Source organism: Ptiloglossa arizonensis, chromosome 7 (assembly GCF_051014685.1).
Source record: "Ptiloglossa arizonensis isolate GNS036 chromosome 7, iyPtiAriz1_principal, whole genome shotgun sequence".
In the NCBI taxonomy this organism is placed as follows: domain Eukaryota; kingdom Metazoa; phylum Arthropoda; class Insecta; order Hymenoptera; family Colletidae; genus Ptiloglossa; species Ptiloglossa arizonensis.
Window position 1 is genome coordinate 21,453,607 of NC_135054.1, and position 240,016 is coordinate 21,693,622.

The 240,016-nt window shown below is 38.6% G+C and overlaps 25 protein-coding genes and 1 long non-coding RNA gene across 60 annotated transcripts; 12 read left to right on the forward strand and 14 right to left on the reverse strand.

The window, feature by feature from the left end:
• Positions 1-232: 232 nt before the first annotated feature.
• LOC143149329 (uncharacterized) lies at positions 233-26,833 on the reverse strand. 4 transcript variants are annotated; one of them, XM_076316593.1, is made up of 5 exons: positions 26,741-26,833; positions 26,364-26,655; positions 9,967-11,055; positions 2,772-3,470; positions 233-2,094 (listed from the first exon to the last, which is right to left on the reverse strand). In XM_076316593.1, the coding sequence occupies exons 2-5, from the start codon at positions 26,484-26,486 to the stop codon at positions 1,291-1,293; spliced, it is 2,715 nt and encodes a 904-aa protein (XP_076172708.1). In that variant the 5' UTR covers positions 26,487-26,655; positions 26,741-26,833; the 3' UTR covers positions 233-1,290. The 4 variants fall into 4 exon arrangements, with proteins under 4 accessions (XP_076172708.1, XP_076172707.1, XP_076172706.1 ...); XM_076316592.1 differs by lacking the exon at positions 26,741-26,833 and adding an exon at positions 21,747-22,222 and having other exon boundaries at positions 26,201-26,473; XM_076316591.1 differs by lacking the exon at positions 26,741-26,833 and adding an exon at positions 21,747-23,762 and having other exon boundaries at positions 23,954-26,473.
• A 1,350-nt stretch (positions 26,834-28,183) lies between these two features.
• On the forward strand, positions 28,184-29,291 carry LOC143149330 (uncharacterized). The gene is made up of 3 exons (XM_076316594.1): positions 28,184-28,298; positions 28,394-28,520; positions 29,002-29,291. Exons 1-3 carry the CDS (start codon positions 28,186-28,188, stop codon positions 29,215-29,217), a joined length of 456 nt encoding a protein of 151 aa, XP_076172709.1. The 5' UTR covers positions 28,184-28,185; the 3' UTR covers positions 29,218-29,291.
• Positions 29,292-30,091: 800 nt separating this feature from the next.
• On the reverse strand, positions 30,092-31,794 carry LOC143149317 (uncharacterized). The gene is made up of 3 exons (XR_012992752.1): positions 31,626-31,794; positions 31,209-31,332; positions 30,092-30,659 (listed from the first exon to the last, which is right to left on the reverse strand). It is a non-coding gene; the product is annotated as an uncharacterized LOC143149317 (long non-coding RNA).
• Positions 31,795-32,127: 333 nt separating this feature from the next.
• On the forward strand, positions 32,128-37,617 carry LOC143149124 (leukocyte receptor cluster member 8). Of its 6 annotated transcripts, none has more exons than XM_076316217.1 (6): positions 32,128-32,267; positions 32,350-32,488; positions 32,960-33,387; positions 33,478-34,625; positions 34,715-35,048; positions 35,138-35,681. In XM_076316217.1, exons 2-6 carry the CDS (start codon positions 32,421-32,423, stop codon positions 35,521-35,523), a joined length of 2,364 nt encoding a protein of 787 aa, XP_076172332.1. In that variant the 5' UTR covers positions 32,128-32,267; positions 32,350-32,420; the 3' UTR covers positions 35,524-35,681. The 6 variants fall into 6 exon arrangements, with proteins under 6 accessions (XP_076172332.1, XP_076172335.1, XP_076172333.1 ...); XM_076316220.1 differs by having other exon boundaries at positions 32,143-32,264; positions 32,353-32,488; XM_076316218.1 differs by having other exon boundaries at positions 32,153-32,267; positions 32,353-32,488.
• A 545-nt stretch (positions 37,618-38,162) lies between these two features.
• Positions 38,163-46,044, reverse strand: Pka-r1 (protein kinase, cAMP-dependent, regulatory subunit type 1). Of its 6 annotated transcripts, XM_076315827.1 has the most exons (7): positions 43,157-43,673; positions 41,666-41,701; positions 41,148-41,207; positions 40,588-40,897; positions 39,933-40,199; positions 39,606-39,809; positions 38,163-39,492 (listed from the first exon to the last, which is right to left on the reverse strand). In XM_076315827.1, exons 3-7 carry the CDS (start codon positions 41,157-41,159, stop codon positions 39,320-39,322), a joined length of 966 nt encoding a protein of 321 aa, XP_076171942.1. In that variant the 5' UTR covers positions 41,160-41,207; positions 41,666-41,701; positions 43,157-43,673; the 3' UTR covers positions 38,163-39,319. The 6 variants fall into 6 exon arrangements, with proteins under 6 accessions (XP_076171942.1, XP_076171943.1, XP_076171941.1 ...); XM_076315828.1 differs by lacking the exons at positions 41,666-41,701; positions 43,157-43,673 and adding an exon at positions 45,511-45,556; XM_076315826.1 differs by lacking the exon at positions 41,666-41,701.
• Syn2 (Syntrophin-like 2) lies at positions 45,619-53,244 on the reverse strand. 4 transcript variants are annotated; one of them, XM_076315822.1, is made up of 11 exons: positions 52,776-53,244; positions 51,968-52,072; positions 51,593-51,791; positions 51,087-51,212; positions 50,851-51,012; positions 50,584-50,768; positions 50,311-50,469; positions 49,970-50,194; positions 49,680-49,883; positions 49,484-49,598; positions 45,619-45,756 (listed from the first exon to the last, which is right to left on the reverse strand). In XM_076315822.1, the coding sequence occupies exons 1-10, from the start codon at positions 52,836-52,838 to the stop codon at positions 49,491-49,493; spliced, it is 1,536 nt and encodes a 511-aa protein (XP_076171937.1). In that variant the 5' UTR covers positions 52,839-53,244; the 3' UTR covers positions 45,619-45,756; positions 49,484-49,490. The 4 variants fall into 4 exon arrangements, with proteins under 4 accessions (XP_076171937.1, XP_076171935.1, XP_076171938.1 ...); XM_076315821.1 differs by lacking the exon at positions 45,619-45,756 and adding an exon at positions 46,945-47,520; XM_076315820.1 differs by lacking the exon at positions 45,619-45,756 and having other exon boundaries at positions 46,843-49,598.
• Positions 53,245-54,441: 1,197 nt separating this feature from the next.
• Positions 54,442-56,715, reverse strand: LOC143149016 (mitochondrial nicotinamide adenine dinucleotide transporter SLC25A51). 3 transcript variants are annotated; one of them, XM_076315977.1, is made up of 4 exons: positions 56,576-56,680; positions 56,158-56,488; positions 55,502-55,771; positions 54,446-55,412 (listed from the first exon to the last, which is right to left on the reverse strand). In XM_076315977.1, the coding sequence occupies exons 3-4, from the start codon at positions 55,646-55,648 to the stop codon at positions 54,702-54,704; spliced, it is 858 nt and encodes a 285-aa protein (XP_076172092.1). In that variant the 5' UTR covers positions 55,649-55,771; positions 56,158-56,488; positions 56,576-56,680; the 3' UTR covers positions 54,446-54,701. The 3 variants fall into 3 exon arrangements, with proteins under 3 accessions (XP_076172093.1, XP_076172092.1, XP_076172091.1); XM_076315976.1 differs by having other exon boundaries at positions 56,158-56,499; positions 56,576-56,651; XM_076315978.1 differs by lacking the exon at positions 55,502-55,771 and having other exon boundaries at positions 54,442-55,412; positions 56,158-56,715.
• A 128-nt stretch (positions 56,716-56,843) lies between these two features.
• Positions 56,844-60,424, forward strand: Acadvl (Acyl-CoA dehydrogenase very long chain). Its single transcript, XM_076315973.1, has 8 exons — positions 56,844-57,118; positions 57,758-57,965; positions 58,104-58,322; positions 58,433-58,861; positions 58,966-59,229; positions 59,305-59,661; positions 59,738-59,950; positions 60,039-60,424. Exons 1-8 carry the CDS (start codon positions 57,048-57,050, stop codon positions 60,174-60,176), a joined length of 1,899 nt encoding a protein of 632 aa, XP_076172088.1. The 5' UTR covers positions 56,844-57,047; the 3' UTR covers positions 60,177-60,424.
• Positions 60,425-62,626: 2,202 nt separating this feature from the next.
• On the reverse strand, positions 62,627-64,935 carry LOC143149015 (leucine carboxyl methyltransferase 1). 2 transcript variants are annotated; one of them, XR_012992663.1, is made up of 5 exons: positions 64,543-64,935; positions 63,797-63,980; positions 63,366-63,717; positions 63,003-63,269; positions 62,627-62,918 (listed from the first exon to the last, which is right to left on the reverse strand). XR_012992663.1 is itself a non-coding variant. In XM_076315974.1 (4 exons), exons 1-4 carry the CDS (start codon positions 64,750-64,752, stop codon positions 63,065-63,067), a joined length of 951 nt encoding a protein of 316 aa, XP_076172089.1. In that variant the 5' UTR covers positions 64,753-64,935; the 3' UTR covers positions 62,627-63,064. The 2 variants fall into 2 exon arrangements, 1 of the variants encoding a protein (XP_076172089.1); XM_076315974.1 differs by having other exon boundaries at positions 62,627-63,269.
• An 880-nt stretch (positions 64,936-65,815) lies between these two features.
• On the reverse strand, positions 65,816-82,290 carry Gyg (glycogenin 1). 5 transcript variants are annotated; one of them, XM_076317156.1, is made up of 11 exons: positions 82,136-82,290; positions 81,404-81,631; positions 75,008-75,143; positions 74,749-74,923; positions 74,348-74,637; positions 74,041-74,221; positions 71,923-72,647; positions 71,268-71,700; positions 69,974-70,177; positions 69,785-69,902; positions 65,816-67,967 (listed from the first exon to the last, which is right to left on the reverse strand). In XM_076317156.1, the coding sequence occupies exons 2-11, from the start codon at positions 81,408-81,410 to the stop codon at positions 66,289-66,291; spliced, it is 3,948 nt and encodes a 1,315-aa protein (XP_076173271.1). In that variant the 5' UTR covers positions 81,411-81,631; positions 82,136-82,290; the 3' UTR covers positions 65,816-66,288. The 5 variants fall into 5 exon arrangements, 3 of the variants coding, with proteins under 3 accessions (XP_076173271.1, XP_076173269.1, XP_076173270.1); XR_012992833.1 differs by lacking the exons at positions 71,268-71,700; positions 71,923-72,647 and adding an exon at positions 69,068-69,143 and having other exon boundaries at positions 67,828-67,967; positions 82,136-82,284; XR_012992834.1 differs by lacking the exons at positions 71,268-71,700; positions 71,923-72,647 and adding an exon at positions 69,068-69,170 and having other exon boundaries at positions 67,952-67,967; positions 82,136-82,284.
• On the forward strand, positions 82,288-99,691 carry LOC143149596 (guanine nucleotide exchange factor DBS). 11 transcript variants are annotated; one of them, XM_076317147.1, is made up of 18 exons: positions 82,288-82,711; positions 89,038-89,133; positions 89,228-89,342; positions 89,416-89,506; positions 89,601-89,831; positions 89,915-90,174; positions 90,251-90,485; positions 91,611-91,805; positions 91,894-92,070; positions 92,151-92,336; positions 92,426-92,761; positions 92,833-93,150; positions 93,244-93,441; positions 93,519-93,727; positions 93,800-93,998; positions 94,076-94,165; positions 94,884-95,024; positions 97,429-97,568. In XM_076317147.1, exons 1-17 carry the CDS (start codon positions 82,540-82,542, stop codon positions 94,983-94,985), a joined length of 3,210 nt encoding a protein of 1,069 aa, XP_076173262.1. In that variant the 5' UTR covers positions 82,288-82,539; the 3' UTR covers positions 94,986-95,024; positions 97,429-97,568. The 11 variants fall into 11 exon arrangements, 8 of the variants coding, with proteins under 8 accessions (XP_076173262.1, XP_076173261.1, XP_076173260.1 ...); XR_012992831.1 differs by lacking the exon at positions 94,884-95,024 and adding an exon at positions 98,558-99,691 and having other exon boundaries at positions 82,289-82,711; positions 97,429-97,767; XR_012992830.1 differs by lacking the exon at positions 94,884-95,024 and adding an exon at positions 97,912-99,688 and having other exon boundaries at positions 82,289-82,711; positions 97,429-97,767.
• LOC143149598 (uncharacterized) lies at positions 84,704-87,353 on the forward strand. Its single transcript, XM_076317157.1, has 3 exons — positions 84,704-85,378; positions 85,825-86,022; positions 86,123-87,353. Exons 1-3 carry the CDS (start codon positions 85,310-85,312, stop codon positions 87,155-87,157), a joined length of 1,302 nt encoding a protein of 433 aa, XP_076173272.1. The 5' UTR covers positions 84,704-85,309; the 3' UTR covers positions 87,158-87,353.
• A 1,781-nt stretch (positions 99,692-101,472) lies between the features above and the next one.
• Ak2 (Adenylate kinase 2) lies at positions 101,473-103,965 on the forward strand. Its single transcript, XM_076315897.1, has 4 exons — positions 101,473-101,752; positions 101,888-102,124; positions 102,400-102,567; positions 102,661-103,965. Exons 1-4 carry the CDS (start codon positions 101,636-101,638, stop codon positions 102,895-102,897), a joined length of 759 nt encoding a protein of 252 aa, XP_076172012.1. The 5' UTR covers positions 101,473-101,635; the 3' UTR covers positions 102,898-103,965.
• A 655-nt stretch (positions 103,966-104,620) lies between these two features.
• On the forward strand, positions 104,621-109,240 carry Cul4 (cullin 4). The gene is made up of 11 exons (XM_076316474.1): positions 104,621-105,081; positions 105,877-106,240; positions 106,316-106,504; positions 106,593-106,739; positions 106,817-107,003; positions 107,090-107,282; positions 107,368-107,669; positions 107,773-108,003; positions 108,098-108,376; positions 108,458-108,610; positions 108,694-109,240. Exons 1-11 carry the CDS (start codon positions 104,772-104,774, stop codon positions 108,787-108,789), a joined length of 2,451 nt encoding a protein of 816 aa, XP_076172589.1. The 5' UTR covers positions 104,621-104,771; the 3' UTR covers positions 108,790-109,240.
• A 2,066-nt stretch (positions 109,241-111,306) lies between these two features.
• Positions 111,307-115,437, reverse strand: LOC143148837 (mitochondrial intermediate peptidase). Its single transcript, XM_076315574.1, has 11 exons — positions 115,015-115,437; positions 114,453-114,648; positions 114,124-114,386; positions 113,850-114,036; positions 113,696-113,775; positions 113,377-113,565; positions 113,149-113,290; positions 112,735-113,073; positions 112,442-112,663; positions 112,130-112,360; positions 111,307-111,829 (listed from the first exon to the last, which is right to left on the reverse strand). Exons 2-11 carry the CDS (start codon positions 114,588-114,590, stop codon positions 111,536-111,538), a joined length of 2,085 nt encoding a protein of 694 aa, XP_076171689.1. The 5' UTR covers positions 114,591-114,648; positions 115,015-115,437; the 3' UTR covers positions 111,307-111,535.
• On the forward strand, positions 115,130-122,444 carry Hdac6 (histone deacetylase 6). The gene is made up of 19 exons (XM_076315573.1): positions 115,130-115,433; positions 115,826-115,999; positions 116,085-116,507; positions 116,593-116,690; positions 116,792-116,965; positions 117,064-117,256; positions 117,359-117,418; positions 117,660-117,749; positions 117,825-117,931; positions 118,009-118,152; positions 118,231-118,337; positions 118,396-118,565; positions 118,641-118,981; positions 119,057-119,252; positions 119,340-119,469; positions 119,539-120,132; positions 120,209-120,375; positions 120,486-120,773; positions 120,904-122,444. The coding sequence occupies exons 1-19, from the start codon at positions 115,431-115,433 to the stop codon at positions 120,994-120,996; spliced, it is 3,552 nt and encodes a 1,183-aa protein (XP_076171688.1). The 5' UTR covers positions 115,130-115,430; the 3' UTR covers positions 120,997-122,444.
• Positions 121,762-124,782, reverse strand: Pig-z (phosphatidylinositol glycan anchor biosynthesis class Z). The gene is made up of 4 exons (XM_076315575.1): positions 123,977-124,782; positions 123,513-123,913; positions 122,901-123,439; positions 121,762-122,820 (listed from the first exon to the last, which is right to left on the reverse strand). The coding sequence occupies exons 1-4, from the start codon at positions 124,152-124,154 to the stop codon at positions 121,914-121,916; spliced, it is 2,025 nt and encodes a 674-aa protein (XP_076171690.1). The 5' UTR covers positions 124,155-124,782; the 3' UTR covers positions 121,762-121,913.
• On the forward strand, positions 124,714-126,893 carry LOC143148840 (NPC intracellular cholesterol transporter 2 homolog a). The gene is made up of 4 exons (XM_076315578.1): positions 124,714-125,056; positions 126,262-126,375; positions 126,447-126,628; positions 126,710-126,893. The coding sequence occupies exons 1-4, from the start codon at positions 124,966-124,968 to the stop codon at positions 126,791-126,793; spliced, it is 471 nt and encodes a 156-aa protein (XP_076171693.1). The 5' UTR covers positions 124,714-124,965; the 3' UTR covers positions 126,794-126,893.
• A 219-nt stretch (positions 126,894-127,112) lies between these two features.
• Positions 127,113-128,912, reverse strand: LOC143148839 (serine/threonine/tyrosine-interacting protein). The gene is made up of 5 exons (XM_076315577.1): positions 128,756-128,912; positions 128,256-128,354; positions 128,016-128,167; positions 127,692-127,880; positions 127,113-127,614 (listed from the first exon to the last, which is right to left on the reverse strand). The coding sequence occupies exons 1-5, from the start codon at positions 128,792-128,794 to the stop codon at positions 127,404-127,406; spliced, it is 690 nt and encodes a 229-aa protein (XP_076171692.1). The 5' UTR covers positions 128,795-128,912; the 3' UTR covers positions 127,113-127,403.
• A 19,119-nt stretch (positions 128,913-148,031) lies between these two features.
• On the forward strand, positions 148,032-153,561 carry LOC143149212 (uncharacterized). Of its 2 annotated transcripts, XM_076316394.1 has the most exons (4): positions 148,154-150,248; positions 150,993-151,055; positions 151,927-152,076; positions 153,334-153,561. In XM_076316394.1, the coding sequence occupies exons 1-4, from the start codon at positions 150,237-150,239 to the stop codon at positions 153,559-153,561; spliced, it is 453 nt and encodes a 150-aa protein (XP_076172509.1). In that variant the 5' UTR covers positions 148,154-150,236. The 2 variants fall into 2 exon arrangements, with proteins under 2 accessions (XP_076172510.1, XP_076172509.1); XM_076316395.1 differs by lacking the exon at positions 151,927-152,076 and having other exon boundaries at positions 148,032-150,248.
• Positions 153,562-159,071: 5,510 nt separating this feature from the next.
• On the forward strand, positions 159,072-166,996 carry Nep5 (M13 family metallopeptidase neprilysin 5). Its single transcript, XM_076316396.1, has 19 exons — positions 159,072-159,151; positions 159,259-159,517; positions 160,277-160,349; positions 160,412-160,509; positions 161,064-161,117; positions 161,188-161,245; positions 161,387-161,577; positions 161,859-162,096; positions 162,636-162,888; positions 163,383-163,659; positions 163,737-163,892; positions 163,967-164,202; positions 164,378-164,487; positions 164,566-164,624; positions 164,715-164,763; positions 164,833-165,023; positions 165,374-165,546; positions 166,150-166,356; positions 166,440-166,996. Exons 1-18 carry the CDS (start codon positions 159,119-159,121, stop codon positions 166,321-166,323), a joined length of 2,682 nt encoding a protein of 893 aa, XP_076172511.1. The 5' UTR covers positions 159,072-159,118; the 3' UTR covers positions 166,324-166,356; positions 166,440-166,996.
• An 11,152-nt stretch (positions 166,997-178,148) lies between these two features.
• Positions 178,149-181,354, forward strand: LOC143149235 (uncharacterized). The gene is made up of 3 exons (XM_076316428.1): positions 178,149-178,288; positions 179,065-179,244; positions 180,508-181,354. Exons 1-3 carry the CDS (start codon positions 178,277-178,279, stop codon positions 180,937-180,939), a joined length of 624 nt encoding a protein of 207 aa, XP_076172543.1. The 5' UTR covers positions 178,149-178,276; the 3' UTR covers positions 180,940-181,354.
• A 2,458-nt stretch (positions 181,355-183,812) lies between these two features.
• On the reverse strand, positions 183,813-185,960 carry LOC143149189 (uncharacterized). Its single transcript, XM_076316351.1, has 3 exons — positions 185,949-185,960; positions 185,024-185,281; positions 183,813-184,088 (listed from the first exon to the last, which is right to left on the reverse strand). The coding sequence occupies exons 1-3, from the start codon at positions 185,958-185,960 to the stop codon at positions 183,813-183,815; spliced, it is 546 nt and encodes a 181-aa protein (XP_076172466.1).
• Positions 185,961-195,194: 9,234 nt separating this feature from the next.
• Positions 195,195-197,118, reverse strand: LOC143149188 (uncharacterized). Its single transcript, XM_076316350.1, has 4 exons — positions 197,073-197,118; positions 196,407-196,652; positions 195,874-196,035; positions 195,195-195,523 (listed from the first exon to the last, which is right to left on the reverse strand). Exons 1-4 carry the CDS (start codon positions 197,082-197,084, stop codon positions 195,356-195,358), a joined length of 588 nt encoding a protein of 195 aa, XP_076172465.1. The 5' UTR covers positions 197,085-197,118; the 3' UTR covers positions 195,195-195,355.
• A 23,387-nt stretch (positions 197,119-220,505) lies between these two features.
• LOC143149252 (uncharacterized) lies at positions 220,506-225,307 on the reverse strand. The gene is made up of 7 exons (XM_076316454.1): positions 225,171-225,307; positions 224,376-224,479; positions 224,028-224,184; positions 222,931-223,053; positions 222,070-222,200; positions 221,164-221,440; positions 220,506-221,072 (listed from the first exon to the last, which is right to left on the reverse strand). Exons 1-7 carry the CDS (start codon positions 225,305-225,307, stop codon positions 220,736-220,738), a joined length of 1,266 nt encoding a protein of 421 aa, XP_076172569.1. The 3' UTR covers positions 220,506-220,735.
• A 1,331-nt stretch (positions 225,308-226,638) lies between these two features.
• LOC143149253 (uncharacterized) lies at positions 226,639-233,720 on the reverse strand. Its single transcript, XM_076316455.1, has 3 exons — positions 233,550-233,720; positions 229,767-229,844; positions 226,639-228,254 (listed from the first exon to the last, which is right to left on the reverse strand). Exons 1-3 carry the CDS (start codon positions 233,718-233,720, stop codon positions 227,343-227,345), a joined length of 1,161 nt encoding a protein of 386 aa, XP_076172570.1. The 3' UTR covers positions 226,639-227,342.
• Positions 233,721-240,016: the final 6,296 nt, after the last annotated feature.

Sequence of the window (240,016 nt, forward strand, 5' to 3'; positions counted from 1 at the left end):
TTAGAAGGATTGATGAACGCTTCATGAAATTAGGGACAAGACTAATTCTAGGTTGAGATGGGCAAGATGATGGATGAATATAGAATGTTCATGAGTAGATCCAGGGAGACGGTGGTGTTGGCGTAATTACTTAGAGTATACCATAAAAAGCCTACGTGATGTTTCTTACGTCGAAATTAATGGCGAACTATCGGTTTCGGAGTCGAAACATACCGTGATAAAATCATTTGATGCGTTCCGTTTTATTGCGTTACAAGTTCTTTTACATAAATAATACACGTTTCCACGTACGTGGAGTTTATCGTAATAAAAATGCGACTAAAATGTATCGAACAAGATATGTTACAAATAGAAAATGTCGTTTCAACGAAGATGTCTTTTATTACAGGTAAAAATACAAAATCGAGGCTTACGCGTTCTTATTATTAAACTGTCCCCTTAGAAAAAAAACTAAACTAAATTACGAGCTACATCCAAGTACGTATGTACATTGTATACGTCGCGAATCGTCGAAAAGAAGAATAAAAAAAAAAACACAAACAAAAAAAATAAAAAAAAAAATACAAACTCACCATTCGTGCTGACAATGTTCCTTTCATTCCTATGTATAAATATACGACGGCAAAACTCACAGCGACGGTTAAAGGGTAAAAGTCCGCGTTTTCCGTACGAACGGTTAGGCTCGTACGGAATTAAAACTAATGCCATGGACGATCAATTCTAAAGGAAAGGTCTGCGCCCGGGGAAGAACGAAAAAAATCAGGCCTGACGTAACAATTTGCGGACTGAATCGATACGTATTACCGTAAAACAACAATTTCCAGGAAAAGGCAACCATTCGTGCTGTTATGGTAGCTCAGATTACCAACCGACAGAGCCGCTTTCAAACGAATCTAATACTTTCTACCGTCTGATTACATTTGCAGAGACAGTGTTGTATCGACTCGCGCGGCGCTCTTTCCACGCATTATCATCGGAACCTACCTATTTTGGTACCCGGGTACGTATACGTTTAATCCTTGCGCGAATGGAACGATCTCGTTGACGCGGAAAATCGCGCGCGAAACAACTGATTCTCGATCGCGCGAAACGATCTTACGCATTACCCTGACCAACGGCCGTTACAAAACACGTTACATCACGTCACGTCAGGTACCCGATTCGTCGCGACGATTCTCGACTTCCTCGTGCGGAGAAGAGTATTATCGTACCTATCTGCCCAGCAGAGCTAATCCCGTAATCTCAATAATAGGAATACGTACTTGAAAATACGCGGTCTCGTCCGCGTTACTACGTCCCGTTTCCCTCGAGCCCGGTGCTTTTCGAAATCGGCGTTAAGATACTCAACTCTTGATCCGAATTCGGTGGCGTGAGAGCGTCCGTTGGTGTCCTCGAGATCATCCTCGTTTGAACGGTTCTGGACGACTCTATCGCGGTGCTCTCTATCTGGGGGCCGTTCACCTCGCTCGGATTGTTGACGGTGCACTTTTTGAAGTGTGTCCTCATGTTGCTGCTCTGCGAGAATCTTAACCCACAATTCGGACAGGAGTAGGGTTTCGTGCCCGTGTGATAGTTCAGATGCGTCTTCAGATGATGTTTCTTGGTGAACGCTTTCGAGCAGAGTGTGCACTGGTACGGCTTCAATCCAGAATGGAGTCTGGTGTGTAACGTCATGTTGGACCTGTCGGCGAAAGCCTTCTGACAGACCTGACATTGGTACGGTCGTTCGCCCGAATGTGTCCTCAAGTGTTGCTTCAGCAACATTTTTCTCGAGAAAGCTTTACCGCACTGTTCACATTGGTGGGGCTTGACACCGGTGTGTATTCTAACGTGCATGTTGTACGCGACCCGCTGGTTGAAGCTTTTCCCGCATTCCGCGCAACCGTACTCCTTCCGGTTACGATGGATCTTCATGTGAGAGCTAAGATAGCCACGATCGTTGAAGTACTTGCCGCATTCCGGACAGGTGGCCGCGAACTCTCTGGTTCCCTCGTGGACGCTCCGGTGGTACTTGTAATTACGCAACTGGGAGAACTGCTTGCCGCAATCGGCACACCGAAACGGCTTCTCCCCCGAGTGGGTTCTGATGTGTACCTGAAGCAGATATCGGAGGATGAGAGGGCGGGCCCGATCGAACCATTACAACCGACCGATACGCAACTTTCTTACGATTAGTTTCGTACGTGGACGATAGACAAACTTACACGATCCGTCATGAACGATTCTCGAACAAACGTATACAAATCTTCGAACTCTCCTCACACTCTCTACCGAAATGCAACTGTAGCTAACATTCGCGCAAAGTTTCCTCTACCAACCGCTCTACGATCTTCCGTGATTCGCTTTACAATTACGAAATAAATCGAATCGATCCGTTTTGAATAATTGCCAAACAAACGAATACAAGACTCAACAAACGAAATGCAACCCTCTATTCGCTCGTAACGCAAAATTTCCTCTGCAAACCACTGTACAATCTTCGATCATCTCAACGATCTCGAATTCTCCTTGCATTTCGAATCGAAATGTGCGCACCATTGTACAATCTTCCGTAATTCGCTTCACAATTACGAAATAAATCGAATCACGATCCATTTTGAATAATTCCCAAACAAACGAGTACAAGACTCAACGATCTCGAACTCTCCTCGCATTCCGAATCGAAATCCAACCCTCTACTCGCTCGTAACGCGAAATTTCCTCCGCGAACCACTGTACAATCTTCCGTAACTGGTTCCACGATTACGAAACTTTTTGTTAGTAATCTATACCTTCAGGGAGGCCCTGGTGACGAAAGTCTTCCCGCATTGATCGCACCTATGATTCTCCTGTGCCCCGGCCGGCCTCCCACGTTGAGGAACATCGTTCCCGACGATCGCGTCGTTATTATTGTTATCGCTGTTTATAATGACCCTCTCGGCGTGCTTATCGTCGTTCTGTTGCTCTTGTTCCACCCTCTCGACTTCGAGACCGGCGAAACGATCGCTTTTAACATCGGGCTCGATCGTATCGCACAGTCTGCTAACCGGATGGGAGATTTCCGGCTTCTGGGCAGGATGAGGATTAACTTGACCGAAATAGCTACCGGTTGGTCTGTTTACGTTCAATTGTACGTTCTCGTTGTTGGTGACCACCAACGGTCTGGACGTGGTGGACACAGCGTTGCTCTGCGGCTGCAGTAGCGCGGTCTCGTTGCTCGCGACGACTTCGTTGCTCATCGTTGGCATAGGTTGCGTGGTCGTGGTGAACGGTATCTGGGCCGGATAGTACTCCTGGTGTCGCGTTCCTGGAACACCGCTCGACTCCAGCAACCTGGGACCGTTGTTGTACGTCATCTCGCGACCGGTAGGAACTTCGACACCGTAATAATGATCGCTGGACACCGTGTTTTTGGAGAACTGCCGATTAGGGCTGCCGCAGGTCGCAACGGGTCGCGTTGCTTCCGGTGGACGCAGACTCTCCCCGATCTCCTGCAACAGTGCAATCAAAAGTTCTAGTCCGTTCTCCTTCATTTTCCGCTGATCACTATTATTTCACGCCACGGGACTACGAAGCGTTCGTTCCCGCTTTAATTGCGTATATGTATATACAGCACCGCGCAAAAGTCGCGGATCCTCGAACGACGAACCTTTTTAAACTCGACGACGCTGTATTCGAATTAACGACGGATTGAACATACACGCGTAACAATAAGTGTACCGATCTATTGTACTATCTTAGTCTCTTGTGTATTATGTCAGTCTCCTTGAGTTACAAAAGAAGAACTGTCGACACTAGGATGTGTTTTAAGTTATAAAGGATGGATCGTAAGCAACGTTCAGCGTCTTCGAATCTTTTCACGACGTAACGATGAATTGTTTTTCAACGGTGCAAGACTTTTGCACAGCCCTGTATGCATCGTGTAACGACACAACGAAGTATATAATCTGTCTTTCGAAGGTTTACTCGACCGTAAAATTCCTTGTTCGATTGTCTTCTCCCCTCCGTGAACCTCAATTATTGGTAGAAAAGATCGCAGGAGAATGGTGTAATTAAATCATACGTTCTCATCTAGTTCGAGGATGAACGATTGCACTCTAACGTTAATTACCGTCTCGCAATTTTCTACCGTTCCAAATTACGGTGTAAAATTATAGAGACAGTACCATGGATTGTCGGGGGAACGACAATATAATCGGTGATCGTCGATCACCGTTACACTTGCCTTTAACGATAATTTACCATTAACGTATGCGTTTTGTGCACGATTTGCAAGTGTATCCTCGTTGCTAATATTTCCACGATTATAATGTTACGAGAAGCGCGATAAACGAAGCTCTGTGTTGCAAAGGAGGATGGATACAGTGGTCGATAACCCACGACTAAACCGGTAATATTTGCAACCGCGTATAAAGTGGGTGATTGCTGGCGTTTGCAACGTTCCAAAGGATCACGTATATGGTTATCTGCGATATAAATGTTAACAATTTCTATGATTATTAGATTGTAACGTATAAAATATTCGTCTGCGGATGTTTCCCGGGACGATTCCCCGTGTGTATTCATTGGCGAGTATTACTGCTTACATTAAATTAAAGATCAACTTCTACCCTACTAATGACGTTGAAGCAACCGGTATCTTTCGACGAAAAAATTTCTATCATCGTTTACATACGAAAATGACTGGTAAAACATTTCAGGTTTTATGTAAGGTAAAACATTCAGCGGTAGCTAAATGCTTCCAGAATCGAGACTTCCACGACGCTATAAATTAGTAATCACCGTGGTTAATTCGCAAGAGGTAGGCAAAGTATCGGGAGAGTTTTTCTCGAGATGAATTAACAGCTGTATATTTAAAAACGTTAATTAGTTCGTGTTTATAAAACGTCGATAAATCGTCAAATCTTAAAGTGGACCCCATTTATTAAGCCATATCCAGTATACGGAGCTAAGGAATATATTTTACAGCAGAGTAGTCTTTCGAAAAAATTGCCGAGGCCTCGGACAGAGGAATAGTAATTAAATAAACATCGTTCGAATTAAGAAACGACCTCCAAGAAACGATACGAGTTCGTTCGAACGTCCGACGAACCGAACTTGCAATATTTTCAAAGCGACACTTTCGTATCGCGCGGAACAGGTGTGCCCTCCGTCGAGGTAATAATCGGTGATATCGTAAAAAAAAAGGGGGTTGCCCCCCTCTCACCACCACCGTCCCACCCCGCACGAAAACACACGCGGGCCACGTTGCGCAAGGTCGTAAAGCAATCTGAAAAAATCTGGAGCATATCAGTACACGTGTCGAAAGAGAAAACGCTCCTCCTTTCCAGATTGCGTGTAATCGCATGTAAAACCGAGATTCGCAGCTGGCATGCGCCAGCTGGTAGCACCTCGTCTCTCGTTGAAAGACGAGGTAAACGAAGGTAAAAACGAAGGAAGGGAACGCGAGTCGGTGAAACAGAGAGAGGGGAAATGAAGAAGAAAAAGGAAAAAGAAGAAAAAAAAAGAAAAAAGTAGGGAACGGAAAGACGAGACGACCGCCATGTAACTGATAGTTTCATTAATCAGAATGACATTGGCCAACCGAAAGACCAGGCAGCTGGTCGTGGACGTCTTATCACCTGGCACCATCGAATTACGGCAGCCTGCTAAATGAGCTTGCAAAAGTGCACACCGGGACCAGCACTGATTCTCCTTGCATATTTTACGGAAGAAAGCAAAATGAATGCCTGCCGTGTCGGACGCGGTCGGTTCACCATCGGCGTGCTTTCATTTGTGGTGAAAGGTCGATGAAGAATAAGTGGGCCCTGGTTCTCCCGGTTCTCCCGATGTTCTTGTTATCCGTAAGAATACAACAAGAGATCGCCTATATTTTATAGATAAGTGGCGTGCGCTGTTCGTTCCCTCCTATCGATGGTACCGGTGATAGCAGTTCGTCCGTTTGGAAACATAAACGAAGAATCTAACGTTAATCAGGATTTGTACGCATCGAGATCAAGCCGCGAAATCTCTCCGAATAGATTCGAGGCAGATTGGAAACTTTTTCGTCGTTCGAACGATCCACAATGATCAATCGAACGGGTAACAACGATGATATGATTGTTCGCCGATCGGATATCGGATAATATTGTTCGACGGGGATTTAATTATGTTTTTTTACTTAATCGAGAGCTCGGTTCGTTTAGGTTCCTCGGGATCGTTAACAGCGTCCGTGTCAGCGGGGAGCAGTTTCTGCTCTATTTGTATCCGCAGAAATGCAGTTCCAGACGCACCGAATCGTTCGGATAACTGTAATTCTATTTTGAGTTCGATACAGATACGATCGAGGCACTTTTTCCGATTTTTCCCGATAAACTTCGCGTCCCGAAAGATTTTTCTAACGCAATTCGAGTTGTAATTAACACCGATCGCAATATCTCTGGATACTCGAGGTATCCAGCTAATTAAGTGCCAGCCAGATAATACAGAAATTCCAGATAATGTATGTACCCACATTTAATGGTACTAATAATTTGAAATGATATTGGATTCGTTGCGATTTCAGGTCCGGTCGATTCGATACATTAAGGGTATCCCGGGTTTAATGCCTACAAAGAAACAAACGAGTGAAAATATTTACACCACCGAAGACACATAAATTCTCTCCGTAAATACTTTATACGTGAAACGAGGACGATCTCGAATGCTAGGAGACGGGTAAGCGTTACGCAATGACCCGAGCTTGTTCGAGAGATCATCAAACGTGAGCAGAGAGAGGGAGAGAGAGAAAGAGAGAGAAAGAGAGAGAGAAGAGAGAGATGAGAGTACAGAGAGTGGCACGTTGGTTGTCTCCTCTCAGTGTAAAACGGAATTTAAGAAAATAGACTACATGGTTTATTGGCTTTTCACCAATGACCAAAGTCACGGATATGGGAAATTTCATGGCTTTCTGATAAAAAAAATTTTATACGCCTCGAAACGGGTGTACCTACCGGTAGTGAGTTAAATCTTGTTTCGCAGAAATTATGGGAAATGGAAAAAGCAGCTAGACGAGTTTCACATTCTGAGCATCCACACGATTTTCGTTTAATTAGCCGTAAAGCGGCTCATCCCGCGAGTGACACGCGGTCTTTAGCGGCGGAAACATAATGCAAATATTCTCTCTCGTTAATCTCTCGCCGCGCAGGCATCGCGTCCAAGCGTCTGACATTTCCAAGCTCGTAAATGAAGAATCCTGCACCGCGAATCGTTAAGATTATAGCTCTACCCAATTATTGGGGTCGAATTGTTTCCATTCTCCGTATGCTGGAACTAACTTGGCTGCATAATATTGAATAGATGTTGCCAATTAACGCACGAACGACGCGGTATCGATCAATAAGAAAAATTCATCGAAGAGGAGAAGAAAATACCACGGTGGGACACAGTTCGGCGGTGGTTATCCGTGGAATGATTGCGATCCTTTCTACTGGAACGCTATATTTAGAATTTATATACGGATTGAAGCTATTACGACAATTACGCTTACTGCGAGCGTATTACACAAAGACATTTAGAGTTTATGCGGTGTCTGGATCGGTACCGATCTTTTTCTTACCAATTGAAAAGTAGACGCATACCGAGAAACAGACCGAGTTACGATTCGATGTGCAACATCGAACAAACGAATGTACATATACTTAAAAGTAATACCCGTGACGATGATATATTCGCCGGACGTTTAATTTACGTAACGCTCGGAACTTTCCAATTACCGATTATATTATCGAACGATAAAGTAATTCAACGGCCAGTTTTTTCGATTATTAACGACACGAATCGTCGAAAGAGGAAACGTTGTCGTTTCTAAATACGTGTAACGACCTTTGCCCCGATCTTGTTCTCCCGAGCACCGTCTCCGATATGCCTTCCATATGGTAAAGAGACTCAAAGGATGAGTATGCAGTCTCCCCTCTGCGCGATCAACAGCCACAGCAAACAAGTCACTTTCTGTATGAAAGGATACCGTTTGCTACTAGTAGGATTAGTAACCCGATCCGACGAGATCCATGTATGCGACGTGACGTAACAATACGAAGCCATGGAACAGGAATCGGTAATTGTATCCAGCTGATTATCGACCGAACGAATACATCGTGCATTGTGCAACGAAAAAAAGAAAAAGAAAAAAACGAAAAAAAAAGAAACTCGCGAGATTATAAGTTCTTTATCGCGCGAATTACGCGTTTGTCGATCGTACCTTTCGAAGATGCGAAACGGAAAAAAAAAAAAGAAAAGTATTCGACAACGCCACGTTCCGTCTTCTGTCTCGTAAAAATCGTCGCTCTAATTTTTATGAAAGCGGTGAAAGGAAATGCCTCGGTAAATACGCCTACGATCTTCTTTCCATCGCGGGGGAAAATAACAAGCAAAATTCTAATCTGGTTTCGCGTAGATCGCAATTTGCAACATAAAGAGTCACGTTGCGTTTTTATTAATCCGAGAAGCGTCGAAAAAGAAGCCGTGGGCAATTATCCGGATTCCCGAGGCGTTCGTTCACGATTTCGCGTCGAAGAGACGCCGATTTTTCGAATTCCCCGCACGCGATCACCGCGAGCGTTTTCAATTTTAATCGTGTGAAAAGTTTGAACGCTAACGATTGCGGAAGACCCGCAGCGAGATACATTGTGCCGGCGCGCGTGACTCCGTAACGATTGAAAATCCGCGCCACGGCGTAACTTATTAAACACGTTTAATCGTCTTCCCCTTTCATCCTGTCAAACTTGAACACGAATCGAGCGACGTTTCGATCGACAATCCCGCGGCCTAGATTTATTCCACAGATATGCAAATGCGTGCGCCCGTTGCAACGCGGTATTATGACTTATTTTTTACTGGATGCGTCCGGATCGTGCAATCGGATATCGAGGAGCGACCAGTTTACACGATAAATAATATATACCGAATCGAAGAGGATCGGAGAAGTATAATAAACGCCTTGAAATAGATATCCGGCTACGCGACTCGCTTAGAGCTGCACGCGATATTTCGAGAATACTTGTCGAATTTACGCGGACCGATCAATCTCCTCGACTCTTTCGAGTACAGTGAGTCGAAGGATACACCAGCTTTTCAAACCGTCGATAATGCACGGTAGATTGTTTGCCAACGCGACGGTTAACGGTCCCACCGTGTAACGACTCGATTAATTTTTCTTAATTTCGATCATTTTCTATCATTTTGCGTCATTTTGTGTCATTTCGTATCATTTTGTATCATTTTGTATCATTTTGTATCGTTTGACGCGTTTAACGACCGTGTCTCGAAGAGTTGGTTACACTATGGACAAAACTGACAAAAAATTTGATCGTACCTTGCGGCATCTACGGTATTTTAGAATTGAACATCAACGACGAACGAACACGGTAGAGATTCCCGGGCAATCCTCGTTAGATCGGAAAGTATCATCGACGTGCTCGCGTAAGCACGGTTACCTTGCAATTAAATTTTTGTGCTCGAAGGGTTCCCGGTGGGATCTTGTCCGAGTGGTTACACGCATCGATGAATAGATAAACTGACAATGTACGTACATACGCGAATCGTAAATGTTCGACATAGCTGGCACGTTGTTGGCGCGTTTTTCAGAAACGATTAGGGAATCGAGCCTTCCAACGGATCTAGATACCGAGTATCCACTACGGTGATTACAGTAACATTTTTTGCCACACTTCTACTTTACGCGAAGCTCGTGTATTGAATACATTATTCAACAGTGGCTGGTCACGTGCCGTATATAGCACGTAACACATTTTATTCGTACGATAATTCATCAAAGATAATTTAACATTTGATATGTACGACGCGATAGAAAAGACGGACTTTCGCGAGCGTTGTTCCTCAATGTTATTCCATAACGTGTACGGTACACGTCGCGTTGTGTATCTCGTTCGTGAAATGAACATTCGTTAAATGTTCGTCGTTCGAGAACGATTGAAACATTTCGGGCAAACATTACGAGAAGGCACTTACTTCGTCCACATGTGGCTGAAGGACGATCGGTTGCAGCTTGGGCAAATGATAAGGCCTGGCTGTCTGTCTCCACGGCGAGGCTATCACGCGATTGGCCACGTGCCTCTTCGGTGTTTTCCAGCCGTAGCAACTTTCCCCGCAAGTTAAATCCTCGCCGTAATCTGATTTCTCGAACGACCTCGTCCGACCCGAGGACTGCAAGGATGCCGTTCCGCTCTGTCGGGAGCCGATCCGCGTACGGATCACGGTGAACCGATCCTCCGTAGCTCGGCACTCCGGGAAAGGATTCTCCCGTGTGGTTAGATCCCGGCCGGTACTCTCGTCTTCGTTGGTCCGCGCACGACTCTGATCGGTCCTCATTCGCAACTCGAGTGGATCCAACTGTCTGTGAACGTCGTACGGGCACCTCGTGAAACAGTATTCCTGGCGCGCCTTGACCGACGATTCGCAGCCAACGTTCTCGGTGTTGCTGCCACTCGGGTCGCTAATCCTATCGATCCTCGGCACCATAGAGACGGCACGGTACCTCCTTACGTCCGTTTGATTCGTCTGGTCCTTATCCAACCGATCGACGATCCCCGGTACATTTTTTTCCTGGCTGGCATTTACGAAAGCGGGAACGGGCCAGGTTGTAGAGCAATATCTACCCGGGCCGTATCTCGGCCCGGCAAAGTTCATCGATTCAGGAAGCGGTCCGATTTCTCTCGCGGTTTCCAAGGACTCGATCGCCGGATAGGGCTCCTCCTTGCTCGCGGAATCTCCATCTTGATTTACCACCGGTCTGTACCAACCGTCGCAGCACGGATACTGGTCGCACCGTAGATACTTCGGGTTGATCTTCACGTCCTTGATGTCCTCGTGTTTGCAATCACCCTGCGCGCAGGTCATCACGACCGGTACCGGTGGTAACCTGATGTGCAGCGCCTCCGCCGCGTGGAGAAACGCGTTCAATCGGGGACGGGGGACCGTCGCGGTACCCGTGTACACGAAACCGAGAATAGCAGCAAGTTCCGGCGCCTCCACCTCCGCGAGGATCACTGTGATCGGTTCGCAATGGGCCGACGTTTTGCTGTGCGCCAGCAACACTTCCTGAAAGCAGAAAGCCGAGGAGTCGGGATTATTCGATGGTGTACGCTACGGGTAATATTTATGGCGGACGCGAATACGCGAATGCACGATTCCCCGTGGCCGACTTTTTAAGGTCGACGCCGCGAAACGGAGACTACGACGATGACGAAGACGACGCGCACGCGTCCTCGTCGCGATTTCCGGGGACGATTTAAATTCCGTGCGTACGGCCAGGATTTTTCGTTCGCAAAGGTCGGAGTACTGCTCGATGCCGGTGAGAACGCCAACGGGACGAGTGCAACAGGAATCCCCCCCTTCGATTGTTCCGCCTACTTAATCGTGACGCAACCGAATATTGGGTTGTTCGGAAAAATGTCGTTTCGTTTCCAAAATGGAGAATATATAATTTAATCAAGTGTTTGTACGGTTTACAGAAATCGTGTTTCGTTTTCACCAAAAAAAAAGAAGTAAATGACTTTCCGAACAACCCGATAGCTAGATAGAAGACAGTGGAGATTTGATACGTGGGTTTTGTAGCGTTTCGGACGAGAGACATCACCCTTCGAAATGCGGTAGAGTTCGGTCGCTACCGCGCATTGAAATCACCGATGCTGCGTTCACCTTAATAGTAATTGTAACAGCCACACTGTGTGGTGTATCATTAAGGAAAACTATGTATTATTAATTTGTATAGTGGATGTAAATACGAGTAAAACAAATACGAAGATTACAATACATTCGTCGAGTGATTATCCCGATGGGAAAAATATTAAGGGAAGTCTCGCGAGGAGGACAAACGATTATCGAAGTAATTATTGTTGATTCGTTCGTCGTTCGAGTCGGGATTTCAGAGATTTACGAGGAACATAGGGAAATGGAGCCACTTTGTAACGCTGACGTTGATTCGAACGATATGTTTTCCCTTATCGCGATAGTTACCCGATCGAAAACAGCTCACCACGGGACCGTGCACTTAAGTTATCCTTATAATCGATTTCCATTAAAGTTCCATTGGTTCTTTTCGCGAGCGTACGATTTGCAAGGTTCGTTCTTTAACGGTTCCGTCCACGCGACTAATTGTGTCTCTATACATCACGTGACCATTGGCGGGTAACTTCAGGTTTACGACTTCATCGCACGAAAACTGGCCGCGTTATCGACCCGAACTCCTCCCGTCGCACGATTCACGGAAATCGCTACGAGTTTGGAAATGGTTCACCAGGATCGCAGCCGACATCTGCATGCAACGCGAAACACGCAGCGACGTGGACATTATCTACGGTCATAAATCTTCGGGATAGAGGAACGCCGAGCACTCGTGCATTTCAAATTGACAGAGGAGAGAAACGTTCGCGACGACACGTACAAGGATACGCGCGTACTCGCGCCCCGCGAGGCTCGCGCTCGCGCGCGCGTAAATTAATTTAGGAACGGAAACCGATGAATGTCGGAGACTTGTTAATAACTCGCGGCTTCGTCGATGAACGAACGATCGAGGAAACCGTTCAAGGTGGTCAAGACTAACGGTTCACCTTCCGTAACAACGTTGGCTACGAATTAGAGATAGGTTCGAACGACGCGAATTGAACGCAATTTGTATTGTTATTCCGTCCGGAGCGACGAAAGGTCGATAGGAACTTTTCCGTAGGAACGAACAGAGGAATAACCTTTACCGTTGGTATTCCAATATAGTATTACTTTTCGCAAGTGTACCAAGATGTTGGCCGTTACTCCTTTGAACGTTCGAAAAGAATTCCATTCGATAAAAATCGCAAAGATCTCGCTGAGAGATTGGATAATTAACATTATTAAACACTCGAGAGCAAACGACTGAGAAAATCTGAATGTTTCCAGATGTTTAGCGCTTATTCTCCCTGTCAATATACGTCCAGAAGGCAAATTACTACGTATCAACGGTTCGCTTTACACGTGCCAGCAGGAAGCACGTAATTATTGTACTAATTTTCCGTCAAGGTACAACTCCACACGGGCGTACGAGATAAATAATGACGCTCATTACGGATCCCTGAGGATCTTTTTTCCGCTATTATTCACCAGCGTGCACCGACATGCGAACGCGGGCGATTAAGAGACAAGTATTACGTCGGGTCAATAGTTATTAGTTTTCTTTTATTCGTTGATTAATAACTACTTTGTAAAAATTCTGATTCCTCCGTTCCAAGTAACGGGGTTAAATAATCAAAGAAGTCGTGATCGGTCAAATAGCGAGTAAAATGTCTAATTATTCGTATTTCCCGATTGAATAATATTCGCGGCTTCTGGAAATATAAGTGTGTCGAAAGCTTTCCAATTGTAATTGAACTCGCGGTGAATTCGATCGAAGGGAATGATGGCTATAGTTTTATTAGAATTACTTCGATTTCGTTGAATCGAAGGGCTCGAAGGATTAAGCGGTACCTATATGGAGATTAATAACGGATATTTCGACTATGGCGTCGTAAGCTGGTTCCCTGATGATACCACAGAATTTACGGGTCGAATGGTACGTATTAGAGATGGAAATTAAGCCGTTCAAAGAGGCAGTAAGTAACGTTTTCTACAATTAACAGGGACCGTATAATACTTTTTATACGTTCTGTACGTAACGGTATAAATTGTAAAATGCGCCGTGAATTCATTACGGAAGTTCCATTAGAAAAGAACGTATATATTCTATTTTATGGTAATTGCAGGTTCACCATTCGGTAAAAGGGACGTTCAAGGTATTCATAAACATACGTATAAACGTCGATGTCGTACATTAACTCGACTCGTACGGCGAGTTTCTGAATTATCATCACCGTGGCTACGAGATAACGTATGAATCGACATTACCAGATTCCTCTTATACCTTTGGAAAGCGTCTGTCTCGTTTGTAGGGCCGTAATCGTGGCTCAATGTTATCTCGTATAAATTTCCTGAAAACTTTGAACCGACTTTCTATATACAGAGAAGCACCTTGCGCTTTATCTTATCTCGCCGGGAAATATTAACTTCGTACAATGCTGTCAAACGGAAAAGAAAAAGGAAACCGAACGTTCGTCGATGCAATATTTACATGTTGCGTACAGATGGTGATTCTTTCCGAAGAAAGTCGTTCCGCAGAATCGTGCCTCGAAATACAAATGGTTCCGAGATCAGAGGCCACGCGAACAAACCATATGTTCGAACAATGTTCGCCATCGAAGGAAAGATCTTTTCAAATGAAGACGTTAACGGTCCGATGGTTAATTTAATTTCCTCAAATAGGAGCGTTAAGAGCGTTTCGTTTCTTTTTTTTTTTTACTTCCTTCCTCCCAACTTTTTTTTTCTCCACTCCGTAGACCGACAGCTTCTTTCTCGGCATCGAGTACCCGTCGATTTATCACGCGGAATTAATCCTCTTCGCGGACACGTAACGGAATAATCTAGAAAGTATAACTAGGGACCATCGATGTTCACCACGGATGCTCGAACTTTCGACTGTCAAGTCGATGACGGGACGAGTCGTTAAACTCGTCTCTGCAAGGAGCTGAGTCATCGTCCAAAGGTCACCGAGATGACCTTGCGTTGCCATTAACACCTCCACCTGTAGATTATTGTTTGAAAAAACTCCGCGGGACTCCGAGGAAAGGATCGAAACGATGTTCGTTATCTGATTAGATCGTACCAGACGTGTGCCTCGGGTAAACAAACAGTACCGGGAACGCGAACAATAGCAAACACCGTGCCACGTGTACGTTTACCGTCCCGGTGCTGACATTTACCTTGAAACGGGTGGCAATCTCGTACGCCGGATCGGTTTTGAAAATCGCTACGAGAAGGAGGTACACGCGCGTACGTAAACTCGAGTCCGCGTTAACCACGATCTCGACGATCGTCCTCTCTGAAGCGTAACGTAAACTCCAACGATCCGTTCTACTCGAACCGAGCTACCTGTTTACACACTGTACGGCACGATGAAACGTCGATGATGCGTTCCTACGGACGAATATCGAAGAAACGAAACCGACCGGTGGTCGCCGACGGTGTGAATCCCTCCGTGTAAAACTCATTAGCCGAATCTCTCGGTAGATCGTGACTGAAACATTGTCGCTATTTAGATAACCCGGCGATAACATTTACGGCTCAAGATGTATCTGTATCTAATTAAACTACATATCCAACCGTGTCGCGCGTGGTCACGCGCAAAGAAAGTAATTTAACGCGTAATGAGAAACGAAACGGGTTTGCAACATTCTATCTTCGCCGTAACCGGGCGACGAATCCGGTGAGGCCGGGAACGGTAATCTAAGTGGAGCAGTGTCACGCGTAAAATCTACGGCTGCCCGGAGTCGATCGGGTTTTCTGATTAATTGCCGTATCCGATGGTGGAAGCCGGTGCCCCGAGTGTAAATCAGCGACCAGGGAACAGTGAACGCGAAAAGAGAAACAGAAAAAGAAACGAGGCTGCCCGCGATAAGTTTCGCTCCGCGGGATAAAATAAATCCTCGGTACCCGCGTTACATTAATAATAAACCGGGATAAAATCTGTTCCGTGTAAGGTCGCGGCCGTTGCTTTCGTGCCAGACGTCCTATCGATCGATGGAGACTTTCATCGATCGTGTGTGTATATATATATACATATACACAGTGTGTCTCGCGAACTCTGTCCACTCGGATATATTCGTTGCCTTACACGATGCGCGAAAATGTTTGCGAACGAAAATTGTGTTGTTCGATGAAACACGTAATACGGGAACAATGTTTCTTTTAAGGGTGGAGGGGTAGAGGAGATCCAAAGGTCGAGTTTCTTTAACGATCAATTTTTTATCCTCGATTTTTATCAAATAGTGAATTACGAGTAGAAAAGTACCAAGGTTGTCTTAAGATTGATCGTTTTTACGATATTTAGTAATTTTGCTTAAAGTAACGAACGCGATACGATTATCGTATCGTGATTGTATCGTGTATTTCTTTAAATCTTGAGACTTTCGTGAGTAACGTTTCACGACACACTGTACGTATCCGTCGACGTCAAAAAAAAAAAAACGTTAACGTTAATGCAAACGTGGCTACATTCTCCGCGACTCGAAATGGACAGTCGACGAAAGGATTAACGAAGAGGCATTTCGTAGGACTGCTACTGTGCACCGGGAAATTGGAGAAAGGGGAACGTGAGGATGATGGAGTGTTTTACAGCACACTCGATAATAACGGACACGGGATACCTCGAGAAGAAATTTCAATATTTCGAGTTCAAAGGCGTAGAAAAAGTCGAATAACGCGCGCAAAACGAACCGGTATACTTTTTCGAAAGCTCCTTTTTCACGCTTCGGCATTCACCGAACCGCTTCGGTGTTCGAACCGATCCAGAAATACTAACGCGATTACATGCACCGGAATTCGACCTCGTAACGCCTCGTCTTTTTTATAGCGCGAAAAAGCAGAAATCGATTTGAATCCGTAAGAACGATTTTCACAATTTTCATCGCTGCCGAGGGAAAAAATATCGGTGGACAAAAAAATTCCCCGCCGTCGAATCGGTCACGTCTGTGTCGGTGAATCGGCAGTGTTCCCCGTAAAAAAAAGGTAGCAGAGATACCGCGAATGATAAATATTTATCGAAGAAAAGTGAATGGCGCGGAAGACCCAAAACACGAAAGAATTAACATAACGTAATAAAAGTCGATATCGATTCGGTATTATAAACAGTCGGGACGTTTAATGCGTGTAGAGGAGACGATTAGCGAGGTATAAATTCTAAAATAATAACGACACCGTAAATTTCCAATGTTTCTCTTACGTATTTGGTATTCGGTACGAAAAATATCAACGATCGTATCGACACCGATGAATAACAATCGCCGATCGAAGGGGGAGACTGACGTCAATTTGGAAGTTAAACGGTGATTTGAACGCGCGCGTAAGAAACGATTATCCGCGCGACGAAGTATAATCGCGGTTGATTGCGCGCAACTCGGACAACTTACAAACTCGTTGAGCGTTCTCCCGTAGAGGGAAAAAGGAAGAGTGCCGCCGTACAACAAAGATTATTTCCCAAGCGAAAACCCGCGCGTCTCTACATACGTGGAAGTTTATGACAATGCGCACGAAGAACCTTACCGAGAGGCGACAGTGTGCACTATCTTGGGAATATAGTGAATCAACTGCCATAAAATAGCTGCGTGCAAGAATTTTAATGGTCCGCGAGCTGCTATCTCCGGAGATCAAACGCGGCGTTTAGCATGCATCAACTCGTATATCGCATATAGCGCGTCCTACGTGCTAGAAGCTCTTACTTTTTACGAGAGAGAGACCGAAACGGTAAATGAAATCATTAGGGTGCGCTGACCTGCGTATCGAAGCGTATTATCAAACGGATGCATACACGTCCCATGATCATTGACGTACCCGAAGCGATCAAACTTCTTCTACGCATTGTGCCTTGACGATATAATCTTTGAAGTGACCCGATCGGTCGTTCAAAGGGACTCCACCGTGACACGTGTCCACGTACGAATTGTGGGAAACTTGGAACACTTCGCAAGTGAACGCGTACCCCCTAAATTCCAAAGCTTAACTCGCGACGACGCTAATTCTCGGATTGTCAAGCGACTAATCAACATAGCAACGTGCACCGCGGATACCTCTCGCATACCGAGCCACGGGGTTCTCCCCTATTATTTATTATGAAACGCTTTCTTGTGCTGCGCAGGTGCATTGGCTTCGATCTGTTCATCGAGTCTTTCGAATTTGTAATACGTCGCTCTTTGGATAGAACGAGGGGTGAAGTAGAGAATGAAGGTAACTCGAAAAATGCAACGAGAAACGTTCCAGACGAACGTACAAAACGGAAAGTATCCAAAGAGAACGAGTAAAAAAAATTGAAGATATAATTTCAGATTAAAATTTTAGTTATGAATTATCAAGTGCTGTTCAACGTACCACTCGAGAAATATGGTGTCCTGAGAGTGGAAGCGTACACGGTAGAACACTTGGTCTCGCCCACAGGAAAAAGAAACAGGATGTTTGATCGGTGGTCGGCAAATATTTCGATCAAGAAGACATAAATTTGTTGGAGGAGTCGTCGAGTTCGCGCGGCCTTGACCGACTAATTATCAACACTCGACGACTCTCACTGTGGACTACCACCACACCGGCATCTTTTTTTGCGTTTGCCATCGACAGTGTCGTGCTTCCACCGTTCTTGTTGTTCCGTTTGCTTCGTGCCATCGGTAGCAAGGAAACCATTGCAATCGCGCGACAACGAAGCTGGCCGACCAGACGTATTTGCAATTACAATTTTCTCGAGGAAACCAGAACCAGATCGTATACAAAGTGTTCACAATTTCGATTTCAAAAAAAAAAAAAAATCGTTCACCGCTCATCTATTAATTTTACCACCTGGTTCCATCCGACGTGTAATCACCGTCTCCGTTGAGATTAGATCGGGAAACGTGACATTGAAAAACATACGCGGAGACACACGGTAGAGCCTGGACCGTGTAAATCGAAGTGTTCAATTATCTAAGGATTGTCGACGACGTAACGGTGAGCGTAACAGGGCATGCAATATGGCAATCGGGCTCGACGACAAAGATGGTAAGGGGGAAAACAAGCCGTAAATAGTACTCATTATCGACTGGTTAAACGTGAATTCCGAATTCAGGATCCCGGCAGCGACATTTGTTTCGGAATGCTCGTATCCGTGACAAGAGGAGGGGGAGGGGGGAGGGAAGGGAAAAAAAGTGGTGCGTGCGCGCGGAAACCTTTCGCAGAGAGATTTGCACGGTGTAATTTTTACGCGACGTTCGACGGCCATCGGGAACGATCAAATTGAAAACGATCGTCGGGAAATTGCACCCGTCGAGTGACCACGGACAGAGTAGAAGGGGAGGTGAAATAGTCACGATGATGTGGATTCGAGGACTTATGCAACGAGCATTAGATAGATTAGAGTGTAGGTACTAATTCGATGGAATCCGAACGGAATAGTAGAAACATCCTCGAGGCTCGCGAGTAAACGACTCGTAAACTCGCGAGGCTGATAATTCAACGATTCGGAAATATTTATCGGCTCTGGACGCTACGCTATCCTATATTTCCACGATCGTTTGTTCTCTTTTTCATCGGTGAACCGGCGTCGGTTCGCGTATAAATAAATACTTCCCTCGGTAAATGGAATTACGAATGTATCGCGGCAATTATCGACGCTAACAATCGTGTAAAAAAATTTATGATTTACTCGCGCCGTTTCTAAATAGCAACGAGTGGCTCGGATCTTCCAGTGGCCGGTACGATTGTTCGAAATGGTCTTTTAGCGACTTTCTAACGAACGTTGAAACGTGCTTAATATCGTGATCGATGAGCGAAACGGATTCACCGGTATTCGTAATTGTCGGTAATAACGTACAGGGAGGTCGGTTTATTAATTACTTTTCGCTGGTAGGCACGGGAGCGCGTCGCGTTCCGTACGAGCCGCGGCACGCAAAGCATTCCGTGCGCGATGATACGCTCGCGATGTCGTTCCTGATGCTCCGTCCTGGATGGACCATCGCGAGTGACTGTTATCTCACGTTCGACGATACGCGCGTTATTAAATGCCCCGTGTTTTCATCGTCCCCGAACGATCGAACGCGACACGAAACGAAACTTTGTCTCGTACGACCCATGCCTCGAATTCGTCTCGAAGCGCGTTTCTCGTTTAGCCGGTCGAAACGTTTACGGGCGGATACAGTCGTCACGCGCATGTGCACCACACCGGATGTTTATAACGGATATATCCGCGTCACGTAATTTAACCAGGTGATTTACCTACGTTACGAGACGCTGATGGCCGATGGCAGGTGTAAACTATCTACCAGGTAGATATTATCGTTCTAATTATCATACGTAAAGATAGCCGACAGTACAAAATACAGTGCTCGAGAAGATAAATGGGATCAAGGTTTGAAAATACGAAAACAAATCGCGGGAAGCTCTACTTATGAAGATCGCGAGAGAGACGTTTCACTGTATGGAAGCACGCCTGGCCAAAACTGGTGGCCCGACTTCACCGAACAAGGGAACGCTTCTAAAAACAACTCGATCGAATTCACTTTCGATATTTACATCCACTTACAGCGTTGCTTATTGCTATTGGATCAATAAACTCGGTGATTAATGACTGACACAACCCCGTTGGCTATCTTTGTACAGAAGTTTGCTCACTTTATGGTCGGCTTGCTCCATTAAGTACATTGTAAATACTTGTGCAAGCTGACGAGCATACGTATTTGGAGTTTAACTTTTTGCTACTTTTACGCACAGACAACCGGAAGTTACGTTTTCTCAGGTCGTATCAACGTTGATATTATGTACGCGACTTTTTTTTTTCTTCGTCCCTCTCTCTCTCTCCTCTTTTCTCTCTTTCTCTTTTTCTCTGTTTCCCGACCGAGATGAGTTAAATTCATACACGCGCGTATATGGTTAATGATCCCTGTTACGAGTTGAACATTCGTTTCCTGATTTCTGACTCACGTGACTCGGTAGTATGTACAAGATTACGCGTTATTTAAAAGACCAAACAATCACGTTTCGACCGTGCAACGGTTAGTTACCGCGATATCCCATCTCGACGCAAGGAGCGATTTAATTAAAACTTTTCGAAGATCCACGTTGATTTCGACTTCCTTCTCGGGGTAATGAAGCAATTACAGCGAATCAGATTATTTTTCAACGACCACGCCATTATTCCCTGAGCTGACATTTACGGGTGCTTAGCTCTCTATGGTCATCGTTTCATTAAGTTTATACACCGCTCATAACAAATATGTGGTTAATGGATTCATCCACTCGTATAAGGAAACTAATGCTCGTACCGTACAAATTGGGCAATCGGTAAAAATTCTACAGCACTTTCATTCCTGATAATCGATTCGTTCCGTTGATACGAGATCGATGTTTGTGCAAGATCTTGGAGACTTTTAAAACCTAGCTTCTTACACTTGGTAATTCGGTAAGAGTGAGTGGAAACGTATGGTAACCACTTAAAAACGCAACCTTTCGCCGGACTTTGTAATAAAGTAAATTAAAATCTTTCTTCTGGTACTTAATACGCCACGCTTCCAGGTATAAAGTCTTTCCATTTGGAAGAGAGCTCGAACGTTTCACCAACACCGCGAGTAATTTTGCAACAGGTATCTGGATTGAACTCGACAGGGGTCGAAGAACCCATTGATAACAAAGTAGTTCGAATATCGTCTACATAGATCGTTCGTTCTTCGTGTTTCGCATTGGCCAACCAATTCGATATCAGTCTTCATTTTTCACTTCTGACAAAGCCAAACTAGTCAATAGAGTACCGATGCGTCCTTAAACTACTATTCAGAGCTGGAAAGAAAACGAATCGATCGCAGTGGCTTAATTTCACCTCTACCGATACACAACTTTAACTGTTGCGTACTATACATCGATCGAAGCGTGCACATTTATCGGTACAGTACTTCTTGCCCCTGTACCGTCTCGTTAATCTTCTTTTCAGCTCTGAATAGTAGACGACGCTATCCACGTTAATGGTGAAACGAAGGCTCTTCCGATAGGATACATTCTACACCTGAAAATTTCCCAAAAGTGTTATCTGTTACCAAAATTCAATCGACTATTCCCAATATCCTTCGTTCTCAATATCCTGCTATTATTGGGACACGTTCTACGTGTATTTAAATATGAAGAGTCGACCGTAGACGACTCAAACGTAATAGTGTACCGACCTGGAGATAAGGACTGGCGGCTGATAGGACCAAACGATGCGCCAGGAATTTCTGACCGCCGGGACAGCAGAGTGCAACGTCGGCGAATCTTTGGGACAGCATTGCCTCCTTCAGGAACTCACCAACGTCCGGTGCCCTCCCAGAAACCCGTATCACTTCTCCCATCATGCTCCAACTTGGATACGATAACGCACTATTCACGATCGTCCGCGGTCATCAAGGAATCGTACCGCGGATTCCAACTTCTCCGCATGATACTCAGTTACCAGAACGAGGGTACGCTTCGTTCAAACTGGTCCCACGACCGAGACTCGGTTACTCTTTCGATCACGTTGCACTTATGCACACCGATTTCCATTACGCGTTCACGCGGCGAAACGATCCGTGTCAGTCTATCAAAGTCTCTCCGTGCGTTGTTATAAATAGAAGTTAATTATCCGAGAAACAATTCCAACATCGTTTACCCGGCATAGCCTCTACCACAGGTAAAGAAACAGATAAGAATTATCGCGGCGATTCGAAAATTTCCAAACAAATGTAACCTCGATATCCAGCAGCTTTCGAGAGGACAACTGCACGGTGGTTCAACCACCTTGCGAACTTCCCTTTCATTCTACACATTCTACACAAGAAGAACATTTTTTGCGCAAACGAGACTTTCTAGACGGCTAACAGTTTCACCCTTTTTTTCTTCAACCTGCATTTTCAGCTTGGAATCGAAACATGCCGGTCAAAAGTTTCGTTTTGCAGTACCTCGTTCATGGTCCATACACCTAACGCTCTAATCGTTTGCAAAACATCCACCACTCTCCATTTCTAAAGACGTTATAGGATTATCTTCCGCAGTACGTGACTTTTGTACAGCTTGTTAGAAGTATCACTTCTCCGTGTCGTTTATTAATTTTGTATTTCTCCAACCAGTACAAGCGAACTCTGGTAAAGTCCGTATGACAGATATGGTCTCATTTATCATTTTCTTATGGGCCATCATTAAGTAATAGTGAAACAAATTGTCCACTTGATTCCTGAATGTTAGATACAACGATGATCAATATTAATAACACCAGAAACTGACCGAGCGCTTTTATTACGGTTTACTGGGCCAGCGGTTTTGCTCGAAACGAGCGCGGTCCGCGGCTGATGCCATTGTACTGTGAAATTGTTTTGTGGCCAAGTAATTGATACTCCATAACAGCGGTTCTCAATCTTTTATGATCCCTGGAGTCTCACCTATCCCTACAAATTTACGCGGTGCCCAAAAGAAGCTTTTGTATCAGAATTTAAAATCCGAAGAAACATTGTAAACGTACATTTATGAATTCGTTCAACTTCGTTTATAGGAAACTTGATAAACGACAAACCCATCGCGTGTTAAGTGTACAATTTTTTAAACCAACGATACTATTTTATATCTCTACAAACGACAAGACGAATTCTCGCGTCTACTTCTACGTTCAATCCGTTGCAATATTTTGTTCAATGTATCCGTTATTTAAACGTGTTCGAAGACAAAGGACCATCTGGAAAAAGTTACTTTAATTTCGAACAAAATTTCCTTAAGAATTGTTTCGAAAAATCGATACTTTTTAACAGCTGGAAAAAAGTAAAAAAAAACCCGAGGAACATTGAGAATATCTGTCCTCTTTCCTGAACCGATCTTCGAACAATTACCTAACCCAACTCCGGGGTACCGTGAAGCGCACTTTGAGAAACGCTGCTCTATAACACCCCAACCGAAACAAGCAGCACGTAGAACGTTCTGTCATACGCGTGATTGAACAAAGTTATTCCAGTCGCGATTCTAATAGCCTCCAAACCACCGCCTGGTGTACTTTTCAATTACAAACGGGCAGATTATAATCGTACGGCATGTGACATTGAAGTTGAACGATCCACGAAACTCCTTGGATCTTTCGCGCCAATTTCAACAGCTGCGCTTGATCGACTTTAACATCTCAGCGATATTTGCGTAAGTTCTACGTTTCAGCACGGTGGACTCGTTAATCTTTCGTGTCTCTGAAAAAGCGATTTGTTAATTTTACCAGTGTCTCCTCCATCGATTCTTTCATAATATTTAATATTCATACGGAATCGTAGCGCAAGAAAGATTCATTGTTCGCGAAACGTGTCGTTATTCATACGGTCGTTCGCAGCTCGCGAGTAATTGCTTGGAAATCGAGATCGAAATGGTTTTCGTCGAGATTTACCAACGATTCGAGGTCCCTACATTTGTCTGCTTGTCGTTCCTGAGTGATTTAGACGAATGCTCCGGTAGCCTTGATGTTCCGTTTAATTATTATCACGATAACAGCGTTGGCCTCCATCGGTACCTTTGGAAAGCGGAACTAATGCATTTATGTTTGTATAATCGTTGGAATTGAAACAATGTTGCAATACGTACGTTAAAGAGTGGAAAACAACTTCCTCGCGTATACGTACGATTTTATACTATTATTTTGCGATGCTATTATTGATTGAAAGAATCCCGTTCAATCGTATGCAAATATGCTACAAAAACAACACGAGCATAATTCGAAAGACACCGATGTCATCGATTAAGAGAATCCTTTCTAAGTAATGGGTATAAGTAATCGTCTCTAACTGTTATTTAATTCTATTAGTTGGATTCTTCTCCGGGCAGTGGTGAACCACGCTACAACGTCTACTTAAAAATCGAAGATACTGATAACCAATGAGCCATAGTGATGTTAATCGTCTTCGGTAATATTATTCGGCAATTTGAAAAAATTATTGGTTGGTAGCTCTTCCACCAGAATAACGGATCGTGTTTCATCCGTTAGACACGGCAGAATGCTTTTCTGAGTCACGATTTTCAATAAATGCGGCAGTAATCGTTTAAATTTTTTCCGATACCCAGATAACATAGGGTGAATGTTCAGCTCTCCGTGCTAGCTCTCCGTAAACGTAATCCGATTCGATAAAACGCGAATCCGTTCTATCGCGACACGTGTAGACTTGTTCCGTGATAAATAGTGTATTCTTCTCGATTCTCGCGATAGAATCTTAATTATTACTAATTCGTTTGCAACAGCGACAGCGGTGCTACGTGTTTCGACTGGTTTAGACACGTTTGAAGCTTTTCCTTAGCGTACCACCTTTCAGTTACTGAAGAAGAATTGACAAAATTAGCTACGATTGTTTTAACCAATAATTTTTACACAGGCACCGTCGTAGGAATGCCAAACATACGTGCACGTAACGTGACTGTAACAAATAACGAATAAAAAATGAAAGAAATATAAATCTAATTTAGAACGCGTAACTATCGAAGTGATAAAAACTACATACTAGTGAAATGCACTTCATCGATTCACATGGCGCAATATAGATTTATAAAAATTACCGATTAAAACTCCGTTGCAAAATTGTTCTCGTATTCCAGCACGATTTCCACATCCATCCAAACTTTTCGTAGTCTTCCCGTAACTGATCGCGAGTCAACGCACGTGTTTTATTGCTACAATTAACCATCTCGATTATCTCGATAGCCTGTTTAATTTAATATCAGTTATGTTGAAACTATGTAGTACGATTATTAATAAAAAGTCTCGAATTATCAGTTGATACCTCGACGTCCTTCAATGTACATTCGCGATACGCGTGTTTATTAAGAAACTTCATTAAACTTGTAAATTTCTTGGAGTTTTTTCTCGAAGCTATTTCTTGCACTGCTTTTCCCATATTCTCACAGAAATGATTATTCATCGTTGTTCAAATTTTGCTGACATTGCATAAATTTCGGAAAATTGTGCAACATTTCGTTGCACATTGCAGCTAATCATCGATGTTTTCCAGTTTACCGTTGTACACACTTCACCGTGTTTGTACGAGGAGACACTTTATGTTGTATTTTATAGGATATTTTACGAGCCACTTTGCTAAACAGTTTAATAGTTTTACACTAACGATAGAATTTGACGGAAATTTCCTATCACTTTCGACATTCACAGATACCTTCTTCGTAAACTTAATGTGCATATCTGCGAGGTGAACGAATCACATATTACGTATCGACAGGTTCACGATTATCGAATATTTATCGCGATTCTCGATCGCACGATGCATCACTTTTCCTCATAACGTTCACTTTCTAACCTCTGAATGAGAACGTCATATTTATGGCTCGTATAACCTCTTTTTGTTAATCGCGACTCGAATGTCAATCAAATCGCAATGCGTTTGTCATTGCGCTTTCTATCATTCTCAATATCTCTTTACGATTCTTGTATAAAAACTAATGCGATTTAACTATTTAGAATTTCGATAAAATATTTAACGATGTCCGTTGGTAATTTTGCTGCTGGATAAAGGGTTTACTTCGGAAACTTTAAAAGAAATAATGTAAACAGTGCTCGCAAGAGGGAAACTACATCGAAAGAGAAAAAGAGAGAGAAAGAGAGAGAGAGCAATCCATCGATAACGGGTGAACTAACCGTGAAAACGCGTGTACTTCGGCCGTTTGAATACTGTCCGTGTTAGAACAAAAATCCGGCATTGTAAGCTACGTGTGTTGTGTATATGTAGATGTATGTACGCAGTAGAACGAGAACTCAACTGAGAACTCGCGGGATTCTGTGAATTACACCGTGTGCTTACGAGATACCCGACGCTGAACAACTCAGCAGGGCGACTGCCACCTGAAATCGTCAGGTGAGCAGAGACCACCTCTGCTCCTTGCAGTCTCTCAACGGAGAGAGAACTCGAAGGAACTCCTCCCATATCGGTGCTCTACTCCCTCCTCGAAGTTACGTTTCCCATCGTGGCACACGATTCACCGGTCACCACGCGGACACTTCAAACCGATGATTAGAAGAAATGGCGCTGCTATTATTATTCAAACGCTTTCATCATTCTACCCTGTGAACGCTATACATTTCTTGTACCCGCACTGAAAATCGAATAACACGAGGTATTTTTGATAATCAATGTTAAAAACATTTTATACTAATTTTCAAATATTAAAGTTTACAAACCTGACGCTTGTTTGTGCACAGTTTAACGAAATTTAATCAGCATAACGGGTACAGATGTCGCTATTTCCTACCATTGGTAACGATGTTTGGGGTAGAAAAGTTGCGCTATAAATTTTACGACGTTAACCTCACCTTCAAGCGCCAGTGAATGTAATCTCTTGCTGCGAAAAAGAAAATGCAAATCCATTCATTGAAATTCTATATCATATATCATTGCATCGTGTGTTCAAAAGAAATGAATAATCGTTAAACACTCGATGATAAAGTTAACGGGCCAATTACTATTTACGTGATTCTCACCTCGAAACGAGAAATGATCTAGAGTGAAAGCGATAGCGGTGTACTTCGTTGCACGTATTTGCTCAGTAAATACCTTATCAGGGTCGTGATAATTACACAAATAGGAAAGTAAACTGCTTCCGTTTATACCCCACATCGAAAAAAAAGTATTCGACAAAGTTTACAGCAATCTTATCGAATGTAAGAATTCTAATTCCGAGGATTCTGTTTATGTATTAATGATTAGCAGCATGTGATTCCCTCCAAAGAAACATCTGTTTTTACGTTACAGATAAAACGAGAAAAATATCCGTAAGGGAAAAATAAATTAACATTTAATTAACAAGATATCCCAGATTTAAAATGTAGTTTATCGTGAAAAAACAAAACAGAAAATTAAACTTGTGACATTCGAAATAAATAACGCTCTACTTTGTAAAAGTCGTTAATTTTGATGTAAACGGTGTAGAAGGTTTGTGGGCCACATTTGCTTCATCCGGGGCACGTGGTCAGTGCTAAATCCATTAACACGATGTGAGAACGTTTTCCAGGTTGATTATCGGGTAAATATTACTTTGTGTCGGTTCCTGTTCTAACTACATATCACCCCTTCACGTTAATGTTCATGTCAAATTATCGGTATTCCCAGTTATCGACATTTCTTTATTCTAATCGAAGTCTGCAACTTTCTAATTACAGAGTCGCGCGACATAAGATGCAATATCTCGCGATGTAATTTACCGATTACATATCCTTTATGTTCATACATTTTTTAACGATTTCCACCGTAATTTACTTTCTGTTAAATCTTTTAATTTCATAGATAAAAACTACGATTTGTGAAAGATTATTGTAAATGTATATATATATATATAGATATCCGTATCTATATTAAATGGGTACACTCCTTTCGATATACTTTTTGCATCGACCGCATATTGATCTACTACTATAAATTCAATGAATAGAACTGTTTCGCTATATTATTTGTCTCGCTAAAATTTTAATTTCGATTTAAAATTTTTACCCTCCTCTCACGTTCATTTGTCTGGTTCAATTTTTGTCAACGATTTGTCGTTTCAATACGTCGCGTTTATAGAAGTTTAACGAAAGAAAGTTTGGAAAGTTTGAACCTAAAAATTAACAAAATTATTTAATCTCGAAATATGACTGGATGCGATGTAAAAACGTGGACACCCGCGCTTTCTTGTAAAGTTCCAGACCACATCATTTCTTCGCAGTTCGCTTCAAAAAAGGTTTTCGTGCCATCTTACGAAAAGTATGTTATTTTTTATTTCGAATTAGATTTTTAGTCGATTCGATACGGGTAATATCGTACCATTCTTTTGAATATGTAATAAAAATTGTTCGTAGAGAGAGACGCCCTTGCATAGAACAATTACTAACGAACGAATATCAACGCATATGGTGGCAGGAAAAGGAACTATGGGACAAAAGATACAGTAGAAAGATATGTACCAAAAAGTTATTACAACGCACGGTAAGATAGTCTCTTAAGGATAATAAACTTTCATATCGTAATGATCATAAGGAATTCTGCTTTTTTTCATTTACCTTTCTCTAGTATTAACCGACTTTATCGTTTGCGGAAACTTATGTATAAATGAAATCAAATGCTACTATTAAATATTGGTTTAACCTATAAATGATAAACAGTGCGCATCGTGAACATCAAGCAAATACATTATTACAAGGTTTTCCAACGAAAGTGACCATAATTTTCTTAAATACCGGGAATACAAAAACGGAAGACCGTTTCAACAATTTCACGGCGTATCATTCCGTATTTGCTACGCATTCGTTCTCCTTTCATCACTTCCGTGAAGCGTAATTTTCAATCATCCAACTTATTAATTAATCGGAGATTATTTCTTTATAAATAATAGATAAAGTAATGATTTTCCCTAAAATATGTCAATTTTTAGGGATTTTATTATATACGGAATTCGTATTTATTAAAGGTAATTAAAAGAAAACCACCACTGCAGACGGCACTCGCTGATGTTAAGCCAACAAAAAATAGAAAACCAAAGAAAAAAATTGAACCAAAGACCGAAGAAGTGATCGAAAAGCTGAAAGAAGACAAAGATGTGAAAGTAACAGCCGAGCAAGAAACGACGGAAGAAGAGCCGGATAATAAATGTGATAATATTCCTGACAAACCTTCGGTACAATAGATCATACTTGAATTCAAAAAAATTTCAAATTTTCCAAAATTATAGAACATTGAAAATCGTGATTCAAGATGAATGTTTACGTACTTGATAACCTTCGTGGAACTTGAAGGTTACAACGTCTAATGAGATGCATAGTTAACTAAATATTGAACTTTTCTCTTTCCTTTCCAACTCTTGCCCAAATCTATAAATTTCTCGGTAGGAAAACAATTTTCCATTTTTTGTACGCACATTTATATTTCACATAACTTTGAAAGGAAAAATAAAAAGCTATTGCTAACCTCTTTCAATTACACTGCAAAGAATTGTGCAAGTCGAAAATTCAGTTACTTACAATTAGTAATAGATTTCAAGCAAAAAGTAGATTGCGTTTTTTTCAGCGGAAGTATTTGCAATAATCGTTGCCCATATGGAAGAATAAGTTCGCCTTTCTACCTCTGTACAATCATTACGGAAATTAATGCACTTGAATGTATTTAATCGCGATATTTTATCAAATAATTGACGCTTCGAAATCATTTATACACGCAAGTATGATCTTAAAGTATAACTGCGGTAAAAGTGAACATTAGAAATAATGCTTGTCTTTGCAGCGGTAATATATAACGTCTATGTGCTATTGGATACTCTATCAAATGTTTATGTAATTTTGAGGATATTTTTTTGTCAATTATGCAGACTTTCTAATGCTATTACTTACCAGTTTGTTATACTATGATAAGATTACGTGAAGTGGACACTACACACGATTGCACTTTGTCGAAAGACGAAAGTGGAAAATGCTGATGCAACGTGCAACGATAGTTGAGTTTGATTTCCAGCGTGTGGAATGAATTTTTCAATCGGGGGTAAAGAATGTTACCACGTGTTTTGCTCTATGATTTATTTTCGTAACAATTATTAATTTGTTAACGGTACTTTTATAATTTGACAATCCGATAGATTCTACCAAGTTCAATAACTTTCTTAATCGATGCATTTTAAATCAAACCAAATTTCTGTAAAACTTTCAAATGCAGTCAATCATTTTGATCACATTGCAAGATACTTTACGACTACGGTAGTCAGTTTTACGTCTTTGTTTATCCAAAGACTACCTGAAAATGTCTATTTTAATAGTTTCCTAAGCAGGATACTAAAATTCCAGTTTTATTGACTTTTTTAAAATCAAAATGTGTTGTAGAGTTTTTGAAAACAATTAATAATGATCTTTATTTTTAGGTTTAAATTTTCTTGTCCAATATTTTGAGGTATAAATACTTTAATTAAACCACTTTCAGGCAGAAATCCCTTCCTCTCGTAAAAGACTATTTCAGTGTTTTATACATTGTCACTTTTTATTTTACTTTTTTTCCGACAATATTTTTGAAGGGAAGGTCCAGAACTCGTTCAAGGCGAACTACTAGCCTCTATATCTGCCAATTAACTATCCGATATTTTATCTATAAAACAAGATGAAAGAATCAACATTATTGCATCATAATCGATTCACTTTGTAAGATATTTTTGATCTTGAGAAATAGTGCAAAAAAATCAGTTAATAATGGCATTAAAAAATATCAACAAATGTACCGCGTAAAAAAAAAATACATCATCGAATCTCAATGACAAAGGTATGTGTGGAAATGTTCCTAAAAAAGTAATAATTTTTTTTATTAAAGCACTTTCAGTATTTATTTTATATCGTTATTAAATAAAAAAATTCTAGTAACGGAAAGGAATTAAAAGTTTTACGATTTTCTTAATATACAAAATCAATTAGTGCTTCGAGAGAAAAATTTTGCACGTTAATAAACAGTTTAGAGCAAAATGTTTTTCACAATAATTTTATTCTTACAAATAATGTACATAACGCGATGCAATGAAATTCAATCGTGGAGCCCATTAATCGTGGATTAAGAGATAACAGATTGCAATTTACAACTCTGCTTAAATGTTACGAATCTATCTTTAGCCGAGTTCCGGTATGAAAAAACAGTAGAACTACGTACAACTTCATTCGATATCCTTCGGATATAGTGTTACACTCGTGCTAGGCCATATTCCGTTTCTACCATTTCGTTGCAAAACTACCTGGGTGTTTCATTACGTTACTCCGCCAGCGTTAAATAACACCTATCGACAATTGTTTCCTATAAATTCTTCATGACGGTGAATGAAAGAAAAACCGATGTAAATAATCGTCTAATGTGCCTACTTTTCATGTCATACAAATTTTCGCTTATTTTATTATAAACAAAATTAATTTATATTATAAATAATAATAGAAAAATTTAAGAATCTAGTAAAACAAAAATACTCTACGTTAGGAATGTGTCATGTTGAAATATACTGCTTCTAAAAATATTGCAACCGAAACGTCGGTAATATTGTATTCGTGAGACGTTTAAAAATCCGAATGTATTTACCTACACATGTAAGTATATCACTAATAACACAATTGTGAATGTTGATATTATAAAAAAGTAAACGATTTAATGTAAATTCACTTTCAAACAAGGTATAAATTAACTTCTAATAAAATCTACACACTATTGCTTACACTGTATTTACTGCACAACAAACGGTACATGACAAAACTTGAGCACGGTACAGAACCTTGTGTTGATAATAGTGATGCCTCCTTAATTCACTACTAGGAGGCTACGAGTAACAACTGATTCTCACAAGTTCTCCAATAATGCAAATTCAAATAGCGAAATCTTCTGTATTATATATCTAGGCAAATTTCATGTGAAATTAAAATAACAAATAGCATTTACATACAATAATATCGTCCTGAATGAAATAAAATATTCATTTATTCGAAATAATAGTAAAAATATTTGAAATGACGTTACTTTTAAGATTTTTAACCAATCATTATTTTCAGTTACCTTAATTTACACAACAGTGCTGCCGCCTATCAACGAAGAGTCGCATGACGCATCAACTCCATTTTAACTTGTCGAAACTGTTCAGTCGTTACGTCTAACGTGTTACGGTTTGATAAAGTGCGATTTTATTTGTGAAATGTTTTAATAAAAGCCTTCTGCTTGGACTAAACCGTGGTAATGCAAAAAGCGTTTACGGCGGTGAAACGTAAAGTGTAAAATAGTTTAAGCAATTCTGATTTTTTCCTCGGTATGTCAGAAGGCGAGGCAACAGCGTCACAGAAGAAACAGCAGCCATTTCAGCAACAGCCACAACTTGGAGTAGGCTCAATGGCGAACATGGCATGGCAATATCCTTCGCCAAACAGTATTCACAACATGTTTCCACCATATTCAGGGTAATTTTCTTTTTTAAATATTTATTTAAGCATTGATATGTTGCATAACGGATGTAATGAGTCACACAATGTTCCGATTATAAAAATTATGTAGGCGTATCAGAAACGTCGCAAATAGGCGCTGTGTGATTTTATTCAAGTATCTTTTCGTTGTCATTTGATTTAAATATTTTGTTAGAATTTGAGTTAACGGGATTATTTTTCTAACGTAAATTATTCAAACTTGTAACAATATAAGAAGTAAAGTGTACACTATAGTCGTTATAATGAAATATATCGATGCGCTCAAAAAAAATTCTGACGTTGACCTAATTTTAGAGAAATGTTATATATATATATATGTATATAAGTATATTTGTATATTTATAGACATGCGTTTTTAATGAATGAAATATTTAAAATCTCAGTACACAAAATTAATGTCACATCTTTCAGCTGTTTATATTATAATTGTTTGTATAATTTTTGCAGACAGTTGTATGGACCTGGGTATCAAGGTGTACCTCATCAAGGGCAAATATTTAATTACTATCATGCAATGATGCCAGGGTATGGACAACCTTTTACTCCACAGCAGATACTACAGCAGCAGCAACAGCAACAGCAGCAGCAGCAGCAACAGCAGCAACAACAACAGCAGCAACAGCAGCAGCAGCAGCAGCAGCAGCAGGGTAACAATCAAGGGAAACAACTTCATCAACAACCACCTGTACCTGGAACACCAATGTCCTTGGATGATGAATCAGATCTTCCTCCTTTGCCACCTGGACCACCACCATCTGTACAGATATTACAACAGCACAACAATCAAGTACAACCATTGATGCAGCCTCATCCAGGATATGTATACAACTCATTTCCATATGGTAACTGGAATGGAATGCACAGTGATATGTCACGTGAGTTTTGTTTTTACAAAATTTATCCAGTCTTTAAATATAAAAAAGGTCTTCTAACATATACGCGATAATATGCATTTTTGTTTTCAGAATACAATAATCAAATTCGTTTTAATGTACAAAACAAGAAAAATGGTTTGGCGTTTACTCCATCTGGCAATAGTGGAGCTGCAAAGAAAAAACGTAAGCGGAACAAAAACTTAGCTGCTCAATTCAACAATAGCTTTCAGGCGAACAGTCCAACGACGAATTTCGTGCCGGGTCCCAATTTGAAGACTGAACTACCACCCTTACCCCCTGCGCAGCGTGAAGTAGCAGCTCCCCCTCCACCGACTGAAGAATCTCCCACTCCTACTACACCTGTCACTTCGACCGTTAACACAACTCCTAGTGCTGGTAGTCCAGCGGTAGGTACTCCCTCTGTCATGACAACTGCCAGTCCAGTCGGAGATTGGCCTGACAGCTTGAAGAACTATGTAAACAGATGTTATGAAAAGTGCAAAACAGCGGTTGACAAGGATCAAGTTGAAATTATATTAAAGGGAAAAATTACACGCGCTGCGAATGATGGCTCGCTTTGGGTGAAAGACTGGGACCAAGAACCTTTGCCTAGTATTCACAGTGAACGTATGACCATGACGATAAAGCCTCAAAAACCAGCATTAAAATTGAATAATTTGGCGAATCCGCTAATGAATACACAGGGAGGCTTGCGCAAGCCAGGTCTCTCTACTTCTCTCGGGGCTCGGCTTGGCGCGCGTCTCTCTGTGAATCACAAACGGTCACGGTCAAGGTCGAGAACGAGATCAAGATCAAGATCGAAATCGAGATCGAGATCGAAGTCGAGGTCGCGTTCGAATACACGTAGCCCACCGTCTCGAAAGTACAGGCGTAGTACGTCGTCTTCGTCCAACGTTAGCGATCGGGAACATGATTATAAGTCGTTAAAAACGAAAAAATCTACTAAAAACAAACAAAATCACAGCGGCAAGAAAGCAAAGAAAACTAAACAGATGAAATCACATTTCTATTCAGAGTTTGGTTTAGCTACAGGCAACACTGAGGAACTAGGGTCCAAGGAGAAATTGCAGCAACGCGCTGCAAGATTTAACGACAGTATTTCTAGGACGGTCAGCAACGGTGTTAAAGATGATTCTTCTGCAGACTTTGATTTTACTGGACTTCACATTGTTGGGATATGCAAGGACATAGAGAAACCGTATTTGCGTCTAACATCTGTAAGACTTGATGGAATTGTTTACTATAAATTATTAAAATGAATAATCAAATTTAGTTGCACAAAATATTTATAATTTGTATGTTACAGGCTCCAGCTCCCTCCGCTGTACGACCGGTAAGTGTACTACAAAATTCTTTGGCACATGTCAAGAAACGCTGGGTGGCTGACCAAGACTATAGATATGCTTGTGATCAACTTAAATCTATTCGTCAAGACCTTACCGTCCAAGGTATAAGAGATGCATTTACAGTCCACGTGTATGAAACACATGCCCGCGTAGCTCTAGAAAAAGGCGATCATGAAGAGTTCAATCAGTGTCAGACACAGTTGAGGATGCTGTATCAAGATGTTGGTGGAGAAAATCGATGTGAATTTATCGCATACCGGATATTATATTATATTTTCACAAAAAATACTCAAGGTAATGAATCTACGAAAATATGGAATATTACTTCGAAAACACACACAACTCAACATAAGAAAGCAAAGGAATTAATATTTTTGTTACAGATTTAACAACTATTTTAGCGGCTTTGTCAAAGGAGGATAAGAACGATGAATGCATAAAGCATGCGTTGAAAGTGCGCTCGGCGTGGTGGCTGGGTAATTTCCATGCCTTTTTCAAATTGTACACTTCTGCTCCAAGAATGGCGGCGTTCCTGATGGATTGGTTTGCTGCAAGAGAGCGCAAGAATGCATTGAAGTGCATGATAAAGTCGTATGTACTAGATCCTTTGCTACTCGCCATTTACTTATACATATTCGAATGTTTCCAAACTATATTTAACGCCATTTTACAAACATTAATAACATTAATACAAAAAAAAAAATATCTTTTTCACAGATCATATTTCATAAATTTCAAATTCAACAATTTTATTAATCTATTATTATGAAGTCATTAGTATCATAAACATTTATTTAAATATTTTACATGTTTCTTCAAGCATAATACCCTTTAGAAGCAGAAAGATTAAAAAGTGCTTAGTTAAATAACGACTGATGCATTTATTTCAAAATATTTTATCATCAAAGGAAGAGGATAGTTACTATTTAATAATTATTATTTTATTTTGTATGCATTTTTTATTGTAGATAGTATAAGATTGCTGAACACATTCAATTTTATTCAAGTATATAAATATATTGCTTTTTATAGGTGTTACATACAAGAATAAGTTAAGAATATTTAGCATTAGTTAATATATCAATATTATTAGTTTTATTGAATTTTCTAGTATATTTTCATACACAAATTGAAAATATATTTGAAACTACCGTTGTTACATCTTTTCATTGTTGGAAATTTGTCAAATTTCCTAAAATGTTATTACATAGGTTTACATCGTTATGCTGTGAAAGTGGAAGATTGTAAACAATTTTTTTTAACAATTATAATCATACATAGATTTCTGTTACAGGATATCGTAGCTGAAAATGACTAGTTTATAGTTAATTATTGTTTATCTATGTTACAATTACTTTTGTTCTTATGTACATGCATTTAACGCACAATTGTCTAATGATACATTTCTTCTGCTGTTTAGCTACCGGCAAAATTTGGCGGTTGATTTCGTCGTAGCAGAATTGGCCTTTGAATCTTTGGACAAGTTTTATGAATTTGTCAATGAATTCGGATTGGTTTATGCTGATCCCGAACAACATCTAATCGACTGCAAGACAAGCAGTGGTTCTCTAGGTGCTTGGTAAAGCAACGTGACACTCTCTTTTTCGCGGAAAATACATAACAAATCATTGTCATGCACACTTTAGGCACAAGCCTTCTACGTGTGTGTATATGCATATGTTTCCCAGTATATGCGTATGTGACTATATATACATATGCATATGCATGTGCATATATCATGATACACGTTGCCCTGTTACGATGATTCTTCTTACTATTCTCTTGCAATCGTTGTTCTTTGTTGATCGATGTGAACGAATCGAGTAACAATTTGTAAATGAAAATTCTTTCTACGTTTATTTGTACATACGTCTCAATCTCAGCCCACTATTTATACATAACCGCAAGCGGAGAATTTTTCGTGGGCTAAAAAATTTGTACAAAGAATAGGGTGATTGTTCCGGTCATCCGCAACTACCTCAATAAAGCTCGGTATGAAACCGAGGCTCGTAGTGAATCGAAAAGAAATTTAAGAAAGGAAGCGATAAATCATCTTCAGAAAATTCTCGTTTGGTCGAACTTCGAATTCTTCAATAACAGCCAGTCCCTCTCTTCGTTAATATATTATTACGTGTTTTTATTGCCGTGTCTGGTAATTGTAATCGTCTTTTTAAACACTGTTTGCAACACGGAACCGGAATCCTTTAATCAATTGCCGATTTTTTCATCCGATAAGAATACTTTATCGCTACTTCAGAGGAGGACTCCAAATTCCTAGCCATGGATTTATTACGTAATCATGCATTGAAGGAAATGCAATGGTTATCTCTCGTTTAAACGCGAAGGCTATTTGGAATCGGTTGAGCAGGCACGTATAGAAGAACATCATCGCACTAGACATGAACTGATATTCAAGGGCTTCTCGGTACAACAATGCGGTTTTGAAAGGAAATTTGGCACACTCATTGCCGCGTCGATAGAGAAGAAAATGAAGAAGTCCAAGGTGGAGACCAGCGAGTTTGTGCCTTTATTGTAAAAACGATACAAGGCATCAACTCCGAGGAAGTTTCAACGTTACACGTGTTCAAAGATCGACAGTTTGGAACTTTTAACAGGACAGATTTATTGGTACCAAATGCCATTCGCGTGTGATGAGTGATTTATTTTTATCTTTTTAAGTGTTTACCGCAGGACAATGTTTTTTTCCTTGATAGTATGTTATCAATTCTCGATTATTGAGAATTTCATCTCTATGCACAAAGCACAGGGATACAAGGTCATAACTGAGAGAAGAAAAGACATTTCATTGTACGATCGTATTCGAACATGGGTGTTGTGCATAATAAATTATTTAATTTTCGGATGTTATATTATTTTTAACGCGTTATACTGGAAACTAACGAATTTACAGGAAATCTCTATTATAAAATAAAATAAAATAAAATAAAATAAAATAAAAACTTCGTATTATCTGTTATGTTGTAATTAAACATCATGACTTTGATATTTTGGTCAAACAATATCCAAATTACTCCTATATTTGATAGAAACGATTATTTACTTAATTCAATAATTTATTGATCATATGCATAATCGTATTATTGTTTTTTTTTTCTCGAAATGTTATGTCAAAAGTAATGCTGCAAAAAATTATTAATTATGAAATTATTAACGTGGCAGTCAATACAAAAAAAAGCAAAATCTTTAGTTTAACTCTCTCCTGCACAATTAAATTTAAAAGAGAAAATTGTATTGGTGTAACGTATTGTTCTAATGCACATAAAATCATGAGAAAAATATTGAATATAAACGTATTTTCATTATGCAATAAAGGATTAAAAAATACATCCATTCAAAAAAAAATTATATAAATGTAGAAATAATCAGTAACATTCGTTTCCACCTTAAATTTTTATATAAAAAGATCTCCAACCATGTTAAAAAGAAATACACAAAGAATATACTGATGATATACATACACCATTTTCTCTGGAACGCGGTATGATTAACAATACATGTATGTTCTAATTAAACATTGCAAGTACAAAGATGACAAAATTGTATCAAGCAACAATGCTATTTTTATTAATATAATCATGTTTAATACTGCTTGATACAAGCTTTAAAAAGGGCTTTTTTTTATTTATTTGATTCATTCATTGTGCACAGATTTCCGATAAAATTGTGCGGCGTTACATTAGAGTATCTACTACTTAAATTCAATGTTATACAAATATTCAGGTTTAATATACTTTTTCTTTTATATTTTTTTCCTAAACCATACACGTATATGTATATAAATTAATCACTACATCATGAAATGCACATGACCGTACTTATTTCGAACATTCTTACAGAACGATTAAATTCGCATTAATAAAATTTAATACAATAAATAACAAAAACGAAATACTGTCATAACAAATATGGTGATTCAGAATTCTGAATTTCGAGTATTTGATAACACAATCAAATTTTGTATTTTATCTTCTCGAATATTAAAAGTTACGAGGTAAACATACATTTACCTAATATTTTGACTTCTCGAAAATTTATTAGTACTCTCATGAAACGTTTGTGTAAAAGAGATTAAAAGATGGAGTCATATAGCGTCGTGTTATGAGTTACAAAGTGCGTAATAAAGTTCTGTATCGCGGCGTTTCTAGTTATTCAATGTGTATAACCAGAATTATATATGCCATCAACATCTTTTAAAAACACTTCGAATTTTAGTCAAATAATCTGAGAAAAATTGATCGAAGCGTTACTTTAACTTCTGGAGAAATTTATTATAAATTTTCGATGCATTATTTCGTAATTGATCAGAAAGACTAGAAATTTAAACTAAAGGCATTTCGATTAGAAATAAATGTCAAATGCTACAAACGTGACAAGTCCGTAATTAAAAGACAGTCGTCATATATAATTCTCAGCGGAATATTTCTGGCTGACGTAATACAGTTATTACTTACATATTACTCAAATAAAAAATGTTAACAGTATAGTGAAACGCAGTTTCATAAAATGAAATCGTAGTGACTGATAACGATTGTTCGAACAACAATTTATACGGAAAGGGACACGAAACTGTTATATTGAGTGATGTTGCGTTTCAGGATATCCGCGCAGGGGCCCAAAACTCGCTCAAACCTTGCTCTATCGAGCTTTACACATTTCAAGGGACCCCGTGCTACGACAGTCGCAGCCCTTGGCCTGTCTAAAAGCAATGCAATTTCACCTGCAATCAAGTAACATTATATCGTCAAAATTGTCACATTGATCGGGATTGTTTAACTATCTTGTAACAGAAAGAAAGTACGAGAACGTTTGCAGACTGTAAGAAAAATTTACCAAAATAATCGGATGGTCCTAAACGACCAACTTCGGCCGGTTCCTCGTTCTCTGAACGCTGTTGGAGAACCACAGCAGTGCCCTCGACAATTATATAAAAGTCTTCGCCAGGTTCACCCTGCCGGACTATTGTTTCACCATCGTCAAATGCTACCGGTTCCAAAGCATCTGCTACCGTGAGCCGTTCCCATTTATCCAAAGATTCTAAAAATAAAACAAATATTATACAAACATATTAGTTATAAACTCGCCACAATGTGTTTGCAAGAAAGATTTACAACAGTTCAGTTTTGGCGAGTGTTCAACGTAACACGCTCTCACGCTCACCTAGAATTGAAACTCTGGAGAGGAATTCTTCGTACATTTTTCGTTTCCTTATGGTGGAGCCCATGAGAATTCTACGATAAGAGTCTCTGTCGATACCCCATAATTTTACGTCGGTTTTTGCTCGTACAGTCGCCGCACGTGGAGTTCCATAGATCAACGCCAGCTCACCGAAACTTCCACCCTCTCCGATCGTTGTAGCCAATTCACCATTCACGAATATTTCGACCTCTCCTTGATCGATTACATAGAAATTGTCACCCTCGTCACCTTTCGAAACATAACGGAATATCGAATTAAATTGAATTTTGTCGAACAAACTCTATTATAACAGAATGGTGCATCGGAAACAAGACACTTAAGTAACCCCTTTGATATCACCAACCATGAAATTATTTAACCTTTATATTGAACAATAAAGTAATTAAGTATCCTGCTTACATGGCGCGCACGCGTGTATGTAGTGTAATCTGTGTCCATAAAGCAAAGTTTGCGTATCAATCTATGTATGTATGTATGTATGTGTTCTACTCGAGGTGTGAGTGTAATAAAATCTCTCTCTCTCTCTCTCTCTCTCTCTCTCTCTCTCTCTCTCTCTCTCTCTCTCTCTCTCTCTGGGAAGAGGGACTGCGCGTGTGTGAAGCTTTAAAATAAACACCTTGACGAATGATTGCTTCTCCAGGTAGAAACGTGACCGGGAACATAGCATCGAATATATCGGATCGTTCGTTCTCGTCCAGATGAGCGAAAAGAACATTCTTAGCAATGGCCTTGCTTAGGGCAGCCATCGTCTTATAGTCCTTAGGCACGACTTTTTTAACGTAACTGGTCGCATCCTCCTCGGAGACCGGCTCCGCGGAGATGCCACCTCTGCGCCTTGGTACTTGAGGACCTTGTTGACCCGCCGGTATGTCCTCGGTGTCCTCTGGACTGGTTGCGATTTGCTGCTTGGCATCGTGAGCCTGCTCCTGAAATTATGAAAAGACCAAATTAAATTTATCAAGGTGAACAATTTCATTGCATTCGATATCATGGTTTAAACGACGGTTCTTCTCATAGAACACACTTTGCTATTCCATTTACGTTGTGTTCTCGAGAGTGAAAAAAAAACAGAACAGATATAAATCGAAACGCTTGTCAATTTTGCGTATTATTCATTTTTACGCGCAAATAATGATTATAGAATTTAACGCCATCCACGTAATTTGCTTTACTTGCCTGTTGCACCATGTTGGACGCTGGTGTCCTCCTAGTTGTTTTGTAATACTAACTCCGATCCTACAGGTAAGATCGATACTGTTTTTAGAGCGCGAGATCGATTTTTTTTTTCTTTTCTTTTCTTTTTTGTTTTATACGTTTTAGATAAAAACGAACGCGACAGCTTCAAGAGACGCGTGAGAATGGCAAGGCGCTTTTATAAGTCAATTTTGTGTGGACATGCGCAGGACTATCTATGCCCTTCCTTTAATAAAATCATATGCCCTTCTAAATTTTCTAAATATAACGAAAATACCGTGTGTCACGATATATCGTTTGAAATAACGTCTAAACTACTGATTATTGAAAGATTTCACGGTCGACTTATTACTTTCAAACGAGTACATCATTTTTATTCTGTTTAATATGAAGCGAATAAAGATACTATAAAAAAAAAAGTCAATACTGTATCGGTGATTTTAGCGTGTACTTTTTGCGAGGTAACAATTTCTGCGATTAAAAACAATGTGTAAGCATACCTTACTGTCTTACTGTGTCCTTCGAATGGTTGCTTACTGTAAAATTATATAAGCTTTAAAATATTACATGGCTTATAAACGATGAGCATGGATGTAGAAGGTAAGCAAATAATGCCATAGGTCACTTGGCGTTTTCACGGATGAGTGCTACCTCGTGAATTTGTAGCATATTTTATAAAAACATCGAACTAATCACTCATGTGAATCACTGTTCCAGAACTAATATTATTGTAAATAATTTTCGGAATTATAATTACTATGAACTACGACAAAATTTAATAAAAATTCTACGATACTTTTTAATGTTGCAGCTACATGCAAACACAGCAATGGAGTTAACGTTAAATATAGTATTCGCATAAGAGTATCCACTTAAAGGCTAGAAGCATTTTCGTAAAGAAAAATTTCATGCTTGCGTTTATTCATAATATCGACCTATTCAAATTATTTGGTTTTATTTTGCAAATACATTGTAAAAAATCAATATTGTTTAAGACATGATCGTTTCGATTAGTTGCGCATCACTGATCATAGAGACATGTCGCGAAATTTGATGAAAAACAACACGATCAGAAGATAAGCCATGTCTAACTACTTTGGATCCGTTTTTGTATCGATCACTGTTATTATATAGTAAAGTATCCAAGGAACCAATAGTTTAAGATAATGGTTCTTCTATAAACTCATCGATACGTCTTTGCGTTCATTAATGTAATTATTTATATTAATAAAGTTAACGATTAAAATCGAAGAATACTTAATTAAAAGAGACTCCTTTTTTTTTACACATTATTACACTACTTCGTTACAAATGCTAGAAGATACTACACATATAATATATATATAAGCATATAGAAATAAAATTAAAATAATATTACATCGTAACATGTCCGAACTACGTTAACAATTACATCGAATTAAAAGAAGAGGAGAACAATGTCAAGATTAGTCGGTCAATGGTCTTAGCACGTGGTAAAGCAGTATTATTTCATTCAGGGTCCAGAAAGATATATCTTTAATCGATACTTTTTCAAAACTGCGTCAAATTTCTGTTGCGTAACTATGCTACTTATTATTAATTATACGACTTATTTCATTGCGGTAACTATATAAAAGCAGCGACTAGAATATTAGTTGTTTTTTTCATGCACAGTGGTGTCTTTCAACGATAACTGAACAAAAATAATTCATTTACAGCAATTAATAAAGCGTGAATCTTGAGTCCTTTCTGTTCAAGATGTCATTTTCAAAGCCAACAAACTATGAAAATATACAGGGTGTCTCAAAATGTAGAGTACCATCCAAAAGGAACTCATTTTTCTTAAAACTGATTTTTTAAAAAAGAAAAAAAAAAATTTTTTTTTATTGAAAATCCGTAACACAAGTTTTCTGTAAAACTGTCCATTTTTGGACACCCTGCTGAAACGCGCGGAACGCATGTTTAAAAATGTACGCGTGAGCTTCGAATAAGATCCGAATTCACGATCGTACCTCGCTCATTATTTGTCGAGATAGTACTCGATATTCGGCACCGGAACCACGATTTTACGCGGGTGAATATATTCCTTCGTTGACACTTGCCGCACGCACACACAAATTGGAAATCACCGAAAATATCTCTTTCAGGATCAACACACGATGAGCGAAAGTAACCGCACGAGACGCGGGTGACGATCGTTCCTGATCACGACGTTCAGCCGCGGCGCTTCGGAATTTTCTAAGGCCTCGCCAAATTCGATTAATGCGACAACGATCTTTTGTGGCGCGCGCGGTTGTCGCGAGGTCGACACTGTGCGGTGCCAGACAGTAAATACACGCATGAACGCACCGCAAAATTTTTCGTCAATGCTACTGGATCAATGGGTAACAGATTGGCAGAAAACAAACGGAACAGGACAACACAACGTACTTCCGGCGTTATCCGTTTAAAATGTTCTGTCGCAGCGCCCTTTGCACATTTTTCGAGGACAACGCGGCGAACGCGTTATACACATGACTTTCGTGGCTGTTGGCTAAGGTTGCGCGCCTCGTTATATTTCGAGCATATTCTATATTTAGAGCTGTTCCTATATACCGCATACCGACTAACTCCCTTTCTATATGTCGTGCGTAGAGCGATGGGACTTTCTGATACCGTGGTGCCCCTGACATCGCGAGATTTAACGTTTCTGTGTGTTGCCGTTCATACAATTCGCAAAGAAATGGCAAACGATATCGATCATTTGCACTGTATAGATGGTAAGAAAAGAGAAGACAACGAAACGCTTTTCTGTTGTTTTCGAAGATACGAAAGCCTTGTCAAGAACACTGCTGTATAGATTGAAGGAAAAATAAATTACTTGATACTTTCGTATTAAAGATACAGTCAATATATAAAAGTCTTTCTTCAGTTATGATGACATAACACGTTTATACTATATATAGATTGTCTTGAATAAAACATATACTTTTCTAATAGCTCTTAAAATACGAAAAAAAAAATCGCTTTATATATTAATTTCTATGCAAAAATATTGTAATTTTTCATATAAAACACTTTGTGCATTAAACAGTTAAAAAATTTGTAGAAATGGTAAAATTCAAATTTCATTACAATCGGTAACGTTGAATGCCAACTCCCCACACTATGAACTTCCATCCCACCTAAATGCTTCCGGAACGAATTTGTTCAAGTAAACGTACTTCGCGCGAAATATTTAGATAATAAACGGTAAATATTTAAATACGCTTGAATGTAATATACAGATTTCAATAAATTGACGGATGTATGTCTAAAAAATAATTAATGAATTATTCTGGATTAATCAAGACGACATATTTATTTCATACTTAACTTCATTTTAGACTGAACACGACGCAAATCTCTCGAAAAATTGCTTTTCGCTTTAAAAATACACCGCAGTGTCGAATATTTGTTACAATGTTAAAAATCGCGCGCGCATTCAACGTGAAATATTTTTCCCGAATTAACTTCGACCGTGGTTTAAGAAAAACAGATCGACCTCCGAAGGATAAAAATACAAAGTGTTCCTGTTAAAGCATCGAATATCCTTTGCTAGAAAAACACGCAAATTAAAAAACATGAAAAATAACATGTAACTTAAAATCTATTTTATTAAATGCTTAAAGTGGTGTATAGAAAATTGTGACCATCTGTTAATTTTTATATTTTTGTTTCCATCATCAAATAACATGAAAAACTAAACTATTAAGACAATCTATAAGTAAGGTGATAACTTTTTTCCATTAATGACAAAACAAGTGTACAATTTCTTTTATTTCTTACAATTGTCCTATCGTTCCATCAATACTTCTATCTCCCCCTTAGATAGTAAAGTTCTTCTCAATTTATCTTAAAAAACTCCTCTATTATATTTTGAGATTATGTATTGTATTCTTTTATTTATCCAATGACACATGGAACATCTGTGAAACTGAAATTCTCTGATCAAAATTCATTAAATTATCTTTGCTACAACGTTCCCTCTATACCTGACATTTTAACTGCTAAAAGTGCATTACTTCCTCTTCTGAATTGTTTTAACATAACATGTTAAATACATATGTTTTTTAGTTTCTTCTACTTTTTAAAGCAAGCAAACTATTCTGCATGTATATACTTTTCAAACTGTGGTATATTAAATAGAAATTCTTATGTGTGCTAGTATTTATACCAAATAGTTAGATATACATCACGTTCATTTTTATTGCTTTATTACATGGTTCTTATAAAATAGCACTATTTATGAAATGACCCAAGAATTTTGTCATTTATAACCAGAGATCAAATGAGCAGAGAAAAGTAAATCTAAGGTTATTTACACGAGATGCAATTCGATACGTACCCGTTCCAGTTTCTGAAAGTATTCCCTCAAAAAAGATATAGGATTTTCAGGACGCCCTACGCACAGTTGCACTATACAGTCTTTCAAAACTTGTTGAATATTGTGTCTCTGCACGTATTCCTCGCACTCTCTTAAACTTTGCTCTTCCTCAAGATTCGCCGCCATATTGATACACAAGTTGTCACTTTATAGCAAATACTTTCTCAACGATTACGTTCTCGGCTCAAACATCGAAAATACGTTTTTCTGTTGATAATTCGATTTTTTAACGTAAACAATATCGACATACCTCATTCGACACTTATTGTTCATTGTTAGATGCTATGAAACCAAAGATTATTCTATTCGGAACTATAATTCAATAAAATATAACACTACCGACATTCACGCATGTATGTGAAATTAAGAAGGAAATCCTTTCTTATTTTAATGTTTCACAATTTTGATTGATAAATTAGAAAGAGAAAAATATCAGCAAATATAACTATTATCATTACTTCACTTGAGTATGAAATTATTGAACGAAACGAACTTTTAGAGACTATGGATTACTACTATGTATATGGGCAGTTATGAGAAATGATATGAAAATCTCGCGGAGACCAATAAACATTAATGCTTGCTATTCACGTAAAATTTCTATTACAAAAAGAACAATATTTGAATTTTAAATTTGCCGAGAAAATGGAAGACATGAATAATTTTTAAGATACTAAAACATAACCTTGAAATCAATATTTTTTAATTTACAATTCATAAAGTAACTAGATGTAATTTAATTTCGCTAGTTTCATCTCGTAAAACATATAACTAAATTTTGTAATTGTTTTTTGCATCGTAAAAATATGAAAAAATAAATATCATACGTTTCCTGTTTTAAAATAAAAATCAGTATTATTTAATTATTGCAAAATCCATAGAAAGAACGTAAATATAATGTCTAAGTATAGTTGATATGCATATACTATCATTATATGGGGGAATAGGAATTTTAAAAATATTGTAAATTCGTTGTTTTAACTTCTAACAATAATATATTTTAAAACATATTGTCAATGGGAGGATAGACATTATAACACATAAACTATATTTTAAAATATAAGATAAGAATGTTTTGTGATTTTTGTTTACTTTTAGCAGTCAGTAATTCTTTAATCCCATATCAATCTAATACCATTATGAAACAAATTTTCTCTGGCATTAAGAATTAGGTAGAAATGGGATTTTAGAATAACAGTTGTTTCAAACTTAAAGCTTAATATTTAGAAAATGTATGGCCATGTTTTCTTATGTACATTGATACTGTTGTACAACACAGAATAAATTCAAATATCTATGTAAATATCAAGACACTGAAGAATCCATTAAAGTGTTATAATGTTAAAGAGTATTATTGAAGTATACAAAAAATTCTTTGTGATAGTAATTGATACACAAAGTTGTGACAATATCAATCTTGTCTGCAATCTCACTTCAATAGATTACATACATTTAATTCATTATATGTATCTGTATTAAAGTATATCTCTTAACACATTTTAAACTCTTAAATGGATTTTTCAATGATTGTATTTTACAAATAAGTCTTAAAAGAAATTGTTAATGTCAAATAAATATTTATGCATAGCGTTATATTGAACTTTTGCAGATCAGTTTCACGTTCTCTTGCTTATTTTACCTATACAATATAATTGTGCAGTTCTTTATAATAATCTAAATTTAACTATAGAATGCATGCGATGTACGTATATAATAGAAAACAGCAATGTTATTATTGAATATTGTAACACATCTTGCACTTAATAAATATAGCACACAATTACAATTGCTTTTGGATGCATTAGCTTGGGTTGGAATTACTTATATGTTCTCAAATATTACTCTTTTATTCATTGCAAATCTAACAAGTGGATATGTCTACAAACAGTATTTTCTCTCTGTATTTGCATTCTGAACTATTTTGGCTCTTGCTAACAGCATTAAACTTTGTAAAAACTCACCGCAATGCATCTGTAATTAAATTCAGTAATGAATGAGTTTCGCTTAACTTCTAACTGCATTATCATTCAATGTTACTATATGTGTGTGGTAATGTTCTAAACAAAGAACATAATAAAACACATTTTATATAGAATGCTATAAAATAGTGTAATATAAAAAAGCGATGTTTGTTTCCTAGAGTGCCTTTTGATGATAATTAAATTACGATAGTATTCAAAATCTGACCATGGTAACACTCTTATAGTTTAGACTAAGAGAATAAAACAGTTGAAATTAATTATATTATACATGAAAACAAATTTGTTTTCATAATTCCTATTGTATTATATATATTTGTATAGGCACTTTCTACGAGTAACTGGAGACCCTTAAAATGTGCAATGAAAATTAAGCTTCTGACAATCTCCTTATTATTAGAAACTATTTTTACATAATTCATAAAAATAATACATTATTTCACAATAATTCATCAACCAACAACATTAAATGACTGATCAATGAATAAAATGTATTGACGTATGCAACTGTAAACATGTACAGTTTTATTACTTTCTGAGATGGTTATGATAAAATTCTTACAATATCCTAACAATAGAAATTGTGTATTGTGATTAATACAAAGTGCAGTTTGTGTACTAAATGGCATTTGTTTTGTTTCTTCATTCAATGTACATTTATTGCTCTAAATAGAATTATAAATTGATAGATTAATTGCACAGAGTGTGATATTTGTTCTAAAAGTTACTTTGTGTAATTAGTAACATTAGAACTGTTAAAGATGATAGAGACATAGAGAAGAATAAATTTCCATAACACAATAAAACAGACGTTTATACAGTAAAATCTTCTGTACTGAAAAATGATTAAAAAATGTAAGTAAATCGTACAATTTATAATTTAAAATCTGTTTCTAACTTAATCTTACAAATATAAATAGGAATTTCTTTAAAATGCACTGCTGAATTCCATTAGAAAGATTGACAATTCAATTATTTATAAAGCTTGTCTAATAACAAGCTTTGATGATTCATATGTTTGCTCCCTGTGATCTATCCTCATTATTTATACATTAATAAATAAATTTTTTCATAGATGGCCACCATGGTCTAATGTTACTACTTATTGCTATTAGGTTGTTACACCACGATTTTGTTTCATTGAATTAATACTGATTTAAAATTAATATTAGACTAATATAATCTCATATTTCTGTATTTAACACAAGATAAAATTTTCTCGTAAAATGTATATTTGTTGGCATTAGATGCATAAAACTTGCTGTTCTAAAGAACTATACAACTTCGATGCTCTTTTTAACTTATTATTAATTACATCTTGTTCATGGTTTTTAAGGCACCACATATACATGAAAGGTAACTCAACACATGAATGTGTGAACCATTGCTTAAAGAAGATTGCCTTATTGTTGGAACTTAAAAATCATGAACGAGCGCATTGAGAATTTTTAATTTTTTACTTAACGTTTCTTTCTTTTTTTTTTATATATAATAAATGCAAGTACGTTTTTCATATAAAAAGAAATGTTATATAAAACAATATGCTTTTAAAATTAAAGCAGTTGCAGTTATCTTTTACAGTCAGCTTGAAATCTCACATTGAAATATAAATTTTCTAAAAATGTCTAATTTGTTCAGTGTAAAAAAATAAATAGCAGTGCTTAATCAATAGCAAGGTACATAACAGTATATATAAATAAAATAATTTCTAGCAATTAGTATTATCAGCTACATAATAATCCATCAATATTTTTCGGAAATAAAATTGGAAGCATTAAAGTAAAAAATTTTTATAATTTCTGAAAACTCATAAAGATATTCCTTCTTAGAAATTGACTAGTATTTGACATGAACCTCGTTCTAATTCATTAACCATAAGTATTTCTGTACGTCTATGTAAATATATGAATGTTGAACAGTGATTCATTTTCTGATTTATTGGCAATAATACTTACTTTAATTTTATGGAGTTGTCGATTTTAAAAAGGTAGGGTCAACTGCAGCTACTTTTGCAGTTAAAAATGCATGCATACAGAACAATAGATTCTGTAGTTGAGAACATTCCAATTCCTACAAATATAAAAAGAAGAGAATATTAAATACAATTAGTATAGTCTATTTATTTTGGTTTCCTTTATCATTTACAGATACCTTTGTCTCAATAGCAATGCTATCAGGTTCTTGAAAGTGTAATTTCAGCCTACTCTTTCCATCATCACTGGATCCTCTTAATTGCGAAAATTTATAACGCCATATAGTCTCTCCAATGTCCTCATAAGAAAGCGTGAATCCTTGAGTCCATTCTAATGTTAATCCAGCACTTTTTCCATTAAAAGTGACAGGAAATGTTTTACTCTGTAGTAAAAGTGTATATAATAATATGTTACAAACATTTTGAAAGTAACGTTTAATAAATAAAATAAAAAAAGCATAGTACTAACTTTTAAATGTGTAACAGCTGAACAAACCGCAGTGTGCCATGCTGCTTCAACTCTTAAGAGTTCTTGTCTTGTTTCAACACTAAGATATCGCGGGGGTTTACCCGGACTTTGTGCTAGGAAACAATGTTGTCTTTCGTCCACATTTTCGGATTCCCGCATTACACGAAACATAGTTTGATATACTTTAAAAGTCAATGCACATCGCGACCAATCTCCTATGTTGCACTATAAAGTAAACATTCATAATATTTTAAATATCTTAATTATATAATATAATGTACAATTAACACTTATACTAATTAACACTTAACTAAATAACGTTTGTACTAATTAACACTTACGGGAGGTGTTTCAAATAGTAATAAATCAGGTCCTTTTAAAGCTAAAAATCTCGGCCTGTAACTTTGCCATGGCTGATTACTATTGCTTACTGCTTCATTTACCCATCCCATGTACTCGATACGTTCACCTACTCCAAAATTGCGGTTATACAATTTCATCTGAAAATGAGTATCGCCAAATCTTTTTATTTACTAAATGATAAAAATGTATTGGACATATCTAATCTTCTACTTCTGTAATTAATAGCCTAACAAACATAAAATTTTCCTCACTTGCAAATGTGTTAAGCCTGTGATATTATCAGTAATATACTTTAACCATTGACTCAGAATGGCACTGTCATCACAATGTATTACACCAGTGCGTGCACCATTTAATCCTCTTACTTCAAACGCATTTCTTCTTAATTTATCTGTTCCAAAGATGTATCTTGTTACATATGCCATCATTAATGGAACTGTAAACGTGCAATTTTGCTTTATTATGATTGTTTTCTTGAGACAAATAGATAAAAGTGAAACATTAAAAATGATTGTAACCTGTTATAACATCCACCCATTTTTTACATTGTATCGAAGCAACAGATGCATTTGAGCTTTGTCGACTGTGACCACATCTTGGGCTGCCACCCTGTCTATTAGATGACAGCCATTCATCTTCAGAGCCACCATTTGCAACATTGTCTAATTTCTCTTCTTTTTCTAAAAGTAATATTAAATAAGTATTATAAAGAATTACAATATATATTTGTATATGTACATAAAGTCGTGTTTACCACTTTTTTGTAGAAATGGTTTAGCTGCTCGATAGTGTTTAACTGTTAAAACAACTATGTCACCAGCATTCCTTAAGATGTTTACAGCATCATCATGGTTGCATGCAGTTATATATTCCCCATTTACTATAAAAACATTGCATATATTAAACAAAAGGAAAACAATGCACCTAAAAAACTATAAATGTAACTAATTGTTTTATAAAAATACACTTATTCCTGTGTGCAAAACATAGTTTAACATATTTTCCTTTATAGCTTTGATGCAGGATTTAGTTTGCAATACAGATGAACAGATAACATAGAAACTTTGTTTCAAAAGAAGAAACCAATATTGACAGGTTTGACACAATTAGAATAAGCATTCATCATAGAAAGCATGAGAAGTTCAATTATTACAAAATTGTGCATAAAGTATTAACAGAAGATTATAGTAAATGATTATACTTTGGATCATAGTAAAATTAATAATTTCAAACAATTTATTTTATAAGCAGTACATTTACCTTTAATAATTGCATCTCCTACAAACAATTGACCACATTGATCGGCAGCTTGACCTTTATAAATTCTAGATATAAGTACCGGAAGCTTATGTTCTGCTCCTCCTTTTATACTTAATCCTAATCCTCCAACCTTTTGTCTAGTGATTTGAACCATTCGCTCCTTAGCATCCAATGGTGGCTTATTGTGATTCGCTGCCTGCTGAAAGTCAGTGTTATTTTGTTTACTAACAATATAATGCTTGTGGGCAATGTAATAAGAAAAGATATCTTTATCATTATACAATAATGTAGAATATATGGGAATTATAATGTAGATTACATAATCAATAGAATGTCATAAATTAGAACAAAAATGGTGGTTACAGTAAACTTTACCTCTAAGTCTTCTCTTTGAAGTTTCAAAACTTCCATAGACAAATGTAAACGCATTGGTATAGGTTTACTTTTCCCATCACTAACACTCACCATACCAGACCTCACCTTTTTAAAAATAATAAAAATTAAAATATTTATTATTTTAATTAAGTATTAATTCTGTTTCTATCTACAGAATTATTAAACTAAAAATTAAAAACTGTAAACAAACACTTCATAAAAGTGATCAAACATTTTATAAACATAACTGAAATGATAATTGAGAAACAGTAATTTATCAAATCCATTAATATCAAAAAAATCTCTGTATATTGATTAATTAACTGCATTGCTTCAATGTCTACACATATGTACAAGAATTACAAAGATTCACTTTTAGTATTCAATCAGCATTGAAACAGATTTTATTCTATTGTTAATCGAATAAAATAAATTTTGCAATGTATTCTGACGCTTAAACAGCCGCATAGTTAAATTAAAACACATCTCCAAAATAATATAAAAAGATTTAATAATACGAGACTTCTATTATTCTCCACGAATTTTTATACAAATTATAATTTTGTATAAAAAGTATAATATTCTGTGACATAACTTCTTTATATTTGTTTCATTACTTTGACATAGAATCTTTCGAAATGTTAAACGTGTGATTGTCGAAATACGTAAAATATTGAAAGTGTATGTATAATTGTGCGGTAAAACTCATCGCGGTGTTTGCTCTTCTGTTCAAAATATTCGAATTCCCAAGTGTTATCAACGAATGTCAAGAAAATGACGAGAGAAACAAAGCGTATTAAGTTCTCACCTTCAACTTCTGATCAATCTTCTCCTCGATCGGAGTGCTCATTTTCGTTGCGTTGATTCTCATTATTTAACGTGATTACACAGCCCGCACGAGTAGCTCCTCGTACTGCCGAACGTAAATCTCCGGATTTGACAAAATTTCGGGAATTGTTAATATCGCGAGTCGCATGTTAATTTCTTACAGATCGTCCGACTCGACTGCGGCTAGTGCTCGAGCGACGAGAGTGCAAGATCATATCCACGGTCTTTTTGAAACGGAAAAGAAAAAAAGAACGCACCGACTCACACCGAATATAAGTGGCGACACGCGATATTTCACGACGAAGCACGCTCATCCGAAATTGCGGTTCGTGAGACCGTGCATCGTGACGTTTGTAGACGTTCCGACGAGGCGAAAAGCCCGTAAACCGGGACGCAGAAAAATTGGAGTGGGCTAAAAGTAGCTAAAAGCCCGCGGCCGAGGCGCATCGATTTACACGATACGGCGCGCATCGATGGCACTGTTTCTTTCGAATCATGGATCGCGGGAAACACGAAGATTAAGAAGTTTATCCCCTAAGACACGAATTATTTTTTTCTCTGTAGTTTCATGTTATGTCATTCCTTATTCTATTATCGATAAGTCTAATGCAGAGGTCTCAGAAGTTTTCGAAAGATTGTACTTGAAATTCTTGTTTTGAAAAAGGCATTACAAACTAAGATAAGTTACAACAGTAATAACAACATAACAAGTCCTCGGATCAATTAACCTGTTAATAAAATCAGTTGCAATTTTTATTAAAACAAAATTGTTGAATTTTGTATTCAGTATTAAATACCGTTACTGTAAATTTATTTTATATGCGTACACAAAAGGTCAACCCTTCATGGGCCCATATATAAAATGTAATAACCTCTTCACGTTGTTTTCTAGTAATTTTTTGTTATGTTTATATAAGGTAACATTATTTGTATACTTAAGTAATATACCATACGAGCATGCGCCTTAGAAATCGTTAACGACATGATTCCTGATACCTATTTTTATGTAATAAACATACTTGACCTCGATGCATTTTTTACATATTAAGTATTTTAATATGTATAGTATAAAAAATATTATAGGCAAATTTGCATACACTTCTACTTACCAAAAATTACGATATACAATAATAAAATTGTAAAATATAAGCTAAGAACTTTTTAAAAAATTAATGATAATCAATATTTATGCAAAACTAGATTATGGTTTGATTTTTCTATTATACACTTAGTTATTTATACTATTTAAATCATTACAATATTTCATTCTTTATTAATGGTATAATTTTTGTACAATAAAATATTACATTTATTTTATAAACTCTAAATTATACATTACATACATTCATTGTAGTGAGTAAAACAATTTTTCATTTAAAACATTTTTTCTTTGCTAATTCTGAAATGAAACATTGAACTTTGATTATTATTTAATTGATTCATCTTCTAAATGCAATTTATAAATGTATAATAAAAAAAAGCTATTTTATTCGTTTACTGAATAAATAAAATAAAATTTATATAATTTTCTTTACAGTTCAAAATATTATGATTACAAATTTTATTTATCATAATTTATATTTATTTATATATATTAAGAAAGTAATACTTTCTAATACTTTTTCAATGACTGGAAGAATGAGTCACATATTTTATTTTTTTATATTGTGAGATTATTCAGTTACAAAAATGAGCTATGAAACTAATATTTTTCTATTATCCTAAAAGTTGTATAGATCTACAAGAATTTGTTTTATTTGTGTGCAATCCTGATAATTTATTGCAGGAAAAATGTGCGATTAATAGCTCCAACTGAAAAATATAATTTGTTAAATTATACATAACAGAGTGAACTGTTTTTTTTTTAAATACAAATATAAATATACATTTCTAATCTTAATTATTATTAGAACATGATTCCTTTCAAGAAATCATAAGATGCATTTATCACTCCCCAACTAATAAATGATCTTATACAATTCAAATGTACACCTTTATAAAATGACATTATACTTCTATTTCTTGCAATATATACTTCATTAGTGACAGTCATAAACTTTTCAAAATTACCACCTACTTTTGACTGCATATGTATCTTTATTACATTTATTGGATAAAATACAGTACTTGTAAAACCACCTATTAAAGCACCGTTAACAAAGCTCGTTAATAAGGAATCATGCTCACCCATTAATGGTTTTGACTGTTCTCTTAAAACAAAGAACATGAGATTAGAACAACTATTTCTGTATATAATTGGAACTAAACCACGATAACATTCTAGTATACCATAATTTTTTAATAAATATTTAAATGCATGAGAAGTATTTTTAAATTTATCATGATAGCGCCAATCTTGTAATAATGTTTGTACTCTTTCAAGTGGCACAAGTATAGCCTCAGCAGTGCCAGCAAAGTGGGCTGCTAAAATTCTAACTAATATATCATTGTTTGTCAACATATACAAACGTTCTTTACATCCTTCATACATACTAAACATTATACTAAGTGAAAACGTTTTTTGGCAAAGGGGGGGTAAAATTCCACGATATAACAATCGTACACCTTCTTTGGATATTTGTTGTAATGCAGTATTGGCTGGCATCCCTTCCAAAATCTATGTATAAATAACAGAAAATTAATTATTTCAATACATATATATATATATAAATATATCAGAGTATTAATCATATTTTTTCTACATACCTGTCTAAATATAATTTTATTAATAGGAAAGGTAATAGAGACATTAATGACAGCAGCCCCCCAACCACAAACAAATTCTTTAAAATCATTATTCTTAAATGCTAACAATGATCCGAATGAAACGTTTTGCGAAGTAACGTTACTCATATTAATATTTTATGGAATAATTTATTCATAGAATACTAAAATTTAGAATAACCAATCATATATATTTATATCTTCTTTATTTATCATGCTTTTCAAATTGTTTGGATTGAATAAATCATGTACCTATAAATAATTAAAGTAACAAAATGAGTATATTTTGCATAAATTACACAGAAATTACATCTACAGCAAGTGATAGCTGCTTACAAACGAAAATTATAACAATATTAAACAATTATTCAGATAAAACTTAAGTTTTAGAAAAACAAAAAAATTAATTGCACTTAGTATAATAATAATAGAATATATTTATTGATATACATTAAACAAAACAATATTTATCTGTTAGTTTTTCAAGTAACTACATATTATTGTAAATGCTTAATAATTCAGGAATAAATAAAGCTCAATATGTAAAACATATTATTATCTGTTGCATTATGTAAATGTTATACAGCGAATTCATTATACGCATAAATATAATACAATTTTACAAGTCTTTAACTCACATCTTGTGCGATTTACGATTCAACCCATATTCTCCGTTTACATGTATCACAAATTTAATATCGTCGTATCCTTTGATTCATTGACCTGTACATTTCTCTGCCGAATACCACAAGCACTTCCAGTTATTCATATTGCGCTTACCGTTAAAATTTCGAAGTATTTTTTACAAGGCCAAATAATGAGTTATTCAATTAGAAATATGTAAATCAGTCCAAATTTTTCGCATCTTGCAAAAAGAACATATTTATAGAAAGATGGACCTCGTTATACAGATTCTTCTCGATCAAGTTTCTGTATCTTACAATTAGAATAACTTGACTCGGTTGGTTTCTAGAATCACTCTACATATATATATACCTACTTCCATTGCGAATGTGTATTTACGATATAGATGATATTTTTGATTATCATATTTACCTATGACAACGTAGTCCATGCTAAAATAATACGAATGAATTTGTTTATTCTTTTCAGTATAACATAAAAATATATTTTTTCTAAGGGACTCTCAGTAATGAGTATTTGTAACAATTAATGCATGTAACTCATAGCTAGTCTATAGGTCATTTGGATCCATATATATATATATATATATGAAATGTGTTTGTATATGATACGTATCTTACTAAACATATATATAATTATATAAAAGACGTACTTCCTACCACCATTTATAAATTAGTTTAATTTTTCGTAACGATAGTATTGTATATATATAGGTACAAACAACCAAGTGGAGTTTAAACCTTGTTCTACTTTTACAAGTTCGCTGAATAGGTCACTGCATATACACATTACGTTCAAGTTTTAAGCTTTAAACCGTGGAAACAAATTTTTCGAATCGTTCGTTCTTTTATAAGTATATACAGAGGTTAACATCGACGTAAAAATGTTGCGAATCACATATTTCGTTATTCAGAGACCACGAAATTTCATAAAAATGATTGACTCAAATATTAGGTGAGTTACTTTCTTTTAACTATGCATTTTAAGTAACATTAATGTACAACCTGTTGCAGTGTGTAATTGATACTGTCAAAGAATAAAAAAAGATGTGCATACACTTTACATATGAATAAATATTTAAACTTTCCTTGATAACAAAGTAATTGTCAGATTTGTTAAGTAAATTATTACACGCAATATTTGTTAATCCATATGTCAAATATTTGTATCAGTACGAAATTTATCAGTCCAGTGCACTTTGAACAGATAATGTACATAAATAAATGAAATTGTACATTTTAATTTTATATAAATTATGTGGTTAAAAAAACTTTTTAATAGCATAATTTAAGATTTAAACCATTAAGAAAGAAGAGAATATCTGATTTCATTTGGATCAAAGAAGTTTTTGTATGTGTAAATAGAAATTAAAGTATGTTAACTATTGACCTTTACTCTTTAATGAATTTTTTATTCAAATGGAATACTTTTCTATATTTTAATGATTTCCTTCATTCAATTGAGTATATGATTGAGTAGTAACAATAAATAGATGCATAAATTATAATATTGTAGCATAAGATTATCTACAAATGTATAGATATTCAATAAATAATTTATTTCTAAAACTATCTGTGATATTATATGTTTCAGATGCTTGACAGCGCAAGCAGCTGTAAAAAAAACTCAAGAAGAAAATGTAGAAAAAAAAAATGCCCGAAAGGAGACTCAATCCTTTACTATGAATACTTTCCGTGGTCATATACAAACTAGCCAAGTATTTCCTTTTCCAGGACATTTAAATGAAGAGCAAACTGATACATTAAAAGTCTTAATTGATCCTATGGAAAAGTTCTTCGAGGTATTCAAATTATGAAAAAAGGAATTAGGAAGTCCTCCTATTTTTGTGATATGAGAAGTCCCCATCTCTTTATAATATGAAGAGTTTGTTCTATTTACTTCTGTGTAAAGTTACATTTATTTCAATTTTTGTTTGAAGGAAATAAACGATCCACAGAAAAATGATGACAATGCAGCCATAGATGAAAAAACTATGACTGCAATGTGGGAACTTGGAGTATTTGGTCTTCAAGTTCCACAAAAATATGGAGGAGTAGGATTGTCTAATACTCAGTATAGTAGATGTGTTGAAATCTGTGGATATCATGATTTAGGTATCGGTATTACTTTGGGTGCGCATCAAAGTATAGGATTTAAGGTAGATTTTTTATCAAAAGTGATATTTTAATATTTAAGGATATTTACTAAAGTATAAATTTAAGAAGTATTTGTTAAAATATTTTTATTGTTAAACTTTAACTTATATAGGGTATACTTTTATTTGGTACACCAGAACAAAAAGAGAAATATCTGCCAAGAGTGTGTAATGGAGATTTTGCAGCATTTTGTCTCACAGAACCAAGTTGTGGTTCAGATGCAGGTTCAGTTCGTTCTCGTGCAGTTAAGTCAGCAGATGGATCGCATTATATTTTGAATGGTAGCAAAATCTGGATATCAAATGGTGGTTTAGCAGAAATAATGACTGTTTTTGCACAAGTTCCTACAAAAGATCCAGCAACAGGTGAAACAAAGGATAAAGTTACTGCATTTATTGTTGAAAGGTCATTTGGTGGTGTAACAAATGGACCACCAGAAAAGAAAATGGGAATTAAGTGTAGTAATACAACAGAATTATATTTTGAAGATGTTAAAATACCAGTAGAAAATATTTTGAGCGAAGAAGGACAAGGTTTTAAGGTATTACTTGTTTCACATTACTTGTACCAAATATTTAAATTTATCTAATACTTCACATGATTGATGTTAAAAAGGAAATGGTTATATACTTTATGCTGTTTCAGGTTGCAATGAGTATTTTAAATAATGGTCGATTTGGCATGGCAGCTGCTCTTTCTGGTACTATGCGTTATTGTATTAAAAAAGCAGTTGATCATGCAACGCAACGTGTACAGTTCGGACGTACAATAGATAATTATGGAAGTATCCAAGAAAAATTGGGTCGTATGGCAATATTACAATATGTAACTGAATCACTTGCGTATACAATTTCTGGTAATATGGATAGTGGAAGTCAAGATTATCATTTAGAAGCTGCAATTTCTAAAGTACAATTCATTTAACAAAGCAAAAGTTAATACTATGTTTGTCAGATCACATATGGTGTATCACTTTTTTTATAGTGTTTTGCATCAGAATCTGCATGGTCGGTTTGTGACGAAGCTATCCAAATATTGGGTGGAATGGGATACATGAAAGATACTGGTCTTGAACGTGTTATGCGAGACTTACGTATTTTTAGAATATTTGAGGGAACTAATGATATACTTCGTCTTTTTGTTGCACTTACTGGGATCCAGTATGCAGGAAGTCATTTGAAAGAATTACAAAAAGCATTTAAAAATCCTACAGCTAATTTAGGATTGATTTTTGAAGAAGCAACAAAAAGAGCGACGCGAGTAATTGGGTTGGGATCAGCATCTACTTTCACGCATTTAGTTCATCCAAATTTGCAAGAAGGTGCTGCAGTATGTGCTAAGGTTTATATCATTTTGCAATATTAATGTTGATATTTTAATGATCGATTATTAGTAACAGTTAATTAATCATTTCTAGAATGTAGAAGCTTTTGGTCAAAGTATAGAATCTATTCTCATCAAATATGGACAAGGAATTGTAGATGAGCAATTTGTTCTTAACAGAATAGCGCAAGTAGCATTTGACATATATACTATGGCTGTTGTATTAAGTAGAGCAACTATATCTGCAAATAAAAATCTTCCAACTGCAGAACATGAGATTCTCATGGCTCAAACTTGGTGTGCTGAAGTAAGAATATGTTTTTATTAATTTCTCATTTTATCATCGTTTAAATTATATTGTCGTTAAATGTAATGTGTTGTTAACTGTATTACAGGCATCGCACCGTGTGAATTTGAACTTAAGTACAATTTCTTCTGGTAAACAATTAGATATATTTAACAAATTGAGCAAAATTTCGAAGAATACGTGTGACGCTGGTGGATGTGTTCAAGTAAATCCACTGGGTTTTTAACGATGTGTAGAATTATTCATTACAAGATATGAAGCAATTCCTTTTTAAATAATTAATTTAAATCAAGTGAAAAATCGAACAACCGGAAATTTCGAAATCGAAAATAAATCGGTAATTTTTTTAGAATATTCTAATAAACAATGAGCAATGCAATTCGTAATTTATAATTGTATTAAATATTTTTCGTATTTTTACACATAAGATATTGTAAGTAAATCGTTATAAATAATATTATACATATAAGTGTAGATGCTGTTTATTTTTATTAATCCTCACAAAATAGTAAAATAAGTATTTAGTAAATAGAGTAATATACATGGTATTCATGTAATATTCATATAATAAATTAAATTAAATCTAAGTAGATGAACCATATTTACTTATACTGTTTTTATCACACAGTTAAAAATGTTTGATAATATTACCACTTTTCTTTTTCCACTTAAGATTTTGGTATGAAATATAAGAAAACAAATATCATAAATATTGTAAGTTATAATTAATATTAACTCTGGATTATTTTCTTCTAATTGCAATATATAAATGCACAAGTTAACAGTATCACAATGTTACGCAAAATAAGGATATAGTTTCTGATCAGTTTACATCTGTCTATAACACGGAAGCACACAGAATATTTGTATAGCCATTGTATGATTTAACTTTTACAGCATCCATATAAGACAGTAATAACATTAAGCGTAGAATAAAATACATGCAGAAACATAGAATTATGTAATTTATTACTATGATAGGTATCACTTAAGTTTGAGCTTCAAAGTATTATTTTTTTCTTTTTAGTTTATAAAAAGAATATATCATTAATTACATTCAATATATTTGATTATATAAAACTTAGCAAAAAAATAGTATTTAATGCCTGTTTTTTAATTTGAAAGCTTAAATTTTGTGAAAGCAACTATTATTTAACAATATGTTACATTTAATGATTTTTGAATCATATATTGGCAGTGTTTTTTTCCAATTTGCAATAATTAATGACAAGAACAATTTGATTCTCAAACTTCAAGCGGTTTAAAACATTTAACATGTATAATAGATATTATTTTAAGTAAATAAGGTAAGGTTTGTATGAGATTATTGTGATGAGGTACGATTTTATTACTGAATGTTTAAAACACGAAATTGGAAAGAATCTACTGTTGCTGATAGATATAACCGTGATCTATAACTTTCCAGAAAAATAGATTATTAGATTATTTCTTTTAGCGCTTGTTACTCCAGGTATGCAATCCTATTTTCGAAAACATACGAATTCACAATTTTTTAACATATTTATATGTTTTTTCTATATAATATTACATCTTATGACCTAATAAGCTTTTGTAAAAATATTGGTGAATATATTATCAAAAATAATCAGGAAAATATAATTAAAGTCAATTGACAATTAACATATTGAATGATGTAAAAATGGAAGTGACAAATAGATGTATTATTATTTTAACATAAAGATTCTATTTCCATAGTGTTCTTATTTTGCATATATCATAACCCTGATATTCCTTTATAAAAAAATAAATTTTTATTAATTTAGCAATCAAGCTGTTGGCAATTTAATGAGTTAGTTGAAATTTCATTAAAATGGAACTGGTCTAGATATTGGTATCTTGTTAACATGCCGACAATGTATTTCCTGAGAATTTTTTACTACCACTTTATGATCTACCTATGCATAATGTAATTATTTATGATGAGAATGGTGAAAGTACAATTTCCTGTATATACATTTCTTTTTTTAATATACAGAAATAATTGTATGTTACATCCTAACAGTAGCATAAGTTACAATGTTTTGCAAGTGTGAATATTGGTTGTATTTTAATTATCCCTTTCTGTATACATAATTAATTAAAATGAAACTATCTAGAATGTTCATAAATGATACACTCAAATATTGACTTCCACAATGTATACTGTCTTCTATTTTTCATATTTAAGTAAAATCTTATTTTCGTTGCACATTATTATTTTACATAATCACGCTTATAGAAAACTGCAAATGTAGTAGATTAATTAATGGATTATAGTACTAATTTGATCTATAACGACTTAGTAAAAATGTAATTCTATATAGTCACTATAATGATAAATGTTTTCAAGTACAAAATAGTAAGTAGTGTAAGAAAATAATAAGTATACAGAGGCTTAAAATTAAAACCTCAAAAATTTGTTTATATCAGACTCATGACTACTATAGGATGTTTTGATTTATGTTATTGGAAGTAAATGAACTTCATAAGCATCGAATAAATGTTATACGAGTCAAAAATATTTAAAATACATATTTCAATAAATTAGCACTATTTTTCTGAATCTTATTTTATATTTAGCAGTTCACAAGACAGGAAAGAACTTTTTAACTTTCTTCAATATTATTTTTACATTACAGACATTATAACATTTATAGCATACAAATACAACAAGAATGGAAACAGAATGTGGCTTTTAAATTAGTGTAATGAAATTGAATATTTTTATACCAAATTATCTTTTTTATACAATTTTACTTACAATTTGTTTTTCATGACACTTCAAAAATGTAGTATGCATAGATATACAAAGTATATATTCATTCCATAATGAAAAGTGCATATAAAGTTATTATAATTTTGTAATTACACAACTTTTGCAGATATTTAAAGCTGGTTAAAATTTTACATCTCCAAAGAAAAAGTTAACATTACCAAATGTAAAAAGAAACAGGTTTATCAGCTCAGCCTATATTAGAATTTAAATTTTGAACTTATTAATTCCATTAGTAAACAATGATTTTGCATCTTTAGTTACCACATGTGTACTTACAAGTTTATACTTTTTAACAATACAGTATTACTACCTGGAGTAACTTATAAGAGTTAGGAAAGCTAACCCTGTGCTATAGACAGATTTTTAAATGTTTGCCCATTCCAAGCAACTGAGATACAATAATGTTGCAATAACTGTGTCAAAAGCTCTCGTTCATCCAACATTTCTATATACTCAATTCGACTACGATCAGTTTGAGGCAGTGAATCATAAACCTCTACCATTGTCCATGCATTGGAACCTTCCCAATTGTTTATTGTAAAACTGAAATAGACAATTTTTAATTATTCTATTGACAATGTCCATTAAGTCTGAGACACTATATATGGCAAATATGAAAAAAGTATATATAGTATATACCGTCTTTGTTGAGTTTCCAAAGATTCACAGTCTTCCACACCTGCCAACAAACACCCACGACTACGTAAATTAGACAACATAACTTGTCCAAATTTATCTTTCATATTCACTTGCTCATAATTAACAAAAATACTATTTGGAAATTTTCCAGCAAGCCATTTCAACAATGCAGAAGCTGCGCTAGTGTCTACATATACTAAGACACACTCTGCAAGGAACATAGTTGGCAGATTAAAATTAACTTCTGCTTGTGTTAATTTGTTAGTAAGATCGGATATGTGCCGCAGATCAATTCCCACCACATGATAATTGGCACCATGTAGATCTGTTGTTGAAAACCTAATTTCTCCATCTATAATAAAATAGGTGATAAATAACAAAATTCATCTTTAAAGAAAACAATGTTAACATTGATAAAAATCTAATGTTACCTTCTGTATTCATCATATCTATCAATTGTTTGTGCTTTTTGATATGATAGCATTTTCTAGCAGTGACACTAGGAAAATCGAGTTCTATAAAATTTATTAAACTCTTTCCTGCATCTTTGAGTCTCCAATAAAGTGTATCAAATCCAGCACCCAAATTTATAATTTGGCCTTTCTCACCAGATAACTGTATTAATATCATAAATGAATATTTTCTATGTACAGTATATGAACAAACTTATTTAACTATATACTTATAATACATAATTAAGATAAAGAAGTTTCATTAAGTTTTATCCTATTTTTATTTATTTAAATTTTATATTAAACACATTATTCATTAAAAAAATATATAAACGCATTACATCTTCAACTTAATAATTAATTTCTAGTACATTTTTTAAAGTATCATTGTTAAAAAATAAAAGCAAAAAATTCTTAATTTTTATTTTGAATCGGAGCTTAATAAAAATTGTATAACGATTAATAGTGCATCCGTAATTACTTATTATTAATATGTGAAAACAGTGTGTTAGTGGTATATAAAATGAACTATCGCTGTTTCGTGATAAAAGGAGGACCGCGAAAATTAGGACAGGGCCTTGGTCAGGTCAAGGTTTCCGGCACTGCACACGTCCTTTGCTAGTCAAATCAGCTGTATCCCGAATTGTTTCTATCATGTTTCTAGGTTATGCCAATTTCGAAGACAAAATTACGAAATCTGCGACAATTAACTGAGAGACACGTACCTTAAGAAACTTGTCAACGAATATCTCGATGCCTTTTACTCTAGCGTAATAACCGCGATTGATTTCGGGTGCTTTTCGTCCAGTTTGTTTCACGAAAAAGTTAATAAATGGATCGGACCAGTAACCAAGTTGCACCGCGTATCTTTTACATTCACTCGCGTCATCGTTAGTGGCCTGTATGGCCTCATCATCAGCCATATCTTTGATCATCACTCCAATTTTAGTTCACTTCAGTTACAACTAATCATTATTTCGTATGTATCCTTTAGTCAAGAACCGTGGTACTTGTCACTCACAGAGAAAAACCTCCACAAGCGACCATACTGCTAGTGAGACTGCTGTATGTAGATTCGCATCTGCTGACTGCTTGCGGCGCAAGTCTTGCGTCTGATGTTCGGGTTATCTGGCAGTAGGGGTATCCCCTAACCACCAGACTTGACCGATATAGAAATAACGTTATATAAAATATGATAATAACATTATTACAAATAAAATATTGTAACGTTATTTCAAATCATTATTTTTTATTTTAATTTCAAATAAATTTGTTCAGCTCTACTCCGAACTATTGACTTATATTTTACATTAATACATATGGAATACTAATGCGCCAAATTGCAATTTGGTAATAATACCAATTTAGTTTGCACATAATTTTTATAAATATTAATAAGTATGCATCAATTAAATTAATTGATAAAGTATTCATGGAAAATACTGAATTTAAATGAATCTTTTTGAAACGAATTTCACGCGAAATTTAAATAATTAATATCTATAATTGATATTAAATAAAATTAATGAAATACGAAAGAAACTCTTAATTTTTCAATGTTTTATTTATTTGTGAATATAAGTTTTTAATAAATACAGTAAAAAAAAAAGGATAATTTAATTGATACAATGTAAGAAGATATATATAGATAAATTTTACTATTGAATTATTTAAATTTTTCTCTTCAAAGATTGTAATGGATTAGTTTCAAATGGGTAATAAATAAAATAGTGTATATTTTAATCTTAGCGAGTGTATTTGAATAAATTTAACACCCGTGGTATCTTTTAAACAAAAAACTCATGTGATGGTACGATTGTATATTGTATATATATGTATAAATATATAAAGGTACAAATTGATACATATAAAATTTATAACCTTTATGAAGAATTAACACGACATAATTTTTATATTTCTTTAAGCATATTTCTATAAATTGTAACAGATATTATTTCATGTTTTTGTCAAAATGGTGTATAGTATAAAGATGATCAATCACAGCTACTTGCATATATATTTTTAAATAAGTTGAAGCTAACAAATGAGTAAAAAATTAGTCAGGACACATTAAAATAATATATTGATACAGTAGTATTAATAGTAATTACAGAGCACTATACCTAAATGATATTAGTTTTACTCCAAAGATATATGTAAATAGGTAAGTATGGATAAAATATAAAAGCTTTATTTAGAATTGACACTTAATTAAAAAAGACACATAGTAAAATATGTATAAATTACGAAGCAAAATGTAACATTGGAATATAATGCAGCTTGATAGATTCCAAAGCATTCAAACATCAAAACTATGGGTGATACGGTTTGAGGCATATTAAAAGTATAAAAAATTAGGAGAGACTAGCAAGTATCACCTTTTATTACTTCATTGTTTTTATGGCTCCTAATTTTGAAACATTTTCTTAGAGTATTTTGATCATTATTGTCAGTTCCTGTTATGGTAATTACTATTCTACATCTGACTTTTTAACAACTGGTTTTGTGACTGTAGGTTTTGTTTTTCTCTTAGGCGGAACTGGAGTATCAGAAGTACTAGATGATGGTAATTCAGAAGTAGTTGTATCAGTATCAGGAGTTTGTGAAGACTTTATACCTTTTTTAACAACTTTTACAGTCTTTTTTTGTTTACTAAGAGAACTACTATCTTCAATACCATCATCCAATCCTTCTTCTGGTTTTGATTTTGACTTTTTTGCAACTTTTTTCACTACCTTCTTTACACCTTTTTTCCCTGTACTATCACCCTCAGTTGTTTCTATAGGATCTGTTTCTAATACCAATTTTTCTGACGACTTCTTTACAGTCTTCTTTGTTACTTTCTCTTGTCCTTTTAAGTCCTGTGGAGTTTCTGGTACACTTTTGGAAGATACATTCAATTCTTTTGCTCTTGAGGGCCTAACTGGACTTTCCCTTGATGCTGATGTCTTAGCTACTTCACATTCTACAGAAGATTTAGACGATTCTGTTGTTTCCTTTGTGCAACTTTCAATTTCTTTAATCTGTTGTACTACTTCTGTTGTTTCTTTTGTGCAACCTCCAGTTTCTTTGGTCTGTTGTACTGGTTCTGTTGTTTGTTTTGTGCAACTTTCAATTTCTTTGATCTCTTGCACTGGTTCTATTGATTCTTTTATGCCACTTTCAGTTTTATCGATCTGTTGTATTGATTTTGCTACTTGTACATCTTTATTAGCACATGTTTCTGTGCTTTCTGTCATACTTAAAGATAATGTAGGTGTTTCTGTAAGTTGAGGTTGTTCTACAGGAGATAAAATTTGTGAAGTTTCTACTTTTGTAGGTGATTCAATTGATTTTTCAACAGTATCAATAATATCAGAATCCAATTTTTCTTTATTCTGTATAGAATCAATTGCAGATGTTGAACCATTTACTTGTACTTTATTTTCTTCATCTGTTTCAAAGCAGGGTACATTAGATTCATGAACAGGTGTTATTGTAGAGGAAAGAACTTCTTCAGTCATTATTTGAGAATCTGACAGAGATTCTTTAGGTTCCACTTGAAGAACAGATTCTGCAACTTGTATTGGTACAGGACTGACTGTAAGAATTTCAGAAGCAGTTGACAATTCATTTGCATGTTTTTCATCTTGAATATTTGGCTGTTTTATTTGTTGTGTATCTATAGCAATTTCAAGATTTGTTAGATTTGTTATATTACTTGTAAGTTCTTCTGTTGCTGTAACAAAACAGACATTATCTTTGTTACATAATAATTCAACTTTTTGTTCTTCAATTGAACAAGAATGAACTAAATCACATGGTACTAGAGGTATAGTTATTTCTTGTGGGGCTCCTCTAAATAATAAACTTCTACAAGCTTCTTCTGCAACTTTTTCAAGAGATTTCTGTGTTGTAGGTTGTGTAGAAGAAGAGTCTGTAATTGTATCATGAGGTTCACATTCCAATCTTGTTGGAGATTTTACAGAAACATTTTTTGTTGTTTCTTCCGATACTGTGTGTTCTTTTTTATTTTTTTCGACAGAAGATGATGTAGTACCAATAACTTGTTCACATTTCTCTGATAATTTAGATACTATGTTATCATTGTCTGTTATAGGAACATTGTTAACTAGAGATTGTTCTTCAGTATGACTGGTTGTTGCTTGAGCTAAATAAGAAAAAATAATCACATTGTATGTATATGGATATAATAATTTACACAAGTACAAGTTGATACGTTCCTTGCTATACAAATTCAACATCTAAATTTTAATATAATTATCAATGGAAATGCTTTATCTCATCAAGTCAATTATTATTAGTTTTTATGGCAGAGAACGTATAAATAATTATGTATAATTATGTATGAATTATGTATTAAAATTATGTACAAATTTAAAAATATACATATAAGTAATATACTAATTCCTTAATATTATTATCTACCACATACATATACTTGAAGAGATTTTCTACTTCTAATGTGAAGAACATTGCAATTGAAATTATTACTGAAAAAGTGCTCTTATTAAATGCTATTTGATAACACTAAATGCTAATAAGAATGTACCATAAACATTTCTTGTTAATTTGAAGCACATTAAACATAAACTCAGAATATTTTTAGCATATATAGGCATTAGAAATGTTGTGTTAAAAAATGATATGAACGTCATGCATGATGATTGCCAACATGTTTAACTTTTTGCAGCATAATTTTTATACCAAGCACACAGCATATAGTGTAGTTTTGTTTTGAAACAGATATAAGCAAGCTATATAAATATATTTATTTAGTAGTTTTAAAGTTAGCTATATTCGATAAATTATTTAATGAAGCATTATTATTTTTACACAGATTATTTTAGAGAATTTACAAAAATTAATATTGAACGATTTCAAAACAAAATTAAAATTAACAATATTTTCACCAAAAAAATAACAATCACTATGTACTTGCATCAGCATTGATTAAAATTAAATAATTACATAGTTAATGTATTTTATCTTTAAAATTTAGCTTTAGAATAAATTGAATAATAATCAAATGTCTAAAAGTTTCTAAATTGTATATGTGGAAGTATAATCTTAATATAGAATGAATAAAGGCAGAATGGTATGATTTATTATAAAATGATGTCTGATGCTGTGAAAGTTCAACATATACTGTTTATTAGTTTAGTTACGTTTAACAAACTTTTTTAAATTATTTAAAAATATGATTATAAAAATCGCGGTTGTGATGATGTGAGTTCTCAAAATATTTACCCCATTAAAGCAAAACGACAATACAAGACGTAGCAATGCTATGGCGCCAGGATCTGTTAGTTGCTGTCCTCCGTTCCTGTTTCAAACACTTAAACTTCATAAACTGTATAAAAAAGATATATTTTTTACTTTTTAAAATTATATTAAAATTTTCCAGTGTAGTATTAAATACTGTTTGCGTTCGTTTTAAATCAAGTTTCTATAATAAAAATTTTACCATAAAAATCAGTTTGAATACCACATGCTGTATTAAAAAAAAGGGGAAAATAAAATCGCAAAGCGCGTCCAAGAAAACAGTTAATGGCTTTGCACTATGAGCACTTTAATTTCTAATTTCTTACATTTTTATTGTTGCTCAAAAGTTTCATTGAATGGAATTAATTTTTTGCCTTCTTACTTTGATATGCAGTCTGCATATTTAAAACGCATATTTAATAATTGATATGCATATTTAAAAAAAAGTGTAGAAAGTAATTATATATGATTTATAATATAAAAGTATTCTGAGCCAAAAAATAAAATGATTTTACATTAATTCTTAAAATTGATTACATACAACTTTTACTACAAATTAAGCAATTGTAAGTTTCGTATACTTCCAGCTCAGAAATCTCTTACTTCCCAGTTATATAGTATTTTATAAAATAGCCTATATAATCACAAAATATTTGTGATTTGTAATTTTATGCAAATGCTATATATAAGAATAACACATACCAGTTCCTTTATCCACCTCATCTGTAGATTCAGCAGGTTGAATGGATTCAACGGATTCAGTAGACTCAACAGATTCAACAGTCTTATCAGTTGTAGTTTTCTCAGACTTTTGTGTCTCCTGTAAATTGTGTTATGATTGTATTATAATTCTATTTCTATCAATTTATTACAGATTAATAAGTTAATTACCTTAGGAGGAGACGGTAATCGCGGTGGTGCAAGAGAGAGTGTTTGGCAGATTTTCTTCCAAATATTGTCAAAGCTATCACGGCCCATATAATCAATTTGTCCCTGCTCCCAACTTTGCTTTCGCATATGTTCTTCTAATGCAATTTGTTCAGCGCTTCTGGGTTCACCCAATGTTATTTGAGCCAAGGCACCAGCAAGACCAGCCTATAAAATCAAAGAAATACACTTTCTTTTTTAATGTATTTGTAATATAATAAACTTAAGAGATAAAACAATAAGATTAAAGTACAGTACATATTTCTAGAGATTATTTCAACAAGTTACCTCATGTAATTGTTATAATATACATAGAAATGTATATACTACAAACATATAGAAAAGTAACACACAAATGTACAAATTAGTAAAATAATAATAATAATAATAATAATAATAATAACAATAATAATGATGATGATGATGACAATAATAATGATGATGATGATGGTGGTGGTGGTGATGATGATGATGATGATGATGAAGGTGATGATGATGATAGTAATAAAGAAATAATAATAATAATAACAATAGTAATAATAGCAATAATAGTAATGATAATAATAATAATAATAAGAAGAAGAAGAAGAAGAAGAGCAACAACAACAACAACAACAACAACAACAACAACAACAATGACGACGACGACGACGACGACGATGATAATGATAATAATGGTAATAATAATAATGATAATGATATTAATGGTAATAATAATAATGATAATGATAATAATAATAATGATAATAATGGTAATAATAATAATGATAATAATAATAATAATGATGATGATGATAATAATAATAATAATAATAGTAGTGATAATAATAATAATAATAATAATAATATAATAATAATAATAGATCGTGTTAAAAATTCTAGGGAATTATAAACTTCCTTTCTACAAGTATTAAAGCAAATATTGTTACTCAGTTTATTGGTATAACTATAGGATAATGCTGAGGGAACTAAACAAATGTAGTGAGTAGATAAATTTTGTCAGGATTGTTAGAGACATTATGTAAAAAAATTTGTATCCAATAATTACATTAAAACTGCAAGTAATGTCCCAAAAACTACTAAATGTACAAAGAGTAAGTTTAATATGTATCTTGTGTAAGTATCTATGATTAATTGTAACTTAATAAATATGAATAGGCTATATAATATCTACTATAAAAAATGACAAGACGAATATATAAAGTAATTGTTTTAATTTTAATGCAATCTAAAGAAGTATATGGGAACAATTACTTACATTTGAACTGTCTTCCGTTACGTGTAGGTCAGATTGCGATGCTACATTGTGGATATCTGTACAAGGTTTGGAAACAGGATGAGGGCTAGTAGATATCAGTGTATTAGTTCGTTCGTCTGTAATGTTTATATTTTCATTTTGTTCAGAATTTTGTTTAATAGAAAAATTATTTTGATGAATTATATTAGTTTCTATAACTTGTTCATGATCAATTTTGATATTAAAGGGTTCTTGGTTTTTACATTCAAAATCAGTACATTCATTAGAATTAAGAATTTGGCTGTTTTGTTCATAGTGTTGAGTGGCTTGATGATAATTTGCATTATCACACATTTGATGTTGACTATGTTGATGATTAACGCAAGGTTCATGGTGTTGATGTTGTTTTGTTTCTTCTGAGAATGATTTATTACTGTTGTTTGAAGAATGCTGACAAGAATGTTGATAATCAATATGTTGATGTTTCGTTTCATCTGGAAATAATTTGTGATTATCATTGCAAGGTTGTTGATAAATATGATACTGTTTTGCCTTTTCTGACAATAACTTGTGGCTATCATTGCAAAGTTGCTGGTAAGTATGTTGATAATTAGCAGGTTGATATTGTTTTGTTTCTTCTGATAATGCTGTATGATTATCACTCCAAGAATGTTGATAGTTAACATGTTGATGTTGTTTTATTTCGTTCGGCAATAGTTTATGACTATCATTGCAGGGATGTTGATAAGTATGTTGATATTGTTTTGTTTCTTCTGATAATAATTTATTATTATTATTGCAAGAATGTTGATAATCAACATGATATTGTTGATGTTTATCAGAATGATGATTTTGTATACTATGTACTGGTACATAATTTTCAATACTTTGTTGATTTTGCCAGTAATCAGACTGAACTTTTGTAATGGAAGTATTTTCAGAATGGAAAAACATATGTTTTTGTTTACTTTCACCAATAAACTGATTAGATTGTTCTTGTTTATGATGAGGTTGAATATGCAAAGGAGAAGAATTATATTCATTATATTGTTGCCCATGAAACACTTCCCTATTATGTTCTGGTGGTGATTCATATTGAGTCTGATGAACAGACTTAACAGAATTAAATGTATCGCTTAACATATTTATAGGTGAAGATCTGTCAGTTGTGGAATAATACTGTTCAGTTTCATTATTGTCATCTTTTCTATGAAAAATTGGATCATTTTGCACACAATAATTTTCCCATGGGTCTTTAAATTCTGAGAAGTCTGGTGTTTCTACATAAATATCACTCTGTAGCTTGTCTTGTATGTCTGTGCAAGTAGGACTGTTTGGAATAGGGGTGCGAAAAGGCATAGGAGAAAATTCGTGCCAAATTGGTGCCAATGTGCTGGTGGCCTATGCAAGCATCATGCCAAAACAGAAAAATGCACATTCAGTTGGTTAGTAGAAAACTAATATAACAGTGTCCATTTTTCTTATACCAGAATTGCTATTTGGAAAATGTGTAATATTATTATTGTAGGAAACGCTATTATAAACTAATTGACCATTTAGAATGGCATTTCTTAACTGTAAATGTTTGAGTTTTCTTACTTTGGTATTTTAGTTACATTTATAAATTGTTAATAGAAAATGAAGTATAATCTATTGTGAATGATAAAGTTTTTTTATCATAATAATAATAATACTCATAATTTGATAGGAAATCAAATACCAAACTAAAGAGGCAACATTCATCTTTACTAACTCATTTACTTATATGTGGAACTAAATTATCTATTCAAATTTACACAATTGTAAATTACAAATGTAGATATTATAAATGTAATAATGTAAAAGTAAAAAATGGACACTGATCTACATAAAAAAAAATATAACAAAAAGGTCAAAGAAGTTCAAATAATACTACTGGCTATGCTACTTTGAAAATTCCTTGAAAGTTTGTAATATGATTTTAATATATCCTTTGTGTCATTTCAGTTATTAGTACTAATATTGAAGATCATATTACAATAGAAGAATGAAATATATACTTTGAATGTTACAAAAAAACAAATCATGTCAGAAAATGCCACTCATAATGAATAATAGTAAGCAATACATATATTGTAATCAAATATAAAATACTTTGAACATAATCAATTACTAAATTACTTAAAATGTCTTATAAGATCTGCAAAGTAAAGTCTGCAAAGATTTGTAATTGTGTAATTTTTAAGTAAAAAATGGGATAATGTTTGCTTTTAATATTATTAACTAGAATTTCTACATGCACATTCAATTTTGTAAAAGAAAACAAATACTTTTGACAGAAGAATTACTTAATACTAGGTATAGATCATTTGAGATAGTTTAGTTGTAATATGATAATTTTTATACATATTTTGTAAAATAATAGTTTTGAATATATGCAATATATACAGACTTAACTACTTCATTGAGCATGTTCATACGTAATAGTGGGTGACTGTGCTTGTGATATGTTATCTATACTAGTTCTAAAAATGTTTAAAAAAATTTCACAATGTGAATGGCACACTAACAAGAGCGATGGAAGCACGCTACCTTACCTTTTTTCCTAATTATGTTTGAATTCAATAGCTTATTGCTTTGCTTATTACTTGGGATTTAAAATCTTACAATCTAGTATAATGTACAATAAATAACAAAAAATGTACAAGTTATTTAAAAAATATTATATTTACAGTGTTCTGCTTTATATTCATAATTAGTTAAACACTGAACTCGTTATTACACATTTACATTGAAGTGATTTTGTTAAACTTACCATAACAGGTGATAAGTGAGGATGCACTTTTTCACAAAATATGTTCCACCATAATTGTAAAAGTGGTTGCAAATGTGCAGACTCCATTGATGGTTGAACAATACCAGTTAAAGTATCAAAATACTGTAACCATGGTTTTGTAATGCCAATAAAATGTATTATCCTAACATCATCTCCAAACCTGAGAATTAAAAGTATTTGTAATTACTTTATTTCTTGTTTACATGCTGTTAATGTTAAGCTGCAATATATTTGTATATGTATTAGAAACATATTATTTTATAATATCAAGAAATTAAGATCTTACTGTTTGAATGCAGGGAGATAGGAATATGCGGCCGTGGAACACATATTATAGATAAACGGTAGATGTTTGGAAATGTCTTTGTGAGCCCAGTCACTAAAGTACATATTCAATAAACCTTGATCTCCACCATCAAACGAGCCTTTGGCAGCAGCAAATGCAGTGATAGAAGCAAAAGTTTGTTGAGATGGTTTGTACACAAATACACCGGAATTAAAACAGTCAGGCCAGCCGACATCAGGAGCAGCAGACAGTTCTTCTCGTTCAAATAACTCATCACAATTTCTGATAACCTAATATATATGTATTAACAATTAGAAATAAGACATTTTTCCAATGTAACGCAGAATTCATAATTCCAAATCGAGTAGAATATTATGGTCAAAACTGCTTTAAACACTTACCAGTGTATCTGCATCAAGAAAGACACATTTAACATATTGTGTTAGTCTCCAACAATGCAATTTTGTAAATGTAATACCCAATTCTGGTCTAGCTAAAAGTGCCAAATTAGCTTCATCTTTCGAATCAAGTACATTTACTTCCATTACTACAGAAAAGACTGCTGCCAATTTCTCCCTAAACGGATGAAAGGAAAAGTTTAATTATTCATACAAGCATCTGATTACTCCAAAAGAAACTATTAATAAGTTGTGGATCCACCTCATTGTTTCTGTTACTCCAGGAGTAACCAAGACAGCCAATTCATATTTGGTACCAACTCGACGTAGAGAATGTGCCAAAACTAAAGCGCCCAAAGAGTAGGCATCGTTGGTAGCCAGTGTAACCCAGGCATATCCTGCAATTTACATAACATTATATATAGTAAAGATTTTGAATTTTCCTATAATAATAACATATATAAATATGTAACATACAAAATCTATAAGAAATATTAATAATGGTGAAAAATAAATTTCTTAATAAATTAACAATACTTCTATATTATAGACTCATTTTCTGCTAATGGTATTCCAGCCAATGTTTAAAAAAAAGGCAGATTGAAAAACAACATAATTGACCGATATTCTCTCACGCATATGTTTATAAATTGTAGAGCATGTATGTATATAAATTCTTCACTACTTGATAACATTGGTATTCATCGTATCGTTGTGCATATAAATTGATAAGCCGTGTCTCGCGAATGAAATTAACTTCGCAGACGTTGAAACATTGACTCTTGTATTGTCTTTGATGTTACATCATTAATACGACTCTAATTGGAATGCATTTTTTGTTTGGCATAAGCAGCTCAGAAAAGATAACATTCTGCACTCTGCTGGTGCCATTGACTTTGCTTCGCCGCTTATCTATCTAATGATTATGTAAAATCAAAGACGATTCTAACAATTATCTAATAGTGAAAACATTGCTCAGTTAATAATAGCAATCTGAATATCAGAAATGTGTCACGAATGGAAACATAAGAGTTGGGTTTTAGTTCGAAGCAATAATATAACTTTTCAAATACACGGATTATAAAAAAATGCACCATTTTATAATAACCGTATCGAAAATTCAGTAAATGCGCCTTAAATACGCGATTAACATTTTTAAAACGAAAAATGATAGAGATAGAAATTAGATTCAAGCACGCGATCCAAAATGCGTCGTTTTTCACAAGTGAAGAAATTCAACGCGTTTTATTTATAACGCTTTCTATTTCTAATTCGTGAATGTCATCGCGGCAGCTTGCTCGCCAACCGAGGCCAGATCACGAGAAATTTGGCTCTAGTCTTCCTGGATAAAACTCTATTTTTAGTTATTATCTGAACTTGTTACGTTCTATCCGTCAGATAGGATATAATCAGAAGTTGAAAAAAAAAACCTTTAAGTAGCAAAATAAAATGATTTACTATACTTTTTACGATAATTAATTATCAGCTTTTTAAGAGTATAGTCACTGGTTCAAGTTGTGCATATAACGCAACTTCAATGTATTCTTAACTTGTAAGTACATTTACTTCAGGAACTTGAGATAAAGTAAGTTACTTAAGATTTAACCGTGTAACGCATAGGAATTGGTTAAAATTGTATGGATTCGCCATTTAATTTATTAATTCGTTACTTTCTACATTTCAGTTTGGGTGTACGAAAATACTGAGCATTCATGACCTAGTTTTTTCTTAACACATCTATATTACGTATAATATAGATAATAATGACAGTAGAAGATAACATGTTATCCGAGATAAAGACGATCAATCCATTGTTTGCTGCTCTCTTAGATTAAAATTAAAAGAATCAGTGGACACTCCTGGCTTCAACCATTATTAGAGTGTTACACTCTCTTTCATAAATAAGACCAGGAAAATTAAGTACAAACTTGAACGAGTATAGTTATGGAATTATATAAAATTAAATACCCGTTATTAAAGTCACGAAATTATATTTATGACTGTTATTTATGTACATTATAGTATCCATCGTCAAACGATATTTATTGAATCATTACAATAGAGAAGCGAAAGATCCCAAAATGATTTTATCAATTTTTATTTTGAACATTTACGTGCAATTAGGTCACGTATGTAATAATTCTAGAATTATCCCATGTAGGTATGCTCAAGCCTTGAAAATGTACTGTTCATGTTTCTGGAATGGTTGCGTTGTACGTATCGACATTGAATGAGATATTAGGTTTCCCGCATTAGGTACAACCATTTTACGAGGTTGATCGTCATAATCACAGAAATGGTATCTTCGCGGAATACGAAAGAAATGTTCCACGATAAAAGGTTCTTTCTGATGATCCGAGTTCGATCTCCAACGAACGAATATCACGTTTTAATTATCCAATGATCGACTTTTTGAAATACTGTTCAACTGCTTCATTTTCATTTCGATTTTGGAATCGTACAGAAACAGACACAAGAGAGCAATCTTCGTTTCGCTATCAGCGGACGAGTTTATCAATTCGTTCAATGCCTGACGAAATTTTCGGTTTCCGGTAGAAGTTCAAAAATTAATTCCAAAATTTTCACCACATATACTCGAGCCGTCGATCTTAATGAGTTCTTTAAATTTGCGATTTTATCTTCACATCAACATTTGATGAAAAAAGATTAAAAATAGAAGTCGTGTCGTTTCTATAAAAGCAGCTGTTTCTGTTAAATTGGTCCGTTTATAATAAATAGATTCAAGGCCTGATCTGTCGGAAGGAGTGAATAGTATTTCAAGCATGCCTATCTTAATAACGTTCGTCTAGCTGTTTCTAAGCGACCAATTAGTGCTTCTCCAGTGCGCACTATAAAATCTAAGACACGTAATTTGTGTGTAGTTAGCATTGGTTTACATACGATATTTATCGGATTGTTATGTCCGATATGGTTTCCTTCCGTATCAATTTTCTAAAGTGCTCGATTATTATTATAACGAGACATTGTGTAACTGTGCGAACAATTGCGTTATCGTTTCGTAATCCGAAACAAGTGGCTCCTGAAGTACCTCAACAGTGTAGAACATTGTTATTAAATGATTACTTCATCTGTTAAGGAGTTTGTGAAGATTTCACGAGAAGACGAACGCGTCAAAAGCGGTGATAAAATTAAATGCAATGAATGCAAAGGAACAGCGGTGAGTCACGGATGTAGAACGAGGGGAGAGAAGAGCTCAGGAAGAGAATAGATGCGGGAGGAAAGCTCGGATTTCTGCTACCGGTGTTCACCGAAACAAAACTCGTTGAGTCATGTCGAATCTTGGCAAATTAACTTTGGTTTATTTACACTCATCTCGCGTGGTAAACATATTTTTTCGTGCCGGTAGGACCGTTCCAAGTTTTCTCTATTCGGAAATTCAAATTTCATTTGTTCGATTACATTTATCCGCAAACGTTGAAAATAAAAGGTTCGTTATACGGTATGCGAGAATTTTGATAATATTACAAGTATCGTTGATTAAAATCACAAATACCTCGAAAACCCATTGATAAATGTAAATTGCAATGGCGCGAAGATACAATATACGTACAAGTATCGCAAGTGTATTAAAGTTTACAAAAATTGTTCCTATTGTCGTATTAATACTTTGTTTGTCTTCGAAACAATATAGATTCTTGGTTTACGTTGATTTTATCAAATTGAACGTCGAATTTGATCAACTATCGATGATGTACATTGAAAGGGTACGATCGACGATCTGTAAAAGAATTTTCAAATACACGTGCTCCGAAAGACAAATAAATTCGAGGACTTTATGCAATTTTATAGCATATTCTTTTGGAACGCACCGTAAAAATTGCATAAGATCGCAATGCTTGTTTCAAAATTTTACCACAAGGATTGCCAATTTTGCAACCAGGAAATATTTCCTTCAAGATGATCTCGATTTTGGCAGAGGAACCACGTTGGTACCGCGTAGTCGTGTCTGGTATTTTCACGATGTGTAAAAAAAAAAAAAAATAATAAAACATTTATCTTGGCTATGAGAAACGCCGGTGCTCGGCTTCTCGTATATTGTAACATGCAGACGAAACCCGAGAGGCAGAGTGCCGGGTCGTCGTTGTGCCACACAGGTTTATATTTATACAAGCCGACCAGCTTATAATAGCAACCGAGCCTCGCGTTTGTACAAAATGCATTCATATACTCTTGCCTTAGGTCAAGCACTTGTCGCCCAAGTCTAGCCAGATTTCCTTATACGATCCTATACACACGCATCGTCTATGAATCGACACTTTCTCCCCATAGTAGCGACATGAAATAACCATTGTTGTTACTCTTATCGCTAACGGAATGACGATAAATAATCGATTACGCGAACTTGTAATTTGAAACTAGAATTTCTTACTATGATCACGTTTTCCATCGAATGAGAAGCTCTTTTCTTCACAGTGCATTATTTGGAATAGGCATTTAAATTATTGTATTACGTTTATCTTTCTATAAGAAATACACTACCGAAAATTTAATTTATAAATGATACTCCAAGCAATTTTATCGTTTCTTTAAAAGAAAATCCTCTAATTAGTTTAAACAGTGTACAATCACGAGATAAGTATTCGAGTACTTCAAATTCCAGCCGAGTGAAACTCGTTCAAATTTAATTGTTCGATTAATCGAAGGATGTTTGCTATAGCTCGAAGGAACTCGCATAATCGATCCGTTCGCATAATCGAAATAGCTTCGTTATTCCGTTTGAATAATTCCAACAGCTTTCAATAATTCGGTAGTATATGATATACCGATACATTCTCGAATTTTGTCCAGAAATTTATCCCCCTCCTTTGTTTGAAGCAAAAAATGAAAATCGATTCGCTGCAGAGCGAATCACATCTCGCACCTATTCCAAGCGCACTGCGTGTGGAATGAAGGTAACGAAAATAAAAAGAACAGCTGCGTTCTCGTGTTTAATTAGGAATCAGTGTTCTATAAGAAGGACACAAGTGTGTTCGTCGCGCGTCTAGACCGAACATTGCAAACTAGAATTCCCGAGCCCAACCCAGACGAAGGTCAAGACTAAACTTATATAAAAATAGTACTCGACTAGTCCGCGTCAATCGAGGTACAATGAACTGAACGATGCGAACTTCCGTTCAGTGTGACATTAAACTCCGCTCTCTTTATCGACACGCTTTTTATTCGGAGAACTTGATTCTCCAAATATAAACGCGTGTTATATATCGTGTCTCTGCTCTGGAAATTAACGACATCTCGTCTCGTTACTATCATCTCCCGCGTGCAAAACGATTAAAACGCGAAAAAGAGTAATAAGCAATATTATTGCGTCGATATTAAATTTTTCATTTTTTTAAATGGAGATTCTCACGGGCATATCGCTCTCGTTACATCATCGTTCCGCAGCGATCAATAAGCATAAATTAATATTGTCGAAATTAAGTTAAGTAATATCCGATTACGGAAATCTAACAGTTTAGTAATATGTACCGCCTGAGAGTAATTAATCAAAATTGAGGATAAATATTTACAATAAAATGAAGGTAATTAACATGCGAAACATTTTGTTTTCTTTTTTCTTTTTTATTTGTATACTTTGTTCCTGCGAGTGTATGCAGGAAATTTTTGTCAAACACGAGGCAATTTTACCGCACGTGCAAAATAAATATAGATAGGTGGATGGGGTTTGGCAAAGAGCCGCAATTTCTCCGCCAGACGGCTAAGAATAAACGGTAGGAATACTGCCGACAGTTAACTTATTTTATGCAGAAGGAATCTCGCGTCTAACAAAAAAAAAAAAAAAAACGAAACACGAAATACCTTCTTACACATAAGCCAATGTTCCAAGTACTTGATTAATTAAATCCTCAACGCATACAATAAAATATGCGGGAAATTAATTTCATCTCTCAAAGTGCGATATTTCTTTTTTGCAAACAATTAACTATTTCGATTTATTCAAATTTTAAATATAAACGATATGAGAATACTGTTATAATAAATACAGTGTTCGCGTGTTCGTTACTTTACCCAGTGTACCATATTAGAACTTTAAATATGGCTACTCAGTTTCGCTCACGAAAATAGAGTTGTACGTTTGTAGTTGAAGTAAAATGGAAGTCTTTTATAATTGAAGTTGAAGTTGAAGTAAAAAAGGTCTTTTATAATTTGGTCAACTGCTTTACGTAGCCAAGTGTATGTTTACTGCACCCGTATGTAATACTCGAAGTGCACAATATTAAACTGGCGCCAAGTATCTTCGAAAAGAACAAAAAAGGGTTGGCGCATGCGTTCGATTAAAACAGCACAAAACCGAGCGCGAATCCGGCCGATCTTTGCAAAATAAATTAAAATAGGACGCACACGTTCAAAAGTAAATGAAAAAGAAAAAGTTACAACGAAAATAGATTTTTTTCGTACGTGAAAGCAAATATAATATGAATACGATAGAATAAAACTTTACGCGTTTTCACGCGTTAAAAGGTTATTGCTCGTTGTCTATAGGAGATATAAATCGTATGAAGGTCATTGGGTCAAGACCGGTTACCGGCGACGTTATCACACACCCCAAATGAACTCTCAATGAACGTAACCTACAAGCTGAGACGCGTTACGTAGAAAGAAATAAAAATGAGTATCATGTAGAACTCATAGTACTCACCACCCATGGTTGGAAAGAAACTCTGTGTTTCTTTTTCGACGGACTGACTCTACAACACACTCAACACTTGCCAATGCCCGCACAACTGACAAAAATTCGTACGCACTTCATCAGCGCTACAACACGAGTGACGATTCGAGGCTCTCCTTCCATGCCGGGGCGCTATCCCCACCTTCGATTCCATGCGTACCAACCGCTCTGCATTATCGACAGAAGATCCTGCAGGCACTGCCACAAACAAGATATATAATAGATTTCATGTATTAAACTTTTTATGCTTCAACTTCTCTAAATATTCTTATAAATTACGCAGCACGTCTAGAATTAACGGTATTAATATCCGATATTTTGTAATAATACAATTTTCTGAACACAGCTTTTCTTAAAGCTCAATTCCTAGAAATTATAGATGCAATTTATTCAAATACAAAAATAGTGTATTCGAATAAATGCATACACGCGTAAAAATATGTATACGTAATAGAATATGAATATTATACGTATGTATAACATTATGCAATCATATGTAATACCTAAATTTATTTTTTTTCTTTTCTTTCTATGTAATCTTCAAATAAAAGACAACAATCTTTCGGTGCATGAATGCATTCCTCGGTAACCAATCAATACTTGGATGTATTTAACAAAGTGTTTAAAACAACTACAAACATTTTTCTTAAATGGGTTAAATAAAATACATTACATACAAAAAATATACAGTCGATCACTTACCGTAGCACATGAATCGAATGCAAACTTGAAGTCATAACGAACAGGCGCAGTACAATGGCAGCTAAATAATCCATGCGCGCGAATTTTACAACCCTTCGCGACACCTGCCGCGAAAACACTGCGGTAAACGATGCGTCGTTTCAGTTCCGGGCGTTCCTCGACGACAAACAAACATGCATCGTGTAGCGGGAGAAGGTATGACAGCGGTCGAAATTACAGCGATACATTCGCTTGTGCACTATAACTCTTCCGATTTTGGAGTAGTATGTTCGACGCCATAAAATGTAGCCAGTCCTTTGGCCAAAGTTAGTGCAGCGACGGTCGTAAAAATTCGTACCTATGAGATCAGCTCTTGTCTCCATCTCCAGCACGTTGACGTTCACCGAGGAGTGGCGCGCAAAAAGATGGCCAGCTCACCGACTAGCATCGAAAATCAAATAGACAGTTTTCTGGAACAGTTCAAACGCAGTGCCTCCCGTGCGATGGAAGAATCTCATAGATCTAGCTACCATGCTTGCAGCAGTAGTATCAGTCACAGTCGGAGTGGGAATCTGGATCTCGAAATCTTGGAGGCTGGTGAGTTTCCGCTGTAACTTTGACACAGTGTATTGTCCCATCGCGTTTGAATTTTGGCCGCCTTCTACTGTTCCTTCTGTCCCTTCCTTTTTCGTGCGGAAGTTCAACTGTTTTTCCCAATAGTGTCGATTGATTTTTCGGGCGTTTCTCACAATTTTCCATCTGCTCATTTTCTAACAAATTGGTGGTCCAAGTACATGCATATCAAGTTTTACACTTATTCTTTTTATACCCTTGATCCGTTAACAATGTTCATCAAATTATACGGGTTAGAATTTCTTTTAATTTATGTGGTTTTAAATTTGACATGTTGTTACATTTTTAAATTTTAATAACACACGTGTCCTGTTTATCATAATTGTATGAAAACATATTTGCAATGATGTATCACTAATATTCACTATAAAATAGAAAGAGAATTCGTATACATCTGTATGCGTTTCAATATATTACATTTAAACAATGAACATTTTCGTGCGTTAAAATTTTTATTTTTACGAAATTAGTTTTAAAAATATTGATATTACTTATTTTCCATTGCATCAATACATTTAATAAAATATAATTTTGATAAAGCAATAGGAGTATGTTTGGTGATTAGGTATGTTTTTATGTTAACGACGAAATAATCATTAAGTAAAATTAAATTCGCTTCAATCATACAGTTTGACAGTGACACGCTGGAAAACACGTGCAGTTACCCCTCTTTAGAAATTGAGCTTCTGTGATTGGTTGTTTCGTCTAGTCTTTACCTCCACCGTAGAGTGGCATTATGGCGTGTCGTATCTCGGTTAGGTTACGCTAGAGGTCGTCGTCCGGTGTCGTAGCTGCTTATATCGAAGAGTCGTAACGCTGCAGTGATATAAATGCATTTAGTAGCTTCGTGAGAGGATACCGACTTGTATTGTCGTTTATTATATTTTCACGGATCGCGTGACCAATGCGTAGCCATAATCTAATTCTTAATTTACTGTTCTTTATCGTTGTGCGGAGTGATAAGCAACGCATAGTTCTCTTGAGATATTGAGGTGCATAGGGATTAATTGGAAATACCGGTAACAATGTTCAAACAAAAAAGGCACCGGCATCACCATTAGATTCCATTAAATCGACATACGCGACAAATTAACCTGACTCGTTGCGTCAGTAATGGAATAGTCTTGTAAAAACCGATAAACCAAATTGCTATACGTCAACTTTACTGATAATACCACGTGACGTTTTTAAACGCATAGGAATTGACTGTGAGATAAAGAACGATATGATTCTTCGACGAAAGTCCGTGCACAGCTGCAATTGTCCTTGTCATCAGCACTGCTCTACAAAATGTGCAGGTACGCGTTTTTTTAGTACATACCTTCTAAATTAATCTGACGCGAATAGATGTTAACAGCGCTGTAATTAGAAACGCGGACGATGCAAGAGATCATTGCAGTTTCCTTTTTGTGACTTTGCTGTAACTATAAACAGATTATTGATTTACGGAAATATCTTATTTATTTACATGTTAGTTATTAAAGTATGCGCGTTACAGATAATCGATAATATAAAAAATTGTTAACTTTTTATATAAATATTTTATAGTAAATCAGTTTATTATGAACGTTCATTAATTTCATATCATGCATATTTGATCCATACAGTCTATGTACATATATGTATGAATCTATACATAACATTCGAATCTAGGCTTTAAATCCTTTTTTGTATTAATTACATTATTCGCATCCACATCAAAATGTTTTTACAATCTATTAATCAATAATTCGACATGCCTAAATTAGTGTTAAATAATGAAGTGGGTTACTTTTTAAATATTTGATTGCATTTATCTATGTCGTAATATATTTGTTCTGCATGTATCTTTGTATGCTCAGTTTTGTCAACATTGGCTGATTAAAAATTGACGCAATCCATACTTAACAATAATGGTTAAGATTTATTATTGTGAAGTTAGACAGTGATGAATTATATTTTTAAATATAGAGTGTTCCTAAAATGCTTGATTAAACTTTAATAGTGTATGATGTTAATTGTTGATAAAAGACATAAATCCACGACTGTTTGTTTCAAGTTATAACCTTTTAAGAGTTTAAGAAATAAGCATCTTAACGTTTCTTTGTGGATTTATGAACAAATTGTCTCCCGTATTCGAACACAAAGCGTGAATTACTATTATCATTCTTATCGGTGTTTATATACGTTTATTTACATTTTGCTATCGTTTTCGAGCAATGTCAAATAACGTTTATACATGGTTGGCAATTCAATTAAACGTTCGAATTATTTCATGGGTGTATAACATTCAGTGTCTATGATTCGAAAATAATGCATTCACAGACTTCTGATCGTGTCATACTTTTTTTTGACACAATTAATACAATATATCAGTAAAATTTGATCGAATGTTTTAAGAACACCCTATATTCACAAGAGTAAACGTAGAGATTGTCCTGTATGTACGGGACTGGACTTGTTATCCCCTCCATGCGATATTACGAACTACGATCGCCATATCATTGAGCGTGGTGCTTCATAATATCAACCGGTATATCGAGAATCACGAGCAATCTGTATCGCGAAAATACACAATTGCAAATGTGGTATCTTTTGAAACATACTGTAATTTATTTTGCGAAGATAATCATAAAGTTAAGCCGAGAAAAGGTAAGTAAACTTTGACTTGCCACGTACCATAAAGATCAAAGTTGGAAAGCCGTCGTCATAGATAGCGATTCTCAACCTTGTGGTGTAGAATGAATATTTTTTCTTTGCTTTTTGTTTTTGTATGAAAAGTTGTAGAAATAAATACACATTTGTTTTCCATTTACATAATATCCGTTAAAATAATTTCGATTATTGTTGTACTTTACTGATCTTAATAGAGTTTTAATTTCACAATAAAATTTCACAATTGGCATGAATATATATGCGAGACTGTAATCAGCTGATCATTTGTTTAGAATGTTTCCGTTTGAAATTTTTGTCATATGGTATTTCATTAATATGTAATTCTTTATTTTTAACTTTTTTTAACTTCAATTTCACTTAAGTTACTTTTAAATGTTTTTGTTAGTATCTCCTTTCATTATTGAAATATTGATGTTTACCAGAAAGTGTTAAAAGGCACATCATTGTATAAAATTTGGTGGAATATGGATACTAATTTGTGTGAAAAAAATGAGATGCAAATGCAAGCAGGTGTTGTTACATCCCAAAACATTTTATGTGACAAAAATCAGAAATCACAGGTATCTAATTGTCAATGTATAGTCAATAATGAGTTGACATATACACAAACAAAAGAAAAGGTAAGTGAACATTTATCTCAAGTCTTATAAATAAAAATATCTTAAAACAATTTAAATTTAATATTAAATTTTACATAATATATATAAGTTACTATTGCAGGTAGCGCATACAGATGCATCAAATATTTTTTTCAAGCCAAAGAAAAGTTTGACAAAAGTTAAGGTGAAGAAACCTAAACTTGAAGGGGAATCAAGTTATGATTCCACAAAGTTAGAGGATAGCCCAGGGCAAGTATTAGAACGGTTTAAGCGAGGATGTGAATGTCAAGATGATCAGTGCTTTAAAGGATTAAATCCTGAAACAGTATATCGGCATAGATTGAACATTGCAGAATTGACAAAGGCTGAACATGATATGTATTTAATGGGTGTTACTATGGCGTGTTTGACAAATCCATACGAAACAGCCAGACATACAGAACGGCGTAGATTACGTGCACAGTATGTGTATCAAGGTCGAAGAGTTTGCTTAGATGCTTTTTTATATTTGGAAAATTGTACACATTACCAAATAAAGAGAATTAGGAAACATTTAATGACTCATGGTGTCACACCACGAGTTCATGGCAATCATGGAAAGATACCACACAACACATTTTCCTTAGATATTTATAAAATTGCTACAGAATTTTTAAAACATTTTATTGAACTGCAAGAAACAAAACAAAAGACTAAAGTTGCTAAAAATGCACAGTTACATCTTCCATCAGATATTACGCGTAAAGTAGTGTATGATTCGTACATACAGTATTGTAGAAAAGTATCACCTAATATTAAAATAATGGGATATTCAACATTTAGAAGATTTATGAAAGTTCAATTTCCACAAGTCAAGTTTGCAAAATTAGAATTTATAGTTAGAAATCAAAGTGTACAAAATCAAGGATGTAGTAAAACAGACTTGGAAAAGAAAGATTTGACTGATGAAAAATCACCTGAATCAGCAGACTTAATAACAGAGGATGGTGCCTTACTACCTTTATTAATTGCTAGTGAAACAGGACAAAGCGATACTTATTTTTTAACACCTGTCAGCAAATTACAGGATGGTATGAGTTATCAGATAACTACGAGTGGGCTTCTAGTCAATAAACCAACAATGCCTATCACTTTAACTAAAGTAAATGCTATTTAAAAACAAAAATCTTTATATTTAATATTTAACTACAATTAAGAAAATAATATATGTAATAATATATTTATATATATATACACAAAATATTTAAGTGGTATTTTAAACATCACACTTTATATTGAAAAAATAATTTATAGTTTATATAATAAAATTCATGGGTTTTGTCTAATATAAATTTATATATTTTATAATACTTCTTAATTGTTTTTGTAAAATGTCACCACATTTTCAGTGAACTGTGTTACTTTAAAAAATCTCATGTTTTATAGAACAACAATTTATGTAGATTATGCGTACAAAAAAAAGACTAAATTTATAATTTTGTATTATTCCGTTTTATTATATATTGACTTATAAATAATTGGTAATTGTTTAATAAGTATTGTATAAAGTTACTAGTATTATCGCTTAATATTAAAAAAAGAAAAAACAGTATTAACTATGGAAAAGAAGAAAACCAGTTAAAAATAGAAAAATATTTGTTTAAAAGGCAAATAGTTGAATCTTATAATTATTTAATGATTTAATAGTATCATTATTTAATATAGTTGGAGTAAATTATACAAACTGTTGTACATGTTCTAGAATTATGTTCAAATTTATGCCCTATATTTTAATAGAAAAAATATTGATAAAAATGAAAATATGTATTCAAATATAAGACACATTATAGCTGATTTGTAGTACTCTCTTATAAAATATCTTAGTCTAACACTTGAAGTCACACATATAAAATAAGTCTTTACAGAAGTTAAGAATTTTTATGTATAATTGTGTTATGTTCATGTTTGCATTTTATACGACACAGATCTGTAATAAATAATATGAGCAATAAATAATTTGTATTTTTACAATTCATGAATTTGTTATTATTATTATTATACTAAGTAAATAATGGTCATTTGCATTAACTGCTATTTGAATCAAAAATTTAAGAAAATAATTAAATATAGATAAAATAATAAATAATTAAAATAATTAAATATATTCTGATTATTTTTTATATAGTCAAATTTCGAATATGTAAATTGAGGAACTAAAGAACCTTTAATACAGTGTTTCTCAAATCATTTATAAAATGAATTAACAGATTAAAGATTAAACTGCTATTATTAGTTTAAATTAGACTACAATTTAATTGATTTATCAACAATTAGTAGAAGTCAAATAGTTTAAGAAGTAAATGAAATATATGAACTGTAAACAAAATTTTAATTTTTTCTTAACAAGATAAAATTTGAATTAATACTTTGTACCTAAAAATCTATTTTTCCATCATTTTATGATACATTAATTACAAGTACTGAAATTTGTATCTGGTATTTACAATATACTTTGATTTTGTTTTTTATTTTTTAGAAATTAAATCTCATTGCTCATGTAGCATTGAGTTCAAGTTTGAGAGCCTCTTGTTTTACAGTTACAGTAGAAATATTGTAGGTACAGTAGGGAACTGTTTCAGTTGGAGTCAGCAAGGTCATATAAGTGCACTGTGAGGTCTCACAGTTATATACAGCAAATATTGCATAAGTGATCATCAATACAAATAGTAATAACACAAAACCATATCCTAGTTAAAATAGTCTCTTAAAACAGTTACTTATAAAAATGATGTAGTATAAGAGTTACTTACGTTAGAAGAAATTTATAAAGAGTATACATTAATGTACTGTATAAATTTTACAATATCAAAGATCAATTAAATGTAAAATGGCAATAACATAATTTATTATGCAAATAATATAAGCATAAAAATATTATAAACTATGATATTTCAATTATTTAGTGTCATATACACTGTATTATACACATTTATATTTTTAATTTTGTAATTTTCTGAAATTTATTCAATGTAATTTAATTAGACTTATGTTTTACAGAAGATGTAGAGAGTATGACTGGTGAGATTGAAAATGGAGATTTGGCAATCCGAGATGTTGCAGACCTTCTCCAGTCACAGTATGCTATTACAGCAGGTAAATAATGTCCACTTTAACCAGTGTTATTGAAAAATATTTGGTAACCATTAGTTTTTGATTTCCATTGTATATTTTTCATGTATATCTATAGGAGGAAAAACTCGAGAGGGTTGTCCAATAATTACATTTCCTGATAATGGTAATTTTCACAATTTATCTGACTTGGATTATCAACGTCTCATGCTGTATCTTACTTCTGTGCCAACGTAAGATTTTAATTCTGATATTATTGCTGTCTATAAACTTTAGCTATTTAAAAGTATTATTGATGATTTTTAGTTTACAAGAAGCTGATCTTGGCTTCCATTTAATAATTGATAGACGGAACGATAAGTGGAATTCTGTGAAAACTGTCTTATTAAAAATCTCTGTGAGTATATATACATATGAAATATATAATTATAGTTCAACAAGAGGTATAATATTAAAACTGGAAGTTATAATGTAATTATTTTATACTTTAGGGTTTCTTTCCTGGTCTAGTACATGTAGCATATGTTTTACGTCCAGCTGGATTTTTACAGAAAGCTATTTCTGAAGTGTCAAATAAATTATTTCGAGAAGATTTTAAATTCAGGGTTATATTTTTAGCAAACATTGTTGAACTTCATGAGTTCATAGATAAAGATCAACTAACTGAGCAACTTGGCGGTAGTTTACCATACTGCCATCATACTTGGATACAAAACAGAATTGTAAGATTCTTATCTATAAAATAGAAAAAAGTAATTTGTAAATATCTGTTGTGTAATGTTAATTTTATTTGTATTCCCTTTAGAGTTTAGAAAAATTTTCATCAATGACACAAGACGTATCTTTCGCATTGGATTCTTTTACACGGCGCTTAGCCGAGATTGAATTTCCCAACAATACTGTTGCAACTACATCTTTACTATCCCAACAACAAGTTGAATACAATGAATTAAAAGAAGAAATTCTTAGTGCTGCACGACATGGTGAAGCACTCTTAGATAGTGTACGGCAAGTAACTGGCAAAGGAACAGCTGATAGATTAGGAAATGTTGCAGCAGTAGAAAGGTGCAAGATAATTTCATTTAAGAATGCGTTATAATGTTTATAATTAAGATAAAAGACATATTGTTATTGTTTCCAGATTACTTGTTCAGTTAGAAGAAACAGAACGTACTTTTGACTTGTTTTGGTCACATCATAGTTCTCGTTTGAGGCATTGTCTAGCTTTGAGACAATTTGAAGCTGATTTTAGAGAATTACAGACAACATTGGACCAACATTTAAAAACTATAGAAGATATGACAGAAGTAGGAGAAACTCAAACAAGAGTTGAACAGTTGCTTTGTGATACATCAGCGTTTCAACGAATATGTAGAGTATGTACCTGTTTTATATACATCTGCGTAATTTTATATTGTTAAATAAACACATTTGTTCAAAATTACAATGCAAAGCAACAAAAGTATATGAAACTAATAAAAGTTCCAGTTTAAATGAATATTTTTATAAATATAAGAGGGTAACATTTATATGCAATACATTTAGTATTTGTTGAAAAATGACCACATATAACTATAACATATATCACTTTCAATTATATACAGTTAACGGAATTACATAATTAAAAAAATATCAATGATAGAATATTAATGGCTTTAAGTTTGAGAATGTTTACAATGCACTTAAAGCAACAAGGTGTATTATTCAAACCAGTATAATATCATATCATTTGATTCAGTATCATATTAAATAACATTTTTTTTTTTAACTGTAATATTTGCGTATGGTTTATTTTAAGGAGGTCCAAACTTTATCAATGAATAAAATTATTTTTATAAATTTTTTATTAAATAAAGCTAGTAAACGATTCCATGTACAATATAAATTCTGGTTTGGATATATTTGTAAGCAGTTACACATACATATAATGCACATCATGCACAAATGTTACTTTGCACCGCTTTCCTCATTTTGTCGATAGTCCTATTTGTTGCATACCATGTGGATTTGGGTCTTGGTAAGCAATCCACTCAACAAAATACATATATTTTGTAATAGATTTACATTTTTTAACACAGTGATAATACTTTAGTAATTCAACTATTAAATTCTCTGTTTACTATATCTTAAAATAAAATAAGAAACATATTACTTTTAACAGTTTCTGTATGGGTTTGTGAATTAAATCTCTATCAAAGGTGTTCTCCCAGTAGATGCATATACATACTTATGTATACTATAAGTTCAAAAACTGTTCATTCAGAAATAAAAGAAATGGGGATTTAATTCATGTCTTGTACTGGCATGATGGGTCTTTGAGAATGAATATCATTGTTATTTCTCACTTTGCACTGCACGTAAGATAGTATCTTTTTTTTAGAATACTTTTTTAGACAAATAATGAACATTTGATGAAAAAAAGTTCAATGACTGTTTGTAGTTTTCTTGTTAATGTGAGTTCAGCATCTGCTAAACATGAATAAAATTACATAAATTTATAGGGAGATATAGAGCGAGCAGAGGAAGTGATATCAGCTGGTCAGCAACTATTGTCTGGAAGGCACCAATGCCCTACAGACGTTGTGGAACCTAAATGCGTGGAATTACAAAGGATTTGTACAATTTTAAGTCAAAGACTAGAAAGGCGATTACACATGTTAACTAAATGCAGAGAACTTATGGAACGAATAGATAAGGTAACTACTTACAAGTGAACAAAACATTTGGAAAGATTAGTTAATTAATTGTTATGCATAAATTCATTTTTGCCTGTATGCATAACAGGCAAATACATGGTGCACGCGTGGAATAGATTTACTTGCATCGCAAAATAATATAACACCACCTGATCAAGCACTTCAAGAATTACAAGAGTTAATAGAAGCTGCAGAAGAATTTCATCATCCTAGATGCATTTTTCAAGACTCTGTAATGCCTGAAACTAAAGCTCTTATTACTCAAGTACGTGCATCTTGATGATTTGATGACAGCATAAAGTAAATATAAAATATTTTCCTTATTTTATGAAATGAATGCATTAGGTTTTGCAAAGAATAGAAGATGTGTCTTTGATGTGCGATAAAAGAATAATGACACTAAAACAGCAATTGATTAAACCAGCAAGACCAGTTCAAACTGTAACACCTGAACCAATTAAGCCACTGCAATCACTGCCTCAAACTGTGAAACCTGGAAGAATTCTTAAAAAAGCTAACACTATGCCAAAGGTTAATTGCTATTTTATTTGATTCAATATATATTGTATTATAAATTACATTATATATGTATTATAATATATATTGTTACATTCTTGTAGATGGAGATGAGTCCTATAGAAGGAGAATCTTCATCGCCAGAAAGTGAATCTAAGGATGTAGAAGCTTTACGCTTAAAACGTGGACACGTTTTAGCGGAACTTGTTGAAACTGAACGAATATACGTTGCCGAGTTAGGTTCTATAATTAAAGGATACAAAATGGAATTAACAAACGAGGCAATGACTCATTTAATTCCGGCGGCATTAGTAGGCAAAGGGGATATTTTATTTGGTAACTTAGAAGATATTTACAGTTTTCATGGAGAAACATTTTTAAGGGATTTGGAAAATTGTATATCAAATACCGAACTTGTTGCATTATGTTTTGTACAAAGAGTAAGTATTGTCTATGTACGTCTTTAATAAATCATATGTAGCATTCTCACGTAAAATATTTTCACTTTTAGCGTGAAGTATTCTTCAGATTATATAGTTATTACTGTCAAAATATTCAAAGATCAGAAAGATTACGAGAACAGATACAAAATGAACCACAATTTCTTGCAACTTGTCAACAAAGACTTGGTCATAAATTACCTCTTGCTGCATACCTTCTTAAACCTGTACAACGTATAACAAAATACCAATTGTTATTAAAGGATCTTTTAAAATACAGCGATGAACCATCATGTTGCACCGAATTACAAGAAGCCTTGGACTGTATGCTTGTGGTATTAAAGTGCGTCAATGATAGCATGCATCAGACAGCAATTACTGGATTTGGTGTAAGTGCAATATTATTTTGTACTTGTGTAAGTTTTATTTTTTTTCAGAATATTACTTAATCGTTTTCAATGATGTTATATTCTTATTTATAGGGAGATTTAAACGCACAAGGTGAACTATTATTACAAGGCTCTTTTAGTGTATGGAGTAGCAGTAAACGAGAACGACTCCTCAGGTTAAAGCCATCTCAGCGCCATATTTTCTTGTATGAGAAGGCTCTTATATTTTGTAAACATAGCAAACCTCAAGCTCATAATAAAGCTACATACCACTTTAAAAGATATTTGAAGGTGACATTTTATATTCTTCATATTTTTACTACATTTTGTTCCTACCAAATGTAATTATATAATTATATTTTTACTAGATGTCACAAATTGGACTAACAGAATCGGTTAAAGGCGATGCTAGGCGTTTTGAAATTTGGCTTCAAGGTCGGGCTGAAGTACATACAATACAGGCATCTACTGTTGACGTTAAACAGTCTTGGGTACGTCAAATTAAAGGTGTTCTAATGTCTCAATTAGCTGAACTTAAGGGAAAACAAAACTCTGCTCTTGGAAAAACCAACCACAAGTATGTTGTACTCGTAATTTTTAAAAATTAGACGATAACAATAGAATTTATTTTTTACAAAAATTTTTGTAGACCTTTGCGGCAAACGATTTCGTGGGAAGTTCAAGGCAGTGTTTCTGGATCATTGCGCACTCTTTCAGTTGATGGTAGCAGTGTTATATCGCACATTACAGATGTCTCACAATCAACGGAAGATGATGTCGCTTGGAGTTCAGAAAACAGTAACACTGATGACGAAGACGCTTTTGGTGAAAATCCCGGTCCAGCTCCTGTAAGTTTTTTTCGTTTTGAATGCTTAACCATTAGTTAGACAAAGTTAACACCGTGCCCGAAATTGTATCCAATTAGGGTGGAAGATACGTAGCATTAGCTGATTATTGTGCAGTTGGACAGTCAGAAGTTACTATGCGTGAAGGAGACAATCTAGAACTTCTTAAGGTTGGTTGTGCTGGTTGGTGGTTTGTAAAATTAATAGGTACTGGAATAGAAGGATGGGCACCTGCAGCTTACTTGGAACCAATTAATCGAAAAACATCGCGCAGCTCTCAGTCGGTCAACAGTCAAGAAACTATATGAAACAGGCGTCTAACACACTAAGTTTTCTTAGTGTGTTAGGTTTATACCATTTCGTTAATGAGTATCGGTTGTTAAAGAGTAGTATTAAAAATCGCATATGGAGGCTTTTGCAATATAAAGGTATGGACAAGACTTTGAAAATTTTGTATAAAATTTAACACGTAATATATATACACCAGATTAATATAATTAATCAGTGAGTAGTTATAATTACACATTTTTAAGATTGAGATCGGATGAAAATGAATTTAAAAAAATAATCTGATTATATAATCTTTTATGAAAAAGTCAGGGAATAGAAAATTGCATGAATTTTTGATTACATAAAGTGTACTCCAAAAAGTTTGTTGGTGAAAGTACTTTATGTAAGAGAATAGAATTTGCATTTATTAAATAAATATACTATTAATTACATTTATTCTTACAGACAGAATAACATTTATAGAATTGTACAAAACATGTTTCAATAGCAAATTAAAATCATGTGCAAGCATATATGCATATTTACATTTACATGATTTAAAATTGCTACAAATAATACAGATTTGTATTTACTGTTGTATGTTGCGGCACGCAAAAGTCTGCGCGGTCCGTACACGCCCTACCGTTTATGACTGGATTAGCGTGGGTACCGAGCACGTGCTCGACATGCGTGCAATTCACCTCAAGCCAACAACCATAACCTGGGTTCCTGGAGGTCTACTAAACATCTGCCAGGCCAGTAAGGCGACTTTCCCAACTTTACTATTTTTAATAATTTTGACTTCCACGAACCCCCGGTTCCTAACTAACATACCCACTCCACGTTACCCTTTCCTCCAACACGACTGTCCACCTTCCAGATTCCAATCAACCAGTAAGATGTCGAACCGAACATATAAAACAGAAAGTTGACACGCGGAGCGGAGTTCGGTGGCCAGTCTTCGAAAAACAGTCAAATTGCCAACTTTCGCCAACACTACACGATAAATACGTCATTGTAAACAGCAATCGACAAGACTCTGTCTTTTAATTCCAACGATCTCGATACCCGTAAAAAGTTGTCGAGAAGCGCGGACGACGAGACGCTCCAAATCAACACTTCCCGTCGCCCAACGCGCAACATTTTTTGGTCCTTCGAGCCGGATTTCAATTTGTTCATTCCAGTTACCGGAATTTGCGTTTCGTACAGTGGCAAATTTAACACTTTGGCGAACCGACGGGTCAAGAAACGCGATTGAGCGCAGGAGTCTAATAATATTCGACACGGTCACCATTCCCCATTATTGTTAATGACACCAACGATAGCAGTAGATAGTATGACGTGGTTGTCTGTGTTGTTGTTTAAGCAAGTAACGTTTACGCGACTAGTTGAGGGGTGTGAATCGGCGGGCGCGTCAGTATGCAATAGCGTGTGATGTTTTTTGTTGCACACCCGGCAATTGCACATACTGCACGCAGTTACGATATGTCCTCTCTGTGAACAATTGCGCGTTGAGCTACGTTGAACTTCGCGCGTTGAGCTACGGTGGCCCCCTTGAATTTGTCGCAAGCGTGAATCGAATGGGGGATCTTGCACACGGGGCAGGAGATTTGTATTGTCGTATGGACTCGTTGCGTTCTGAGAACCCTGAGTTGCGTGGGTCGCGACGCGGTATGACCTGGTAAAATGTAGCTGTGAACATACGCGCGGCGCGTGGCGATTGCGGTACCAGACAATTCTAAGTCGTGACAACGATCTCGCAGGAATTTACACAATTCGTCAAGATTTGGGAAGGTATTTTCGCGAGTGTGCTCCCTCCATTTTAAATTTGTCTCTCGATCGAGTCGCGAAAAGCAAAGATATATTAGGAGCGTGTCAGCTGACGGCTGTTGCAAGGCTTTTAGGGTGCGATTCTAAAGTCGTCAGGAAAGGTCGTAGATTGCTGTGCGTCACTTTGATCATGTTTGGCAAATCAAATAGAGCACGTATGTGGTTGTTAACGATTACCGCCGGCCTGTTATATTGTTCTTCGAGCAGGTTCCAAGCCGGTTGGTAGTTCATCGCCGAGATCTTTAAAGACTCTATCAGACTCGACGCTTCACCGCGCAAACGGGATCGTAAATAGATTAATTTGCAACAATCGTTTAAGCGAACGCTATCGTGCACCGCGGATTTGAATCGGTCGGCGAAATCTGGCCATTCTTCGTAGCATCCATTAAAATGCGGCAGGTTTAATTTCGAGAGGTTTGTGTCACTTTCGAGTACTTCGGAACCGATGGCTGTAGTATTTGTGACGCAATCACGATGTGGCTGCTGCGCGGTAACAACTTGTACGGTTTTTATTAGCCTTTGTGCTTAGGCGAGGCAAGTGAAGTAGGAATTTTTGATCGCGATACGCTCTCTACTTAAATCTCCCGTATCGTCTGGTTAAAGGTCGTTACCTCCAATTTAAAGGCAGCGCGCTGCGAGCTTAAGACGCGAATACGCGATTCCGCGGACGGAGCCATGATACCGTACTGTATTATGAGGAGGAAACGGAGGAGGATGGAATTGAACTTGATCAAAGTATCGTCAGAGTGTACGTTACCGTTTCGCCGTCTTCGAGAATGATTTCTGCTTTTCTGCAATTCCGGGGCTCTGCTTCTCCAGTGAGCTACTCGGTTACCACTGTTCGGCGACTGTTGCGTCCGTTCGGCTGCTTCTGGTACCTTGTTGTTGCTACTCAGCTCGTTCGTTCTGACGGTTACTGGATCCGTTCGGTGGTTCTTTGTTTGACGACGTCGAGTAGCAGGAGGGCGATTCTCGAACGTTGATTCCGTGGAGTGTTTGGATACAGGATGGAATGTTGTTTCCAAAGCTGCTGTATCCGGCTCGAAGGACTAAAAAATGTTGCGCGTTGGGCGACGGGAAGTGTTGATTTGGAACGTCTCGTCGTCCGCGTTTCTCGACAACATTTTATGGGTATCGAAATCGTTGGAATTAAAAGATGAGTCTTGTCGATTGCTGCTCACAATGGTGTATTTATCGTGTAGTGTTAGCGAAAGTCGGCAAATCGACTGTTTTTTGAAGACTGGCCATCGAACTCGTCATTTGTAATACCGGCGTCTTCGATATAAACGCGTTGGTCCGTGGATAAATGTGTCGCTCTATTCCATCCCAGTAGATTAGCAGTGGAGAGACCTGGTCTAATCAGCATCTCAGGTTGTTGACAATCTGGGGCGAATGCATCGGGTCGGAGATCTGCTGGAAGGTCCCAATCTCTGCTGTGATCAGCGCCTGTTGTATAGCGGAGATGAGCTACTACAGCGTGTGCTAAAACACGAGATGATGGGAGTGCCATGTATTGTCAATGAGTGTTGTGAACAATTTTTCCAAAGTCACCTGTCTGGTTAGGCCATACAGGTATCTCAAGACGGTGGTATTTCGAGTCAAGTTGGAAATCTCCGATGCATCTAAGATAGGAGTCAATGGCTGACGCAGTTGGATAATTTTTATTCTTCAAGTACGTGAACAGAGCATGGTCTTCGTGATCTGACTCACCCCTGTGGTGTTTAATCTGCGCATACCTAGCGTATAGGTGCATACACATAACATAATCGATAACATGATCGAGAGACTACTGTTGCAAATCTTTTGTCTGTTGCAGCTCTCAAATCATACTCCTTATCCACAAGAGTGATGAAGGACTCATTAGTTATGGTAAAGTTGCGACGTGCACGTAACTCACTATAACCTGCGAAATCGCAGTCAAATTCGATGTTCATCGGGTCATTGGATAGTGGTGTTGGAACGGTGTAAAGTCTGATGTTATCAGCGGCTCGCCTACCCGATTCTGGCCTAGGCAGAGGCGAAGCAACAGCGGCTTTCAAGCCTGTCTGCTTAGTCTTTTTTGGAAAAGGTTTTCGCGGTTTAGGTTGTTGTTCAACCGGTGTATCTATCGCTTCAGTCTCCTTCAGAGCTACTTTTGCTGACTTCATCTTCGTTGTGTACTACACGTAATTCACCAGAATACATATATTTCTATATATAATTTACCAAGTCTGACATTATTAGCGGCTTGCCTAGCCAGTTCTGGCCTAGGCAGAGGCGAAGCAACAGCAGCTTTCAAGCCCGTCTGTTTAGTCTTTTTTGGAAAAGGTTTTCACGGTTTAGGTTATTGTTCAACTGGTGTATCTATCGCTTCATTCTCCTTCAGAGCTACTTTTGCTGACTTCATCTTTGTTGTATACTACACGCAATTCATCAGCATACATATATTTCTATATATAATTTACCAAGTCTGACGTTATCAGCGGCTCGCCTACCCGGTTCTGGCCTGGATGGAATAGAGCGACACATTTATCCATGGACCAATGCGTCTATATCGAAGACGCGGGCATTACAAATGACGAGTTCGGTGGCCAGTCTTCAAAAAACAGTCAACCTGCCAACTAATCAGTAAAAAGTTGTCGAGAAGCGCGGACGACGAAACGCTCCAAATCAACACTTCCCGTCGCCCAACGCGCAACATTGTATATTGCCATACCATTAAGAAAATTACTACAATGAAATGCAATCATTCAGTTGCTAAAACTACAAAAATTTCTATAAGTATATAATCAATCAAAGTTATCTGTATTCATGAGCTGCATAACATTCGCCCGTATGCAAATATTCAAAATTTCATTCAATATAAGATTTAGGATAATTTGTTCGATCTAATCTCTTAGCAATGCTTGTGATACGTTTTGTATAATAAAAATATGGATTTAGTTATAGAAAGAAATCAAATGCATCTGAGTTATATTTGTGAACTATTTTCTAGTAAAAATGGGTTAATACATTATATGTGAACATGCATTTATTTATTTTTGTAAGTAATATACTGTAACGTAACGTAGAAATTTCACAATATCTTAAAATGAATTTAGAATATTTGCAAACTATCGGAAATTGGTTAATGAGTCCTTGAAATTAAAACAGATGATCAAATGTTTATTTGATATTTCTGTAAATGCAATATAAAAAGTAGAATTACTTCGTTCGCACACTAGTGTAGCTAGGATAGAAAATATATTATTGATAAACCTTTGTGACCAAACAGCTTGATATTAATACTATTTTAGTAAATAATAAATAATTTATTTAAAATATTTAAATAAAATGCAAACAAACGATTACAAAGAGTAAAGTAACATATACACAAGTATTTTAGAGGGTAAAGAATTAACACCAAGCATTGTGCAATATTTAACACTGATTGTAATAAACTTTAGCATATAACAATTTAGTAAAAAATGTAATTTCGATTTTAGCAGAGTTAATGAATTACCAATTTCTTAAGTATTGAATAATAATGAAACATGTATAATAATGTAATTTGTACTAAAAGTTTATATGAATACAGAAAAACTAAGAAATTGTTAAAAATTAACATTTTTTTATAGATATAGAGTGCAATAATTGTGTTTATTTTATAATCGAAAATGATAAATATTTCATCGCATAATTTATATTACTTGTACAAGTGTTATTTATGTGTAATTTATATATTATTTATACATAGCAAAATTCTATTGTGATTATGAGATATATTGAGTACAAATAATTTATTTTAATACTGTGAATATTAAAATAAATTCATGTTATAATTATTAAACTTGAATGCCGTAATAAATGCGTATGTATAATTTAAATACATTATTTTTAGTTCTGTTGTTAATGTTTGATTAAAGGAATTTTTGACCAAAGAAAATTGTATACTTTTCTTTGGTAAGATAAAGCTAGAGAAACTATTAATTTATAATTATGAATATTTGTAACTAACGTGATTATTTTTATTTTTTAATTAATTAAAATTTATCATTTTTATCCAGTTTCACGCCGTCCTGATACTGATTAGTTATAGGATTTAATCAGACAAACAGCATTACTTTATGTTTATCGTTTAATTTATACATTTGTCAATTTATTTAAAAAATATAAGAGTTTATGTGTATTCAAATACAGCAATATTGAGTGATAATAAAAATCGAATATTGTTACATATTTGCAAAAGCGATTTTAAACTATACTTGATTAATCATCCTTTTCATACAAGAGAAAATTATAAAGTACTTTATAGTGTATGATATAGCATGCAATTATACAAACATTTAACTTATTATGAAATATACATATTACAATGATGTACACAAATGTGAAAGAAACATTATAATTTTTAAATTTACTTTAAAATTTGGATCATTCTTTTTTATTATATTTTTTCTTTTTATTTGGTACACATATTCTAGTATAAGCAAGTAAAAAAGTATTCAGACATTTAGAATCTTATGTAGACAACATTAAATTAACATATAGACAATAAATATATGCCCATTATGAAATAGTTCCATTTCAAAATATTATGAATCTACTATTTGAAACAAATAAAACAATGTTAACATACTTCCTTTTAGAAATTTAATAAGTAACAAACTTTAACAGAGAAAAAATGTTTATTCTGTACAATATTCATAGAGTTATTATATAAGATTATTCAAAATGTTAGCTTTGTTTAAAGCAATAAACTATATATTAATTTAAAAAGTCAATTGTAGTTAAATCATTGACTACAAGTTTTTAATAAAGGGTTCCTTTTATTGTTCCTTTAAAGTAAATTCAATAAAATTTATTTTTACATATAAAAATAACAGGGACACTAAAATCTCTTCTATTTATAATAAAAATAAATTGTGAAAGACAAATTTTTAAGACTTTTTGACGAAGAAGAAATGCAACTAGCAGACTCTTATTCATTTTAAATATAAGATTTTCTTTTGATTCTAATTATGTTAAAAGTATTAGTAAAAGTATGATAATAAAATTGTGAATAATGTTACAATAATTGCGCTTAAGTTAATGATAATATAAGTCATTAGTATTTAATGATAATTTAAAATCCAGAAATATGTTAAAAGTTTCGTACAGAATATAATTTTGTTTAATATAAAAGAATGTAATAAGATAAAAATACATGAATTGCAGAAAAAATATTTTATTTACGTATCCTTTCTTATTTCAATTTTTATCATCGTATAAATTTATGAATATCTTTTCTACTATTATTAAATAATAATTAATAAATCATTTTACCGTATTTGAAATTTAAATTTTGGAACATGATCGATTCGATATTAATTTAAAAAAGAAACGCTAGATGAGGCAAGTGTTGCGCATACACCAAATTATTTCATTGCGTGTTCGATGAAGACGGTAGAAATTAATGCTGCTTGATAATTACACTGTTCGTAACAGTGATATGTACTCTTGATAGTGAACTTTGATACAAGCGTTTTTCGGATAGGTCATTTTCTTTAGTTTCTATAAAAAAAAAGTATTGATAAATAAAAATGGCTCCGCAAACAGAAGCAGTACCGAAGGAACTTTCAGAACTACCAAAAGAGAAACCAAGTAGAGGTGTTAATGCTGTTTTATTGGGGCCACCAGGTAGTGGTAAGGGTACACAGGTAAAGTGCTTGTATTCTAAACAAATCTAAAAACATACTTTTTCAGTCATTAAAATTATGCTAAAAGTTGTACAATATTTTTCAACTTTTTTGCAATTATTTTATAAATTTTTTAAACATTTATGTATATTTTAGGCTCCACTATTCAAGCAACGATATTGTGTGTGTCATCTTTCTACAGGTGATATGCTCAGAGCAGAAATTAACTCTGGATCTGCTATTGGAACAGAAATTAAAAAAGTAATGGATGAAGGTAAATTGGTCAGTGATGATCTTGTTGTTAGCATGATTGATCATAATTTGGACAAGCCTGAATGTAAACGGGGTTTCTTATTGGATGGTTTTCCAAGAAGTGTCCCTCAAGCTGAAAAAGTAAGTTAATAATCAAACTTCATTATTCAAGTATCAGTTGGTTTCTTTTATCTAATAATCTTCTAAATGTGATTCTTGGTAATATTTAAATGATCCTATATTATTATTATTAATAATTATTATAACATTTTTGTTTTATTTGTGACAACTACTTGACCTTGAAATGACATTGAGTAAAAAAAAATGGAACAACCTTAAAAACATTGTACTTGAATTAGTTAAGTCAATATAAGAAAATAGTATAAAGTATGTTTTTAATGGTCTTTGTTTTCTAGCTTGATGACATGCTAAAGAAAAGAAAAACTAAATTGGATGCTGTAATAGAATTTGGAATTGATGATAATTTGCTGATAAAGAGAATCACAGGACGTCTAATACATCCTGCAAGTGGTAGATCATACCATGAAGAATTTGCTCCACCTAAGGTTCCTATGACAGATGATGTAAGTAATAAGAAATATAACTTCTAAAATATTATTGTTAAATAGAATGTATTAGAAGAGTATATTGATAAATCTATCATTTTCTGTCAATAGGTTACTGGAGAACCATTGATCAAAAGATCGGATGACAATGCAGAAGCATTGAAAAAACGTTTAACAACATATCATACACAAACTCAACCATTAGTTGATTATTATGCTTTACAAGGAATTCATTACTATGTAAATGCAGCTCAATCAAGTAAAAACGTCTTTAAAGACATTGATCGTATTTTTCTAAGAACGACTAAGTCAGATGAAAAGAAAAGTTTCTTTAGTCGGTTCTTTTAAAATATCAGATGAAAATATTCCAGATCATTCTTCTCTTGTAAGTGAAAGGGTAACCTGTAGTTAATGGGAAATGTTATACCTTAGTATTATGGTACTTTTTAGAAAGATATAGTATTGAAAGTATACAACTTTCAATTTAAAAGCAATTTACGTTTAGGAACACATAGTTGATACAGTATGTATTTTTTTGATCGAGTAATGTACAAAACATTTAACAAAGAATGTAAAAACAAGAAGATAATGCAAATATTATTGCATTAATTTAGTTGCAATGTACACTCCAAGTTCATAAAGAAAAGTATTATAAGTTAGTAAGACAAATGCACAGATTTTATTATTAGATTGAGGTGACATAAATTAGTCACTTAATTACGTGAGAGGAGCAATGTATTTGTATATAATGCACATCAGAGAACATTTGTTTGTTTGATTACTATTATAACAAATATTTTTTACAGATTTCTACTTTGTTTATTTTTGACACGTATATTTCTGAAGATTTATGTAACATTCTTTGCACGTTTTATTAAGGATTATAACTAGCAACTTTTAATAACAGAAAAATGTTTTCAGACATTGTTACTAAAACTGAAGTATTTATGAACAAAGAATTATAAACGTAAATAACTACATTTAAAAGCAAATTCATTTTAGCATTGTTTTTTATGTAAAATTTTGATAGAAGTATAAAATTTGTTTACTAAATCCAAATGATTTAACATAATGAATTGTGGATTTAAACATAATAAAATGACATTTTTAAATACAAAATTAAAATGAGACAATTATAGTAGAATGTCTCATTTATACGTTTTACGCGCACATATTTTAACTTTAACATTCTTTAATTCAATGAATTTTATTTTTATAGAAAAGTGTGAATATAAACTAATAAATATTTTAAGGTATTGTACTATTAATGTACCGAATATATTACTATGGACTCTCAAAACAAGAACTTTTACAAATGGCTATAAAAGAAACACAATGTAGATTAAAATCTATTTTCCATAAATCAAATTAACTTAAATATATTCTGGTACAGTATTTCTGCCCATACATCTTGTATCACTATCTGATTGTAAATATTTTACAAAGAGAAATGAATGTACATCTGGATAAAATAAAATTTCTAATTATACTATAACAAATGTTGTCTTTTCTTAATTCTGTCTTTTTGTTTCTATTACCTTTTCAATTCAACTTTACATCGCAAAGCAGTGTAATCTTAAACTATAAAATATACTAATAACTAATTCCTGTATAGTGTATCTTTTGTCTAGACTAAATTCTATATAGAATAATGCATATTCTGTGTAAACTAATATATATATAAATATATTATATATACATACGATATGTACTAATAATTTAAAATATAAGGAAATACATTTTCTTGCTAATTCTAATAGATTTCGAGAATAGGATCTGTAATATTTTGTACGAGACACCCTGTATATATGTACACCTATATTCATTATTTGCAAAACTGCATAAATATTTCAATTTACGAAAATACTAGACGATGCATAGCATAAGAATGGGCCATAGTTTAGTTTAAAGTACACATTATTGGCCGCCTTTAATTAATGAACATTCGATACAAATTTAAATGTTAAACACGAAGAAATGTTAAGAAGAAAATAACGGTTAAAGATGCGCGGTAAGCACGCGGAGCGCACCGGGTAAATGTATCGCGCATGTGCGGAGATTGCCAATTGTTCGCGAGTCTCGTCACAAGCAGGGTCCGAAGATAAATAACTTTTTTCCGCTTGTCGAGCACGCAGGGACAAAAGTAGAACGGGAGAGGGAGAATTCATTGGATTTCTCGGCGGAAAACTGTTTTCCGTGTGCTGAGGGCCGGTGGCCAAGTGATGCATATGTCTAGGGTCGGAGGAACTCAGGTTCTGGCCACAGCACAGGTGAAGAGGACGGCCGCTGATCACGGAGCGGTGGTAAACTTCGGTGCTGCAAAGCGCAGCAAGCTGTCCGCCGTTGCGGTCACGGAGATCAACGAGATCGAAAACATGACGGATACGGCCGCGGCCACGACCGATACCCAGAAGAGGGCCAATTTCTCGGCGTTGACCGTCGGGAATCCGAACGGCGTCAATAAGATTTCACCGAGTCTGGCGAGTGCGAAGCCAGGCACAGCTAGAAAGCTCGTCATCAAAAACTTTAAAAGTAAGCAAGATCTTAGGACTACCTAACCTCAAAGTCAGCTGGTACTGATTTGCAAAGATTCGCGGTGTATGTAATTTATGGCTGGCAATGTGCCTTCAAGGATTGCGACATTCCTATCAAAATACGACTTTACAAGTTTTGTGACACTCTTATTCCGTGTTACCGATCCAAGGACAAATTGGTTCTTATTGCGATTAATAATACGAAACTGACATAACCTAACCTGATGCCTAAAGAAAACTGAAAACGTATCAACGTCTTTAAGACGTATTATTTATCTTTTTATACGGTTTCCAGAAGTTTCATATCTACATCGATTGTGCAATTAATTAAAAATATTAGCTTATATAACCATATTTTTAATTCTTCCAAATGACTAATCCAAAATAAATATGAATGAACTATTTTTGTAATTATTGAATGGAAATCTTTAAATAGATGCATAATCTCAAGTTTTATTTTCAATTTAAAGTATACACAATAAGGGTTGCAATAATTAAATTTCTTATTGTATAATAATTATGACACCCAAAATTACACAAATTCATGTATATTTTTAATACTTGGTTTCATAAAGGATTCAACTGTACCAACAATTTTGTTAACTAATTATCAAATCATTTTGTATATTTTTTTTACATTGTTGTAATTATTGTAAATTTATTATACAAAATTATATCAAATTTAATTACAGTATTTGTTTGTTATTTTAATACTTAAACACAAGAAGAGGGTTTTAAGAATTCATGAAAAAAATAATGATACATGAATATTAATGTCATGAATTTTATATAGACAAACCAAAATTGCCAGAAAATTATCAAGAGCAAACATGGGAAAAATTGCAAGAGGCTGTAATTGCAATACAAACTAGCAAGAGTATTCGTTATTCATTGGAAGAACTTTATCAAGCAGTTGAAAATATGTGTAATCATAAAATGGCATCTACATTATACACAAAACTTACAAGGTTAACGGAAGCCCATGTTCAAGCTAATATAGAACAGTTCTTGGCAGAATCCATGGACAGGCATATATTCTTGAAAAAAATGAATGAATGCTGGCAGTCACATTGTAGACAAATGATTATGATTAGGAGTATTTTTCTATATCTGGATAGAACATATGTATTACAAAATCCAAGTATTTTGTCCATATGGTAAGTAGTGCTTCATTCCTATTTGTAAATTTTATATTTATTATTATTCCATTCTTATTATTTATATAATTGTAGGGATATGGGACTACATTTGTTTGGAGTATATATTGTTCTAAACAATTTAGTTCAAACACGTACAGTAGAAGGACTACTTATGCTCATAGAAAAAGAGCGACAGGGTGACACGGTAGACAGAACACTTCTTAAATCATTATTACGGATGTTATCAGATTTACAAATTTACCAAGATGCCTTTGAAACTAAGTATGAATTTATTACAACATTTTTTACATCTACATATCTTGAAACAATTCATTATTGTGCTTTTATCACTGAATTCCTATTTCTATAGATTTCTGGTAGCTACAGAAAGATTGTATGCAGCAGAGGGTCAACGATTGATGAACGAACACGATGTTCCTGAGTACTTAGCACATGTGGACAAACGACTGCAGGAAGAGAATGAACGTTTGTTACATTACCTTGATGCATCTACAAAGTAAATAATGTATTAATAATTTCTACATAGTTTCTTAAAATGTGCTTCTTCCTTATAATGGTAATTTAATTTTATAGGTGGTCATTAATACACACAGTGGAAAAACAATTGTTATCTGAACATATTACCAGCATTTTACAAAAAGGATTAAGTGGTTTGTTGGACGAAAATAGAATTAGTGATTTATCTTTACTTTATAATTTATATAGTCGAGTGAAAAATGGCCTTGTAGAACTTTGTTTGAATTTCAATTCTTATATAAAGGTATGATTTTTATGTATACTTAATAAATTCAATGGTGAATATTATATCATTCAAATTACAGTTACATTTGTCCATTGTTTCTATAGAAAAAAGGTAAAACTATAGTCATAGATCCAGAGAAAGATAAGACTATGGTTCAAGAGCTTTTAGACTTCAAAGATAAAATGGACAATATAGTTAATACATGTTTTCATAAAAACGAGAAGTTTGCAAATAGTTTAAAAGAAGCTTTTGAAGCTTTTATCAATCAACGAGCAAATAAACCGGCTGAATTAATAGGTAACATTAATGTCTTTATATTAGTATAACAGTATATTTATTATTTTTAATAATAGGAAATTAATATGTATTATTGTGATTGTAGCAAAATTTGTTGATTGCAAGTTGCGAGCAGGTAACAAAGAAGCAACGGAAGAAGAATTAGAAAGATTATTAGATAAAATTATGGTACTGTTTAGATTTATACATGGAAAAGATGTATTTGAAGCATTTTATAAAAAAGATTTGGCCAAACGTTTATTAGTAGGTAAATCGGCTTCTGTAGATTCTGAAAAGTCCATGTTATCAAAATTAAAACAAGAATGTGGAGGTGGTTTTACCAGTAAATTAGAAGGGATGTTCAAAGATATGGAACTCAGTAAAGATATTAATATTGCTTTTAAACAAGTAAGTATAAATATCGCGTTCAGCTTCTAATATGAACAAAACTATAATTTAAATGTCTATTTTCTTTATTTTTTCAACTGTGAAATCTTTCTTCATGAATTAGTACGCAGGAAATCTGCAAAATGAATTGTCTGCTAGTAATTTGGATTTAACTGTTTCTATACTTACAATGGGTTATTGGCCAACATATCCTGTAATGGAAGTAACATTAACACCAGAAATGGTTCAGTACCAAGATGTATTTAACAAATTTTATTTGGGAAAACATAGTGGTAGGAAATTGCAGTGGCAACCTACCCTGGGGCATTGTGTGCTCAAAGCTTGGTTTAATCAGGTATTCTTAATGTTTAATAATAAATTAATTCTTAAACTGCTTCAATATGTGTTTATAAAAAATAAAATCTATTTTTATGTCAATTTGAAAATAGGGTAACAAAGAGCTTCAAGTATCACTGTTTCAAGCATTGGTATTAATTATGTTTAACGATTCTGACAATTTGTCTCTGGAAGATATAAAGGCAGCAACAAATATAGAAGATGGTGAACTTAGAAGAACTTTACAATCTTTAGCTTGTGGAAAAGCTAGAGTGTTGCAAAAAAATCCTCGGGGAAGGGATGTTGCAGACAATGATAGATTTGTGTTTAATGCAGATTTTACAAACAAATTGTTCAGAATTAAGATAAACCAAATTCAAATGAAAGAAACGGTAAAAAAGATTTCTTTAAACCTTTTAAATTCTATATTATGAAGAATTGTTGTATGATGTATAATTTGTTTCCTTTTTTAGAATGAAGAACAAAAAGCTACAGAAGAAAGAGTCTATCAAGATAGGCAGTATCAAATAGATGCAGCTATTGTCAGAATTATGAAAATGAGGAAAACACTTACGCACAATTTATTGATTAGTGAACTGTACAATCAATTAAAGTTCCCTGTAAAGGTGTGTTATTCATTTAAAGCACGTTATGTTTTAAATATGTTAAATCGAATAAGTATAATTATGTAAACAAAATCCTTTTTCAGCCTGCTGATTTAAAAAAGCGAATTGAATCTCTTATAGATAGGGATTACATGGAACGGGATAAAGATAATGCAAACGAGTACAACTATGTTGCGTAACCTGAATCAAACGCCAAAGTCATTTCAGACTGGGTTGATGCTATATTTTGTAGCAAAAGAAACCAATTCATTTTGGTGTTTGCCTACTGTGAATGTGACATATTGAAGAGGAGGAACAAGAAACTTTTAACTGATTGACTGTCAGCATAATGTTGCAGCATGTGATCGGTTGATAAAAACAAAAATTAGAGTGGACCTCGTTGTTTTGGTTTTTGTAGTGCGTAATGGACACTGGACAATTAAGATCCTTTTTAAACAGTGCTTTACTGTTGTTATTCTTGTGTTGTTTCTGGATTTCGCTAAAATGGACCACGTGCAAAATGTTTTTAACGGTACAGCATTTAAAATATATCAACTACGTTTTATGCAGAACAATTTTTCACAGCATATTAAAGATTTAAGAAGATAATGTAGTAAGGATATTCTAAGAATAAAAATACAATGTATCATTTGACTGAAAGTGAACAAGAATGCATTATTTATGGCAAATATAAGATAGTGTATTGTGGACATAGAATCAAGTGGTTACTGAAATCATTTTGAACAAGCGGAAAATACATTACAAAATAAAGGTTTGTGTATTTAACTAACTTTCTGATAAACGGAAAATACTTAATTCGTTACAGAATTTAAAAAATGTTACTGGAAAGTAATATACAACATAACAATATGTGCATTCTGAAAAGTTGAAAGCCACAAAGTTTAAAGAAATCTTATTGGAGACACAATATTATGTATTTCTGTAATAAATTTTTGTACATTACCTTATAATACAGAGTTTATAAATAAGAAAAGAAATATTGTACAAATGAGATCCATTTTTGTCAAAACAATAGTAAAGCAATACATGTAAGTTTATGATGATTTTAAAAATAATATGAAGCACTTTTTAAATATTCTGTGCTTAGTTTGTAAACTATCTATACTGAAAGTGATATTGTCAGATGAAGTTTTATGTACAAATAGATAATTCTTACACTTTTTTTTAAATTACACGTCATTAGTTTATACAAAACTTTAAGAAAAGTGTATCAATCTTTTTTCGATATTATGTAATAAAATTATACATTGCAAAATATAGTAGAAGTGTTTCATATTATTATATGATGAAAATACTCTCCCATTAGCTTTACGATTTCCACTACAAAATTATGATATTAAGATTAAACACGAATATAAATAGTATCTTACTTATTTAATTAGTTTTTGTATATCGTTTGAATAAATTGTAGCTTGTCAAGAGTACAAGTTTATAAAAATGTATGTATCTTATATGTCATTATATACAAATTAAAAAGTATGTGATATAAACTGATTTTGGCTACTTGTCATTTTGCTTTATATGTATTATAAAATATTGAAAAATTAATTACAACTATACTGCTTTCAAAAATCCTATTTAAAATTATAATATAAATCTTTTAAATTTATATACTAATCTTGCAACAGCTTTATGCGCACATATTGTAAATACAATTCAAATTTATAAACATTTTATGTGAACATAATATTTATCTTGAATGACATATGTAATGGAATTATATTCTATGAATATTTCAAAATGCATAACAAATATTCACATTATGTTTGCAACTTCCTTTATGTTTTACCATTATAAAAATTAATTGTAACTTCTTTTTAGTAACTCTGTATTACAAGGTTATTTTACAAATGGTTATTAAAGAAACTATTTATAGCTCGTGTAAATGCTGTGCAAAATTCTAGGAACATAATAAAGTACTGGAACAAAAATAAATAAACCTTAAATCGCTGTAATTGTATATTAAATGAAATATACAATTTCTTACAATCTCTTTTAGTGTAATCTAAAAACAAAGACAAGATTATTGTAAAAAATGTCCAGTGCTTTTTTTGTGAATACAAACATCTAATTCTATGCCATGAAATATGTAAGGACAACAAAAACTTTCAGAAAAAAATAAGCAGAGATTCACATAATGTAGGAACCGATTGTTATTAAAAAAAATATGTATGTATTATTAATGCTATTGATAAGATTTGGAAATGGATCATCCAGTGGCTTGTTCAGTCGTTTTATGTCAGTGTAATTATTAACTAGCTTATTAATGGAATTTTGTATAAACGCAAGGAAAAATGTTGATGAATCATTAGCCAATTTTAATGGAAGCCCTAACGGAGAGTTTTAACACAAATTAAAACAATCCCAAACGCAGTACATGGTAAATTCATGCTAGAAGTAATTTCAAAGTAAATATAGAATAAGTGAAAATAGTAATACAGCCACGTTATAGTTTTGGTACTATATTTCATTTTTGTAAAAATAAAATAATAGGCTTATTTCGCCATTTAGACTAGAGTAACAAGACACTTCAAGAAATGAAACTAGATTATAGAGATTAGCCTTCTCATAAATTACCTTATACTGCGTTTTGTCTGTATTACACTGAAAAACTTATTTTTGTGTAATCATGCATAGATTTATCAGGATTGTAAATAGGGTAAGGTTTCCGTACTTGTAATAAAATAAAATAAAAAACTCAAATTATCTTTTGTTCATGATACATTAATTACAATTATTTACATTCTATTTACAAAGTATATATTTCATTATAAAATTATTAAAGATATGAAAAATATACAGAGTATATTCACTTATGTAAAATGAGATATGCCACTTTTGGCATATGTTATCTATATTAATTCACACGATGAATGTGTAAAATCGGCTGTTATTATTTTAAATAATGCTTTTGCATTGTTTATCTTATCTTTTTACTTTTTGCACCTGATCAGTTTTTATATCGATTTCATTAAGCAAAGATTTTGCAAAATTGTTAGCACTGGCTTCTTGATCTAAAAAATCAGACACTAATTTAGAAGGTGGTTTGCCACCTCCATGTGCTAAACATTCTTTTCGATATCGATCGCCGGCTGTTCGATTAAAAGGGTTTGTTTGGAAATAAGTTTGCCATATCCAAGAAGCAATTGCTCGAGAAATTAGGTAAGAGTAATATTTCGCACCATATCCAACTAAGTGAGAAAATCTTAAATGCCATGCCTATAAACAACATTTGTAGAAGATTTATAATAATTTGCTATTACACACTTCTTACTAAAAGTTCAATTTTAATATTTCTGTATAATAGTTTACTAATATTTAAATTATTAATCAGCAAAGTTGAAAGCCTATGTAATAAGTGTTCCTAGTATATACAAATGTATCAATGTAAATAATTAACACTATCAGTTCAGAAATATAATTTTAACTTTCATTCACTTTGTTAATTTAGAAATATTGTATATGTATAATATATGTGATATAAGTTTTTTTATTATTAAAACTAAAAAGAATACATACTGTATTTTCAACATAAGGGAGTCCATAGTATTTTTCTTGTATTTCTCTCAAAATGTCAGTTGATGATTTCTTTAACTTTCCACTGTGATAAACTTGGTCTAATACACTATAGCACACTTGATTTTGTAATTGAGAAGCACAGAATATATTTTTGGAATCATGTAATTTCTCTAATAAAACTATTGGTATTTTTTCCATAGTTTGAAAATGTTTTGCAAATGTAGACAAAACCTGACAGTACAAATTAAATTATTAAAAAATTGTAAAATCTGTAATTTAACTAGTAATGTCACAATTATTATCACAACTCACCCTTGGATCACTTGCAAAATATTCCATTAATATACTTGGCACCTCTGCAAAATCTGTACTACATCTAGTACCAGTTACATGTTGATACTTTGTTCTACCTAACATAGAGTGTAATGCATGGCCCATTTCATGGAATAAGTTCTCTACGGAAGCAGGGCTCAACAAGCATGGGTTGGACCACTTTGGTGGTGGTAACGATAGCATTAATACTGCTATTGGATTCTGTAAAAAAATATTTATAGAAAAATCAAATTTCCGTTAAATTAATGTTGTACATTAAAAGTATTTCGTACTTGATAAGATCCATCAGACAATTGCCTTCCACCCTTAATAGTAAAATGACAATCTTGATTAGGTTTCCCTTCTCTTTCAAAGAAATCACAATATATATATCCCAAAACTGTTTCATTTTCTTCTATAACAGCAATTTTAAGTATATTATTTGCCCAAACTTCGCCGGATAAAATTGGCATAGACTCCAGACGGATGCCATATAATGCTTGTGTTAAAATGTTTATTCCATCCATACAGGCACCAAGTGAAAAATATGGAGTAAATTCGGTAATAGACATATTCAACCAAGTTCTTTTTGCTTTTCCTATAAAATATGCAGTATCCCATGGCATTAAGTTCTAAGTGAAAAAAAAGAAAATTCATAAAAAATACTTTACAAATTTCACAAGTGTAAATCAATGAGTTTAATAAACCTGTTTTGTATCTGACTCTGCATCTTTCATCTTCTGCATTTGTTCAAAGTCCTGTGCTGCTTTGAATTTTAAGTTATTATTTAAAGTATTAAGAAATTCATATATTACTTCTGGCGTTTCTACTGTACTTCCCTTTACAGCTCTAAAAATTGTTTATTTTTTATACATAAGAATACAGACAATATGTATTCTTAGTTTATAATTTGTTAATTAATACAGCAAATTTACCGATGGGCATATGATGGAAATCCACATAATTTGGCCAAGTCATGTCTGGAGTTTAAAAGTTCACACAAAAGATATTCTTGTTCATTGTCTGGATATAAAAAGACACGATATGCTGCTTCTCGGACCAAATTATTAGAAGAATCTACATAAAGTCCTTGCACTATTATTTTATTATCCTTGATTGTGAAACTGTGAAATATATTTAACAAATTTCAATAAATTATTTTTCAAATCTTATACATTACAAAATTTCTTAATGGAGAGTGTAAACTCCTTAAAGAGGGTGCCATTATAAAACTTGTACAATTATAATTCTTACTGTTCCCTTAGACCTGGTGGAAGAATGCTAGCATCTACTGTTCGTGCATTACCTGCACCTGCCATAAATTTTTGACCTATCTATATTATGAAGATGTTATATATTTAAATATAATTATACTTATTATGTATGTATGTAAAAATAAACTGCATACTTGTAATATATAATCATTCAATTGTACAACATTCTTTCTTTTGGATTCTGACAAATGTATACCACATTGTTCAAAATCAAACAAAAACAATTTTGCAACATGATCATCTACAGTAGATGTTTTTTGAGTGTCGCCATTATTTACAACAAACCGTAATGCATTATACAGTTCGCGGTGAGTATTTAACCTGCAGAGATTTACAAATAATCTTTTCTATTTCCAAATCAATATAAAAAGAAAAAGAGTTTTTAACATTATAAGAAAAAATATTTACTTTTCTACTATACCACTGATAAATATACAAGCATTTTCTGCAACTTCAACAAACTCTTTCTTTGGATGAGCAATTCTAATAAATTCTGCTAAATCTGCAACTTTGCATAGTTCATTAGACATATCATCAAAAATTTCTACCATCTTGCGTTTCCTGTCCTGACTGGTAGCTTCTATTATGAGTGCATCTATTTGGGTCATTGCTTGATCCTTTAAAATGCTAAATCCTGTTGGAGTTTTTAATTCAGGTATACCAAATAATCCCTGCAAGATTTTAAAAAATTTTAGAATGTGAACCATTGAAGAAGAGAAATAACTAAAATAACTTACAGTATCCACTTTTGATAAGTTAAAATTATACTTTTCTTTGGTAATGGAATTGAACGCTATTGCAAGAGGTGACCATGTATTAACACTCCTATGATTTTTAAAATGCCTAAACATTTGTTTCTTTAGTATGTGCATCATTTTCCATGAAATATTAAACAGAACTTTTTAATAAAAACAGTACCATTCATTCAGATGTCTGAAAAAATTGAGACTCAATTTGAAGAACCTTTACATAGCCTGTATTTTCATGTTGTAATAACAAACCATATATTATAAAATATTTTTAGACAGAGAATGTAACTTATTCTTAATATACAATATTTGTATTAATTATTCAAATAAGATAATTTTATTTTCATTCTCTCGACGGAAACTGATAAAAATAATATTTCAAATATTTCTATTTTAAGTAGTGTCGAATGTATTTTAAACATATTTTAAACAAAATCATATTTTTATTTTCACGATAATATAAATTAAATAATATTTCAGAAATTTGACATAAACAATATTTTGTTTCAATTACAATGGATTAGATTTAGAAATAAAATAAACTATTTACTATTTAAATGGTATATTATGTGCAGTTCTGTATATACAAAAGGTTACATAGCCACATAGGGATTCATTCTCTCAGTGTATATATACAATCGTTTTGTTCAGCACATACTGACGGTCTTGAGAATCGTGATTCTATTTTCGACTGAGCGATGGCATCACTGTGATTTTCACCGCAGTCTACAGTTACAAATACTGTCAGTCCTCCGTTCAAATGGAGTAAGAACAAAATTGGAAGTGCAAAATGAACAAGACTGCTACCATGGCTGCGTTTCTGTAGCGAAAGGGTTTCAATGTACAAGTATTCTCTATTCGGCTGACAAAGTTCAAAGTTTCTCAAGGAGCATGATTTGTTTGTGAAAATCATTTATCGTGAGGTTCGGCGGAATCGCAAATTTCGAGGTTATTAGTTAAACGCAAATGGTAAGAATGAAATTTATCAATCATTTGTGTTCATACCATTTCTTGGTGTTTAAATATGATGATTCTTATTTTTGTGAGTCCTATATATGACAATGCATCTCAAAGTGGAAGGGGTACTGATATCTTTTCAAGGATATATTTTGTCTCCTATTAAACATTTCATTTTTGCGCGATAAACTTCGCAGTTTAACTGAAAAGTAGGAAATGTTCTCAAATTATATTAAAGATAAATTTGAAGTAACATTTTAGTTTTTTTTTTGTAATAACGTAACTTGGAATTCACTAGAATACTGAAGAATATTTGAAGAAAGTAATTTCAAATAAATCGATTTTCACGATAGAAGATCAATTTTCCTATGTGCAAAACAAATTTTGTCTTATTTGTCTTGCAGTCTGACTCTGTGATAAGTGGAAATTTATTCGCTGCTGCTAAACAATTAGCAGATAGTGAAATACAGCTCATAAAGGTGATAGAAAACTCGAAGGAGAAAAATAATAAAAGTATTACCAGTAATATGGCTATGTCAGCCAAAAAAGGTGCCAAAAAGTCTGCAAAAGCTTCCAATGTAGGTATACATTTTAAAGAGAATTAAAAATAAAAAATAATTGCAGTTGTAATGTTAAAAATTTGTTTTTTATTCTTTTAATCAGGTTCGGCCATCTGCTGCTTTAATAGCTGCTAAGCGTGAAGCAACGCAACAACATGTATTACAAAGAAAGAAATGTAATACTATCTTTGTACATGATATATATCAAAAAGCCATAGATGCCTATAATATGAAGAGGAAGGAAACTGGTCTTGTATTTGATCGGTCTATGACTGAACATAAATGTCTTTGGGATCCAAATTATCCAGAATGTCCAGCTAGATTGACAAGAATTTTGCAGAGATGCGAAGAATTAGATTTAATAAGTAGGTGCAAATTTATTGCGCCGAGAGAAGCAACTGAAAATGAAATACTCATGAAGCACAGCCAACAACAAATTGATATTTTAAAGGCCACTGATGGATCTACAGATATAGATAATTTAGAATTACTTTCATCCAAATATGATGCAATTTATATACATCCTGTATGTAAATATTTATAGAATATAAAATAAATTATAAGGTAACAATATTTTACTTTTAATACTAAATTATTTAAACTTATTCTAGTCTACCTACAAATTGTCCCTATTAGCTGTGGGTTCAACAATAAATTTAATTAAAAGTATTTGTAAAGGGGAGATACAAAATGGAATGGCTATTATAAGGTAACATAATTTTATAATTCATATAAATATATGTATCAAAAATAAAATCAGATTGTAAATATTAAGTAATAATATATTTTATTCTTCATATTCTATTTCAGACCTCCTGGACATCATGCAATGAAATCAGAATATTGTGGATATTGTTTTTTTAATAATGTTGCAATAGCTGCTGAAAAAGTTTTGAGCAATAATTTGGCTAATAAGATTTTGATTGTTGATTGGGATGTACATCATGGACAATCAACTCAACAATTGTTTTATAATGATCCACGGTACATGATTGTTTTCATAATTTGCTAATATGAAATTAATAAGCTAATAAGAATATTTTTTATAATATGTGTTCCTTTTGTATACAAATTTTTTATAGGGTAATTTATTTTTCCATTCATCGTTATGAGAACGGTGAATTTTGGCCAAATCTTAGAGAGTCTAATTTTCATTTTGTTGGAGATGGTTTAGGACAAGGATATAATTTTAATGTACCACTTAATAAAACTGGTATGACAAATGCCGATTATTTAGCCATATTTCAGCAAGTTTTATTACCAATGGCATATGAGGTAAATAATGTGTTGTAATAATATAACTTATTAAATTAGTATTAGATTTGTTCTAGTGATTTAAAAATCTAATGTAAAATGAATAAATCATATTTATTGTAGTTTCAACCAGATCTTGTAATAGTGTCAGCTGGTTATGATGCAGCTTTGGGCTGCCCAGAGGTAAAATAATAAATATTATTTATTAATATTTTTTTTATTCTAGTTTAATCTAGATTTTGTCATTGTTTTGCCTAAATTAAATTCCAGAATTGGAGATAAAAAATCAATTGTATTTTTTTATATGTATATGTATTCTTTAGTGCTAAAATTTTCACTAAATTCGTTAACATCCTATATTTGCATGTGAATTTTAGACTATGTACATTTGAATTTTAATCGTTTTATTTTTCAAAATACTAAGGGTGAGATGTTGGTGACCCCCGCATGTTATGCTCATTTACTATCATCCCTACTGAGCCTGGCATCTGGAAAAGTTGCTGTTGTGTTAGAGGTGTGAAAAGTTTCTTGAACATGATGAATTTATAATTCTTTAAATATATCATTTTCAATATATCTTTCCTTATAGGGTGGTTATTGTCTAAAATCATTAGCTGAAAGTGCAGCATTGACGCTACGTACTTTATTGGGTGACCCATGTCCTGTATTACAAAGTCTTGAATTACCTTCATTAAGGTAAGGTTAAGAATTCAATATGAAATTAATATAAGGGTTTTAAAAAATTAATTCATGTATATTTATTACTATTTCAGTATACGCGACTCAATTCTAAATACGATTTATGCTCATAAACTATATTGGAAATGTTATCAGTATCAAGATACATACAGTATTAATATTACAACACATAATAAAGAACAAAGTATTAATCAACATTTACCTATAATTACGTTCAAGTAAGGGATTAAAATGATTCTTAGTGACAATTTGATTATCAATTTTAATTTCATAAACATATATCATTTTTATTTCAGAGGCAGTGAGATTAAGCCAGAAGTATATGAAACTCGTAATTGTTATCCAGTTCAAAGTAAAGAAACTATTGAGCTGATAGAAAAGCAGTTGAATGCGATAATCCAATGTAAGTTTTTATTTCAATATTGTTTAACAGCTACACAGAAGTAATTATTATGTTTTAGTTACTAGTTTGTCTAAGGCACCGAACAAGTTGTGTGTTGTTTACGACGATCGAATGCTAAAGCATTGTGATTTAGCTGATGATAGTCATCCAGAAAAACCAAATCGTATTAGTAGTATTTACAAAAAGTACGAAGAATATAACTTACTTGATCGATGCTATGTGCAACAGGTATGTGTTATAAAAAATATAAACTTGTATACGTTTGTCTGAAATATAATGTTGTACTTATTGGTTTTTATAAAGGGACGAAGTGCAACAATGGAAGAATTGTTATTGGTTCATTCAAAAGATTATATAGATGGTATAAAGGACACAGAGAATTTAAAATCCAAAGAATTGCAGAAACTTGCAACGACTCTTAACTCGGTTTATTTACATCCTGAAACTTGGACAAGTGCCTGTGTATCTACCGGATCGTTATTACAAGTAGTTGATAGTGTGTTAAATGGGGAAAGTCAATCTGGTATTGGTATTGTAAGACCTCCAGGTCATCATGCAGAAGAGGACACACCATGTGGTTTTTGCATTTTTAATAATATTGCTGTGGCAGCTAGATATGCCACAGAATTTCATCATTTGAAAAAGTAATTATGATTTATTTCATCTATTCTTAGTTTCACATATTTGCAATAAAGATAATATTATGTTGTGACTTTTAGGGTATTAATAGTGGACTGGGATGTTCATCACGGCAATGGAACTCAATCTATCTTTGAAGAAGATCCAAAAATTCTCTATGTATCTGTTCATCGTTACGACAATGGCAGTTTCTTCCCAAATTCTAAACGTGCTAATTATACTTCTGTTGGTTCTGGTCTTGGAGAAGGTTTTAATGTTAATATACCGTGGAATAAAGTCAGTTTTTGTAAATATAATATACAAAAAACTAATACAAACAATATGGCATTATTAATGTATTTTATTTTTATCTGCGACATATAGAAAGGAATGGGTGACGCGGAGTACATAGCAGCATTTCAACAAATAATAATGCCAATTGCATATCAATTTAACCCAGAATTGATTTTAGTCTCTGCAGGTTTTGATGCATGCATTGGTGATCCTCTTGGAGGTATGTGAATTGATTTTACAAATATTCTTTATAAAAGATTTATTTAAATATTTTGTTTTCATTTTTCAGGTTGTCTTGTAACGCCAGAGATGTATGGTCATTTAACACACTGGTTATCTTCTTTGGCTAATGGTCGTATCGTCCTAAGCCTTGAAGGAGGCTACAATATTAACTCAATTTCACATGCAATGGCTATTTGCGCAAAAACGTTGCTTGGTGATCCTTTGCCAATGTTGGAAAGCGGTCAGATTCCATGTCCAAGCGCTATTAACACTATAAACAACGTTCTAAAAACGCAAAAGCAGTATTGGCCAAATTTAATATTTAACGTTGCTTTACCGAAAGAAAACGTACTTCCTAAGGCTAAAGTATTGCATATAAAAACAAATGAACAAATGAAAAATATCGAAAAACTTTCCAAGCAGTCTGAATCTAAGATAGCATTGGAAGAAATTGAGAGTGAGAAGTTAGAGTTGAAACTTTCAATTAATAAAATCTGTTTAAATTCCGTGACAGATGAAGAAATTTTAAAGTTACAAAACGAGGTGGAGAATATAAAAATAAAGAACTCGTTGTATGACGATAATTCAAAAGCAATTGAAGAAGCTCACAATAAATTATTGAACATGCAAGATACTAATAATGTTGTTTATAATGATAAAGGTATAGTATCTAAGAAACGCATACGCATGTAGGCGTATATATGCATACAAAGGGTTATTTTGATCCGTTTTTTCAGTTTTTGAATGTACAAAGAAATGTGTAAATCAACCTGGAAAAGAGGCATTTTCTGGAAAAAATTTCAGCAACTCTTATCCTGGTAGCAGTAGTGAACAGAATGAAGGAGTAACTGGTCAAGAAAGTGCTGCTACAAATTTATATGATTATATTTCTCAAAATTTACAGGTATTCGATTTTAGAATTCTATTTATCATACTTACATATTATACAATAACTTACTAATTAGATAATTGAATTGCTATTAAACTGGAAATCCCTATTTGTTATTTTCATAGGCGTTGGTAGCTGGAGAAATGTTTGCAGTGGTACCTTTACGAGAATGTCCACACTTGGACAGTGTTAATGATGTGCCTGCTTCGGGAATTGATGTGCATTTACCATGCCTGGAATGCAACAATAACGTGGAAAATTGGATCTGCCTACAATGTTATACTGTACATTGTGCGCGCAATATTAATCAACATGGTATATTACATGCAGAAGAAATGGAACACCCTTTGGCTCTAAGTTTTAGTGATTTATCGGTTTGGTGCTATAGGTGTGAGGCTTACATAGATAATCCGGTGAGTTATAATGTATGAGTAATTATCAAGTTAAAAAGTTCAGTAATACTCTCATAAAGATATCCATTTTGTCATGAGTCTTACATAAATTATTCTTAAAATACTGAATCAGAATTTGATAATATTTTAGCGATTATTTGCTGCACGTAATGCTGCACATCAGAGTAAATTTAACGAAGAATTACCATGGACGTACAACGAGAATCAAAGTGCAAATATGTAATAATAAATTTGTCAGTAATACCATATGTATTTTCTAATATTTGTAAATAATTTATAAAATGGAAATATTATTTTTTCAATATTTGTTATTTACTTACATTACAGTTAAAGAAATTGCAGGTTTATTGATTTCAAAATTTTATGTAATTACCACGTATAATTTGTGGAATGCACAATGTATTAACTGATATGTTTGTATAAAAGATTTACTTATTAGTACAAGATTAATTTATATGAAAATCTGTTATTTCCACAAGTAAATAACAAATAGTAAGGGTACAGATCTTTACTTTTCAGATAATCAAACTACTTGTAAATTAATTTTAAGTGTATACAATATTTTTGTTCATTAACAGTGTATTTTGCTAAATTGAAGATAGTGACTCTGAATCTATCTAGACTTTATATTCTATTTTTCTATGTAGGATAATGATTATTAGACCATTGATAAGTTAAAGATAGAACAACTAAACAAATTACGTTAGAAATTAAAGTCACGATTAAAATACAGTGCCCATAAAAGAATTTAGTTACGAAAAATTACTTATATTGCAGTCATTAATAATTTTAAACAATTTTTGTATATAGAGTAGCTTTTTATTAAGAAAAAATTTCCTTTTAAAATTGCGTATAATAAACATACTGTGCTTGTATGTATAACATAAGCATATACGTATTTATGAACTTTAATTTGATCTCAAATTTCTTATTTTTTAAGGATAATATTGTTTCATTATTAAGAATGACAAATATTAATGCATTTTATTTAAGATGATCTTTTATTTTATTCAATAATAAATGTAATGTTACGTAGACGCTTTTGGCAGTAACAATTATTGCGATGAATTAATAATAAATACATATAACTTAAATTTATTCTGTACAAATAAATAATGAAATTAACAATTTGTATTTCGTTCACAATGTATACATACTTTGCCACTTATTATGTATTAAATATTCTATGCGTACTAATAACAATTCAAATTGCTGGAAAGCATCAAATACATTGTCTATAACTCCTATAAATGTTTGCACTGACAAACTGTTCATGTTTGTTAGATGCAGGATGTTAGTAATTTTTGAAAATGGCAATTTCTCAACTGTAACATGCGGATAAAATCTATTTACAGTATGATAATTAAATAAATTTGTATTATTTTGAATGGATATAAACTCTTCCATGTCTGTAGCAGGAAAAGCATAATACAATCTGTACGGTACTCTTTTGGTAACATATTTATGTTCACATTCCCGAAGTTTTAAAGCAATGATGTTACACACATCTTTCATAGATTTTGAACCTTGTTCATAAAGATGAAAATCTTTAACTAATTTATACTTGTGATTTCCGCTACTTATATATGTTCTTTTAGTGTTTCTTAAATGTAAAAGCGCTGTTGGTACAGAATAAGTATGCGATGTAAATAAATGTATATGTGTAAGGTCTGGTTTTGCTTTTAATTCAGTTGCTACATGAGATGTCAAAGATAGAATTCCACCTTGATGAGCAAACCCATAGAAAAATGCTAATGCAGCATTACATAAGAACCAAAAAATCTGCAGTTTACTGAATTTGTTCTTTGTTGTAAAAGTTTTAGGGTAAACGTTATTTTCGGCAATACGTGAAACAGTATCAACTCCCGATATTTGATTCATATTTGGTGCATACAAGAAAACTAAAGGTAATAAAGTTGGAATTATAAATCGAGGTTCTTGATGAGGAAAAATTGATAGCAGTGCAATAGGTATGATAAAAGATGTTGTCATTAGACCGACAACGCTTTGTATACGCGGTAAATCCAACCATCGAGCTTTCAAACCACTGCAAATAATTACCATTTGTTAACAATTTTATATTCTAGCTTCTTAAAATAGTATAAATAATATTAATAAATTAATCACCTATGTAACATTTTTCCAAATGTCAAGAGGCCAATAACTCCGAGAACATTGTATAAAAGAGGTACATTTACTATAAAATGTACATAATGAGGATGCAAGCCATGATTCTGTAGATTTTTAGTGTTCGTATTGTATTTGAAAAAATTAAGTGGTGTTACTACAAAGTTGTTAATATTAACGTCAAGATTGCCTATTTCTGCCATTGTCAAATAACCAAAATAAAAACTGTCGACTAGAATAAAAATGATGGCTGTAGGTATTCCACATGCGATAAAAGTGACTATTCGAATGTGAAAATCACTGAAACCTACACTTTTTGAACCTAAGCCTCGTTGCAACCAAAAAAAGATTGGAGAAAAGGCAAATGCAATGAATGTTGGCCTGTTAAATATACCAATCACAGTAATTGTTGCAATTTTAAAACAATGATTTAAAGAATGTGGGGGCAATGAAGCTTTAAGCTTGTAATATTTGACTCTCTCCACTCCACTTTTTGCTTTCCTATATTTATCTGATAAATAGTCACTTTGGACAATTACCTGAAACCATAAATATGTTTGATACTATCTGTTTTTTGTAATTTGATACATCATTACAACAGAATATTTATACCTTTTCTGAATATGCCATACAATGCGATGCATAGTATAATAGCAGAGCCATTAATATTAACTCAATAGCATTTGATAATGTACGAGTTGCATAAATAAGCATAACATAGGAACTGGCATAAGAAATCAGTCTTATTTTATAATTTTGGCCATACATGTAACATATTCTGTATAGGCAGTAATCCGATATGAAAGATAAGCCACATACTAATAAACGTGGAAACAACACAAGGAAGTATGGAGATTTTAAAGATATACCAAAGTAAAAACGTGTGTATTGTGAAAGTCTTGTTAAAACTGAATATGGTAAACCAACAATAATCTGTGGTATTAAAACAGTTCTTACGGGAAATGTAGAATTGAATTCCCATGGTTTATTAATATCAATATCAAAATAATCCCCTGTAAGATTAAAAATTTGTATCACATATAATTTCTTTTGTATGATAATAAGTTTTAACTCACCGGATATAACTTCAATTGATTGAAAATATTCATCAGGATGAATGTATCCTGTTTGTGGAATTAATGTTAAAATAATTCTCAAAGCGGCCAGAAACCAATAGAGGCCAATTTTTCTTCTTATTGGTATAGCAGGTTTGTATTCATCAATTGATCTCCGATATTCATTTTTGGAATGCATTTTTGCGTGCGAGTCAAGCGGCAAAATAAGGCCGCTTTCACGTATCAAATCAATTTAATAAGGTTAGAACAGACAGAAGTGTTTTTGTCTATTGAATAGATCATTTCTTTGGATTCTTGTAAAATAATGCAACATCAATTTCAACCATACAATATAATTCACCATATTCTAGCTACCTAATCATAATATTCAATTCGAGGCGGTATATAATGCAGATTAAAATATTGGGCGCGATGTTCGTGTTGCCAGTTGTCCGACGACAAATAGTGAAAACAGGGCCGTACATAACCAATGTTATGGACGTCAAAGTGCACGTAAATGAAATTACATGACTTTAATTACACTCTTAATCTGTTTGTTTTATTTATGCCATCTTTATTTTGAATCGACGATGATATTTCGTTATTTTCATTCGTGTTTTCCATTGGTATTGCATTTGAGTTCTCTTTTGTTTTTACTTTTTATGTACTGTATATCTATTCAGAACACAGCACCCTGTTGTTTCGATCCTGCCACAAGTCACGTGGTTTTAATACCAGAGCTTTGTCTAGCTAAATAAAGTATATTTTTCGTTGATGCTTCAGTATAAATTTTACACAAGTACATAGTGTAAACATCGATCCATAAATTATGCCGTACTTGGCATGTGAAATAGATACCTGTTACAGAAACCTGTCATACTTGAAGTTAATAGTGGTTTAATTTGTTATGCCTTAGCTAGTATCTAAACCTGTTTCCCCCCTCAATGTGTATTTCTTCAGTACAAGGTATCGTCAAACTTTAATAGCTGCGTGGATGCCGATCGAGCAACATGCGTCGAACAATCGCTGCGATTCTTTTGTTATGTTTCCTGAGCTTGTGTTTATCGTCGATATGCCGAGCCTTCGAAATAATAGATTGCGGTAAGTTTGAATTTTGCCATATACAAAAAGGCTTTAATATAAGAAAAAAAAAAATATAAATATATTTAACCAAATGTTTAAATAATAATTTTTTGGAAAATGAAATTAATAGTGCTGTGAAAATTTTAATGAATAAAATTTGTGCGTTTTCTTTGTTGGTATATTAATGCTGTTGCACATAAACACAATGAAAATTTTGAAGATGTAAATTTTTTTTGTTAGGGATATGTTTTAAGTAATATATGTGAATGAATCACATCATTTGAACAATGAACCACTGATAAATGGATGTATACATATCGCATAATCCCAATTGATGATTAAAAATCGAATTTTACTGTATGTTATATTCTGCGACGTTCTAAACAATTCAGAATTTATATGTGTAGGTAAAAAATTATTATGTATAAATTTCCAATTATTAATTTGTTATTGTTCTTATAAAACTAATCAATTTCTCATGTTTGCACTTTTATATTTTTAAAAAATGGAAAGTTACTCATAATTTAGGGAAGTATAATAAATAATACGTTTTTTATTATTAAAATTCATTTTGTAGTTCAAACGTCGTCTATGGAAAAATCAGAAATTTCAGTATCGCTTACAACAGTTTATATTTTAATTAAAAAATACATTCAAATTTTTGTATTTTTCGATCATTTTTTCATTATTCATTATTCGGTAAATTTGTTTTCATTATTCACTACGTTGCGATTAATTTTTCGAGTATAAGTATATGTACTTAAAATCAATTGTCTTTTAATTCCCGCGGTAAGTATCTTATCTAATAAAATGATGCTTAATTAACTGAATAGTATGCAATTGGTGGAATGGTATGTGGTTGTAATGATAATAAAATCGCCGGAGATATGACATTTGTTACTGGTTTGTTTTTATGGCAATGTGAAAATTTGTTTACGTAAGGGACAAAAATGAGAATTGCTTACTAATGGTTTGTTTGCTTGGCGTTTCGAGTAATTGCGACTCGGTCGTAATGTAATAATTAATGAAATAAATATTATGTTAACATTTTTGTTTTTCAAAATTTGATCGTGGTATTTTGAAAGAAAATAATTTTTTAAATTTTCGGTGATAAAATATTGAGTAAGTAGTATTTATTTGACTGTTTATAAATATCTAGTTAAGACAATGATTCAACCTGTTACTATTAACAGAATTCACAAGTTTAATTCCTTTCTACATAGGTTCTAAGGTTGGGAAGTTTACATCTGTAAATTTGACAGGCTGTGATATGAGCAAATCTTCATGTGTTTTGGTACGGGGATCAAATGCAACAATTAGCATAGATTTTACACCTGGTTAGTATCTTCTATTAAATATTTTTTTAAAACATGTATAGTGCAACTATAACATAATGATATTTTTACAGATACAGATATATTAAAAGTTTATGCACGTGTACATGGTATTATAATGGATATTCCTGTACCATTCCCATTGCCAAATGCAAATGCTTGTGAACATGTAGACTCAGGAATCATGTGTCCTCTAACGAAAAACAAAGCATATAAGTATAAAAACACATTACAGATCCTAGAATCTTATCCCAAGGTATTTTAAATTATATTTTGTGTTGTATTTATTATAGGACTTTAAAGAATACATGTATAATTTTTGATTATTAAATTGTAGTTGGGTGTTCAGGTAAAATGGGAACTCATAAATGAAAACAACCAAGACATAGTTTGTCTGATGATTCCAGCTCAAATTAAATAGAATGAACAATTAATTCAATTTATTATAATGTAATTTCTAGAGAATTGTGTACTTTATAAAAATGATATGAAACAAATATAAAACATTTACAATTACAAAACTTTGTTTATGTTTTTTGAATTGAATTATGTTAATAATTTTTTATAAGTTTTAATGAATATTATATTGGCAAACATAAATACAGGACATTTTGCTGTGGCAATAAATAATGAAGAGCTTAAAAATATTATCTATATTTCTTTAGCAAGTGTGTAACAAGTTATAAACAACTTAAATGCTGAATAAATAAAAATAGAATTATTATTTGTAGTCGCGTACGTTCAAAAATGTTTTTACAGTTTATTGATTTTTATAAGTGTATATATTAGTCTAAAATTTAGATAGAACTTCCAAAGCTATAATATCTTGTTTATCTAATACATATACGACCATATTGCAATAAATTTTTAACTCTTATATATCATATTAGCAATTAAATTTGATTTTACAATATACCTTTGCTTAGGTATCTTTCAGAACATGACGTATAGTGTGCTATTTTTCGTCAGGTTTCTTTTTTATTTAGTCTAGAATAAGTCTTTTGGTACTTTTAACATTTTCACAATTAACATCAACTGTCCATTTCGTCACATCTATCTTCTACTCGTTCTGTATCCATTTGATGAATTGTTCTTTTGGTTCGTTGTCTCACTGAACTTTGTTGTCCATTTTTTAATGTTTTTTGTGCTTGGTATATAGGTTCATATTCTTTTAATTGTGCCATAAAGCCTTCGTTAGGATTGATACAAAACCTTCTTTGTTGTATCATTGCATATGCACGTCTGAAAAGTATATCATATTCTGGTATATTTTTATATAGAAAATATAATGTACAGCTTTTTATAAAACAGAAATTTACGTTTGCGAGAGACCATATGTTTCCATAACATATGCTAAAACTAACGCCGCGGATCTTGATATACCGGCATTACCATGTACTAAGACTTGACCACCAGAATTTAAACCATCGTCGATAAATCCTTTAACTTTTTGAAAATGTTGAATAATGTTCTCTGTTGCTGTGTCAGCAATATTTAGAACAAGATACCTATAACACAGCTTGTTAATATAGATTACACAGAAGGAACATAATTTGACCTAGGCAAAACGATCACTGTAGAACACTTAGTACATATAATTATCGTTTTATCCAGGTTCAATTAATAACTTGTATATTTTATACTTGAATTTCTCAGGAAAGTTGGGTTTTATAAAATTTGCTTCTATATCCTGTCTAACACACACTATATGAGTTATGCCATGTTCCAATAAAGATTGTAGTTTCGACCGACTAGCTGCACTGTATGGACCAAGGTATAATCCAGGTACCACCTCCTAATATAAGGTAATTATTGTAATAGATATAATCAATAGGAGGTTAATTTACAAGTTTAATATTTTAACAAATGTACATTCAACATACCTGCATGTGTCTTCTCATTGTGTAAGTCCATTCTTTCGGCTCTTCCATGATGATTGGTATTCTTGGATAATCATCAGATCCATTTTCACTAGTGGTTTCCTAAAAAATTGTATTTTTATGTTAGCTCCTTGAATTTGATTACATCAAAGTGATAAGCATACACGTTGAAACATTATAGATTAAGAACAAAAGAATTTTACGAGTACATACAAAGGAAGTAAATTACTGTAACCCATATTTTTTCTCGATGCAACAACAATGTTAGTATATTTTACTGTAAATAATTTTAAAAAAGTGTAAAAAAATATATAACATATAATAATGTTTGATTTGAATATTCTTAAGTGTATTTATAAAAACTGAGAATACAAATGTTAAAATGGTCAAATGAGACCTTACAAATATAAAAAATATATAACACAAAGCAAACACAATATAACCTAATAATTTGAAGTATATACTGTTTACGATTTTTTAAGAAAAGTATTGCGATGGTATACCTCATCCTGGTGAGTTTCATTACTGTCTCCAGACAGCATACCACTAATTTTTCACACTTAAACGTGCAAAATTGTCGAATTTACACGATAAAATAAGAAACACGATATTCTTCTTTACTGTGATTAGGATATTGTTTTTTAATGAATCGGCCATTTACGATATACCAAGCTATCATAGCGCTCTCTGTTGTACGAAATGTGGCGACATCTTCAACGAACTACGAATAACATTACTGGATTACAAATTGAGATTGGCGTGTTTGGCATTGTGTCCTTCAAAATATCGATTACTGATCCACTGTTATAAACAGGAGAAGCTTGATCTTAACCAGACTGTGAGATATATCATCATATGGGAGTTAATGTCACAAACAAGGTATAAAATAGACGTAAGAAATGTTTATTTATGTTCTATTAATCCGGAACTTGCGAGCTCCTTAATCGTTTGATTGGCAAAATTCATTCTGATGGATTTATTGAAATGCATCAGGGTTACATTCATATTTTTGCAGTTCTTCATTACGAAAGTTGTTTATGTTATAATATTAAATTTACATATTTATAGTACGAAACTGACAATTTTTATTCCGAAACTCGATTGTTATTAATATTTATACATGTTCCGAATATTAATATTACAATATGGACTTATTTATGCATTACAAATGATTAATTTGCCTACAGAAATTAATTTTGAACGAAATTTGAAATAAAATATGGTTACTGATGTATTTTTTAAGTAAGAAAAGTTTTAAGACATCAAAAGTAACAATTGTTTATTAAGTACATTGATTTAACGTTTATTTAATTTTTATGATTTATATTATACAAGTAGAAGTTACATTTTTTATATAAAAGAGCAAGAATTTAATTAATCTTTTTCTAGACAAAAAAATTAGATGATGTATACAGATTCAGACAAGGTACAAAATAAATGGTTTATTTTATAGGAGTTGGTATCACTCGATCTGAAATATCGATTTCATAAAATATCAGTGGTTTTGGAGCGAGTCCTTCAGTAAAAAATAGCGATTCTGGGAGTAATATGCAATTAAATCACCGATGTCAGAAAATGGAGCAAATGTAGAAAATTCGTCTCTGTATAATATTTGTAGTTTTATCAAACATATAGATCTCGGAAAATATTATAGCAATACGGACTATTTCAGTTTCACAAATGAAATTTGAAATACATGTTTGGAAAAACGAAAGCATATCATATACTGTGAAATTAAACGTTGTTTTAATATCTTTGTATTTTATTTTACAAATTCTTTACCTAAATGACTCTTAAAGATTGAGTGTGTTTAAATGTTGTTCGAAATATGATTTGAATAACGCTTATTTTCTTTAGAAATACAAACTTCGACGGTTGGTATGATCCTCCCCCACTCCTACCTAATTGGCTACGTGACGCCGCGCGACACGAGGGGTCGTCCATTTGCCCCGGGGAAGTCAAAAGGATAGCACCTATCGAAACATTCGAGCGACTCGAGAAATTTGCGAACATCGAGGTGTGTGTCCTTTATGCATTAATATTTATTAGTTTCTTATCGGTATTACTATTCTCGTTGGCTTTCTATTCGCGCATTATCCAATATTAAGATACTTTTGATCATAAATTCAATCGGTATCGCGAACGAAATTCACAGCTTCGCGCTTTTTTTATCAAGGCGATATTTTATCAACTATTAATTGTTATGTAGGGATCTGTATCCCCGGGTTATTTTACAATTTTGCGCAAGATGCTTGGAGTTCGTATGCCGTTTAATTATAATACAGTCCTATTTACTTCAATAGACATGTTTAAAATTTATTGCTTCCGTTAGAGATTTGCGATTATAAATTCAATTGGCGTCGCGAACAAAATTCGCGGCTTGGCGCGAATTTTAAACTCTTTATCTAGTATTAATCGATATGTATCGATCTATATTTTTGGACTGTATTACAATTTTGCGCAAAATTCTTCGAGTTCGTATATTGCTTAATTATAATACGGCCTAATTTACTTCAATAAACATATTTAAAATTTATTGCTTCGGTTAGCGGTTTATGATTGAAACTGTGGCGCTAGTGTCGCGTCGCTCGTGTTGTGACGTCACGTGGCGCGAGAAGTCGTCCATTTGCCCCGGGGAAGTCAAAAGGATAACACCTATCGAAAGATTCGAGCGACTCGCGAAATCTGCGATCATCGAGGTGCGTGTTCTTTACGTATTTATATTTAATAGCTTCTTATCGGTATTACAATTCTCTTTGGCTTTCTATTCACGCATTATATAATATTAAGATAATTTTGATCATAAATTCAATCGGTATCGCGCACAAAATTCACGGCTTGGTCCTCCTTTTACGTATTTTATCTAGTATTAATCGATACGTATCGATCTGTATTTTCGAATTAAATTACAGTTTTGCGCAAGATACTTCGAGTTCATATATTGTTTAATTATAAGACTGCTTCATTTATTTCAATAAATGTGTTTTAAATTTATTGCTTCCGTTAGAGATTCCAGTTTCAAATTGGTGGCGCTAGCGTTGTGTCACCGACGCCATGACGCTTCAAGATCAGTTCAAATTGAATTCGCGGACTTCTGGAACAATCTTCGAAGTAGTAAGATCAACAGGTAACACGTATGTGACTATTCTATTCTTATTATCTCTTATTCAATTGTTGTTTGCTGTATATATCCGTGATTTAATTATCGTCCAGTGCGAAGAGCAAGTAAGGAATGATTAATTTAAATTGTTTTGACGTTGATATATATATATAATAATTTAAATTTAAATTTTAACCTCTTGGCCGTATTGTAAAATGTGAATGAAATATTGGAATGACTCATGTATTACTGCATTTCGGTCGCGGTTTAGTATGTTTTAGTATCGTTTGTGCGCGATACAAACGATTGTTCGTAAATTTATCTTTACGAAGTCATTGCAATTGCGTTTGCATACGAGTTCTAGATGCGAGTTTGACTACACACGCAACTGCGCGGTCGTATATTAACGTGTTATTTAAACTCAAGTAACTAAAGAACTTTGAATTTTGCAACGAGTTTCTAAATATTTATAAAAATCGCGATATACTCACGATTCGTCAAATACGAAAACGTTTACAACTGTAACAATGGAAGTGCATTTGTAATAACGTTTTTTAATTGAACAATTACTCGATATTGGTATCTCTAATGACAAGATTATAATTTTAAGGAAGAGCAGTATTTCCTTCACAAATACTCGATTTAAGAGTTCCCCATCCATCTTATTAACCACCCTTTCTTTCAGAAATTTTGATGGCCGCGCGCAATGCGGTCGGTAGAGTCAAATTTTGTTGCGTAGAAAGTCGTTATTGTTTTTCGGAGCACAATGGCTCCGAGTAGAGTTTCGTTGAAATTTTAGGTATACGCGATATAAATTCAGTGTTTCTCGCGTATTGTAAATTCTTTCTAGAGCATCGTGGCTCTCTTTTCTTTTGCAATCGCGAGAATAGAATCAGTGTTGTTCGTCGACTACGATCCTCGGTCGCGTTGGTAACTTATTTTCATTAATTTTTCTAATTTTTTTTTATAATCTTCAAAATTAAATTCGTCATCGGTATTAGAGTCAGTTCATCACCGAAGAGGAGTATTGGGCGATGCTTCACGAGCGAATAATGTAAGTATATATTTTCGTTAGATTCAAGAATCCAATACTTCTCTATTAGAATTGAAAATATTTTGTAACTTTAAAAACAGATTGTCATGTTTCGTGATAGTTTTTTCAGATTTTCCACATTCTGGGATCGCGACCATGGCTCCGACAACTTCCCCGATGACATTTGGCTGGGAAATCAACGATGACTTGGTACATCAGCATCATCGGAGTTCATCGCTAGGGTATTGGCTCGGTGGTGTTCTACGGTCGGTGAGTCGCATGCTATGTTTTCCTCCGGTCCCCAAACATGTCGTAGGACGAAAGGTCCGAATCGACACGGGTGACCGGTTGTATAGTATTTATATTTGTATCATTGGCAAGTACAGTGACCGCGGGTATATTTACAATATACCCGTGAGCAGCAACATTTCACGGTATATTTCTTAGTTCAGGTTAGGGGTCTTCTTGTACACCGCGTTTTTCATACAATATTTATGATTGAAAATATATTATATTCAATATTTATTAAACAAATATGTTTACGAGCATATTTGGAGTATATGTTTGAGATAGTTTGTCTTTACTGGATAAGAAATACGACGTCGAATTTTATGTACAAGAAGACATTTCGCGACGAGTAGATTTCTGAATCAAAGTTACACGTTTTACACACTATTTACATCTATTGAAAAATTTTCTTTGACGACGAAATCGCTCGAGGGAAATTCAGTATTTTAATTAACAATATAATCACTTTAATTCAATGATTTATCATAAATTTTCAAACTACATTATTTGCAAAATAATTATTACTAATTAATTAATTTTTTCCTCTAAATAACGTAATTTTCATTATAGTAATTTTCTTTCTGAATACAATTTTTCAATTTTCTCTTAATTTTTTACGAATAAGAGGTCGAGTCGTTTTAATGGAGAATGAAATGCGAAAGAACGAAAGAGTACTATCTCGTTATAAGCTACATCTATTAACCACAATTTTTAGTTCAGGATTTTCAGGATAATTTTTCCGTGTCCATTGCTTGAACTCGTTCAAGTGCCCAGGAGTTACTCGACCGAGCGAAAGCAATGGTCACGATGACTTAGTTTGTAAGATTTATAATAATAATCTGTGTCAGCGGTTGACACTGCGCTAGCGTATCGTGCACGACGTAACTTTCCACATATGTGTGTGTGGTTAGGCTGTGGAATTGCGTCGGTTTTAAAATATATCAAATGTCCATTTGCTATTGTATTTATATTACAATCGTTTACATTCTTACCTAAATATATATTTTTTTCCATATATAACGACAATGCCATCAATTTTATGAAATGAATGCTAGTAGCTTCTCGAATGAACGTATACGCGATACATTTTATCAATTATATTATAATTCACTAAAATGCTACATTTTTGTACACGATACATATACGCAATGATCGCTAGCCTTTGTCAACCGATTTCAGGAAATTGGTACGTACCTTAGAGTGTGCATGTTGTGATAAGCTCGGGTGTCGGAGGTGTCCCGGGGACGCCTCCCTAGGTTAGGCTCATTGCACCCGGGCGTTATGTATGAGAACCGTGGAGCGATTGTGTTTGAGAGAATGTCTTTTGCCATTTTTTAAATACAGGGCCAGGTAGGTCAGGTAACTTACTTCTGGTGTGTGTGCTAAGAACGGGTAGGTAGAGCCAGGGCAGGTCGTCGCATTCTCAATTCGGGTAGGCGCGTTTTCGCGTGACGTACCTGCACCTGTAGGACAATCCGAAGAATCGATGGCGAAGCTGGTGCAAACGAAGAATGTCGTTTGCATCCGGCATTGCTTTCTGTTCTTCGGATTTCTCTGCTTTAATTGTTCGCGGACGCGGTCGCGTCGAATTAGGGCCTCGAAACGAACGAACGCTCGAAATTCCATTTGTTCACGCGTGCATTGCACGACCAACGATTTCTGAATCGTTTGCACGGTCGCACGCGTTTTGTACGCAGTTTTCGCGAAACGTAGGGTTTCAGATCGGGCAATGCCGCCCGAAGAAAGAAGAGGCTGGTAAGCCGAAGAGGCTACAAGCCGAAGAGGCCTCGACAAACTGTCTCAAGAGAGGGCCGCAACAAATGGCACTCCATCTTCGAATGTTCGTTCGAAGATGGATAGTCATTCCTGTTACTTCTTTGTCACTGTACTTGCACGTAGTTATGTAGTAGTTAGTGTGTTTTTCAGCCGGCGTATGTACACAATGGCGTATTGTACGTGTACGTACATATATGCTGGCCATTTGAGCCAGTAACCTGGTGACGCATCGCGATTTGCAGTAGCGTTGCGAACAAGTATTAATCGCAGTTGACATTGATCCTGCGAACGAGTACAGATTACGGTTTGAATTAGTGTTGCGAACGAGAACTGATCGCGGTTTGAATTAGTGTCGCGTATGAGAACCGATCGCGGTTGAAATTAGCGTTGCGAACAAGTACCGATCGCAGTTGAGATTGATCCTGCGAATGAGTACTGATCGCGGTAGAAATTAGTGTCGCGAATGAGAATCGATCACGGTTTGAATTAGTGTCGCGAATGAGAACCGATCGCGGTTGAAATTAGCGTTGCGAACAAGTACCGATCGCAGTTGAGATTGATCCTGCGAATGAGTACTGATCGCGGTTGAAATTAGTGTCGCGAATGAGAATCGATCACGGTTTGAATTAGTGTTGCGAATGAGTACCGATCGCGGTTGAAATTAGCGTTGCGAATGAGAATTGATCGCGGTTGAAATTAGTGTCGCGAATGAGTATTGATCGCGGTTGAAATTAGTGTCGCGAATGAGAACTAATCGCGTTTGAAATTAACGTTGCGAATTATGAATTGCGTCCGAATAATGAAGCATCCTACGTGCTTCCTCTTGGGAAATTTTGCATTTAATCTCTATAAATTAGTGTTGCGAATAATAAAGCACCATCCGCGATTTTTATTGAGAATTTTTTCATTTCATATTTAATAAATTAACTTTCCGAATATGAAAGCAGTCTGTGCGACTGTTCTCGGGAGTAGTTTTTCATTTTCTATTTAATAAATTAGTGTTGCGGATAAGGAAGCAGATTGCGTGGCTGCTCTCGGGAGTATTTTTTCATTTCCTATTTAATGAATAATTAGTGTTGCGAATAAGGAAGCAGTCTGCGTGGCTGCTCTCGTGAGTATTTTTTTATTTTCTATTTAATAAATTAGTGTTGCGACAGAATGATCCGATCACGGTTTTGTTTACATTTCTGTGGAATTATGATGATTTTTATGGATGATGACTCACAGATGTGATTTTTGTTTCAGGTCCTTCGGAGATGCCTCGGAGCTCATGTTAGTGTCAATTGATTAATAATTTTGTTGTAATTGTTGTATTGCAAATCGAGTATTTGTTACTGGAAATACAGCTAAGAAGTTAATGGTGGTTTATATAATTTTTTGAATCATATGTATGTATCTTTGTAACATTCTTGACGTATTTAAAGAATACTATTTTATCGGTGAAATGATTGTAGCGATAAATTCAGCCATTTATTGTAACTTTTATAGTAGGGGCTTTTCATTATTATAGTTATTACGGGATATAGTACTTTTTTTAACCGCAATTGACTTGTAAGAAATTTAGCGTAATAAAGTAGTGTATATTCTTATGAATATTTGAAAGTTTTTGCATCGATCAAAGTTTATTCCCGGTTGTCGTATAATGTAATGAAAAATAAGAAACTTGCATTGAAAAAGTATGCTAACTGCAATTCGATACTTTATATTGGTAGTAAATTTTCAAGTAGAATCGATATTACCGTATACTCATTCTTATTTCTTTTTGAATGAAAATAATGTAGATTTCAATGCAGTAAAATATGATTACTCTAATGTCAATGACTTTAAGAATCTTTTCGTGTGACGCTCGTATGTCAAATTTGTGTTTGTATGTTTACTAATCCATTAAACAAGTTTTTGTTACAGATGATATACTCATACGAAATATGAAAAGTTAAGAAATGTACTTACTATAGATCTGGGGTAAAAGTGTCTACTAATGGAACTCGCATTTCATCATTCTTGGAAAGTCATATTTTGTAATATTGTTTTTAATACTTTTTAATTTATGTTTCAGGAAAATCTTTGTGACAACAAAGTGGGATCAATACAACATACAAACTTGTATAATATTTCTCTGTAGTTTTGTAGATATGCGTACAGATAGGATGCAAATGAGATAATTTAAAAGTTAGATAGATTTTTATATAGTGGCCACATAGGTAGGTAACTTTATTTATAAGAGAAAAGAAGAACACTGCAGTGTTTAATTAAATACATTAGACTTTACATAGGTTAGCTATTACTATTAAGTATGAGCGCTCATTTAGGTAGAAATAATTAATATTAATTTTGAAGCAAGTACGTTTCATTTGTGCAATTACACATTTCTCTTTAATTCTTGTAAAGCATGGTGTTACATTTTAAATAGACTTGTGTTATGGTCATCCATTATCAGGTAGATTCTTCTAAAAATTTCCTTCTTTGTTGGTTTTTTGAAAAGCGATCCAATCACGGTCGTTTTTCATTTGCATGGTAGGAAAGTATAGATAAATAAGAATTCTGTATAAAAGGAGGTTTGGCTAGGTAGGGCGGGTTTCCATATGCAGCAACCTCCAAGAGGTGAAACCTGGGCAATCGATATTATTTAGTGTATAATTAACAATCGTATCATGAGTAGCATCATAATTCAATTGTCAATTACATAACAAATAATATGAGCGAATGGCTGCGTTTTTCCGTATATAAGTTCTTCGTAAAATCTGATATGTATTTTTAGAATTCCCGCTAAATACAAATCAATTCCAATTTCAACCATATTTGGATAAGTTGTTACCGTTGTCGATATACGTAGTTTTGATTCTTACCGCTCCTAGCGCTCAAATCTTATGCCTTTCTGGATCGATAAAACTGGATGTGACGTCCAACTTCGTGAAGCGAAAAGCATTACCTGCAATATCTAATCCATATCTAGTACACATCTGTGAACATAGAGTGCGCCACGAACCACTGATATCGTTCGAGATCGGTATATCAGATTGTGCGATTCGAAACAAAAATACCGACCTGTTCGTTCACGCACGATAATTCTAGGAACTACATTCCACTGTACCATCAGAGTCGGTAAAGATAGTGAACGTAAAAAATTTGTGGTTTCGTTTGACAAAGGTATCAAACGTAGAAAACTTGTTCTTGAGTAATAGTACATCGCGATTCTATGAAATTTATTAAAGTTATTCTAATAGCTTAAAAAAATATTTCAAGTCGTATCTATTATCAGATACCGTTCTCTGGTATCTTGTATTCCAAGAGACGAATATTCGAACAAAACTTGAAACTTCCCTTTCTTTGTTTTTCGATACGCGTATTTAACCTGCCATAGAAAAAACACAATTTTTTCACCGAGTATTTAGCATGCACGGACTCTGCATTGTTGATACACGAATTACACGATCGTAATTCTAATCAATTAAGTAGCAACGAACGTAATTCACTGGAATAAATTACCAACGCTACGGTTGTTCGACACGCACACACGCTATTAAGACCGTGTTTCTAAACAAATGACGTGTAAACGTTTTGTTCGACTTTCCAGCAATTATTTCCGAGATAATAGTCCTTTCCCCGTATTGCCATTTTAATTGCGATTTTATACGTGTCAAATAAATTGCCCGCGCAATCTAATCTTGGGCTAATGGACGGGTAAATTCAATTTCGAGCATGCCGAGTGATAAACGATTCAATCGACTGTGTAAATTCCCTCAGTCTTTCGTTCAAAAGGAAGAAAATTCTTTCAAAACGTGCCAATATAATGTAAACGTCTCGCGTTTGCGTTTCATTTTTGCAATATACGTTGATTTTCACTTTTCATTTTAATTTTATCATCGTTATCGATCGTTAGTTTCCAACGAAACGTTTCGCTTAGGAAAGATACCATTGTTATCGAAGGATTATCATTGTTACAGTCTTCAACTTCTTCTTCCAGAGAAGACTGATTCGTCTCAATTACGTAAAAGTTTTTCCAGTAGGAAAAGCATCGAATGAAAATTCCTTGGCGTCGTTCGGTGATATTTCTTCGCGAAGATCGATAGAGATCTACGCGAACGACGATAAATCATGCGCAAGAGCAACGTTTGGTTTTCTCAGAGTCACGTGAGCGCCGTTGTAAAACTTTTCAACGAGATATTATTGAGGCTGCTGTGGCCCCTTTCTAAAAATAATCAGCGTTGTGGAAAATGCTTTGTCGTACAGACCTCGATGTCACGATTCGCGGTTACACTCCGTATTGCGTCATTTCCACCGTACAGAAATTCGAATCGAATCGATCATCGCGAATACCTTTCCTCGTTCCATGATTCGATCAAAAATTCGACGTTCGTCGAAAACAAGAACAAGGAACGCGCAAAGAACGAAGAAATATACGAGGTTCTTGTATCGAGCGATTCGGCCCGGTGAAGGGACACGACGTGCAAGTATTTTTGACAGGAAGAATTCGTACAAAAACTTGCAACACGGTAACGCTCGTTACCGCAGAAAATTAATTCGAATACATCGTAACTGCACAAGTATAACATACTTATCGAACGTTTCAACCGGTTATACTTTGCTCCTCTTCGTTCGACTATACGATTGTTTTCACAGACGACTATTCGACTAATCAACGACGTTATTCGATCATTATTTCAATGTTTTATCGGAAACACTTATCCAATTGTTTTTTTTTTCGTAAACAGAAGCAGTGATCGTAACGAATAAAACGAAGAGTCGTTGGAAATGAACTACGATGAAATTTCTTCGATAATAGGAGAAACAAGATTGATATCTATTCTGTCGATTTCGAAGATGTGTTTTATTTCGGATGGATACGTTCGGATAAGAAGAGTGTCGTGCTTCGAACGGAAATTTTGCGATACAACGAGGAGAGTAACGGCGAATTTCAAAGGGGGATCGAAATCGAGATCGAAATCAAGATCGAAATCGAAATCGAAACGCGTTCGTATAACTCTGCGTTGCGTAGCGGAGAGATCTCTGGTCTCGCGTGGAGGAAAAAGGAGCGTACGCTTTCGGGCATTGAGCGCGATTCGAGCGATGCAATTTAGTTACGAACTGTTTAATACAAGATTTTACGAGGCACCGATTCCTCGGGTTGCGGTAACCGCCGGCGCGTATTTTCTTCCGGGATGTAATACACTTTTCTATATACCTATCGCCACGCTTTCGCGATGAAAGTCGGTGCACGCGCGCCGCGCATCGGCCCGTAATGCAACGCGCGGAACGCTCGACAGATTTCGTGGCCGTGCAGCAACGGACGCGCGCGCTTCCGTAGAAAATGAGGATTTTTTACGCGAACGATTATGTTAATCTTGATCGAAATCGCGTGCAGATCTTCACCTTTCCCGGCCCGTGACTTATCGTTATTTCGTAATGCGAGATTAACGATATCTCGTGCGTCGCGTTTCGATTTTACGCGAGTCTCTGTATCGATAACACCAACAAATTCCACGGTAGGGTGACCGCTGTCTCGAACTTGTAAATTTTTTAACAACGTTACTCTCGTTAACAACGAGAAACAAAATAATAGGTACAATCGATACACTAGGTTCCGTACAACGGAGTGCCTCGTCGTTTCTCGTAATAAGATAATCCAATGTTACGATACGCGTGCAGAGTGGAAAGATAATCGATCGATACCGTACAGCGCGGTAGTTCTCGAAATCGAAATGAAAAATAGTTTACATCTTCGTAGATATCAGTTTATTAAGACTTTCCTGCTTCTTTTCACAACGCTTCGTTTCGAACACAAACTCTTTTTTCTTTCCATCCTATGTAAATAAAAAATACGATCGTGTCCACGTTGAAGTTGAACCGTGTTCCGCGCGACAGTTCGATAACGCGTTAAAAACGGTCAGGATGGAACGCGTCGCGATCAGCTACTTCGTCATCCGTTGAATCGTCGATTCCCAAGTTTGTCGTTCTCAAAGTCATTGCTCGGGGCTCTGGTACAACGAGATGAAATAATGCTGCGCCAGTTCCTTCGGTGAGCGTCCCTCCATGTTCAAATCGGCCTTTGGTTAATAACCAGCCGCGGGGATGAGTTTGGATTCGCGCGATCAACTTGACCTCGGTCTTCTTACGAGTGTAGTCCCATTCTGCGGATGCTGGTCGTTCCTCGTCGTTGTACGTTGAGAAACCGAGTCGTGGAACGTTCCTCTTACGTTCGGTCGGTAACCCTCCCTCTTCCATCGTTCTGTAACAGAACGTGCTCCCGTTTGTACGCGTTTCTCGTTACGAGTCCCTTACAATTTCATTTGCGGAGCGCGCGCGCGCGGGCCATACTCGGCCATTGAATTTCTCACGCGTTGGAACAAACGTACGAGATCCGTCTTTGTCGAACCGTCGGCGAACCCATGGAAAAAAGTGGTATTAACCAACGATCCAGATTCTAATTACGGTAATTAGTTTTACTTCACGGTTGCTCGGCTGCTACGGGTCGTTGTAAACCAAGCGAAATCGTGTTCGAATAAAAGTAACGTGCAACGCGTGTTCGTTCGGGACCGGGTAATTTTTATTCGTTTTAATCGTGTATTTAATTTCTTTTTAATCGTGTATTTGATTTTCAAACGAAAGTTTCCTCTCCGGTGAGGAGCGTTTACCATCGAATCACTTTTTCTAAATATTTGCATTGGACGATGTAACGGGTTACGATTTCTTTTCCACGAGTCCAGGGTAAGAAAGTAATTGAACGTCTTCGCCGATAATGAAACCGTTGGGTTCGACATCGTGTTACAGCGAACAACAAGGGGCTGGGTCCAATGCTCTGCTTTCTTCCGCGAAGCTGGCTCCCGCCGCCGCGGGATTCGTATAATTAAATAATTAAGCAGCGAGCCAGCCGAAGGCGTAGCCCCGCCGCATGGAAGTTTTACTTTCTAAGCTCGTTGCCGTTGCACCGTGCTCGCAGATATGGGAATCCGTGTTGGCCCCGGGGGCATCGGCACCCGAGATTGTTGCAATCGCCATCCTTGGGACACGAATCTGGAGCAGTTGGCTCCGCCGGTGGACACAGAGAACGCGACCGATCGATCGCCAACCGGCTCGAACCGTGGCACGTTCCTCGGGTCATTTTAGACCCGGACCGTCCTCGCCTCCCATTATCCATCTTTGATCGTATCCGCGACACTACACGCCAACGGATGCTCGGTTCTCCCCTTCTCATCGTCTCGTCCTCTCGCGAACTCTTATAGCTGCGCAAATTCGAAATTTTTTTATCCATAGAGACTTTTCGTAGTCAATCGAAAGAACTCGCGAAGGTTAATTTCGCGACGACGAGATGCCGCCTGTGTTCCGTTCGTTCGATGCTTTTTTTTATCTTTTCTTTCGTTCGATTCAACCTTTGTTCTTCTTTCTTCGCGAGCTACGTAATAGACGGATGAAAGAGCATCGACGTTTTTACGTTTCTCGTATAATTCTTCGGATTTGTTTCATTAAAATGGCTCGTATAATTTTTTACGAATCGAATATCGTAAACACGCGTACCAAGGGTTTATACAGCAAAAGGTTTGACAGAGATCAGTTTGGACAACGATCACATTGGCAAGTATTTTCGCGACTGGATCTTCCCGCGGGTATTATACGGCATTTTTGAGAGTTGTGCGGAATTATCGGTCCACCCGGTACGTGGTCCCCCAGGCACCGTACGGTGCCAGCGGTCAGGAATGCAGAGGAGTTAGGAATCGTATTTTGCTATTCCTCGAATTGCGTTCTGTTGCAAGTCGCTCGTGCAACGATGCTATTTTTTTTATGTCCCCCCCTGCAAGTCGGTTTCGTAAATTTCCCTCCGTTGCATCGATTCTGTTCGTTCACGGACGAGTAACGTTCTCGTAAAAATTCGGGCTCGGAATTCGTGCAATCGACAACGTTATTAAAGTCATAAATTTTATCGACATGACGGGCAACAGGAGGTGAGCCGCAACGCCTGTTTCCATTATTGTCCGGTTCGGAGTTAGAATTCTGCTTCGAGCTCTTTTCCCTTTCATTTTTCTTTTTTAATTCGAAACCACCGCGAAGGAGAAATTAAACAGCTCGCGGAAAAACGAAGGAAGGTTGCGGGTAATGTTAATGTACGTTACCCTTCACTTTTCAAGTCCACATTTTCAAAACTCGATCCGAAGTTGTCTCGTTGATTTTCTGGATCTCGAATCTGTAACGTCGTCGAGTTTCGTCGATTCGTTTTAATCGTAAGGCGCGATATTAGCGTTCACGTGCGGTAAATATCTTTCGTGCAATTTTTACGAAGTTCGACGAAGCTCGGATAAATACCGCTATTAATTTCGATCCGATCACCATCGTTATTTATTATCGAACGTCCTCGTTACGTAAGCGTGTAAGTTAGATGGATGGATGTAAAAAATAATAGAGACAAAGTGCACCTAAAATGCTCCTGTTAAAAATTAACTTTTTACGGGATCGCGAACCAAAGCTCGATCCGTCTTAATCATCCCGTCTTTACTATCTACCAGGCTGCCCAGGGACCCACGATGAACAACCGATGGATAGTTGTCGCATAGAAAAAGTTAAGTCCGCGCAAGTAGCTTTGATTGCCATGTCACCCGGTACGTTACCCCCTCGGCAATGTCCAGTTTGCGAACGTCGAGAAACGCGATCACCGAGGGTACAAGAAATCACATTCTGCCATTCGTCGCGATCGGGCACCGATCGAGGTTCGCGAGGACAAATTCAGCGATACAACGATGCTAGAAAACTCCACGGGGAATGTATTGGAAACGGTCGCTTTAACTTTTAGTTTTACGATCGCTTCGAGCGCGTCTAATGCCACGTGTGCCGCTCCACGACGATTTATGGTATAATGATCCTCCCGTGAAACAAATTGACAGCGCGGAGAGCCATTATCGTGACCAAAATAGATCGAAAATGTTAACAAAGTTCGCACTTTGGGCGAACTTGTCTCGTCTCTCTCGTTACCTTCGAAAAAGTTGTACGATTCGTATTTACCGCGCGAAGAAACCGAGAGAACGATATCGAAAACGTTCTCGTATTAACGTTAATTGAATTTCATTTACCCGCGAGAATTAAATGCCTCGTTACACAAGTTTCCCCGTTTCGATCGATTTATGTACGAGACTCGCGATTATAGGCGATCCGGGTTGCGCCTTTAACGAAACGAATCGGTTCGAATTTCGGGCTACCGTTTCGTCGATGGTTTTCGTGCGATTTCTTCACGGTTCTCCAATTATCGCGGTGATCTCAGGGAGTCATTCGCTTCGGTAAACAGTTTCGAACAACTTGATACACAACCGTTGCGCGCTGCGATCGATGATTCATGTATCCTGGTTGTAAGAACCAATAAAAAGAATCCATTGTCACGCTCCGAGCGATTGTATTATTCATGGAAGAGTTGAAGCGTGTTGCGAATGTTTCGAAATTTATCGTAAAAAAAATGATTCCCTGTTCCGCAAATCGTGGATACATTCGAACGGTATACTTTGTTCTGTATCGCTCTCCGTATCGCAAGGATTTATGATTAATTTCGTCGGTACACCGCGTAGGAGATTTTTTCAAATATTTCCCGTTGAACCGCGCAGGAAATTTCCCATGCAAAGGTGTTAACGACTTTAATTCGTTTCGCTTCAGGGAAATTTAATTACAATTTTTGTGCTGTGACCGGTTCTGCGTCGGCGCATTAGAGTCCCCGGTCGCTCGCAGCGTTTCTATAATAATATTCCAATACTAGAAAAACATCTAGTTGCATTAAACGATCGTGCGCTATTAAATATATAGCTACCGAGTTGGTTCATTATTAATCTGTACTGCACGCGATGGAAATGAAAAGAGAAATTTGCCGGTGGATACGCGTAATGACACTTGTTACAATGTTTTCGTATTTAAGTGTATTTATTCAAGAACGGTTAAACGTTCAACCGTTTCGTACTTCTTTCGTCGTCGTTCGAGATCGCGCGAGGACTTGCGAAACGAAATCGTTTTATGCAAAAGTTCCCCATTCGTTGGTATTGTGCATTTTGCACCGCGTGGTAACGGAAATTGCTCGTTTCTGCATCGATAATAAATGTATTTTCATGTATCACCGTCACCCGCTCGTTTCTATATTTATTTTCAAGGAGGCTTGGCTTCGCCGTTACTTCAAAGAAGTTGTATCGTAAACGTTCCAACAGAAGTCATCGATGCGCGGTTCAGGCAACTGGCGAATTCCACGATCGGCGGGAATAATTAGGGCGAAACGACGGTGGGTGCTTATCCGTTTCAGAAATCGTGGTGTTAAGAGAGGAAGATTGATACCCGCGCGACGTGTAACAATTTCCTTGATGCGAATCTGATCCGGAGAACCGTGATCCAGACTTTTGATTACCCTCTTTAACCTCCCGGTCCCTTCCCCCGTTTCGTAGAATCTAAAACCCCCCCGCGAGCCGTGCGATTTTATCCGAACGAACCGATTGCCCAATTCGTTGTACGCGGAGCTTCCTCGACGGCTCGGTTTCCTCGTGCACCGTTGGTCACGACACGCGGGGATTGTTTTTCGCCAACTGCACCGCTTCGCCATGGGAAACTCGCGGCGCGTTTCGAACTGGCCGCTCGCTCGACAAACCGTGAATCGAAATCGTACGCGCGAGTTCCTTTTTCGCGGGCTTTTTGCCGCGACTGCAACGTTCGATCGCGATCGATCACACTCGATGGCTATCTATAAATCTTTGCGCACCCTCTCGCCGTGCTATCAAATTTCAAACTTTTTCCACGAAGAGGAAATCGATACGGGATAGAACACGTTTTCCATAAGGAGTTACACTTCTTTTAAACATTCGGCCCGTTGCTTTATTTTCTTTTCTTAATTTTCATTCGAATCTCGTTTTAGACCGTTCGTTTTATTTTTAAGTAGAAAGTCGCAAAGTTTGAGATTAATTTGAGTCGAGTTATGGTCTTTTACTCGATACATGTATTTCGTAACATTCGCCTCCTTGCTTTATTTTTTCTTGTTTTCTATAGTATTGCGTTCTAATGTTCTTCTCGTTGCTATATCGTCCAATCTTTGAGTAGATTACAAGTTTAGGATTAATTTAGATTCTAGAGCAACCATGTTCGTCGAATCACACCCTTTCACCTTGTTTCTACGTAGCGCAATGTTCCAGTATTTTCTGCAACTTTTCTCGTTTCTCTCCCATACAGTGACTCGAATCGTTGAACGAATCTAAAACAAAGAATAGAAGATAAAATATCGTTTGAACTCGAGATTTACTCGGTGCTTCTTCGTCACGACGGTGGATGTCTCCCGGCGACGATTGATCCTTACCTCTTTCACGATGTTTCTTCGTTGCTTAATTTTACAGTATCGAAACGGTCGGCACGATCGTTGAGATTTCTCGACGAAAAGAATTCTGGAAAACCTGAATAAGGAGAGTCTCTAACGAAACTTAGCCGCACGGGCGATCGCGTTGCTCCAGCTAATTAACAAGCGATTGAACTCGATTCAAATCGAATCGCATCGGTCGGTGAATTCATTTTCCGTGCCGCTTTGTTCGCGCTGTACCCGGTTCGCGAACGATACAATAATTTCTCTGTAACCGTAATTATATCCAGAGTTTACAACGCGCTCGAAAAGCATAGTTTCGAATAAATACCGCGCGAGTGGTTCATAGAATCGAAACACGGAGAAGAGGTGTCGATAGGCCGGCCGTGGTTTGCGAAATGATCACCGTTGTTGCGAATTTTTCGTGCATCGCACGCCCACGGAACCGTAAACTGGTGGCCGAATATTTCATTTTTAATCCACGGTGAACCGAATCGTTATACTTTCCAGGTTTTGCAAGCGCTCCCCCGAGCGCGTTGCAGATCCGCGCGGGGTTGACTTCCCGTTTCTACGCGCCCACAAACAACGAGCGCGAGCAGTTGCGTAAAAGTAAGACTCGACTGTATGAATAACCGTTCGGTTGAAAAAAATCTGCTTCCAGCGAGCGTCGATGGAGAATATTCAGTCGGATTTCTTTTCGTTAATGGGGAACGGTGTACTGGGCACGTGAAGTACGATTTGGAGGCAAAAAACGCGAATCTAGTAACGAACTTGATAAATTATGCGCTCGTTGTTCGATTCAAACGTTTCGTTACAGTTTCCGCTTTGTTCACGCCGTCGAGTCAAAGAGTCGGTGGAAGAAACAAACTGTTTCGATATCTAATTTTTACTGTATTATATTTACTCAATTTTTCCAAGTATTGTGCAATGTTTCATTGGTAGGGATTACCAAAGATTGACGTTGAATTCGTAGCTAATTTAAATATAACACTGGTCGAATTTACAACAGTTTCACTTTTCGTCTGTTTGAAAATTTCACGCTTCGAAATTTCTGTCCGTCGTCGATTGACAGGACTCTCTGAACAAACGATCGAACGTTATTATCACCTTACAGGAAACGCCGATAATCGCTGTTTAGAACCGCAACAGCGTTCCAGCATCGTGTTCAAAAAAGTTTCCTCTTTCAGCGAACCGAGTGCCGTTCACTTGGACTCGCAATTAATCGGATAATTCCCTTTTAATATAATCGGGGCCACGGTATTTTGTTTGAACTCTTCGGGGACCGACGGGTCAAAGCGTTTCTCGCTCGCGTCGTCGAAGATTGGCCAACTGGTTGGCACAACTCCCATGTAAAGGGCGGCCAGTTTTCTCGAAAAGGAGATCGCGCAGGCCAAAGGTAGCGAGAAATGTCGCTTTCGAGAATCCGTGCCAAGGTGGAAACTTTGCGAATCGTTGCAACCTTCGTGTTCGGAGCTGAAGATCACGTAGACGAACGATCTGCTCGTACCTCGAGGGAGATACTTCATCGATAAAAAGTTTGCTCGCAAATTGACACCGTTGGCGATTTACTCGTCGCGGAGGGCACGTTTCGATGACGTTGTCGAGATCGCGAAGCATCGACAAAAATCGATTATGTCAGAAGTGGCGCGAATCGGTCGTTGCTGTTACGCCACTTGTGTCTTTCTTTAACACCTTTTTGCGCAGCTGAAGTTTCAAGAAACACGATCGTTATAGAACCATCAAATTTTACGCCGATTTTCTTTCAACGTATCGATTAATGAAATTTCGTTACAGATATCGTTAAATAAAATAGAATCGAAAGTATCCTCGTGTAGAGCAGGAACATCTTGAGGTCGAAACTTTCGATCGAAATTTGAACACATTTGTTATGCTTCGCTCGGTGCATTGAGCGTGGTCTTTGAACAGCGAAATTTTTCTACGGGTAACGCGTAACTCGAATACAATGTAAACGCAACGATCGTGCACTGGATGCATTTACGACTCGGCTTGCACCGTGTCGGCTCGTTAGGTTACAGCGTTCTAGCGTTTACAGCGCTTACGAAATTGGCGAGTCGTAAAAGCCAGCCTATTAGCGACGCGAGGGATAATTGGGCTAAATAGGGTGGGAGAAACGAAAATTGATACTGAATTTTACCCGTGTCGTTCGGTCCCACGGAAACGCACCTTTTTTCCCTCGCGATTACGTAATGTTCCTTAAATAAAAATCCAGTACAAAGAATTTTGCCGAGCAACGAGAACGCTTACTTTCTTCCATCGGCCGTCATTAACCCCTTCGTTCCCACTGCTGTCGTACGACCACGCGTTTAAAATTATAAAATAAATTATTACCGGAAATTATACTTTCATATTTGCGAACAGTATCATTGTTTTCCTACAAGTAAATGTCGGAGCGTGTAAAAAAGTATGTCGAAAAAATTCTCGATGAAATGGAGCGTGTGCGTTATCATCGGTCATTTGAATGCCAGCAGTTCGGCGATGAGAGTGATCGAAGTAAAAGTTTGCAGTAGTGTGTACGCAGCACGAGGGAAGGAGAAGATTTTTCTTAGAATTCTGGAAAGTTTCCAAAGTGTCGAGATGTTTTTATCGATCCAATTTTATCATCGTACCAATAAGATTATTATTCTCCTCGACTATTTTTTTAAGAACACTTTTTGGTACCAACGATTGCTCGTGAGATGTTCCACCGTGTCGAAATAAAGCAGACACCGTGTATACGTGTTCAAGCGATTTCAAAGCAAGGTGAAAAGTTATCGCGCGAAGCCCTTTAATACGCTCTCGTCGATGAAATTATACACGAAAGACTAATTTTCCACCTACGATCGACGCGGAACGATACGATTCTCTTTTTCGCGTTCGAATTAAATTCAGCGTGCCGCCCGCGTCTAGAAAAACGTGGCATGTTCTAATTTCACGTCGGTACAATTCCCGCCGTAAATGGGAAACAATAAAACGGTGGAATGCCTTGTCGTTTTTTTGCCATCCGTAGCGATATACGTTGTTTTGGTCGTTTGGCGCGCGAGTAACGATTTCTTACCCCGACGAACAATTGGTTTTAGTCAAAATTTCGCAATCGTACACCAGTGAAACTGTCCTACGCAAAATCCGAGTACGAACGGAAGCGTCAGGTTCGTTCACTGTTAATAAATTGGTATTGTCGGTAGGTAACGGTGTACGTCGTCACGAGGAGAATGGGAAAATTAATATACGGCGAAAAAGGCAAAATTTCAGCGGGAAATTTCACAAAATGCTCGACGAAAGATGGTTGCGATTTCGCGGTTACGTCAATACAGCCGGAAGTCGCGCTTTATTTTCCGTTGTGCAATTCTCTCTATTGCCATCCTAGCTGTTTCGAGATGATCGACGGTGTGATTGCAGTTCTATGGACAACGAAACAGCTCGGTGTGTCTAATACAATGGTAGCGAATCAAGGAAACTTTCTATAAAACTTTTTCGAAAAAAATATATCGGCACTGACCTTCGCTGGAAGTTTACCGCTAGAACATTCCACGGAGAATCGTTTAAATATATTTTCGCATAATATAGGAAAAGATGGAATAACTTTCGTTAATATCCTGCAACAACGCGAACAGCGACACCGGTCTAAATTTTGCGAACTGTTGAAAAGTTCGTCGAACAAAAACGCGTGGAGTTTGATGGAAACGTAAAATATTCACGCACCTTTCCATTTGTTTAGGTTGCAAATAATTCATGTTTTCGTTATTAATTCAATTATATATCGTTACATAAATGTATACATTAAAGAGGAATGATTGTTAGTTGCCACGGGCGTTACACACTTTTGTACGTGCTCTTGATCGTTAACTTATCCTTCCCGAGGTATTTGCAAAAATTTACTGTACACAAATATTTCTTTTTTCATGAATATCCCCTTCACCGTGGTATGTACAGAAACTACGCAGGAAGACCGATCAATTTTTTTCCCACAACTTACGCAACTGTTTCTTTTTCGATTGAAATGTATATAGTAATGATATTCTCCAATTAACCAATAGGGGAACGAAAAAAACCCGGAGATTATATGACTAATTATTTAAGCGAAAGGTATGCACGGGATCCTTGATGAATTTTTCACGTGTTCCAAGCTCTCGGTTTTTTCTCGATCGGCAAACGCGACCGCAATGTAGTTGCAACGGTGAACCAGGTCAATGGTCGACGATTTAGCTTTTTCATGGAAGCTTTTACGTGGTCCTGGGTCACGATTTTTCGGATTCACGAGGGTGTCCTCGCGGTGAACCGGAAGTGGAACGATTCCGCGGTCAACGGAGCACCGAATAAGGGGTCCGAAAGGGTCGATCGCTATTGGTGAAAGGGGTCCGTATGCAATGCAATCGTTGTACCCCCGCCTCATCTTGGCTCCCTGGGCTTGGGCAGGGCACCGCTATAAAAGCATACTGCGTCGCCCCTTAGATACGTAGTGTTTTCCAGTGTACCGCACAAGAAAAATCGCCCACAATGAAGTTCGTCGTAAGTTGCAACCTGCTACCAGCGAGTTTCTCGTTGTCCGCCATTACTCGGTCCCTGGACTTAATCTTAGTCTTTGGTTTACCTTTTGTCCCGATCTCTGACGGGAAATCTAGGGAATAATTTTCAATCGTAACGTAGAAATCTACTTACAGTTTCGAATAATTTTCTCAGTTTCAATTTGTAGCGATCGAGTCGTTCGTTGTCCGCTATTTTTTGATTCTTGCATTCAATTTCGGTCTTCGATGTCCTTTGATCGCGATATCTGACGGAAAATCTTGAGAATAATGTTGAGACGTAACGTAGAAAAATTATTGTCTTTCTAAATGATTTTCTAAGTTTCAATTTGTTTTAATTTGTCCACCGTTTTGGGATTCTCCTTGCGTGCAAGGCTTTCGACTTAATCTTGGCATTTGTTATCGCCGCGCTGTCCGATTAAAAATCTTGAGAATAATTTGTAATCGTAACGTAGACGCATCGTTACCTTTTTGAATAATTTTATTGGTCCCGTTTGAACTTGTTAAAGAAACCTTGGTATACTTTACAAGACTGATCGATTATTCGGAGATACGGTGAAAAGTATACCGAAGAGCTGGAGAGAATGCCTCTGGATGGAATTCAGACTTAGCGTTTAGAATTTTTGAAAAAGTAGAACGTTGATTAACGACCGATAGCATTCGACTCGGAGGCATTTTGTACAGCTCCTTGCAGTGGCTAGCTATTATTCTCTTTTTTTTACAATTCCAGATTGTTTTGTTCGCCGTCATGGCCGTCGCCAGTGCCTTCCCCGGAATTCCATGGGCCGCACCGGTAAGCGAAAACTACGATTTTCACGAAATTCTAGCCTCCATGACGATTTTCAGTAAATTAAATCTCGTGCAGTAGTTTCATGCTATAACTTTTAGAAATTACTCTTGCATGTTAACCAATAATCTTCCAATAATTTCCTACATTTAGTGGAACGTAAGCCTGCGTACTGTCGTCTTCGAACATTAAAAACGTAACACGACTCTCCCGCGTCTCGTGGAATGATTGTCTTGAAAGGTACAATAGTTTAATCTTCTCTTGTAACATCTTTTGGGGTAAAGTAACAAGAGTAACTCCTCTCAGCGCTGTAGTTGAAAGTTTATCATCGCAGAAACGTTGTCAAAACAGTTAGCGATAATAATATTCATCGAAAATCCGCGACATCGATGATCTCGTTTCGAAAGAAAAATTAATAACCGTGAGCAAAATTTTCAACTTTGTCACGTACCGTTCTGACAACGTTCCGCGCAATCTTAGATCAATCGCTCATTAATTTAGCCATCGTATAACTCCTTCCGATCGCCCAAGTCTCTTTCGACAAAGCTTGGGCTGCAAAGGATTCGACGAGGAAGGGAGATCCTTCTTCTCTCCATAATTCGTCTAACGTCATCTCTTCGAGCATCCAATCTCGCGTCTCTCCATCTTCTCGTTCATCGTTTAATCCTTTGGACGTCTTTGTCCATCACTGTCTTCGCTCGATGCGATTACGGACATCGTTCTTCTGCAACCGAGTAATTGGACGCACTCGGTGGGAAAAGTAACTAAAAAAAAACAAAACAAAACAACCGTAACCAAAAAACAAAATGTTCCTACGCTCTGACGTTTCGAGGGAACAGTTGTATTGAAACGTACTCGTGATTTTGAAACACCCTAGGTTGCGCAACCGTGGCCAGCACCCGAGCCTTGGGCAGCACCTGCACCCTGGGCAGTAGCACCGGCGCCTACGTACGTCAAGGTCGCTCCAGCACCTTCGTTGGTGAAGGTCGCTCCAGCGCCTTCGTACGTGAAGGTCGCGGTGCCACAGGTAAACGACAAAGACGATTTGCGATACCGCTCCATCAGGTAACAGAAGCGACGAAAAGAACGGTCGACTTTTCTTAATCCTCCTTGGTTACACTGTTCACAGAACCTCTTAACATCGTACTCGTAGACAAACGTTTTAGCTGATAAAAAAAGAAATGGAATAGTCATAACCCCTATGGAAATCGTTGCGTAGAGTTTGAAACGTTCTCGTACAAGCCAGACGATTTCGCAACATCGTTAATGGAGATTTTCGGAATTTCTGACCAGCTTCACCGGTAACGCGCTGTTCCGTGTTCCTTTAACACGGCTGTCCAGACCGCTTCCTCTTCCATCACCGTAATTTCACAGCCTACCGGTGATTCGCTCGTAACGACTACCGTATCATCGATAACTTCTCATTTTCCATGATTAACGGTTCGTCTAATGGCCAGCCTACGAGTCACGTAACGTGACTTTCCAGCCGACTGGCAGACGGAATCGAAATGCTCGATCGTTGTCTAATTGAATTTCTCGCTTAGCCAGGTTATACCTGCGAACCTTCTGACGAAACCGCGGTCGAATCGCCTCCAGGCTAAGCCCTTGTGCAACTACGCTTCGCAACGGGTCGCCCCGATTCTCCGATCGTTGCCCCGATCGCTCCAATTCCTGCCACCTTTGCGACCACGAGTCTCCACGATTTTTCACGTATTTTTAAAATCGTTTTGCCCTTACATTCGGAACTGGTTATTCGTTCATTTATTTACTCGTAGCCAGCTCGCACCCTTTACTACGCAAGATTTATTACAGAAATTACGCGCGGTGGATAAAATCGTGACTGGAACGAAGCGATAGATTCATCGATTAAATTTCAATTATCGCCAGGAGTCACCGACGAACTGCACGTTACGCAATCTCTCGATAAACAGTTCTTACCGAACACCGGGTTGTACCTTCTCGAAGATCGTGTTAACGGTATTTCGAACGAGGTTTAGAGACACATCGCAAGGCGATATCAACCTACGTGTTTCTTTATCCATTTGCCTGTTATATAGACGGTGGAACAGCTCTTTGAAACATTAACCACCATTTGGGCAATCTAAAGAAAATTTCGAACTCTCGACTCGTACGGAAATGGTTAGAGCAGTTGAATTAGATTCGTCATGAAACATTCCACCCGAGATCATCGAAATATCGTCCACGAGGGAGTAGAATCGAGTCAACCTCCCCAGCGTTCAGTGTCCACGCGATCGATTAATTCTGTAAAACTATTCCCTATCAGGTACATGCTCCGCAAGTGGTGCACGCGCTCCAGATTCCCCAACAACCGGCAATCCCGCCGGTACACCCCCAGCCGTTGAACATCAAGGTGCACGCCGTCTCCTCCAGAATACCGTATCACTCGGGTGGCTACGTGAAACCTCATCTGATCGGAGTTGAGCAGTACGTGGAGCCCGTGAAGGTCATCAAGGCTGCCGTCCACGCTCCCGTCCATCAGCCCTGGGATTAAGGTTCCGTACGGCACCAACTGAACTCGCTGGTTCAGGGTGATCCATCCTGGACGAGCCACGTCCTGAGGTGCTTGACGTAGCGACGCCTTCCGATGTACAACGATAACCACGGCCAATCATCGAAATTCTCTCGGCGGGAAAGAGACCCGAGACGATATACACTCGAAGCATCCGCGTCGACGAGGAGTCGGGGCAAACAATGGGGCTCGAGTCCTTCGTCATCGACGAGGAAACGAAGTGTTCACCACGATCGAGCATACGCGTCCGCGCGTGTACCGAGACGGTGGGACCTCGTGTGTCCAACAGATCAGTATTATCCAGCCGAAAATCAAGAACCGCGTCGGACGAAGGGCCCGAATGTAACCGCGGAGTCGCGTGGTGAACGCGGATGTCGCGAAAATCGGCGCCTTCAGGATCGGCGAGCGCTTTTGGACCACCCTCAAACCCTCAGACCAGGCAGCCAATCTTAAGAAAGAAAAAAAAAAAACCACACACATACACGTCAGTCTTACGTATCTCTTTCTCTCTTTTTCTCTTTCTCTCTTTCTCTCTTTCCCCGTATTTTCGTAGAGCAGTGAACACTCACGACACGCACACACACACGATACACGCGAGCGCAACGACTTCTATTTTTTTTGCAGTCTCAACCCCCCTTTTGCCTCTGTCTCCCCCCGGTAGACCCACCATTTGTACCCCGGATTTATTTCGCGTCGAAATTCTCGTGCGGCATGTGATATTGAAGAAGACATCACGATATCGGAGCCTTCGTTGTATATTCTCTTCCACTTCTTTCCGCCTACCACCCACCCCGATCCCCGATCATACTTCTGCAACAACACTTTTATTTATTTTCTAATAAAAGTTAATTTTTATGTCTTGTGATAAAAAAAAAAACACACACCGACCGGTTATTTCGTTATCCTCGACTCCCCTGTTCGATCGTTTTCGAACGATTTACGAGAGTTCGTGAGCCGCGATGCGTGCGGTGACTCGTGCTTGGCAAACGCGGTTACGCGATTACGCACAGCGCGTGCGGTGCCTTCGAATCTCGTTATTACGATGCGTTCTTTATCGTCGGGACGAACGAGTTCGGTGCAAAACGGTAGCGACACGTCCAAACGTATTCCAAGTTTCAAAATTGATTTTCCCGGTTACTCGTGGAACCGTTGCGAAACGATATCGAAACCAAGAGCATTTAATTTACGGTGAAACGATTCAGGCGTACCTAACGAAGTTTAGTTCCTTCGTTGGTGTTTAATTTGACTAATTGGCGGTCGAGTCGTAGCTGCGCCGTTCGATCGTGTAATCGTCGAGGAACATTTTCGATTTCTTTAACGATCGCGAACGTTCTCGGTGGTTTTCCTTTTATTTAGAATTTATTTACCTTTCATCTCTGGGAGTTGTCGCACGTTCGTAGACCCCCCGGGAACGACACCCACCTTCGCATGCAGTTCCATGATAGAAATCAATCCCATGTCGTCAGGGTAACCGATCGTGCAAACAGAAACGTTCAACCCGGCGCGATTGTTCTCGCAGTGCAACGCGCTGGGAGAAAAAAACCACGCGTTCGTATCGTTTCGTCTGCGACGGAAGCTTCGCATTGAATTTCGAAACGTCAGGCTACGGAGTTCTAGCATGCAACCACCGTCAAAGTGTCGCAATGTTTTTCAATCAGTCGTGAAAAACGAGACTCTCGAGACGACGGTGACCGGTTACTTTTCAGCCTCTACGAGAAGCCTCGAATAATGGTTAGAGACTACTCAAACGTTCACGATTGTCGAAATCTACTTGAACCGAGTGAAAGAGCGCTGTGTATGTACCGAGTATTCTATAAAGTGATTCAAAAATTTCAAACAAATCGAAACCCGTACACTCGAGTTTTTCTCAAAGTCTCCTTCGTCGAAAATACGAAGGAACTCGCGATTATGGCATCGATCATCCGAACTCGGTAACGCTTTCGCTTTACAATCCGCTGTTACGGTTGCAGTTGATTCGAAAATGGAAAAAAAAAGAAAGAAAAAAAAAACGAAAGAACGCACACCCGAGAACTACTGCTAACGTTGTAAGAGTTGCGCAACGAGAAAGCGCTGTGAATCGTAAATCGGTCCGACGCGGAGTACGACGAGGAAAGTAAAAAGAAAAAGGAGGAGGAAAACGATCGTAGAAACGCGAAATGAGTCATTCCTCGAGTCAATGAAATTCATCATCGCGGCGGGTTCTGCATCGCGGGACTTCCCTTTCGTCGTATTGTTTCTGGATCGATTCGCGTCGGTCGTTCGATCGCTGGCTGAAAAAGTGTATCGAGATCGCGTGCATCGCGTATCAAAAATTCTTGCAATTATCGCCGGGCGGCGTGTTTCCGTTACAAACGAACCGGAAAATGGACAAATCGCGTGGCGATCACCGCGATACGAGCGTTCTTACCGTGCGCATACGTCGATTAGAACCGTTTCATCGATCGTCGCTTCGTTCCTGCATTTTTAACCGTGTTGCATAATCGATCTGACACTCGCAACCTCGCGTAATAAATTATGTCCGAAGTTTTTTTGTGGGCCATTCTTCACGCCAGAGAGAGCGCGGCACGGAAACGTCTCGTACGATCGCGGAAGGGTCCCTCGCGCATCTAATTACGGCTATTGCGCGCGAATTTCAACGAGTCTTGCACACCTTTACGTAATAATCGCACACGCAGAAACAATTAACGCGAGCAACGCGCCGGGGAGCGCGATTTTTCTTTTCCACGATGCCCGCTAAGATACTTGTTACACTCAGCAAACAATGCGAAACAATACGGAACAGCATCGAGTAGAGTAATAGCGTTCTTGCGTATGAAATATCGGGTAGATGTAAAAGATTAAATGTAACACGTACGATTCGTTGCAGCATTTATAAATAAATATCTGATTTGAAACCTGACGCTTTTGTGAGTTATCATCGACGACGATCGTCAACGCGGTGATTCAATTTTAACGCGGGTGTATCGCGCTCAATTATCGCGTTTTACACGATAAACGATAACGAAGAAACATCCGCGATGGTGTTATGCAAATTTTAGTTGTTGCTCGGCGCGAACAATTATTGAACGATTGTATTTCGTTTCGTAACGATTCAACCGTTTTATTTCTGTGCGTGGAACGAGATTATTGCGCGATACGTGTGACAGGAAGTTTCAAAATGAAATTCACAACGAAGAACAATTTTTTTTTTCGATAATTATTAAAATATATTCGCGCTCTCGGACGGTGCGCCCGTGTTGAAATTAATTAACATTATTACTATTTATGATATTCGCGCGGAATATGAAAACGGCCTTCGATTTTCGAATTTCCAATTTTCTGTCGTAGATTTAAAAAATCGCTGGTCGATGCTCAATGAGAACGATAATGCAATTCATAAGAGCCAGATCTCCTCGACCCGCATTCGAAAAGTTGTAGTCTCCGGACGCAACGCCTTCGCTCCCTTGAAATATGTAATTATAATTAACGGGTGTGTCGGGTGCCGTTCAAAACCGACGTATGAAATCGAGAAGGGAACACGTCGCGGAGAATTCCAGTTCTCCGCGAACGATCGCCTCCGGCGATTCCCTCCGGCTGTGTTCTTGCGAATCGGTGCAAATTTTTTTCCCCCTCGGTGCGTGTACCACTGACTCCTTTGGCAGCGAGCTGTCGCCCGTTTTAGAATTTCAAACGAAACGGATCGAAGGAGAACTTGTTAATTCGCGCGGATAAAATGCAGCGATTACAAACGTTATCGCGCGTTAACGGTATCGAAAACGTCGATCACCGATCAATATCCACGATCGTCAACGACGAAATTAACTCGCGACGAATGGTTCGTTAGTCATCGCGTAACATCCGCTCGAGTCTCTTTCGTGGAAGCTGCAAAGGATTCGACGAGGAAGGGAGATCTTCTCTCCGTTGTAACGTCGTCTCTTCAGCGTCCACTCTCGCGTCTTTTTATCATCTTGGTCGTCGTTTGATTCTTCCGATTACCACTCTTGACGATTACGATCCGTGACCATCATCGATGGAAGTAAGCCGCGACGAAACGGTCAATTTCTCCGCAGAGATATATCTTGTCGCGTATTGGAAGAGTTCAACGGCATCGTAACGATGTTCTCGATTCTAACATGCAACGGCACAATGTCACCCATTTCCGCACGAGACATCGATTATGTTATTTCCACGTCCGGCTAGCCATCGCGGATAACAATATCGATCGTCGAGATATCGTATTACTTATTTTTATTGTTCAACGACAACCTGGTACGTTTTCAGCATGGAAATAGAATTCTCGTTTGCTTAACGAAATAGTATCGATAATCGATTCCACGTCTGGCAACGCGAATAATCATTTTGTCGAGTAACTAACGCGTTACATTGACGATTACGCGAACTAACGACGTCACGCGTGTCTGTACTTTCTCCGAACGATACAGTATCTACAAAAAGAGATTGTTACATTATCAATTTGTGCAAACTTAAACAAGAAAAGGATAGGTTCGTACGGTTACGTAAATTTCTTTTTCATTGCCTTTGAACGTACCTACGATTCCTGAAGTGGATCTCAAAAATCACGAAACACCCTGTACAGTAGAATTGCATCCAAGATATTCAAACTGCATTCCGTTGTTTTCGTTAAAGAAGAAACTGCAACCACGGTAGCGCGGGGCTTATTCATGCAAATTTTACCGGAGCGAAACTTTATTTACGTAAATGCGATTTCCTAATGGCTGCCGCTCCGGTCGAACATTTATAATTCAATTTCGCATAGCACCGTTGAATACGTTATTAGGCACGATTCGGGCGCCAGGTTTCGGACGAGTGGTTGCTTCGTTACGCTGGATTTCCTTTCGTAACGAGGAAACGTGTCTGAAAGTTCGTTGAAGTTTTTCAACAACGAGTATCGATCACACCTTCCAAGGAAATAGACATTTTAACGATAAATTCTGCATACGCCAATTACGACGAAGGTCGAGTCGCTGGACTGTCTTAACTAGAGTCTTCATGGTCGTTCTTAACTCCCCGATACGGAAGTTTATATCTATTTCACGATGTGTATAACCACCGTCGCTGTTGCTCGAGTGCAATTACCGTGCAGTAAGACGTACAAATGGTAGATTAATTGTTCGGTGTTCATTCGGAACTTTTTCACCTCGTTGAAAGTTCTACTCTTTTAACCTTAGTGCGTTCCTCGAGTCTTTTTCGACCCACCGCGATCTCGTAATACATTGTTTCCTCGTATTTAAAGTTATTAATAATACATGCGATGCTCCTGTACTTCCTTAGTTCGTGTTGCATAATTTTGTTCCTACAATTAAAACTATTAGGTTCTTCGGAAAGTCATTTCGTTTTTTTGGTAAAAATGAAACACGATATTTTTAGAGTGTATAAACATTTGATTAAATGATATATTCTCCATTTTGGAAAACAAAATGACTTTCCAAACAACCCAATATAGTAATATACACGCCCAGAGGCCTCTGTGTTTTCTCGATCCTCTCGTTGTATTCTAAAATTACAAATACAAGTTTCCTGCATTTTTGATCCAAAGAGTATGGTAGATAGTCGAGTGGAAGAACGCTTTCAGGTCAAATCTCTAGAGAACGCTCTAGCACTTTTGGTCCAGGTTCTGCACCAAATCTCGCCACAATAGTTGTCCGTGAAATTGCGAATTATGGGCGAAATTTGCGACAGGTTCGTGGCGAGACTCTGTTAAAACTTCACGGTGGTGTAGTCGACGAAAAAGTGGCTCGCTGTTCGAACAGGGCGAGGCACGTGGTTGGGGTGAACGTAACCACGGCACAGGTGAAAATTGACGAGTTGCACGATGTCGTGACGAGAACCACTGGTAGACCAGGAAAATGTGAACGCATGGATAGCCCGTTGTCCCTCGAGGTTGTTCAGTGTCGTCAGTTCGATCCGGTCAGTGGGCCATTCAGCATGAACGAGCGCAGTGAGTATATATTTATACTTTTTACCCGTTGCTTCCCGATACCACTTACCCCCTCCCCCCTGACTCTCTATAACCTTCCCAGATTGCACTTTATCCATCCGTGGCTGTTTCAAGTTTGACTTCCTTCTGTTCAGCGATCGGTAACTTCGAGAAAGTTTGCGCTAAAGCTCGAAGGCGATCACAAGCGTGACCTTCGCGGGCACAATTTTTATCCGGGTAGAAAATTTCGAGTAACGAACACGGAACGAAATGTTTCACGATAGATATTTTTTTTTTCTAGCAAAGTTCTGTCCCGCGCTGATCCTCCATTTGTTTCCCCCGTGATGTTTAAAACCCTCGAGGTGCGATCTTGGATGGTTCTTCGATGGTCGAGAATTGTGATCGCGGGGTACTATCGATCCAAATATAATGAAGATCACGGAAGTAAAATCGTGTATGGTAGCGTTTCAATGATTTCTCCGTTAAAAGTGATAGTTCTGTGAAAGTAAACTGGAATCGAGTATACGTTAATATCGTCTTTATACTATGCTATATTCTTACGTAATCTTTTAGAGCACATGGTTCAATCTATAGCCGAAATACAGGAAGTGACTCAGGGAACTACACGTGCCATCACGTTCCTCGCACACGGTCTTGGCACGAACTTACTAAACTCAAAATGGCACACCAGTACACAATGTATCCATTCTCATTCTACGAGTCTCGATTCCGTTTTCACTATAGATCTCGTCTTTACCGTTTTATCTTTTTTCTTTTCAGAGGATGAGACTCAGTCGATTTACACGGTCGCCAGCAACACGAATCTGGTTCCGATAAGATCCCGACATGCCTAGTAAGTGAAAAGACGTTCGTTGTTCAGACTCGATATCTACATCGGACTTGTCTACTTTGTAGCTTCAAGAGACGGAGATACGTGCCGAATTTGGTGATGATTTTCTTACTTTTCCTGATGGTGTCCCTGTTGATAGTGACTGTGGTACTTTCTATACTATGTACGTACAATCATTCCATATTCGTAGCCGGTTAACTGGGATCTCTATCGCGCGAAACAAGGAAAGCGTAAATTACAGTGTGATGTATGACCAAGATTAGAATCTCCGTAATAGTCTTTCGCACTATACACGAACCAATTCTAATAACATCGAGACGAGGATGAAAAATAAAATACGAAAGTAACGATACTCGCGCGTTACGACTTTCGTAACTTGTTCGCTCGTAGAAAAATGAAGGCACTCCCGAAGAGACTGAACAAACATCGATTTATCGTTAAAAGTAAAGAAATAACGTAATATTTACGCGCAATAACTTTCCCGCGTCTTGTTCGCACACTCGCGAATAGCGGAATAATTTCTACGTTCGTTGTACTCGGACAAGAATCCCTCTTGTCGCGTACATCTAGGTATAAAAGGTTGTTTTTTATTACCTTGGTCGTGGGAGATACCGTACAGGGGAGAGGAAAAACAATGGGGAAAACTGCTATTCCGTTTTTACGGAAAAACTGTTTCCCCGTGCTTTCTCGAGTTTCTAAATCCGCGTTTTTTCACAGACTTTACCAAGAAACAGGTGAAGCTTTGCGAAACCGAGAACTGCGTCCGCATAGGTGAGAACAAGTTTTGAATAAATATATTTGATTAAAAAAAAATCTTTGAACGAAACTTCTGTTCGTCCAGCGGCTAGTTTGAAGGAATCTATGGACACGTCTGTAGATCCTTGCGACGATTTTTATAAGTGAGTATACATATATATTCGTGTCTATAGCACGTAGCAATATCTACGATTCAAGGGGCGCGTAATACGTTTCGAGTAGAATACGATTTGTGATAGAATTGTGTTTCATTCGGACACGATCTGTCAGGGTGTATCTTTTAGGTATGCGTGCGGCAAATGGTCGAACGAACATCCTATGCCCGACAACAGCCTAACGAATTCGTGGTTCGACGAACGCAGGGAACGTGTATACAGGAAGGTCAGGGAACTCCTGAGGGATAACAGTACCATCGACGACGTCCCGTGGGCGGTGTCGCAGTCGAAGATATTGTACAACAGCTGCATGGACGTGCGTACGTTGGCATTTTCTTCGACAGTTTATTCCTTTCGAAAATATACAACTTCGATTATACAGTCGCAAATCCCTATACCGGTGTCTTCTAGATCACTTGCGAGTAGAAGACTCAAATTTAAAAAATACATATTTTTTTGTCACAGAAATCACAAGTGAATCGACAATTATTACGAAATACATTGAACGAGAATTGTTCGTCCCGTGTGCGATCCAGATCGATGATCACAGTTTCGATCTTAACTGGAACCAGGACTGATGTTCAGAGTTTGATTTTTTCAGACGCGGTCGACGAACTGGGACTGACGCCATTGTTCGAGTTATTGGAAGAGCTCGAGCTGCCCCCGATTCCTCCGGCGTTCACGAAGAAAACCAGCAGTTACATCGAACAGATGGCCAGGGTGAAGAAAGTTCTGGGAAGGGACATCTTCTTCGGTTTTGACATCGTTCCCGATCCGCGGAACACCAGCAACAACATCATGCTGTTACACACACCGATCACGAGCAGTCCGTTACCAAAGTATAACGTCAGAAATTTCTGAGGCTGGATTTACGCGACTCGTGTGTCAAGTATCGGGCAGTGTACGCGATAATAGTCTTGTCGAAAAATTGCTTCCAAGTTTATAGTATCGTTCAAGAATATACCAATGTTTCGGGTATCGATTAAGTTTTCTTTGCTCGTATCCAAGATCAGGAGAGAAAAAATTCTACATCTATGCTTACGATCGCAAATTAAACTTCGTTTACGATCGATCGAGCAAATACTGGAAAGTACGACGAATATCGAATCGATATCGACCCGGTGCTACAAACTTTAATATCTCGCGTGCCTATGATTATCCAATCGTTGGATTCGATGCCACAAATCGAGGAAATTCTTCGCGAATTAATCCACCGCGTTTATTTTCCGTTCTTGGTACGAACGTTTCCATGTAAAATTATTTTCGTACTTGCGTCAGTGTTTATTTGCGGACTATTTGCGCAATACTTTCATCGTGAAACGCGGAACGTTATTCACGCACTTGGATGCACCGAACGTTTCTTTGATTCGTTACACAGCGACAAGGAACTGGAGAAACGACTGCACTCAATCAGATCGCGTTTCCGGAAGTTGGAGGACGAGACGGAAGACGAGAGCACGAGCAAACTGAAGGAAGCAGAGGTGGCTTATATGACCGATATCATCAAGCAGGTCGTTAATAACGGAACTCTCGACTCTTGCACCCTAAAGGACGATTTCTCGTTCACCGACGGGAAGGAGTTGAAGGAAGTCGTCGAGTCGCTCTTCAAGCTGACCACTACTTTTTATTACGTAAGCGGGTCATCCGGTTAATGATACTTGTTACAATATTGCCAGTCACGGATATAAGTGGCTGGAAGAACCCAGCTAATTACGAATAGCGACGCTCGGAACAATGGTTAGGCATAATTGAACATGCACAGTCGTAAATCACTTGTTTTTATTACGTAAGCGTGTCACCCGTTTAATTACAATCGATTAAAATAACGACAGTCGGGACTATCGTTAGCCCCGATTGAGTAAACGCAGTCGAGACAATCTACGAGCCAATCGATACTTTCTACTACGCAAACGCGTCAATTAGTTAACGAGACTTATCTAATATTGACAGTTACGGATATTCCTGGTAATAAATAAAGCTAATTAACAAGAGCGACAGCCAGGACTATCGGTAGGCATAGTCGAGATGCTTTACAAGTTGATCGGTATTTTTTGACTTTAACGAGACTTGTTTCATTCTTTCGATCACGAAGACTGCTAAATGTGAATGGAAACATTTTTCGCAGTTATCTCGATTGGAGAGCAACGAAAGCATCTGGGAGGAGGACGCGATAGATATGCCCTGCATGCTGGTGGACGATCTTCAAAAATTGACCGACGAGTACGTGACGGATGTCAATTCCACTCTGACGCCTAAACTACTTTGGCGACCGTTTATCGAGATGTTGTACAAAGACGTCGATTCTCTGGACTTGAACAGCAAGGATAAAATTATGATAGGGGACTTGGAGTACTTGAAGGACATTGCTCTCGTGTTGTCTACCTGCGAGGAGGAGGAATTGGGTGAATTTCTCGCTTTCGTCGAATTCGAGCAACAACAACGGTGGATACCAGAATTTGATCGAGTTTGCTCCTTTCAGAGACCTATATCTGGTGGGTGGTAGTCGACATAGTCGTTCCCCACGCGTCGGACAACTTGAGGAAAATATGGCTGGAGTATATCAACGAAGTGACGGACGTTGAGATCGGAGAATCCAAGTCTTTGCTTTGCGCGTCCGCCGTGAACGAGCTGATGGGTCGGTGAGATTTTTTCAAAGCTGCGTTCGATATAGCGGACTTGCTCGCGAATACACTCTCATTGGTAATTTAGGTATAGCCGTCTCGTGGATGTTCGTCGACCGGTCCTTCCACGAAGACAAGGGGAGGAAAGTGCTCGAGATGCTGAATGACATCAAAGAAGCGTTCGCTTCGTTGGTTCTGCGCACCGATTGGATGGACAAGCAGACAAAAACCGCGACACTGGAAAAAAATAGGAAGATGGAGTCGCAGATCGGCTTTCCGGAGTGGTTGTTCGATAAGGATACCCTCAACGAATATTACGAAGGCGTAAGGAACCGTTTTCTTACGAATTTTCCATTAATACGCAAATGTATTGTACATTTTTTGTAAGAACGGATTCCTATCGTTGACATCGATAAATTATTATTATCGTTATCATCGATGTAAGTGAATAACCGTGCTTTCGGAGAATAACGAGTAAAGTCGACATGCGTGTTTTCAGATAGACCTCTCGGAGACAGAATACCTGAACAACATGATTCAAATTGTCCGTTTGATGTCTGTCTCGGAGCTGGAGTGGATTCACCACATTAATTACAACGGCGACCTATAGTGAGTTGCGATTTTTAATATTGACAGAGGATACGACGAGTCGGGAATATTTCATGTGATTTTCGTTTCTTTTTTCAGTTGGGCGACCGATCCGACGGACGTGAACGCGTTTCACACCTATCAGTTCAACCTCATAAGTACGTAACGATTTCAAAATCTATTTTCAGAAAATAATCGTTCAGGATATAGGTTCAATAGTTGCTCTTTTTTCTCTAACACGCATGCAGCTATACCGGCTGGAATTCTTCAATTTCCATTTTACGAATTGGGTCTCGAGTAAGATCGGAATCAATCGCGTCGATCGTCACGAAGAACAGACTCGTTATCGGAGCTCTTTGATTTCAGGGCTTTGAATTACGGCGCTATAGGCACGGTCCTCGGTCACGAATTGACCCACGGTTTCGATAACAGCGGTAGACACTTCGACAGCAACGGAAACGTGAGACAGTGGTGGACCAACGAGACGATTTTCGAGTACACCGAGAAGACCGAGTGTTTCATAAAACACTATAACGACTATTACGAAATCGAGGCAAGTGTTGCATCGAGATAAATAGGGAATCTTTAGAGGACTCGTTTTAAAAGAGACATAAATTAAAAATAAATCTCGACTCAAAGTGTCAAAGTGACGTAACCCTTTAAGGGAGTAGCACGAGACGCTCCGACGAGGTCGGGTCGTTTAGTTTCACAAGACGGTCTTGATCGTTACCATCGCTACAAATCGAAAATTTCAAGGTCGTGTAACTTTTTTCAAGTCCCTCGAGCGCGGTTTCGAATCTGATCGAACCTCGACCTTGTCGAGATCCGTTCGCGCACGAACGACCATCGCTCGTATCGGTTCACAAGAATGCCGACGGGTTAACCACGAGTCTGTTCAAGCAGGTAGACGATCACATCGATGGGGAACGAACCTTGGGCGAGAATATAGCCGATAATGGGGGCCTCAGGGAGGCTGTCGTCGCTTACGAAAGATGGAAGGCTAGGCACGGTCAGGAACTCCTACTTCCGGGATTCACTCATCTCACTCACGAGCAGCTCGTTTTTCTCAGTTTCGCGCACGTAAGATCATCGTGATTCCAGAGTACCAACCTTTCGTTGTCGATTGCTCAATCTAGAAATTCCTTTGTATCAGTGATCTTCGTTGAATTTCAAATAGGAAACAGAGGAACAAAATCTGGTTACTTCGAGTAGAAAGATCTCATCTTCTTTATTTCTGTAAATGTTCGTCGATAATTTTTTACGTTCGGTAAATGTTAAATAAAATTTGTTTAATTAGAGGAGGCTTGACCCCCGCTGGTTGTTACTTCGAGTGTAAATAAAATTCAGAATAAATGAAACGATTCGTCGTAAACATCGATGGGATTAATGTATGCAAATGTTCTTCGGTAGTACTACGTAAATCAAGTTACTTTTTTTTTTACGATTCGACTAAAAACTTCCGTTCGGAACACACGACTAAAAATACAAGACAAAGTAATATAATGTACAATTTAAAAAAAGGTGATCGAAACTTACAAAGAATATTTCTGACATGTTTCTCGATCGAATTTATGATCGATTGGCAACGTGACGCAATGTTTTATTTTCTGGTGGTGAAAAATATTTTTTGCCTTGTGCATTTCGAACGACACCGAATAATAATATCGTTTTACTCGATTTTAGGTATGGTGCGAGGCGTACACACCGTTGTCTTTGGAGTGGATAATGCAAGACTCCCATTGTCCTGGACACGTGAGGGTTCACGGAGTGCTGAAGAACTCCGATGAATTCAGTAAAGCTTGGAAATGTCCCGTGGGATCGAACATGAATCCCGCGGAGAAGTGTCGTTTATGGTAAACGATGAAATTCTTCGATCAGAAACAAATTGGAGTAGGTTTCGTCGAAATTGAATTCTGTTCTATGAGTGTGTCGTAGATTTTTCGTAACTTAACTTTTCAATACGCAAATTCTAGGTTGTCAAGTCTTCGTTATCGAAAGGTCAAGTACTGACAGGAGTTGCAAGGTGGTCCGATGTTTGTAATGAAAGAATTTTATTTACTTACAAAGTGTACTTATTTCGCGCTTTACATCAGTACCTGGACGAAATACTTTCTGCTGTGCAAATGAGACATTTATCGAATAGAGACGGTGGACGCAGACTATGGTTGCGAGACTACCGCTTGGATATAATTAAAAATCGTTGTCGAGTAACTAAAGTTATTTATTAAAAGTAATAAAGTCGACTCGAAGGAAATGGCCGGTATTTAAATTCGATATTCTTTCATCTCCTTCGAAACAGGTTCGCGCGTTTTAACGCACTTTTATTTTACATCTTCCTTTGGGTACCACCTACTTGCTTGCTTCAAGCCGATCTCTCCTGACTTATCAAACATTCGTGTTCTTAGTATTAAGAACACTCGTTGCGTTCAATAAATATAGCCGCCGTTGGCGTCCGTTGGTTGGACGTATTCGTTGACAGATGTGACATGCTGTGGTACGTAATTGTTTGGCAAGTGGTCACCGCGCAAAAATGGATTCTCAATGGTGATGGAGTCCTTGATGACGGAGTCGGAAACATGAATGTCCACTGGGGTGGAGATTCTGAGAGGTGAAGTGGTCGTCGAAGAGAACTGGGGCAACGAAGGCAACGAGGGCAGCGAAGGCAACGAGGGCAACGAGGGCAACGATGGTATAGATGGCAAGGATGGCAAAGATGGCAAAGAAGGTAAAGAACCGAAGTTATTTCCAATGCTACCGAAGAAATCGGATATGGAGCCTCTCTCCACCTGGACGTTCTTCTGAACGATCGGTGTTCTGGTCTTGATCTCGGTCACAGCCTGTACCGGATGTCCAGGATAACTCGACTGGATGTTCACCGATTCTACGGGTTGCACCGACGACAAGGTATCCACTGTTTCAACGGATTCGGCCGGTGGTACGTAATTGATGGTACGATAGGTTTCCACGGGCGTCACGGATTCGTAACTGTGCACGGGCAGTGGTGTTACGGTCTCCAAGGTCTTCACCGATGGATAACCTTGCACAGCGTGTATGTGGTGGACAGGCTGCTGAGGCAGACTCTCCAGGGTCTTCACTGTTTGAAAAGTGTGCACAGGTTGCACAGAGTGCACGTGTTGCAGAGGCGGTAGACTCTCCACGGTTTTCACGGTTTGAAGAGTGTGAATTGGTTGCACAGAGTGCACGTGTTGCAGAGGTGGTAGACTCTCCACGGTTTTCACGGTTTGAAGAGTGTGCACTGGTTGCACAGAGTGCACGCGTTGAAAGGACGGTAGGCTCTCCACGGTTTTCACGGTTTGAAGAGTGTGCACTGGTTGCACGGAGTGCACGCGTTGCAGAGACGGTAGACTCTCAACGGACTTGACGGTTTGAAGAGTGTGCACTGGCTGCACGGACTGCAAGCGTTCCAGAGATGGCAGACTCTCCACGGTTTGCAGAGTGTGCACTGGCTGGACGGAGGGTAGTTGTGGCAGAGACGTCAAGGTCGCCACGGACTTTACGGCTTGAACAGAGTGCACAGGCTGGACGGAGTGCACTTGTGGCAGAGACGTCAAGGTAGCCACGGACTTCGCAGCTTGTAGAGTGTGCAGAGGTTGCACGGATTGCGCGTGTTGCTGGAAATTGACGATGCTCGGCAGCGAGTAGGTGGATGGAATCTTGGTGATATGGACGGATGATGTAAGAGGAAGTTGCGACGTCGTGTCAGCACGGTCGGATTTCAACCCGAGTGTACCGTATTTGACGCCTACTTTGGTGCGGACAGCTTCAAAGCCACTTGGTGCGTAGTCTACGGCAACACGAGGCAATTCTTGGACAGTGTTGTAAATGCTGGGCAGCTTTTCGTCCACCAGAGTACCACCGATGAGGTTCTTGGTAACGGTGGTTGTAACCGAGGGGATGCTCTGTGCCACGGAGGAGTAACCTTGAACGAATACGAAGACTCGTTTACGCGAAATTCGAATGGAACTACTATTTCATTGGTTTTGCGTATCGAGAGTCGTGACCTTTGTGATCGGTAAGCAACGATAGGTGTTCTTTTAACTCAAACGTTAAAAACACCGTGATTTATGCCCGGGCGAAACCGAGTCGAGGATTTTTCTTGCATAAATTAGTCTTCTTATCGCGGTTTCGCTGAAATACGATGGTGTTTCGAAATTCGAATGTTGAGCAATGATCGTCTTCGATATTTCTTTTTTTCAAAGTTACGCGGTTCGTGTCGTTCAGGTGCAGCTTTTCTCAGAATAGTTTAGCGTTTCTCTTACCGATGAGAGGCTGACGTTCAACATTCAACACTGGTTTGGGCAGATCGAGCACCGATTGTCCACGAATTTCGGTTTGAATCGTCTTGACCGTGGGATCAGTGAGAACTTCAACGGTGGGCTGAAATATTTAAATTCAAGTATATGGTCACTCTCTGTCGAAGTGTCCACCGGGACAGAAATATTTAACTTACCTTAGCATGGCTAAATAGAGGAGTTCCGTAAGAGGTTATCAATGGAGATACGGTCACAGTCTGGAATTGCAAAATGATCGTGACGTATTTGAAAATTGTCCCCGACCACTCGAATCGAATAATCGTAAAACAGAGGACACAGAAACAGTGAGAAAGTAAGTACAAACGCGTGATCTACTTTTTTTTCTTCGTGCCAAATTCTTCAAATTCGTTAAAAATGCCTATAACTTACAAGATCAATCGTCTATACGAACATTTCTCCATTAATCGAGTCCCCGCATATTACGATATAGTCTGCGAACTCTGTGTAAATATATTTTTAACCTTTTCAAGCGGAAGCGGAATCGGCGTGCTCGAGATCGTTTTACTCGTATCCAAGACGACTGGTTTCACGACGGTTTTGGTCACTTCAGGAATCTGGACGAGGTTTAATAGAATTTAGTATTTTTCATTTACCGATGGTTCGTAACCAGTGACGTTAGATCTGTTGTAATTACGTGAACGGTGTCAGCCACTCCGTATGTTGGGATCGGTGTGGAGTAGGAATATTTTTGTGCTTCGAGGACCGGCGACAAGTAATCGTTGTTCAAAGGAACACCTGGTTGATATTCAGGAGGTCCGTAAGAATCCTGATACGGGTTGTCCGGAAGAGTGTAATCGTAGCCAACGGATTTTGTGTTTTCTATCACGGTCTCCTGGTGATGATGATGATGGCCGGTTCCATAGCGCGGATCCCCTGGCAAGATTTCTCTCTTGAACTTTTCCGAGGGTTGAGCCAGAGCAACCGTCAGGCAGGTCTGAAATATTTTTTAAATTATTCATCGGTTATTTTGAATAGACACGCGCGATTTTTTTCTTTTCAAGTCTCAAGGAGATCGAAGGATACGCGAGAGTTATCGATATCGGTAAATTTTAATGTTTGCCAATTCGATTCCGTGATGATAGTTCTTAAAATATCGAGTGTACAAGTTTCAGACGAAAAGAAGGCAATAACAAAGAAGTTGTTATTTCCTTCCAACTTCGGCCCCAGGAGCAAAAAATGTGTAATTTATCGACGATATAAACAGCGTTCTGTTACAAACTCGAGAATATTTTCATCGTTCGGTCGGAGATATCTTTTTTTCATCAGCCGCGCGAAAACAGTGGAAATTAATTCGCGACGGAAACAACATATTCGAACGTTTGCAGTTTGAACTTTTACATTTTACCCAAGACAATGTTTACAACCCTTGATTAATCTCCAACACAACGATTTCAATCTCGTTGAAGAAGGTATCGACTTTTCTAACAAAAACAAGTTATTTCTCACGCAACAATTTCTGTAACAATCTCTGCGGATTCGAGATCCATCTCGAAATATTTTCTCCTCGAAGACTGTTTCGAATTACGATACACGAGACAAGAAACCAGTTTGCTCCCACGCATTACCAATTATAAACAGTGGATATCTATTCGCTTTGATAAAAAAACACCAACTATTGAATCGAAAGGGGAAACTCGAGCACAATCGACGAATACTCCGATCGTATTGTCTGGATTTATTAGAAGACACTGTGCGCAGGAACGATGAAGGAGGACTCTTACCAGAACGATCAGCAGGAGCCTCATGTTAACCGTATGGTGTTTGGATGAGAAGTTGAGTATCATCCGAAAGATATTTCGACCTTTTATACTCGGCCGATGCTCCTCCCAGCTTATTTCACAATCCCGTGGCATTGGCAGAACTAGATTTTATAATTGACTCCTCTTGAAGGCCCGGCTCCGCGATGATGTTCCGAAACATTTCCTGAGCGAGCCCTCCGGGGCTGTGTTGGTGTCGCGGTCATCCGTGTGTCACACGTCGAAGAAAACAGAATTCCTTTCTTCGTTTACGATATCCATTTCGTCCCTCTTCGTTTCGCGCTCACGAAGTTTACGCTCCGCGGCCCGGTGCGTAGGAACGAGGATAATTTATGCAGATCTCCGCCCGCCTCTTTCGTCGCCTCTTTCGTTCGAGCGCTCTCCCTTTTCGACGGTCCCTTGAACGCGCACACGCCCATTATCGGGGGCCCTCGTTAAGAGGACAGGAAGCTTTTAAAGGATTCGGATAACGAACAACGAATTTCTGTGAGGTTTAATGGACCGTCGCCACCGGGTTGCGGGTAACTCGTGCGCTCCCAACTGCGTGCACCGAATCGATTCGATTTCTCTGACAGCCACGCGCTCCGATTCATTCTTGACGCGTTCTGTCACCGTGTCTCGTAAAACGACCATAGAAACTTCGCTGGAAGTTTCGTTGTTTATTTTCATTCAACATTATTCGTCTGGACAAAATTTTTGATTCGAAAAATCATGAACGAAATCAATGTTCGAACGATCCGATTCCATTCGACGGTTACATTTTTTTATTCGTCGAAAGATTCTACAAACAAAAAAGGAATATATAGAAGACGGACAAAACAAGAGAAAAAGGAGCAGCCGAACCTTGCAAAATTTTGCAATTCTGAAGCACGTTAACGAGCGTCGTATAAATCACGAGTTATAGTATACGAATTATAGTTTCGAGAGGATCTAGTTTTCGCCTATAAAAGTGATTCTTTAGCATCGAGAAGAACCCAAGTTGACTAAACCCGGTTTTGTAATAAAAGAACAGTGATAAAAAAGGTCCACAAAAGCGTTTCTTACGTTTATAGCCGTTGAATAAGATGACATGTGTCGTACTTTTGCAGTTCCGTTTGTTAATAGCTCGAAATATCTCTGTGGCGGATTTCAATTGTAAATGAATCGGTATCTCTACTGTCCTTGGCCTATGATAAATATTCGATCGCTCAATAATTATGTCACGATCCTTAAATATTGTTGAACTAATTTTAGTTGCTTTTTCGCATTTTTTGCGAGTGTTGAACTATCGAAACAAAAGGCAAAACTTCCTTTGAAAGAATGCGAACGTTCTTTCTCGAGGTGTAATTTTCCGTGACTTTCACTATTCTACAACACGGTGCAGAAAATTTTCCTGGACCAAGAACCATTTCGAGTAATCGAGATTTTCGCGATGACTGTTTGCAGCAAAACGAAATTTCTGTAACGTGCATTTACTGTCTGTCGAGACGAATTTTGCTCGTACGAAGTGGTACCACCTATAGGCAGTTGTGGAGAGGTCGGTCAATATTTCTCATCGTACGAAAATTTAAACCACTTGGTTCGATTTATTCTACAATGCGTGCAAAATCGATCAAAGAGATCGAGGGCAGCCAAAGATTTTTTTCGATCATTGTAAATCTTTAGAAATTCCAATAATCACACGAGCTGGAATACACGTTGAAATACCGACTGAAATTCCGATCGTTCGGTTTACAGTTTATTTATTTTAAAAACAAACAAACAGTTTAAAAAATAAAGTATTACGTAAACATGGTTGAATCAATTCTCCTGGGTCAAGGTTAATTCGAGCAACTTGCATTTTTATTGATCGTCGATTATTTAGGAATGCAATTTTCAGGCGTTGTTTTTTAGCAGTTAAGAGCTAACCGATAACGAATAAATAACGTGTATTTTTATCGCGACAAAAAAAAACTCGATTATCCGCGATCGACATTCCTCGTAGCTTTCTTAGGATGTTTTTTCTCCCAACAAAGGAGAGTTAACTGTAAAACGAAAGTATACTTCAAAGTTCACAGATCGACGAGAATTATCTCGCCGGAGATCCAGTGATCATTCTCGAATAAATATTAGGTGGAATCGTAACCTTGGTTAGCGAAGATTCCATTCGATCGAAACTTGTAACATTATACCCGTATCTGAGCAGGCTTATATCTAGACACGCGATGAATGAAGCCGCTTGACAGACAATTAAGCAAACACTGATCTTGCATTAATTGCATAACGAACAGCTCGATCGAAACACGTGGATTGAGAAATCGGCTGAATTTCGTGTTGCATATAAAATCGATTTGGTGTATTATTAAAAATTCTATTCAAAGTCAAACTTCTCATTTATTTCATCCGTTACGAAATATGTTACAAAAGTATACAATTTGTTTAAACGATGGTCTTTTGCATTGAGTTCTACAAAAATAATGAAGAGTAGTGGAAATGAAAGTAAAAATGTTTGGTTACATATTTCTAAAAGAATCAGAGTTTTTTTTTAATAAAATTAATATACGATTGCAGCGCGTGAAAAAAGTATATTTGTGCGTTCGATATTTTTGTTCAGAGTTGAATTCTTCGTTCTGTAGGGTACGGTGGCTCTATCTGTGAACAACTGGTTGTAGTTAATTGTGGATTTGAGGTTAGAATGCAGCCTGCGCGCAGACTTCACTTGGAACAGGCGAGTAAAAGGGTGCCGGAATGTAGGGGCCGAGAAAATTCATTTGGAACATACACTCCTGAAAAACTAGCTGTAATAATATTATTAATTTCAATGGGTTACTCTTCTGTTGCGAAAAATTATAATAGATGTAAAAAGAGAAATAAACGTACACATATTATGTAGAGAGAAGGGGGGAATGTACGATAAAACATAGTGGCTGTTGGAGATTACATGGTAATAACATGTATTAAGTAACAAGTCGAGAATAGATAGCCTATTGAATAGATATTGCCAATGAATTAACGGAGTTACGACAGCAATCACCAGAATTAGTGATATTATTAGCATAATTACATAATCTAGTAGAAGGATTGGTATAAAGAAAGGTTAATGTTTCGTGTTTGGAGTAGGGAGTGCGCAGTGAATTGGGATAAGCGTTGAAATAAATTGATCGCAATACGGAGAGAAAGAAGTTTTAAAATGTCCAATCCGTTTGAGAAAACATAGTGAAAGATTTAGAGTCCAGTATCCACTCGGAGTTATCCGTAACGGCGAAGAAATTAATTAACGAAATGATTCCATAAAATTCACGACACGGTCGTGTATTTTGTAAGAAAAATCCGTCGAAAGGATAAATTTGAGGTCGGTGTTCTCGTTTATCCTTAAACGACAGAAATCGAGTTCGCGGTGAAGCAAGCTGCGGTGAGAGTGAACGTATCATAAATCGCGGACAAACATGACTGCGCCCACGTCATCAGCAACCACGCGGAATCATTAAACGAGAGCATATTATATTATTCCATTTACGAGTACAAGATACGAGAACCGCTTCGCGACCGAGTCGCGGAAGGAAAAGCCTCCTATTCGTGTTCTAATTATCCTCATTACGTTCCACGCAAATTGGTGTGCATTTCACTTTAACTGTTTATAACGTGTACGATACCTTTGCTAATTTTTTCTACACTCTTTGAAGTATCATATCAAATATTCGTTTCATCGTGGCAAAGTAAATACATAATGTGACATTTTTTTAAAGGTTTGAAATTAACGTTTTCATCATATTCTTAACGAGAGAAGAGAAACCGAATTTATTTAGTTAAAAATGCAACTACTTTGAATTTGATACGCTTTTGAAAGTTGTGTAAGAAACTATTCTCGAATTCCGTCACTGTACAGATTCTCCTCCCGATCTCGACGAAATCTCTCAAAACATGTTCATCGCGAGATGCCCGCGATTCGATATTAAATCTTTCCCCACTTTCAGTATTAAGTTCCTGACCTGATTGAAGCTATTTGTTCTTATTTACGAGAATCTGTCCTTTCTATTTGTAAAAGTTTAACGACGCCTACGCTGCTTTCTTGGCAGCTGAACCGTGAAGACCGCTCGTCTTGTTTACGAGGAACATCTCGGACAGCGGGGACGTTTGAAATTATTACGAGCGACCAGAAACGTAAGAAAAAAGAGCATACTTTACAAGAACGAACGAAAGTTTCATTGTTTCTTGACGAGATCGCGTGCGATTAGATTCGGATGCTTATTATCACTTTCAGGTTTGTTAAACTCGCGCCTTCGCCTCTCACGGCAGCACTCTTTCGACTCGCTGTTTTCGATTTGTACGTTTTCTTGCTTTCTGCCTTTCTCCCGTGAAACGAACAAAGTAGGAACAAGCAGCTTTTACCGATCCTTTTATAAAAGATATTTATCAATCTTTTGTTAGTCACGAATTTACAGAAATACGTGGTAGACACGTATTTAAAAAAAAAAGCTACAGCATTCGTAGAATTATTTTCACAAAAGTACGTTTCAATATTCCGTTTCAACGGTCCAGGGGAATTTAATATCATTTCGAATAATTCATTTTAATTTACCGAATAATTCGAGTCGAGATATTACAGGCGATTCGTTTAAGAAGAAGCAGTGTTTCGAATCTTGCTCTCGTTCTGCACGAGAGATCGATCACCGTGCGTACGTTTCGGCGCGGAATTGCTAGCTTTCATCGAAAGTGAGAGGAGAAAGAAGGCTCGGGCAAATAATGATTTTACTTTTGCTTTTGTGACTTACTGAACCGGTTTTTACCGCCCTTACGAGAGGACCGCCGTAGCTCGATTAAAACCCGATACTTTTGCTCTCGGATCGTACGATAAACGTTCCATTACGCTTGCTTAAACTGGCACACCCACGCAGCGGAAAGTGGAGGGTACCTTTCAGGAATCGATCTCCTCGAAACGTGAGAAAACGACGTCTTCTCTGTGCGCAACGAACGACAGGTCTCAATGGTAAACAAAACCAATTTCACGGGAGTGATCGTTCAAGGTGTATAATTGTATGCAACGCCGTTCGAAAGTTTTCGAACACCTTTCGATCGTTATAGAAACGAAAGTTTTTCGACAGATCGTCTAAAATCGAATACAACTTTCGTCCGAAATTATATAGTCAAGTAACGCTCGATTAACATACAAGGCGGGAATTGTAGCGTAATTGTTGACATCCAACGTATTCATCGTTACCGAAACAAGGAAAAATTATTCGATAAAAGATTAGTGGAGAAAAAAGAATCGAAGATAAAACATTGCCAAGAAGTGAATGAAACCTACTACATTCAAGTCGGAGAAGATGAAAACTTGTTTTCTAGCGGTCAACGTCCAACGTAAAGAATCCAAGTACCGTGTTTACGTGTATGCTTGTGTCAGACTCGTGTCGGATTCCTTAATTACGATTTACATCCAACGAGCACCTGTTATTGAATTCTCGGATCAACGTTAACACACGAACGTGGACACGTGTGCCAACTTGTAACCCCGATCGCGGATCGAGATAACGGAACGATCCCTCGCGGGTCCTGCGTCGCGGTAAATATTTCTTTTTGACGTAGGACAGCGAGCGGTCTGCTCGCGCGAGTGCGTGCGAACGAGAGCAGAGCGTCGCGAGCGTGGCAAGAACCAGATGATCCAGATTAGTCCTCTTACTTTGGACGTTCTTTCAGTCTCGGCACGGTAATCCTTTCACCGTTCTCTCCCCGGTCGTGAATCGGCCCTGTCGGCTCGCGTTTCAGGATGCCGATTGCTCTCTCCATTTTTATAACAGGAAATCACGCCGCGAGACCGGTGTACGAAACGTTACTTCCTATCGCGGTTTCGTCCACCGCCACGAACTCGAAAAGGAAGTGCAATTCGGCACGGTGCACACCGCGAGCGAACGCGAGATAACGCGTGAAAGCCTTTCACGTGTTCCGATTTAATAGTCCGTCCGTGCCGAGTCTCTAACTACGATACGGGATCGAAACATTCACGATCGTGAAACATATTTGTCGATCGCTGATATCTTCCCCGTGACGTCTCAATGCGACGCCTGCAGTCTCTCCCGGTGACTGAAAATATTCAATAACGCGCGGAAGAGTTTCGTATGTTTCTATTAAGTTGTTCGGAAAGTCATTTCGTTTTTTTTTTTTTAGGTGAAAATGAAACACGATTTTTTTTAGAGTGTATAAACATTTTGTTAAATTATATACTCTCCATTTTGGAAAACGAAATGATTTTCCGGACAATCTAATATTTGATAGTCTGTTTCGAGGAGAGGCTGTAGCTGTATTTCGTGCGATTGTAATATCAAAGAGCACGAGACGTACTTGTGCCTGTAATTATCATAGTCTGAGCTTAAAATTTGACAGAAATACAATTAAAAATTACTATTGGGTTGTTCCCCTTGAAAAGAAGACGGACACAGGTTTCGATCGATAATATTATCGCGAGGCAAAAAACACGTATCGTCGTCAGCCTCAGCAGCGCGTGCAGTCTCCTCTGCTTGTCGATATATCGAGCCACTTTGCGAAGATCAGGGTAGAGTCAACACGATTCTCGGTGAAAGCGTGGTCGTACGTGATCTCACGTGTCCAAGATGAACGAATGACGTCGAGAAATTATAGCAACTCGTTCGAGCATTTGCAATTGAATTCTTAGTCTATAACTTTCCCCAGTAATGAGGTGTCATCGTAAGAAATCGTCGGCAATTACGCAAGATGGTTTATTTCGCGCGAGTTATTTACCACCAACGAAGCGTACACTGTTTACACAATCGAGGCGATTATTCAAAATCGAGATCGCTATTGCCGAGTTCGCATCCCGTGCGAACTTGTGACGTGGCGAACCTGAACGAACTCGAGATAACGCGATACATTTAATTCATTCGGAAGGAGAATCATTCTTTACCGTCGTAGATTCGATTAAATGCTTCCTAATTGCCGACTATCTATCTGATATTTTATGTAAAATTACCGTGACTAATTTCCCTTCTATATTGTAATTTCACCCGTAGTGTTGGCTTCGATAGACTTGTTGCTCCTGCAAGGTTAGAAGACTAATCAATCCTGAGAAAAGTCTTCGTTGTAGCGGGAGACGTTGAACAAATAAACAAATCGCAACGAAAATTAGTACACGCCCGAGTCCGTAGATAGTCGAGTACACTCGGTAGACTTTCCCGACTCGATTTTCTCAAATACGATGATTATTGTGCTTTTTTTCAGTACCGAGCATTAATTTCTCCAGCCACGTTTACCAGGATTTTTCCGTTCCTCTTGGCGAGTGCCACCCCGAAGTTGCCAACCTTCTCTTTTTCTTTCCACCTTGTGTATCTGGAACAACGAACGAATCCAAAGAAGAAGCACTGGATGGTTACCGAGGGAAGCTGCGCGACGAGGTCAGTTACGAAACCGCGGATATTTTCTCCGCTCGAGTGTTCAGTCGTGGAAGGATGCGCCCGCGGAGTGGATCGAGGACTTCGATTGCACTTGAAATCGAGCGGGGAGACGAAGAACCGGACGTAGAGCGGCGGTCGTCGAACCTAACTCGAGCCGCCGCGAGAAGAGCGTGGAAAAAAAGGGGAGAAGCGGAGACAAGATCGGAGAACGCAAGCCAGTCGGAAAGAGAGTGCTTTCTTCGTGAATCGGCGACGGTGAAGGTCCTCGTATATAAGCAACTGCCGGTACTGCAATTGTCAGTGTGATTCGTCCCATCGGAACCAACTATACGCTTATATCTGCGAATCCGGAATAACGATGTTACGAGTAGTAAGTTCATCATCGAGACACCCACGTCGAGAAAAGAAAGTACACAAAATTCGTCGGTTCGTCGGACGTTGAGCAAAGGACCCGGAAGAGTTACTACTGGACGGATTTTCATTTTTCATTTTCTCCTACCCTTGATTCGTAACTCCGTGAAGGTGTAGGCACAGTGAATCGAAGGGTTCCATTTTACATTACCCCCCTCTCTTAATATCTAACTTCGCGAAGAGGTGTAGCGTCAGTGAACGAAAGGGTCCGAAGAGATCGGGGAATTTAGGGATGTGTAGTTCGCTCTTATTACCTTCTCCTCGAAGCTTCGTTGTCCAATTCGAGCCCCGAGTACCCGAAAGTGACCGTTGTAGAGATCACGGGATCGAAAAGAATTGTTCGTTTCCCACGGAGAAAGTACTTTGACGGAGCTTGAAAATGATTCGCAGCCGGTAGTCGGAGATTATCGGTATTCGACGCTGTACATTGTGGTAAAAAGAATTTGGAGTGAAAGTTGATCTCTCGCCGGTGTCTAATCGCTCGTATCGATCATTTATCAACGGAGAGAACGATCGCTCGTGTTTTAGGGAACGTTGTATTATTCTTTGGAGATCGGACAACGTAATTAAGAATTTCGGGCACGAGTGTCGCGTTTTTCTTTCTCGTTCCGGGGGAGGGGGCATTTCCACCGTCTTTTTTGCTCGTCGTGTTTCGTGTGCACCGGATCGAACGATCTCTCGCCCCACGGTTTTGACGGGGTTCGGTAACCTTCATACGTGATTGCAACTTTGCAGTTTTTGTTCGCCCTGGCCGTGGCCGCCGCGTGGGCCTCCCATTTCTCCCTGGAAGGCCATGGCTTCGGCAGCGAGCCGAAACTCATCTCGCAGTCGGTCCATCTGAAAGAAATACCGACGAAAATCATCAAGGTCACCAAGACCGCGGTCGTCAAGGTTCCAGTGCCGTATCCAGTCAAGGTGGGTACTCTCGCGAGAAAAAGGGATCTTCGTAAAAGTCACTTTCCCGTTTACACTTCGTTCGACGCCTCGAGTCACGCGTACCGCGAACGAGAGTCTTCGGACACAAAGACGATCGATATCAAATCGTGATCAACGTACACGGAACAGAATTAACTTTTTTATACACTGACTGTACTTTTACCAATTAGGTAAACGAGGAGTTCTTTATAAAACTTTCTCTTCGGTATCCAAAGGTAAATGTCCAAAATTTGTATATTTATGAGCCGTAAAAGATTTATTTCCATATTTCGAGGTTTCGATTGAAAAAAAATATCGACGCCAATAAACCACGTTGGGTTCGTATCCCGAGACTTCACGATTCGATGAAACGGTATTATGGTGATGAGCCGGAATGGCCTTGATATTTATTCTACATTTCGTGTTTTTCGTTTCGTTGATTTCGTTCTGCTGGTTTACGAACGGATACGTACACGTTTTTAGTAATTCGACGGACCGTAAAAAGTCGAAGCAAGAAATATTCGTAAATCGTGACAGACGGTTCTCTTATTATCCCCGTTGCGCCGGGAGAGCTTCGGTCGTGTCTAAATAGCCCTCGAGAAGGGCATCGGCGGAGCAATTGAAAGCGCCTAAACGCAGTCGAATCTCAAATTACGTCCAACCAATTTCAGCGTCTCGCAGACGCCACGCGAGATGCTTCCCAACGACCGAACGAGAAACCACAATCGCCGCCGCGAACTCGAAAGACGCGCGAGTACGTGACTGCCGGACCGACCGCCTGTACCCCTTTCCTCAGGGAACGAAAGATACCGTTTCCGCCCAGGTCTCGAAACCGAGAGGTTCGAGAGTCGGTCCACGGACGTGGTCGTATCAACGCGATAATACCAGCGAGAACGCATTCGACGAAATGACGTGTTTCGCGAACGTACGTTACAATAATCTAATCAACGTTTCACGATTACGGTAAGTTCTGTAACTTTTTCCTTCCGAGGGAAAATACACTTCAAATTTCTTCCGTTACGGAAGTTTTCATACCTGCAACCTGTACTTGAACTTACCCTTGAACTCACGCGTGTAATCGATACTTGCGACTTACCGAACCTATAGCGTGCACGCGTCAACGATCGTCTTTTGGCTCAAGAATGTTCCGATGGTTTCGGGACCGGAATAATTGTGAGAATAATTGGTCCCGTGGTCGTAAAATTTCACTCGGCGTTCCGTATTAATTTGGACGGGTCTGTAGAATTCCTTTCTCTTCCGCAGGTACCCCATCACATACCAGTCCCGGTGCCAGTAAACCATCCCATCGCGATTCCGTACACGAAGCTAGTGAAAGTTCAGGAAACGGTGCCGGTCGAAGTGCCCAAGCCAGTCCCGATCGCGATTCATCAGCAAGTACCGGTGGTGGTGCCGAAGGCGGTACCGATACCGCAGCCGATTCCTGTTCCACAGCCAGTGGCAGTGAGCAAGCCTGTCTTCTACCCGGTACCGCACCCGATTCCTTATCAGTCGCACAGCGAATCCGAGGGTGGCGGCGGCGGAGGCGGCTACGATGGGTCCTCTGACCACATTGGCCACGAATCGGAGAGCTACAGCTCCTACACGGTGAACGATCACGGTGGATACGATCAACAACAAGTCGGCGGACACGGTCACTTCCAACCTTCTCAGCCAGACTACGGTGGGCATCACTGAGCAGTCGATCATTCGTTGTACGGTCGGTGGAAACGATACGGTCGTAAATTGTGCAAGGTGCAAGTGGAATCGAGCAAAAAAAAAAAAGAAAAAGAAAAGAAAACGATCGAAGAGAACCAAGAAGAAAGAAAGAAAGATTCGAGAAGAACTGTGTAGAATAATTGTCGACTCGTCGAGGCTGACTGTAACGTCTGATCCAACACGGGTCCCAATTCCTTTCGCGACTCTTTCTTTCTTCCAACTTTGGGATCGTTTCAGCTGGTACACTTCAACCGAAACGAGTGCTTTCGAACTAGCGTCGTTCTCCACCGATTCTACGTACACCTAAGTCTGTTTCGTTAAGTTTGTGTTTGTCATTTGTTCTTGTTGGTTAATTCTGTTTTCTCTTTCCTATGTTTTGTAATAAAAATTACTACCCGTGAACTCCATGCAACCTTGTTGCGATTTTTTCTAGCGCCGAGTCGATTGGCTACGGTCGTGGACGATTGGAGGTAAAGTCGTGTTTCTGCGTATGGGAATGCGGCTTAAAGTTGGCCAGCTCTCGTCAGAAAGATGCTGTCGCTACGGTTCTTTCATGCTCCGATGGAATGGAAAGTACATTGTCGTGTCACGGTTTGATGAGTCACGCGCGTGATTCAATGCCCGCGCGAACTATATTCGATACTCGAGCTATTTTCGATCTGCCCACGTCGAGAAGAATTGCAGCGAACGTTCACGATCGTGTCTAGGTATGGTAAAAGGGGAAGTCGTCGGTTGAATACCTCGCCGCGGTGACGAAAGCTCGGTGATGCTCGATGATCCCCTGTAATAGAGTCGGATGACCAGTTTTCCGTTATCACGTGTCTCCAGAGACGTTAAAGGGCCTTTTGAACGAGGTATCGGGGATCCTTGCGTCTTCCAAACATGTTCCCTGTCACCTACTGACCGAGAGCCAAGCTCATCTCGTAACGTCTGTATAATCCCCTAAAGACTTTTCAGATCGTTTCGTTCTTCGATTCTACGAGACTTAGAACCTATTGAAAAACTACTACAGCTGTGACGTAGAGTTACCTAGACATCGACCGTCACCCGATAGTGTTTACTCTCAAAGGATGACTGAAATAAAACGTATTACCGAAGAAATTGAGTCCATCGTGAGAGAAAAGGCTGGACCAGCCTTCTCCCACCGCGCAAATCTTCTTCGGGTTCTCGAGCTTGATACTTTCGTTCTGAAAGTTCGTTGCTCTGTAGAATTCTAACACAAAAAAAACTGGATATTCTTATTGTGTAAAATAGCGAAGATATTAAGGACACGAGGAGCATTCTTTATCCTACAAAAGAAAGGTTTGCGAAAGTTTGTATACTATCAAGGAGAATTTACAATTGAAAATCAGAATCGATCGAAGCGAAGAGAAAAGGAAACCGACGCGAAGAAGTCAATGATACTTCGACGTTTAATTACATCTTGTTTCCTTAACGTCAATTGTTTCGTTCGTTACGTAACGCGACGCTGTGTCAGCAGACGACGAACAACTCCAATTGCTTAATCGTTTCCTTCCCCTTTCGTTGGCAAGTTTTCGACTCGAGGAATGGCGAACACGCATCGTGTTCGTCGAATTCGATTTTCCCCTTCCTTTGGGGTAACGAGGCGCCCCGAGGTTGTCGTGAACGGAATAAAATGCTCGCGTAATTTGATCGCTTTATTCCCAGGCGTGCAGGGGGTTGGTTCAATTTGTTGGTCGCGCCGCGCATGCAAATTTCGTTAATCGTGCGCGGTAAACTGCACCCTTTGCCCCGTTTAATGAGCATCCCGATTGTCCAAACGCACGTTCCTTCCGTTAACCATCGAATGCATTTTTCTTTTCTCTTCTCGAAAGTTGCGAATAAAATCGAAACGAGTTATTTTAATAAGCATACACTCGCTGGGTGATGACTTAAAAAATTGGCAAATACGTGTCGTAGAAATGTAACGGTAAGCGAGACGTAGCTGGAAGGTTAATAACATCTACGAAAAATAGATTGCGTTTCTTCGACCTTACGCATTCGAAGGTTGAATTTCGCTTTCGATCGCAACGAATTCGTGACTCGTTGCTCAATCGTCTTGAAAATATTACACGCCACGATGGTTCGGGTTTCGACGTTGAAATTTACGATCTGATACGCATTAACCGATTCTTTGTCAATACCCTATTACCCGGTAGAAGATTTCCTCGAGCTCTTCGATAAATATTCCCGGCGCGATTTAAACGAATACTTCGCGCTTTAGACGAATTCGATGGATCGGAGGTGCCCGTTTCGCGCAACGTTGCTCCAGTATTTTTTAAAACGGTCTCAAGGCGAGTAAGGGACGACCGGTTTTCGTACGAAAAAAAGTTCTTTATTTCAGTGATGCAAGACGCGCGTCGAGTTACGTACAAAAAGGCGTTTAAAACAATTACAAAAAAAAAAGAATTACATATCTAATGTCACAGTGGCGTAAACGCTCGATCCAATTCACAATCGGCTCTCAAGGAAGTCCGTCGAATACGTTGGTTCGAGGACACCGAGAACATGGGAGGGGGGTTAGGTGGGGCGTGGATTGCCTGGTCGGTCGGGGGAACCAATCTTCGCGTCGTTGAAGATGAAGCCGACTGTTCGAAATTGCGATACGAGAGAAACGGAATAATTTCCGAGTGGGTTTGGGAGAGGGGGGCTTTGGGTGGTCGGTGTCCAGTAGTTGCCTTCGGGAGCGTTCGAAATCGTCCTCGAGCGTCCTTACGACCTCGAGGAGGATACGTCGCGAGGAACTTTCTTTGACGGGCAGCGGGATCCAACGATCGCCGCCACGCGTTGCGATATGACCGAAACTGGCTCCCCGGAATTGCACGACGACGTTGGTTGGTGATCGGTTAGATTTACCATGAAGAGTAGCCGGGCGCCCAGCCACCGTATTGTTTCTCAACGACGACCGGCTGGGCAACTGGAACCGGAACGTGCTTCACGACTGGAACAGCGACGGGATGCGGTACCTTGATGGCGTACGGTGCTGGCACCGGGACCTTCACTGGAACGTTGACTGGATAGGGAACCGGCCTGTCGACCGGGACTGGAACGTGCCTGGTCACCTCCACTGGGTACGGTCTGGGAACGTGCACGGGGTACGGGCGGTCTACTGGAACTGCGATCGGCACCTGGACAACACCGTAAGACGATAAGTTAGATAAGAATTACAATTTCCGTTCGATGAACATTGTTCTCGCTCGCTGGAGTTTCGAAACTGTGAATCGATTTACACGGTGCACCATTTTTCCAGGGAAGAAATTGCGACTTTCTGCCACTGGGGGACAACATCGAAAGATCGAGTTGAAAATTTTGATAACACCGTTCAGTGCGAAGTTTCTGGATCACTGGACAACACTAGGCAGATAAGAATCATTTTCCGTGCGAAAATATGCTAGGAACGACACTGTTCGCGCTAAGTGAAACTCGAATTTTTTTACGATCGGCAAAACGGCGTAGACCGATCGTAAAACGCGATGGAAATCGATCTAAACGATTTAGCAAGCTCTCCAGGGAAACTGACACGCAACCGTATCTACGACCAACACCTGGACAACACCGGAATGGGTCAGATAAGAACGTTTTCCGTGTAAAAATTGTTTATGGATAGTAAACACTTTGTCGGTTTCGAAACTCGAGATCTTACGGGATCGGTAATGACGTCGACCGATCGAGAAAAGCGCTGGAAATCGATCTGAACGATCTCCCGAGTTTTCCAAGCGAGCTGACACGCAATCATCTCTAACGTTCTCCGATTACGAAATCCCGGCACTCGTTCGCATTGAGAGGTTAATTAATCGATGACGAAGGCTCCACAATCGAGCAGATATCCCGTGATAAACAGAGCGTGATTGGGTGTTCGAGGTCCTCCGCGTTTACCACGGTTCGCCTTGATTTCGATACGACTAGCGCGCCAAATTTCGTTTCGTATGCAAATCGTTTGCCCCACCGTCCCGTGGAGGCGTCCTCTGTCACGGTGATCGGTGAGATTAGGTCATTACCGACTTTACGCCTCGGCGGCCGTTTAAGCGGCGTGATTCCTCTCCGCGCCAAAGTAGATCTTTACCTTAACGGGGACAGCGACGTGTCTGTCGACAGGAACAGCGATGGGTTGCGGGACGGGAACAGCCACTTCCTTGGTCAGGACAGTCGATACACCTTGATGGAGTCCGATGGCCGGCAGGCTCGAGTATCCTCCCAGTCCCACGCCGCCCTCCAGTCCGTATCCCAATCCGTAGACTCCTCGTTTGTCCTTTTTCGTCTCCTCCGCTTCGGGCTTCTTCTCGGCGAGAGCCACCGCCACGAGGGCGAGTACGATGAAGAGCTGAAACGTAGACGAGGGAATACTGTACTCGTACCAGACACGTGCACGCGATTCTCGGTTCCACACGAGAGATAATCAACAATGGGAAGCTATCTTTACGAGCTCTTCCTACGAAAGACTCGCTCGGGGAGAGGGTAATGCTCGCGATATTTCTCACAGAAAAGATTACTAAAGTTGGAGCTCTGGCTAATGCACGTTTTGAAGACAAATTTACTATTTGTTCACTCGTATACTTTCAGAAGGAGTTTTATCTATCGGAGCACCCATATTTAGGGCTCTTGGTGTTGTTCTATGAATGAATTATTGTTCGGACGCGTTACGGTATCTGGGTCTAAAAATGTTTAGGAATTTCATCTATCGTACTACAGCGAATCAATTCTAGTAACCGTTTACACCTTGTTCTCTATAATTTACTTATACGTTTCTAGGACGACTATCTACCAAAGAGGAACCGTATTAAGCCCTTGATATTATTAAATAAATAGACCATGGTACAATATTTGATTCGAATTGTCCACCGTGGTAAAACGATACTATTTCAGCGAGCGAACTCTAGCAATCGTTCGCACTTCGCTCGGTGGATTCAACCCTCGTTTGGTCCTGGTCCTCGGCAGAGGCTGACGCGGTGGTCAGGACTCTTCGACCCGAGAGATGTTCGTGTGCTCACCTTGGCGTTCATGTTGCTACGCTATTGGACTTGGTGCGTCGTGGTTTTGCGACTGATGAGATACCAAGAAGATCCTCTGCTTTTATACAGCGGGACGAACCCTTGAACAGGACGGAGGTGGTGGGCAGTGGCGAGCCAGAGAAACGGTGAAAAGAAATTGGGCGTGGGGAGCGCGCAGGGGTCCCCGAAAAGCGAACCAAGGCAAAGCTCTTCGCGCTCCTTTTTCTTGCGAAAGATAAATTATACCCCCTCCCTCTCCCCCACCTCTTGATTAATACTTTGGATGGTTGGTGTTCAGTTTGCTGCCAGTCATCCATTCGGCTGCGTCAGGGTGCCTTTTGCACGGTGCATTTTTTTATTGGTACGTTCCAAGTGCATCTGATGATCTAGTGACGTCAGCAACGAGAAATAACCGGTAAATATCAAGGCAGGTTCGTCGTTTCGTGGTGTTGCCCGTTGGTCATCGTTGACAGACGGAGAAAACGCTCGGACGTCTCTCCCTGGCCATGGGGATCGCCACGGTATCGGGGTATTCGAGGCTTACGAATTTTATTTTCCAAGTCCGTATAGCAGGGAAGATCAGGGTAGCATCGAGTTCGAGAAAACGGTAAATTTTCGAGGAGAACATTTTTTTCAAAGGATACGAAATTGTGGACAATAATAGGGGATTGCCAATCGATTCTTAGTCGCTGAATTTTGCCACAACTTCGGGTTACTTTATACGTCGACTTGTCCAATTTCTCATTCGAAGATTCTCGCCACGAGTCGCGTAGACCACTTGACGATATTTCACACGAAGCTACTCACACGAGTTTATCGAGTCAATAACACTCTTACGCGGATATGAATCTTTTTTGCATTAAATCTTCGAGCCGGCAAGAAAAAGGTCACAATGAGACACTGTCTTTGTATCGTGTTTCTTTGATGGAAACTAAATCGGTATGATAATGGATGACGCGAGCTTTAAATTTTCGGATCGATGCAGTAGAAAACACTCGAAACGTTCGTAAAAGAAAAGAATCAATAATAAAAGGTAAAAGAAGAACTTTTAACGCCAACACTCGAAACGTTTGCTTATTTTTAACAAAACGGTAGGATTTTAACTACTTTTTTTTCTTCCCACGATAGACATTGACATATGGATCGTCGTAAAAATATGAATGTTATTAATTGGTCTAGACGGGGTATAACTTCTTTGAATTAGAACAATCGAATGGGTTAGTTTACGGGGACTTAAAAAAGTGGTCCATTTAATTGCGACGTTTCCCGTGATCTCATACATCCTTTTGGAACACGGTTTTCGATTTGATCGGTGTCGATCTTCATGTTTTAAACATTCTTCGAGCGTCTTCGCTTCTATGTAAATAATTTCAAAATAAAAGAAACCAGATGGATGATCGAATATGCAAACACCAAAGGTTACCCCGAAACTTAGTTTGCGAATCCTTCGTGTTTTAGTATCGCAAAAAAAAGCAAGCTTTTCGAGAATTCTTAACCCGAGTTTTCACAGTGGACGAAGCGACCGTTCTACATTTACGGCTACGAATTACCAATCGCTGGCAATTACTTTTAACAAATAAACACGGAGTAACGATATCATTTCGAAATCGTAAACAATGTTTTTTCTATCGGCCTAAAAAGTAAGTGCGCAGAAAGCATAATTTATCGAGACTATGACCCACTGGTTGCGACCTAGTTTTTGTATAAATTGACCCAGCCACGGAAAAAGGTCTCTGAGATTTTATGCGCGTTGCTCGACTGGTTATTAGGAAATCACACACCATTTGTATATATCTTCTCTCGTACTTCCTTCTTGGAGATATCCCCCTTTCGAATTAGATTTTCTTCTCCAAACTTCTCTCACCGGAGTATACCTCCGTGCAAGAAGCATACTATAAAATTTATCAACAGCAAAATATTCAATACGTGCAATATACAACGCATCGAATCGTTACACCCAATTATCCGTAAAAGACAAATCGTGTAACTTGTACCAGTATCGGTGTGAAAATTTCAAAAATATTTTTCTCCGTTAGTCAGTGGTTCTCGGATTGTCGATAAAAATTCGAAATAAATTTTCGCCGGCCGTTACTGCAATCCCCGGACTATGTCGACGGGGGAGGGTCGTAATTAATAGTTTTCGACCGGTCGGTTGTGAATTTCAAATTTTGCACATGTCATTTTGCATAATGCAGTGGATGCACCTCCCGGGACTGCCAGCTCGTTACGGGCGAACGAATAGATCGGCTAGCGACGGGACGAGACACGAGAGAAAAAAAAGAAACGATTTCTACGTGGAGATTTCGCGCGGCGGAGTCCAGGACCTAACCCCCTGTCCGTCTTGTTGCAGGGACGTTCGCATTCCCAGCCGGACGGTCCTGTTCAGATTCTAAACAGCGACCTCCCTCCGGTTCACCTTGTTCTTATTAAGTTGATTGTTATTTTGTACCGTCGGCGTCGATGATTCACCGCCACGATCGGAATAAATTGATTTTTCTAACCCCCTCGGAGGCCCACGGTGTGTTTAGTGTTACAAGGTCTTCGGTGCGCAAACGTTAATTGTCTCCCGGAGCGTGCTCGATTTATTTTTTTTCTAAGTGGTCGCGTACGTGATTCAGGAGTAGGTACCTTCGCGCGATGAAACGCGTACACGCCCGGTTCGCGAATAACCTTCGTAATATAGAACCGCGAAAGGGAAAGAAGGTCAACTGGAACTCAAGTTCACTCGCAAACTCCATCAATTTCGCGCGACTTTGGACCGTCAGTGGCGCGACATATTGAGCGAAGCCAGTGTTTTTAATTCCACTGTCCTTCGTCGGCTCTTTGTCGTTTATTTTCGCCACCATTGGTAACAATGTACGTCGATGCTAGCTTCTACGAAAATTCACATCTCTCTTTCCCTCTTTTCTACGATATTGTTTTATCGTTCATATTTTGCCCGACTTGGGAAACTGTGTAAATCGTTTTCAAATTACTCGAGTGTTTACTCGAGGCTCAGAATATTATTTCGGATGCTCGAGGTAAAGGAAACACTGGGTACACCAAATTTATTTACTTTTCTGGAGGATTCTGTAAAATTTTTTATTTCCTTGACAAAATTTTCACGTACGTGTATTTACATACAATTACACAGAAATAAATTTTGAAATTAATTCGGTAGAGATCCAGCAGTGAAATCAAATTCCAGTGAAACGAATCGGCAGTGAAATTTACCACAATAAAGATATTCTGTACGCTTTCTTCGAACGTATCGCGATAACTGGATACGCCATTGTTTACCCCGCGGGTTTGACACGAATCGAGTACTTGGTACGCGTATCAAACGTTCGATGTAAACTAGTTTCGTGTTTCCGAACCGCTTTCGCCTAATCGACCGAGTCGCTCGATGAGAGACCCAATTTTAGGAAGAAAGGAACGAACGCTGCGTTGAACCGCGCAGGGTGGGACACACGCGTCGCGCGTGTTGCATAAATCGTTTCTCGGTAGATTTCGACACCGGAAACTACTCTTTGTCCTTTTCCCTTCTTTTCAACGCACGAACCTCCACGGTCCGTTTGCTGCGAGCTCAGGATGGGCCTCGTTCTTCGCGATTGCACCACCGGTGCAGCGAAATCGACGAAAATTTCGATTTTATATCGCGCACAGCGTTACATGTCGACCGTTACTGCCATTGCGAATTAAGGAACGTGTACAAGACGATTTGAAAGATTACATGGTAAGCGAAACAAAAGAACCGACGAGGACTGAATAGGATACTTCTGAACAAGCTGTTCAATTCTATTTAATCGTTTAAAGATAATTTACCGCAATAAAGATATTCTTCTTCTGTTGAATTGTAAGCTAGAATTGAAGTTTTAATTCTTCGTTCGATGGCACTTTGACCGTTTTCAATCTTCGTGAATTTTGATTTATTTCGTTCTAGCAGGTCCACGATTAAACTACTTTCGCGTATCTGTATTTCCATATTTCGATAAGGAAACTTCGATCAATGGTAATATACTTTATTTGCTCGATTTTACCCAGCCGTATCGCAAAGTACCGAAAGGTGTTGCGTGCAACGTTTCGTTTGATTTTTTCTCGCGATCCAATTCTCTTCCTCCTAACGTTTCGTTTCCCGTAATATTCAAATTTTTTCGAATAAACCGCTGGACGATACAACGCGTCGATGCGTATCGCGATCGAGACATCTTTATTCGTCGTGGTGCACGCGAGAAACGAGCAATTTGCTCGGTTCCAAACGACCGAAACGATCTCGGACGAGCTTATCGTCGTGTCGCGTGCAAAAAACCCACGAAAAGTTTCACGTACGGGTTACGTTTGCCACTGTATCGCCGCGATCCACGACCGTGTCGTTTATTGTCATGAAAATGAGTACGATCGGGTGTTATTACCTACATGCCGGAACGCCGCGGCTGGTTTCACCTCACTCGGCCTCTGTTCTCTGGCCGCAGAAAGAAAGTCGACTTTGTCTCGTTAACCGGCGTCGATATTCGTCGGATCGAGACACCGGACGCTCGATGGATGATGAATCGATTGAGCAATCGGCGTGAAATTCTGGAATACACGAATCGTCCGCGTGCTATTTTTATTCCAGGCATCGGATCGCGACTGTTCCCTCGACTCGTGGTTATCTTTCGATCGATCGGTGCGTGTTTTTCGAGTCGAGCGTTATACCAGCGAAAACATTTCCCATTTGTTTGGAACTCCGTGTTCCAAAGCACGGCAAACAAGATTCCCGTGTAACTTTCTTGGATAACACGTTAATCGGAGCTTCCACCGCGCAGCATCTCTCTGTGGTAATCTCGTCTACGGACGTTACGCGCTTGTTTCGTCACGGTTCGACCGTTTTCACATATTTTGTCACTTATCGTTTAGAAGGAGAAACCCAGAAGCGATTGGATCGTAATTCTTCCGCGAATTTCGAATTGGCAGGCAGAATTCAGCCGTGTAACGATATTGCCTGCCGTTTCGCAACGCGTGTGACAGCCCGATAGGGATTCGGAGTTTCGATCAATTTTATAGCGCGTATACAGGGTGGGATCGTCTAACTCGACCGAGACGATTTCTTTTCGTTGCCAACCAATCGGCGAATTCGATTTTTCTTTGTCACGAACGACACGGCTACGAGGGACCTTCCAGGCAACCATGTTCGATTTTTCGTGTATTTTTTACCAAAGTTTTTACGAACGCGTTCGACTCTTTTTTTTTATTTATAACCCTACAACTTTTATCGCGCAAAAAGTGTGTTCATTTTCCAGCTCGTCGGATTAGTATCGATACCTGCCGGCTGATGGGTAAAAATACGCATACAAAATTCGAAGGTGACCTTCAAAACTTGCATAAAATAAATGTGATCGTCTTGGCGGTCCTTCGAAATCGTATCGCCCACGACAAAAATAAAAACATTTGATTTCTTCACTGGTTTCGAAAAAAATTTAGTTAGCCGATCCAACTTGCATTATACATTAAGGCCATGTGTCGTTGATCGGTGGTTATTTAAATAGCGTACCGTCTGAAAATTATTTTCCTCGAAATGATTTCCAAGTCTTTCGTCTCGAAAAGTCGAACGAATAGTATAATCAACTTACCGAAGAAGTTGAGTTTCTCTCCTTTTACTCGCGTACGCGTCGATATACTTTTTCAAACGAGTTATTCGCGTACGCGATACCGGGTCGAAAGTGTACATTGAATGTGTAATTGGGCCTCGGGAGATGTATTACAGGTGCTTCGATCATGGTGTACGAGATGTGTACAAGATTAATTTATTCGTTATCCGTATTACGCCTTATCGAGGAATGAAAGATACACGCGCAAAAATTTGTCGAATCGATTACGTTTACCACTCGTCAACTACCGTGACCAATTTGCATACGGATCTCGGTTAAGAAATACGCGAGATTCGATTAGTTTTTATTTCGTTATTTCTTTGCAGCGAGGCGGAGCACTCCTTTTTACCGAAATAAACACGATCGTCTCGCGTAAAGTGAACGCGTGCGAAATTTACTCGGCGAGCAGGAATTCGACCTGAAATTTACGCATCGTGATATGAGTTACGTGGAAAAAAAGAACTCGTTTCGTGCTGTTTTTGTCGTTACATTTACTTTCGTAAACCGAGGTTTAAGTAGCCCTTGCGCAATTGCGGGCGTTACACGCGCCTGTGACGTTCAAAAGAGTATTGTATAATCTTTCGATTTTTGGTCGAGCGGGACCCGTGCTTTTCACAAGGGGGGCACGTTGAATAATCTCGCCTATCGAAGAAAGTTGAGTGTTCGATGCCCATTTCGGCGCTAAAAGATAACGGACCAGATGACACGCGTACCCGTGTTCACGTTTCCTCGTCAGAATCTCGAAATGTTTCTCGAGATTCGTTTAATTGGCTCTCGTCGACCGGATTCCTCGTAAATTTGCCCGTATCAAGTCGTCGTAGACATTGGCAATCGACGTTTCTAACTTTCAAGTAATCATCGAACGGGTGCTACATAATTCAGAAGCTGACACTTTTATTCACTCTCCTAACGATAAACGAGGTGACGAAGGGTGAGAGAATTAATTTCTTTTTCCAAGAGCTTGATGTGTTTATTTCACGGTTTACACAGGGTGTCCAAGAAATTAATTCCACATTTTTCTTTTTTAGATATCATCTAAACGAGATAAAATACCGTAGCTTCGAAATGTATATCGCGCGACGGAAAGTTTTCAATTTCCTGGCCTCGTTAATTGCTACAAACTTCTCGATTTATTATCGTGGACTTTGCTCTTTAAGAAACCCCAAAGAAAAAAATCCAGAGCTGTCGGGCTGTCACCTTTAGAAACGACCTGAAAACGTGTCTTTCGGAACAAGTATCGCTTGTCGTATGACCCGTGTGGCACTGCCCTGTGGAAATTACACGTTTTCCAAGCTCGACTCGATCGTTTCGCGGTATAAAAAATTTCGCGTATCTCGACGACGTTCACCGCTGATCGCTAACGAATTTTCATTATCGTCTTTAAAAGAATACGGATCGATGATACATTTTACCCAAATTCCACACCCAACTGTTACTTCGCGCGGTTGCAATGATCGTTCGTGAACTGTACACGGATTCTCGACACGTTTGTAACAACTGTATACATCGACGAAACCACCGAGACTTTCATAAAATTCAGGGTCACCGTTAACGATGTTTACCATCGCTTAAATGTTGTTTGTGTAACGTTTCGCGATGTCTGTTTTGCAAGCGTAAAATAATAAATGACCGCACCGCCTCGTATGAAAATGACAGCCGATCGAAGTGTACTCGGACCGATTTTCAAAACATCACCCCGTACGTGGATACACAGGTTGTCGTACCGCGAACGTGTTGTCGGCGTGGCAAGGTCGGCAATTAAGGATCGCGTTAATTAGCAGATTCTGCAACGCGATCGAAATATGGCAGCAGTTAATGACAGCCGTTGCACCGGTACTTTCTAAAAATTAATAATCACTTGCGTACGTTCCTAGGCGAAGTGAATGGAGACGAATAGTGCACTGCGAGATGAACACGGTGCAAAGTCAAAGACGCGGTCGAACGTTCGTTATAATTGCTCCCTGTCTTGAATGAAAGGATGTGACGAAATTCGTCAACCGACGGTGCGGCTATTTTCATCCAACTCGCGATAGAAAAATAAAGAACCGATTAATCTTTGTTCCTTGTCTTTTTGAATCGATCAACGACGCACGAAGTTCTGTACGGAATAATCGAAACGTGAGTCTATGGATCTCGATGGTTACCTTCTGTATTAATATTTCAAGTTCAATTTGAATAGTTTTGAAAGAAGAAAAAAATTCTTTTTTAAGATCTTTTTACTTGGTCGACTAAATTTTGCTGTCATGTTCTACTCTTCCCAAGGACGATAAATGATGTATAGTTACTTGTAAAAATGTTGAAAAGGGATCTCAGACGAATCTTACGGAAATCTAAATTATAAAAGTCAAATACATTCGTCTCTTCTCAAGTAAAGAGAAAATTCAACGAAAAATTTATTTCGTACTCAGAGCAGATTTTTCTCGTCGTGAAATATTCCGAGGTATTCGTTTCTGTAAATTTGCTTTCTCATTTCGTGTCAAAGGTGTTTTTCCGCAAACGGATAAGAACGTGAAAGGCGAAGTCGGATGAGTTTCCCTCGTCGAAACCAGAATTCATTCAGGAACAATCGAGTGAAAAGTCGGGCCGTAAACGGCGAGGAATTCGTTTCATCGAGTAGTTGTTTCGTCAGCCGCTTTCCGTGAAGATTCTGCGCGGGGGCCTTTTGTTCGCGATTGTTAAGAGGCCCCCCCGTCTCCCTGTCTATTCGTACGCGTAGATAATCGGGAAACTCGGTGGAAAGTTCACGGAGTGCGCGACCCGATTCCGCGTACTCCGTGAGATCTCGAAGAAATTTCGAATCGCAGTCAAGGTTTCGAAGGCGGGAACATCGAGCACCGTGGGTAGCTTCTGCACAATGAGGGATCAGATAGCGCCGGTAAAACCTATAGCGATAGCTTGTCGCGCGAGGATGTGTCGAAAGATTTCGTTCGTACATAATTAATAACAGCGAGTACACGGTTCCCTCGGCGACATATTGCACGAACAGGTAATCCGTTTTCACGATCAACCGAGGTGTTCACCGACCGGGTTGTCTTAGGATCTCGTGTCTCTCCGTCCCGTTGCGACAGCCACCGTCCGCGTATGAATTTATAACGCTAGAGCAGCACTGGTTTCATGGAATCGGGCCCGATTCGAAAGCAAAAATATTGCACAATTCGAGCATCGAGCGAGCCTTTACGAGCACGAGACGGCGCCGTTCGAATATTATAATTTGTAATTAAATTACGTACTCGATCGCGATGGTAACAGCGTCCAGTGCACGCGAGTTGTTACGATAACGAATCCGCGCGGCTATAATTAGTAGCGTCCAAACCGAAGAGAAAAAAATTACGGACAAATCATTGGAAAAACGTCAAATCAATTTACAACGCGAGTCGTAGTTGCTACCGTAGAGGAAGAATGTGTTTTTTATTTTACGATGTCGTTGGAATGTTACAATTCGTAATTAACGTACGCAGTCTCGATCGCGAGATGTTGGATATAATTGGCCGCGTTTCAACGCGAAGGAAGAAAACTACAGATCGTGCAATTCGTAATTAAGTTACGTACTCTTGAACGCTAGTTGCCGTAACGAAACTGTTCAGTTCCGATCGGTAGTTTTCCATAGTGGGAGGAGAAAATGACAGACGATTCTTTAAAAAACATTTATAAAATCAATTTATTTCATGAATCGTAGTTGCTACGGTAGAAGGAGAACGTGTTTTGGTACAGCGCTCGTCTTGATGTCTTTTGCAATGCTTCGGGGTGGTTAGGTGAGGACGAGGGTGGATGGTAGCAGGTTGAGGGGGAGAAATTCATCTACTAGTGTCCAAGACCGTGTCCAAGACCGCCAAGACCGGATAAAAGACCGCCGCCAAGACCGTGTCCCGAAACGACAACGGGAACCGTTTCCTTAACGAGCACGGGCTGTGGAACCGCGACTGGAACGGGTTGTGGGACTGGGACTGGAACTGGATGGGGCACAGAGACCTGAAAATTAACAAGAAATTAGCGAACAATGGGTACAGACAATTTCTTTCTTCATTTTCTTTTTTTAAACTCGTAACGCACAACTCGTCCAAGTTGTACTTTGGTCGCGAGGTGAATTTTTCCAGCAAATATTTTCGTACCGAAAAAAATTTCTCACGATCGATGTTTTTGCATCCAGGAGGAGAAATCCTGGATCGTTTCACGTTACTCCGCTTGTGTAATCGTAACGAACGTTAAATGCACTTTTGTCCTTAGATGCGATTCTGATAAACGCCGATGGAAAAGAGGCGGATCGCGGTTAATTAACGGAATCGTAAACGAAATCGAGAGCGACGATCGTTTCGACTCACCTGTACGGGGTACGGGGCGGGCACAGGCACTGGCACCTTCACTGGAACCGAGACTGGGACGGGCCTGTCGACTGGAACGTGGACGGTTTGAGTCTGGATCACTGGGTAAGGCCTGGGGACCGGAACTGCCACCGGAACTGGTTGCGGGACCGCAACTGGTACCTGAAGAAAACGAGGCGATTTTTCAGTTCGATCTTTTCCTATTATTATTTCAATACTGTCGTGATTATCTGAATACAATGGGAAAAATTTGATACTCGTGTACTCGATATTTGATTAATCAAGCCTCTAGAGATCCCGAGAGAATTTAATAGTAAAATTTGATACTCGTGTACCGGATATTTGATTAATTGAGCATCTAGAGATCCCGAGAAAATTCGTCCTCGGGAAGTGTTTGAGCAACGAATCCACGCTCTGGACTCGACGACTGTGTTTAAAAAAATTTCTGAAAACGTTGCGGCATCGAGTTAATGGAGCGCACCGTGTTTTGTAACGATCGCTTACGAATGAGATTTCATGCGTGTTCTTCTCACCTTAACCGGAACTGGTCGGTCCACGGCGACTGGGATCGGTTGCGGGACCGGAACTGGAACCGCGACAGCCTTTTCCTGGACGACCGCGACGCTGGCGTGTCCCAAATCAGCGCCTAAACCCAATCCGCTCCATCCCACTCCACCAAGTCCGCTCCATCCACCCAAGCCCAGACCGTGGGAGAGACCACGTTTTTGGACCGCTGCTTTTTCTTCGGCGAACGCCGCGGAGATCAGCATCAAGCATACCTTGAGCGAGAAATTTCCAATGATTAAGGGCCCTTCGACGAATCGTCGATTAACGAGAGATCCGTTTCTCGAGCATTCGACGCGAACCCTTCTCGACGCGAACGTGAGATCTCGAAGAAAACTCGTACTCGAGAGGTACCGTTCCCTTCCGAGTAGATTGTCCCTGGTTCCCGGTAATTTTTGCCACGCGAGCTGGAAGTGACCAGCACCGATCGAGATTTCTTTAAATTCGTTCGCCGTTTCGTAGCAACGATTCAACGTGGACAAAAATTCTACCGAACCGCGATAATCTTCTCCAGAGCGCAGTATGCATCTTCACCGGGTGCATCGAAACTGATCGAACCACCGAGCCCTTCCCACGAAAGGAAACGGAAACGAAAAATCTCGAGATTTTCTCTCGATAGGAAACGTTGGACGTACCAAGACCCTCATGTTGATCGAACAGTTATTACTTTGGCTAAGCGTGTCTCGACTTGGTAAATTAAATCGTGTTCTGTCGCATTGGAGGAAAACCACCCTTTATATAGGGAATTCACTTTCATTCGCGCGGTGCACCCCGCCAATGGAAAGCCAATGGCCGTTCGGTGTTCTATCGCCACACCTACCGATACACTATTTACCCACGATCGCGAACCGCCACATACCCGTTGCACATTATAATACATAATGTGCACGTGAGGTTGTATAACACGCTAAACGTGCGCCGGCCGGCCGGCCGGGGCTAGTAAATAGAACGCGGGCACTTTATGCAGATACATATACGCGGCTTGTGCATTTCGAGCTCCGCGACTTTAACGAGGGGACTCGAGTAGTCGAGCGGCATTTCGAGGAGGAAACCCGCGATCGTGAGACTTACAGAGACACGAGAAACAACCACTCGTATCACAGATCGGTGCGAAACGTCACTCTGTTCGCGACTTGGGATCGATTCTATTTTTCTTGCGTGGCGAACTACTCGTGCGGTGAAACCGTCTTCTTGGAGAATTCGCGCGGTGATCCGTGCGAGAGGAGGACAGATTTTTCAAAAAGAATCCTCCCTACGGGAAGAACAGTGCAGAATTTGTGACGTTTCTCGAAAATTGGCCCTGTGTTCTTTCTCCACCCTTTAAAATTGTACTTTGTAAATTATCGGTGGTTTCCTTTGATTTATCGGTGATCCAGTTTTTAAGCTTCGTTGCTCTTGTTGTACTTGGAACTTCGAGCACATTAGTCTGTTCTCACGTTCTGCTCGGCTGAATATACGTTCATGTCCGATAGCTTGTTTACAAGGTTCTCGGTTCGAAGTCTCCTACTAGCTGATTGATCAATCGGCACTGTCAAATTTATCTGAACCCTCTCACCTCGCTATTAAATACCACGCTTTCTTTTTGCTACGTGTAGCAACTACTATTTAAGTTGAACGTAGACTTTTACTCGTTTTCTCGCGATACTAAATTTTCGTTTCTTTTCTACGTAGCATACACGTTATTCGTCTTGTAATTGTAGTCTAAGTTTATTATAATTATAATTATAAGTAATATAATTATAATATAAGTTTAGAGTTAAGGTAAGGTAGGTAGGTAGGTTGTGGAATCGTATTTATCGAACCTCGTCCTTTCGTCTTGTTTCTACGATACGCAATGTTTTTCAACCTTCTGTTTAGAATCGGGAGAATTTTTGAAAAATATTATTGCATGGAAATACACTTTCAAAAGACTCTGTTGATCACATTTGGGCTGTAGAAAAGATATTTTTTAAAAATTTCGATTCGGTACGTTTGCTTGTTCGCACGGTTGCATCTAAAGGACTCGGTAGATCGCGGTGAAATGTTATATTTAAGTTTTATATTCTCGTCCGAAGAACTGATTCAATTTCGAGTGAAATCGGCCCGTAAATAACGATAGCTATCTTCAGCAGTTTCTTGATTCTTCTACTATGTATTCGTTATTTCTAAAAATGTTGACAGGTGTTGTTTCAAATCAATTTTAAAGAGAATTAATTTCCACGTAAAATCGTTATATAAACTTTTTCTTTGTTCCATGGAACATCGAAAGAAACGAACCGCTGGACAGCGAACTGTTGCTCCCAAGAGAACGTAATACTTCGTAACTAATCCAGCGGTCGTAATCGACGTTGTAATTAATTGCACAAAGTTGGAGGCGCGTGTACGGTATCACGATGACATTATGCAACGTGTCGAACACTACGGTACGGGAATGCGGGAAAATTTTGTATCCAGAAATCTTTATAAACGAGCTCGAGAGATATTTCCTGCTTTTCGCTTCGCAGTCGCTAGAGGATTTTCCAGTTTCGGGTACACGAGTCGTGTATCGCCGAACCAAACGTAGAGATAGCAATATTTCCACTTTGACTCACTCTATAGTAAACATCGTGGGAGTCGTTCGACGATCGATTGTTTCGAGCGCTGTTACAGAGTATTAGAGACGAATAATGAACGCGATGGTTCGTTGATAATATTTTACACCGGTACTGTTCGATGTAGGTCGCAAGTCCTTACTTTTCCACCGCAAGTCTATACTTTGAAACAGTAAGCGTTGAAATTTGTGTATCAGTGTTGAATTTTCGACCGAAGAAAGGTGAACCATTATCGTGGAACAATAGCATTTCATAATTGCCAGGGATTGGGCATGTCGATTAATCATACGCCTTTTGTACCAGCGTGGGATTTAGAACATATAAATTTCATTTACTTAAGAACCTTTGACTAATTGATCGTTATTAGTCGCAGTTCGGGTTGATCGATTTCGAGTGAAAGCAATATCATAATTAGGTGTACGAAATGATCTATCGGGTTTAAATCGACACAAGTGTCGGTATCGGTTCGTAACAACTCGATCGGCATTCTAGAATAGGAGCAAATCCATTAACTCCTAATCAGTACCTTCCACGAGTCGATAAATTATGTTTATCGCGATACATCTGTGATCCAACTCGAACCTCGTCTCGTTCCGATGTAAATTTTAAACGACTCTTGTACAAGTTATTTTTTGCAACTTCTCCACGATCAGTTTCGTGGCTGTGCGACACTGTCGCGAGAACTGAGAACAAATTCAATAATTCTTAATCGACACCTTCTACAAGTTAGTAAATTATATTTATTTTGATACATCTGCGATGCAAATAAACTCTTGACCCTGTTCGATGCAAATTTCAAAAGACGAAAATTTAAGACCGCTTCTTCAACTTTCCGTGTCCAGTTTCACGGTTTATCGTACCATTCGTACCATCAATGGAACTAGGAAGAAACGTGTTAATTTTTAATCAACCGCTTCTACGAATCGGTAATCTTAACGTCTGGGCGATCCAACTGGAATCTCCAATGCAAATTCTAAACGACTCGTTCAAGGTAACTTCTGCAACTTTTCCGTGTCCAGTCTTGTCGCGTTACAATTTCCATCGCTCCGTGACACGGCCAGTTAGATTTAACCTTATCCCTCTTAAACTGTGCACGACACTGCCTGGTTCGATTTAGCCACTACGGCGTGCATCGAGACGCGACAGCTCTATTATCGTCGTGTAGCTTTTCGAAGCTTATCGTGGCCGCTGACTCGCTCGTCATTGTTCGTTAATTGCTCTAGTCGTCGGTACAGGCTGTGTTTTAATACGGTGCGTGGAAATAAAGAAAAGAAAAAAAAACAGAAATAATGGAATAGAACTTCGTCATCGGTGACCCGAAGCTTAGAAAGCGTGACGTAATACGGAGTTTCGAACACCTGCCCGGTTGATTAAAAACGAAACTGGTGGCTCGTGGTATTATCGATCCCGATCTCTCGTCGATTTGCGCGCAGATCGCCGTTTCACAAGCGATTTCTGTGACGCGAATGAAACGCAAATCGAAATCGATTACGGTTCGTGCTGTCGATCCGTGGTCGTAAGAACGATCGTTATTCCCTCGGTTTTTACACATTTTCCGAGGACACGTTTCCTATTACTGTCGTACACCTTTCCACTGTACTGTTCTCGAGTCTCGTTATTTATCTTACAAGTGTATCCTACGAAAAATAATACAACATCGTTAACATATAGCAAAAGAGGTTACGGAAAATGTTTCTCTCCGCGTTTGTTTCAACATTCGCACGAAGCGTGGAACGTTCTTTTCTTTTCGTGCCGTGATTTCGAGGAACAAATTGACTTTTGCTTTTTTCATCTCTCTCCAGGATGGTTGGAAAATTCTTTTCTTTTCTCGTTCTAGCGGGCATACGGAACAGCACGACATAATGTGTGAATTTTTTTAGATAGGATCGGGCGATAAAGCAGTAGAATGTTTATTTCAAATGTACTAATAACATGCTACAAGATACGCGCGACAAGTTGGTTTTGAATTACAAATTCTGCCCGTCAGGAGTTCGTTACTCTTGAAAGGATCACTGTTACGTCAGCAGATCGCAACTACGAAAATATTCCTTGTAACGCTCAACTGCTCTGTGGCTCGTGTTTGCGTAATAGTCCAGCTTCAATGCTGCCTCGAACGTCATTTAATTACTATATGCAATGCGTTTCCATGGGTTGATTTATTTTACAAGAGTCCGCACGCGGTCTGTCGTATCGAACGCAAACTCCGAGCCATCGATTTATCGAACCCTCGGGAACTTACCCTGACTTAATGCCGTGCCGCGATAGAGACATGTTCCTTATTACAAAATTCCTCGCGCGACTGGTACACGTGTGACTCACGATTGTTGGCGTTTAATTGCTCTTACGATTCGAACGTTAACGCATTGCGTATTGCGTTCATAATTAACGCGTGGTCTCGCGTGTGCGTGGAATCCGTTAGACTCGTTCGATCTTTATTGAAAATCGACCCACTGCGACGGTGCCTGTCGATTTACGTTCACTCCCCCTAGAAACAATTTATCGAATGGAAAAAATAATCCTTTCTCGAAGGAATTTTTTTTTCTACCAACCATGCGTTCTATTAATAAAACACCAGCATTTTAAATTATCTAATAATACCGAGACACTGCAAATTAATACATCGTACAGATTTATACCCAAGTAGAATTACTTTTATCGATCAAAATCTGTGAATATTTCCACGGTGGAAAGATCAAGAAAATATTATCGCGGAATATATTTTTTTATTCGCGATGTATCGTAAAAACGTTACAGTGAAATCATTCGATGCTGGCGTCTGATAAATTGAGTTAACAGCATCGATGTAGTATTCAGATCCCTGTCCGGTTCAATATTTTTCCGTTGGTAGGAACGTTTCGTATGGCTCTGTTTCGAGACTCCACGCGTGAACGCGGTGCGCACATCGATCTAGAAAACGAGTTCGAGATTTCAATATCGGGCGAGCTACATTGACGTCAATCGTATTGGCCTCTCTGGAGCCGTGCCTCCAACTTCCCTTCTGCACGGTTTCGATCGGAAAAGATTGTATCGTTGGGCCAACCGAGTGGAACGGTGTTTCTCATCCGTCGCATGGTATATTCTAATCTCGCGGTGCAAATTGTAACAAATGAAAAGGAACACGCCGGTGAACAGCTCCGCGAATCACGCGCTGCGAACTTCTTCCAAAACGCGACTAAATCGTAAGTTTTCAATACGAGACTGTCGATGCATACTTAATCGTTACTCTGTAAAAAATAATCGAGGACTTAAATTCTTACACTTTCTGTCGCAGGTTCGTACTCTGCGAGTCCTGGATTTGATAACGCAAATCTGTAACTTTTTGGATCGATAGTTTCTCTATAAGTGAGAGCACATTGAACTGTTTTCTCGTGCGCGTTATGTATATACTTCATCGGTTAATCGAGTGGTTATTTTCGCGGTTTTCTCAGGGTATCGTTTCACGCGGCTGCCTGCCTTTTGAGAAATTATCGTAAATATTCGCGTTACTGGATTTTCAAGATACTTGATTCTTTAACGTGACTCGAAAATTCACACATTGCCTGTCACCGATAATCTCCAAGTAATTCGCATACTGTGAAACACACGCAGTTCTTTAATTGCACGGAGCGGTTTCAGCCTCCGGTTACCGTTGGGCCTCGTATCAGTTTGCACGCGTTACGCTCGCAATTCCTTGTAACTGTTCAACCAGTTTTGTAATTGGTATAAAATTAACGATCATAGTAATTATAGCGGTGTTACGGATCGAGCATTTGCAAGTGTCATATTTTCCTTCCGTTCGCATGTCACGCGTCTGGATTGGTGTGCGGCACCGTTCAAGAATTTACATTTCCGTAATTAATTATAATTAGTGTACAATTTCGTGTCATCGGAGAAAATATTACGCCTTTTGTAACAGTAATTTCGATCCCGAGAGAAGTTATTGTACCGTGGTAAATACCTACTTCACGGCCACAAGTTCTTGGTCTTTGAACGCCAATTCTCGTATTTCGTAACCGCGAGTCTTTAATTTCGTGTCGCAAGTCCGCACTTCGCGGTTGAAAGTCTCCAGTTTTCTAATGTAAATTCGTACTTCGAACCAGTACGCGTTCAATTTTACGTTCCAAGTTTGAAATTCGTGGCTACAAGTTCTTGTTTTCCACCGACGAGCGCGTACATCGGTGGCGGCACGGTAACACTCGATGTAACGCGTTATTTTATTCGATATTACTGAAATAAAATGGGGCTAAGGATTACGAAATGGACGTTCGGTCAATACAGAGTCTCGTAAGAACCATTCCAGAGGAACGGACCGAATACAGGAAGGCGACAGTCCGCCGAGAGAATAAAAGGACGAATTCCTGTTGATCCTTTTGCAGCTCTCACTTTCTGCCAGTGGTACGCTGGGTGAAAACAGTAACTGTGCCGCGTTGCTATCAAGATCCGCCTTACGTAAGGTGAAGTAACGCGCGAGTAAGACTGGATCAGGGCTTCTCGGTCGTTTGTTACACGAACGCGGATCCAGGATACCCGAATAATCCTTACTATTAACCTGTCTCTTCCTTTTTCCTGGCCTCGTTCCTTTCTTTCCTCCGGTCCGAGGTTCCCCGCGCTTTTGAAAAACACGGTACAATATGATCGCGTCGATGACGTCTACGAGACTTTATACGCACATTTTTAAGGATAAGTTCGGGAACAGCATTTCGACCATACCTCTTGCCTCGTTGCGTACCGTGCTTCATCGAATAAATAAAATAAATACATACCTTATTATCCGTTTCTCCGATTGCCAGAGGGCAAGATCCTTTGTTGGAAGATTTTTTTCATCGAATTAACGAAACCAGAGGTGTTCACCCACGCGATAGACAGCTCGTTTCGATAGATATTATTCCGTTGAATCAGACAGGTTTAAAAAATTCCACGAAACTGGTTCTATCTGCGTTGCGGACACAGTAAGCTCCGGTTGGGTGAAAGTCGCAAAAATTCGCAAACGAAAACTACCCGGTGAGTAATACTCGGTAATTGTTTTGTCAATTCGGTACTTTTTTTTTCGGTGGAACCACCCACGCGTGTCTATCGTGTGTCCTTCGCAACGGTCGATATGTACAAACATGGTAGTTCTCGGAGTACGGTTCAATTTTTGATCGAGTATCTCCTTCGAGACTGAACCTAGAATACTCCCAGGAATTTTCAGACAGAAACAGGATATAGAGAGGAACTTTCAGACAGCAACAGGATATTCTGAAGAAGTTCCAAACTGCAACAGGATATTCTGAGGAAGTTTCAGATAGCAACAGGATATACCATTGGAAGTTCCAGACAGCAACAAGATATTCTGAGGAAGTTTCAGTTAGCAACAGGATATACCGAGGAAGTTCCAGACAGCAACAGGATATACCTAGGAAGTTTCAGACAGCAACAGGATATACCGAGGAAGTTTCAGACAGCAACAGGATATACCGAGGAAGTTTTAGACAGCAATAGGGTATTCTTCGAAAGTTTCAGACAGCAACAGGATATACCGAGGAAGTTTCAGACAGCAATAAGATACACCAAGGAAGTTTCAGAAGGCAACAGAATATACCGAGGAAGTTTCAGACAGCAACAGGATCTACCGAGGAAGTTTCAGACAGCAACAGGATATACCGAGGAAGTTTCGGACAGCAACAGGATACCAGGATTTAATACGTCAGAGCAACTTGGCACGAACTAGTTTCCAGACAAAGGAAATACGTAGACGCGCGACAGACAACGTGACGACGTAACCGTGCGCCGGTGCAATACGGTACGTGATACGCGATACGTGAGAAATTTCACTGAAAGCGTACACACCCATTTCAATAGGCCGTCGAACATTCGGACAACGTATTTCCAGATAGGGCGCGGTATGCGTGCGAAACGGATCCTAATATTACTCATAGATAGTTATGTCAGCGATTTAACGAGACTGGAGGCAATTAGAATAGCCATAACGCAGATAACATCCGTCCCATTACTCATGGACCAGCGTCCGCGTTGACCCCTTATCGTCGCGTTAACGCTGCAAGCTCCTCTGACCAAGATTCTCGTAGATAACGCTCGCGGTGTAATTATTCTCGTGGCGAAAAGATCGATGGCGGTTACCGCAGTCTTTGTAAAGCGATGTAATCTTTAATATCCCTGACACGCATTGGGACGGTATCTGTGACACGTAGCACTTCGTGTTCATAAACGAAACAAAGGTCTTATCCTTGAGGGAATTGTGTTAAATTCCAGCAGCGTAAATCACCCGAGAGTAAACACATCCTTGCAAATTCCCGAAGACTGGAACTACGGATCCTTCGACGAAAGGTGTAATTATTCCAAGTGAAACCCTCCGGTGGAAGTAGCTGCCAGAAAGGTAGATAGTTTTTGTTCGCTTCCGATCAACGAGGCGATAAACATAAGCTTCTAGACCTATTAGTTCGTACATACATCTTCGTAAGTGAACCATCGTAGTTTGGATAAAATGTTTGAATCTAAGAGAAAAAGAAACGAGCTGGCGGGGGAAAAAAATAATTACTGTATTTCACAACAGTGGAACCTTTTACTCGATTTCGTGGAAACATTTTTCCAATCTTCGGACAACGATAAATGGTTTACAGACCTGTTACATAATAAACGACTCGAATATGCAATAAGGAGTACCCGATAAAATGTTTCCTCGCTCAGGATTGCTACTCCGGACACTACCGGGTACCGCGTATCTGTCTTTCACCGAAGCTTGGCCCAGTTTCCTGGTGCAATTTGCATTCCTCTACGCAACGCCACGCATAGATCACTCCCGTGTCAGAAATGAAACATAGCGACTATCGGTGGTCGATCGAACGCGCGGCACGCGAGTTTTATCAGCGTCGATAGTCCCCGCTGGAAGTTGAAACCTGTCGACGGCTTCATTGGCTAGGCGGAGAGGGTCACCGGTAGCGACAAGGAACAATAGCAAGGCTAACTGCGACCGCGGTAACGCGTTAATTCCAGCCGGCCATGGCAGAGAACTTCTCTTGCGGTAGGTCACGGACCACGAAGATTAGTTATACGAGCCACGAAGAGCCGCCGCGGGCGTTTCGAGACCGACGGTAATTCCCGTTTCGCTGGATTACATGATCGTGAATTGCCCGCCGGATACGATTGAAAAAGACGATAAACGGCACGGACTGGATGCTCTTCAAGATCAATGTTAAACGCGGCGACAGTTTCTACGAGATGCCGTTGATTCGCGTTGCGAATCGCAGATGAGGAAACACCGCGCGAGAATTTGATAGAGCAATACCTATAGGCCGGTGATTAGCAATCACGTTGGTATTCACCGCTCAACCTTTAATTATCCTATGGAAATTAGGACACCGTGATGAAATCGTGCCGCCTGCCACCTGTAATTACGCACACATTAACCATATTATGTAGATAACACCGTTGCGGAAACATTACGAAAATGTAGCAACAAATTGTGCGTAGATCCTTCGGTCGTTCGAAACGAGAGATACCCGAGCAACTACGTAATCGTCGTAAAATTCACGGGGTAGTTGCTCCTCGTGTTGCAATCGAAAGAGGAACCTGGGACGCGTTCTCCGCTTTTCGGTGTTTTACATTCCGGGTACAAAGTTGCGTACAAGCTTTACGATATTTTGTACGACCCGCTGGAATAACCCACATCCAGTCACCTATAGTATATTTATAACGCGTAAACACGGGTCTCTACGAGCGATAAAAGACTCGATAGTCTCGTAAAAGGAATAATTACATCGTTTCCCTGCGAAACGAGACTTATGAAAAATTTCTTCGTTCATTTTTTCCCTTTAGCGTGTGTATTTCACCCTTTTATTATTCATATCGCTAAGCAACGGTGGATAAACAGGATAATAAATTTCACAGGTATGTCGTCGCGATATCAAAATATTGCAATCTGACGAGGTGACGTTGTTTCTGGGACTATTCGTTGCTGGTTCGCATCGAGTTTTCCGTGGCCCGAATCCAACGCGAGCTAATTACTGCCGGCATGCAACGCGACACTGGATATGCAAGTAGATCGGTCACGCCTGCGCAGTTATACCGCGACACGGAGATCGAAATCGTTAACCAGCTTAACGATCTACCTCGTTCCAGATCGCGATCGGGCCGCGATTCGGTCGAAAAGGTGAAGACTTGCGCCTGCCAACAGGAAGAACGCTCGAAGTTTTCTCATTGTTTTGGCGCTCTGGTCGTTACGTGCGATCGATGCGGTAATTGCGTCACCGTGAAACTATTCCTTGCACCGCGATCGCGCGATTGGAACACGATGCAGCGATAGACGCGATGAAAAACTAAAGATTCGTGGCTTCGAAATCGGGACTTGCGCCTTCGAAGCACGGACTTGCGACCGAGAACCTAAATACGTCGTTGGGAACGAACCGTCTACTCGGAGAAGAAAATCGAGGACTCTTGGTTGCGAAATCGTGCCCGTTAAAATTTCAATCGCAAGTCTCTACTTCGAGGCCGCAAGTCCGTGATTTTTCCTCGTAATTTCGTATCTCGCGAACGCGAGTCGGCGAGCACGTAATTAACGTTGGTCGATTCGGTTTCGTAATAGGTTTTTTTGGACCACCGTTCGCGTATCCGCGGCGTGAGTGGCTCGCTTCGAACTTTTGCATATCTAACTGGGAAGCTGATAGCTTGGAATCACGGTGCGGCGTGTTCCTTGTCCCACGTTTCATAAGACCGCCTGCGAAAAGATCTTTACGAGCATCGGCCGGTATCGCGCTCGATACTCAAATAAGGTGTCTCTTGCGCAACCGTTGCGAGCTGCTTCTAACGATGTTTCCATTCGACTCCCTCGTTCAAACAAGGATACGTCCGCGAAATTGCCGATGGTGGGTGGCGATACGCTCGAAACTGGCGCGCAGAAAACGAGACTGCATAATTAATAACGCGAATAGTTGGCGCGGCCAGGTTCTTCGAAAACGGTGTCGAACGTCATTCCGAACGACGCGATTTCCAGGTCGCTGAGCTGTCGGGTAAACAAGGAGAGGTAATTGTTACCGGAACGACGCCAATTGAAATTTTAAAATCATCGACGATACTCCCCCATTGTTCGCCTTCTCCTTCGAACGTTGTTCGTAAATAACACGCGAACGTGCACGACCCCCGATGCGTTTCCATCGTAGGTACCGATAAGGGGTGGACACGTAGAGTTCCAAGTCTTACCAGTTTAGATCGCTCGATAGTAAACACATAACGTACAACTTTCCGACGTCGATGATAAACCTCTCTACCCACTTGACCGAGTACCGACAATGACTCCTTACTAATCTATACCCGATCGAGAACACGTTCGTGTTCGATTATAATACACCTCGTTTAATTCGAACAAGTTTTCGATCCTGCGAGGATACGGTCCGCGTTCGGCTCGGTTCGCGCAGGTGTGCACTAAGCTTAACGATACGAGTGCCGGTACAGATAACACCGACCGCAGCGAGCTTATAATTTCGTTCGTACGGGGTTGGCGTGCGCGAGGAATGCGCGCAACATTGGGGCCTACATCCGAGCGCAGCATTCACATTCGTGTACCTGACCTCCGATAAGCCGAATGTAGGCCGAGTATTATCATGGCGAGCAGTAACCTGAATAGCCAACGCAATGCCGCCAGTTCTGCGCGTACGTTGTCGCATTAATGGAGTCGTCCCTGAATCGGTTCGTGGAAGGAAATCGATGAATATTTCATAGCCCTGTCCTGTCCTGTCCCTTTTCGAGCTCTTTTCAACGCGCGAGCTTCCTTTCTCGCGAAACTACGTATTTTATTCCGGCACCCCGAACCGGAACTCCCGAGGGCGTTGCGCGCGAAAAATCTTTCGCGAGCACGGAATTACGTCTCGCGACAATAGACGGTTACGGTACAATGGAGACCGCCTTTTCGATACGTTGACCGACCAAATATTTCGTCGAACCCTGAGAAAAGTTTACACCTTCGTTTCAATTCGAACGAGACAATTCGGAAATGGAAAGCATCTATCCCGTAGACGATTTATATTTTATCGACGCGTGTATCACCCTCGAGTACAGTTAACCTTACATTCTTGATGTATTTTTACACATAAATTATTTAACAAGATCACCTCAGGGATAGAAATACAGCTCTCGTTCGAACAAAGATCTCCTTCCAGAGAGCTCGGAGATAACAAACGCAATAGAGTTCTCTCTCTTTCGAGTAGAGCACACCTCACGGACAAATCGTGCAACAATAGAGCCTCTCTTTAGCGAAAGCTCTACCGTTTTGTTATCCCAACGGTAAAAGACATATTTGAGAAACAAAGAAACACGCGCGAAACGATCCCGCAGAACGATCGCATTTCGTAAATGGGGAAGCTTTGAAAAAATTGCTCCGGCCCTCTCTACACGGCTATCAACTTTTCCACCTAATGCGAGCTAAAGTGTTCTCGAGCGTCGATCCCTGGGGTACCGTAACGAACGTAACAAGAGGGTAAGTCTTTCTTTTCCACGGGCTTGAAACTGAACGATCGTCGAAACCCAGGTTCGTTGGAAGGTTCGCGCGAACCTTCGAGGGTGCTTTTTCGGCGGCCGTTTAACGTCCCCGAAACTTGGGAACACGCGATTCTCTCTACCTGGGATCCTCGATTCGACGCGCGGGCCAATGGTAACGCCAACAATGCTCTAACGGTCGCGTTATCGGTACCGGGGCCGTTGCAACGGAAGCCAATTACGTTCTTTTTCCTTTTAAGATCATTATTGGCCGCGATATCTCGACAAAGCGATCGCGATCCCACGTAACGATATCCCGCACGAACTGCATCCGATCGGAATCCGGTGAAGGGTAAGCGGCGAACACTCGGCGCTCCGGCCGAGGAACAGAAGCGACCCGTGCACGTTAAACGGTGCAGTTCGGTGCAAGCCACACATACGCACGCATGCAAAACCGTGCGACCAGGCATCCGCGACGAGAGCCACTCGCGGGATAAACCGGCGTCCAAAGCCGCGCGGCGAACTGTCTCGGGAAGCCTGTTACTTTGTACCGAGCTGGCGAACCGAACCGAACCGAACCGGGGAATGCGTACGCCTCGAACGCCACGGTGTTTCGCGACCACGATTTATGGACAACGTTCCGCGCGAGGCCCCGTGATCGAAACTTCATCTATTTATTTCGGAGTTCCGTTCATTTTTCTTCCCTCTTCGATTCCTACGACCAGCGAGACCGCGAACGCGTTAACGCTGTATCGACCCACCGTCACCGTAGGCGACGACGAGATGCATTCTCGAACGGACGACGCGTTAACTTTACGGAATAACAAATAGGACACTGGCTACAATTGATCTTCGCCAGTCCCTCGCTAAACGTAATCCATTTATCTAGGCGTTCCGAGTGTTCGTTTTCCACCGTTTTCTTCTCCTTCCCCTTCGTTTTTTTCGTCTCGAGAGGACAGGCATATCAACGCGATTCTTTCCGTTACCGAAGCAAGCGGGATTTACTCGGATTACGGGATTACTTTTTAATAGAGAATCATTAATATCGCGGAATAATAAATGGGATATGCGCTACAATTGATCTCTGCCAGCCCCTTGCAAAACGTGATTTATTTATTTAGTAGTCCCGAGCGTACCGATTTTCCTTCCTTTTCTTTTTTTTTTTCCATCCGACCGTCTCTCGAGAGCAGGAATATTAACGGGATATTACTGTTACCGAAGGGAGGAGGACTGTACCGTGGACTTTGAGATTACTTTTTAATAGCGAGTCATTAATTTCCCGGAATAACAAATGAGACGTGCGCTATAATTGATCTTTGCCAGCCCCGTGCAAAACATAATCTATTTATCTAGGAGGCCGGAGCAACGATTTTTCGCCCTTTTTACGTTCCTGTGCCTCTCTCGAGGATACGAATGAGACTTCACTGTTACCGAAGGGAGGATTTCAATTGTACCTGCCCGTGGACTTTACGATTACTTTTTAACCGAGAATCGTTAATCGCGTGGAACGATAAACGAGATATGCACCGCGATTGATTAATAGGGGTTTCTCGGATTATTGCACCACGGTTTATCGTAACAGAGGCATCGTAATTAGGTTACGTTTACAACGAGATTTCGTACGAAAAATAAATAAATCGAGAAATCGTACACCTCGCCCCGAGTTACTCGAGCCACGCGAGGAATATTTTCTTTTTTATTTCAGGGCCGAGGAGGTTAATTCAGCAAACACTTTTTAATTCGAGCGATAAACGATGTTGTACTGTTATTGCGTCGATCGCGAGGGGAATTTATAATGAATTTTTATAACCGCGATAACATCGGTCTACGTTTTCATCGGGCCGATCGAAAATGACGAGACTCGGCTGCGCAACCCACCAAAACGCGTACACCGAATCGAATCGCACACGTGTGCATTGTTATACGGCTCGATTCCTTGGAGAAATTCGATACCGAGAATTATTACAAAGCGGTGGTAAATTACACGGTAGTCTCGGTTAAAATCAATAACGCGATAATTGTACGCCACTCGGGCCTGCGGTGTATAATTTTGCGTTTTCCTGCACTAGATTACACCGCGGATCATTACGAAATCGTTTACAGTTACAATTATTCTCGAACACGAAAGGTCCATCGTTTGGAGAAATAGACAAAATTCGTGTACGCTTCATCGAAACACATTTCCAAAAGTTCGAGGTCACCCTTTGTTATATTTTACGGCACAATTACCGAGTTTGTTTCAATCCGTGTCCAGAAACGAGCATCGGTGATTACTTTATCAGAGTTTCAAACAACGTAAGATACTCCAAATGATACAAAAAATAATTTTTCATGGATATTCTTCGTCGAACAATTTCATAATTTTGCACACGCATATTTCTCACGTGGTAGACCGAAACTTTGTAACGGTGGACACCTTGTGAGTAACGATTGCAGTTCTTGCAGTTCTTGTATTTGAACACCGAAGAAAAACGGGTTCTACGAATTGTTATCGTGTACGTTACCCCCATTGACAAACAATGCGCAGCACCTCGGGGGATTTCGCACCTCTTTCTTTATTCGTACGAGCCTTTTGATACGAGTCCTTGGAGGACTTAAACAAACAACTTGGAAGGTGAAACTTCTTCGCAACCCTTCCCCTTTAAAAAAAAAAAAAAACTTTTCGCTCGATCAAGGATAGAAATCGAGTTTGACGGGTCTCGGAGTGGAATGAAACGCAATGGGGGTCGTCGCAACAGGGAAAAGTCGAAATCGAGGTCTTTGTTCGCAATTTTCCGCAATATGGTGTCGCAACGTTTACGCAAGAATACGGTAAAATTCGATGCGATTGGTGTTTTCCAATTACGATGCTTCCGACAACTCGACCAAGCGATTCTGTGGCAACGTTTCGCGATACGAATCGATTTGAACCGTGCCTGTTCGCCTAATTGTTGGCGAAAATATTAAGTTCCTGTCCGTTGGGTTCACGTCGAATACAAATTACTACACACCAGATATCAATCTTATCGCTTTCGTGGAAATATCGCTGTGCATGTTCGTAGAATCGAAAGAGAAGGAGTCAAAGATACATTATTCAATGTAATCGCAGGACTTCGTGGATAGGGAACATTTCCATCGAATGTCTACTTTGTACGGTGTATCTATACTTCGACTGCCTGTACCGAGCTACCGATCGAAACTGGTTACTTAATTCGATTATGCAGCAATCCGATAAAATCGCGCAATTGCCTCTACATTGATAGAAAAAAGTATAATTCAATCTCGCTTCGCGAGTTCTCTTTTAATATCAAGGTTGATATTTTTTATCGATGGACATTGATACGCTAGAGGAACCCAACGTCGGCGTTCACCGTATACAAATCTTATCGTTTCTAAGGATATATTACTCGATGTGTTTCGAAAGTCGTAAGAAGACGAGTCGAAGATACACCGTCGAAGATAATTGCAAGACGTCGATTGATAATATTTTTGTGCAACGTCTATTTCGTGCAACGTACTTGTGATCGAATATCTCTTAAATTACCGGCTTAAACTGGTTGCTCAATACGTTTTCGTAGCAATCGGATGAAATTGCGCAATTGCATCTAAATTGAAAAATAATACAAATTCAATATCACGATTAGCATTTTTCATCGACAGGCGGAAACTTTGCGAGCCGATACTTTGAGTAAGTTTACGCGGTTCCACGGCGAGCGGTGGTTGGGCCCGGTTGGATTCTTTGCGTAATAATTATAATCGTGTGTACTCGCCAGGGACCGTGCAGTGATAAATCAAAAGGGAAATCAGTGACTCGTTCATTACGTACCTACGATTGCGCAGTCCCGTTCCTGTGCCCGACGGTCGTGAAATTTGACGACTCTGGGCGCGAATTCGCCGTTTTCGATCGATCGGATCGATGCTGGTCGGGTTATTATGCGGGTTTCACCGGGCGTGTATCGCGCGGAGGGAATCTAGGGGGACTGTGACCATTGGAGAGTGACGATACGAGTCCGTGAACATATTGAAAAAGATGTGAAAGAACGTTGAGGAAATTTGAAAAGAAGGTTGCAAAGAATGTGAAAGAGTGTCGAGGAAAATGTAAAGAGCCTTGAAGAGAATTGTGAAGAACGTTACGAGAAGTGTGGATGGAAGAGCGTTGAAAGAAATGGAAAAGAACGTTTGAAAAATTGCAAAGGAACGTCGGGGGAAACGAAGGTAAAGACCGTTGCGAAAAATGGAAAAGGACGTTGAAATAATAAATGGTAACTTTCGAGCGTCGGTGATACCAAGAAGAGGAAAAGGAAAAGGGAAACGATTCTCACGCACGATTCCGCGAAGCGTTTTTCTCGCGCGACCCTGAAAGAAACGCAATCGTGCTACTTACCGTGGCTGCATTACATCCAAGCGTATCGGTGCATGCATACGATGTGCATTACTGGTTGCAACCGCGGTGCCAACGACGGCATAATGCAGATGCTTGGTCTCGATAGCCGGCACCGGATTACGTAACATCCATTACGGTACCAGTTCTACGACCCGCGCACCAACAATGGGAAAATCTGATCCCGTGGATTAACGACGTTTGTTCGGGGTCAAATGCACGGCTAAAAGGGCTTCGTTGGAGCCAGCACGCTTCGCTCGGATTGCTCGCCGAACGACGCGAGTTTCCGCCTTCTGGTTACCGGAATCGGTGAACATTCTCCCAATCGACTTTCCAGATTGCTTAGACGAAGGGACTGCTGTTATCTAGATCAGTGGTGTTCGAACATTATCGAAAGTAGCCCTCTGAAAGGAAGAGAACATTTCTACAATGAAGTGTGAACGGTAAATGTAAAATAATAGAAGAAAAAGGTACACTCTTTTCGAGTTGTAGAAATTCACATTTTTCTATACTATAAATTTATTTTCACGCCTTCACCTGTACGGTAACACGCCTCTCCTGGGGCCCTCCCCACTTTGGAAAACATCGATCCAGGTTCTTTTACTTTACTCGTGTTTTATATTAACGCAAACAATAACTCAGAGATGTAACAGTTTCGGGTGCGCTTCTCCTTTTAAGAAATTTTTTTCCAGCGGAAAAAAAAAGGTTCCGAGTAAGAAAGACTCTTTTCTGTACTCGGATCGCTGGTAGACTCGTTAAGAACGAGCCAGCAATGTACCGTCTCGGATAGCAGTTTATACACGATCGAAAGTGACTCCCATGTGGGAGTCCACTATCCAGGGAACTCGTCGGAACAGTTCCAAGCGAGTAGCTCTCTACCCGAGTTCTCCGATTGATCGTTTAATTTCGACAAATATAACGAATAAGTCTTTAAATAATTCCGATAGAGGGCCCGATCGCTCGGAACCAGTTCCCGCATATACTTTTCATTCGATTTCTACTTATTGAACGATTCGATCGAGCATTCGTGCAGACTTGCAGGCACAACATAACCGAGCAATAATAACATTAACAATCTAATCTCAAACATTATGCAGGAGTCGTTCACTCAAATTTTAGTCGTTAAAATTCCAGGGCAAAAATTCCTTTTTTTTTCCCCTCGAGAGATTGCGTTCGAGAAAGTTTGGAAATCGTTTTACATTACCTCGATCGAATTTCCAGCAGTGTTTTTTTTTTTTTATCACCAGAGGGGAGCGAGTCGCAGCCAGCGAGTCGACGACTCGGCACCGACTCGTAATGACAGTTCCGCCGTCGGTCGGAGATTATTATAATATTTGCCATTCCAGCGCGATATCGCAAGAGCGCGCGTAAATTAACAACTCGAGGTGAAACTTAAAATTCAACGGTACGTCGCGAGCAGAACGAACGTTCCCCCGTTGCACGCGCGCACCTAGTCGCTGGAACGTAATTACGCGACCGCGCTTTGATCGTTCAACGGATGCCCTCTATTTACCGGAACGTTTGAACGGGACCCCGTACCGGCAAGTTCCGAAGGGGAAGCTCGCCCTTTCCCTTCCGGCCTGGAGAGTGTTCCTTCATCGAATCGAGCCGGTCGATTTTCGTGTCGTCGACCGCCGCCGTCACTGCTACGTACCGTACACACCGTCCTCGGTTCAACATTTGTGCAATTGCGGATCTGGAATTTTCTGATCGCGGGAACGGCGAAGGGCGAACCGATTGAAAGGGAAATCGCTCGTAAGAGCCCCTCCCTTCCGCCCGAACGATCTCCCGGCGTTTTCCTGTTCAACAGGGGGCCCCCCGTTGCAGAAAACGATCGCGGACGTTGGAACGATCTTTGCGCGACTTCTCCGCTACGATCTTCTATCGTTTCACCTCTTCGATGTGGGAGTTTGATTCTTTATTGAAATTTTCGTAACAAGAGCACACTCCTTTGGAATTTATCGAGTGGAGCTTCTTTGTGTGTAAGTTTTTAATGGAAGAGAAATTGAGTGGCAATTAATTTTCGACTTTATTACGGCCCTCTTCGATTACGGTTAATATTAATTATTCCATTATGAAGTAGTAAGAGAAGTTCTCAAAATTTATATTTATCGTATCGGATCCTCCTGTGAGTATTTTTCTCTTTTCGAAAAGGACGAGATAAAATTGCTTCACAATCGTCGATCATCGATACATATTTTCTAATTTTTCCATTCTTTTCTAACAAATTCTTCGATTCACGTTGCTGTACGTTCAATGTATAAAGCACGGAACGAAAACGTTCGCTTGTTATTCAATTTACTTCGCGATGTCAAAATCACCTGTACCGTAGATAGAGACCTATTAAAAGACTTACGAGCAACATCGGGTGTACAATGCACCACCGTACGCGTGAGAACCTTAATACTCGCTCTGATAAGTTACAAGCTTTTCGAGGGTCGTTGTCATTCTCCTTCGGAGCGTAATCTACACGACATCGGGAACACGTATCGCCGGCTAATTCTTTCCGCGTTACTGCAACTGTTTCTCGTTGTAGCAACGGGTGTTCAACGTTGGATAAATATGTAAATTTATAATACCGCGAATATTCAATACCGCGTGGGCGGCGTGGCACGCGAATTCGTCGAGTTAAATCCGGCGAACTGTAGGAAGTTGCGCGGTGCCTTGCTCGGATTTTTATTCGCCGGAGCGCTTTGTTCCATTGCTCGGGACAGGAACGTTCGATCGAGTGGGTCGATAGTAACGTTTAGATTTGAACGTTGATAAACGAGGAAGGCTCGATGTGTTCACGCGTTGCGGATTTTGTAGCGCGCGTTTCTCGTTTTCTGGTGTAACGCGCACGGCGTGGCTTGTGCAGCAGGATCTGGGTCGTTTCGCTCGGAAAACGGACCATCGATCCACGTTATCGATCCTTTCGATACAATCTGAAATTCGTCGTCTCGAGCGCGCGTTCCGAATTATCAAGATCGAACTGTTTCTTCGATCGAAACGATCTTCGAAATTCGACAGTTTCCATACGGTTTCGCTGTTCGAATTCAAGGGAGTGTTCTACGGTGAAAGTTTAAAAAAGGCGATTTTTTTCGTTACACTTTTTTGAAAAATAGAGCTTGAGAAATATACACGCAAACCTCTACAACTTCAAACGCATTTTTCTCGAAACTACGTATTACGAAATACCTTTCGCGATATCTTATGATCTACTCGACCGATTTGAAACTTTAAGTGAACGTGTTCTTGTAGGCAGCAGAACGAAGTCAGAATTTCTTTTTTTTTTAATTTTTTTTTGTTCACGATAGGTACGAGAAAATTAAAAGAATCGAAAACTGGACCGTAAAGTACAGATTCTGACAACCACGGTAGCTAAATTCGTAGTAATTAGGAGTCTTTTTAGATTTGTGGGAGTTGTTTTCATAAGTGACGTTCATCGTGATTCTTTAAAAAAATTTGCGAATGATTACCAAATTGTGAACAGATGTGCATGAGAAATCTCGACGTTGAAAATTTTGTAGTATCTTTCTAAAACAGCAAGAAAAACAAACTCTGGTAAAAGACCCTCTTGAACACGTACTAAACGAAACGCGTATAAAATTGCAAAAGTGTTGCAAAAGTCGGTTCGCGCGAACGCGCGATAAAGATAAAATAAGGATAAAAATCTGCAGCTAGAGCGTCAATGTAGAAAGCAGGAAACTGCGGCCGAAACAAACATATTTAATATGTACTTCGTGTCCGATTGTACGGTCCGAACGCGGCTGCCTTACCGTACTTTCGCATTATAAATTTCAGGAGATCTCTTATCGCTGGTATACGTCCGATAACGTCGAATAGTTCTCCAGCTTGCAACCCGGTGTGTATTCGTTTCACGTTTCAAGGAATTTCACGCACTCGCGGAATATTTAATTTCCCTTTCTCCTTTGTACGTTTCGTCATCGGCTTAATCGTTCTCTTACGACTGACGTAATTGAGAAATATTTGGACACCTTTTTCCGTAGATAAAGAAACTTTTGGCACTCGTGGCTTCCTCGATCGCGAGTTCCTCCTTCGATTTTTCCAACGAATGTAAAAGTCGGAGCATTCCGCGAGAAACGGTCGAATATTTTCTGTCCGATGCAAGCCCAGTTACGATAAAATCCCTCGCGTTCGTATAAAGGGGAACGGGGGCTTGAAAGCTTGATTGCAGAGTCGATTCGACGCCACTTAAATTTTCGGATAGTTTTACGGGCGACCGTCCTTCGTTAGCGTCGACTAATTTTACGACTGACTCAGCACCGTCAGATTGCAGGTACGATCCTTCTTTGATCGTGGCTAATGAAGCACGTCCGTAGATCGGAGCTGTCTTTTAGCATGCTCTGATAATCGTCCTTCTGAGAACGTCGGGCTGCGTCGTCATCGCTCGACGATTTACGCCTTTTCCGCAGCTACTTCTATCGTCCCATTAAACGAATTGGAAGTTCCTATTTTACGAGCGTTTGGTCACGATCGGAAAAAAAATACGGGAGAGGGTGGATCGTGAAACGCGGACGAATCGTCGAACGTCTTCTCTTAGAATTTCGATGGATCTACGATTCGATCGTCCCCAAATTTATCCTCGCGAAGGAATCGTCTCGAGAAGCACAGCCTTCGAGTTAAATCGCGACGAGACGACGTTCTGGAAACGAAATCGAGACGCGACACGAGTATCGGTGAATAAAAAAGCTCTTCTTCGACTTCGCGCATTTGATCGAACTCTCGAAGCTTCGAACAAGAAATTCGAGTTCCCCGACAACGGTAACGTGCGTTCGAGTGGTCGAGAAAAATATCTGATTATCGAGTGCTCGCTGTCGGGTGTGAAATCTGGGTCAGATTTGATACGTTATTAACGTTTCAGAGTATGATAATATTCGAGTCCAGTTTGCGAGAAAAAAGCAACGGCCACGGTGTAGTAAAAAATTAATAGTCCGATAAGTTTTTTCCCTTCGTTACGGATCTCTTCTCTCCGGTTACCGGAGTATCGATTCTTTCTCAAATTCGATTTCGTTTCGACGAAAAAATGATTTTCGCGGAATTATTTTCCAGGAATTCAATTACGAAATATTACGATACGGTTCCCCGAGTATTTTTGTGCAATCGGATAGACTGGAACTGCTTCGTTTGTAATCGATCGACGATAAGAACGTACACGGAAATAATTGCGAAACAAATATTTGTCGCGTGTTACCGCCGTAGGGTTCGATTTGCGAGGGAAAGAACACGGAACCGGAAACGAAGTTCGATGAAATTCAAAAGATCGATGTTTCTCGAAGAAGGAAGTGGCCCGGTACACACCGATCGATACTGTGAGCGAAAACCGGTCGAGAGAATGTAGCTTCATAACCTGCGGTGCACACGAATACGTGCGCGCGCGTGTGCTATACGAACGAACCAATGCGTTGTAACGAGGTCGTAATCCAAATTGCAACGCCCCGATGCGACCCTCCAAACTTTCCTTTTCCCTTTTTCGTATCAGGTACCCCAAAAATAAATGTTTGCACACGGTGTACTGCACCTAATTGGACAATTTTTTGATCAAAGAGCTTCACCGCCTTTCCAATTTGAATATATTTTAAAAACTCTGACACGAAGAACAATAGCGACAGTCTTGCTTTTAAAAATTCTAATTTCGTTCGATTCTAATCCTAGAACAAAGATCCTCGTCATTTTTACGTAAATTAACATTTCTTTACGAAAATTGGTAGAAATATCGTTGAAAGTACGCACGTTTGATACACGTATAAAATATTCGTATTGAACATTTCGTACGAGTCAGAAAAAATGTCCAAGTATCTGCGCTTTTTCAGTAAGAAAGTGGGTGGTGGGCGCCCTTAAAGGATTCGCTGTTTTTGTTTACGAAAGTTTTAAAAATTGACGAAGAGAGTCTACAGGGTTGTTGCTCGAACTTTTAGATTGTTCACTCTTTCGTGAATTCGCGAAGAAGTGGAAAATTCATAGAAGTCCGGAGGTATTCCTGAAAGGGTCGTAACGAGACCGACAGGCTCGAGAGAATTATTTTGAAAAAGTTAGTCCTTTGAAGTTTGCTAATGGTCCAACGTCGGAGTGACGCACACGTCGGGGGGTAAAAATGCGGAGCATTACGTAAGAAACATGAGACTCGGACGGTCGATTACGTGGGCAGTTGATCCAACAACGTGTGTGTGCGCGCGTGTGTGTGTGTGTGTGTCGATGGAAAAGCGACACAGACCAGTGTGCAATATGCGTCGTGTAACATCGAATAGGCGCTCGTTCGAGCGTAACGTGCCACGAGAATGTTTAGACGCTTTTATATCCCAGGGAGTATGGGTTTCGAAGGTACTTTAAGTACGTACGTACCATTTACGTCGTACCTAGCCATTGAAAGCAATAATTGGCTACGAGATAGCTAAGACAGCCACTTTCACGAAAATCGTGAATGCACCGCTCGAAACACGATTGATGATTCGATCGTTCGATCGAGAGGTTCGTTCGAAATCGTAATGATCGACAACAGGAATATAAATCGAAGCTTCGAGACACGGTAAAGTATCGAATTACGTCTATCGTTCAAAATTTTCCAATTCAAAGCCAACGATTTCGACGAACCGTACTCCTCTGCGTTGATCAACGAATCTGGCCAGAGTCCGCGACTCGTAATCACCTTTACCACCCGAATATCCGAGTTGTATCTCAAACACGAATTACACGTCCATGACTGTATTTATTTATGATATCAAACGACATTGTAGGAGTCTTACAAGATCGTTCCTACACCATCACTTACCCTAGGTGTCGCTTATGAATTATAAAATTCGATTCTCGTCCGCGAGTTGCGAGCGATCGCTAAGCATTACAAGTATTGATCGTAATTAGAATAAATAAATAAATAAGTTAAATAAATAACAGTCAAAGATCAGGCCCCGTTGATTTCCACGTTTCACGTTTCGTTCTCGTCGTCCATTTCCACGACGGGTGATTCGGTAGGTGGTTCGGTTGGCCATTTTCCTACGGTTGCGGCTGGATCGATAGTGGACGGTGGATCCGTGATAACGATCGGTCCGAGCGGTTCGACGGTTTGCTCTTCCCCTTTCACGGTGTCTTTCTCTTTGTCGTCGAGAGTTTGAGAGCCCTCGGTTACTTCTGGTTTCGTTGAAATCGTTTGCGGTTTGGTCTCCGAATCGCTCGAATCGGGCATCGGTGGTATTAACTCCGTCGACGGGACCATTGTTTTAATTTGGCATTGACGGCCCATGTAGCCGAGGGGACATATGCACCTGGTGTAAAGTTTCATTTTAATTCTCGTCACGGATTAACCGAATCATCGAATTCGAAAGTAACGTCGAAGCCAATCGTCGAACGCGTTACCTGTAATTCCCGTCTTCCTTCGTCATACTGATGCAAGTCCCGTTGTTGCGACAGGTTCCCGAATGCTCGTCGCAGTACGTAAGTTTCTCGTTGCACAGATCACCAGCCCATCCGGACTCGCAACGACAGTCCCATGGTCGTTTACAGGACCCGTGAACGCAGCCAGGATAAGGAACGCATTCGGTGCAGTTTGGACCTGTCCATCCTACGCGACACCTGCACGTTCCTGGACGACGACAGCTGCCGTGTTCTCTGCTACAGCCTTGCGAGCATATCGCTGCGTGCCAGACGAAACGAAAATGGTGAAAATTGAACCTAACGGACTACTCAATTAGTCAGGGTACGCAGGTTACTCGCAAATTGTAAGTAGGAGTCTGCGAATGATCTGGGTACCTTGATTAGTCACTGATATTGAATGTGATAATATTCCAGATGGCAACTAATCGCTGGAAGAGGAAACAAATTCATTTGGACGAAACGAAGGAGCTAGGAATCAAACTGCTGCATTCTGAGGGACTACTCTAACTAATCAAGGTACGTAGATCATACGTAAATTCTAAGTAGGAGTTTGCAAATTATCTGTGCACTTTGGTTAATCATCGATATTGAACGTAATCATGTTCTAGATGGCAACAAATCGCTGGAAGAGGAAATAAATTCAGTTAAGGACGAAGCAAAGAAGGGGAAGATCGAACTGCTGCATCCTGAAAGACTACTTTAGCTATTCAGGGTACGTAGGCCACTTTCAAATTTCTATTCACGGTTTGAGAACGACCTATGTACCCGATTGCCCGATTAGGCAGGTACTGACTAGTTATCAGCGGAGGTAATAATATTTTAAACGCTTACGGCCTAGATAATACGGACTATTATAGCTGTTTTCGGAAGTATAGGAGAGTGACTTACGTGTCTGGCAAAGTAGTCCGGTCCACCCAGGTTCGCAACGACATTCGAGAGGTCCTTGACACGTTCCGTGCATGCATCCTGGTAGAACGGCGCACTGCTTGCACTTCGGGCCTTGCCAACCTAATCGACACCTGGAGAAAACCAATTAAACGATCAGACTACGGATTCGTGAACCTTTGCTCAATTTTTTTTCGTAAAACCTGAACCGTCACAAAAGTTGCACACTCCTGAACGATCCTACGCGAGCACCTTTCCCAGATGCATACGTCAATTTACATAAAGGCGAGAGCAGATGTCGAGCGTTGAATATTGCTCGAGAGTCCTATTATAAAACCCTCGAACGCGCGTCTTCAATTATCGAGTGTCTACGCGACCGTTAAACGTAGAAGTAACACTTTTCACGAGGAAGTATCTCCCACCATCGTTATTTGGAAACTTTGTAAGTCTACTGTTACTTGTGTTCTCTGCTCACGTACCTAATACTTTTCAAGACGGTGGACAAAATTTGTCAGACTGATCTCTCCCTCGATGTTTGAGTAATCGTTAAAAAAAGAAGATACGCGTTCCTGATTTTTGTTTACTCAGAAACTTGGAAAATTTTATCGGTAATTCTGGGGGTACTCGGTTGTTCGTCTTTCCTCGAATCTGGATCGTTGATCGAAACAGTGCGCGTAACAGCTCGCGCAATCGGCGGAAAAGCCGTGCGTTGAAGCCTCGGTGGCTTCGACGCCTGCTCGAAATTACCGGCTGCGAACGTTAATGGAACGAGGGTCGAGCAAAACGGGCGGTTTCATTGGCTCGATTCGCCGCTACCGGGACTGATAACCGCTCATTACACCGCCATTACGCGTTGCTCTTTACCTGCACTCGGCGGGCTTCTCGCAGTATCCCTGGCTGGAGAGACAATCGGGTGCGCAGATCGGCTCCGAGCAGAACATGCCTTTCCACCCAGGATCGCAGGAACACTCGAAGCTCACGTTACAACTGAAAGTGAAAATCCGCTCGGCGCGCGCGCGCCGCGGGATGGAATTACTCGCTCTGTTCGGCGTGTACGCGAGCCAGAGGGAAACGAACGTTTCGCGTTACGCGGAAATTAAGCTCGCGCGTACGACCAAGGTGAAATCGGTGTCCGATTCACCGCTTTTTACACATTGGACCGGGTTAACGGTGTTTCCTTGTGTTTCGCAATTGCAACGCGTACGAAACCTTTGCCCGTGTATACAATGGGTATCTTGTCAATTTTCGAACCTTTCGATTTCTCCCAGCTCGAAAGAAAGTTACCACGATTACCATTTTCGGTACGGTATCGGAATATTGATAACTCGTTTGCGACCAGAGTGTATTGTATGAAAATATTCACGGAACTTCCACAAGGAGTTTCTTACGCTAAACGCTTTACGCTAATTAATATACTTATAAAAGTATATTAATTACCGTGAAAAGTTTCGTTAAACGCGTCGTGTTCTGTTTAAAAAATTTGAAACATTGTCCAAGTTTCGGGACAGGAGAAAAGTTTCCAAAGAGGGCATTCTTGTTTGTAATCTTTCGTAAGCGTCTATTCTCCCATTATTTCGCGCGAATTTCTAGATCGAGGAACAAAACAATCTTTCGCTAGGCGAGAAAGCAGAATGTCCCCCTCGAGGCTCGTTAGCGCGGAAATGTCCAGCGGTCGCTTATTGGCAACCGTGACACGTACTGTTGAAAGCTTCGTCGCCTCTGGAATATTATATTCTCCGGGTGAAATTGAAACCAGATCGGAAGTGGATCGCGGTTTCGATTCGTCGTTGATTCGTTTGAAGGGTTCCGTTGGGTCGGCGAACGACCAATACGGTTGATTGCCTCGTCGATCAATCAGCGAGATTTCGTTGCGCGATATTCTTTCGCGCGTTTTCTTTTCTTTTCTTTCGTTCGTTCGTTCTCCTCTCGCTCCGCGTATGGAAAAAGAAATGACGACTTACCTGCCGTGCTGACATCCAGGCAAAGCGACACACTTGTCGCAGAGCTCGCCGTAGAAGCCCAATTTGCAGCGACATTCACCGGGTCGACGGCAGTAACCCTGAAGAGGGTCGCACCCCTTCCGACAGATTGGCACGTCGCACAAATCGCCGGTCCATCCTAAACGAAAGAAAGAACAAGAAGAAAAAGAAAGAAAGCAAAAAAAAAAAGAAAAAGAAAGAAACAACGCGTGAAACGCGTACACGTTGGAAGAGGTATGTCGTCGGTATCGTTGTTTTCTCGTTGCGCTTTTCTACGTCGACTCGACGCGATTAATTCTACCGGGTGTTTCTTTTTCTTTGACTTCTTACCTGGCAGACACTTCACTTCTCCAGCTTCGTCGCAGACGTAGTGCGAGTTCGGGTGCTGCGAGGCTGGTATCTCGCACGCTTGTTTTTTCCATTTAGGTACGTACCTGAGGAGAGTTGAAGTCAATCGCCAATATCGCGACAAGACGCTAACGTATCGCGACACCGAGCGTGGTATGCCGCGCGCGCGATTCAATCGAGGCGATCGGACCTAGTTTCGATCGATACCGAGGGAACTCGAAACATCTGGAATAGTGGAACGACGCGTAATTGGACAAGGGAAACACCGTTCGTCGAAGGAACACGACGGTCCAAGGCAACGGTCTATTAGTCACCCGGTGAGAGATGTCGGGAACGCGATCCGATTCACCACGATCACATATATTACGTGCAATTTTCTATAATTAGAGGATTCGATTCGTTCCAAGGCGCGTTCGCTACGGGCAACGATTCCTTGTTGGGTTGGGTATCGGATCACGAATTTAGCAAGATCTTGTTTAAGGGAATAAAGAGACTCGGAGAGACGCGAAACGATCGACACTCCATACAACGGTAGTAACGTGTGACTGACTTTGACGCGTTCTCTTCGAACGAAACGCATCCCGAACGAGCAGAAATTATTTTTTTACGATACACCGAGAACGTTGCGGAAACACAAGGTCCAAATCGATGAAAGAATATCGGTCGGAGACGTTTAATTATCACCAAGAACGCGATAGGTCGAAGGAGATACGAGGAACACGGATCGCGTACGATCGACTCGCGCGAACTGTGAAATGGAAATGTAATTCGTGATACCTGGGTCCTGTAGCAAATCCAAACGGCAACGCACCAAGGCCGAGGACAGTCGTCACACCGACGGATAGGCCATTGTTCAGAGTACCCAGTTCACCGGGACCAATTAGGAGGCTGAGACAAGCGACCAGCAGTATCATCTTTGCTTGACTACCGAGTCAAGACTGAGGAAGACCGCGTCCAAGGCGAAGCCTTGGATAACGGGACCTTGTTCGAGGTCACGGCACACTTTTTCATCGCGGACGTGTTGGTGGCCGCGTGTGTGAAACACCGGTGTGCATGTTGCCCGGTACAGCCGGCGGAGCTACCCGTTGGCTTCTTTTTGTCGACTCACGACGAGTTTATTATTCGCTCGGGAAAGTTCAATGCACCTCTTGGACTACGCGAGCGGTGGCATTCCCCTCCGCGGGCGTTGCGTTCCCCCGCGACCATGGAAAGGAAACGAACGTTCCTGGAACTTTCTCGGGAGCGGATCACGGGCATCCTCGTACGTCGATGGAATTTCGGCAAAGTACCCGGAGCGGATTTGCCCCGACTCTACCGTTCCAACGACGAATAACAGTTCTTTCGTTGTACTTTACTTTCTTTTTTTCGACCAAGGAAGGGGACAATGGCGGTTCGAACTTCGATCTGTTCCCGAGTTCGGTGCAAATTCTAAGATGTATGGAATCAAAATTATTGGACAAAGTAAGTACAACGTACCGGTTACACCACGAACGGTGTACCGCCTTTGATGTTCACGTTATCGAAGCTAAAAATTGTAATTTATCGAGGATAGTCGCGAAACTTTAATATTTTTTATACAAACGATCCACTTCGAACACTTTGCTCGAAGTAGTTGAATATTTTACGGTAGACAAATTTATCAAAAATGAGAGACTTTTTCTCGCGAATCTAGTTTGAGTTTTAAAACCGAGGCCAATTATTTTCGAGAAGTTTCCAGTCGTACGCGAGTCGATCTCAATGGTCGATATCGAGCGTTCCTACGGTTCCTGTATAACGGGATCTTTTTCGTACGTCTTGGATGAGATCCTTCTTCCTCTGTCCAAAGGATTCGACCGAAACGTTCAATCCTCCTCTAATCTGGTATAAATCCGTTCGATGTAAGAGGACAGTCGGGGGATAGACCCTTTCGAAATTCGACGAAAAATCTCCCGTAACCCTCGTCGTTCAATTTTATTCGTAGACAAGGACGTGGATCATCGACAAAGAGGGGATTTGAAATTCCGGGCGACTCGCTGGATTAAATCGTAAGGCGCTTAAACTGCACAATTTATGAACGCGAGCGGAACAAAACGCGGCGGGGAATCGGTCGCAACGAGGAAAAATGTGAAAACACGCGAATTTGTACGAGCACTGGTGCAACGGGTTTCGGAAAAGAATACAACTCCCATTGAGACTCGATCGTGATCGGATTGTATTTCTGACGATAAACGGGGATCGGTAGAAGTAATTTATTTATATTCTCAAGACTATGTACAGGCATCGGGGGCTATTATTTACAAATAAATTACAGAGATTCGGCGCCGCGATCGGCGTCGCGTTTCTGTTTCGGCGATAGGAACTCTTTTACAGTCTGTTCGTTGCGCGTTGAGCAAGAAGTTAATTGGTACTCTTACTACGTAGAAAAATATCATCGTCGAAGAATCTGTACATTTTCCGCTCCCTGGAGCGACGAGCCTATTATTTATAATCTCTCGCGTGGCTTTTTTTGTACGTTTCTTCGATTGGACGTTGCTCCCATCTCCGCTTCCTTCGCAAAGTTGTCACGATTTTTCCGTTACCGTCACTCGATCGCGGTGAACCGTTGCCTGGGAGATGTTCGCGCATCCTTTAAAAACTATTCCGCGTCGAGTTGGTCCGCTCTCGCGGCTAGCTCGATCGTTAACGTCCGGTAAAATCGTTTCACCTTACGTCCGTTCGGACGATAAAGTGTACACTCTTGAATCGTATCGAATCACTCGGAGAACACCGCGACTAACCTATCGAGACTTTCGAAGAAATTGTACAGGGAGAAACGGTAGTAACGTGACATCGAAACGACGGATTCAATTATTTGTACACCGATGTTGGCCATTCGGGAACGACGATCTCGTAACGGTCCATCGGGTCCACTTCGTGCTAAAACGTATCCCTGAGTTTGCCTTCGACGACGTTCCGTCGACGTTTCGAGCCTCAAACCTCCTCCACCTCGTAACTCTTGCTCTTCTTGCAGACCTTCATCATGCCGACCACGAATACCAAAATCGCCGCGGAAACGGAGGCCGCGAATATGTCCCAGGGATAGAGATCCGGGAACGTGGACTCTATCCTCTTGGCCTGAACGGAACTGGGCCTGGTGTCCACTTCTATGGGGAAGCTACCCGGGCCGTCGTTGGAAGCGATCCTGACGAGGTATTTGGTGCCAGGGGTCAAGGAGATCTGCGCCGAACTCGAGTCCGCCACTTGGTTCCCCATCACGCCGCCTGTCTCGGGCTCCCAGGACACCACGTAGGACTCCTTGTTCCCCGATTGGTCCTTGTCCGCTCTGTCGTTGTAGGCACTGCTGGTAGAGGGAGTGTTGTCAGCCTCCAGGGACTCGTCGCCGCGGTCGTCCTTCCTCCTGAAGAAGAATCTTCGGAATATCTCGTCGGAGATCTGAGAATCCTCCTGGCTTCTCCATTCCGCCAAGACTTTCTCCCCGTACTTCTCCAGGAAGAACTGTCTCACACGGTTGTTGAACCGAACCTGCTGCGAGGCTCTCTGTTTCTGCAGCTGGCTCTGCACGTCCTTCCAGGAGATGATCGCCTCGTACAGGGGACCCTCCTTCAACGACTCCAACTTCGGTACCCATTCCTGCCAGCTATAGTGCTTCACACCGTCCTCCGCGGCAACGACTATCCAGGTGTCCGGTCTCAAGCTAGGCGTGCGTTCACCGGGGTAGTATCCGTCCACTCTCCATTGCTTGTATTGTTTGCGCATCACAACCGCCACGTCGAATTTGTCCAGGTTTACGGGAGCTTTCTTCGGCGCTGGCAACATCGACGGTAGATACGTTTCCTCCATCCTCGTTTTGCGAAAGGTGCACGCCGTCTGACACGCTGGACACTGAAATCAAGACGATTATCATAGTTTTCGAAACACGGAACGAGATCGTCGAAGGCTCGTTTCCTTTCGAACTGTTTCGGAGTACGGGGAGTTTGAAGTTTGAAATTGAAAATACCAAATACTAAAACTCGTTTTATTTTCTACTAATTTTCATCGTTCCGGATGTTTAAAAAATGGGAAAAACATCTAAGACACTTGTCAAAGCCTCCAGTTCGATCTAATAATTTTTCCAAGCGAAGGGAGTAGATCGTTCGTTTCCCTACGTCTCGAAGAAATCGAACAATGAAATTTTCACCGGGAACTCAACGATTCGGTGTGCCGGCGTTCAAGTAGAGAATTTTGAACGGTAGTACGTGTACAACACCGTGAAAGAGACTGTTAACTTATCGAGAAAACGATTAGGTTTAATCTACGGCGATCGTTCCACGATCGATCGAATGCAATGTTCCTTTCGTCCCGTCGCGAGTTATCTGTCCACCGGAGAAGCACCATTAGTGGCGCACAATAATTATCGATCGTTCTAAAAGAGACATTCCGTTATCTAAGAAAAGTCGTCGCCGGATAGGAGGCCTGGGAAGAACCCTCCTTCGAGTTTCGTAATCTGGTAGCCAGTGGCTCCCCAAATATTTGAAAAAGATCCCAATCGGCGAGGGTCGATACATCGAGAGTTTAAACTCGAACGTTTCGCTGGCGAAGCGGCTCGACCTTCCGTGAAAACCGACAGGTAGCCGTTTCTAAGGATTTTTCTCAATCCTCGGGCACAGGGACTCCCTTTATCGCGAGACCCTTCTCCGGGGCCTTGGTTGCCCCGGGCCGACGTTCCACGATTACCCCCTCTCGTTTTCATCCCTTCGCTTTGAAACACGTCCGAAGTTAAGGGATTTTTCTCGCGCTTCATCGATTCGAGTTTTCTGCCGTTTCGATACGCCGGTGAATCCAACACCGAGGAAGGTTAACTCGGTTTACCTGCACGAAAAGGGTCGGAAATCTGAGAGGATTCGGTTGCGCTCGAGTCCCCGATACACGATTGCAGGTGCACGTTCTTGGAAACATTGCCAATAACCCGAGTCGGTGCCTCGCGATTCAAGGAGGGCGCGAAAGAAATTTCTTTTTTTTTTTCCACATACGAAAACGCGAATACAATCTTCCCATCGATATAGTACATCGGTTCGATGATTGTCTCTGGACTCGTCTCGGGGGCTAGAAACTAACGTCTCCGAGAAGTTCGAGAATCATCGTTACGACGTTCCGAGGAAACTTTTTCGATCGAGGACCGGTGGAACGTTTTACCTCCGGAACTTTGCTCGAACTCGATGCTCAGTTCGCGCGGCTTCGCTCCCTTGTAGGTAAACGTTGTTCGTGAACGATGGACAATTTTCTTACAACGCGAAATCCCGTTTCCCGTGTTCCCCTTGCCGCGACAAGCCCCGAAGGCCAGGAGGAAGATCCCCCTTTCGTCTACCTACGACCTCCCCTAATCCAAAAGCCTGCTTCACCCGTAAATTTACTTACATGTAGATACTGGTCGCCCTCGCAAATGGTTCTCGTCTTCTCCCACCGGTTCTCGAGGGCCTCGCAGTACTGCCAGCACTGTAACACAGAAGGAGAAAAAAACACATGAAAGAACCGAAGAGAGCGTGGCAGAGAGAGAGAGAGAGAGGAGAGGGGGGTGCAGTGGGGGGTGGTGGAATAGGGGGATTTCAACGTTGAACAAAAAGCTCTTGCACGCACGGGACGCGCGAGTAAAAAGGACGATGGTACACAGAGGAGCGAGGGGGACGAGAGGGGGGCCACGAGGAGGGGACGCGCGCGGACCGAGGAACGCGAAGAAGGAAAGGGAGAATAAGAACCATCGGGCCCGGACCGTTGAATCGAGCGATTTAAGCGGCTCCGGGGAGTAGGAGAGGACCGAGGGATGAAGAGGGCCAAGGGCAGAAAGAGGAGAGAAAAAAAAGGAGGGAACGACAACGGTGAAAGAGCGAGACAGGAGAAGAGAGAGAGAGAAAGAGAGAGATCGAGACGGAGGGACGGAGGGGCCGAATTAGCTCCAACCTGTTTCAGGCATAACAGGCACCGTCGTTGTTGTCTTCATATTTATTGGGGTACCGTCCCTCGTGGAGCCCTGTTTCTAGATTCTTTTTTCTTCTCTTCTCGTGAAAAGAGAGAGAGAGAAAGAGAGAGAGAGAGATAGATTCCTTCTTTCCCTCCCTTCCCGATTATCCTTCATCGCGGTGTGTTCCTTCTAAGTCCGGCTGCTTCGTAGAAACGCCGTGGGTCCCCCCTCTGTCCGCGCTAATGACGCCCCCAAAAAAGCAACATCAGCGTCTAACAGCTTCGCGATAATTCCCCGGGTCCGGGTTCCCTTTTTCCGACGGTTTTTACACGCCCGTTGGCTGCAAATGGCTAGAGAAAGGGTGGAGTCACGTGTCGCGCGAGAAACGCGGTAAATGTTTCTCTCTCTCCTAGGATTCTTCGATTCTTTCTCTTTTTTTTTTTTTTTTTTTTTTACCCCCCCGTGAAGCTCGAGTTATTTATCGCCGGAGCGCACGGAGCGAACATGACGCGGGTGGGAACGGTCGTTTACTTGGATTCGAATGTTTTGGTCCTGTCGCTGAAACTTTCGTATCGCGACTTCTGCCGGAATATGGAAAACTCTATCTGTCACAGATAATTGTGTCAAAAAAATAAAAAACGATCTGTAAAAATAATTTATCGGGTTGTTCGGAAAGTAATTTCGTTTTCCAGAATGGAGAATAATTCGATGAAATGTTTGTACGCTCTAAAAACATCCTCTTTCATTTTCGCAAAAAAAAAAAAAAAATGAAATTATTTTCCGAACAACCCAATATTTCAACGGATTCAAATTACTCTCCGGATAGGTATTCCCTCCCGAACAATTTACAACCTAGGGTCCCGAACAAAGTACAAGATTCTAGCGAAGAAATTTATTGTCTCGAATAAAAGAAAAATACTATTTTTATTTGCGTCTGGATTTACAGGGTTCGAAAACTGTTCTCGAGCCGTTGGATAACGAATCGGTCAAAGTTCCCGGCCAACGGTTTCTCTCGTGTTCCGTGTACCGATAATTGACAGCCGCAGGATGATGTCGATCGGGCCCGCGAGCATCCCGGACGAACGAGTGCGGCCTCACCGCGTGTCCCCTTTATCCCGTTTATTTCACTTTACGACAGCTCGGTCATTGATTTCCCGAACGAGGGGGAACGCCGTCTTTACGACCCCTCCGCCGATCGTAACTCGATAACGCCGCGATCATCGTCGCACTCGATGAAATTTGATGGAGCGATCGACGCCGCTCGACGTTCGCGCCATCCGATGCCTGCCGATCGAAAACCAACGAGCCGCCGATCGCGATCAAATACGCGACCAACGATCGCCCTGTTTTCCCTGTTGCCGCGATACTGCCTTCGACGATCGTTAACGAACTTTTCTAGGAAAACGATCGACGTAGTTTGACGATGCGCGATGATCCATCGTCGCGCGTACTTGGAAACTTACAGGTACTTTCAAAAGTGTTCATTCGAGAGAATGTAGATCGAGATACAAATATTTGTAATACTCGATAGAGCGTTAGTTACAAAGCGAGATTAGTCATTGAAAAATATACTCGGACAACCTTGTCTAGAATTAGTGGATTCTTTAAGTCGTTCTCGAAAAAAGAAATTACTAATTTTTCGTAAGTTCTCCAAGGTTCTGGCAACAATCGATAGAAGAAAATAGATAGATGTTTAATATTCAGGTAATTTTTCTAGCGTCTACCTCGCTCGCTCAACGACACAAAATGTATTCTCTAACGTTGGAAAAAGCATAGATACAACGATTGCGCCGAGGCACTTCAATTTATATCTCCCCCGCCCCTAACTAGTCGATCGTCCCGCGTTCCACTCCTATTCGTGGCCCGATTGTTCCAAAGTATAATGAAACAATTACGTCCACGAGAAGGGGCGGTTCAAATCGAGCGCGAAGAGATTCTCCGTCGAGGAATAATCGTCATTATCCGGGCGTAACTCCGACCTTCTCACCGAGGGGGTTCTTCTCGCACGAGCTTCGTTAAGCCGCCTCCGCGTAGTCCGCCTCCAAGGAGAATCGTTATTCTAATGTGTCCCGGGGAAAGGAGCACGCGAGGACTCTCCTTTCCCGAGCATAAATTTCAATGGATCATCGCGGGTCCCCTAGCATCGTTGAACCTCCTCGATTCGGTCCCGATAATCATCCGAGGAGCGCGTGCACGCCCGGGCGTATTCACACGCGGGTTCTCCGCGCGTGTACACACACATGCGGCAAGATGGCATCGATTTCCCCGAAATTAATGGACACCCCCTGTACACCAAATGAGCAACGCCCTTCGCGCACACGAGCACCCGAGTCGCATTGTGCGTGAGTTAATCGTGATTCCCATCTGTCCATCTGCGACGTATCCGTGGGGCGCACGGGGGGTGTCGGGGGACCACCATGATTTTCCACGGCGCCCCCTAAAACCGACACGGGAGATTTATCGCCGACGGAGTCGCTGGAAACGGGCCCTATCGGATTTCCAGACGATCGAGTCGTCCTCGTGCTCGCCCACGCGACGCGCTCCCGAATACGCGCGTAATTCCGTCGAGAAATTTTTCCTGCGCGAGAGATACTATTTCCGTGACCACGGTCGAGTTGTTTGTTGTTCGCTGGCCGGCAACGGAGACGGCACGGGGAGATTGTTGATCTTTCGTGGCAATCGGTCGCGTTCACAGGACGCCTCGAACGGGGCTCGTAGACCTCGGGTGACCGGGAAAGAGGGTCACGTTAAAGTTAGAAGCGTCGTGTCGAGTGCACGCGGTGCTACGAAAATTCGTGACGACACGCAGCCGGTTCTCGTTCTCGTACAGGGGAGGAAGTGGCGGACAGAGAAATGTGGCCTCGCGGAACGACGTGTGCAACACCGGAGAAAACGAGATCGGATCGGTAGGGAATTATTTTCGAAACGGAACGGAAACGTTTTCCTCGGGACGGTCTACCGGTGAATTTATCCCGTTAAGTAGATCACGGATTCTAAAAGTATCGAAACGCTTTAATTCGAACCCTTTCGGCGAAACCCGACGATCCGGACACAATTTTCACGCTCGGTTTCTTCAATTCGCTTTCGGAAAGTTTCTCAGAACGAATTCGATTTTATCCTCGCGGTCTCGAAAATTGTTAGAAATTTAACAAAGAACCGTTTCTTGGAAGACTCGCAGTGCCGAAGGGTTGATCGCAGTTTGGAACGAAGGTAGAGAATTTTGGGAAAATTTGTAAACTCACCGTGCTGCAAGTGGTTTGTTGGTGTCCCTTGTACCAATCGCAAATCCCATCGGCGGTGTGCTTCCTCAAGCACTGGGATCTGCACTGCGCGATCCTGACGATCGGTCCGAGATCGAAACCGTTGATCGATACGATGCACCAGGTTAAAAACAGCAACCATGAAATCTCCATGTCGATCCAGAAATCACACTTATTTCGTCCTGTCACTCACACTCGTTCACTGGATTCGAGCGTTTGTACGTAGTCGAGTCGGTTTCGCGTAAACAATCCCGCTGCACGATCGAAACGCGCGTGTCGAGGGCAACGAGCAGAGACGTTAGGTTCCGGTACCTCCGAAATTTCGAGCCGACTGCGACCCTTCGGAGGTCGGTACCTTCCTTATGTAGCCACGCGCCCCACCATTGAATTTCAGCTCGCCCCTACCCCCTAAAGGCAGCGTAGCATCCCTTGTAATTATCCGTGGGCTGGAACCGTCCCTCGGCATATGGTCGACCACGCTGCATCACCGTCCTTCTGCCCGAATTATTTCTCCGACGGAGAAGTAGGCCAGACCGCGGAAAGAGTTGGGGGATTTTTCGTTTCATCGAAACCATCGCTCGATTCCCTCCGTTTCCCCCTTTTCACGACATTAGGTGCAAAATCGATGGAATCTCTAATAGAGACGGTTGCGAAATAGTTTCGAAAATCGCGCTTCTGCGGTTCGATGAACGCGATTCGAGATACGAATATTCTTAGCTTAGTTTGCTACGTTTTTCTCTTGCCGTTCGGAGAATTGTAGCTTTAATATTGTTACAATCGTAGCAACGCGAATCATTGCTTCGATGTTTCGCTCTCTCGTTCGATCAATAACGGAGCGAGGAAGAATATTATTTATCAGATTCGATGTACACGAGCGAATTGAATTCAGAGAACGGAGTGAAATTAGTTCGATAATTGATAGTTAAACCGACGAGAAAATTTAAGATTCTTTTTCAATAATTTCGGTAATATTCTCATCGTACGATTTACGTTTCTCTTGCGACTCTTTGTTCCTCCTTTTTCATCGTTTATTACGTCGCCAAGCGTTTGACGTTGGATTTTCTAAACTATCGTCAGTCGCGCACTTAAAGTTATCCTCGATTTATTTTCGATCGTCTACGTTGTCGTTTGATTTTTTCACGAGATGGAAGAAAAATTGTAACCTTTCCGTAAGAACGTTCGAAAATAATAACGTTCCCCCTCCATTTTAGAGCTAGCGATTAGCGTTAGGTCCAAATCTCCCCGGTATGCTCTGCGTACAATCTGTCGTCGCGAATATTATCTCGGCGGAGAACCACCCTCGCGTTACAACCGCGTAGTGTTTCACTATAATTATCCACGTGCCGTATGGTCCCCGGCATATGGTCCAGAACGCCATCTTACCACGAAGGAACCACCTTTCCGAGGTCGACGGGAGGGAAAGACGTAGAAGAAGAGGCGGAAGATTGCTCCGAAATTGACTGTTCGCGGGACAAATTAAATTTCGTCCCCGCTCGATCGTGAAATCGCGTCGCTTTGTGACGCACCGATGGCCCGCGACTCCTTCCCGTTGTTTCGTAATTCCCGAGGAAGATGCAAGAATCGAACGACATCGGTGGTCTCCTTTGAACTCCCTAACGCGCCGAACGAAATCGTTAAAATGCAATTTAACCCCGAAAAAGTTTCAATTACGTTCTCTTTGTGACTGGAGGTAGGCTCGAGGGTCGATTGTTCGTCGTTTTCATCGTGTAAAAAATCAGGAAGCTCCGATTCTTCGTGCCATCCCGAGAATACAGCAACGAGTGCATCGTTTGATATCTACAAAGGAAAATTGGCGCGTAAACGGTGATATTTGTATCGAGATTCCAACGATGGTCTTTCGTCGATCGTTCGTTTTCAATCTAACCCCGAAAAAGTTTCAATTATACTCTCTTTGTGATTAGAAGTAGGTTCGAGGGTCGATTGATCGTCGTTTTCAACGTTTAAAAAATGAGGAAGCTCCGATTCTTCGTGCCATCGCGAGAGTACAGCAACGAGTGTATCGTTTGATATTTACAAAGGAAATTTGGCGCGTAAACGGTGATATTTGTATCGAGATTCCGACGAGTGGTCTTTCCTCGATCGTTCGTCGTTCTCGATATAAATCGTCGTAATAATTCAGGAAATTTCGATTCTTCGAGGTTTGCAACGGTAGAATAATTATCGTTGAACGATTCCGAAAGAAAGTAAGGTTCGCGCGTAGACGGTGATATTTATATCGCGGCTCTAGCGGTGGTCTCTCTCGTTACGGAGTAATCGCGTTATAGCATCCACTAAATTAAGACCGTCACCGAGTCTCGATATAAATATCACCGTCTGGGCGCGAAGTCCGCGACGTTTACGAGTGTCTCGCACACGCGCCGACTATAAAATCATTTTTCCATATTTCCAGGTTGTTCTATTTTTAATAAGGAAAGAAATCCATCGAACGTAGAGCGAATAGACTTCCGACTGGTTATTACCCGTGAAATTCTATACGGGCACGTTCCTCGGGGAAACTTCCATAAAGATCGTTGTTGGAATACCAGGCTCGAGGGCATTGGTAATCCCCGAACGAGAACCTTCGGACCGGCTGAAAGGAAGTGGATAATCACCCGTGGTAACAACGAGAAAAAGAACGCCCCCGTGTTCTCGAAATGGTCGCGGTGTCCAGGAAAAATTTGCCCGCAATTAGCCGACGACGTCCTCCCCCTAGACGTCGCGACGCGGTTGTCTCTTGCGTTTCCTCTCGTGAACCTAGGCGGAGAAAGAAGGGCGGAAGATCCGGGAAACACGGACGAGACGGAATAGGATCCAGCCGAGTCGGTGTCGGATGATAGGCGATTCGAGGGATACGCATTATCAAAGGTCTCGTAGCACGATCCAATATGGTTTTCATCCGGCAGGTACACGATCTCGCTCCACCCACCGTCGTCGTCGGGGCGCAGAAATAAAAGCAGCAGAAACGAAACGCGAAGGAAGAGGCGGAGAACACGGGGTTCGACCGATAAAGAACAGAAAGAGGGAGGCAGAGGTTCCAAGAGAGAAAACGAGAGAGAGAGGAGAGAAGAAAAGGAGGTGGAACGCATTCACCGGAAGTCGTCCGTGCTCCCTGGGTGCCCTTGCGTGCGATACACGCGTCACAATGCACAGGATGTGTACAAATAAGGGTATTTGTCTCGCGGGCCGATTGTGGGGTGAAATATACGGTGACGTTAAACGGGCCGAGAGTTGCATCCCTCGGCTCGGCTCGGCTCGGCACGGCGCGAGGCTGGCTCGCCTGTGAAACGCGCTGATCCGCGCGCTCGGTTCGTTTGTGTCCGCTGGCAATAGAAAAAGGCCCACGAATAGAGGAGGGACCATTCATCTAGGCAGCGTTTAGGGGTGGCGCTCCGTGAGCGACGCGAACCTACCTTCAATGGCGGGTGACATTTTATTGTGCCACGGGGGTTTTTCTCACACCTGGACCGAGGCGATCTCCACGGCTCGACGCGCGACTCGTTCGCGAGCGTTTCACCATTCTACGGACAGGGACGACCCAACTGTGATCGTGAAATTGCTTTTAACGGGATGCCGTAGCTTTCTGTCGTACCGCGCGTTCGCAAGGGTTTGGTAAACGTTTTCGAGGGAGATTACGGGTGTCCAGGGAGTTCTGGACAGCGAATAGCGTCGCGGAGATCGATCGAAATCGAGGAACGGTGGAAGAGTTGTCACCGTGGCTTTCAAGTGGACGAAAGAGCAATTGTTGGGTAAGAATCAGAGAATTGTAAATAAGATTGTAGACTCCGAGTAAGAAAATGCGGAACTTGGGCCTTTTAACTTTGGAACGCGAGAGGATTGAAGAAACGCAGTTTTACAATGGTCTTTAATTATAGGAAAATAATATATTTCGAGAATGCTTTCATTTGAGTCCTCTCGAGTAATAATACACAGCGTGCACACATTTTCAAAGATAGCGACGATATCGGTAAATGGACTTGGGCAAAGAACGTATTTCGAGGTTCCTGTTTATCGATTCGATCGATGGAGAGAATTCGTGGCGTTCGATCGAACGTTGCACGAGAAATATTTAATTCCATTAACCGACGCTAGCTACCGGTTATTCTTACCCCGTATCGCTCGAAGCAAATATTTATCGTCGATTACCGCCATGGATACCCGAGCGACCCGTCTCCCATGGTAAATATATCCGGCACGCGTCGCGCGTGATTCCAGAAACTCATTTAAAGCGTTCACACCGCAGCGGATCGGGGGAGAATCCCGAGGGAACCTCGTTCCCAGATGGACATCCTCGTTTTTGTATTCCCTTTCGTGCGGGAAAATTCGGTACACGTTTCGCGGGACGAGATCGATCTTCGCGTCAGCTCGGGGTTGTTATTGTATCGCGTAATGGAAACGTCAAAAGTTTATGGGTCGCGTCGCTCCGATAAGATCGCGAAAAATGACTCGGCACGCCCCAACGATCGCGATGAATTCGGTATACACCGATGCGAGCGATGCGAATGTTAATACGCTCGAGGGATTCCGTTATCGAAATTCCTTTCGTTCGCTATTCCCTATCCGAGCGCTCTACTATTACGTTGGAACGTTGATTATCGGATACAAGTAACGAGAGGGACGAAATATTTTCGACCAACGAATTCACGTATCGATCGACGTGGACGGAAATAAAAAAAATCACCAGAGGACGAGATCGCCTCTCGCGGTAGCCACTTACGTATCGTCCACAGCCTCGGAAAAAGAAATGTATCGCAGCTGATATAAATATTACGATATCGCAAAGTATCCCTGACCAGTGAAAAACATAGAAAATTGGAATAGAGATTTTTTTCGTAAGATATTCTAATATTCGGTATGTTTCTTTTCTTCCAACATTTAACAGTTTCTACAATTTTCCAACAGTCCTTTTCCTTCGACTATTCACCTCGCAGCAAGAGGATACGCTCGCCATCTCGCCTCGACGTTCTACCGTACTTGTTGGACAATTACACCAACTTTCTATAGCCACGGAGTTTTCCGAATGTTTCTCAACAATACGCGTAAACGTCCGGCCAAAAGCCCCGAGTAAACAAGTTTGCGTCGCATTACACCGACAATGACACGGAAACGGAAACACATTTTCCAAGATATTCGCGCGGACGGTCCATTATTGGATTCGTTGGAAGGTGGTCCTCGAACCGTCCAACCCCCGAAATCCCTACGGAGATGTTTCCCAACGCCATAGGTGCGAGGTGTTTTCGTAGGATTCGTAATCCGTGACCGTTTCTCTCCGACATTCCTACGGTTCGTCTCGGTCCTCGACCGAATTCCTCTTTTCCGAGCAAACCGCCACCTATCGCCGCCTAAAATCTTCGTCACGACTCGTTCTTGTATTCCCGCGGTCGCGTTGTCCCGCGAGCATTGTTTATCGGCCGTAATCCCCCGACTCGAAGGATTACGCGAGTCTCGATTTTCCGTCAGATTGCGTTCGTACGGGTCGAACACGGGGTTTCATCCTCGGGGTAAGCTGAGAGGAGAATTCGAATCGGAACCGCGACCACGAACCCGCGTCCGTGATCCAACGACACCTTTTAGATCTTATCCGAGTCTCTGTCGTCGAGTTTCGTGAAAAGCTCGGCGTTTTGTTCGACGAGGAGACACGTGAATAATAGCGCGGTACTCGCGGTTGAATAATAGTTTCACGTCCTCGGGTTGCGTGAATTCTGGCCTCTTCTTACAAGTAGACGCGCGATACGTTACATATATATATATATATATCGTTGGAAATTTCAGTCCGCTCACGAAAAGAAGATCAAAAGTGGAAACGCGCTTTTACGAGTCTTACCATAAATTCTACCTTCTTTTGTACGTACTTACCATAAATTGCCAGCCCTGACGAGTTTTTAAAGAAATATCTTTTAGGTGGAACGACCACTGGTTTCGCAAGAAAACTTTGAGAGTCTAGCGGCGGGCAAGCTTCAGATCTCGATAAAAAGAGTATCTTTTTCTTCCTCCTCTTGGGCGAATTTTACGTCGCCGAGACTGCAAAGTCGTTAGCAACCGAATATTCTATATTTTCGAAGACACGTTTAATCGATCTCTGCTCGTCGATAATAGACGATGGAAAGAAGTAACGTTTGCGTTAAAAATGAATATTTGTGTAAATAATTCCTTATTTCGGACGTCTCGTGGTATCGAGTGCACAGAAGTGGAAAGATGGCGGTTACTTCCAGGTATAAATATTCTTTGCGCACAGACTTTCGTACGAGACGTTTTTACTCCTTTTACCGAACTCTCCGATAACGTTGTTCGCCGATGCGTTCGAAAATTTGGTCGTTTCGCGCTGTTTGCTTTTCGGATCGTTGTGTTTTCGTTGTTATTGAAATTGTGTCTACCGTTGTTGAAAAATGGGACGCGTTGGAGCTTAATTCCTCAAATGGTTTCGATCGTACGCCTCGTTCGAAGTTTACAGT

Bases quoted from the DNA above. Each gene is read 5' to 3' on its own strand.
- LOC143149329 (XM_076316592.1), bottom strand. From the start codon at position 21,914: ATGATGGGAGAAGTGATACGGGTTTCTGGGAGGGCACCGGACGTTGGT. The intron at 11,056-21,746 runs GTCGGTACACTA...TTCTGCTTTCAG, and splicing joins CCGCCAGTCCTTATCTCCAG to GAAGTGTTGCTGGCGCACAG. The intron at 2,095-2,771 runs GTATAGATTACT...TATCTGCTTCAG, and splicing joins TCACCAGGGCCTCCCTGAAG to GTACACATCAGAACCCACTC.
- LOC143149330 (XM_076316594.1), top strand. From the start codon at position 28,186: ATGACTGGATGCGATGTAAAAACGTGGACACCCGCGCTTTCTTGTAAA. The intron at 28,299-28,393 runs GTATGTTATTTT...AATTGTTCGTAG, and splicing joins TTCGTGCCATCTTACGAAAA to AGAGAGACGCCCTTGCATAG. The intron at 28,521-29,001 runs GTAAGATAGTCT...TATTTATTAAAG, and splicing joins AAAAGTTATTACAACGCACG to GTAATTAAAAGAAAACCACC.
- LOC143149124 (XM_076316215.1), top strand. From the start codon at position 32,343: ATGTCAGAAGGCGAGGCAACAGCGTCACAGAAGAAACAGCAGCCATTT. The intron at 34,626-34,714 runs GTAAGACTTGAT...TGTATGTTACAG, and splicing joins CGTATTTGCGTCTAACATCT to GCTCCAGCTCCCTCCGCTGT. The intron at 35,049-35,137 runs GTAATGAATCTA...TTTTTGTTACAG, and splicing joins TTTCACAAAAAATACTCAAG to ATTTAACAACTATTTTAGCG.
- Pka-r1 (XM_076315824.1), bottom strand. From the start codon at position 45,675: ATGGCGGCGAATCTTGAGGAAGAGCAAAGTTTAAGAGAGTGCGAGGAA. The intron at 40,898-45,510 runs GTACGTATCGAA...TCATAATTTCAG, and splicing joins ACTTTCAGAAACTGGAACGG to GAGCAGGCTCACGATGCCAA. The intron at 39,810-39,932 runs GTGAGCGTGAGA...TTTTATTTTTAG, and splicing joins CTCCAGAGTTTCAATTCTAG to AATCTTTGGATAAATGGGAA.
- Syn2 (XM_076315822.1), bottom strand. From the start codon at position 52,838: ATGAGAATCAACGCAACGAAAATGAGCACTCCGATCGAGGAGAAGATT. The intron at 51,792-51,967 runs GTAAAGTTTACT...ACTGACTTTCAG, and splicing joins TTCAAAGAGAAGACTTAGAG to CAGGCAGCGAATCACAATAA. The intron at 51,213-51,592 runs GTAAATGTACTG...ATGTTTTTATAG, and splicing joins AGGAGATGCAATTATTAAAG to TAAATGGGGAATATATAACT.
- LOC143149016 (XM_076315977.1), bottom strand. From the start codon at position 55,648: ATGAGTAACGTTACTTCGCAAAACGTTTCATTCGGATCATTGTTAGCA. The intron at 55,413-55,501 runs GTATGTAGAAAA...ATTTATACATAG, and splicing joins ATAAAATTATATTTAGACAG to ATTTTGGAAGGGATGCCAGC.
- Acadvl (XM_076315973.1), top strand. From the start codon at position 57,048: ATGTTGCGAATCACATATTTCGTTATTCAGAGACCACGAAATTTCATA. The intron at 57,119-57,757 runs GTGAGTTACTTT...TATATGTTTCAG, and splicing joins ATGATTGACTCAAATATTAG to ATGCTTGACAGCGCAAGCAG. The intron at 59,662-59,737 runs GTTTATATCATT...AATCATTTCTAG, and splicing joins GTGCTGCAGTATGTGCTAAG to AATGTAGAAGCTTTTGGTCA.
- LOC143149015 (XM_076315974.1), bottom strand. From the start codon at position 64,752: ATGATCAAAGATATGGCTGATGATGAGGCCATACAGGCCACTAACGAT. The intron at 63,981-64,542 runs GTACGTGTCTCT...ATATTAATACAG, and splicing joins TCGTTGACAAGTTTCTTAAG to TTATCTGGTGAGAAAGGCCA. The intron at 63,718-63,796 runs GTAACATTAGAT...ATTTTATTATAG, and splicing joins AGATATGATGAATACAGAAG to ATGGAGAAATTAGGTTTTCA.
- Gyg (XM_076317156.1), bottom strand. The intron at 74,638-74,748 runs GTAAGTGTTTAA...CATATATATTAG, and splicing joins TTCTTGATGCAGATACACTG to GTTATCAGAAATTGTGATGA. The intron at 69,903-69,973 runs GTAATTAACTTA...CACAATTTACAG, and splicing joins GATTACCGTCTCCTCCTAAG to GAGACACAAAAGTCTGAGAA.
- LOC143149596 (XM_076317145.1), top strand. From the start codon at position 82,540: ATGGCCAGCTCACCGACTAGCATCGAAAATCAAATAGACAGTTTTCTG. The intron at 89,134-89,227 runs GTAAATAATGTC...GTATATCTATAG, and splicing joins ACAGTATGCTATTACAGCAG to GAGGAAAAACTCGAGAGGGT. The intron at 92,337-92,425 runs GTTAATTGCTAT...ACATTCTTGTAG, and splicing joins AAGCTAACACTATGCCAAAG to ATGGAGATGAGTCCTATAGA.
- LOC143149598 (XM_076317157.1), top strand. From the start codon at position 85,310: ATGTGGTATCTTTTGAAACATACTGTAATTTATTTTGCGAAGATAATC. The intron at 85,379-85,824 runs GTAAGTAAACTT...GATGTTTACCAG, and splicing joins TAAAGTTAAGCCGAGAAAAG to AAAGTGTTAAAAGGCACATC. The intron at 86,023-86,122 runs GTAAGTGAACAT...TTACTATTGCAG, and splicing joins ATACACAAACAAAAGAAAAG to GTAGCGCATACAGATGCATC.
- Ak2 (XM_076315897.1), top strand. From the start codon at position 101,636: ATGGCTCCGCAAACAGAAGCAGTACCGAAGGAACTTTCAGAACTACCA. The intron at 102,125-102,399 runs GTAAGTTAATAA...TTTGTTTTCTAG, and splicing joins GTGTCCCTCAAGCTGAAAAA to CTTGATGACATGCTAAAGAA. The intron at 102,568-102,660 runs GTAAGTAATAAG...TTCTGTCAATAG, and splicing joins AGGTTCCTATGACAGATGAT to GTTACTGGAGAACCATTGAT.
- Cul4 (XM_076316474.1), top strand. From the start codon at position 104,772: ATGCATATGTCTAGGGTCGGAGGAACTCAGGTTCTGGCCACAGCACAG. The intron at 106,740-106,816 runs GTAAATAATGTA...TTAATTTTATAG, and splicing joins TACCTTGATGCATCTACAAA to GTGGTCATTAATACACACAG. The intron at 108,377-108,457 runs GTAAAAAAGATT...TTCCTTTTTTAG, and splicing joins AAATTCAAATGAAAGAAACG to AATGAAGAACAAAAAGCTAC.
- LOC143148837 (XM_076315574.1), bottom strand. From the start codon at position 114,590: ATGATGCACATACTAAAGAAACAAATGTTTAGGCATTTTAAAAATCAT. The intron at 114,037-114,123 runs GTAAATATTTTT...AAATCTCTGCAG, and splicing joins ATCAGTGGTATAGTAGAAAA to GTTAAATACTCACCGCGAAC. The intron at 112,664-112,734 runs GTACGAAATACT...ATTTTTTTACAG, and splicing joins TGTCTGATGGATCTTATCAA to AATCCAATAGCAGTATTAAT.
- Hdac6 (XM_076315573.1), top strand. The intron at 117,750-117,824 runs GTGTGAAAAGTT...CTTTCCTTATAG, and splicing joins AAGTTGCTGTTGTGTTAGAG to GGTGGTTATTGTCTAAAATC. The intron at 117,932-118,008 runs GTAAGGTTAAGA...TTACTATTTCAG, and splicing joins CTTGAATTACCTTCATTAAG to TATACGCGACTCAATTCTAA.
- Pig-z (XM_076315575.1), bottom strand. From the start codon at position 124,154: ATGCATTCCAAAAATGAATATCGGAGATCAATTGATGAATACAAACCT. The intron at 123,440-123,512 runs GTATAAATATTC...TTATGGTTTCAG, and splicing joins GTATGGCATATTCAGAAAAG to GTAATTGTCCAAAGTGACTA. The intron at 122,821-122,900 runs GTGATTAATTTA...AATTATTTGCAG, and splicing joins TTTGGAAAAATGTTACATAG to TGGTTTGAAAGCTCGATGGT.
- LOC143148840 (XM_076315578.1), top strand. From the start codon at position 124,966: ATGCGTCGAACAATCGCTGCGATTCTTTTGTTATGTTTCCTGAGCTTG. The intron at 125,057-126,261 runs GTAAGTTTGAAT...CTTTCTACATAG, and splicing joins CTTCGAAATAATAGATTGCG to GTTCTAAGGTTGGGAAGTTT. The intron at 126,376-126,446 runs GTTAGTATCTTC...ATATTTTTACAG, and splicing joins TAGCATAGATTTTACACCTG to ATACAGATATATTAAAAGTT.
- LOC143148839 (XM_076315577.1), bottom strand. From the start codon at position 128,794: ATGCTGTCTGGAGACAGTAATGAAACTCACCAGGATGAG. The intron at 128,168-128,255 runs GTATGTTGAATG...ACCTTATATTAG, and splicing joins CAATGAGAAGACACATGCAG to GAGGTGGTACCTGGATTATA. The intron at 127,615-127,691 runs GTAAATTTCTGT...TATACTTTTCAG, and splicing joins ACATATGGTCTCTCGCAAAC to ACGTGCATATGCAATGATAC.
- LOC143149212 (XM_076316394.1), top strand. The intron at 151,056-151,926 runs GTAAGCGAAAAC...GAAACACCCTAG, and splicing joins GAATTCCATGGGCCGCACCG to GTTGCGCAACCGTGGCCAGC. The intron at 152,077-153,333 runs GTAAACGACAAA...ATTCCCTATCAG, and splicing joins TGAAGGTCGCGGTGCCACAG to GTACATGCTCCGCAAGTGGT.
- Nep5 (XM_076316396.1), top strand. From the start codon at position 159,119: ATGGTAGATAGTCGAGTGGAAGAACGCTTTCAG. The intron at 163,893-163,966 runs GTCGGTGAGATT...TTGGTAATTTAG, and splicing joins CGCCGTGAACGAGCTGATGG to GTATAGCCGTCTCGTGGATG. The intron at 165,024-165,373 runs GTGTTGCATCGA...TCAAGCAGGTAG, and splicing joins CTATTACGAAATCGAGGCAA to ACGATCACATCGATGGGGAA.
- LOC143149235 (XM_076316428.1), top strand. The intron at 179,245-180,507 runs GTGGGTACTCTC...TCTCTTCCGCAG, and splicing joins CAGTGCCGTATCCAGTCAAG to GTACCCCATCACATACCAGT.
- LOC143149189 (XM_076316351.1), bottom strand. The intron at 184,089-185,023 runs GTAAAGATCTAC...GGTGTTGTCCAG, and splicing joins ACGTCGCTGTCCCCGTTAAG to GTGCCGATCGCAGTTCCAGT.
- LOC143149188 (XM_076316350.1), bottom strand. The intron at 196,036-196,406 runs GTGAGAAGAACA...CGTTTTCTTCAG, and splicing joins ACCGACCAGTTCCGGTTAAG to GTACCAGTTGCGGTCCCGCA. The intron at 195,524-195,873 runs GTGAGTCGAAAC...GTTAATTTTCAG, and splicing joins CCGCCCCGTACCCCGTACAG to GTCTCTGTGCCCCATCCAGT.
- LOC143149252 (XM_076316454.1), bottom strand. From the start codon at position 225,307: ATGATACTGCTGGTCGCTTGTCTCAGCCTCCTAATTGGTCCCGGTGAA. The intron at 224,185-224,375 runs GTAAGAAGTCAA...TCTTTCGTTTAG, and splicing joins AGAAGTGAAGTGTCTGCCAG to GATGGACCGGCGATTTGTGC. The intron at 222,201-222,930 runs GTAAAGAGCAAC...GGTTTTCTCCAG, and splicing joins GAGAAGCCCGCCGAGTGCAG to GTGTCGATTAGGTTGGCAAG.
- LOC143149253 (XM_076316455.1), bottom strand. From the start codon at position 233,720: ATGGAGATTTCATGGTTGCTGTTTTTAACCTGGTGCATCGTATCGATC. The intron at 229,845-233,549 runs GTGAGTTTACAA...TCTGTGTTACAG, and splicing joins AACAAACCACTTGCAGCACG to TGCTGGCAGTACTGCGAGGC. The intron at 228,255-229,766 runs GTAAGTAAATTT...TCTTGATTTCAG, and splicing joins AGGGCGACCAGTATCTACAT to TGTCCAGCGTGTCAGACGGC.